The following is a 288,358-nucleotide window of genomic DNA, read 5'->3' as shown; positions in this document are numbered from 1 at the left end:
GGGACAGGCTTGCCGGTATCTGCAGGCACAAAGCAAAGTCAGTGCCTTGTCTCGTGGTCACGCAGGGACGATGCATCGAGGTCAGCGTTTCTGGGCTGATGTCTGGATGTCTTTGCCATGCTGCCTTGCCAGTGTCTGCGTAAAGGAAGGTGGCACCTGCAGCACACTCGGGTAAGTCCGGGGAGGGGGAGCTCTTCAGAGTCCACCCTTCCCTTCCTGAAAGCCTCAAATACCGTATTTCGATCATTATTTTATTTGGGTGATGGGCTCAAGATCAAAATTATCAATGCTAATTCATAAATAATCTCTTGCTAAGTTATCTTGTAGAGCCATTTGAGTTGCTGGTAGGTTTGGGGTTTTGTTTTCCAGTTAGAAGATTATTTTGTACATGTGCTGTCTGCAGCGTTATGTGTGTTAGAATTGCTTTTAAAGTTGCATCTCATAGTATATAAATATATATAAAATCCCCTGCTTTAAACAGTATTCCCAAGACTAATAACAACAATTGCAGACCAATTGTATAACATTAACGTAGTTTGACTCTACCGCAAATGATGTCTGGATTCACACTTTTCCTGCCTGTTCCACTTAAGTTCCTGTCATTAAGGTGATGTAAAAGCAGGAAAAGGACAACTCCCATTTAAGGTTTCATGTGAAAGACCAGGCTGCTGCATGATTATTTTAAAAAACATGGTTTGTAACTTGCAGGGGAGTTAAGACCATGCATTAACATTCATTAACTTGGGTGTAATTTCTCCCACCCAATATTTCTTTACCATTTAAAATTGTTTTCATCTTTCTGAGGAAGAGCATATATTGTCATGATCTCCTTAAACTGCAGTTTGGTAAATGACTTGTTTAAATTTAAGGAAAAGAGGTTGTTGATAAGTATAGTTTTCTAATACTCTCCCTCAGCTGTCATTTACTTTGACTAAATTTATTTAAACCACCTTAACCTTTCAGAGAAAGGCCAGGAGATGTTTAAAAGAATAATATGTGTCTGACATTTTGGTTTACCAAAAGGACACCATCATAATTCTGTAGTGCCTCTGTTAAAAATAAGCTAAAAAAAGGAAACTAAAATCTCTTTTTCTTTCTGCTTAATTTTGAAAGAATGGAAGAAATTTGATTGATAGTTGCATTAGGAAGTGACCTGCAAAGGTAATCACCAAATGCATTGATTTGTCACTGCACCGAGATGTGCTGAGCATCTTCCACATACAGGTAGGCTTTCCCTCTCTAATAAACACCTGAGTGGTTTATTATCAAAACGTGCTTTTTTGGTGTTCTTTCTGGTTACTGACCATCGACTTCTCCCGCGGCTCCTGCCTTGGCCTGGCACTGCCAGGCACCACCTCGTGCCGTGGCACAGCGTCAAGCGAAGGCTTGCTGAGGCACGGGCTGAGCACGGCTCTGATCAGGTCAGGTGGCCTTAAAAATACTTGACGGGTTTCTAAAATTGTTTCATTGTAAGTGCGCTTTGCTTTCTGTTTTTGCGTGCGCTACGATTGTTCTGTGTAACCTAGAATTGCGAAGAGCAGGATGGAGAGGCCAAGTGACTACCCGTGGTTTGCAGAGCCGTGCCATCGGGTGACTCTGCGACGGAGCTCGCGAAGCAGTTTGTTCTGCGGGGGACGCGGGTGGCAACGGGTTTGTCGTCCCTTAGGTTAGAAACGTCTTCGGCTTTGGCATGGAAAATACAAACGTAGGCCAGATTCCCTGGCTGACATTAACATACTTCTGTCTTGCTTTCAGAGCGTTTCCTCTTTGTAGCCATTTCTACTTAAACATTTCAAGGTCTCAGGAGTTTATTATCAAAAAACTTTATAAGTTAAAGAAGTCATTTTCTAGTTATTAGTAATTTCAGAGTTATAGAGCTTCTTTCATTCATGTTGTTGTTCTCAGACTGTGAATTGCAGCTGTGTATCAATGGGCAACACAAGTACAAAAGTTTTACACGTTGTGGTTTTGTTATCCTGTGAATTCAGGCACAAAGATATCTGGTAAATTCAATTAAATCCACGGTTTTTACTGTTTTTCAGCAGATCTGGCAAACATATCTGAATTTTAGCACTAGAAGAAGCGGCCAAATATGAAGCAAGACATTGCCATGTATGTGACTTTGTTTTTGTGTTCCATTATTATTGTCCATAGGCCTTGTGAGGACTACACGGACAGCGTGGTCGCTCTGAAGGGCTGTGGCAGGAGGTGGTGGTGCAGGAGAGAGGAGTTTGACACACAGTTCAAACAGCCAGTTTCCTCAGTTTGTGCTGGGTGTGCATTCGTGATGGGTTACAAAAGAGACCCAAACATAACTTTAATATTTATTATTGTGGGAAACCACCAGATTTGTGTTTGTTTGATGACATCACTATCAGCCACTGGCGGCCATATTTGATGAACATAGAGGAACCTGGAGCATACTGCAGTGTGAATTTATCAAGGGTTTTCAAACCCTGGTCAGTTAGAATGAGGTATTTTAACAGCAAGGCAATCCCACGTTCTTTTTGTCACCCTCTGTGCATAGTGGCAAAAGCAATCTCGCTTCTAATTTTACGTCATTCCTGCAGAAATACCTGCAGCAAATGCTTGCACGCACAAAAGCTGGCTGAGCTTGAGGCTTTTCGGTGCAACACAGGCCGGGTGGGAATAAGCAGGGGTGAGCAGGAACAAGTGTTTTCAGCTTTGGGGCCCATGACTAGGCAGAATTGATGACAGATCGAAGGTATCGTTTGTTTTCATTTTTAAGAAGTGATTAGGTGGTAGTGGACACTAACTTGCAAATAATCAGGGAAATACTGCCTTTTCTTTGCATTGAGGCTTTGTTGTTGTCTTCTTGGTGCGATGCACTTTTTAATCCCTGCTGCTCCAAGGGCTCAGCTTGCACACAGTATTTTGACTGTATTGTATTTCTTGGTGAGAGATTTTATTTTTCATTTCTTTATAACATTCAAAAGGCACAGTGATGTCAAAGTCATATATCCTGTCCCACACTAGCATTCATGTTATTAGTATTATATAATTTCTACAATAAAACTGGGATAATGAATTCCTTTACAGGGTGAACGCTTCATGACATTCGAGTTTTCCCCTCTCTCCCTGGATGGAACAATAATCCTGCTCTGCTGCAGACCACTGGCCAGCAGGCATTCCTTTAACGGACACCTAGTTTTGCAGTAAACTAAGACTTCATCAGATGTTCTAACCTTTCCACTAATAAGATGCAAAAGATAACAAAATTCTTAACTGCACGACGAAAAATGAGTTCTAACAGCATGTATATATGCTTTTTTGTTCACTCTAATGTATTGATATATTCTTTTGCAGAGGGCCACCAAGGAGGTCCAGGGCTGGAGCACTTGCCCTGTGAGGACAGGCTGGGGGAGCCTGGCTTGGTTAGCCTGGAGAAGACATACCTTTGGGGCATCTAAACAGCAGTCCTGCCTGTGCTCACAGGGAGGTTATCGAGAGGATGTATTGAGTACAGCGAAGGAGTAGAACAGGTTGCCCCGAGAGGTCTCCATCTTTGGAAGTTTTCAAGCCCAGACCGGCTGAAGCCCTGGTCCGACCCTGTCGCTGACCTGGCTTTCAGCAGGAGCTGGACCAGGTGACCTTCTGAGGTCCCTTCCCACCTGGATTATCCTATGATGCTCATTTATTGTTCAGATTGTTGATACGTTGATACTATTTGAAATCAGGCATAGAAAATTAATATTTTTTGGACTGATGATTTTGGGAAGAAGTTTGGATGCACCAGGTATGTCTACACTTTAGAGTTGTGTCTGCATAATGCAGACATACTTAAGCTCCTGGAGCCCTGGGCTGTAAAGTAGCAATGACGCAGGTCAGCTCTGCATAAACATATTAGTTCTGGGTGTGCATAGTTTCAGTAAGTTAGGAATAAGATTTTCCATTTTTTCTAGACAAAAATGGAGAAAGTTTGCACAGCTTGTTTTAATCGCCTCTTTCTTGAGGCTTGCAAATAGGGATGGGCTCTCCAAGTTCAGCCTGACTGTCGTTTTGATTACCCCTCGTCATTTGTGGGTGTAAAAGGAGCTGGTCTAAGGTTTTGGATTTATTGAGAGAGATAATTTACATGGTGATGTGCCATGCCCTTGTCCATCCACTTGTTTTGTGCGATGTGGCCAGAGTGCATAAATAACGTTATCTTGAATATGCCCCAGCCCTGTGTTTGTAGAATTCGAGGTGTCTGTTTTCAAGTGATTAAAATCCTCTTCTTCTTAGCCCCCTCCCTTCCCCACCAAGATGAAAAGCAAACCCAAAACTTTTTAAATACTCGCTACTGACAGGAAAGACTAGAAAGTAGATTTCTTACCCACGGCGACCCTCTGTTGTTGTTCTTACAAAGCTGTGCTGGTTTTGGCTGGGGTAGAGTTAATTTTCTTTGTAGTACCTGGTATGGGGCTATGCTTTGGATTTGTGCTGAAAAGTGTTGATTGATAATAGAGAGGTGTGTTCGTTATTGCTGAGCCGTGCTTACACAGAGCCAAGGCCTTCTGTGCTCCTCACCCCACCCACCAGCGAGCAGGCTGGGGGTGCACAAGGCGCTGGGAGGGGGCACAGCCGGGACAGCTGACCCCAGCTGACCACAGGGTTATCCCATACCGTATGGCATCGTGCTCAGCATATAAAGCTGGGGGAAGAAGAAGGAAGGGGGGATGTTCAGAGCGATGGCATTGGTCTTCCCAAGTCACCGTTAGGCGTGATGGAGCCCTGCTTTCCTGGAGATGGCTGAACGTCTGCCTGCTGATGGGAAGTGGTGAATGAATTCCCTGTTTTGCTTTGCTTGCGTGCGCGGCTTTTGCTTTACCTATTAAACTGCCTTTATCTCAACCCACGAATTTTACTTTTTTTTCCAATTCTCTCCCCCATCCCACTGCGGGGGGCAGGATGGAGTGAGCGAGCGGCTGTGTGGTGTTTAGCTGCCTGCCAGGTTAAACCACAACAAAAGCCAAGGTTGCTCTCTTCAGCCGCGAAGACCTGGTTGGGCTGCTCAAGGCAGGGATGGCTGGCAGAGCCCGCGCGGCCGCGCACCGTCCCTTCGCCGATGGCACTGTGCCACGTGGGGCTGTGGCACACGCCCGGTGCAGGCTGTGCCAGCGTGGGTGCACGGACACAGGTACCGGTGCTATTCCTCCATACAGAAAACCAGATTGTGCTGGTATAAACCTTTTATGCCATTTCTCCGTAGTTATTCTGCTTTGATCACGCCAAGGGAGATATGGTCTTTGGCTCTTGTAGAGAAAATCTGGGGGAGTACCTCTGTCCAGTATATTTACCTTTAGATAACACCATTAGCTCCTCTGCTCTGCCAGCCTGATGAAGGTCTACAACACCCCAAGAAGCGAGCACAGAAACGGCTTTAAATGCAATTGATAATTTCTGCAGAAAATGTTTTCTTCTATTAAATAAGGGGATTAAAAAAATCTTTAAAATGTATTAAGGCATGGATACAACATTACAGAAGTCAAAGTCTTCAAACTTGGGACCGCTACTGGAGTTACACTCTTGCCCTCCCGCCCTTCCCAAAAGTCGTGTGAATTAAGGACAGTGTCAGCTGTGACTCTGCATTTCCCCGCTTTTGTCAGTTTGTGTCACAACCTTAGCGTTATTTAAATGAACTTTTTTTTTTGTATTTAATATTCATATTCAGGTATTCAAGCCATAATTTCTGTTAGTGAGAGTGACATTTTGTAAAGTTCATTATTTTTTTACAGAGAAAATCTCAGGCACTTAAAAAAATAGACATTAAATAACGGAACGGCGGTGTCTCCAGGCTAGCAGTCATCCCTACAGTTTGTCATTTTAATACCTGAATACCTGTGAAAAAGAAGTTTGATAATACCTAGGTTATTTAGCCTGACCTGGCTGCCTGACTGCCTGGGAACCGCATCCATCAGCGCGAGCTGCATCCCCACGCCTTGGCAGGGTCCTTGGCATCCCACGGGCACCCCGCGACTATGTTTCTTTTGACACTTTTGTGTGTCATTTTCAAGACGCACCATGAAAACCTCTGTCAGGTTTGTCTCCAGCCTTGGTGTCATGAACGTACAGCACGGTGTGGGCACGGCGAGCCGTCTCATCGGCAGAGCCCTTCCCGGCCGGCAGCGCCTCTCCAAGGCGCACGTGGGTGAGGACCTTGGGACTCCAGCTATTGTAAAATGAAGTTTATTATTAATGATTTTTATCGCGGATAGGAAAGGGGAAGAATCAAATAACTTAAGGTACAAGGGAGAAGTGCACTAGAGGGACATGTTGTCTACAGGCTCTTCCAGAAGTCCTCCATGCAGCAGTCTGGCCGCTGGGACATCGTGGCTAGCGTTCCCTTTTGTTCATCTTGTAGCAAAGTAATATAAAAACTCAAAAGAAAATAGATGTGCCTCCGTTCATTTTTAAGTGACATTGCCTTTCTTTGGAAGAAGATTATGTTCGCAAAGGAAAGCCCTCCTTTTGTACGTTTGTCTCAGCATTAGTTTGAAAAAAGGGACAGAAAAAGGCAGGTTTTGCCTATTTGCATAATATTTTTTTGAACAAATTGCAATGTAGGATTTATTCCTGTTGGGAAGACCATAAGTGTGCTCACTGCCTGTTTTCAGTTTGTTAGAAACCTTTGCCTCGTACTTACCCTTTTGTGGTGTTTGATAGCTGTGAATGCCAAGCGAGACCAGCACATGCAGATGCTGCTTTTCGAACTGTTCCTTATTTTTCTGCAGCCCGCAGCGTGCTAAGCTCCAGAACAGCTCTCCCGAGCCGTTTAGATGATGCAGCTTTGTCAAACACGTAATCCCACCATCTGAACGTCTGACTCGGTCCAAGCTCTGTCACGTTTCCCCTCTCAGGAAGCAGCTAGCAGGTCAACACCTCCTTCAGCCGTTCCCTTTGCAAAGCTGTTGCAGGTCCCGAGAACGCGGCTGCATGCACACCAGTTTCAGGTGCAATACGATGGAGAACAGGAGTGGTGAGTGGGACACCGCCGTACGAGGGGGCTGTCCGTGATGCTATGAGGCAAGCAAGGAAGGTTTCAGGAAATCCTTTGTTTTCCAAACAGAAATGGACCAACCAGCATGTAAAGACTGATATTTTGAAGTCTTTTCCTTTACAGGAACACAATCAGAAGGAAAATAAATTCTGCAGTACTTTTCGTAGGGTCCAGTTACACAGATCCCTTATGATTTAAAATAATAATTTGGTGTGTGTAGCGGGCAGATATGAAAAACCATTAAATATGAGGAAACGCAAAACGTTCCTGATATTATCAAAACAGAGGGCATATTTAGCCTACAAGTCAGTGCAGTAAACTTTGTTGATGTCACCAGAGCTGATCATATCGTTCAAAACTGAATTTGGGTGGAAAAGCTACATTAATACTAAACTGCCTGTCTTAAGTCATTCTGTGTTTTAAATATTTTTAGATTTAGGATCTCTTTTAAAAATAATTTATGAATTTTAAGAATGAAAAGCTTCTTTGGCTGTGAGCTATTCCTGTCTCTCAAACAGGTATTTAAGATCACATGATAGTGTATTTAGGGTTAGTGAATCATTTAGTTCTAAAAGGTGCTAGTTGTCTGAACAAATACGGATTTCTGACAAACACAACAAACATGCATGTTATGTTTTCCCTCTCTTCTCCAGTACTACATTAGGAATCCAATTTTTTTTTTGTCTTGAGGAGATAATTTAATCTATTGTGTCCATTGTTTTTGATGGGCCATAACGACTCCCAGAAACTATTGTAATTTCTTCTGATACAACTATTTTTATGCAAGAACATCTTATTCATGTATTGGTTGGCCTTCAAAAATGTTGGCGAAAATTAAGTAAACGCTTGCTTAAAGCCGTATTTCCAGGAATAATAGCTTCAGTTCATTCTTTCTGTAGCTCTTGGTAATTCCTAAGGAAGCCTCAAGTTAATGAATATACATTCTCCAACTCGCTCCAGTATCAAGGAGTGCCAAAGGCATGATTTCATACGCTGGTTGTACTTTCTGTTCAAGTCCCCAAGCACCATTTCTAAAAGTACCACATTAATTAATGTAACATTGCTGTGACAATAAATATCTTACTTTTGAGAAGAAAAAAACCCCACAAAACCATGTGAAGAATGAATATGAATGAATTTTAAAATCTACATACTGCAAAAAAAGGTCAAATGCTATAGAGGTCAAATGCCTGATACAGGCCGGATGTTTTGTGAGAGCCGAGTGAAATGTCTTAAATTTAGAGGAAACCTTCGATTTTTTTTCTTTAGCCTTCAAAACTTCTTTTTTTTTTTTTTTTTTTTAACTTAGGGCAAATAATTTGTTGCAATGTTTATGTGCATCATATTTTAGATTCCATATACTTTGTGAGGCCTCATTTCCTAGTAACAGACGGAACACCCTCAAACACAGTTCCTGTAATTATTTGCAACCCACAACAATAATTGTTAAAAAAACCCAACAAAGGCAATGCAAAAAGTTCAAGTGTGGCTGTGTTCCCAATGGCTCGTTCTCCAAACGGAGCCTCGAGGATGCTCCTCGTAATTCACCTCGACACCATGGACAAGTAATGTGGCATTTCTCTCAGCTACCTCAGAAGGAGGTACTTTTAAAGATTGCTTTATGTTGAGGTCAGAAATGGCCAGACCATTCCTCAGAGAGGGGATCTAGCCCAGTCTGTCTTGCTAAGACAGTTTTTGCAATTTTGCTTCATCTAGAAACTTATCTCTACATAAAAAAAGAAAGAAGAAAATTTTGTGTTTCATGGGTGACTTTGCAGACCGTGTGTGTGAAGGCAGGCAGCTCTGTAACTGAGATATTTGAAAGCATCTGAAGAACATAAAAGCTTGAAAGTAGGAGGACCAGCACTCCTAAATCACTGCTTCAGCCATGAAAACAGTAGCCTTACGACGAGTCTTATGCCAGTAGAGGCAATATCTCCTTTTAGGGAGCGGTTTTCAAAACATGAGGGAAGCCGGCAAAGAGACCATCACAGGAGGAGGCAGTATTACAAACACCGTGCTTTGATTTTGCAGAACCCTCTGTAACTCAGGATATGTAACTCACGACATATTATGAATATTCATCAAAATGCGGAACTTGAAACTGTTACTGTGTCTCACGAAGAAGGAAGCACAGCAACTTTTTAAAGTTGGGAGCGAGCAGTTTACTGTACCCTGGAGCTGTTTCTGTGAAACGGCAGTGTGTGTAAACGGCACAGGGATTTCTCAGCTAAAATGATAATATCTAGAGTTACGTAATAATTATAAACCGGCATATGTGTGCAGCATCTTCTAGTTGTTATAACTCTCGTTGCACGTGTTACAGTAATGCACTGTGCAGACACACAGAAAAACACAACTAGTCTGTCCAGCGATCTTCTGGTCCGTGGGGCTTTGCACGCAGACTAATAGCAGGGCTGAAAGCGCATGAGCACAGCCAAAAAAAGCCCCCACGCTCAGCAGCTCTGGCTTTTAACACGGCTGTTTGCTGAGGCTCGAGGTATCTCCAACAGTGTTCTTGGGGTTTCGAACCGGCTCCAAATACGGACGTGGATTACATGAACCTGCTTGCAAAGGCCAACGTGACCAGAGAAGAGTAATAGTGAACTTAACAAACCAGTGGGCAAGACGGAAATACCGATCTGAAGGTGGCTTTGCACGAATGAGATGCATTGTTAGGAGCAACCTCTACGAAGAGATAAGCAGAGTAGTCTCGGTTGTTCTGGCTAAATGCCGGCTCAGATATTTAAGGTTTAACTTTGTCGGATAAGTTTCCGAGGACGTCTCTCCGTTTTATTGTGTGTTTGTAGTACTGGACTTGGAGGAATGGCATCTCACTGTGCCTGGAGCGGGGAGCGAGGGTGGTGGTACCTCTCCACACTTGCTTCAGCCACCCGAGGGATGCCCGGCTGTTATTGTGCTTTAGGAGCCGTCCACACCTGGAAACATTGTTCATTTTCCATCTCCACTGAGCTCTGTCCTCGTGCTCAGGTTTCCGTCGGGTGGCATTTTGCCATCTTTGGTGGCATTTAAGGAGAACTCTGGGCCGGCGCTTGTAATAACACGCATCTTTAACAAAATGAGTTGGTAACTGAGAATATAGGCTCCTAGAAGTAAGGAAGAGAGGGGGATCTGTTTGTCACACTCTGTGCCCAACCACTATCACCAGCTGATTTTTGTAGCATCTGAGCTGAATATTATAAGCCTTTTAAAGGGGCAGATCCCCCTTCAGTTGCAGTGCTGCTCCATCAGGTGCCTAGTGTCACAGACCTTGTATGACAAGCATTTGATGTGACACTTACGCACGCAGGTTGCTCCAGAGATATTTTTATAGGTCAGGCTAAATATCACACATCCAACCCTTCAGTCAGGTAGTGGAGCCGTCTGTGATTGCAGCTAATGGTCTTGGAAGTTGCTATGGTTCCTGGTAAACAGCATCCCGTGGCTTCTGCTCCCACCTTTGCCGGAGCGAAGGGGCAGATAGCAGCAGGGACAGCAAGTGAGTTGGTATCAGCGTTAGCTCCAGGTTTCTCCGGACAATCAGCTAATCCAACTGGCCGTAATTTCTATTTTGTCCTCCCTGTTGGAAACTCACCTGGTATCCGGCTATCCCAGCGGTTCAGCTGTGCCCGGCTTCCCCGGCCATTCAGCGATCGTACAATCCTCCTCATCCTCTATGAACCTCTCAGGCGTCTGTGTTCCCTGAACTGCTTGTCCCCAGCCAGGCGCTTTGGCGAATGACGGAAGGAGCAGTATGTGGTAGTGAAGTCAAGGAGCACACGAACAGGCAGGGCCTTGGAAACGCCTACACGCTCTGTAAGGATCGGCTGGTTAGGAAGGATGTAGCCATGCTAATTTTTATCTGAACCTCTTAGGTTTGCATGTGCGTCCCGGGATCTCGGGAGACCTAGTGATGCTTCTGATGTGTTTCGTGTACAGCGGGGCCATGAATGCAATGAAAACCGGGTGTCTTGCAGAGTTTAGCCACTTCTCTTTCCAGTCCTCGTCCTGAAGCTGCGTGCTGAAACAAAGAAATGCAAAATAATTTGAAAGCTAGGATGAAGAGAATTTTAATTATATAAAAGTTGGGAATAGTTTTTAGAATCCTATCAGCTTATGAAAAATAACTAAGGACAGTGATAGTTGGTATTTGGAAATGTAGTTGCATAAAACAAGTATGTGACAGTTTTTAATTTTATTTTAATCATCTCAAAGATCTATTTTGGCCGACAATTTACAATATATGTTTTCTTGATATTTCTCTGTTGTCTTTTGGGAGACTCTCAGAGGAGGGGAAGGGAACATAGCAGTGTTGAGAGCGAGCAAGCAATCCTCTTTGCTTTGTCTTCCCTCTTCCTCCCACCCTTGCAGCTTGCTACGGAGGTAATTCAGCACAGAAATCTCTGATTAGCTCAATTTTCAATTATGCTTTCCCGTCACCTTTAAACAACCGCTGCTTAACCCATGTTACAGAGAATGAGTTGCAGATTCAGAAACAGATATCTAGCCAATTATATTCTTTTATGTATTCCAGATAACGCCAAACAGGTTTTCTATTTACTTACGTAGGTTATTCTCATGCTATGTGTGCTGTGGGTGTTTTTTATCTACAGTTGACACCACAGGGACTCTATCGCAATGTGTGTCTGTGAACAGCTCTGTCTCAACATCTTAAATGCTTCTAATATAAGTACAGAAAAAACTCCATGTAGCAATTATTAAACTAGCACAAATGTTTCACTGATTTTAACGGCATTCAAGTGGTAGTTTTTTTCTTCATTAAGATAAACAATAGAACTAACTGGAATGCCACAAAGCCATCTGTTAAGCAACAGGAGTGTCAGGAACTCTTCCCTGCTCAAAGTGACCGGAGGAAGCTGTCTGGAGGTGGGGTAGGGGAACACACTCGTGTGCTCAGGTAAATTTTGCTGTACATTTGAATTTAGGAAACAAATGTAATATACTGAATTTTAGAAGCATGAAACTTGCAAGAAGATGAGAATCCACAGAAGAAGAATCTAAAGAAAGGAGGCTGAAGGGAAACTAAGGGACCATCTTTTTAAAATGAAACAATGAAGTGAAGAGAGAGTATTAATTCATTATCTATATTACAATATAATTATTTGTTGTGCTAGGCACTCACTAATATATTAGGAAGTCTTCCTGTCCAAAACTACCATCAGCTAAAGAGGCAACAAAATTGCTGGATAGGAGGGGGAGCAGAAAGCTTTCCCAGGGATGTCTGTCGCAGGGAGGAACAGACCATAGATCTTGCTGATGCACTGAAAAGATCATCCTAGATAGTGATGATTTGTGATGTTTTGCAGGTGGTGTGGATGCTATACTGTTTCAGTGTGTGCTCTAGAACCGTAGCCATTGATTTGTATTTCGTAGGTTTTTCTATGGATGATGTGGATTATAGTAGCCTGTAGTGTTTAGGAATGATAGACCATGCTGCAATCGTTTTCAAACTGAACCGGAGCCAATGGTGTTGTGTTATTCTGAAAAAAACCAGCTTCACACAGGACTGCATAAACACGAAAATAGCCTTAAAGATGTGGAGTATCATTTGCTCACGAAGGGTGAGACCTCAGCTGCGGCAGAGTACCCAGTTTTGGGCAGCCTGTTTCGAGAGTTAGGAACTGCTGGAGAGGAAAATCAAAACGTGTGATGAGAAACATGGCAAACATGACCTACGGAGAAATGCTGAGAGATGAGGCGTTGCTTATTCTACAGGATACTAGAGGACAGCTTATCAACAGGCTTCAAATACGTAGAAAGACTGCTGCTGGAAGGGGTAGGATGATCTGCTCTCCACATTCACTTGGATAGGGTGGGAAATGGTACATTTATATCGTAGCAAGGGAGAGCTGCATTAGGTATTAGGAGTTTCCAGACAGTAAGATGAGGCAAGGATGGAAATCGGTTCAGCACGTGGGGTGTACAGGATTCGTTACTGGAGGCGTTCAGGACTAACATTGCCGGGAATGGTTTAGGTATGGGTGATGCTGTCTGGATACATGAGAGAAAACAGTGGTATTTTTTAGAACTCCTGTGTTGTTACTGGCGGGGACTAAAGAGTGGTTCACTTATTCCTATGTAAACATCTGTATAATTACCTGCTGCAAAACAAGGTTGAGCTATTCTGGAGCTTTCCCTCCCTGACCCGGAAGAAAAGCATTTTACTTTTCTGTGTAAATTCTTACTACATCACGGTTCATCTCCTTGTGGTTGTTTTATGATATAGTAAATAGTAACGTGCACTTGTTAAGCTACCACTCGATGTGGCCTCCTCCTACCCATACATTTCATCCTGGCATCCTCTACTGTAATAGGTTTCAGTACATGCTGGCTGCTTTTTAATTCAGGGATTGGGTCAGTGCAAAGTTCTTTGAGTTCCAGTCCAATGCAGCAGACAGTGAAGATCAGCTCTTAATGTTTTTTCCTGGGGTTGCCTGAGATTGTTTGGGCAGGAGTGACACCAGGTTGGTTCTTTTTCCCTGATGAGCATCCAGAAAAACGTTTGAAAGATTGTGGTTAATGCATTGTCCCTGTCCTTAAGGTCTGGAGCAACCCAGTGAGCCACCTTCGTGGCTTCTCACCCCAGTACCCCGAGATGAGCTAGCTGTTCTTTCGGTTCTGTGCGCCCGTGAAGTCTGGGTGAAGTACCAGCCTGCACTGTTGGGGTGCTTTGAGTTTGACCAACATCATCCCCACATACGTCTTGTTATACCTTTCTGATGCTTTGTAATATCTAGTTTTTTTGTATTGTCTGTCTGAATTTCAGCAGTCCTCAGCTAGTTAGCGCTCTACCTTTACTCCCTGCCGACATCACCAAATGGCCTTTGATATTTTCCTAAGCATGGTTTGTGCAGTTAATATTGAGTGTATCAAGCTGCTCTTATTGAAATTTTTAAGGTTAGGTGATTGATAGATTTTTCCTTAATTTCTTTAATTTCCTAATAATCCTTTGTTTTTATATTTTAATGGCCTCCATGGGATATACTGTACTGTATTTAGCGGTACACATAATTGATGATGAATTTACATTTTGAGTTTAATTTCTGTTTTGGCAAACACTGCCTTTTCATCAGGTACCATCAGTTTAAAATGAAGAACCCTTCATCCCTCAGGCGAGAGCCGAAGACTTTTCCTGGGGCGGGAGAAAGGGACTGCGACTCGGGACCTGTCGTCCTCATGCTCTTCCTCCTCTGGAGCTGTTTGCTTGCATCAGGCTTCCCAAATTAACAGTGTCCAGACTTACTGTCATCTGGAACTGATGTTAGATTTACCCCAAATTGTTTGAACAAAGCTCAGGAGAGGAGGCGGCTGTCTCCAGACTCGCTGTCTATGCCTTTTATCTAGTTCTGACATAATTTATTGGAAATGAGAGGAATTGTTTCAGAACAAGCATCTCTGACAGCTTGGCAGATTGATAGAGAGGTTTTCTGATTTCATCTCTTTTTTCTTTTTTTAAACGATGCCTTCCTACCACTTGCCAATCTCTCAAGTATCATCGGTGTCATGATATCAGCTGCCGAGATAGCAAGCTCCTGAATTAGCATCGCAGGGAGGAGGTTATTTAATTTACTGTGGTCTGTCTCTTGGCTATTTATTCTCTTAGAAAATTCCCAAGTTTTTTCAGTGACATGTGGAACACATGCAATATGAATTTTGTTTAACCTAGGAAGGACCCCACCAGGTCACCTAGCATGCCATAGGTGCTGAACTGAGACCTGGGCAAGCCGTGCCATTTGGGGTCTGATCCTGCAACACGGAATGAGGCAAAATTCTCGCTGTCTTTCTCAAGTAAACACTGTGTGCCTACTCCCCAGCTTCAACCCTGTCCTTTAATAGTTCTGTGCTTTAGGAAATCCCGTCCTTTGCCCTAGTGGAAATGCAAAAATGAAAATAATGATTTTTCTGGTTTACTTACTGGTGACATCACTTAAATAGTGCTTGGGACTGTCGGCGCAATGAGGAACATTTCCCAGAAAGAGCAGTGTCTAGTACAGCTTACTTACCAGTCACAAACTGTCACTTTAAACAACATCACGTGAGCAAATATGTTGATAGAGACACCTTGAAGAATTTTACCGAATTAGTCATTTTTAAAAGATTTTTTCCTTCGTTCAGAGGAAAAAAAAAAAGATTTCTCAAAGAACCCCCTTCAAATACTAGTATTTCTGTTTAGAAAACAAGCAGCTTGCCGGAAAGACTCTTCCTCTTGTACCTGCCTTCTTATCTTCAGCTCTGATCCTGCGAAACATGAGCTCCACTTCTGGCAACAGTTCCGTGCCGTTCGTTGAGTATAAATACCAGGTACGCAGGTGAAATTTAGTAGATTTAGTCCCTTGCTGTTCTTATGGCTTACCTGAGTAGGTGACTGATGTTCAAATGAATTATAGTCACAAATTGTTTGTACTCAGAAAAAAGAGGCCTTAAACTGGGTTATTTATGTTATTCTTGCAGCCGTTCCTCTTCCCCATATGTACCATTTTTATAGAAGATCTTGGTTTTTTGCAAAATGTCTGTGAAAACATGGGTGTCCAGAGCGGCACAGGTACACCCAGAGGTGCTGCGTTGTGAGTGTGGGGAAAGTGAGCTTGATGGGGACGCGGGGAGCTCTGACAACCTTTTGGGCACTGAAAGCCTTGATGAAGAGTCACTGTGGCGGTGTCTTTATGGGAGAGGAGCAAACCAGAAGACGACGTCGTGGTGAGAAATGTCGTTACCTTTCGGTATATTTTCCAAAAGAGAGGTGGCCGGAAATAATTTAAAAATATCGACGTTCAGTCTGTGCAATTGCGATGATATATCTCCATCTGAGCTTATATAACTTTTTGTTAGTATTTTAACTGGCAGTTTCCAAGTGAAAAATAGTAAAAATGGAAAATGTAGAATCTGAATTACTGCCCTGATAAGTGTCGGTCCAGAGGCAGTGCAGAGACTGGCCGACATCATCTCTATCAGTTACAGTATATTCCTCTCTCTAGGGGTGTCTGAGGTTCAAATCCTTGCTTCCCACACACGCACACATATAAACCCCCTTTTTTCCGTAAAGTCACTTTCAGGTGTCTGCCTAGTAGAATTTTAGAAGTATTTATTATTCTCTTTCCTAGGTTTCTCCAGATGTTTAGCTACAGGGTAGTATTACTGAATAGATTAGTGCAGCTGGTTAGGAGACGCTGTGCTAAATAAGTAGAGCATCTGTGGTTTGTCTAGGGAGGTTGAATTTCAATTAATTAAATGTGCACCTAACTTGCGAGGATCTTTTGCATTTCAGTTAAACTGACTTCAGAGCAGACCTAAGATTTATTCTTGCCTTTTAAATTAACTGCCAGATCCTTAGCTGATATAAATTGTTGAGCCTCTCTTGACATCGGTAGAGCTCAGTTTACACCAAAAGGGATATGGATCATGACAGAGAAATAGGCTTTGTATGAGCCCAAGTACTACTTGGCTGCTATAGGAGTTCAAAGGAAGTAAAACATTTATTTACTTGAAAAGCAGAATAATTGTATTTATTATTTATGTTTTGTGTTACCTTTTCCCCTAGGATTATCATAAAATATATATTTGTGAATTTAAGAGATTAATGTGTTTTTAGTATTTTAATTAAAAAATTGTTATTTAGAATTTTGGTTGGTTGATTTTTTTTTTTTAAATTTGCTTATTTTTTGTTTAGTAGAGCAAAAGAGGAAGTCAGTAATTTTTCCCTGGTAAAACGATGTTGGCACAATTATTTATCAGAATCATAGCTGCAGTCTACACCACTTATGGTTATACCTGTGATGTTTAGATGAATTCCTGCCTTAATACTCTGTCAGAAGGTCTTCTATCATTATTCAAATATTTGGGAAATGGATTTTTATGAAGAGGCATTGTCATACTGAATGCTATCACAACCTTTCCCAGAATATCTCCAATAAATTAGAGAACCTGATATATAAATGTTAGGTATTAAATAACATAATTTGGAAAGTGTAGAACTAGGCTAATGTTTTTCTCATACACATTAAGTGCTTTGAATGTATGTCACCTTGGGATACCAGATTGCTAGCCCTGGCCTCGAAACACCCATGGCCCCTCTTCCCCTGGTCGTGACTCCACACAAACCGTCGGTCCTGGATGGCGCAGGGGCTGAGCACCTGTATGTGCAAACATTGAAAATCTCCTTCCTCTGGCCGTTGCCATGCCCATCCGTGGGCAATGCTCTCCTCCACGGGGTATGCTGGGCACTCGGCACTCAGGGGACTTGCCTCAGCTCCCTCGGCATCCCCAGGTCACCAAGACAACTAACGCGTCCTTTAAGTCACGGCAGAAACTTGCTCGTGAATTTCTAAAAGGGTGCACCGTTTCTCAAAATCGTTGCACAGTTGCTGTCTTTTCTTTGGTCTTTGCTCTCGCCTCGTGCATCACCAGACCCTGAGTTGATTCGTTCTGGGAATGCAGGCATCTTCTTCCTCCCGCTGCCCTGCTGAAGCTGCAGCAGGAATGTGAAAACACTTTTCCCCTCAAAAGGCTAACCAGCCCTTTTCAGATTCTTTTAAATAGGTATCAATACCTGGCTTTTACAAACAAGAGAAATTAGACTTTGTAGCGTTTTGCTATTTGAATGACCTACTCAGTGGAATTACAGCAGCAAACTAATCCTTTAGGAGAGATGGCTCTATCAATCTTTGGATTTTTCTAATGTGGAAGCTACTCAATTGCATCTCAGAAATCAGGGAGGTAATTACTCATGCAGACAGCACAAAATGAAAAAAAAAAAATGCACGTTCTGCTGAGTATCCCTTTTAGAACAAGCAGTGGAACAAGGAAAACAGCCTCTATAATCAGTCAAATTCTTCCACTAATTTTTCAGGTGTTGAAGGCTATAGTGGGGATACATGCTATGAAAGTTAACAAAGCAAAGTGGCTTTAATAGAGGGTTTTACAAGAGAAAAATGCCTCTTATTAGGCAAACATACTATTTTAGATGTAGTTCCCTATGCTACAACTTCATTGTTTAAAATAAACGTGTTCAGAGATAAATACATTTACAGATCTCTTCTGAGGCATTTTGCTACAGTGACAACATCCAACTGTCCAGTAATCAGTGCACCAGGGAAGATGCTGATTCTGTCTGATGAGTGTCACCAACCTGCAGATGAAGTCAGGGAGGTACAACCTTAGAGGAGCACTCACGCCCTGTTATCGCTGATAAATGATGAAGTATTTAATTTTAAGTTCAAGTGCTACTAGATTGATACAAAGAAAGCACGTATAGAAATATAAACCCGTAAATAATACTAGTGGAAACAACTGAAAAGAACTAGTGTTTTTGTACATCTTGGATTGCTTTGAATCCTATCTAGATTATTAGTCTAAAATATTGTTACTAGGGTTAGATAGACCCTCGGGCAGGAGAGGTTGTGATAAGGCAGTGGATAGCTCTGTTTATTGAGCAAGAAGCTTCTCATCCAGGGGAAACCTTTCAATGCAACGTCTAAGACGAACACCAAAAACTTGGTATTCAGGTAGGTATGGACCAAATATGACTCCAAGAAGCCAGTTGTAATCTCGAGATTTGTCTCTCTTTTACTCTAACGTGACTTTGGGCTAACTGCAGCCATGCCTTCATCTAGTTACACCCGACTGAGGCCATGATCAACCTAACTTTTGTCAGTTTGGTTATAATGGGGTCTACTTGTACATGGTACTCCGCAGTTCTTGACTGTCTGTGAAGGTGTTACTGGTAGTTAACCGGAGTGACTGGTGCTCACTGTTAGAGAGAGTAAGACTTTTATTTTCCTATACTATGTATGACTTCTTTTTTGAAATATATATTCTGAACTGTGCTAAAACCAGCCACTGAAAAAAACACCATTTGAAGGGCCACCAGGTCCTCATGAGCACAGTCACTGGAGATATACGAGGAGGTACTTGATACTTGGTATCTCTGGAAGCATATAATAAGGTTTCACTTTCCAAATAGTAATTTGTGGGAGGTTGATTTAGTCTTTTAGTCTAGCTGTGTCCAGTCAAGTTTTGAATATCTCCAAGGATGGAGACTCCACAGCCTCTCAGGGAAAGCCGTGCCGGTATTTGACTGCCCTCACAGTAAAAAGCTTTTCTTAGGTTTCAATGGAATTTCCTGTATTTCAGTTTGTGTCTAGTGCTTCTCATTCTCTCTTGGCCTTTGCAGCCTGGCTCCATCTTCTTTATTTCCTCCCGTCAAGTATTTGCACACATTGGTGAGATCCCCCTCAGCCGTCTCTTGTCCAGGTTGAACAGCCCCAGCTCTCTCAGCCTTGCCTCATCGGAGAGATGCTCCAGTTCCTTAATCATCTTTGTGGCCCTTTGTTGGAGTCTCTCCAGTATGTCCATGTCTCTCTTGCACTGGGGAGCCAAGAACTGGATGCCGTACTCCAAGGGTGGCCTCACCAGTGCTGAGTAGAGGGGAAGGATCATCTCCCTTGATCTGCTGGCAACACTTCTCCTAATGCAGCCCAGGATGCTGGTGGCCTTCTTTGCGGCAAGGGCACATTGCAGGCTCATGTTCAAGTTGGTGTCCACCAGGACCCCCAGATCCTTCTCTGCTAAGCTGCTTTCCAGCTGGGTGGCCCCCCCCAGTGTGCCTGGGGATGTTCCTCCCCAGGGGCAGGACTTCGCATTTCCCTTTGTTGAACTTCATGAGGTTCCTGTCAGCCCATTTCTCCATCTTGTCCAGGTCCCTCTGGATGGCAGCATGACCCTCTGGTGTATCAGCCACTCCTCCCAGCTTTGTGTCATCCACAAGTCTGCTGAGGGTTCATCTGCCCCATTGTCGACATTGTTGTTGGAGATGTTAAACAGTGTTGGCTCCAGTATTGCCCCTGGGGACACCTTGCTGGTGACTGGCCTCCAGCTGGACTTTGTGCTGCTGATCGCAACCATCTCAGCCCAGCTGTTCAGCCAGTTCTCAGTCCACTTTGTTGTCACTTATGTAGTCCTTACTCCATCACTTTGCCAATGAGAATGTTGCAGGAGCCTAGACAAGCACTATCCATTCCTTTCCCCTTGTTCACCGAGCCAGTCATCTCATTGTAGAAGTCTGTCAGGTTGGTCAGGCATGATTTCTTCTACATAAATCTGTGGTGACTATTCCTTCACGTGCCTGGAAATGGTTTCCAGGGTTGTTTGCTCAATCACCTTCCCAGAGATCAAGAGGAGGCCGACCAGCCTGTGGTTCTCCAGATTCTCCTTCTTGAAGATAGGAGTGACATTTGCTTTCTTCCAGTTTCAGAAGCATTCCCCAATCACCAAGATCTTTCAAAGACTATCGAGGGTGGTCCTGCGATGACTTTGGCCAGCTCCTTCAGCACTTGTGGGTGCACACCATAGGGTCCACGGACTCATGTCTGGTCAGTTTGTGCAAATGTTCCCTAACCTGGTGCTCCTCCACGAAGGGTAAGTCTTGTGCTGAACTTTCCCACTGGTCTTGGGGACTTTGGGTTGCTGAAGACAAGTCTTACTGAGTCTTACAAGACTGAGGTGAAGAGGGAATCGACTCTCTCAGCCTTTTCCATGTCCTTTGTCACCACATCCCCTGTCCCATTCAGCAGCAACATTTCCCTGGTCTTCCTTTTGGTGTTGATATAAACGCATAAGGATGACAACCATGGAACTGTTCAAAAATACCCACCTCTGAGTCTTGCCCGTGAAGTGTAAAATATGCTTTTAATGTAAGCCACATACCTTTAAACATCAGTAAAAGATTAAGCAAATACTTTGGAGAGCATTACTGTATTAAAACAGCAGTGACTGCCATGTACTTTTGTTGATGTCAGTGTGGGCCTGTTGACATATGCAAGGGTCTTTTTCAAAAATTCATGAAGTGAGAAGTCTTACTTTTTGTTTAAATTTTCAGGCTCCTGAGGAAACAGGGAGGTAGCAGGGCTGCTATCAAATGCACCGTCAGTTAGATTGAAAATCAAAGGGACGTTTTTGAATGAATGCGAGGGCCCAGGGGGTCTCTTAGACACTTTATGCCAGATGCTGGAGCAGGGGTGAAAGTATGCTCTGTGCCTAACCTGAGAATTCGTACTGCGCTTCACCTGTGTTTCAGGCAGCCCAGCTTGTTTGCTCACACGTGGTTCCTAATTTGAAACAATGATATTTGGAGAATACTGATTGAGCATAAATAAAGAACATTCAGTCCCTTAGTTCCTAAAGCTTTCTTGATTTCAGTAGGGTTATGGTAATTTATGCCCCTCCAAATCCAGCTGTGAAAGATAGCAGCAGCATACACAAATTCCTGCAATTGCTTTATGTCCATATCACTCCATCTTATATGGTGGGGCACTGAAACACAATTCTACGTGAACAGGTATTCTGGAAGTTGCCCTGTCAGATAACAATTCACCCGTCCTCTTTCTTTTTAAAGCAAAACCAGAAACAATGCGGAGGTACTATGTTCTCTGCTTTGCATGCTGCCTGGGACCCGCGTGTCGATCTGCCGTTTCACCAAACCTCCAAACTGTCCGATACGAGGTTCAGAAAAATTAAACCCGCCACCACGAATGCAATATGTGTTTTGCAGTTTCCCTTGCGGTGCTCCCCTGGGCGCTCGGGGGCAGCCAGTTTGGGGGTGGCAGTTCTTGGGGTTTGGGGACAGCCCGGCGGGACACCTCTCTGCACCACCTCCGCCACGTGTGAGCGCCCGGTTTCCCCTGCACATCACCACCCACCGCGCTCATCGGGTGCTCTCCCTGAAGGACTCCGCTTCACCCTTCACTTGCTCCAAATTGGAGCTTGGGCAGCACGGAGACCATCCTGGCTGGGGAAATACTAAAAGGACCGAGTGCTCCAGCCAAGGAGCTCCCAGTGCCCGAAAACTGGGAGCCTCCGGGTGGGTGCTGCAGGCTGTACAGCTCTTCATGTACTGGAGACATTTATTTTCCTAACCTGCTGTTGCTCCTGTTGATTTCTCACCATGTTTAGCTGTGCTTGTGTCTGGGCACCTGCAGAGAGAACTGGGGTTTTGGGTTGGTTTGTTGGTTATTTTTGATAATGGCGCTTGACTCCACCCAAACTACCCTACGTGCACCAGGATGTGGCAGGAAACACGGAGGTGGATGTATGCCCGAGACTAACGCCACCTCGCCAGGCTTTCTGAAAAAATGGGGGTAATACTCCGCGTCTGGGCAGCAGCATCCAGCCTGTCCAAACCTCCCCTATCTTCAGCTGAGGATGAAATAACTCTTGGCGTCTGCCTGAAACTGGTAATGCTGCTGTGCGGGGTGCAGTTATCCATTTTCGTCACCCAACTCAGGGAATGGTTCAAGGCTTAATTATTCAGTATCTGTAAAGCACCTTGAGATCTGCAGATGAAAGACTCCACAGAAGTGCAAAGTATTATTTTTATTATAGGTTTCATGGACAGAAGTGGGGGCATGCTTGACCTGATAACATTAAAAGCCTGGTGGGCTTGCCAAGCTTTAATATGATCTGTTAAACGCAGTATTAGTGGGGTGTCTGGGTCTGAACAGCTACAGTTCTGACCACACGTAGTTCACATTCCCTCTCTGCTATAGGCAAAACTCCTCATGCAATTACCACTGGGATTTGTGAAAGAAGATATTTTTCACTGATGGTTCTCTTTCTCCTTATTTTTATCCATTCGTAGCATCCTTCTAAATATTCAGACTGAGTGAACGTTTGCTAACACTTGAGATAAGTAAAGGGTTTTTATTTTTAAAATGTTTTAAGGAAATAATCCTTTTTTCAGGCTTTGTCAAACATTTGCCAAATTAGATGGAAATATATCTCCTTCAGCTTTTACAGATGATATAGTTGCGCATAATTGATACAACTCATGTCTGTATGTTAGCAAAATAATTGTATTGTTTTATCTATTATATATTTACCTAATAATTTTAAAGATTAACAAAGAAGATAGATCACCTCTCTCAACATGTCTACATTTATATATACGCAGACACAATCATTTAGACATGTATATAAGTATGTGTGTGTGTGTGCTGTAAAGTATCTGTTTGGGATATTAATAAAAGCTTATAATTTGTACTAGCTTAGTTTGCATAAAATCACAGACCCTCCTTCAAAGCCAATTCATTAACTGCTAGAATAAGAACAGGAAAACATAAATAATCTTTCAAGGGAATAATTTTCTGAAAGTCAGAATCTGCCAAGTAGCTTATTTTTGATATCATGAGTATAATGGAAGTATTCATAAAGGTAAGAAACTCCCGCTTCAGGACTGAAATCATTGTTGCTCTTTCTGCAGTGGTGGGAGATTCATGTCTTCATTATAATGATCTACAGTATATTTAAGGGACTGGTCATGTTTAAAAGTGTTGCTTACTTTTAAAAACCCCATGCATATCTGACACTATTATTCTGACAGAATTATTTTAGATTGCAAAATAAAGCAAATAAATACATTTAATGCAGTGCATTCTACAGAAGCACCTTTTAGGGGAAGAAAACCCTGAAACCAAATTGCATGCACATAATCCACTGCATAGATCATGTTGTTCTTGTACAAGCATTTAAAAATCCTAATCAGATTTAATATGCTGGATAGAGTTAAATTAAGCTGCAATCATGTGTTTAGTTACAATTTCAGCGTGGTATCCCAGAAAATGGTGCAAAATAAATAAAGCACTTCCAGAGAAGTTCAAACTTGTGTGTTACTTCCATACATAAGTTTTTACGTTCACAGCAGGTTACTACATTGTGCTCATCTTCGTACCAGAATAAACTTTATTCTGTATCGCAAAACTTAAAATATTTATTTATTTTTAACCTTACTGAGGGGGGAAATAAATCTGCTAGCATCACTTCCATTCTCCCTCTTTCACCAGTTAGGTCTTCAGCAGCCAGGTGCTTGTTGTTGGCCAGGAACCTTCAACGTTTAACTGGACATTGCAGCCACCCATCAGAGGTATATGTTTTGAAAATCAGCCAGAAGGCCCAGAAATACAAATATATAATCTCCTTCAATTTTCTGAGAAGCTCAAAGGGAATAGCACACGTAGAAAGGGTGCCAGCAACACCAAGAGCCTGAAACGCATCTGGAGGGGACGAGGGGTTTCCAGGAAGGCTGGGCTGTTGTACCTCTGCCTTCCTGAGAAGCGAGGCACTTTGCTGGGGGAAAGCCTGTGGCTAAAGCATCATTATCACAGGGACCTCAGTGCATGCAGAACGGCGTCACCCTCCCATTTGAGGCAGACTATCAAAGACATTCATCTCATCTGACCTTAAATACCCCTAAGAGGAGCTTCTTGGTCTAAGCTAGTCATCAAGTCTTCTTCCACAGATAATGGAGACCATGCTATACCCCTAAAATATCTTGAGATAAACATAAGGCAGTCTTTCTTTTTCTATAGGAGGAACATGAACGACTGTTTATGCCTGCTAGCTAGCTAAAGCTTGGTGGGATGAAGCCCAGCAGTAGTGCCTGGAGGGTGAGGTTCCGCCGGCATCTCTCTGGGGCTGAGCTGTTGGAGGCAGGTCCGTCAGGCTCCAGGGACCTCTGCTGAGTCCTGCCCCGCACTAGCTTCTCCTGTAGCTCAGAAGTTTGGCGAGACTCGTGTCTTCCAAGGCGTACAAGCCTAATTAGGCTTACAAGCCAATGTTCTGCTGGACCAGGTACGTTTCACCTCTTGTTTTGTGAAAACGTTCAAACCAGTCTAACAAATAACCTCGGAGCAGCTGCATCTTTTTTTTAACGTGACATACTGTATTGATGAATATTTCCCGTTTAGTTAATTTGCAGAAAAGAAGAGCCGACTGACTTCCCATCAGCCTCGCAGCAATTTAACAACTGTGGATTTCAATAGAGTTACTATCAATTTATATTTACTTTTCATATCTTTTTCTGCTTATGTGACACACCGTGAGACTCTTCATGCCGACCCAATAACATCTTTCTAGTTACTTCTCCCCTAAAGAAAAGTTTTTATTTATGACTATGCCTCCCTCCTCCATCTGCCCTTTAGCCGATGTCAATCCATTTTATGTTACATTTATATCTATTCCGCTTCCTTTCTTTCTTTAGACCTCAATCTCTGTACAAAGACCTTAATCTCTGATGTGGAACTTTGTCAAATGCTGTCTGGGAGTCTGATCGCGGGCTGCCCACCGCAGGAAGGCAGAAGTCCTCCTCTAACAGCAGAGGTACGGCTGGGCTAGGGAAATATGGTGGGTTTGCCTTTGCAAAAGTTTCAAGGCAAAACTAGACTAGTGAGCCTTCTCCATCCCCCTGCGTCCACCGACAAACGCAGACATTCTCTGTGGGTGATTTCCTGTTAATGTGAATCGCCTATCACTTGATGCAATTTGTTCTGTACTGGGAATATGACATTTACTAACAAAATAGCTCAGCTAATATTGATTTTTAGAAGGAACACTTTGGTCCTTATATTTGACCACGTATAGAAGAGATGGTTGTGATCTTGCCTTAAATATGCAACAGAATCACAACAACAACAGCGACTTGTTCCTGTGCCAGTTCACAAGGTCAGATGTTTTCAAACACGGTATTAGATACCCAAATCTATTAAAAATGTAGGTCTATTTTTAGCATTACCACACTGTTTTGTGTAACTATTTTGTTTCATAATTGCTATTTCCCTTGGTCCACCTTTTTCTTCCTTTTCTACGGTTTTCTAAGGAAACACAAAGATACAAATTTTATACAGAATGGAACTGTTGGATGGGAGGTCTTCAAGTGCATCAGCTGATGAATACTTGCAGGTGGATTTGGTTCATGATTTACAGTGCTGTTAAGTGTTTTCATGATTTACATGCTAAGTGTTATTTTTCTTGAAGTGTGTTTGTAGGGAAAAGTTAAATTGAGGGCAGGAAAAGTTGTGGGTTTGTTGTATTTTTTTTTTTTTAAATATCAGATTTAGTTTGTTTAGGAAGTAAATGTTATCACATTTGTATAGAGAAGCACTTGATGTCTATGGCATACTGTTAGTTTCACCGCTGCCAAGCATTTGGGAAGTCTCTTAATCTTTATGTGCAACAGTATTTATAGAATAGGCGATGTTTATCAGTTAGCGTGAGGGAAAGGTTTTACAGCCTTTGCATGGGGGACATCTTGGAAGTACCAAGAATTCTGGTGCCTGCAGTTTCTTGCTAACAATTCCTCCTTTCTGACTCATCTGTGATTTAAAAAAAAAACCAACCAAAAAACTTCTCCTAAACAATAAGCAAAACAATATCATAAAAAATGCAATAAACAAACCCTTTTGCTGGCCTCCACTTCATCACACCCTGCTCTCCTTCCCACGTGCCTGGCCAAACAAAGAAAAAAAACTGAGAAGCTGCTTTTCCCAGAGCAGGACAACAAAAACTAAGAACCAGCTGAAAGTGAGGCAATGTGGTGCATTTCTCATTACTCATCAGCTAATTGTTCCTTACATTTCCAACTAGTTTCTCTTCCACATCTACATGAGCTTGCTTATTCTACGGTCAAATGCCCCTCTCAAGCTGAAGCCTTGCTGATCGTCAGGGTATTGATTCAGCCCACGAAAATATGTTGCATGTTGCAAGTGGAATTTACCCTCTGACCTTCAGCTCCCCCTCTCCTGTGACCAACAAGTATTGTTTTCTCCTCTTTTCCCTTTCGCTGGTGAAAGCTGCTTTTCGCTCGCTGCAGACGCTTGGTGCCGTGCCAGCGGCGGGTTTCCTTCACGCCTCCTCCTTTTACGAAACCAAAGAAAATGCAAAACAGACCGTTTCCCTCTGTGGATGGAAACCCCCCCACTTCTTTCCAAATCCACTCCAGACTCCACTCCAGCCGTTATTTCTGAGCGGCGCGAGCAGCGGAGGGGCCGTGGGGCCGGCACGAGGGGTAGATCGAGCAAGGTGCCTAAGCTGGGACTTGCACGTGCAGTTTCTGAGCACTAAACTAATGCGCTCCTCTTCTTTCTCTGGTGCTGAAAGATATGGCCAAGGCAGTCACAAAGAGCCTTGTTTTACCTCGCTTCATAACAAGGAAGCACTTTAATTTCAAGTACAGTCAATTTAGAAGAAATTAAAGGCGATGCCTCTCTCCACGCCTGCCACAGAGGGTTATCAAGTCAGATGCTGTGGCGGGATTTAGGAAAGGGCGCAGATAATTTTATGGCCTCTAATAAATTTTGTAGCTACACAAAGTAAAGTAATAATAAAGGTAATTAAGTCTCATGCATCAAAATATAAACTGACTGACAGTGAAAACCGAGGAAGGAACAGTATGCCATATACACAGCAGAGCGCGAGAGGCGACTGTGTTTGTATTGCCTTAATTTACCAGTCCACATAGGAAGCGGTATTCTGAGCTAATGGGATGTGTGCGGAGCTTCCCTCGCTTGAGGTGCTGATGATCTAATTGAATTGCTGATTGCTCCCAGAAAGGGATGTGCAGGAGGTGCGGTATCTCCTGGCTTGGGTCCTAGCTCTGCTCTTTTGTCTTCCTCACTTTCTGCATCCCTCCTCTCCCTGTCCTTTACAGATACTCAAATACTGCCGCAGCTGATTTCCACATTGAACTCCTGTGGTTCTGCGCAGTAACGTGTGCGGCAAGTAGCATGTCACAGTTCTTCTGTACAATCAGTCTGCAATTTCTGAAAAATTTCACATACGTGTTGAAAAGAAAAACCTCTTAAAAGATTCCTTTCTTGTCGTAAGGAAGAAGTTCTTTTCATGTGATGCCGTTTTATCAGTATTGTGCAGGCATCTAAAGAAGGGGCTTGGGAGGAAGAGTAGATAAAACTAGAAAAGGGCTCCAGACAATAATAACCGCCCCCTCCACTGCTGGATATTAGGGAGGAACTGAGGAAGACCATTCTCGATTTGGAAGCTGGTGCTGGGGAGAAGGGACCCTTCCCCTCCTACGCGGTCTTCGACTTCCTGCAGTCATCCCTTCCAGCACCGCCTTTTGGTGGATGCTGCTTTGCCAGGAATTTGCCAACACCGGCAGAGATGCCGGGTGCTTGAAGGGGCTCCTTTGCTCACTGTTCAGCTGCTTTTCAGGCAGCAGATAGAATTAAGCACTTTCATTATTCACCTGTGCTTTTTTTGTGGAATTAGATGGTGAAAGTGTAAAATTTGCTTTCAAAGCAAGATGAAAATGCAATATTTCATCAAGATGGCTCTTTTGTCTTTTCATTATTAGCCAGTGATCAGTCTTTTGTTGCTGATCTTTTTTTTCTAATTTACTAATATAGTTAACCCCAGTTTTTGCATTACTGCTAATGCCGGTATAAACTAGCTAATAAACTGTTAATTTTTTCCACTGAAAGTTTAAATCTTGATATATTTTTAACTGTAATTTTCATATTGTGTCATCCCTAATAAAAAAAAAGTTAGCAAATAGTTTGTTAATATTCTGCAGATAAGAATTCTTTTGCTTATTCTTTGAAGCTGTTGCTACCATTGCTAATTCATGTAGCACAATGCTGCTATTTTAAATGTGCTTGCAGAACCCATTCATTTATAGACACCTGTTTTTCTGTTTAGCATATATACGTACACAGAGGGAGAGACTCTGGCTATAATGAAATGAAAATTAGCTGGATCTAAACTTTATTAAACTTTAAATCGGTTCCTATTAGAAATCATTCTTACCTACTTGTGGCAACAGTGCATTAAAATGAAATATAATTTCAGAAAGCGGCAACAGGTGGAAAAAAAACCCCAAACAATTTGCCATGCTATATTTTCATGTGCCACTATTGCTCAGTTCGTATTTAATTCAAATAGAGCCTAAGCCTGTTTCTTCCTTCTGTTATATTGTTTTATTAGAGAAAATGCTAGCCTGTATTAGCCACTTATTAGATAAATACAGGAAAACTGCTTGTCATTTATGGGTTTATCCATTATCATCTCGAACATCGGATAGAGTAGCCTGATTTCAAAGTGACAGCTGGTGGAACCTCTTCTTGATACATGCTAATCCAGTTTTTATTATGGAAAAATTGCCTGTGCTTTCAGAGAGTGAAAGGCAGTTACGAGACGTAGCTGCTGAGGGTGGAACCTTATGATCTCTGCTATAACAGCCTAAAAATGAACCATTATCTTCCAGGGTAATAGCATCCTGAGAAAATATGGACATAGGATAATTTATGGCATGAACATGTCAAAATGTACAGTTACTCTTACTGTCTCTTTCATGTGGTAAAGAAAAAATAGCTACTCCTCCAGCGACGCTAATTCATGTGATTAATGATTGCGGGGGAGTGGACAGAGGGTGCACCTTTGGCTGCATCTGAAGGTAGCGTGCCGCTGGAAAGATGCCTCTCAGCTCTCTGCCCCGGGTGGGAGAGAGCATCCGAGAACAGCCCGCTGTGAACCCCGATGCCATGGGGAGGACGTGGGTCACGGCTGGTGCTCAGGGGTCCTGCGGGCGGAGCGCAGGCTCCCGCTCGTTAGCCTTGATTAGGTCTGGTGCGATCGAGACAGCACCCGAAGACAGATAGAGTTGAGATGGGCCAGGAAAAATTCCCAGTAAAGCCAGTACAAACCTCAGAACCTGGTCAGGAAGGATGATGAGGGGCCGAGCTTCAAAATTGGAGATAATACATATTATCCCATAAGACCCATAATACTGTCCCTCTTCTCCTTTTCAAAATCCAAACCAAGATAATGCAACTGCCGCTTGCGGAGCGCAGAGGAGCAGCTCGCTGGAGTTTCGACTCCCGGACGACAGATGGAAAGATCAGCTGGCTGTTTTGTCGCTCCCCAATTATTAATTTATCACTAAATTTAGTAAGAGTCACTAGATAACAGAATATTGTTTAATTGGGAGAATAAGAGATGTTCTAAACCTTGCTTTTTCTTTTCTCTATGAATTTATCAGATCTTGCTTGCTCCAGCATGCCTGTTCAATCTCTGATTTAAGTCAAACATGCTGGTTTAAAATTTGAATTAGAAAAGAATTAGCATTGTGTCATTCATACTTGACTCGCTTTCTGAAGCTTAAATAAAAAGTTTTATCAAAGTAGAGTCTGCGAAGGTTAAGTGCTTCTGAATGTACAGACCCTTAAAGACATTTTCCTTACAGACACTGAAATGAAAGAAATACTCTCGAAAGAAGCCGTGTTTAAAAAAACAAAAAGGGGGGGGGGGGGGGAGACAGAAAAATTGCTCTTATCTCTGCCTCTGCTTTTTACTTTGTACAAATTATTTGTTTTACCTGTGGATTCGTTCTGTATGAATGATGTGACTTTACCTATCTCAGCTAGCTTCGAGGCAAAGCAGCACGAATTTGTGTGTGTGCCTGGATGTCTAACTGCATACACTGTTTTGAGACTTTTAGGAGAAAAGTTTAATATGAATTACGAAAGTAATGATGAAGAAGATGGACCAGTGGCTTGGGAGGAGCCTCAGTTTTGTCAGAGCTGGACTGGGCATTCCCAAAAAATCAGGTATTTTTCTGCAATTTGAAGTTGTGTTGATTACATCTTACGTGATGTTGACAACCATGGTTCAGATCAAGCTCCTTCAAAATGAAATTCAAGGCTGCACAGAAACAGAGGAAGCCATTGTTGCTAAAGTTTGATCTCTGCAACCTGGTGCAACCTCCGATGCTGTAAACAGGTTAAAGGAATATATGAGAACATATATAAAGAGTCAATCTGCTCTCCAGTTCAATACCTCTGTTGGTTTTATCAGGCTTTCTGAATTTAACTAAGACCCCTAAGTATATTTGTTGCTATAGGGAGCTCATACTGTTGTTTAAAAAATTATATTGGCAATGATTCATGAATTTCTCACAGTACCTAGAACCTGCATTTTCCAGAATGCTGTATTACACTATTGCATTACCAAGCAAATTAATTTTAAAGCATGCCCAGTGGGGAGGGAAGATGCAAATGAATATGTACCAGATACAAAGAATTAAATAAACATGCAAAAATTGGTACTGATAAAATTGATTTTGTCAGTATTCCATAAAATGGTTGTCCTGCTCTGGAGGGACGAAATGTGTATTTCTTCCCCATTGTCCCCTTTTGTCTCCCCATTAGAAATATTTCCCATCCCTCTCAAAATTGTTAGTCATTGCAATCATCATTTAAGAGAAACATTTATTTATCTTGCCTGGATTAATTTTTTTTTTTTTTAAAGTATAACAAAATTCTATAAGAATTTAGCTTGGCACTTAAAAAAAAAAAAAAAAAGTGCTAATTACCACTGACTTCCAGTGAAACTGCAATTGATACGCTTAAAACCCTAAAAAAATTCCCAGCCTCTGGAGGCAAGCTGAGAGATGTCTCATCGATCGACCGTGTGCTCGCTTGTGCGGGGCCAAAACTGGAGGCAGAGCCCGGCGCCTGCACAGAGGCAGCCGCGCTGGCCTTTGCTTTGTGCTCGGAGGCGCGGTGGAGGAGCTGGGGCCGGCGAGGCGGCCGCCCCACGGCCGGTGCCGGGTCTTTGTGCCGGGGACCGTAGGGCTCCCAGCCTTTGTCGGCGCTCCCCGTCTGCTCCTGGGGCTTACGACAAACCCAGTAATTAAAACATTAAAGCACCGTCCTGCTCCCATTGGATTTAATTGCAATGCGGGGAGGGTCATCTCCGCTCGCTAGTATTTCTGGGGAATAAAAAGAGATTCTTAACAAATTCAGTAAAAACCAGGAAGCAGTTCTTTGAAAGAATCGGGGGGGGGGGGGGGGAGAGGAAAAAAAAAATTAAAAAAAAGTTTCTTATGTATGTTGGGGGGGGGTTTCCTATTTAAAGTAATTTTGGACTCTAAAGAAATTATTGCCTGTTCCTGCACTAGTTAAAAGAGTCTGAGAACATTTCTCCCTGACATTATGTATTTACTGGCTCCCAGCTTCTCAGTTTTACGACTGATGCTGAAGACTCTCCCTGCCTCTCGTTCTCTAATGTACTTTGATCTCATTGATTCGTGAACATTTACAGTTTTCTCAGGGACCGCTGTTGTAAAAACCTGGCTCTGCTGCAGACGAGAACACTTGCAGCTGATACAAGCTGGATTTCTGCTCGGGTAAATGGTGGTACCTGGAACAGTTTGGAAAGCAAGCTGTGTCCCCCAATACCTACTCAGTTCTTACCCAGACAGGGCTGGAAGCCCGACATAAGACTATTGGAAGTCCTCTCCAGAGGGGTATTTATGCTGTCTAAATTAGATTAGGTGGTTTGCTTTGATCTAGAACATCTCAAGTTAGTGAACTGTCTTTATATAGTCAAAGGAGCAAAGTAAATGTCTCCCAGGTGTAATTCAGAGAGCAAGAATCAGATGCGTAAAGGTAGGTGAATGCTGCCCCGAGTAAGTGTTGAGGAAAGACCAGTGAGTTGGTCCAGTTCGAGAAGTTCAAAATATGAACAGGAGACGTGATTAAGCATGACTTTGAAAACACGGTGAGCAGTTGTTTTTTGGTGAGGCCATCTTAAATATTTTAAAAAGAAATCAAGCACGCAGCCACAGAAATGGCTTTAGATGCTCGGAAAGGAGCTGGTTTAAGCTCCCAAGGAAGAATGGGGACTGTACAGGGACCATATATGGGACCAAAATGCGCTGCTGTGCGCTGGGTTACAGTGGCTTTTGGAGTACAAAACACAGTACTTTGGGGTGGAAAGCCTCCCACGCGCTCCTCTTCCATCCTGGTGCAGCTGACAGTCTGGTCATAAACTTTTTAGTGAAAAACATGCCGTGAACTCATACGAAGTAGTTTTCTGGGAGCGTTGGGGATTTACTGTGTTGGGAAACTGCCTACAAATTGATGTGATGGTACCTATTAATATTCCCCGTTCATACAAATAGTCTCATTTACCGCGGTGAACGTGGGCTGCGCCCGTGCCTAAGAGGTTTTTTTCTGGGTTCCGAAGTTAAAATGTTTTGTTTTGTAAGAATGTTTCTCATACATATGGCATATGTTATTTTCTGCCTTTACTATAAAACACAGAAATCCTAAAGCTTTAGAAAAAGGCATGGAAAGGATGCCGCGGGTCCAACCGCGACCCATCGCAGCAAGGAGACGGGGACGTTGCTCAGCCAGCACCATTGTTCCCAGGGCTCCCAATTGCAACTGATCTCGTATATCGCAGGCTCCTATATATATAGGCACATGGATGAGCTAAGGATGGCGTGTCATCCGTGATTCTGAATTTCCTGGGTTTTGTGGATTTAACTTATTTGAACACAGTTTTCTGTGATTTAATATAGAATTATTTTAGATCAAAAACTGGTAGGAAAATAGCTGACACTCTTTTTGCTGCTGCTTCCCCCCTCCTTTTTAAAGGAAAGAGCTTTATCTTAATTAAAGTTTAATTAAGGATCACGTTTGGCAGTACTTTTCACACCGATCTACACCAGCAGATTTTCTAAGGCTTAACTTTATCGTGCAGAAAATCCTCTTTTATTACTCCCAACCTGTTGTAAAAGCTGTTGGCACAGAGCGATGGCTGCTTCATTCAGTGGCCTTGTTTGCCGCTGGAAAATTCCCAAGTCTCTAGAGATAGCACCACTGTGGTTCAATTTAATATCTGTCCTATCACTACAAGACTCTAGCTCATTATTAATGATACTATTCATTAATTTCTTGTTGGGCTGATGTTGTTATTTATTAAAATATTAAAGAAAGCTCCTGAGACACATACATAATGAGGGACACCTCCATTTCATGAGCTATACCAGCTGAGGGAATGAATATAGTGTAGATTTACCCACACCGCCATACTATATCCCTCCCTCATTAGTCCTGCTACATCTCTGAGTGACACTGTAAATTCATTTTGTGCACTGTCCAATCGGAGCCTAATACAAATGTGGGGCTCTTTTTTTTTTAATGAGCCATTCCTATGCAAAATGAATTGACTACTGTCTAACTCATCTAATCTGCCTGTATTTGGGGGAAGGACTAAATTGCCTATATTTATATAGGAAATAAATAAAAGCCGACATATTTTTCCCTTTTCAGTCTTACATTTGGAAAATTTCAACATAATAAATTCTACGTTTTAAGAACCTGCCACCTTAGTTAACTAAAGCCCAGCATGACATTTAAACGCGTGATAGTTGTATTTAAAAAAGCCTCGACAAGCAGTTTGTACACTGCATTGGTCATTTGATGTCTTTCCTCACGCGCTCAGGTATAGCCTACAGAAATTCCAAGTACACTTGATGTATTGCTCACCCTTTTAATCAGAGGGATTTCAGACCGCATCTGCTTTGAGCATATGAGGCTGGTCAGAGTCGTATGAAGAAACTGCGTATGGCAAAATAAATCAAATAAACTTGTAATTAATTTAGCGGTGATGTCACACTTTTATTTTGATTATTGGAAGAGGTGCTAGTATTAAGGGTCTCTTTGGCTGAATGAAAATGATGAAATCTGCATAACAATTGAGGTAGCATCTGAAGGTAAAGTTTAATTTGTTCTATATGGTTGTTATTTTCACCCCGTGCAAATAATTACTGTGGTGAAGAAATACCTCACTGTTTTAAGAGGATTAACTGAGCATAATTGCAGCCTATTTTGATCCCTCTTTTAATAATGGACCCTCTCAATCCACATCCCATACAGCAGCTTTGTGTGGATCGAAGGCTGCTTCCAAAGCATTTATATGCACCTAGAAGGTCTTTGTACTGTAAATTTATAGTCATTTGTTTCTGAGGGAAAAAACGTGTTACCTTGGTACTTCAAAGCAGAAGATATATGGCACAGCATCCTTAGTCCCAGTGAAAGACCAAATAACCACGGATGCCTGGCACAATGAGTTGTAATGACATAGTAACGGACCGCTGAATGCACTGGCTATATGGCAGCGAAAATTGCTTTAGAAAGTGAACTTCTGGAAGTTCTTCCTTTTCTTCTTGTCATGAAATACGAATTTCTTGAAGTGACCGCTATATTGCATAGTAATGCGTCTGTAAATTTAGAAACTCCCCTTGTTTAAATAGAATAAGCCCTTTACTATATGTTTCTTGCTAATAGTCTGGTCCGGCTGCATAAATTAGTTCTTCGACTTTGATTTCTTTTCTCAAAGTTGACACCAATTTAATATATTTACAGATCCTGTATTTGTACATTTCATTAAAGGTTTTAGTCGGCAGCGGATCTGTCATCGGCAGGTGACGTTTCGGTGACCCTGGCATCGGGATGCCTGCCTCAGCCCTGCGGCCGTGGCGGTCGGGGTGAAACACTCCTCAAGAAGGTTTCTAGTGGAAGTGTCGTCTTCAACGTGATGTTCTAATCCCACGCGACGGAACAACGCACAGATCACTTGCATTGCGTGAGGCATTACACGACCACGCCGTTAGGCAGGAGCGTTCCCTGGGAACTAGATCGCACGTTCAGGATCTGCCCTGCGAAGGGCAGCGCACAGACCCTGCCCCGCTCCCCGCTGCGTCGCGGTAGCTGCTGGTGCTCTGCGCCAGCCAGATACGGAAAGGTTGGCCACGCTGCAGCCGGGGATGCCGCTGTGCAGGACGTGGCCAGTGGCACCCCCCCTGCAAGGAAGCCTTTCCCGCGGGGGTGCCCGGCGGGCTGGGGTGCCCGCACTGCTCTGCGAGGCGTTGGGCTGCCGGCAGCATCCTCGGGGCCTGGCCTGGGGTAATTAACACCCGTTTGTGGGAGCAGGGTTTGGCTGAAACAGTTGCGAGTGAGCGTTTGGTACGCTTTTTAACTGGCGTGGCGGCAAACACGTTGAAGGTGTGTCAGCCTGAAGTGGGAAGTTCAACACATCTGTGTTTTTCCCGACAATTTCATCATGTTAAACATAAAGGATTTTACTAGACAGTTTTGAATTTGATTTTTGAATAAACGTTGTGAGTGGATGTTTCCTGAAGATACCCCTGAGGAGTGTTTTCAGAAATCACGTTTAGGCTTTGAGGCGGGTACGGCTCCCTTGCAGGAGGATTTTCCATGTGCCTTTGAGAGCTTGATCAAGTAGAATTGTATTTTTGACAACTTGCTTAATACTCTGTTCACACTGTCAAAATCTCTCTAATGTGCATACAGAGACTGTGTGTGACGTGAGGTCACCAAATGAGAGAGTTATGGACCAGGAGGATCTGTGGGTGAAATTTTAATTTTGCCTGGACTGAGAAAAAGTCTGTTCTGAACCTAAAAATGAAGGCATGCCACTTGGCTTCACAGAAGGTATTCTGGTGCTCCTGTAAGAACTGTAACCTGTGCTTTGTGCTCAGAGTCAAAGCTCAATATTATTAATGATAATTAAAAAGATTGGAAAGTCTGGAAATCCCCAATAGCGAAGGATAGAGCAGATATGGAATAAAACTACTGAAAGGAAACAGGTTCAGAATGCTGTGTCCCTGAGATCTGAGAAAACTTGGGGAAAAAAAGAAATCTCTGCCCCGCGGCCTCCGAGCATTGACATCTCTGACCGACTGGAGGGTTCAGGCAAGTTTCTTCATGTATGTTAAAGATACTCAGGCTCTGGTCATCTAAAGTAGTAAGGGTTTTTTGGACTAATGGTCGAAACTCAGTTGCACAATCAGAGTTTTTGATCAGTTTTCTGGTGTTATCTTTTCAATGCCATTCCCTCATAGGGTTGGTTTTGTTTTTTTTTTCTGGAGCACAGGTATAGGTTTGCACAGGTATAGAGCTGCAGTATTGCCAAGTCAGTGGTAAAAAGCATTATGGGATCACACCCACAAATTTGCTAAATAATAATAAAAAATACTTGTATGCTTTTCTTTGAATAATATATTTTATTCTTTATGTTTACCTTTTCAAGGCATTATAGGTTGCTTCAAACTTCTCTTGCAAAGATGAGCCCCAGAACTTACTTGTAACTTGTCATATTCGTACAGCTCTAGAAGCATCCATAGTCATGCGATATTCCCAGGCTCACGGTTAAAAGTCAGTAGCACTGGAACTGTTAAGCACCAGTAAATCCCTGGCTCGCCTCAGAGTTGTCTGTGCTGTGAAACTGCCAGCGCTGCACCCAGAGTCCAGCTGCAGCATCCACGGCAAATCCGTATCAGCAAATGCATCTGGAGGGCAGTCCTCACTGTGAAATTAAATAACGACTGCTGCTGCTTTCAGAGGGGCCGGGGTATTTAGTACGGTGCCGTAATTAAATAGTCCCATCCATTTGATCACGAAAAATCATTCGTGAATTGTTCCATGAGAAACCATCACAGCAATATAACATTTTTATTTCAAAGGCTGTGATTTTTTTTTTTTTTTACTTCTTTCAATTAACTGTTAAAGGTTTTAATCTGACTCAGTGATGTAAGCTTTTACTGAAAATATGTTGCCAAAGCCAACGGAGCCCTCAGCACTGCTATTGCATGTGATTTGTGGGAAGGGACAATTTGCTGGAGGTCTCTGAGGCTCTGTGGGGAGGGTTAATAACTCCTGGAGAGGTGGGAGAAAAGAAAGAATTTTATGTCTCCTGCAACCTGCAAGACTATGAAATGTTTCCAAGTGTAATTTTCTTGAAGTTAAAGTTGAGGTTATTAAGGTTCACTTAGCAGATAAAGTTTGCCACAATTTTCTTAGTCTCTATGATAAGATGACAAGATTTCTAATTTATAAAACCAGAACAGTATGTTGGGGGCTATGAACCATGCTCAAGGGATGCACTGAGGTACTTCGAGCTCCTCTCTTTCACATGTATTTTTATTTACAAGGAAATTTGAAAGCAATGTGCTTGAACTTCGCTCAGTAACCCCTCAGAGTCGGTTTCAATTTGTTTGTCTTTGTACATAGCCTGTGGTATCTGTATAACCGCCGTGAAGGACGGGGAGCTGGGAGTCTTGCTGACAACAGGGCTCGTTTTAGGCTGCTGGCATCCCAGACCTGCGGAGCTGCTGTATTCCTGACCATTTTATAAATGGTCACTCTGTTGAAACTGCTGGGAAAACAGGTTACCTTTGAAAGAAGAACAGGTTAATATCAATGTTGAGAAAGAAAAGCGGTTTTATATGGAATTTGGAATATTATTACATTTCTGACTTCATGACTTTCATTGCAGTCGTTGTTTTGGTGCTTAACAAAACATGAAGGGGTGCTCTGTATGAATGTGCATTTATTTCATTACAAACACATAGGAAAAGCACATCCAGGATTTCTGGGGTTTGTTGCAGATGACGGGGATCTCTTGAGTTTGTAATGGCATCATCATAAAAAACTACTCAAAGAGAAATGTAAAGCTTAGCCAAAATCCGCCTCATTTTATGCTCTCCCTCATGGGTTGCAACAGTGCTAGCAAGAAAACCTTGCTGCTCCCCTATGGAAAGTATAGAGCCCTGGGCAGAAGTGAGAGCAGCTGAGCTTGTCCGAACTACTACTGCTGTGGGGTTAAAACACTACAAAATGTTCCGGTTTATAATACTGTAAAACAGATCCATAAACATATAGTATTTCCATTGTTTCACATTTATTTGAGACTGAATAACAGAAATTCTACTGGAATTTTAGGAAGGTGCATGAATTCTGCTGTTCCTCCTCATCCTCTGTACACACACGCGTAACGGGTAAGATGCTGTACAGTTAGCAGCATACCCTAACAAAATCTGTTCCTGTATGAGTCTTGAGGACAACACATGCCGCTGGAGTCCATGATCTAGTCCATGTCGTGTTACTAGATTCCTGAGACATGGGTCAGTTATATCAGTGCACAGTTTTAATATTAAGTTTTACCAAGGCTCCAGCTCTGGTCTACCTATGCCCCCTGCCACCCAGACCAGGGAAGCCCTCCTTTTCCAGCCTCCTGCCCCAAAACTTCTGCATTAAAATTGCGGTTTCCATTTGATCTGAAGGACCTCCCTTACGAACAGGGACACTCCTGCTTTAGAAACTCATGAGCTGGGGAGTCGGCTGCGCCACCTGGAAAGTTTTCCTAATAACTAATTACCGGTACTTAAAAAGGTGCAGTTACTTCTGGTCCAAACATATCTACCTTAAAACTGCTGGCTGCTGTTGGATCTTTTTAGTCTTTGCCTAGCAAATTAGGGAATGCTTTGCTCTCAGGAATTTGTAACTCGCACAACTAATTTAAGTTATGATCAAGTCAATTCTTAACCTTCTTTCAAATAAACTAAGCAGGTTGAACTCCACAGGTCTCTCCCTGTGTAGCTGTTCTGCAGACTCTAGTCGTTCCCGTAGCGCTCCTCGGGACCTTTTTTAATTTTTCAACATCTTTTTTTGAAACGTGGACACTGGAAGAGGACAGATTGTCCCATTAATGGTCTCGCTAATACCATAGATGTTGATAAAACCACCTTCTTATTTCTACTTGATATTCAGTTTCCTGTCACTGACATATTAGATTAAGAACTAGAGAGAGCACGAAAAGTTATTTCTGTCGTCTTGCAGTTTTATTAGTGCAAGAGAAGAGCTACCTTTCATATCAGCTGTGTTTGTTGTATTAATGAGGGAAAAATAGCCATTAACTGGCCTTAAGCATGTACTTGAATGTCAATAAGTGGTTTCTTTGCATAACCAAGAACAGATTACAGATCAGACTTAGCAGCTTCTGGACATGGCCAATTTTTAAAACAGGGACACTTCATTTGTAAGGTTTTCAAATGCTAAGATGGGTATCTTAGATTAAATACCTGATCATCTAAACTCATCCAGTGTTTGATTTTTAGGTCTTACTGCTTCATCCAAGCTAAAGATGAAAAGGCAGGCGTTAAAAATGTATAAATATGCTCAGTTACTCAGCCATCTCTAATTGCCTAACACCCCTCCACACATTACTTAAAAGTGGATCATGACTTAAGAAGGCTTATGTATATTCCGCAGATAAAATTTATTGATTTCTTGAACAGGTCTCATGGTAGAAGAAAGCACAAAGACAGTAGTATGTCTAATACAGCTATTTAAATTCTCAGAAACACCTTAGTTTTAGATATAATGCGACCTTCTTGATCAATGCAATACACTTAAATATTGAAAAACACACGTTCCCTCTCCTGTTCTGCAGAAATCGGTTACAAGAGCTTCAGGATGGGAAAACAGCGGCTGAGACTCCCTGGGGCCGGCAGTGCCTACCTTGTTTTGAATCACACACAGAAGCTTTACTTGCTGCTGCAAATTGATTCTGAGTGCACCTCTACGTTTAAATCCTGCCTCCCCATTTCCAGGTGCTCTCAGTCTCCCCTGGAACGTGGTCATCTCCGAGCACGCCCACGCCTGCTTTTGTCGGCCAGGGCAAGACATTTACAGAACAAACTAATACGGATTCAGATCCTTTTTGTCGGTTTTGTATCCCTAGCAGCGCGGTGTTTCTGGCTTGCTTCTTTTTCTGTTTGCAAGCTGGAATGGGAACATTTTGTGTATTTCACAGCTAAAGCCTTTCTGCTACGGTTTAGAGTCGCCTTGAGAGCATCAATAAAATAAGCTTATGGCCTCAGTTTCTAATGAGTGATCGAGTCGCAATCAGTACAGATAGAACCTGTTCAGCAGAGAGGGAGAGGGACGTGACTCTGTTAATGTGTCCTGGTTATTATGGTTTTTTTTTTCTTCCTTCCATAACTGTAATATGTTATCCATACTTAAATTGGTAGGCGGAAATAAATGGAGCCTCTTACTGAACTCTAATCTTCCTCAGTTGCACATGCCCTAGAGAATGCGGCGCTGCTTTTCGGGAGATAATAATTACAGCCAAAATGATGTTCTGCGAGCTTCCCTTATCTTAAATTAGGATAAGATTAAGGTCTAAGGAGTCTGTTTGTGCTAGGTTTTTGGAAATAATGGATGTCTAGTTCAGATTTCTTCAGCGTTCCAGAATATTTATTTATTGTTGAGTTTTTACTTCTTGCCATGCACTCAACCTCTTATCTTTCATAGCTGAAAAAAAGTAAAAGTATAAATCTATGTTTCTCAAGTTAAAAATTTGGTTGGTAGGTGTTTCAAAGCGTGGATTTATACGTATATATAGCAGTCTTTCTTCCAGACATATTTGGTTTTGAAAGACATTTTTACCAGGAAAATACATACAGATAGTAGCTTCTCTGTTTAAAGTCACTGTATTAATTCTAGAGTTATGCAAAAATATGTAGGTTCATATTCAGGAGGGATATCTGTTATATGTAGACTCTTCATGCCATCAAAATCTAATGCTCTCCTAAATTTTAAATTAAACAAAAAAATGCGTAAAACTTTCAGAAAGTTGCAGGAAAAAACCCCCACGTGACTTTGCCCATTTACCAAAGCCATCTGTATGAAAATCATTTTTATTCCCTTCTTTTCAAACTCAATGTACGTATGTTATGTGACTGTAATTACGCTCCTCAGGGTGTGCAAGGCAAAAGGTGGTAGTCAGGTGAAAAACAACACTGGGAGATTGATGATACTGTGTTTTGCTAATACAATGCAAAAGATGCTAAAAGATTATGACGCTCACATTTGCCTGTTCTATTACTGTGGTCTAAATGTTGTTTCCTCAGTGACTTCTGAACTGATACTTCACTTATCTCAACTGTCTTTATTAAAAAAAATGATTAAAGCCCCCCAAGAAAAATGAAAACAGAAGAACAAAATAATCTCACCCTCATTTTCTATGAAACCATTTTAAAGGCTCTCAGGACATTGTTTTTCATCTTCAGATTAGAGATGTGTGCTTATTCAGATAATCTCTTCTGCATACATGATGGGCTAATACTACCTAGCAAGATGCAGAAGGGAGATTGAAGATACGAAGACAACTAATGCAAGCAAGGTTCTGATGTACTTTTAATTGAGCAATAATGCATTATTGCCCATTAGTTTCCTGAGGACAAGGTCAGGTAAAAAACATTTAAAAATAGATTTTAAATGTAAGCAGGTGATTTTGCTTGCAATGTAAGTAGATGTAAGTAAGTGGTTTTGATTAGCAGTAGTGGATTATAATAAGGTTCACATGTCGTTTACATCCTGATGACGGACTGCATTCTTGGGTCTGTAACATACTCGAAGGCTGGAAGATCCATAAGTGTTAATCGGGGTTGATATTTTATAAGCATTACACGTTTCTCAATTGTCAGGAGTTCTTCAGTTACCTGATCCTGGGGTGGATTGAATTTAGTGGCCACTCAGTACAGAAGAGACTTTGCTTGGTGTGGTTGGACAGCCTGCACTGCTGAGCCTCCAGCTCGGGAACAGCCAACGTTCCCGTTCCGCACGCCGAGTTTCCCCTGTTATTTCCCTCTGCTCCAGGTTTCTGTGGATCCGCTGCTCTTCAGAGACCTCCTGCTCGCAGCCGCCTCTACGCGTGGCAGGTTGAGGGTGCACCCCTCCTCCCCACAGCTGAGCCTGAGCCGCAGCAAACCTCCCAGCTCTCTGAGATCGGGAAGAAAACTCATTCGATAGGGAATGGGACACTTCGAATACGTCGCCCTGTGCCTCCTTGCTTTTCGGCATCCCGTTGCTGACTGTGTTGTGCATTCTCCTTCTCTGTCCCCTTCCTTCCCTCCCCATGCAAAGGCTCTCCAAGAAACCAGGCTTGGGAGCACACAAATAGCGATGCCAGGCCATTAGGTACTACTTTTACACCTTTTTCATCATTGCTTGTTTTCTTCTAACGAAGAGGACTTGCGCTTCCATGAATATAACAACAATCAGTCACTGCATTCAAGATTTCTTCGAATCAGCTTTTTATTGATGAGGACATTCGGCCAGTCAAGGGTGGAAGCAATTTTGTTTGGTTGTATCTTGGAAAATGAATCGGTTTCTCCTGTGACATTACAAGTGGTGGGGGATACTGGGGTGAGCAGCAACTCTGTAATGGTCTGGCTGGTAATGGAGGAACACGGTGTGCAGAGAGAGAGGGTGGGAGGAATGTACATTATGGCCTTTGCATCTGCTGCTTTGTTTGGCTTTTATATTGTGAGTTCTTCGGGGTCAGTAACCACCTTTGCTGTGAGTTTAGTGCATTACGTAGTGGATTTCAGTCCCCTTTGAGAGTTTTGCATGCAAATATTGAGCAACAGTCATGGTAATGAGTTGGAGAGAAGAACAATGATAGTTCTTAGCACCATTTCTGAGCCTGGAGAGACACTGAGCAGAAGAGCGTGGTGTTACGTCTTGACAAAATGCTGGAAAATGATTGCAGCTACATTTGTTTTCTGGATAGTTTGACAATACATGTATGGAAAACTGCGGTCTTTCTGTTTCACAAATATTCCCGGGTGAAGACTGATGCCTGGGTATGTTTGGAATATCTTGTTGAGTCAATCATTGGGAAATTGTTTTCCCCCAACAAACAAGAGTTATTGATGTTAAAAAGTGGGGGAGCATACCTCAAGATCTTCATACAGCTGCCCAGATGCAAAGTTGTGCCGGAGAAGAAGTAATAGCCCACTGGTATAGGATACAACAAACAGTACACAAACCCAAACTTTTAAAATAAAATTGATTAAATATATGGCTTTCTTTCACCTCGTTGTTTGCTGTAAAAACCTTTCACTTCTGGAATTGGTTGATAAGAGTGTTTTCTGGCATTATACTACCTAGCCACGCCACGTGAGCAACCGGTTATTAGGCCAGTTTTGACCTCACAGCATTTGTGTTTTCCCCAGTGTAAGTCTACGGGTTTACACTGGGAAAGAGAGTAACCGCAGGATTCGGCAAGATCTTTTGCATTTCTGAAACTGTCACCTAGCTGTGAGTCTGTGAGGTGACGAATTGGATGTTAAATTCACGGGGGGAAAAAAGTCAGTAATTCTGTAAGGAATGCAGTGCCTAACTCCTTTGGTATTGTTTCAAATACGCTGCAATATCCCCTGTTCCCTTTGAACCCTTTGGTCTGCTGTGGCAGCAAGGCATTGAGATTCCCAGCCGAGCGGCGTGGGCAGGTTTCGCCGCCGTACCACGGGTCGTCATTTAAGCGATCTCCCGTGGTGCCGGTCACCCCCGTTTCGGTGATGCTTAGCTGGTTCACGGTGGATGGGTCGGCTGCGGATCCGACCCAGAGGTGAAGGCATCTCTGGAAAGAGGAGTCCTGGAGAGCTGAGCTGAGCTGGTTCATTTGCACCTTCTAGTTGGTGTAGTCACTAGGAAGTCTCAGCTTTCTTGATAGCCCTTGCGTTGTTGCTGTTTGTAAATTGTTTAATGTTACTGTATGTTAAACATTTCATCAGAGGTCATGATTTTCCTAACGGAACTGCAAAGGTGTTTCTTTTGACGGTGCTATGAAACGCTCCATTACTAATTTTTTTTAACTTTTTCTTTCTAACTACTACATGTGAATGTCCTGCCCTGTCTTTTGTGAGAAATACTAACCAGGGCGCAGCTTAACACACGAGTAACATTCATTTTGGATTCCTGTTCCTTATTTGCAATGAAGTGCAGTCACTGAACGAATTGCTATAGATCCAGTTCATGAACAGCCCCATTTCCATAGCGTGTTTATAATAGACGTCCCTAAAAATCAAACAGAAGTAGCCCACACAGTATAAGCTGCAAAATTATGAAATCAGGATGCACTTACATCAGAAACCGCATAGTTTCTTATGGGTAACAGTACAATGTGACTTTTAGCTTACACAGAAATAATTTGGAATTTCCTGACAGGTTGCAGTTGTGAATTTGACTGATTTGCTCTTTGACAAATGGGTCTTTCTGTGCACCTGGTCACCAATGCTACAGGTATTTTGGCTGGGTTTCTTTTTTTTTTTTTTTTTTTTTTTTAAGGAGACATCCTTTTAATCTGCTTTGTAACAAATAAACTATTCTTTCAAAATATTTGGTGGCCCAAGGTTTCTCATTTTGCAACATATGCCATCTTTTTCTCGTGTTTTATTCACAGGGAAATTCCTAGAACTGAAAAGTGGGCAATCTTTTCTCTTTCCTCAGAATCTGAAGAGCTAATATGCTTTAAAAAAAATCTCCCCATAGGTATTCAATTCCCACTGCAGGCAGGCATTTTTTCTCTATTTCTGATGTTGGACTAACAGAGACACTTTCAAAATTTCTCAGTAGCTTTGCACCCAAAATATCAGTGCCCTTATTTTGACTCAGGTTTGATTAGGACTGCTGTCACTTATTACAGATTAAAATCGCATTCAAAGTCTCTGCGTTTTGAGCTTTACAGTAATCCAGGCAAAATCGCCATCACTCATCTGATTCTGCACCCCCTTTTTTTCCAAAGCTTTTTGCCACCTGCGTGGAACTCCTGCTATCTGATTTTTTTTATATGCTACTGCCATTAGACTGAAATGATTTTTCTTCAGTTTGCTCAAAGACAGATTTAAAGTCAGGTCCCAGAGGTAGCAGGAAAGTCGATCCCCTAAGCTACTCAGTCATTGTTTGCTTTTTTACATGTAATATCCTATTTCTAAGCCAGAGTGTAATTTAAAATACAACACACACACTACATAAATACATCCTTTGGAAATTTTGTAATATGGCATTTAATGGAAATTAACTGCTGTTATTGTCATGTTTTGGTGCACCCCCCAACCTGAGAAATGGATAAATCTACTTTATATTATTTAGAAATATTTCTCAGTCTTTTCTTTTTGTCAGAGTTCCTTGACTTTAAATCAGTGTAGCTGTAATAATGCTGTTGAGCTCATTTAAAATATATCCAAAGATACATAATTTTAAGTACAGGAGTCCACCTAAGACTTAAATCCGTACCTCTTGCCCATTAGTTATGTTTTAATACCACTTGAAAACACACAGATCTGTAGGGAAATGCCAGTGAAACCTTCACGTTTATTGCAGAGCTGAGAACAGCAAAGGGTTACTTTAGCCCAGGCATTGTAAGTACAAGCAACAGGACTCCATTGGCTTTAATTTGTCCATGTCTTTCATTTGATACTACCAGTATTAATAGCTTCGCAAGGAAATTCTGCAGTCATTAATCATAATAATTAATCAGATCCAATTATATTGCATATAAATGCGAACAAATTGCTGAAAAAATAATGATCTATCACCAACATGTCACAAGGAAAAAGAGACTAAAATAGTAATTAGAAGCAGGGATTTAGTTGTGTACAAGTACTCTGCAACTGATTTTAGCAGTATGATGATCTGATGATGTAATTAGTGGAAAGAAAGTCTAGCAGGCTTTTGCAGCAGACCCCTTAATGGCTGTGCAACTCAGAAAAAAAGAATCCTTGTATTAGTGACTGTTTTTACATTTACCACTAATTCCTTGGTTTTTACAAAGATGATTAGAAAAATATGGCTTCAGGATTTTAGACCAAGTTTGCCTTGATATACTTCAAAAATTTTCAACAGCCCCTCTAAAACTGGGGTGGGGCGGCAGCATTTCCCCCCTGTAAAAAGGGGGTAAACTGGTATAGATTTGTACAGTTCAGTGGAAATATCCAAGTGGAAATATTCTCTAGAAGGGACCCATATTTTCATTTCATCGCCCGGCACTATATCACCAATTTCTGTTCAAAGCAGCAAGTTGTTTTTGGTTTTTTTTTCTTTAGACCGTACTTGCGTGTGGCACAAGATGCTCCGCTGCAGTTTGTCAGCTCTCGACCCCCCCTCTCCCCCAAATCCATACTGCCGTTCCTTTCCCTCCCAGGCAGATTTTCGGGGGGGGCTTTCGGGACAGCACGGCTTTACAACGTGCTCTGCTCTTGTTACGCACGCTGCTGCTTAGCACGCATTTAATGAGTATTAAAACGTTCTTTTTAGGAAAAGCACCCCCAAGCCTTTAAAATGTTCTGCATTGGTCCAGTGGATCACACTTGAAACAGTTAACTGAAGATTGATGAGCAGTTTTATGACAGATTTTCTACTTGAAAATAAATGTTAAGTTCATCATAGTTTTCAACACTAAGCACTGCACTTTACTGCCTTTGATCTCAGTGTTGTGACTACTACAAAGAAATAAAACCTTATCTTACCTTTTCCAGCATCTACTGCAGAAGACCTCAATAATGCATAAGAACATCTGGAAGTGCGGTAATTTCAGCTATCAGAGATAAGAATTGACACAAAACAGGTAAACCCTACAAAGTCGTCATGTTGAAATGAGCTGATTAAGGTCTGGTAACATAAAACATCATGTATAGTGTTTTCATGCTTGCTACATCTTCCCATTTTATATATAAAAAAGGAATGCCAATTATTTAATCTTTTTCGGTATGTTTAATAGGTTGATTAGCTGGAAGCTATATTATATTTTTACATAAAGAGACAGAAGTGACTGCAAATCTATTGCCATATATATCTATTTAGAGTTAACTGTGAGTTCATAGAAAATACATGGGCATAGTAAACAGGGTTTTGAAATGACAATTTTTTACTGGTTGCAAGTGCTAATTGCTAGTTTCTCAAGGGTATAGAATTAATCACCTGCTAGATTTACAGTCTCTAGGTTGAGACCTGAGGATGGAGGCAATAAGAAAAGCTCTTGAGGGACATATCATATGGTGAGTCTAAATATCAGTCTCTATGCATATGTAAATTGGCAACAAAGTTTTTTCAAAGCTCAAGTATGCTAATTTCAAACAGGCAAGACTAAAGCTAGCTTTTAGCAGCTGTTTAACGTCTGCCTGTGGGTGGTAGAGAGAGCTTAAAATACAAGCAAACAGTGGTGCATAAGTAATTAAGCAACATTTTGCTGGGCATAAATAATTCTGTTTATATTGCTCTTTGAAGAGTATAGAATACAAAATAACAGATCAAGTGCACCTTTGGTCACCAGAGGTTAACTGTTCTTCCTCTTTACCTTTCCTTTGGTTTCACATTTTTTAGGGAAGAATTAAATGAGGCTCCATGCTACTCTCTGTCATTTGTATACTAAGGGACTTCATTTAACGTGGCAGCGAAGCAAATGCTTAAAAGTTTTTAACGTAGCGTATTAACAGTTCAGCAGCTATTCTCAAATAATTTCGCTTCCTAGAATAAACTTCCCTTATGCTGTGAAGTGGGTCTGAAATGGACATTTATCTATTTTTAGAGCACTGCACTTTCACCAGATTAGACAAAGTTGATAAAATTACGCTGTATGTGCTATTTTGTTAAATTGTAAAAATCAGTGAGTCAACTCGACTATTTTCAAGGTCATAAGGCTGTTGATAATCCATAAAACAAAATAGCCTGACTCTTGCAGTTGTTATAATTTAAATTATTGCATGCATTAAAATAATAAGATTGTTGCCATTATGGTATTCTCCTAAAACCGAGAGTTACTGAAGTGACTGAACACAAAATGCTCATGTAATTCTGATAGCTGCTCTGAACTAACAGAATTGACTAAAAGCCTGAAAAACTAAAACAGAGAGATTTAAAAAATGTCTCATTTGATTCAGTAAAGACCTTGAAATTAATCACAAGGAAGATGAAAGATGTAACATGATTTGGAAACATCTAGTCTGGAAAAAAGGATTATAAGTACTAGCTGTGATAAGAGTCAGGATTTTAAAACTTGGTTTTGATTAAATATTGATGGTTTAAAGAATTAGTGGTTAAAAGAACTAGTGGATAGTAGAGGAAATCCTCTGTACCTATGTGCCGTGTTGCTATAGCAAAAGCTACTGCAAATATTACGACCGTTTTGACAGAACTACTGTTACCCGTTTGTTGTCCTGGGGAAGGCAGACAACTATCGGAGAGGAAAGAGACGTGTTTGTGCAGCAGAAGTGCTGATTGCAGAAGTGTTTTGCGTTTGCAAGACGGGGCTCGTGCCTGGGCGCCCAGGGAAATCTCTGCCGTGCAAGGTCGCGGGGGGCTCCAGCCGCTGAACGGGGAGATCTTGGGAAAGCTGGCGCAGGCAGAGGCAGGAGGCCGGCATGTCTCCTCTGTTTCCGATGTTGCCATATTTCCTCGGAAGTTCAGTTTAGTGGATTTGCCGGGTCGGTCCCGGCCGCAGCGTCCGGCACCCAGGAGGGTTTGTGCAGGGCAGGGGCAGCGCTGGGGGCTCGCTGCTGTCGGGGACCCCCGCCACCGCTCCCAGCCCCTCCTCTCTGCGCACCTTGGGTTTGCCTTTCTGAATACGTGCGAGACAACTTGGCTCCCAGTTTCTTGCAATACAGGCTTTTCCCCCCCCCATAATCTCCTCAACTATTTCTTTTAGTTTAATTATTCATTTCCTAATTCACTTGCCTCTCCCTGCAGAACTCGTCTGGCAATTTGTCATTGTGGCTGAACAACGCCGCGTGGGTCGGAGCCGAGGTGTTAACGCGAGCGTCGAGACTGATGGGGGAAATGTTCTGTGAGCCCAGCCACCAGCACAGCTCATTAAGGACCCCAGACTGGCCATACTTGTATTTAGTGCTACAGAAATATCACCCTACGGGCTCCAAATCGCAAGCCAGAAGTGGCACGCAGAACCTGGAGATTCTGCGTCTGTACCCAGAATCGGCATCCATAGCTGTTTTGGTCTCGTTCAGAAGGGGGACCCTTGCCTGCTGTTGGGGGGGCATCCCATAAAATGAGCTTAAGGAGGATTTTGTCTAGTCACGAGGACCAGTGGTGCTGAAAGAGCAGACGAACTGGAAATACAGTTGCATAAATTATTCTAGGTCGCTTACAGGTGACCGTATAGGGAGGTGGCGGCTGTGACGCTCTGGGTGCAGACAGAAGAAAGCCGCGAGAACGGGCCGTATGCTCTGTATAAATGTAATGAAACAGCGCAAGAAAATACAGATGTGAAAGGTCCTCGAGAGGCTGAAGAAAACAAACCAAGCAGATTTTGGTTGTGCCAAAATATATGTTTCACGGTATTATATATTAAAACCCAGAGTTGAAAATCTAGCTTTTTGCTAAATTGCTGTCGCAATGCTTGCTGTGTGAGAACAAAGCTATTTAAAGTTGTTCACACTCTAAAAGAATATTACATTTCGCGGTCTGTTCTTGGCTGTTGGACTAGATGACCATTGTAGGTCCCTTCCAACTGAAATAGTCTATTCTGTTCTATTCTACTTTTTAAATGCCTGGATATTTAATTCCCGAATGAGCAGCTTCTATTTGCTGTTTTGATTACAGTTGTCATTTTCTACCCCTTTTGCTAAAGTTTCTTCTTTCTTGCCTATAAATATTACTTGTTCAGAGTCCTTTTCTTCTCTGAACCTCTTCTCTCCCACCTGCTTTGGGTGGGAGTAGCTATTCTACCTCTCCAGCTGGAGGAAGCCAGTTTTTCAAGTATACTTGCCTTTTGGTCGTCAGCATCAAGAAAGCAGCAGACAGCACTAAGGACAGTCCAGCAATTGAGATATTTTTGGTTTTGTAATTATTAGGTCAGAGGAAGAGGTGACAGATGTGTTCACATTTATTTTTTATCTTAAAAAAGAGTTGGTTATGACCTTCAGTCTCCCCTCCAATAACTGAGCAAATACTCTTTTTTTCCAGAGTATTTTTGTTCTTTTGAACAAACAAAAAGGACCCGTCTGTCTGAAAGAGAGTCTGTGCCCTTCGTGGCTGTTTGATTTTACAGGGTGCCTCCCTCAGGTCAGAGATGTGGGTTTGGAAGCCCTCCCTGCTGCCGGGCAGCTCGGATGTGGTTCCTCGAGCCCTCTCGTTCCTGTGCTCTCAACGGTCAAACCTGCACCGCCTCGCGTAGAGGAGTCTGCTTCTCACCTGACTTTGCGAAAAACCAGGCTGTGTTCACCTGGGAAAGAGGCGATCATTGATCTCCTTGAAGATTTTCCTTGTTAATCCATGGAACTTCTACTGAATATAATTCCCGCTTTCAGTGAGCAATAAGAACCAAACTAAGAAAAAAAATAAAGAAGGGAAAAACATAATTTGTAGCCAAACTGCTAGTCACTGGAATAAGAGAATTCTTGCAGAAACATTTACTATAATCAGATTTCTTGCCAGATTTATGCTCTGGGCTTTCACTTTTGCAGTAGTTAGGGGATCGCAGAAAACTTTTGGGTGTTTTTCGTTGACAGCGTAAAATCCAGCGACACAGGGAAGCTTTCCTTGAGAAATTTCAGCTCTGATTCCTGTCCCTTTAGGCACCTTTCTTTGCAAAGCACATCATCATATTCAGGCTGTGCTCTCCTCTGCGTGTGCATGCGGCTTCCTTCAGGCTCAATAGGATTTTTATACATATGAGAGGGGAGAATCTGTCCCTTAGCTTATCTTAGAGTAAAAGGATCATCCGTTACTGAGGACAATCGTGCAGCTCTGGAATACTACATTTTGAATAGTATATCTGGAGAACAACATCCTGTATTGATTTTTCATTTTATTTTGTTTTTCCTCAGGGCTTTTTTATTGGTATGATTATGTGAGTTTGCTTCCACCTGCTACCAAGCACTTTCTTTCATCTTATAGGCACTAATTTACATAACACCTAAAAGCAAGAGATAATAACAAATATTGGGCTATTTCATGAATTTTAAAATTGTTTTCATTATCAGGGAGAAATATTTTTTGCATAGCCTTTATTTCCTACGGAATTTTTGACTACTATCTGTAAAGTAAAAAAAAAAAAAAGGAATTTCCTATTTCTCTTCTTTTGACTAGTATTTCACATTTGCTTGCACATAAGTGTTTTACAATGAAAGCAATCTGGTTAAAATAAAGTAACCTGCTGCCAGTGCGGTTAACTTCCCAATAATATTATGGTATTAAAAAAAAAAAATCCAGTAAGCTGACAGGCATGTCCAGTTAGTTTCTGCCAATCCCAGAAAGATTTCTTTCAGCTCCAAGAAACTTGCACATTATATTAAAAAAAAAAAGCCCTCTTCAGCTGTCACACTGCTGTGGCAGAATTTAGTTCTGTTCTCAAGAGCTTCCTTGTCCCGTGAGTGCAAAGACAATAGTACACTATATAGAGAGCCAATAAATCAATTAGCTTTAACAGCCAGCGTTCAGGAAATGCATTTATTCTCTTCAATGAAAACACAGTTTTTACTTGTAGCCATACTTCATACTGTTAAGGTCAATTTTTCATGTGGAAATTAAATCCAGTGGATGAAAAACTGCTTGTATATTCCATAAAGCAGGAAAGAACTGTTCTTGCTGATGTGGGATCACAAGTTTGTTTTATTTGTAATTATCCTTCTTTAGAGTAATTGAGATTCTAAACAGTGGCTAATAGCTTGGCTGTCTCAAATTACTACTGCCTGTAACTTTACCTTTCCAAAAATAAGTGAGCTTTTCAATTGCAACATAGCTACTAAAGCCTGGGTCATTGTAGAACAATTAATTGAGAGAGGTGATTAATAGCTTAATAATGGGTTGCTCTGTAAGTGCAGGCAACGCGTAGAAAAGGAATATGCAATTTTGTATCCCTAAAACATCGCCTAATTGAAAACTCGGTGGTTAGCCTTCCGTGCGTGCCCCAGACGTTTCTTTTGAGACCCCGGCTTGATGTCATCCGAGGCCACCGTAAATCTCTGCTTCCACTTAACCTCTTGGGTGCTGTGAGCCGAGTGACACGGAGGAGTGCAAGGCTTTGGACAGTGACCTGCGCCTGAAGGCAGGTAACGCCGGAGAGCCTCTGAACGTGCAATGCACTAGCCAGGCAGCGGTGCTTGGAAACGGGGAGGTACTATCAGTCCCGTTTCATGGGTGGAGGCATGAGGAAGAAAGGCCAGAAGAATCACCTAAAGCAATGAGCCTGGAGAAGGGGAATCGGGATTTCCTCTCCTGTGCTCCTTCCTCTGCTTCAGAGGTGTTTGACATCTGCGTTGATGGGTCTGAGGGAAGCCTACGAGCTGCTCCCAAGGGGGAGAAAAAAAGCTGGAGAAGTGTGAATGTAAGAGAAAAAGAGCCAGTTTATTATCAATGGTCTTAAATTCTTTACATGGGAACCATCAGCTCCAGGTTGCAAATTAAAAAAAACCCTACCAAAAAAAAAATTTAAAAAAATTAAAGGGCAACTGCTACTCAAGATCATGCAGCCCAGCAACTGCTACTCAAGATCATGCAGCCCAGCAAACCTCAGTGAGACAGAAAAAAGCATGGTACCTTGCCTTGCTGAACGTAGAGATGCTCCATGAGCAGACGCTCACGCCAAGCTGTGGTTGTGGAGTGGAACTGCATTTGTAAACAGTTACCAGTCTGCTTGGATAAACTGGGAGTCATCAAGGAAGGCAGAGCCTGTTTGAGCAGAATGGGTCAGGACTCTACCCGCAAAGCGTTTTAGGTCCCGAGCTGGTGTAGGTGTGAGGCCCGGCTTCCACCTCTGCCCGCAGTCAGGAAAAGCAACTTCTGTGCCTGAAAAGCAACTTCTGTCTGGTTCACTTTCTTGTCGCTGCCACTTTCCTGGTACAGGTCATGGAGGTACAAGGTAAAAGGCGTCTTCTCCGTGGCCATAGTGCACCATGAACAACATGTTCACACTTTTTGCGTCCATGTAGGTAATGGCATTATGCAGACATGCCTGTGTGCAAGATCAGCCCTGTCTTTGCTTTCTGGGGCGATTTCAGTAACTTTTTGAAAATGTAGCTTCAAAGCCCCAGCTGAGCGACTGCAGAGGTTAGAAGGACGGTGCAAAGGTCTGGAGCTACTGCTGCATGCACCACACACCATTTTGTACTGATTCACTTGATCTCTTCTGGGCTGTGACAGCACGGGGAGCGATGGGTCTTTATTTCTGCCCCCTCCTTTTTTCTTTTTTCCCCTCTGTGGGCATAAACGATGGGACGTTTACAGCCCTGGTAAGGAACTGGCTTTGCCAGAGGACTTTGTGGGGGTCTCAGACAACAGCTAACTTGAGCTTCACGATTCTGGGTCGCACTGCAAGTCCAACCTCAACTACCTGTCTGCCTATTAAAATACATTAGAAGAAGGCGCGGTAGCTTGCTTTATGTATGAGAATCGCATGGGTGAGGATGCTTTGCTTTGTGTACCTAACCGTTTCCTCACCCACAGTCATGGGCTTAGCTTCTCTGGTTCAGATGTCCAGAAAGCAGCTGACGCAGGCGTTTCATGGGGCTGGCAGGCTTCAGCTCTATAGGGAATGATGTGATTTCCCGAGCTTCTGATGAGGAGAAGGGAGTCATTGATGAAGCTGCTGTCGCTGATAATTTGCCTTGAGATTTTGTACGGGTGAGTGTGATGGTTTTGGTTTTTCCTCATCCTGGATATACAAAGCGAGCAGAGCTGCGGTTTAGAGCTGCATTGGTTTGTCTTACATGAAGTGCGGTTTCGGGGTCTTGCACTGGCCAGTCGTACAGCTTGCGCAGGGGCTGTTTGCCGGCAACAGGCGACCTTCCCAGCCTGTGGCCGATTTCAGGGGGAGTGCTGGGGCAACTCTGAAATTATAAATCCTGTGCATTTTTTAAATAGTTCTGCCCAGGTTATCATCTGCTGCTGTGTTTAATCTTTCTGGAACAGAGGGCTCAGGGCAGTTATAAGTTTGGACAATTCAAAAATCTTTTTTAAAGGGACATAGTCATGCAGTGTTGGTAGGACAAAAAATTATTTACAGCCTTTGTCCTCAAATTTTTTCTGACCCTTTGTGTCCCTCATGTTTATAGATCTCAATTTCTCACACAAATTTATCCTTGCTTGCTGCTACCCATGCTGTTTACAGACAGAACACCACGAATCCTTCCAGGGGTCCCTTCCAGCACTTGTTCCCTGGGTCTTTGTTGTAATGCAAAAGGCAATGCAAGTGAGAAGAGCAGGCAGTTAAAATGAAACGGAGTCCCTTCTTTGTGTTCACGGGGAGAAGTGGAGAAGGTTCTGGTCCTGCTTCACCTGCAGAGAAGCAAGATGTGCGTCCATGTGGCATGCTTCAAAGTGATGAGCTAGAGTACAAATATTCTTTATGCTTGGTAGAAGTTTAAATAAACTTCATTTTAAAACCAGCTAATGCATTCATTTACATTAATTAATGCATCTTAAGCTATAGTAATTAGTTGTAATTATCATTTGGCTGGAGTACAGGTAGAACTTGGAGTGTGACTGTTCAGTCTGATATTTTTGCATTTTCCATAGACAAAGCAATATCTGCAACATGTGAAGACTTTCTTCAATAGCAGATATTTCTGTATAGATTTGCACATTGGGTATCAATGAAAAGATTCTCAAAAATTTCATGAAAAACAGTTTAAACTGTCTTGTAGCATTACAGGGGCAATACTCTTCAAATGGTGAACAGGTCTTGGGAAGTAGCTCCAGTATACAAGCAGAAAACCTGTGTTTTGCACCAGTTTTACTGGTTTAGGAGAGCTCGTGTGACAGAGGACAGTAAGAAACAGCAATCTGAGAGCCCCAAGGAAAATGGCAGAACTTGTTAAGGAAGCTGAGCATGGAGCATTAGAAGTCATACTGGCACTGCAACGGGGAAATTGGGTGGGAAGGGATTTTGTAAATCTCTGTTGCAGTAGCTGACCTCATGCTGAGTTTCCTCAGGCTTGGGTCAATAATGAACATTTATTCTCTCCTTTTTGTCTGAGAAGTCCGTCAGAGAGAGTGAATGGAGGTAAATAGAACAGGGCTCTGAAAATAAGATTTTTATTGTAGCATTTGCATAATAGTCATCTTGCAAAATTGCTTGGAAATAATAGGAGGAGGAGATGGGGATAAATAGGTTAAGTAGAAGGACAGTCAATTTTTAGTCGTGTTAGAAGCGGTAATGTTTTCTCCTCTCTTTGATACAAGGAGCAGTACTCCTCATGTAAAGAGCGGCGTTTATGGCAAGGCTACATGAGAGATATTAGCCGAACAAAGTGTGAAAAGCTAGAGGAACAGTGCAGCGTGATTCCAGCCCAGGAGATACCTGGTCAGGAGACAAGGCTGCGAGGTCATAATTAACACTTCAAAAAAAGTATTTTGGAAACTCTTACAAAACCCTGGTGCTTAGGGCTTGCCTTTAAGATGCTGGAGATCCTCCCAGCTTACTGAAGGAACGAAGCTTTACTTTGCCTGCACGTTGGTGTGTCCTTAGTTTTTCTGTTGACGAAAGGCGTGACCCGTTCGTTTCTGGGCTGGACCTGCCTGCAGTTGGGCAGCCGTCGCTGCGGGATGGAGGTGGCGATGGGTCTCACCCCGAGCGATGCCTGCCCCAGGGCGGCAGCTTCCTACAACCCCAGCACCCAGCAGCTAGAGACAGGCATATTTTTCCTAACTGTCAGAATACGGCCCAAAGCAACGCGCTTGCGCTGACCAGCCGTGTGCTGGTGTCTGCCGTGATTTGCACGGGTGGTGTGAGCGGGCAATCCGGCGTGAGCAGGGTCTGTGTGGGCCAGGAACGGTGCATGAATAACCCATCTCAAGGACAGCTCACGTTGCTTGTGCGTAGGAATCTAATTTTTTCTGTCTGCAAAAGGTGAAGAACCAGGTACGAAGAACTTATTATACTCAATACATTTTAGAAAGTATGTTGACTATGTTACTGATTAATTGCCAGCTGACCTCCAGGTAGAACTCGCTGCTCTGTTCAAAACAACATCAGCTTATTTTTCCCGTTGTTTGCATTTGATCTGTGCTTACAAGCGGTGAGTGGCTCAGCACGCGTTGCCGTATCCCTCCGAGCTAACACACACGGGTGGGTAGTGTTGAGATTAGGGAGCGGGGTGCCCGGACCCTCTGCCGTGCTGCAGACCAAGGGAGCAAGAGACCTTCTGTTGTCACGTTACAGGCAGATTTCTCCACTTGCGTAGAGTGCCTTTGGAGCTGTCATTTACATAATTTTTTTCTTTTCTTTGTGTGTTTTTGTTTTCCCCTATTATTGTAAAGTCAGCAAAGAATATTATTTAGAGAATTAACTTATTTTTTAATCATTTCGTTGTTAGCAAATTCATCAAGCACCTGAAGTTTCTTCACCTTGTGCCATCAGAAGTACTTAATTTCTGTAAAAAATTTAAGATTAAATATAACGATAATGAGTAACCACAGCTAAACTGATAGAAACATGCTTGTTTATTTTATGCTAATTTTTTTAGTACATTGCAAGGTTTGGAAGGAATTTAAATTCATGCTTGAAATGTATTGATTAGTGAGACTTAATTTTTCTTTAGCTCTCTCTGATAGTGTTGTAAATATTTTCATTTGTTACGCATAAGAAAATATACATTAATCTGTCAGAATATAAATGGTTTTCTGCTGGCCACTATGGCTGGAGGGATTTATTCCAAGTCAGTCATGTTACTGTTTGCCCTCAGGTTGTATAATATATATTTTAAGGGAATGTGGATTACTGTAAGACACTTATATTATTTGTGTGATTAATATTAGTGTTGCAATGAATGAGGTCCTGTGGTCTTACTTTGCTCTTATAGTGACTTAATCATTTCTCACAACAGTGAAGTCATCTTAATAAAACATTCCATACAGTAGTTTGTTTTTTCTCAGATATGACAAATGCAGCTGCAGTAAGATGTGAATTTTCTGTTATTAAATATATAGTATCATGAATTTAATTTACTGTAAGACATATGCATGATATCATTATGTAGCAGAGTGAAATTTGAATTCAAGCCCATTTCTCCTAGCCCGGGTGGGACTGGAAGGAACACTATGGTAAACCAGTATATCTTTAAAGTTCATTTCTCAGCACAACCGACTTATTCCTGAAGTTTTGGACGTGGAATTTCACATGCTGCAAAAGGTCAGCCCTGTAGAGGCATATTTAAAGTTTCATGTGTGTTAATTTGCCACGATACGTGCATGCTTGGTCCTCCGCACCCCCCAGGTTGCAGTACCACGGCCCCCAGCACTGCATCTTCTCCTCCTTCACTCCAAACACGAGTTACCCATCCTCCTGCTGCTGGAGTGGACTCCAGTTTAAGCAATGAAACCCATGGTGGGAGGGAAATTAAGGCTGATGCTCGCTCTCCGTGCTGTGCTCCTCTCTACACCACGTCGAGAGCCCCACCACGCTGGCCGCAGGGTGGGGAGAAGAAGTCCCAGCTCATTGCGGATGCTCTTGAGGGACGAAACATCCCCAAGTGAAATTCGGGTCCTTAGCATGGGCTGAGAGGTGGCCGACGAGCGGGCTTCACCCACCGCCTTTCCCGAGCGAGCTGGGGGATAGCTGCCGCAGCGGCGGCATGAAGTCCAGCCGCTGCCGCGTGCCTCCTAGTGCGTAAGCTGTTCTCTGATTAAATGATTTAATCATGTTACTGCCTAACCGCCATCAGAGCCTTAATGGCTAGAACTTAAACGAGCTAGTTCTGGGACCACGTTTCTGCATGGGGCTTGCAGAGACGCCCCAAAACCGGTGGCGGAGCGTCGAAAGCGCTGGGCTCCCGCACCCTGCCCTGGGCCGGGGAAGCGCATGGGAGTTACCATTTCTTGTTAAGCGGCGAGCCATTTGTATATTGTTTTAATTAGCCTTTAGATACGTTTACTATGGCTGTGGCAGCACAGCGAAAGGTTGGCCTGGTACTCTTGTACTTCTTCTTTAAAATCGTTAGGTTAATAAGATGTATCACACACAACAGCACACCACGCAGTTCAGTATGTCGTATCTGTTGTGATGGACATTAGCATGCACAAAAAAACAGTGAAACACGTCCACTGTGTGTTGTAAATGCTCAATTAAATAAACGCCCACCTGACTAGGGTATCAGTACCCTTTCTGCGTGCCTGATCACTCAGGCAAAAGACTGAACAGATAAATCGCCTCTGCGCCGGCTCCAGGTTCAAACCCTTCGGCCCGGTGGCAGGAGCCCCGTCCTCTCCAAAAGCACCGTGTCCCCAGCGCGAGATGCACTAGAGAGCTCGGAAGGGCTCAGAGCAGAGAACGAAGACGTTTGTGGCAGAGGTGGTCGGACCTCATGCCTAAGGTGCACAGATATCGCCCCTAAAATTTAACCCCTGTACTGCTGTGGCTCTCCCTACGCCGCTGGCTGCCTGTCATCGGGGTTACTTTACGGTACAGCAAATGACGGATGTTCAGAAAGCAGAGTCCCTTCTCCAAAGCTTTGAAAACAGCCTGTGTGGTGTAAACAGGATGCTTTATGAAAGAACCTCAGTAAAACAGTGGTCTTCTTACATAGCAAGTATGTATCACGCATTTTATGGTTTAAAAGTACTTAAAATTATCATGCTTCTAGTGAAAGTCGTCTACAGTGCAAAAGAATGATGTTGGTAATTACAATAAATTCAGCTAGGATACGGTGGACAAGAGCTTTAAAAACTTCAGAAACATCAATTAAAGCCCAAGTTCTGTGCAATAAGCATCAAAAATTGATAAAAACTCAAATTTAGGTTTTTAGATTTAGTGTTTAAATCAATCAACTGCAAACAAGATTTAATTAAAGAATATTATTTCAAAGTGTAATTACCTACTGGGATTAGAATGAACCTCTATTGCCCATAATGTTCTCCTACTGTGATCCCACACTGAAAAATGTTGAGTTTTAGATTAATATGCATCTTGTAAGTACAAGTCCTAATCTCAATCTTAAAGGACATTTAAAACACACTTGGAACCTTCTATGCAATCAAGCACAGTGTGACTACAATGTCCACCATGCTAAATTTGTGATTACATTTTTTATGTGCATGATTTAAATCGCTTTAGCAGCCGTCCAGGGAGCATTTTACCCTGCATATTAATTACACAAAGGCTTTGTCATGTGAGGGTCTCAGTGGTCATGGTCTGTAATCCAGCTCATTTGAACTGTGAGTACAGTTTTTGAGCATGCTGTGCACATCAAGCTCAGCTTTAAAGCTAGAATATGCTGAGATGGTTAACAGGTATGGTTCCTGCTTAAGGAATGAATGCCATTTATTTAGTGACATCTGCAAACTAATTGCTTAAAAATCTGAAACTGAAAAAGCATGCTCCCAAAGCTTTTGCGAATACATGGTAAGACAGGGTCTGGTATTCCAGCATCCTATTATCTCCAAAAAGCAACATCTCAGTAAAAAATGCTAGAAACCAACCACAGTTCTTACTCAAAGGGATACTTATGTTATTCTTTTGGTTCAAACCACCAGCAGGTAAAATCACTTAGTACTTTTAGTATTTTTCAATTACTTGTTTACTTCCTTTTCATCTGAATACCCTTTCCTTTTTGAAAAAAATATTTCATCTAGTCTCGGTTTTCGTTTTCCTTTGTCCATCTTATTGGGATCATAAACTCTTAGTCTGCAAGGAATTTACTGTTGCGTACAATGCTGCAAATCAATCAAGTGTAACTATAATAAAGCTGTAGTAAGCATTTTGGTACACATACTTTTCTCTGCACGTATCTTTTTTTTTTAGAACTTGCTTTAGTCTTTTTAAAGTCTGTCATTATAGTACCCATGAAAAAATATGGTTAAATTGGGGAATACAAGAGATGAAGGAGCTGATGGGATCCCCAAGTACCCTGTTCTAGTGCAGGAGACCAGGCTGGACCCCGTTTGCCAGGGGCACTTGCGCAGTCCTGTTCCGATCAATAGACTTCTTCTGTCAACAAAGAGACCAGGATTTGCTTTTTTAGTTTAGTCATAGACCAGGTTCTGCAATCCTTAATTATTTCTCACTTAGGAAACATTTAATTGAAGCCATAAGTAGGCCATATTTTTATTATTCTAATGAGATTCATGGGACTAATCATGTAGCAGAGAGAGACTTGGAACCTCTGTTCCCTTTCCTTTTGCGCAAAAAACAACATGAGAATAATGATACTCAAAAATGGTGCTCAAACCTTTAGAAAAAGCGCTTTTTGGCAAATCTGTGTGAGCGGTTTGTAGACGGCGCTGCTGCGCAAAGTCAGCCTGCCGAAAGACTTGCAAGGATTTGAGAGGGGCGTGTTTCTCCCTAAATGCGTCTTCCGAGTTGTTACACTTAACGCCAAGTTTTTTTGGTAGAGTTACCAAACCTGGCCGCTGGCGGCCGGCTGCCGGGGCCACCGCTCACAGCGCTCAGCCCAAGCGCCCCGGTGGCTCCGTGCGATGAGCTCTGCCCGTTCTCAGGAGCAGATGCCACGGTGCTGGAGGTGGCGGGGGTCTCCTCGCCTGCGCCTCCCGCGGCCGAGGGGACCCGGCGCAGGGATGCGTTAAAGGGCAGCCCGGCGCACCGGGTTTGTCTTTGCCCATTCCCTCTCCACCTCCCGCACCCAACGCTCGCCCCGCGGGGACCCCGGGAAGGGAGCGGGCTGCAGCCGGGTCTCCCTCTGCACACCTTCGCCGGGAAAGGCAGGGAGCTTACAGGCACCGCGGCGGGGGATAGAACGAAAAAAGGTCACCGTAGTGAGTCATACAGAATTCCATAGGAAGACTACGTGTTTGCTGCATACCGGAGAGCCTTGCCAGGCTTTCGCGCTGTGCTCGGCAGAGAGGAGGAGAGCGTAGGCAGCGCAGTGACCAACAGGGTTTGGAAAGGAGAATTTATGACTTGACTGCAGATGGGTTTTTCACTCTTTGTCTGGTTCTCTCGGAAAGCGCAGGTTGCTTTTATGTTCTTGGAGGTTTGTACAACTTCAGATTTTCTGAAATCGGTATTCAGAAAAATCAACTACATTTCAAGTGATAGGAGTCTTCAGTTACTTGAAAGGCAGCTCTTTTCCCTCTCAATTTCCTCTGTTTTTAAACTTGTTTTTATTAATTTTCCAAAAATAGTTTACCAGTAAGTAGAAAAAAGTGAAAGCAACTCAATTTGGAAAATGTATTTGTGTTGTTCTAATCCCTGTCCATAGCTGTGCATATTCTGTTGGTCTTCACCTGTAGTGACGAAAACCCCCAAACCCTTTTCTAAATAATCTGGAGTAGGATTTGTTGTAGTTCTTCCACGCGAAGTCTGGACAGTAGTTTGCACGGCAAATGTGGTGGGGATGCTGGTATGACTCCAGCTGGTGGAAGAAGTAGGAGCGTGATGTCCATGACTGATTCCTCAATTCGCTGACCAAACTTAAAAGAGAAACGAAGTAATTTCAGTTATATAATTTGAACGGAAACCCTTCTTCTTCCATTTTCATAAGATTTTAAAGACTAAACTAGTAAGCAACTTGGAAAGGAAAACACCGTTTCAAGATAAAAACCTGCGTTGTCTAGCTTTGAAATACCTGTGTAAAATATTTGATTTTTTTTTTTTTCCACAGTAGAAGTTGCTCTTCAGATTTAGCCAAGTCTGTGAATTTGGTGTTTTCCTGTTTTTTTTTTTGTTTTTGTTTTTCCCCCCAAAATGATTAGACCAACCATAATAGACACAGATTTTTAATATGTGTTCTTTGCAATTCCTGCTTTTCCGGCGTTTCCTGAGGGAAGATGTGCTAAGTTCAGAGCAGCTGGTTATTTCCCTGGTCTGCTGGCGTGTGCTCCATGGTGTGCGGCGGGTGCGGCCGGGACGGCTCCGTGCGGAAGGCACAGCTTAGCCGGTGCCGCTCCCCAGCGCTCCAACAGAACTTTCTTTTTCTCTAAACTTATGCTACAAGACCTGCGCAGATTTCTGAAGTGAAAATGCCATTGCAGTGCTCAGGCCGTGCCTCTAATGTGTTTTATAGTGCCTTCTAATAGAGATGCACATTAATGAAATCTATACTTTCGAGTTGGGAAGCTATTTTTCTTGAAACCCCACCCCAAATCTGTGGCCTTTTACATTAAATTTTAATCAGTCTCGAATTTTGAAATCTCAGCATAAAGCTGTTGATATCGGTCTCCTTTGATAAATTATAAAGGTAAACTTTAATGAACAGTGAATAGAATCACCTTTGCTACTTGGGGGTAATAGAATAAAAAAGCAAACAAACACATTTTTCTTACTGCCACATGCCTCTTCTTAATAATAAGTTTTGTGTCTTCTGCAGAAATAGATGCCGTATAAAGTCTCATTAAATTAGCTGACTGATGGAATAAATACACAGCCCATGGCTCTCCAGTCCATAGTAAACTAAGCAAGGGTCTCGATATCTTAGAGTTCTGCTTATTTACACATGCCTCGGACTCTTCTCACAGATATGTAAATTATTCTGGTTAAAACTAAATGCTAAAGTCTACACCATTAGTCTTCCACTTCATGATCTCCACATGGGGCTGTTAGAGGGATAATGTACCATACAATACACGGTTTACTTTTAATTAATAGAAAAAAAATGTGAAATGAATATTAAATGTAGCTTAATGTGAAAGAAACCTCAAAGCAGTATGGTTGTTATTTTTTTCTAAAATATTCAGCTCTGCTTCGGCATTAGAAAATAAGAAATGTAATAGCAGCCTGGAAACATCATTAAAGCATGGGAAAAGAAGGAGAAGCCGGTAAAGGCACTGGCGGCAAGAGGAGGTCAGTCCCAGCCTGCGTGCCCCGGAGGGGGCATACCCGTCCAGGGAGGCACGAGGGGCTCTGCTCGGAGCCCCCGAAATACCGAGAGCGGTTATGCTCACAACTCCCCGGGCACCCTGCTGGAATCGTACCCCAGCACGTAATGCATGAATTGCAGAATCTGGTATTAAATCTTAATATAAAAAACCCTCATCAAATAGAAGCATTTAATTAAAACACAAGATCTGTTTGTCTGCGTTATAATTCAACGTGTCAAAATTAATGTCCCTGTTTTTAATAAATAGAATTACCCATTCACAAACAGTTTATCACACTGTTCTCAACAACGGAATGGAATTTTAATTATATACCATTATTTATTGCGATGAAACGAGCGCGTTCCATAATATTTGCCAACAGTACAAGTTAGGATTTAAGAAGAAAAGCTCCATTAAGTCATGATTTTCTCGGGTGGCATCCCCTTTGTCTCATTTGGCTCACCTAGGATAAGGTACGAATCTTGGAATGAGACAGACTGTGAACAGCCCTGTGGAGGCTTTAGGAGATAACAAGGTACTCACTGAAGGCACTTATTTGTAAGATTAAAGGGTTTGAACTAAAGCCTGAAATTAGTAACTTTTCATCCCTTTTACCCAGACAAGCCAGTGTTTTGCAATAAAATAAAGACCCTGCATTTTAAAGCCTCTTCAGCAGGCGGAGTGTGAAACTAAATGCTACTTGCTCATTTCTAAATTATTCATACATTCTTAATTGTGATGTTATCCTTATAAATGATAGTAATGGTACCATTTAAAGCCTAAAAACCGGCAAGCACCTGCCAGTGAAACGGGTTCATTTAATGCACGGCAGCTGAATCTTTAATACAGGGGATAAATGAGAAGGCTCTGCTGGCAAAAATACAGTGAGACACTTGATTTTTACAATGAGGCATTAAGTAACCTGAGCCACTTGCTGGGTGGGAAGGGAAATCCAGCGCCCGGTTCCTGAGGAAAACTCACAGACAGGATGGATTAACTGTCCTGGGCTCCGGCTGGAAAAGGGGCATAAAACGCCAGTGAACTTCGCCTGCAAGGAGTTCAACTTCCAAGGAATATTTCTGACTTTACTGGCAAAACGACGTCGTTTGCTCACCTGCATGGAACGAGGGGAAAGCATGAACCTCAGCGGGGGAGTGGTGGCTTCACCCGAGGGGCTCAGGCTGGGCTGGGGGCTCAGACCGGTGGTGGTCCGAGATGGCGGCTCAGGGACATTTCCTTGCCGTGATCCTTGCTGTGTCCTGCCGTAGGCAGAACCACAGGCCATGCCCTTCCTTTGCATGGTATTTCTTCTGGGAAACAAGGAGAATCATAGAAGAAATATTGGCCCCTAAAGACGAGGTAGGACCTGGAGTGCGCGGTGCCAAGTCCTCTTTCAGGCACCCGGAGTTAAGTGTAGGGCTGACCTGGATAAAGCCGCAGTCAATGTTCCTATTTCAGAGAGGGTGCAAGGTATGTTTAAAAGGTATGTTGCATCCCTTCCTTTTGATTGAAATAACAAAATTGTTCCGAAACTTGCACTATTTAGAGGTTGGCCGTCGAAAACAAACAATGAAGATCAGAATTTCAAACACATTTAAATTATTTAAAGTGTGCAAAATCATGTTGGTTCAAAAACTTCGAGGAGGTGCAAGATTGGAAATTTTTTTTAAATCCACTGATCGACAACCGAGCATTAAGCTTTTGTGCGCAAAGCTGTATTGATTTCATTGCAATTCCTGAAGTGGGTCACAGTTTGGGAGGCTTTTAAGGGCTTTTACATCCTCTTGTTTTTCCAGAGACTCGTTCCTACCAGGCTTGTTTGCAGGCAACCCAGTCCCATTACTCTTGGAGGCAGCTGCTGGTGCTTCAGCTGAACCCCACCAAACTTAACCATATATTTCCACAGATGATGGTCATGGCAATCACCCTCCTCGTTGGCTTGGTGTGGCCACCTGGGTAGAAGGAGAAGGAGAAGGAGAAGGAGAAGGAGAAGAAGGAGAAGGAGAAGGAGAAGAAGGAGAAGGAGAAGGAGAAGGAGAAGGAGAAGGAGAAGGAGAAGGAGAAGGAGAAGGAGAAGGAGAAGGAGAAGTGTGCCTGTGGGGAGGAGGGTCCTGGACAATTTCCTTCATTAGCTGATGGGGCTGAAGCAAAACAACTCTCAGAAACTCAAAGTACATGTGCTCCAGTGGAGTCCTGGGGACAGGAGCGTTTAGGTAAGCTCTTGGTGAGTGGAAGTGGAAAAAAAGCTGTTATTTTGCCATGGAATGCTTGTAAATTATTTGTTGTTTCTTTAAAAGCAACAATCAGGAAACATATTTAAATATAACTTGTGCGTTCAGATGTATTTTTGAGAATCACTGAGGCTGCTGATGGCTTGCATTTTGCTCGGCCCTGATGGAAAGTAAATCAGCGTGGCTGTTGTTTTTGTTTGGTTTCACTTTCTGTTTGTCCTACAGCAGCCGAAGGCCACCGAGGCACAGGCGGAGCCGATGGGGTGTGAGCTGGGCTTGGGGACTGTGCTGTCTCGGGGAAATGCTGCGATATGCCTCTGTTTCTTGATCTTTTAAGAACTGTTACTGTTGGTTACTAAAACATTACACTAGGGACAAGGGTGAGGAACTCTGGAACTATTTTGGTAGAGCCTGAGATTCTCTGGAACTCTTTTAGTGGCAAAACGGGCTTTAGACAACCTGACGTGTTCTGTTTTCCACACTATATGTTAGGCCCAAACTGAACTGATGCTTTCTTTTAATGTAGCAATTTCTGGATACTTTTTATGATTATTGGATGCTCCTTTGGGATCTCTCAGGTTGTCTCTTAGGGTTAAGTCCCCAGGTCTGGTGGTGGCTGGGACTTTGAGTCTGTTGGATGCTGTTGAAGTTACGGAAAAGGTCAGACTGTCCAGGGAAATGCTTTTTTTCTTTCCAAGATTTGGCTGTAAAACTTGGAAAGGATGCTTCTTTATTAGGGTAGAATAAAATATCTGCTTCCAGAGCAAGTCACTGACCCACTCTGTATTTGCCTTTTTCGACGTGGGCCAGACTGCAGGGGGAAGCGTCCCTGTAATTAGATTCTGTATTTTTAGTTAAAAATCTAGACAGATCTTGTCTTCAGAATTGGTATTTGGAACCTCACCTGCACCACAGACCCAATAACGCTGGGAGCCTTGGTGTCTGATTTCTACCACGAAGGAATACCGTGAGCTGCACAGCCTAAGGGGAGAGGGGCCAGAAAAAACCCAGCTGATTTCTTCTTGGTGTGTGCATTCATACACTGGCTTTACAATTCTGCCACTTCAATTTCTGAGAGTTGTGGTGCAATGAGTAAGTTTGGTGTTTTGCCAGCCTCTGCTGACGCGTAGCTCGGCGCTGTCCTGTGTTTCGGCACAGTGTGCCGTCGGAGCATCCCCGTGGTCCAAGGACGACCTGCGCCAGGGCTGGCGTGTGTTGCAATCGCTCTACGGAAGTCCGCTGCGCTAGATGAGATCTGCAGTGAAATTATCGCTGTGGATCATCAGTTTTCCTCAGAACTAAAAGCAAACAAACAGAAAAGCCACGCAAATTCCTAGTACGCTCCCTAATATGTCATTGGACCATAAACTATAAACTGAAGATAATGAATGCGTTATTGTATTTTACAACAAACTTACAGGAAAGTATTACCAGCACTTCCAGTCTCTGTGTTACAGGAATACAGTTAGCCCAGGCTTATTACAAACATCACATTTAAGATCACTCAAGATCCCAAAAGCCAAAATAAATATATTTACAGATGAATATGTCCCAGTGCTGTAACAAACGCAGCAAATTCCCAGTGGGATTCCTTTTCCATGCTCGCTTCAAAGCGTGAGTCACAGACAATTTTCTGTACGGGTTATGCCTCAGGGCACTGTTATTAAGGGGGGAAAAGAAAAGTAGATTAATTTAGTTAACCAGTCTTTCATATCTTTTCTTCATAGTCTGCTCTAGGTAGAGTTTTCGTTTTCTAAATAACAGGGCCCAAAGCTCTGGTTTGGGAGTCTCCTCGATGCTACAGAGTTTAACTTTTGCACAGAATAAAAGAACACTTTCTGTTGTCTTTGAGTGGTGGGTTTTTTTAATCTTGGCAGAAGGAAAAATACAGTCCTAGCAAAGCACAGAGCAGTAGGTAAATATGAGAGGAAATCTGTGCAAAAGCTGCTTTTTGAGAACGATTGCGAACAGCTCGTTTACGATATCGGCAGGATGAGCGGATGGAAGAAGCTCTTGTTCCTCGGGCGGGCTGGGATCGCTAACGCTGCGGTCCGAGGGGCCTCCGGGTGCTCGCCCCTGGGACCCCGAAGGGATGCTGAGCCCACTGTCTTCACAGCATCCTTGGTGTTCTCCATCCATGGTGATGTATGGCGTAAGCCAATCTTATACAGGACAGTTAGATTCCCCTATCCTTTAATGAGGAAAAGAAATTTATTTAAACATACCTTTAGTGAAATCCGAGCACAGTGGTTTTATAGACAGCAGGGGCAGTCTTAGTTCTGTAGATGTGAGCGTTATTTGCGAATAAATGCCCTTTGTAGTCTCTAAAAATTATTATTCAGGATGTCTTCCCATCTCACAGATGAACTATGAACTAATGGTTCCTTTTTGCATAGTTCACTTGACAAAGAATTGGTAGATTTTCTGTGTAATTTGCTATTATCCTAAAACTCTCAGCAAACCAAAATGCCAACCTGGGTTTTAAAATGTGATGTGTTTGAAAATGGAAATTTGACCACTCCAAATAGCAAAATCTTCATTTCCATTAGGATTTTTATGAACTGTCTGATTATAGATCAGAAAAACTCACACTGTTCTACAGCCTCCTGCGATGCACTAGACAAAATGATGAAAACAAAGGCAATTATTTGTACTGGGAATGGTGTGTTTCATTTAATGCTTTATCGGAGAATATAGTCACATTGGAGGCTATTACATTTTCAAGGACTTATTTACTTTAATAGGCCATAAGTCTCGCTCAGACCCTGTGCTCTTCTTACCATGGAGAGCAAGTGGGAGCTCCCCGGAGCAGAAAGCACCGTGGCGGGGCATCATGCCCGTTATCGTTAGGACGCGTCCGCATCTCCCTGACACGTCCACCACCCCGAGGGCATGGGGGATGCCCTCCCCGGCGGAGGCAGGGACTGTGGGCACTGCCGTGTCCTCACCTTGAGCTGGGTTACTGCATCAAGGCCAACATCTTGTGAGGCACCAGGGGAGGACGAGAAGGGTGGGCAGGGGCTGCAGCCCTCAGCCCGTAGGTGAGGGCTGCCTGGTCCTTCTGAAGAAGCCTGTGACAAAATTTTGGAGGTGGATTCCTTCAGTAAGAGGTCTTTTCCCTACTCTGTGGGTTTTTCTTCCGTATATTGGCTACAGGTGGGATATATTGTCAGTGTGCGAGCGATAAATCTCGCTCCTTTGTAATCCGTTGCGTTTGCCATTCAGGGTGCTCATATACTTTGATGGAGAAGGTGCAACGGTGTGGTTTCAGATCTGACCAGCTGCGTAGCTGATGCTGTCTCTCCCCGTCGGTAAACGGCTGTCCTGAGCCAGGCTATCGGCAGGGTTTTGTGTTAATGTGCTCCATGTTCGCTGCCTCCTCTCCAAGCGAGGCTCTGCTGTCCCCGGGGCTCCCCAGCCGGCTGGATGCATTATTGCCTAAAGCAACCCGGGCACAAAGGAAGCCGCGATTCACAGTAAAGTGCAATTCTGTCCCCGCAAATGTGCGGCACAGCTGGAGGAGGTCTCCAGCGGCTCATTTGTGTCTCTCCTCTCCCCCGGGGCTGAGCCCGTCTTTGGTGTATAAGCGGTGTCTCGGCAGCAGTGCCAAGCCTCGAGGTTCCTGCGCTCGCTCGCTGCAGCACAAATCCCAAGGACTGATTTAGGATCCCTGTACGCTCCCTGACCAGATTCCAACATCCCGAGCAGACTGCAAATTTACGATGCATGTCAAAACTGCCAATGGGCAGAGACAGGAGCAGCAGCAGGAGGAGGGAAAAAAAATACAGTTCCGCACTACTCTGAAAGCTCGCTTTGCATCAAATGCTCGTGCCAGATTGTGCTACAACATGTGTGTCCATTTCTAAGTAGGTCCCTTCACTTGGTTGCTAATCTATACAGTCTGACTGGTGTGAACTTGTATGCATACTGGGAAGGGGTGTCTTAGTTTGTTGGAGGCAGGCTTTGTCTACTGTTTCTTCTTAGCACTGCTCTCAGCATTTGGACCGGTTTCACAAAGAAAGTTACATTCAGATCATAAATGAATTATATCACAGCTCGCGTCACGTGGGCACCCTGGGTTTGGCAGAACGCTTTGAGTTCAGAATGAAATACCGCGTGGAGCAGAGCCTAGGCAAAGCGAGGGGGACGCAGCTCGCAACAAACAGCTGTGCAAACAAGTTCTTCTAAAACAGCCGTACAGATCTGATGCCGCACTCTATAATATTGTGACAAATCCCTGTCTACGCACAGTCTCGTGCCTGTCACCACCCTGCAGACCCGGCGTCTCTTGTCAGCAGTTGAGTGGGACTCTGCCCGCGTCCTTGCAGGCTTGCTGGGGGGTCAGGGCTGGCGCTGGTGGGCAGAAGCTGGGCATCGCCGCCTCTGCATCGCTCAGCAGGGGAGAGTGAACTCTAAAACAAATAAATAAATGTGTAAATATACATATATGTATGTAGGAAGCTCAGAAGGCAAGGTCTGGGATATTTTTTTTAAAGTGTTTTTTTTTTTTTTTTTTGCTATTAATTATTTCACTCTCTCGATAGCCAGAAAGATTAACAATTCTAGAGGGGGTTTTGTCTCTTACGAACTTTGAGGGTATGGTCTTTAGAAAAGAATTTCTACCCGTGCCTTCACGTGGGATGGAGCATTATGGGTTCTAGACCAAGTTTAGGGATAATTAAACTGAAGTGTTTGGAAGTTTTAGGTATTTGATTTAGGTGGCAGAGGTGGGAATAAATTGTGAAAGTCCTCACTTCTAGCCCTTAATCTTCTCTTGGGACCACCCCGCCAGGAACAGACGCTGGTTAACGCCCTAAGGCAGCTCCACTATCTGTGGTCTGAACTCCCCCTCTCCAACACAATTTTTGAAAATAGCAAAACAATGCATTGACGCATTAATAAGTCACTGGGTTTTTTTAAACACACAAAAATGCTTCAACATATTGCTGGCTTTGTAAATTAAAGCGTTGCCCAAGTGTGGAGTGTTTGCTGTAATCCCACCCTTGCTAGCAAGAATTTCCTTAAGTAGGTGTTTTCTCTGACTCTCTTCTTTTCACAACAACTTAGCTATCCTCGTAGGTTCTGTAGTATCCATCTCTTATGACTTTTGTAAAGACCCAAAAGTGTCATAATCTAATCCCCTGATCAATTCGTACAAGTAATCTGTACTATCTCAGACCATAATTTATTTCATCTTCCCTTCTCTGCCCCCACTTTTATTCCTGGCCACTCCATACGTTTCTGCTTTTCCTCCTCTCCTCTGTTCCCAGGCTCTGGCTCAACACAAATGTCAGCGACCAGCGTAGGTGTGCAAATGCAGCCGGGCATCGGAACGGCAGCCACGGCCCTTGCAGGCGGGCTGAGCGCTGATTTCAAACAGAGAAATTGCAGAAGTTGAGGCAGGGATTTGCCTCCTGTGGAAAATGGATGTGTTTCCATGCTGTTGCATGGAAGTGGAGCTGGTCTAGGATACAGATACATCTTGCAAATTGTTGTTTTATTTTTTTATAGGTGCAATAGTTTGCACAGGAAGATATGAGGTCTTAAGCCCAAAACTATTCTGTCAAATTTTTCCAATAATCTGATAAAGAAAAAAAATCTTAAAATACTTTTGTTTGGGTCCTGTACTTTTTTTGACTCTTTAATGGCTTATACAATGAATCTCTGTTTAAGCATGCAGTAGGAAAGCGAAGTGCCACAGCTCAATCTCGGAGAATAAAAGTGGTTCTGCTTTTTAGTGAAATTCTAGAAATAAAAAGCTGAGTATTTATCTTTGTAATTATTCTCATGTATTTTCATTTTGTTGCCAGAGCAGTTTTATTTAAACATAATCCTAATAATCTAAACATAGTGATGCTCTTCCTAAGCAAAGAGATGTGTTGCAAAATATTAGAAATTACAGGATACAGTAATAATCAGTTTTGCAATATTTTAATGATGTCAGGAAGAATCTTCCAAAGTGTATACAAAGACTTGTGTCTCCTTGCTGTTGACTTTCACTAACGTTGGCCAAAGACTAGAGTGTCTTTTCTTCTTATGCTGCTGGGATACAAAACCTGTAATTTGGAAAGCTTATACTGTATCAAAATTCGGAAATGCGATAGGCATAGGCTTGGATCTACTCCAACAAAGACAAAATCCAAAAAGATAATTACCATGGAAGACCAAATTCTATTCTTTCTTTGTATCTAATGTGTATTTAGCATATTTTTGCTAGTCCTAAGAAGCACCTCTGCCAGAGAGAAAGTGCTAGATCTGACTCCCTCCATATTGGGAGGGTTTTTAAAGTTAAAAAAAATGGGTTTGGAGCAGAACTCCAAATCTGGAGCAGCAGTTTTTCAACCTGCATCTATTTCTCTGAACGGCCGCCGCAGCACGCCAGCACCAGGAGCTGCCCGGCTCCTGAGCCGCTGCGTCCTCTCTGCAGACGAGCGCCGTGTTTTGCAGGTCGAGCCCCTTCCTCCGGCCCCGGCGGCGGCGAACACTGACCCTTTGTCGCCGCCGAGCAAAGCGTTGGCGTTCCCGTCCCGGGGCTGGCTAACGCCGCCGGAGCGATCGCGGCGCCCGCCGCTGCCGACAATGGGCCGCTTGTGCCCACTCGGGGCGGCGGGGGCTGCCGTGACTCACCGTCACGCACGGGTGCCGCGTCTGCTCCCGGACCATCGCGTGCCTCTTCCCACCCCTCGGACCGTGCTCCCGGCGGGGTGAGCAAACTCATCCAAACTTCCATCTGAGGCTCTGCTTGGCAATGAGTGTTTTTGGAGGTCTGAGAATGTGGTTATTTTCTTCCATGGTATAGGTTGTTTCGGTATTGTTCGGCAGCGGAAGCCCAAGATTCCTGATCTCTTGTGGTTTTTCTTTTCCTGATTAAATAAAATTGGGAAATAAAGCTGGAGGTGCACCTCTCTCCTGCAGAGCTGGCTGGCGGGGGGGAAAGAGGTGTGATGGTGTCAGTGGGTGCCAGCCAGGACCCCTCGGCCTTGGGTGCTGGCCACTGCGCCCCATGGACCAAGCTGCATCCCCATCCCACTGCCCGCACGAGTGCTCACTCGCAGGCAACGGCGCTTGCCGCTGCGGTGGAGCGATCCCTCTTCCACCGAAGGGATTGCAGGATAGAAATCCCAAAGGTTAATCTACCCATTATTATAAATATTTATAAATGGGTTGGATAAATCATACTGTGTAATTATCTACCTAACTAGTCAAGCCATTAGGACATTAAATAGCACAAATCAGAACTCATTTGGTTCATCATGAGCCTGATATTGTTATGAAACAGCTGAGCAGTGCTGTGAACCTTTAAGGGGTTTCAGGGCAGGGAGTTGGGCAGGAACTTGCTTTGCAAGGTGTGGCAGGCCTTTAAAAAATGGCAAACCTGAGGTATTTGGTTAAAACTGAATGTCTGCAATGGGAAGGTCCTCAAGCATTGAAATGTTTTATCAGCTTTAAGTCAAATGCTAACACCAACAAAACCACAACAAAACTAAAATACAGCATTGGAACATCAAAATCCTCTTCTCTGTTTTGTGGCATTTTAATGAGACTGCTTATACAAAGTATGCTCCAACTTCATGTTGTTATGTTTAATTTATGTTGTTTGTGGTTATTTACTGATAATGGGAGGGACAGCACGTTTTTTTTTTTGCCTCAAAGACTTTCAAGAACATTACAACCCATTGCAGAGAAATTGTCCATAAGGCATGTTTTCCCCATTTGCTTTCCATGTAGTTAACTACAAAACTTTTATAGAATTCTCCAACGATTTCTTTAAAGTTCCCAGCACACACGGGTAAAACCTGGGGGTGTGGCTCATGCTGCCGAGTGTAGTTTTTAGGCCGTAGTTATGGTATTTCTGTCCCCGTAATGAGCAAACCCTTCTTTCCTGTGTCTTCTCCATTCAAAGGCGAGATTGCAGGGCAGGGGGAAATGGTGCAACGTCGTGTAGCCCCCCTGGTTGGCGTTGCGTAGCCCAAAGGGCTCTGTGGGCAGCTGAAGGAGAGAACTGGGTGCCTGCACTTCTCTCAACCCATTTTCCAAGTCCACTTTGCAGCAGTGAGGTAAAGGTACAACTGCCACCTTGCACTTTTACGTTTCAAATAACTCCCCGCAAAAAAAGAAGAGGATGGTTGTGGGTTTTGGAAGTAACCAAAACAGCACAGCTTTAGCCTCGTGGATGTGGAAGTTGGGGATGAGACAGAAGTCGGGTTGCTGTGGGTCCCAGCCCAGCACTGGCTTCACGGATGTGGCAGAGAAAAAACTATGACAGGAATTGTGTAGAAATGGTATTGGGGTGGATTAGCAGGATTCCTTGATAATAATCAAGGAACAAAATTTATCTTGTCTATTAAAAAAAAAAAAAGCCTTCATGGTATTCCCACTCAAAGTTGATTTTTGTAAACAAACAAGCAAAATTTTATTGTTCGTACCAAGCCTGAATTTCACTAACTTCTGACTCATTTAAATGACAAGAGCCACTAAGTAATTAGTACTTACTCTCAAGCCCCGGCATTCAGCGTGTTGCTGAAAGGATGCCTGGTAGTGCCGGGGTTCACGTGCACTTTGTGGCTGCACCCGGGGGGTTTCCCTCTGCCCTCCGCAGAGGAGAGCTGTTGTGTGATCTCCTGTGGGTGCCTACCGTGGGCACCAAGCCTGCCCCAGCCCCAGGGGGGCTCCAGGCACGAGCCTCCTTCGCATGGTGCTTTCACCCCGAACGTAGCGCAAACGGCTCTTAAAATACAGGCGTGCTGAAGCGCGGATGCTATCCTCTGGCCGCTGCCGCTCTGTTTGCAGAGCTCCCTTCCCTTACCTGACAGTGTCCTTTAAACTTCAGCTTCCCATTAGTTTGAGGGAGAAGTATTGAGATTGACAGTGGAGGCACCCAGCACCGCGCGCTCGGCAGCGGGGCGAGCAGCCTGGGGGTACCGGCAGCTGACACCCCCCAGGCAATCCTCAGCGATACCGCTGTGATCTGAAGCAGCAACTCTGGATGTGTAGTACCGAGCAGATTTACTGGGGGTTTATTTGCCTTTTTTTGTATACAAATTGGAGAAATTATTTTGCTATGACATTTAAATAACAACGATAAAAAGTAGGATGTAACTCCTCAGGAGCATGTTCTTCTCTTGGTGTCTGCATGTAGCTCCCACTGGTATTGATGGGAATTTTGCAGATGTATCTGAGGAAGAAAAAACCTTTAGCATTGCATAACCAACCTGAATTTCTCTTGAGACTAGCAGATACTGAAGCAGTTGGTTCAGATTGCTGCATTTGAGAAGTTATTTGTTTTACCTGCATATCAAACTCCAACTTATATTTTTATTTCAACAGCGTATTGTACATCCTGCTTCTGGGAAAATACTGCACACACATTCAAGTTAAATTATATTTCACACTGTGCCTAAATACATTTACTGAAATGAGATTCAAACAATTAAGTATGTCTTCTATGATTTTCTCTCTGTTAGTCCAGTAGCCTAATAATTATCTCAACTGTTTTAATATGACTTGCACTGTGTTGTCAATTTATTTAGTTGGAATTAGTTTTCTATTTCTTTTTGTAAGTGTTGCCTGTTTACTTAACAATATTTGGCTTTGCCTAATGATATGTACAGAAGACAGGGCTAAGTGGAACATCAGCTGTTTACATCAGCTCCAACAATTAATGCATGTTAATTTTTAATTACAGTGATTGTACTAGAGGCAGAATGTATGTTTTTTCACAGAACAGATGTACTAGTCAGCTTTGCTGGTGAACATGCATATCGATTAGATGTTGATGCTGCCAGCGTTTTAGAGGGTGTCAGCTCCTAATGTACTTGCAGATGTATGGATTGCAGTCCCGAGACAGACAGTTATGCACGCGAGCTAACCGCACACATCATTTTCTGCAGGGAAGATTGTTACAGCAGCGTCCAGGTTGCTGCGGTGGGCCCTGGAAAGTTAGAGAAGTCCAGGGCTGATTGCCTGCAGGGCCTTAATCCACCTTTAAGCTCTTCTAGTGGCTAGCGGGTTTGTTTTCCGAGTAGCCTGAAGGCGGTACCAATCCCAGCATTTTTTGTCAACACTGTTGACTCTCAGATCTGTGCCAGAGAAGGCAATGAAATGGCCTGCACAGCGGTACCCTCTGCCCTGACAGGCATAAAATGTGTATTTTGCTGCTGGTTTACTGAAAACCTTCAGTGAGCAGCAGTGGACTGTTGGGAGTTAGCGGTGTTCCGGGCTGTGAAGAATTTGCCCATAACCACAACAAAGCCTATGTTTGTCTTTGATGCAAACGCGTCAGAAGTATTTGACACATCTGTGATGAAAGGTGCTGTGGCAAAAGCTACGGGCCATGGGCTAACATTTGCAGTCGCGGTGGTGTGTGCAGCCCATGGGTACCTGTTGGGGTGAGACCTCAGAGAGCGGCTGGGGAGGCTCACCACCCCCCCCCCCCCCCGGTGAAGTGGCAGTAGCACTGCCCGTGTTCTCTGTCTGCCAAGCCAGAAATGCTCAGAGAGTGGTCTGCAGGTCTCTGAGCTCAAGTAGCTGGTGAGCAGAGCCTGGGAGGGATGTTTCCAGCAACAGCAGACACGTCTGCCCTTGGGTTGATTTCCCTCTCCCATACCAAAGTCCAGCTCTGAATGTTGGAGCAGGGCCCTTTAATTTAAAATATGAGGACTCTTGAGGTTTTTTGAATATGATAAATTTACTTTAGACTTTGTTTTCACCTAGAGTCTGTTGATGGGTGATTTTTTTTTTTTTTTTTTTTTTTTTGCTTTGCCTTCCCAAGACTTCATTCTAAAATGGGGAAGAAACCTGTAAAGTCTGCCAGACTGATGAGTGAACACTTGGCAATGCAGGCTGCGCCTGAAAAACAGACGTGAAAAAGGGCCTATGAGGCAATATCAGCAGCACTAGTAGCTCCTTTTTTCAGTGTTGTACCCAGTGACCTCCTGACCTGAGGCTGAAATTTGCTACTGCTGGTGGTGGAGCCTGCGTTCAGCTTTCGCCCTGGGTCACCTCTGGCTGCTGTGCTGCATGCGGGGCCATGGGGCTCTGCCTGGCCGAGCTTCTGCGTCTCGACCCACGTGAAGCTGCTGGGCAGGTTGGAGGTGTCTGCTGTGCCATCGACGTGCCCTCGCTTCCTTAGACCTGCAGCATGCAGTCAGACAGGTTTACTGGTGCTCGGGCAAGGTTGAGGCTTGCATGTTACCTTGTTGGCTGAGCTAGGGTGTTGGTATTGCTGTTAGGTCAAAGGAAGTGTTGGAGGTGCTTTTGAAGGACGTTGCTTGTTTTTTGTTACCAGGCTGGCCATCCAGGAGTTTCAAATAACCTGTGGGTGGTGGGGCAGTGGCAGCAGCCCAGAATGAGGGTGCTTTTCGCACTTGGTAAGAACGTTAAAGCTGTCTGTCTGAGGTGTGGACCACGATCATGCCTTCCATGGCATCTGTGCAATCCTTTTGTGTTTGAGGAAACAGACACTTCTTTATTTTCACCTACAAAAGGTCACAATCTAGACTCCAGAGTTGCAAAGTGTTCCAGAACAACCCATAAAAGAGCATTCAAGATTGAGCTGAAGTTATTTTGATGCCGAAGTTAGTGTAACCACAGCAGTGAACCGTTGATCTAGAGAGCAGATTTCATCTTCAAGACCTACAGCCTGCAATTCAAGCTGTAGAAAATTATAAATTCTTTATGACCTTGGAATGTCTTGTGAATAGCCAGTTGTCATTAAAACCCAAGATACAAAGGCTTAGAACTAAGGCCGATTTGTCCTAAGACTGATTTTTTTTTTTATTTTTTTTTTTAAATTGCCTTTAACCTTGTATGTGTCCTTGCTACGCAAATGTTACAATAAGCATACTAGGGTAACTGGGACCCTGTTAGACTGTTAGCTTTATGTCCTCAGTAGCACTAACAGGCAGTATTCCTCTTTCTTGCATCGGGTTGGTTTTGTGTTCGGCACTTTTGAAGTTCTTGTCAGGCAAACACTTATAAAAATAAATACAAAATTATCAGAAGTAAACTTTTAAACAGAAAACTGGTGTAATTCCAGGGGGCTGTAGAGAAATAAGTAACCATAACAAAACATGCCTCTCCTAATTGGTAACAAACTCATTTACATCATAAGTATGAGACTGGAGTTGCCAGATTGAATGTAATAATGGTCCTGTTTCACAACACACTCACCCTGATGTGCACTCTTGCATCTGTTAGATATCTAAGTAGTTATTAAAGAATTTAAGAATTACAAATATTGCAGGTAGCAGACTTTTCGTGCATAAACTACAATATTCATAGCGTACCAGCAAAGCCACCTAATGAGTAGTAAAAATGAATCATAGTCCTCTCGCAAGACGTATTATGTGCAAGTACTATAATGGCTGTGAAGAGAACCTTGCTAGTTCTGTTATGTCTCATGGGCCTCACATACAAGCGACAGTGATAGCAGTTATTGGGAAAAAAAGGAGAAAAACAGAAATACATTGATGTAATATTTCCTCTTTTCTGTCATTGGAAATTACCGTAACAGTGAAGTTTTGGCCCTGTGGAAAAGAATGGGAGTTCTGCTGTTTACTTCAATGGGACTAAAATTTCTAGACATGATGACGATCATAAATGTTTGAATGCTGCATGAAGTTAAACAGACAAAACGTGAACCTAAAGCCTCCTGTAGGGAGTCTGGTGGCCTCAGTGCATGGGCGAGTTGAGAAATGCCAGGTACGGGTAACAGGGCGAATGTTACTGGGGACGTGCTATGCTACGCAACTAGTCATAACTATTAGGTTACAAATAACTCAAAATTAAGCATTATGCCAATAAATGGCCAGGGAATGTGAAACAGGATCTGGAATGCTGTTTTTAAGTAGTTGAATAAATAGTGGTTCTAGAATAGTACTGAGCTTGTATGTGGCAAACTTGATAAACAGACCCTTATTTTACTGAGTCCTTGGAATATTTTTCTGTGGTAAATCGACTTAGTCTGCAGACAGAAAATGGAGGTGAGGATTTAGGCCAAACTTTCACCTGTAACATCAAGTTTCGAACTCTTGCCTTTTGAGCACCCGACTTCAAAGTTCAATAATTACCACTCATACCTTGTTGAAATTTCCTTTCCAACTTGGATATCTATCTACTTCATTTTGAATCTGACATGAAAGTTTGTATTTGCATGGTTAATACAAGTTCGGACTGAAATCCCCCTTGAACCCATGCTACGTGCCCCTGGTATGGTATGATGGTGGGCCTATATGGCACGTTCAAGTACTGCGTAGGTATAGCTGTAGATAAGTTAGCCAAGGTGTGAGGGGCAAGATGAATTCCCTTCAGAGCTCCGTGGGTGTGGAGAATGGGTAGTTGGCGGTGCCTGAGCCAGGTCTGGTTTCTGTCAGGTCGAGGCTATGGACCTGTCCATCAGGAGGTTGGGTTCTCCCAGGCGTAGAATCATCTGGCTTTAGGATTCCTGTGGTCAATTGTACGAAAGGCTTCATCTATTTGGTGTGTGCTGCTGGTAGCTCCTGCTCCAATTTCCCTCATCCTTCACTTCTCTATGGGTACAGAAATACCACAGAGCAGGTTCTTATTTATTTTGGGGTTTTCAATCCAATCTTAGAGAATCTGAGCTCTGTGTGGGCATGGGTAGATCACTCTCTCTGAGCTGGTCTGTAGGAGATCCCTAGGTCAAGCGAGCGTGGCCATGGCACAGTCAGTTTTCGTTGGGTGCAATTTGTGCCATAAGCTCGGGTCCTGTGTTATATCGTGCTCTTATCGAGTTTGAACGTGCTCTGTAAATGCAGTTGTGTAACCTCTGTAGAAGGAACCTACAACAAGAGTTTGCTTCACCTTGAACAGAACTACAACCACCTCTGGAGGGAAACATGACAGCTCAACAGCACGCAGCAAAACAGCTCGGGAGACGGGGACAGAAAGCGTGTGTGGGTTTGTGTATATGTACATATGTGAGTAATGTAAGAGTCTGCATGGGCTGATAGCTGTGAGGTCGTCGTATGGCGGCAGAATGCAATTACCCAGAAGAAATTTCCCTTTCCCGGTAATACGCTCGTAGCGCGTTTTGCTTCCTGGCGCGGGCGCGGCAGAAGTCAGCAAGTCCCAGTATCGAGGGGTTAATGAGAACAACTCGCTCTGTTCATTATCTCTGTTAGGGAAGAAGTGCCAAGAAATAGACAACTGATGTTTCTGGTTTGGCTTTTTTTTTTTTTTTTTTTTAATTTGCCTTTGATCGCCTGGTAAATACAGCTGTGTTAAATGCTTTGTGTTTTTTGTGGGTCCTTCCCTTCTCCCCTGTCCACCCCGGCAGCACGGAGGGGCAGCAGCGGCTGTCGGTCCCCTCCGCCCGGCTTTGGCCGGGGGCACAGAGGTGGTGCAGTGCTCATATATTTACCGGACACGGCTCGGAAGAAAAATGCTGAGGCGCACAGAGCCACTGACCAGCATTATTCACGGGAGACAATTCCCTCCCCTCCGCTCCGTCCCCCTGAGTGCCTGCAGAGAGATGGCCGTGCCCGGGGAAGGGTGCTCCGGGCACCCATTGCACCAACGGTCTGGGACTGGGGCGCAGCTGAACTGGAACAGAGAGAGAGAGAAATGGCAGCACCAGTACCTCCAACTGGGCTGCTTGTCTGCTGCAGAACTCCACACAGGAAAACTTAAGAAAACGCAAATGGGAATACTCGCTAATTAGTGTTTTTTGAATTCCTGAATTTTTTAAAGATAATTTGTGACTTGCTGTCCCTTTTAAGGACCCCTTGCTGCCCGTTTCAGCTGCTCCGACAAGGGCTGCCCTGCGCTGGGGTGGCTGCAGTGCCCCTGGGCAGGGATGGCCCCTTTTTGTGCTTGCCCCACCTCTTGGGACATACCTTCCTGATGGAAAATTGCCATGAAAATAAAAATAATAATTTAAAAAAAAAAAAAAAGGCACAGGTTTGGTTGTGGTTTGGTTTTATGTGGTGCAGAAGTTTCATGCAGAGCTGTGAATTAATAGTTAAGAAGAATAATTCTTTCCGCGGTGCATTCTTTTTCCAGTTTCTGTCTCAACCTTACTATAAACTTCACTTCCCCGAACACGCGTTTCACCGGCTCCCGTGCAAGCCTATTTCGAACGGGCACCACCGTGCAACGCTGACTCCCCAATGGAGGGCGGCGCACAGGTAACCCTAAGGCGAGCGGCTTTTTCCTTTCATGCTGGCCATCGAAGCTTGGGTGCACGTTGCACGTGAGCTGGATTAACGACGTCCCTCAAACCCGATGGGTCGGGGCGGGGGGAAAGCGGCACGTTGTTTCAAAATACGTGTCTATTAAAAATAGCGGTATCACAATGAGTTGGATAGTAGAATGAAGCGTCGTGGGCGGTTTATAAGTCGCCCAAGCCAGGTCACATTGGCCACGTTCTCCGTCATTCCCCCCATTTTTCCTCATGCTCGGTGTGAGGAATCCGATTCCCTGCATGCACACGGTATTGAAATAATACCTGAAGTGAATTATTTTGAGCAGAAGCTAGGGAAACACTTCTCATTCTTGGAAAATCCTCCTCGTGGAGGATGCCCCGCGGGCTGCGTATGTCCTGGGGGCTCCCGGTGCCCCGGGGGTGCGGGTGGCCACCAGCCGGGGAGGGGGTGATGGCCCTGGAGCTGGCTACCGAGGGGGGCCGGGGGAGCAGGAGGCTGGTGGCCGGCGGGCTCTGAGGAGCGGGTAGTGTCGGTGCCTTGCGGGCTTCCTTGTCGCAAGAGAAGCGTTATTCATCGCGCTGCTTAAATGTAAGCAAAGTCGTGTGAATATTTACGAGGGAGATGATGTCTTTTTGCTCTTTATGGAAAAACATATTGCTCTAACCCCCCCCCCCCCTTTTTTTTTTTGTGGACTTTAAAAGTTGTCATTTCTAAGACATTGTTTTCTTTCTTGACTTATATGAGCACAGGCACATATATGAGAGACTGGAATTATTAAGGTTTTCTCTCTGGTGCGAGAAGAGATTGCATATATATAAAATGTGGTTTTTAAATGGTTGTGCTGGACCAGATACCCATAAAATCACTTTGGTCTTTTCTGACACATGCAAGCAACAGTATCTAAAACTAGTGTATTGCAATCTATATTTCAGAAAGACAGCAAATATATTAGCCCAGAGGGAATGCATCATTTTAAGTGAAAAATCTATAAATAACAGCATTTGGTGGTTTTTTAATGTTAAAATATGTTCCTTTTTAATTAGTCATTATATGTATTGATTGATGCTTACTGTACTTCTGATGCCTTTCCTTCAGGGCTTTGTGTATTTCATAGATTGTAAGATGTAAAAATACTTTAAATCAAAGCAGTAAAATAAGCATAGTTAGAGGGAGAACATGAGGGTTTTTTCTTCATTTACATTCATTACATATTATGAGTTTAATTACCTCCCTCAAATAATACCAGTATGAAGGAATGATGCTAAAGAAGGCGTACTTCTATGATGATTTTATTGATTGTGACTGATGGATGGCATCAACATTTCATAGTGAAGAATCATGGTTTTGTTACATCAGGAAAATTAAATTGGGAGAGTTATTTTCTTTCCCAGTGATAGTGGCAGTTAGAATATTTCACCTGTAATGAGATGTGTGCGTTATGTGCCATAGTGAACCACTGCTGAGCCATTAAATATATGTAAATGAAGAGAAACACAAGAGAGCCTGGGCATAATAACGTGCAGAACAGAGAAATGGATCCTGGAAAGTGATTAATTTATTTGATGATGCCTCAAGTGAGGAATTTTAGGTCACAAATGAAGTGACAGAATGACAAATTACCATTTTAAAGAATTTACTGGGCATCATTACTGAACAATTGTCAGGTAGTTTATGGTGGCTGAGAAGATGGTATAAATATAGATCTTTTCCTTATCTGAGATGAATTATTAATCACCTTTTTAAAAATCTTTGTGAGTGATGGTTGGCTGTCTGATTGGAAATAATGTGTTCTACAATTTTAACTAAATTCTAATATGATATGTAACAGGAATCTTTACAATTAAAGTCTCAGTGGAGAGTGGTAGGAGGTTTACAGTCAATTGCAGTTTTAACGTGATAAAAGAGGATGAATTCACTAGCATATTTCAATAGGTTTCCTTAGGTATATTATCCCTGCTGTGATGTTATTCAAATGTTTACAGTTTATTTTCATTTGAAAAATGACATTCAGATACTTAAATTGTTTTCCTTGGTTTATTAGTTAATGAAAATGAAATTCTTGTAATTACTATATTTTTGCTGCCTGCCACATTATTTAAAGTGAAGTGACTGGCTTTGTCAGCTGGGTTGTAAATGCCGTCGTCTTGTGTTTTGTTCAGCTTCTGTTTGCTTTATGTATGTCATGTCCCTTCCCTGTCTATATGTCACTGCCTGTGGTACCGGTAACAGCCAGAGTATATAAGGAAAAGAAGTAGATATGGGAAATTAAATGAAAAGTAGTAATGCTTTTTTCTGAGTTCATTTCGTCTGTTTGATGAGGAAACCCACTTCAGTTTGTCTTTGAGCAGAAGTTGTGCTTTAGTCCCCACTGGTAAATTTGTTGAAGCCTCTGACTTGAAATATTATTGAGGATTTCTGAGTATATGTGTGCACGTTTTATTGTTTGTTTGTGGGTTTTTTTTCTAGTTGTGTACATATATAAATACATGTATACTCACGCGCAGCCCTACAGAAAAAGATATTTGAGCGTACAGTAGGCATTCACAAAAGTGCATCAAAAAAAGGTATTTACTCTGTTTCTCAATAGAGATTTGCTAGTCAATCTGCAACCTGTTAAAATGCTGTGTTTTGTGTAATCACCCTTCTTATTCAAAAGTATTGAAAGAATCTGGATAAATACAACTGCACCATAATTAAGAATATTTAAGAATTTTTTTTCCTTGCAGTTTTGTTTGTTCAGTTACTGACTGGTGTGCAAAAATCCACCACTCTGGCGGGGCTCCACCGTCGGGTAGCTGTAGGGCTTTGGCCCTTAACTTCTGCTTCGGGGGCTGTGTTTAGGTTAAGGAGAGGGGTAGACATGTCCAGGAGGCGGATGCGGGGCTGGGAGCAATCCTGGGATCTGCCTGGGAAAGCTCCTGGATGAGCTCTGCCTGCCTGGAGGAGGGTGGTGGAGGGTGGTGGAGGGCTTCAGAGCCGTGCTGTGCCTCAAACCGCGCACCCAGTGCCCTCTCGCGCTGTAGCCAACCCACCTCGCATATACTGTAAAACTCCTAAACTCCTGGTGGTAACTCCTCTTTTCATTTCATAATTTAATGATTTTGCTTTTTTAATTTTAGACATAATAGTAGCTTATTTCATTCTCTGTCCATTGAAAAAGTAACTCTGGGATTTTAAAAAAAAAAAAAAGTTAACCATCGTTGACTCTTGCTATCACCATTTTGCATTATTAGGGGTGAAGTAAATCCAAGTGAATTTATTTTTATCCACTTCTGAAAATTTTCTCCATTTTTTTCTCCCCTGACAGAGTATCGAAAATCAGCTGCTTTTGCTTATTGCACTTTCCTTTTGTAGCTGATTACCTGCTCAGCATCTCCTGCTGCCACAGCGCTGTTACGTCTGGTTCTCTGGCAGCGTGTGTTTTGGATGAAAAGGACTACTTCTAAGATTAAAAAATAGGTGATGAGGCTGCTTGATTTAGGTTTGTTTGAAAAATAAGCCTTGAATGCATAATTCCACTCTTACTGATTTTTTTTTTTCTTGGTATTTAGCCTTAACTCACCTGTCTCGAGTTCTACAGAATACACGCAGAAATAAATTATAATAACCAAATCTGTCCTGTATTTAACATTGGGGAGTGGTGTCATCTGTTGAATCGGTGCTTGTCATTGACTGTACCCACGGATTTGTGCTCTGCTGCAGCAGGGTCTATTCCAGTGACAAATGTGAGCGTTTTTGATGCCGTTGTATACGGCACCTCTCAGAGACATCACGAAACGTCTGAGTACTGAAACTGCTAATTACCTGTTTTGCTTGTGAGATGAGGTACCCGAGATCCTCCAAGGACGCACACTTAGAGTCACATTGAGGAATTCTTTCCCTCTCGTGGATTTTGGATTACTCCCTCTGGTTGCTCAGGTTCGTGAGGAAGAGAAAGACCTTTTCGTATTCTCACCTCATAATAGCAGTAAATAAAGAAGTAACTCGGCTGCTTTGGGTTCCAGGCTGGCTGGGGCATAAAATGGATGTAAATGATCTTGATTTTTCTCTTTTGCAACAATAATTCCTAAAAGAATTGACGTTTTGCAGATAACCTAGCAAGGCGTTAAGTAAGAGGTTTGATTTCTAAGGACATGAAAAGCTTTTCCCACCCCCCGGCCCCGCTTCATGCTTGCAAATTGCTGCTTAAGGGTAAGGACATGTTAAAGGGGAGTGCAGAACGGGAACCGGAGAATTTCGGCCATGCTCAAAAGTCTCCTTCAAGAACAAAATTTCTCGGGTGGGTTAAGTTGCAGCCTAGATCAGCAGAGGGCTGTCTTTGCCCCACGGTCTCTTCAATGGTACTAGCGGGGGATTTGTGTCTCTCAAGGGTCCACCCTGATTGCAGCAAAGGCAACTACTAAATTCTGGCATAACTCGCAAAAGGCGCTTTGCCACCTCTGGTTGCCAGAAGTCCTTGGGAAGATCTGCGTGCACGTGGCCGTGCGGAGCTCGTGGCAGTGGGTTGGTGGTGTAGTAAAGTAAGTGTTTGTAAACGTTTGTATATACCTGTTGTAAGGATTGTTGTCGTAAATTTACCTTAATTGTTACTTACTGATGGGGTAAAAGAAAGTACATGATGGATGCAGCCCAGTGAAGATCCAATAAAATATATAATCTATTCTAGTCTACAAATTTTGAGCTCATAACTTACTGAGACTCAGATCTGACAAACTCCAAATTACATATACCGTAGAAAATTTAATATTTAATAAAATCCATTCTCTGCCCTATAATCCTTAATAGACACACTGTATTTTAAGAGGAGGTAAGAAAATAAGGAAGTGGTAGGGGAAAAAAAAATTACGCGGTGTGTTCTCTGTGAAAGATTCAGTAATTGCATACCAGGGGCAGGATTTTCTCACACGTTATTTCAAAACGTACAGACACCTGAGGTGTTTCAATGCTGCCCACTGCAATGGGTCCTGGGATTTGGAAAGCTGCAGTTTTAGGACAATAATTCTATTGAGAATTAAGAGTTCTATGTGGCAGACGGCATTTACTTTCAGACCATTCTGTATGCCGAGGTGCCGTACGTAGTTTGTGATCTGCTGAACTTGCCCTTGCTGAGTCAACGTCGCTGCTAAGCTGGTGTTTCCCGAAGGCTGTGAGCAATGGATGGTGTGCCAGCAGGCTGGGATCCACGGCTGAACAGTGAAAAAGCTTTGTGATAAAGGGAAGCATAATTCTGTGCTGAATGTTAAAATGTATTTCTAAATAAACCCCGGATTCGTCGTGAAGTCGCAGCATCAGCAAAAATACCAAAGGGTGTGATTGTGGATCAATGATTCCTGTAGGCTTTTAATTAAACTGAGGTCCATGCAGCCTGCCCATGCAGGAGAGCCATCCTTTTTTGTCAGGGTTACAGCAGAGTGATGGGTTGCATCACAGTCCATTTAATTTAGGTTTGTGAATTTTTACTTGCTGGATGTGGAAAAAGAGACTGTCTTGTGTAGTGATTGAGCTAATGGCTACGGTGCCCCAGGGATCATTTATAAGCAGCAGAGAGGCGCTGCGGAAGCTGGAGATGAAGCTGTAGGGAAAATGCGGTGCTGAGAGGAAGAAACGGTGCTACAGGGAACAAGTAGCGTTGGGTCCTGGTGGACACCAAGGCAACCATAAGCCAGCAACGTGCCCTTGCTGCGGAGAAAGTGAACGGTGTCCGGGGCTGCATCGGGAGGAGTGGTGCCAGCAGGTTGAGGGAGGTGAACCTTCCCCTCTGCTCGGCACTGGTGGGGCCGTACCTGGAGCGCTGGGTCCAGTTCTGGGCTCCCCAGTACGAGAGAGATGTGAACATACTGGAAAGAGTCCAACAAAGGGCCACGAAGATGATTAAGGGACTGGAGCATCTCTCCTGTGAGGAAAGGCTGAGGGAGCTGGGACGGTTCAGCCTGGAGAAGAGAAGGCTGAGGGGGATATCACCAAGGTGTACGAATACCTGAAGGGAGGGTGCAAAGAGGACAGAGCCAGGCTCTTTTCAGAGGTGCCCAGTGACAGGACAAGGGACAATGGGCACAGACTGAAACACAGGAGGTTCCCTCTGAACATCAGGAAGCACTTTGTCACCGTGACAGTGACCAAGCACTGGCACAGGGTGCCCAGGGAGGTTGTGGAGGCTCCCACCTCGGAGGTATCCAAAAGCAGTCTGGACATGGCCCTGGGCAACGGGCTCTGGGCAGCACTGCTCGAGCAGGGGGTTTGGACAAGGTGACCTCCAGAGGCCCCTTCCAACCTCAGCCGTTCTGTGAATGAAAACTTTGTTATCGGCCTTATTTCTAGTGTAAAAGAAAAGAGACAGGACTCCAACTTCTCTTCGCCGTTGCAGAACGTGGAGAGCTCTCCCTCAAAGTCAGAAAGGAGAAAATTCGGAACACCCCGCTCAGGAGCGGTTTTTCCCAGCTGTTTTAGCAGTGAGAAGACCGCCGTCTGTGAGCGGCGAGGGTTATTCTGCTCGAGCAGACTTCCCTGGAGTGCACGGAGCTGTTGCAGAGCCGTGGCTCCGTTGCACTCTCTCCTGTTTCTGTTAGATGTTCTGCTCTTGTTTTCTGCAATTTCTTTTGTTCCCAAAAACGTTCTGTACCAGCCTTTGACTTTTGATACGTGACATTGTGTTGATTTGGTTTTTTTTTTCTCTGTGGGGAAGCCTTGATGAGAAATTATTGCAATTTGTGAAAGCTTTATTTATGCTGCTGATGACTCAGAAGTTAGTAATGCTGCTTTGCTGTGATTACTAGGTTTAAAAAAATGACACAAATGAAAGTGGGACTTTTTGATTTCAGCAAAAGTACTTTGTTTGAGGCGGAGAATAAAAGTATTTTTTATCATTAGCTTTCGCTCATTTCAGAAGAGCTGTGCTTGTTAATAACTTTAGAAGACACAATGAATATAAAAGTAATATTAATCCACTTAGTGCACTTCTAACAAAATGACTAAGCAAATGCCAAACGGGAAACCTTGGGAGCTTTGGAGAAGGAGTGAGTTAAAAGCAAACTTAAGGACAGGGAAAATACGTTAGGTAAAGAAAAGGTGCTGGATCTTTCTGAATTGCCCGAGAAGCTGTAACCGAAAGGAATCCGTGCACTGCCTGTCCTCAGCTGAATGAGGTCCTTAAGATTTCATTAATATTAACCTTCAAAGGCAAAAGCAGAGCTGTATCACTGAGGCTGCAGGAGATGTTAACGTGTGAAGCAAAGGGGCTAGCCAAAATGCGAGGGCAGGTCCAAAGCCAGATCCCTGTCCCAGGCTTCCGAGCGGGGCGTTTTGGGGGGAGCGCGGGAGGGAGCTGGGCCGAGCGCATGGGTGGCAGGCTTGGAGGTGCAACAGAGAAGTAGAGACCGAGGGGAAAGTGTGGCCAATTTCTCTTTGCAGGTTTTGGTTGTGTGTGTGGGGGGGTTTTTTTGTTTTTTTTTTTTTTTTTTTTTTTTTTAAAAAGGAGTTTCAAAAAGAATCTGGGAAAATTAGAAGGGGAATTTACATGGTATTTGAGGGATTTCCTTTGTTTTACAAATATTTTATCTTTCCTATTAAAAAAACCATTAGGAGGTCTGAACGGAAGGAGAGAAAAGGTCAAGCTGTGTGCTCGTTTGCTCTGGTGTAAGTCCGGACCAATACCTTTAATATCAGTGGAGCCGCTCTGGATTTGTCAAAGTGCGGAGGAGGAAGATCCGAGCACGAAAGGCGTCCATGTGGCTCGGGATGGCTTGCTCTGTGGAGGGAAAGCAGAAAAGGCAGATGAACTTGGATTTTCTGCAGCATGGTGTGCAGCCTGTGGAAGGAAAGGGTGTAAAACACCCCGAGGTTTGGAAGGACTCACTTTTTAAAACAGAGTGCCATGCAGATAGGGTAAACGGCCAGATCTCTGGTGTGGCACAGTTGACTCTTTATGGCGTTTGATGGAGCCAGGGATGAACTTGGTTTGGGGTGTCCACAGTAATGTCCTCGCAAATGCAGTTGTGGAGGGCTGCTGAATTAAAAATAGCAATGCCTGGGAAAACAGAATCAGGAAGAAATTGTTGCTTGGGTGCTATTTTTCATGTGTGGTTTCTTTGTGGTTTTTTTTTTTAATGTAAATTGCCTTTGAATTGATACCTTTACATTTTATCAAATAGACATACTAAGTATACATCTCTTATAAAACTCCTCAGGTATGTTGATATGAATGTTCGGGGAGGGCATGGGGGGGCATTTCGGGTAAGGCAAACCAGCCCATCCCAGGGGCTGAGCTGGGTGCTGGCAGCCACAGGCTCCAGCAGTTCATCCGCTGGTGGCAGAAAAACATAGCGAGCAAATTTTCCCATTGGAGAGGAGGGAAAAAGGGGGGGGAAGCAGTAGGAACTGGTGTAAGGTGGCAGCGGGGCAGAAGCTGGGCGAGGCTGAGGAGCCCGGCTGCCTTCGCGAGGAGCCCGCGCTGGCCTGGATGCAGCAGACTCTCGTTTTCTGCTTTTCCCTTCATTCTGCCTGTATTTCTCATCCCTGCGCCTGCATTTTTAAGGAGTGAGTATTACTTCTATGGAGCAGCAATGTACTGAGATAATTCAGTTTACGCATCAGTGGTTTCTTTAAAAACATGTTGTGTTTCTGCAATTGTTGGTATTATCTTTGCTCATATCAGAGAGAGTAATTGATAGACCCTTCCCTCCCTCCCTTTTTTTTTTTTTTTAAGGTGATGGAGCTTACACTTGGGCTGTGGGTTTCTGTGTGTTTGTTTAGTTTGTGTGTGGTTTTTGTTTTGGTTTTTTTTTTTTTTTAACTGTGTTGTATGAAGCAATGCCGATCCAAGGCACAGAAGTAGAAAGCCTACAAGTGACCACCTTTGGTACCACACTTAGAACCAATATTTTATACTTTTTTGGTAAGTAGTTTGTTGCAAATGCAGTCGTTCTCTGTCAGTTGCTCAGGGGTACAATATTTTACCAATGTAAACATTTTTAAAGTTGTGATGGAAGCATGAGGGAGAGCATGGCAGGAATGCAATAAAGTATTGGACGAGGTTTCTTGGCGATGTTGGGACTTGTGCCATGGAGTTCAGTAAGTGCAGGCATTAGGAAAGAGTGAGCTGCATTTAATAGACTACTTATGCAAATGACAGGAAAAAACATGACAATAAAGGCTTTTATTTTTTATCTCGCATAGGCCATGCTGTGGAAAGGTGTGCAACCAGAGCTCTGGATATACAATTTGCAAAGGTCAAAGATTGATAGCAGAATTCATAAATGCCCCTACTTAACAAAACCGGCCAATTATTCTTTGTAAGTAACTTACCGAACACTTTTGCATCTTGTGTCAGAAAAATTATTAGCTATTGGAAAAGCCTTATTCTTACCTTTTCAGTGCACCCTCTTTCTCAGATTTCTCTGTCTTTGGGAAAGCAAGCTTATCATCTCAAAAGTCTTTTGTTTAGAGGATACTTTAAAAATCCTAACCGAGAAGAGGAAATGGGAATGAATAGTGAGGTACTTGGGAACGCGGTTAACTTTCACCCCTTCTCGCAGCAGATGAAGCCAGACAGATGAATTTTGCGCCAGGCACTGTGTTGGATATGTTCCTGTCTAAGATGCACTGGTTTACAGATGCAGAGGCTACTCGCCTATCAAAGCTTTGCTGTTCCTGTCCAGCTTGCCAGACTGGCAGAGCTTGTAGCCCACTGCCTGGTACGTACAGCCCCTCTGCAGAGCGCTGCTGTAGCACTCACACGCTCCTGTTCTGGAAGCAGGTTGGGAGAAGCAAAAGCTTTCCCGTAGGATGTTCCCCTCTCTCTCTCTTATTTCAATAGAAACGTGAAGGACACATCCAAGCATCAACATGTCTTCTTCCGCATGTACTCTCTTTCATGCCAGCGCTTTCAGGAGCGCATTTCTTACAGTTGGAAGTGCTGAAACGATCAGTGGCCCTGGAGGGCGATGAGCACACGGGGCTGTGCTGAAGGACCAAACTCTGTCAACTCTACCTGAGCATTTGCAGCAAGGATGCAGGCACAGCTGTGGGTATTTCTTTGGGCGATCTAGGGAAATTTAGGTCTAAAAAAGAGGAGACGGGACAATTGAAGTTTAGTGCTCTCATTCAGAGAAGCATTTAAGCATACCTAGGGGTTATTACAGTAGGCAGTGCCTGAGGACATCAGCTCAAAGCAGGCGGTATTAGCGATGGTTGTGAAAGGGATGGAGAACACAACCATTCAGCAGACCCCATGCATGCTCATGCCCTGACTTGCGTGTGCTGCTGTGGTCCTCTTGCCTCCTGACTTGAACACAAATTCCTCCTCTTTTTTGCTTTGTGTTGTTGGAGTCTTTCCCCGGTCAGGTCAAACTTTAGGGAGCTCACTTTCAAAGCCTGAGCCATACTGCCATAGATGAAGGGTAGTATTGAATTGGGTCTGGACAGAAGATGATGGGAAGGGAAAAAATGTGAGAAGTACTGACAAAATGATATTTATTGAATTTTTTGTGTTTATGCACGTAGCATGTGTGGTTGAAATACAAATGAATGTGAGAATATTAGCAAATGAAGAGATGTTTGAATTTTAGTGTTGAGTACTGTAGCTATCACCATGTGGGCTGGACCATGAACTTGAGCATGTCTGGAAGGCAAACCTGCTAAACTGCGTTAAGAATGCTTTGCACGCAGCAGTCCGGTAGTGTTTGTGGGGAGGGTGGGAGGGAAATAAGCTTTAGGTTACAGGTAGCTATGATCATGGAAATACCCTGAAAATTGCTGATTAGTTTTGTCTAATACGAGTATTCTGAAAATAATGTTTCTGCATGTATTTTGAAAATTCACTCTGAAGTCTCAACATTTTCCATGTCTTGCCTCAAGAAAAACAGCTGCGGTTGAAAATCAGGAATTGTCAGTGTGCATTGCCAAAACAACTTTATTTTATCAAGTCAAGATAATGTTGAGAGGAGTCTCTGCCCACTTTAATTGCTTTGACATTCAGTTAGCAAGACATTCTACTCCTCTCCGATAGAGTGAGCTTTTGGGTGGCTCATAGGAAAGCACGGCTGGAAACACACCAGGGGATGTCATCGGGGCCGTGTTCCCAGCACGGTTCACCTTACCCATCTCGCTGCTGACAAGGTATACATGCTCCCTACTCTCCAGTGTTAGAAATTCCCCAAGAAACCTATTCCAGTGCTTTACTCTCCCATGTTGTTCAATTTTTTTTTTTCCCCTGCCATGAGACCTGAGTCTCCCTTGTGGCAATTTAAATCCCTTCTTTTTTTGCCCAATCCACCATAAACGTGAAAAACTGATTTTCCTTCCATCTTTGCTACAGCTGTCGACATACTTGAAAATTGTTATCATGTCCTCTACTAAATGTTCTTTTTTTAGGATAAACAACCCCAATTCTTTTAATCTTTCCTCAGATGTCAGGTTTTCCAGACCTCTGATTAATTTCATTGCTTTCCTTGAGATGCATTATGCTCAGTGAATAATGGCTCTTGTCCCCCAGGATAGGTCATTTATACATATAGCCGAATATTTATTCATTTAATCATTTTACAATATGTCGATTGACGTAGCAGCTGAGCACTTGCATAGTTCTTACAAACATGAGCGCAAAACTGTACGAAGACTAAATAAGCGGTAGCAATTAAATCCGATAAAGATGTTTGTCGTGCTCTGAAACTTGTTAGAGTCTGGCATTAGCAAACTGTTCAAGTGAACCTCAGGTCTGAGGAGCTGGACTTGTTGCACACAGACGTTCAGACAAATGCCTCTGGAGTCAATGTGGTCCTGCTGTCGTAAATATATTGAGCGTACCCAAGGAGCGGCAAAAACCCTAACCGATGGAGGGGGAAGAAATGACAAAAAGTTTGTGCAACGTTCTGGCTTTGGTGTTCAGGCTTGCCTAAATACAGGAAACTTTGCTCGCCCTGTGAAATCGTGAAGGACTTGAAACATATTTCTACATAACATGTCTGTTGGAGGCTGAGGTAGTTTTATGTGAGAGCTGGCAAAGACATGGACTGAACAGGCTTTGTGGGTGATTAGAAAGTCTGAAATGTGCTGTAATGAATGAAACTGTTAGAGACCGCTGCTCTCGTCTGCGGTTCCTGGTACTCCTTCAGTGAGGATGGAAACTGCAGGCTGCTACATTCAAACCCAGTACTCATACATCTAAAACGGTTTGTAATTTTTGCTCTGCTTACAGTGTCAACAGACCTCCGTTCTGTTTGCGCTGGCACACTGAGAGCAGCTCCCGGCAATGTATTCTTGGGCTGCACAGCGTTCCTCTCCAAAAAAACGGGGGTAACTGTATTTTCCTGCTGTAACCTGTTGGGGATTAACACATCCGTTTTTAATAAAGCATTGGAGCTTTCCAACGGGAAGGGGGACAGAAAGGAGAGGGAGGGTCGGATGCAATTTCTGCATTCTGTTATATGCTGTTCTGACAAACGTTTAATTTTAGAAGATTTAGTAATTTTACTAGCTTCATGAGAAATTTGATATTCGGGGGGGGAATCCCAAGGAGCAGGGTCGATGGGTGAATGTTGTTTTTCCCAAATTGGTGACAACCTGAAAACCAGAGGGAAGGGAGAAAAACAGAGTAGGAATCGAAATGAAATGACTGGGTGTGTTTTCCACTCTCTACCACTTTCATTTTCCTTTGAACCAAAATATTTGCTGGACCTAAAATAAAATGCTTTGGTTCTCCCCCCCCCCCCCCCCCCCCCCCCCCCCCAGTTATATAACTTATTTTAAAACTTTTTTCATCCTCTTTAGAAATGCTTTAGGATAATTTTCACCAAAATGATATCACGTGAAACTTTGAAACAGACTTTTTTGCTTTGAGTTGACCAAAGTACTTTTGATTCAACAAAAATAAAATAATTATCATCTCTTCTTCTCTTCCATATTTTAATAATTTAAAATAATTTTTTTTTGGTCAAAAAATACTCGCCTATTTCTAGGCAAAAGTGCCTTTTTTTTTTTTTTTTTTTCTTCTTATCTCATTTGGAACATGCCAGCAGTGTGTTTAAAAGAATGGATGAGGGCAACATTACAGGCATGGGCAGGCTCACCGCACAGCAGCTGCGGTGCAGGGAGCGCCTCGGCACTGGCCTGGCACCGCCGGCATGCGGCAGGGCACGAGTCCTGGGTCAGACCTCCTTCTGCCCCATCACCCGTCCCGTGGACAAATGGTTCCGTGTCCTGGTGCTTCCCTGCGCTTTTTGCTGAGGTTTGTTTAAGGAGGTAGGGTAACCACCAGAAACCAGACCCCAGGTGAAAATAAATGGTCAGGGACTACTTTAACAGTGTGGTTTAGGATACATTTGTCTTGTGAAAATGTAAGTGAAGCCATAAGGGCAACCAATTTCTCACTTTTCTTTTTTTTTTTCTTCAGAAGTTTCAAAACCACTAAACAAATCATCTTGCATTAAAATAGTCTTCTTCTGTAGAAGCCAACAGGCCACAGAGGAGATCATTCCAGCTGTACCATCACTGACAGAGCATCCCTACTTAGCAGAGACCTGCCCCTTGCAGCGTTTAGTCAATCGTTCTTACTCTTTCTACCTCTTTTCTTAGAAATACGCAGGTGTCTGGCTTTCAGAGTGGCTTTTAGAACAAACAGTTCTATGTTTTTCATGTGCTAATAAGAATCTTTAACTTGTACACACCTGGGTTATATTTCTAGATATTATTCAATGCAACCCCCCTTTAGATTTTATTATTTATTTACCTCCATTGTGCAAAATTTTCTCTATCGTTTTCATAGTTACAGAAGAAATGATTGGAAGTTGGAAGCACCAAACTTCCTTGAGAGTTTGTTTCTTTAGTTGGTTGATGGGGTGGGCAGTGTCCCTACCCCAGTCCTGCAAGAAAATAAATGAGCAAAACCAGCACTGAAAACTGCTGACTTGGCATACTTCATCAAAACAGCAATACGTTTGAGAGAAGCTTTGCAACAGCTTGTATGAGAGGGGTAGAGGGCGAGAGGTTTTGAAGGAAATGGGTGGGAATGGTTTGCCCGAGGCTCCCAGCAGAGGCGTGCTGGGGAAGTCCCTTACTTCTCCTCTGCTTTCTCTTCGTGTCCCTTCTAACGTACCAGCAATATATGGCACTGCTACCAGCGCTGGTAGTCAATGTTTACAGCATTGTATTCTGTGTCGGGGCCGCTTTGTCCCTGATTCCTCAGGAATGGGGAACAGAGCCAGTCTGCATCCCAAGCAGCTTTTGGGAGGTGCTGGCGTGGCATGGATGCGCGTGGGGAACCTGGATCTGGAAGGTCTGCTCCTTCCAAGCACCGGGGCACGGCTTTCAGGCAACAGGCACGTATCTCTGATCTGTTTTGGGCTGGATCCCAAGTCAATAGGGTATGAGAGCCTGAACTTCATCATCTTGCGGGTGACGGCCGCTCGGCTGTGCCCCTGGCCGCTGCCTGCATTTGTGCGTCCCTCCCTGCGCGCGCGGCAGTGGTGCCATTTGTCCCGTCCTGCCTCGCCGGGGTCTAATCTGCATCGAATGTTAAAAAGAAAACGCGTGTTTCGCATTTCATATCTGCTCTGAATGATTAGTTAATTTACACTGAATCTCAGCCTGATGTTAATTTACTTAGCTCTTTCGTTACTAGATTGAGAACTATCTATCAAATTTACATGTAATGAATTTTTGATAAACAGGTTAAGTATAATGATGTTTAGAACGGGGGGGGATATTCGGAGGGTGCGGTGGGAAGAGCTGCATCGCCAGTACTTGAGCAAGACAGGAGGCCTTGCCAGGCGTGTCAGGAGGGGTCTCCTTGGTGGGGCTGGGGCTTTGCTGAGGAGCTGAGGAGCACCAGTCTGTCCTACGACCAGCTGCGGTTTCTCCTGTCTGACTGCGGGAGGAAAAACTCTTACGCTGGGTTAGGATTCCGTGATCTGAAAAAAGTCAGCCAAGGCTGCCAAGTGATAGCTCCCTTCGGGTGTCTTTGTTTTTAATTTTCCCGGCTCAAGTATTTTGGCCCTGATTTTTTTTTTTGAAAGGTGCTGAGTATCTCTGTCATGGGAACAGCAGAAGGAAAGGGAATGGGATGCGAGACCTGAACAAAACAAAGAGCAAAACTCTTTCTGGAAAACCATATTTCCTGTTCTAGGCTTGCATGTGTTGAGTATTTGATATTTTGAGCTGGAAAAGCGGAATTTGCAAGTGGCAGTTTACATGTACATATAAGCATTTGACTGTCTCCAAAACAAACTGACAGCAAAGCGGTTCTCCAAAGTATGGAATAAGGCAGCGTGAGAACCGATGGCAGAGCTCTTTAAATTACAAAGTCTCTTCTTTTAACCCATAAATATTTACACTCCGCACTTCTCGAAACATCTGTTCTAAATAGGCAGACAAGTAGCCCTATAACCGTACATATGACACTAATATTTAAACTGATAAAGAGTAATAATTAATGTGAAATTTGCAAGAAATGAACTAGCTAATTTGCATTTTGGGATTGTGCCGTTTCAGAAAGTGATAAAGTATGGCTTTTGTTTGCGTAGCTCCGGCCTCCTGGGACGGGTGGGACGGTGCTCTCGGAGAGCCTTTCCCGGCCGGTTTCACAGTGTGAGGGCACCCTCAAGACATTCCCCAGGGTTTAAACAGTTCGTGCCTTGCAACCTGTCATTTTGCAAAGCCGTTTGGTGAGCGAATGCTTCCCCCCCGCCCCCCTTTAAAAATGTGTAAAGGGAAGAAATTTCCATGATGTAAATTAACTTGTGCGTCGATGGGAGCACGATCTTTACGTCTGTGGGACCAGGCGGGGTGTGTTGTGCTGAGGTAGGGGCTGCACAGGCTTGTTGTACTAAAAAGACATTGTCCTTAATGAATACCAAATTTAATGGGCACGTGACACGTCAGCTACTGTTGCCCTGAGGCGATCCAAACTTACAGATCCTATTTTTTTTTTTTTTTTTTTTAATTTGAGAATATTTTAATTTATATGCATACTTGAAATGTTAGGACACGCGATATCCTTTTCTGGCTGGTATTCTCATTTAGTGCCAAGTGCCGAGGTGCAATGAAAAAGATCGAGACGTGTGTCGAAGTCTAAAAGGCCGCAGCATTTTTAATACAGCCGCAGCATCCGATCACAGCAGCGTCTCAGCCTGGTGAAAGCCGTGCTGGGCGAGCTCCCCTGGGGCTCACCCCCCCGGGAGGGCTTTGGCAGTCTCCCTGCGGGGTCCGATCCTGCCCAGCATCGCCGCCTCCCCGGCGGCAGCCGGTTGCAGGCTCTACAGTCTCAGTTCATCCTCTACGTAAGATCCAGCGTCCTTGCAGCCTTTCAGGCTAGATTTGAATTTCAGGCTGCTGACCTGGGATGAGGAACCAGCTGTGGGGACTGGCTTTGGCAGCAGCCTGCTGGAGTTACTGGGAGGCGTCTCGCGTGGTGCTCTCCAGCACCGCAGCTGAGGGCAGCTGCCGTGGTGGGTTGGCCGCCATCCAGAGAAGACCTGGGTGAACAGGGTTGTTGGTTTGCTTGCTCAGAGTGTTCCTGATACCCTATGTGTGTCATACTACTTCTTGCAAATATGTCAAAAATACAACCAGTAGAAAAGGATGTTGAAATGCTGTCTGACGCTCACCTTGCACCGCTTGTCTTCTCCATAATCCACGTTACTGGACAAATGGTGCTCTGAAACAGATTTTCCAGCTACGGTTGTGTATGATATTCTCCAGGTAAAGGTACGTCTGAGCTGGAACATGGATTACCAGACCTTATCCTATTTATCTTTAATATTTCACATAGCAGCTCAGCTATACTGGGGTTTTTTTAATGATAAATTGTGGCTATTGTAAACAGAAGTACTCAAATCATGGTCTCACTGCACATGTCTTTCATGACTGTGCTGCCACAATAATGAGGAATGGGAGATAATGACTTAAGGAAAAAGTGCTGGATTAAGTGGGACAGTAAATTAGGCATTTATCTCTCTCCATTGGAGGCCTGCTTCCAGTTCCCTTCTAGGTCTCAGCTGAGCTCTATTTAAAAGTAAACCATGTCGTATTTCACAAAGCCAACCCACTCCATAGAAATCAGCATATAAGCGCTCACATTAAATTACCATATTACCCAGGAGGTCCTGGTTTTCAGGAAGGTCAGAGTTGAGGTGTATTAGCAAGAAAAAATAAGGTTATACCATTCTATCTTTTTACTATGCATCCAGAGTACGAAAAATTCCCACTTACTGTCTCTCTCTCTTTCTCTCTGTTTTGTTTTTTTTTCCCCTCCTGTGTGTTTTAAATTCTGGTAATTTTTAGACCATAAGAAAACTACTGTGTACAGAAATCGCATGCCTGCAGTTTCCTCTCAAGGGGAAAGGACCGTAATGGTATTAGATTCAATGAAGTGTGTTTGACTATGCATATGCTAGAGTGTTTTACCTGGAAAACTATGGCAAAGATTATTATTACGGTTGCAAAGTCATAGGACCCTTGCTTTATTTAATTCAGAAGGTTGAGCTACTTAGAGGATGACTCGAGATTGCATAATGGAGAAGACTGTTCCCTCTTGCCTTATTTGTTGCAAACATGGAATGGGTTTCTGAGGGGAGAGATCCGGGCAGCTGAAGCTGGTTTGGGTGAATTTGATGCTCTCCTGATGCCCGAGACATATTTGCAGCGTGACGTTACTCGCCGGGCCATAGGATCGGAAAGACTATGATGTTCAGTCTTCTGCTGTTTTTCAAGCAGCTATATCATGTAGTTGTATTAAAATTTACTAGTTTTCCCCCTTCGATTAGGCCTTATGAAATGCTGTTTCAGAACTTTGTTCTGACTGTAGGAAACCATCATTCATCTTTAAATGAAAATATTTTAATGGCCAGGTTACACCAACTGTTCTTCTGACAGCAATATTTTTAAAGTTGAATAAATGTTCTTGTTTCCTAGCTATTTACTACCACCTAATTTATTTCATTAACAAAAAAAAGAAAAAAGAAATGAAAAATCACATCCCTTTTCGGTCTTCGTTTTGTTCATTGAGCTGGCCAAGCTCTTCTACTCCTCTTTCCACAAATAGACTTTTGTTTTCTTTCCTGATCGTCTTTATAGTTCTTCCATTTTGAATTCATCTTTCTTGAGCACCGTGCTCCAGAACTAGACACACGGTCCCACAAATGCTATGTTCTTAATGATGGACAATGATGGTAATGATGTCCTTATAGGTATTACCTGACACACCAAGTCACGTTAACTAAGCCTTTAACTGGTGACCGCTTTTATGGATGTGTGACTTCGATCTGATTTGGAGAAGTGCTGAGCTCTCTTTACTACAACTTACATTTATGGAAGCTGCATTTTGAATAGGAAATTGTAAAAATGAGAGTTGTTTATGAGCAGCAGATCTCTGGTTTCCCAGTGTGTTTCCCATGTTGATTTTCTGATGGCTATTAGGTCAACTTATCAGCCTTTTTTGGGGGAACCCCCCCCACCCCTATCTAGACAACTAGATTCATAAAATATGGAAGAACTGGAAGACTTTGAGGTCTACCATTCTGCTGAGTTTGACTGAAATTAAGCGATGTCTGCAAAGTTATTAGGAGGGGACACAGGAAAGAGTTTGCTTCCTTGGATAGGCACACACAGCAGTAGTGTGGTGGCTCTGCAGGCTAAAAGTGATATGCTGTTGCGTAACTAAAGACTAAAGCATCTCTATAACCAGGGTCAATGAATGTATCACAGGCCGCTCTGGCATTTCAACTGGGTCCAAGGTAAATAGCGTACCAAACTCCCATGTTTCTGTGTGAATTGTAAACCTCTGAGACATGTTTTCAGTTCTAATGGCTGTGCAGCCTCTGATCTCTTGACTGGGAAAGATTATTGAAGAGTCGCTGAAGTGATGCTCTGACAGTTCCCGTTTCCTCTGTTCCACTGGATTTCCATTAGTTCTCATATTGAAATGCCTGTGGATTCGTAGAGGGACTGCATATTTGTCAGTATTGATGAAGGATTTTTTTTTTTTTTTTTTTTTTTTGTGCCAGCAGAAGTGTCAATGGATATCTTTAATCAAGGATCTCTTGGGTCTGACTCCGATAACCGTCATGACTTTCTTTTTGAAGGGATCTCAGGGAATGGTATTTCTTTTCAGGCCTCCCACTACCAGATCAGCCTTCTGTCCTTGCTTTCAATAAATAACTGAATGCTGGCAAGCTTATTCCCAGCAGTTTGTGCTGGAAGTTGATCTCCTAGTTAGTTACCTTGTAGGTCAGAACACCATTAATAAATTGCATTAAGTGTTGAGGCAAAGGTTGGAGAAGGCAGAATCCAGATCAGTATTTTACTTGGCTATAATACTTAATTAAAATATATAAAATTATATATTTCTGCGTACATATGTTCTATTCATGATGTTTTCTAAAACAAATTTCCTTTGACTTACAAAAAGTAAAGCAGAAACACATTCTCAGCATTACAAAATCTACATCTAAACTCAAGCAGGGTCAGAGGGGCAAACTTTTTAGGTGTTAGCGCCATGGAAGCTGATAATCAGGAAAAGGAGACTGACACCATGAAAATATCAATGATTCTAATTGCTGCGAATTCAAGTCCTGACCTTCATTTCTAACAAACTTTGCAGATTAATTCAGACCTGAGATATTTATATAGTATGATCTGAAACAGTTTATAACTTGCAATTTTTCAAGGCAAGAATAATATCTTGAATGAAACTTTAACTTAGCAAGCCGCTCCTGAACACTGTAGCAATAGCAGGTACCAGGAGTTAAGGTTCTCATCCATGAGAGTGAGAAAGAGAGAGAAAGGTAGAATAATGTATAGCTGAAACAGTATGCAAGTCATCTGCATGAAGGACTGTAAATGGAGCTTGTTTTCTGTTACAATATGAATGGAAGGAAACTCTGAAGGTGTTGGATAGGAACAAGAAAAATGTGATGTATAGCGCATATCATATAACTTACCATAATATAAGTTCACCTGAAGGGCTACCTAATTCCCCGTCTCAATGAGGACTATTCGGTCCGGTGTTACGTTTACCCACAGACGTTGTTGGTGCGTTAATGCCCTGCCTGTGCCAGCACCAGCGCGTCCTTCTGGTCGCTGCTGGGACACGGCTCCTCGTGCAAAGTGGGTGTTGGCGAAAGCAAGGGAAAAACCTAAGGGTTCTCTCTCTTAACTAATGTGTGTGCTATTAGAATAAATACATTAATTACAGACAATAAAATATTGTTAAAATATGTTATGAAGCCAAGAGAGAAGGTGAGGCTAAACCAGGAGGAAGGAATATCAGCTCTCCAATTTTTTCTTCCAGTTCCTTGCTTTCCTTTCACTCTCCAGGTTTCTACTTTCTTTCTCAAGACCTCTTTATCTTAGCAGTTTGATTTGGTTTCTTGTCAGCAGAATAACGTGGGTGCCTTCCTGCTCGTAGCGGCATCTTAGCTTTTCCACGCTGCTGGTATCCCAGCTGTGTATGAGCCCAGCCCAGGGAAAGGGTCCTCTGGTTGCTTGTGAATGCGGCTGGTTCTGCTGCATTTTATATTTACTTCGTTCCTTAACACGAGCATGCAGAGGGGTAGATGTGGCTTAATTATGAACATCGCCTTTCTATGTATAGGTTTACTGTAGGTGTCACCAAGCTGGCTGGCCCGAGTACCGTGACCAGAGCTGCACTTCCCAGTCAGTGCAATTCCTCTTGTCCCCAGCAGTCTTTCTATACCCTCATTTTCTCCCTCAGAAAGGACACATTCCATATTTTCGCGTTGGTCAACAGAATGCATGTACCACATCTGACAGTGCAATCCAGTCCCCCAGCGTGGCACAGTAGAAGTTACAGCCAAGCCGAATACAACTGGACTCCTTCCAAGGTGGTCAGAAAGGTGGACTGAATATTGGGCTCACAGCACTTTGTTGAATAATATTAATTGAATCCATATGTTGGAAGAAGCCTATCTGTGCTGGCATCTTTGCTTTTACTTAGGAGAGGAGTCCTCTTCTTCTTTTCTAGATTTTCCATAGTCTCAAGAACTTGACTAAGTTGCCCATGTGCACTGAAATTCATAAACTGCCTATTTGCCAAGATTTAAATACCTAACCTTTCTGATGGCACTTGGGATTGAACTATGGTTCTTGAGAGAGGTTATTAAGCCACTGTGCCCGTTATGCTTAATTTTTGAGAATAGGAAGTAACGTCTGCACTGTAGCCAGAATTCGTCTCTTTGCTCAGCTCAGCATATTTTTTAATGTCAACAATTAAGAATTGCCATTAAAGAGTATCACAATCAAAGAATGTCTGCAATCCAGGACAAATTAATGAGGTACACTAAAACCTCTACCACGTTTTCATGTTCCTTGAGACGCTTTTTTTCCCTCTTCCTTAGTAAAGCCACCTGTAACCGTTGTAGTTCTTCTCAAAGACTTTAAATGAAATTATTCAGCTATTACTATAATGATAAAAAGTAGGCAGAGGTAATACGCTGGCAGTAACGATATGGATGCGTACATCTAGAACATACATGTCCAAACCTGCTAACGTGGTGGCCACGTTATGGGCTTCCCATATGTGACCTGCCAGGCATGTACAGAGCGAACAGACTACGACGAGGGTGATGCTGATGGAGAAGCAGAGCCCACAGAAGTTAACAGCCCTGGTACTTATCAGGCTAACAGGCCTTCAGCAATCAGAAAATTAAAATCAAAGGTGGCATCTAAGGCAGAATGTTGAGTTCAGTGCAATGGTTTTATTGATTTATATGGAGTCAGGGTTTTGCCTCCGTAGTCTTCCTGGTTTCTGTACAGATTGGGGTCTTTTTGGTCTCGTCTGTAGAACTGAATGTGTGATGCTTCTCTCACAGATGACACTTCAGTAACTCAGGTGTAAAGCTCAATTCTTATACTTATTTAAAAAAAAATACAAAAGAAAATTCTAGAGAATTTTTTCCATTACATATGATATTCCACCAGCTCTAGCTCTGAGCAGCCTTTTCCTGGGGATGAGCAGGATTCAAATCCCACTCTTTCTGGGAGGCTGCTAAAGCAACAGTTTCTACCTTGAAATATTTTTGTTTCAGAGTAAAACTGTGTCAGCAGAAAAAAAAAAACCCACCAAAAAACAAACAACAACAAAAAGCACTGACTGCTTTGCTTGGGAGGTGTGAATAGCATTTTCAAACAGATTTGAAGCAATTTGCTTTTTAAATTCTTGCGTGCACATTTTGCCATGCTTTCTGATTAACACCTTGCAGAATTTTTCATTTCCTTTCCGTTTGCCTTTGCAATGTGTGTTTCTCAGATCCGTGCTTATCTTGTGGGTAAGCATTACTCTCAGGAGTAAATGATCTTAGGGAGGGAAGTTTTATTTTCAGAAAAACTCTTCCTTCAGTGACTTCATGTGAAGCTTTGTGGTTTATGCTACTGAGTTTCTGGTCAAACGATGGCGAGACAGGAGGAGGTGATGCTGGTGGTGAGATCCAGGGGAAGGCTGGGCTCAGACTTGGTGCTCATCTTCTCAGGCGTTTTCACTCCAAGACAGCAGTGGGTTAAATTGTAAGAGTGGACAATTTGAGCGACTGAAGAGCACACATCTCCGGCAGCCCCTGAAACCCGCTGGGGGATGTGATTCATAACAGCAAAGAGAAGGAGAAGCGAGCTGCTGTAGGACGAGACGTTTGAATGAACCTCCCTCCTTTTCCTTACGAAACTCCATGAAACAACCCGGCCGGGGGCATGGACCGAAAAACCCTTGTGAAGCGACGTTTTGATTTGAATAGCCGGACAATGTTTTGATTTGAAGCAGTGACCAAAGTGCATAAATGGCACAACTTTGTTTCCAGAGAGCTCTAAACTTAATAAAAGAGAATTGAGATTTTTTTTTTTTTTTTTTTTTTTTTTTTTTTTTTAATGAAACATTGGTGACCACAACCCCGTGGGGCATTTGGACACAGAGTGGTTGGGAAATGGTTGCGGTCTCATCCCAAAGCTGGCAGACCTGAAGGCTTTGTTGTGGGATAAGGAGATATGTGGCTTTATGGTTAAAGGATTTTAGAGGAGAAAGGAAAAAAAAAATTAAAAAAATTGTACTTCAGGCTTAAAAATTGTGTTCTATTTCATTTGTGGGCAAAGGGAAGATGTATTCAGGCCCTTTTTTTTTATTTTTTTATTTTATTTTTTACTCTCCAGAAAGCACTGGTAGCTGAATTGCTCTGATCAATAAAATTATAGCATGGTAGCAAGTCGCAGTTTGTCTGCAGGTTCAAATCCAGCTCTAGTGAGGTAATCAATAACTTTGTTTATAATGACATCTAGCTGGCAATGTGTGGTTGCTGCTGAAAAGCCTCACCAAAAAAAAATTGGACCCAGTAGTAATGATATTTGCATTACCATATGAGACTGGGCACAGCCTCTTCCCATGCAGATTAAGATAAAATACCAAGGCAGAATGGGAAGAAACACAGGTATGATGGCTTCCTTACATGCTTGATAAAGAAGGGCTTAATTTTGTAATTCCTTCTGATACTTGTGAAGAATTATGTACCTATCCTGTCGTGATGATGCAGTTATACGTCCCACTTCCCTGGCAGTCCAGGACCACCATACATGAAGGTCTTTGGTTGCTCGCAGGGAGCTTTTCTGCTATCGCCTCTATTTTTGTCAAAATGCTTTGAAGCGTCCCTGTGCTCCTGGGTCCTCTCTGTCTTGCTGTTCTCAGCCTGTTCCTTGGGCGCAGGTTAAAATCCAGGTGTCTGTTTAGTCTGGAGTATGTGAGGATGCTGGATCAGGTTCTGAGGTATTGGACTATCGTATGGAGAAAGCAGTGGCATAATAAGGCTCTTTAAAAATAATTTTGCTTTGTAACTATTAGAGATCATATGGAAACTTTTAAATAACACGATGAAAACAAATATTTGCTGGTTTTTAATTACAATGTGGCATAAAGCAACGGCCAAATGAAAGATGCCCTTTTGCCCGATGTGCTATGGGTGTCAGCGACTTGTTTCTGCTCCTTGCGTTTCTCATCACGTTTTTAACGTTTAATTAAGTGTCGTTTGGGCTCGATCCTCCGTTACCTGGTGCACGGCTGCCATGCTGAGCTACGGGGCCGGGGAGGAGGATGAGGAGGAGGTGGCGGCCCCTGGCCAGGCAGTTTGCATTGGGCGTGATGGTGCTGCGTGGAGGCGGCGCGCTGGAGGAGCGGGAGCAGGAGGATCCACGGGCTAATTGTCTGTTTTCGGGGAGTTGGCGTTATTGGCAGCTGCCATTACCCCATCCGGGCGGCTGTCACCGGCCCGGCCGACCCGCCTGCGCTAATTGCAGTGGCCTTTTCATCGCGCGGGATCACCCGGCTAACCGCAAAGAGCTGTCTCTCCATTAGCGCCGGCGGTCGCCGGCTCGATCGGCCGGGCTCGGCGGGCATGATTGGGCTGTCAGCGTGCGGTGACGCGCCGGCGTCGGGAAGCGTTTAGCCGGCACCCTTTGCCCCTCTCTTTGCACCTGAATCCCCTAACCTGGCCGCCCCGCTCGTTTCCGAGGGATGCTCCGGCTTCGCAAAGTTCAGCGAGGCACAATTGCAGGCGGTCTCTGACAAGAGATCAATACTGTCCTCCCCGGCGCGGGAGCGGGCTGCCGGCCCTGTCAGAGGGATGTGTGCCGTAATTGGATCACGGATGCGGGAGCCATCCCAGCCTCCCGTCAGCACTGTCACAGCTGTCAGATGTCATCCCTCCGTACAGCTGTCACCGCGGGAGGGCCGGGGCTCCTTCTCCCTTCTAACCCAATGCAAATGTCCACTTAGCGGATGAATATTGAAGATATTAGACACTTCTCTATGCCTTTATGCAAAATAAAGATCTGTGTCATCTGCGGATTTCATGGAAATAAGTTGCAATTTATTCACTGTGAGAAAAGTGAAGTGAAGCCTGTAAAAATGAGAAATTATTTGGTTCAGGCTATTAAAAAAAAAAAGAATATTTTCAAGAATAAACAAAATATGCAGATTTTCTTCTGAAAAGTAAAAACTACCAGATAAATATATTTTTATGAGAATAGAGTAGCAGTTTTGTATTGGAATATTATTCTATGCAAATAAAAATTTTTCATTTCTGCATACCCTTACCGAGAAAGGGCAATGCGATTGGAGCAAACTTTCATTTCTTAAAAAAAAAAATAAAAAAAAAATAAAAAAAAATCATTATTACGAATTACTGAGAAATATAATCTTAATATTTGTTTTAAAACAACTAGACGATGAGGAAATCTGAGAGCACTCTCATAGGTAGAACGGGAGGCTGCTATACAGCTGCAAGACGGGAAGATAAACCTGCATTCATCAGCTCTTACAAAGCCGGCTGCTTCCAGCGGTCGCTGCGGTGAAGAGCAGAGCCTGCCAGCCGGGAGCGGGGAGGGAGCGCTCTGTCTGCTCTGCTCTGCTCTGCTCTGCTCTGCTCTGCTCTGCCTGCTCTGCTCCGCTCCGCCGGCATGCTCCCTGCTTTCCCGTCCTCTCCGTGCCCAGAAAGTTTTCAGAGAACGTGGCAAAGCGAATGCAAACCGGGACAAATGCGCGTGGTTTTGTAGGGGAGGGTTTGGTTTGGTTTTGTTTTCTTCTTTTCCCCCTCCTCTCGTCAGGCCTCTAACTGGCGCGTGGATATGGCATAAGCCAGACCCTTGTGGTTAACTTGAAAAACATGATTCCGTGAAATAACAGAACCTGTCAATCTGTTGGGGATGAAGCGCGAGCAGTGCCGTGGGTAGGCTGGGCAGCACCCTATGGTGGTGGTGTTCCCTGTAATTGGGAGTAGTTTATACGCGGCAGACTAGGATCCAGATCTCTCGTGCTGTCATTAGAGAGGAATAAACTACTATATTATTTGTTAAGGAATTCAAATCCAATAGACCACTGGTTTTTGGACAACACCCCACCCTCCCACCCCCCGATGATGTCAACATCATCCCTGGCTTTCGGTCACGGCTGTTCCCGATTTGGCTGGCTGGTTGGTTGGTTGTTTATTTATTCATTGCATTTCTCTGCCGGAGCCCGGAGCCCTGGGTCTGCCCCTGTCAAGCGTGGACTGCCCCGCTGACGGAGGAGCGTGAACCTGATTTCCACCACGTAACCCCAGAGCTCGGCGAAGCACCGTAGGAGCCACCGAACCCCTTTACAACCTGCCCCGACCGCCCGTGCCCGCGCGCCGGGGAAAGTCGCGGCCAGGCTTGCCGTCACGGCCGTACGCAATCTGCAACAAAGGAATAGTAATAACAGGGCAAACTGGAGGGAGCAGCAACGGTGGTCCATTGGGGCAAAAGCAGGTCCGAACGGGGTCTTAAAGAAGGTGGCCTGAATATTAAGTTAAAATGCAAAATTTCCCTTGATTTCGATGGCAGCAGGATCAGGCATTAATTGTTCTGTTACTTGTGCTGTTTGGAAAGTTAAGGGCTAAGCAGGCTCTGCTTCACCTTTGCTTTCTTGCAGTGCAATATTCGTAGAGCCAAACAGATAATCCATGTATAATAAAACGGATAGGCTGGGGACGAGGGCCCCGCCGTGGGCGAGCGGCTGTAGCCCTCTCTGGAGCATCTCCCTCTCCACGTGCAAGGCTGCGTGCAACGGTAGTGACAAAGGAAGTACTTTTTTTTTTTTTTTTTCTTCTTCTTTTAAACGTGGTTTATGGCTAATTACATCAGAGATCCAAAACAATCCTTCTTACATTTGCATTAATAAGGTGTATCACATGATCCATACTGAAGTAGGAGTATACATCAAAGGTAGATTAAAGGTTGGTTAGGCATCAAACTATGTTCTATATGTAAATTTATAGCAATGATGTGCTGTGGAAAGATAGCTTACCCTCTATTTCTGTGCTACTAAATAAAATTAAAAATTCACAACTCTGGTTTATGGGATTTTAAATGAATTTGATCTCTCTTTTGGGCAGGGCAAATAAGTGTTTTGTGATGTATTATTTTACAAAAAAAAAAAAAAAGAGACCATCGTTCTGGCTCATTTAATTTTGCGAGTGAATGATCTAAGATTAACTACAGACTAGTCAGTGCAGTTTAAAAGCTGAAAGCAATTTTCAGCCATAGATGGTAATGCCACATTTAGTCCACAACCGAATGACTCTAAATGACTAAGCTGCAAGGTCTTTGTATATGACCACAGGGCCTGATAAAGCCATAGGAACACAGTAAAAGCACAAAAATAGTTCCAATTTATTTGGTGCCATCACCTTAATGAGATTAATACAGACGTGTTCATGTGCCTAATTGGTGATTTTGTTTTAACTGGTAATGAAGGATTAAATCTTCAGGCAACAGGCTACTTGCAGGAAAGGGGATTGGAGAAAAAAAGTTTTTAATTATAAAAGGCAGCTAGTGAAATATAACACTACAAAGTTAATAATGCGTCTTTAATAATATATATATAAGTTGCATTTGCCACTTCACTGTTTGCCTGAGCGGTTTTAGGGAGTGTTTATTTGGAAGAGAGGGGTAACGGAGAACTCAGTCGTCCGTCGTTGGCATCTTCTGGTACCGGGGAAGACAAAAGCTGGGCATGCAGCGTGCTCTCTTTCCAGACCTGGGCATCTGGAAAACCCACCGAGTCCAGAGATTCAAAATATTTCTACGGATCCTGTTCTATTCCTTAGAGCTTATGTTTATGGAGCAGAGTTTGGGGAAAACCCGGCTCCCAGGAGGGCTGGACTGAGCTGCGTCCTGGCTGCCGGCAGCTCCTCTGATGAGCAGCCGCACCAGAAGGGTGAACTTCACCCCCAACGGCAGCGAGCTCTGCCCTTCGGAGTCCGGTTGTGACCATTTAAATGCTAACACTATTAAATATGCTGCCAAAACACAAACACCCAGCCTAAGTCATTAAAATGTAATTACGAGGGGGCAGCTGAGCCTGGTTTGAGTTTTGACTCAGAGGAATCTTGCAAAAGACACCAATGCATAAACCCAAACCCACCCCAGCTTCAGGCCGAGCCCATGGGCTGCTTACAGGGAATAATCCCGTCTGTCTCTTAAAATGGCTCTTTGCAGTCCTTTGATTAAATTTAGCTGTTTTGTGGTGGATTCCCCCCCCCCTTTTGTACCTTTCACAAATGGATGTATAGCGTGGGCCTTATGGCGCTCTTCTTTTAAGCTGAACTTTCAATAGGGACAATGGCAAAAAGGTCTTTTAACATCTTCAATGTAAGATACCCTTGCATTTTTAAAGTGTTTATTACTTTAAATTGCGTGTGAGTAAGGTGGCTTTTATCAAGCAAATGGCTTTTTATAAAAAAAGCAGCTTTTGGATTTGTCTTGGCAAAAGAACAGCTCTGTCACCGTGTTTTATTGCCTCTCCCCTGTTATTTGTGAAACCAAGAGGCATCGTCTAAAATTCCTTCCGTTTTCCACAACTTTATTTTGCCACTGGCAGAGCTGGGGGAAAAAAAAAAACCCAAACCAAACCCCAAACCATCAACAACCACCAAAAAAAAAAAAAAAAAAAAAGAAAAAAGGCAACCCATCAGCGCATTGTACGGCAAAACGAACCCTACCCCAATACTCCGAGTGCTTGTAACATCTTTAGACTTTGATGATATATTAGGAAGTGCTTTAAAAGGACTCTGGGTAGCGATACCCCACGCTGCAAGATGCTACCTTCCCGGTGAATGAAGACAGAAATATATTTTACACTTCTTGTCAGATTGAACTTTAAGACATCTTGACTGCTTTCTCTATAATTTAAACATCGCAGCCCAAATGGCAACACGCTTTGCTCGGTTCCAGTTGCGTGGAGCCTCGGTGCTCCGCTGGCTCGGGGCAGCGGCAGCCGGCCCCTCCGCCGGCATCCCGCTCTCCCCGCAGCGTGTCAAGCCATTATACCGGGGACCAGAATGTCACCCTGGTCTCAATGGTTCGTCAGCTGAAGGATATGGTTAACAAATGTAAAACCAAACTTCAGAGGAGCTGCTTTTCTGTGCTAAGTGATCTGTATTCCCTCTGAATTTACTTTCCCCTAACCCCGTGAAATTAACAGTACTTTCTGACATTCGACCCCCTGACCTCACATATAATAAGAATTTAAAAAGCACCATGCATGAGTGTGTCTGTGTAATGCAAAACTGGGAAAAATGACCATGTCACCATTTTATTATACAAAACCTTCTCCATCTCCATTGCATGCTTCATATATGAGTGCTCGGTTTAAAGTTATTATAAAGAAAAACACAGTTTTAACTGCAATAATTCACTGCTCGTGACTTTTATAGACAATAAATTGTAGCAAATACGTATTGCCGCACAAGAGCCCCGTACTCCATTAATGCAGATATTTACCGGGATAAGTGTTAAAAATAGTCTGCGGGAAGAGGCCGGCGGTTCAGAGGCAGCGGCTTCTGGGGGGCCGGCTGCCAGGGGTGCAAGTGCGTGCACAATGTGTAGGTCTCGAGGTTTAAGAGGCAGAAGCAGAAAAGTGTTATGTGGAAATGATTTTGCAGTTATCAGGCTCAGGGGATGACAGCATACAAGAGTAAGAACAAGGTGCTATGTGGCTTTTTCTTCACTGTGAAGTAAAGATTGGCAGCTGGAAGTAAGGCTTACAGGCAGACCTGCACACAGGACCTCTTCACCCAGGACTCATAATCACTACTCAAAGGAAAACGCATTTACCAGTAAAAAGCGGCTGTAGCCATCAGAAGTGTGCTTAAAACACCACTTAAATATCACTTTATACGCTATTACTTGCAAACTGTGGCTTGGTATTAAATTATACTTGCATAGGCTTTTGCTTAGGTGCTGATAATGCTTTTGAGGTTGCATTGGTGAAGAAGAATTTAGGCTGCTTTACAAGAGACGTGACTGGAATATCCCCCGGTGCTGACAGTGACAGGGTGAAAAATTGCAGAACTGTACTTTCTTTCCCCATATAGATTGTAATTTTAATTGTCATTGTGGCCCTTCTGTTTTAATTATGGGACTTCTTTGATATATACCAGGACATCGTATTGAATGAAAATATGGTGCTATAATAGTCTCTTTATAATTAATGACCACATGTAGATCTTGGTGCATAAAAGGAAAGGAATAAATGAACAATTTATTTAACTAGGTTTTGGATTTCTTTCTGTCTTCCAGTGAATATAAAATGATCCTGGGGCTTCTGAGGCTGTTTGATGTAAGAACTGCACTGAATATCTAATAAAATTACATTGGTGTAGATTACAAAACATATTAGGTGGTTTTATTTAAAAATGTTCCCATTACAGATGGTAAATTTCTTCTATTTACTGTGTTAGCCTCCCTTGGCTTGAGATTTTGAAACAAATGATCGTTTTCTTTAGTTTATTTGCAAAAGCGTTTAAAAAAATTAAAGCAGATTTTACTCGTGAAGGCAGCAGTTTTGCAGGTGAGCTCTGCCGTGAACTGTAGGTAACGTCTCCTCTGGAAGGTAATTTGTGTGCCTATTGCACACTGCAAATAGCCGTTCCTGCGCCCTAACTTTGGCTTTCGAAAGATGATGGATTTCTGTTCTATTAATTTCTGGCCGAAGAACTCATTCTGTGTGTCCAATCTTAAGCAGGAGCGGTTGCAGGAAAACACAATAAAAATATAAATGACCAGTAGTTTAGTGGTGGTTTTTTTTACGTATTCTAGGGAGGAGAAATAAAAAGCCAAAATAAAAGCCTGCGGGGAACGCCGCGCCATCCCGCAGCCAGCCCTCGCAGGTTTTCGCCGTACAGGCACGCACAGACTTGCAAATACACCCGGCTGATATACATTTCAGGAGAGCAGAAACCTCTATGGATTTCTGAAAAGCAGACATATTTGTCCAGTGTCTGTCAGTGTAAAACGAGAAAATATACCCTGACAAGCTTCTGCTAATTTTATTGCGGCGCGGCGCAGTGTGCATGCATCCTGGGCGGGCTGACTGCAGTTCAATTGCCGAGCAGGATGAAATTGGATCGGCAGAGACAGGGACTACCCTGGGGTCAGCCGCGACCATGCCACTTCCATGTGATGTCTAGTTGGGGTGATGGTGTGTAAATAAACGTGGAGAATTGCAAATCTTGTCATGGCCACGCAGAACAGCTCAAGCATTTAAAGATGGTTGCCCGCAAACCTAACTGGAAGGTGGTTGCTCTGTGTGGTGGCTGAAGAAAAACTCCCTTCTTCGCCCTAGTCTTCTCCTTCCTGACATCTCCGAGAGCACTGACCCAGCACTGCATCGCTGAAGGGATTAATCTCCAAATTGTTTTTCATTTTAGCGGAAAGTAAAGAAACTAACTAACCGCGTTCTAATATTGTTCTTTTAAAGCCGGGCTGCGCCGAGGCTGGCAAATGCTTTGTATTTATGTTATCTGACTTGATTTATTTGTTTTTTAAAATGAGGTGAGGAATCTTAATGTCCTACTGTTTAATGAATTTAGGCGCATTAAAGTTCCATGAGGTCTTTTCATTATTATGAACTTTCCTAATGTTAGAAAATAAAATATTATAGAATTCACATTTCTGCTTATGAATCTAATTTTATTTAAATACTACTTACAATGGTCATTAAAATACGCTTAAATTTTGCTATCTTCGACCAGTAAGATGTATTTTTTACCAGTTTTACATTTACACATATCTGTTTTTCTGTTACTTTTCCCACATGACAATTACCTTTCATTACAAATTTATAAAATCATTTACATTTTAGCAGTTTAAATGTTTCTGCTGACATTTTGTAACTATTACCCTCTTCTAGAATGGCATATGTTCAGGCAGTTAATAAAAAATTAAATGGAATAGCACTAGACAAGGTGAAGCTTTGTATCAGAGTGTTCCGCACATTTCTGAAAATACCATCTTTGTGTTGCAAACTGTGAAGTGAGGTTAGGGCTATGCCAATATGTGTATTTGTCATAACTGTCACAGAGTCCATGAACTAGCCAATCATTCCGCTCTTAATTAGACAGTTACATTTTGCTTTTTAGAAAGCATCCTCATGTAAAATGGTGCCTGAGATTCGAGAAAGGTGCTTGGAGCAAAGGGGGCAGAGAATACCGGCATCAAAACACTTTTTATCTGCATGAGGCAGAGTTTTTAACTGCTGCCTGACTCCTAAATGAGGGATATAGATTGTATACCATTAAGAATCCTCTCTGATTTTAAACAGAGGAAATGTCGTCCTAGACTCCTTGAAGAAGGAGGCAACGAAACTGCTTAGGTGTCGGATATTTAGGTACGTGCCGCATGTGTAGCATAAATAAATTAGAATGGCCGTTTTTTAAAAAAAAAAAAGGGGGGAAAAAAAAAAAAGCCGTACCATTAGCTTACTTGGAGATTGTTAAGCATCTGAAGACTGCGCTTGGGTCGTGTGTGCTGGTATGAGGCTAGAAGGGCTTGTCTGCATAAAACCGGGGCTCTCATCAAGCACGCTTTCTCAGTCTCATAAATCTGATCTGACTTCACGAAGATATTTACAGTACGTTCCGCTAAGTACAGGTTCTGTGGCCAGACTTAGGGTAAAGAAAGCAAAAAATATTAGTAAAAATAATCCTGCCTGCCTGCTGTATTTCAGTTTCCCTTTTTTTTTTCATTACTCTATGTCAATAGGCATTTGGGATTTTTTTTTTTTTTTAAAAACCAAACCCAAAATTGCAGTTCTTAGTTTATGACTGAATATGTTGTTTACAGCTACATCATAATCCTATGTTTAAATATGAAGTTCACAAAGATCCTTTTTAAAAATAAATGTTGATTTACACTGCTAGGAGGCAGGGTTTGTCTAATAAGTGCTAGGTGTCCAAGAGGGATTATTAGTGTTTGCCACTAAATTCACGTTGGGGTATCACTGTGATAAATTCCTTGGCTCCTTCTTTAAGCAAAGCAGTGCTATATGGAATTCAGAATAAAAGAGAAATTCTGTTTCCTCTCTGTTAATGGCAACTCTGCTTTGTTTTCCAGCACGAGTGCTCCAGCGACGTATGAAAGGTTTCTAACAGTCCGGGGTTCCCCCTTCGCCTTCTGCTCGGGGCAGGTTATTCGCTGTGGGGTAGAGCTTGACAGAAGCTGCTGATAGTCGTCAAAATCCGGACAGTTGGGCAGCAAGCGCAAAAACAAAGAGTTCTTTGTGGGGTCCCACAAGTGCAGCCCGAGTAGGGGATTTTCAGGTCCCCTTCTGCCAGCAGAGATGTTGTGGTTCAGGGCAAAACTTTCAGGAGAAGAAGAAATAGAAAACAGTTTGGGGTAACTCGCGTGGTTCATCCTATTTTAAATCTTTATTCAATAGGCATATCACAGAAGTTTTAACAGTCATAGCAGATTAACCTTGCCTGTGCATTTGGAGGCTAGTCATCTGATGAATTTACATGCAGCCGGATGAAAATGCTATTTGGAGAGAGATTGAGAGTTTATTTGATTAAATCCCTTTCTCCAATACCTTGACCTCTTTCTTGTGAAATAATCAGAACTGTTTAGCAAGAATATTCTGGCATTAATAATGAATTGCTTTGGAGCAGGTTTTTCCTGCTCTGTAACAAACCCGTTGGTGCCTGTGCTTTTGGGGGGAAGCGGGGATGCTGCTACGTGCTCTGCGTGGAGGGAACACCGCTCAGAAAATGCTGAAAAAATGCGTTTTAGTTCTTCTTTTGAAACTTACAGCCTGATGGGCAATTCACAAGCCAATGTATTATTTAGGGAGTGCATTCACCTGGCACGTCTACCAGTTAACTATTGTTTTTTGTGACTTGCTGATGAAAACGAAGACGGAAAAGCGCGAGTTCTTTGCCTGTTGGGGTGGGTTACAGGTCTGCGGGTACAAAAGGCAGTTTTATCTGCAATAGCCATCGTGAGCACTTAGCAAGCGGCACCGCGAGGCGACTGATTTTGTTGTTTTTAACTCTTGTGTTGACTCCGGCTCTCTACTTGATCCTGCGCCGTGTTCGAAGCGGTCGAAATGTGCCTTCTGCCCAAACTTCGCTCCAAGTGCGCAGTGTTTGAATGCTAATCAGCTTTGTATTTGTTATTTTGAAAAGAGCATTTGTCAGTCACGATCACAGAGTGTATTTGAAGCCAAATTGATGACTTTATAGTATTACTTGACTTTAAGGTAATGAGATCACATGCGAGTCTTAAAAGGTAGGGTGCTGTTGCCTATGTACGTTTGTGCTGGAGGTACTTGAGCTGCACATAAGTTGGTATAATAGCTCTATAAGATACCTTACTACATTGTCAGCCGTGATAAGGCTACAGTATCTTGTCTCCCAACTAAATTAAGCTTCATTATAATTTGTTTCTTAATAACATGCACTTCACTGTAATATGTAAAATGCTTGGCTTTCATGAACAACTCTATGGAAAAGCTGTACAGTATCTCATTTGCATTTAGCAATTATATTATATTACAATATATTAAGCTGCAGAAAACCTAATCTAACATCATAATTTAAAATCATAATTTACAGTACTTTACAAGGAGCATACAAGGCAGGTTACAATAACACGTTGCCTTTCCATATCAGCCAGTAAAATTATTTACTCATCTATTATTTAGTTTTCCAAAATGTTCTGGGTAAATTTTAAGCATAAGATTCAGGGAGTCCTTACAGCAGAGCTCCATCAGGATGCCCGAACTGTCCAAATATACCAGCGTATTATTTACTGAAATTTAGTGACTGGTGCTCTTTCTCATAACTATTGGGGTTGAATGTTTGCATTAAAAGGGGTGTGGTTTCAGAAAAGGAAGGTTGCTCAAGGAAGTCTAGAGTTATCCAGATATTCTTGGCTGCTAAAAATAAAACGAAAGGAGGAAGGATCCATTTTTAAAAGACTTTATACAGGTTGTGACACAGCATTTGATGAATCATTTAATATGCGACACGTGATGCAGAGTGTCAACAACTGGCTCCTGTTGCCGTCTTTGTTTGGAGCTCGGTTCCACTCGGTCTCAGATAAACTTCAGAAAGCAGCAGATTGGAGTCAGCTCCCAGTGTTTCTAGTCACTCGAATATTTTGAATAAGCTTTTGTCAAATATGTATTACTGCTTAAGTCTAGCATTAAAAGGAATATGGGCTACTTAGCAGCTGATTTACCAGTTAATGGTTTAATCCTAGTACAGTATCTGGCTTAAATTTATTGCTCCAGTGTCTAAATCTTTTATATTATAAAGAGCAGAATATGCTGATGACCAGCATTGTGACAGTAGTTCAGTCTCGATCGCCTCTGTGAAATACCTGAGAGAGCGTGCAAGCCCTGGATGTTACGAATGAGAAGGGTGCTCCCAATCCTGAAGAAAAGTTGGTCCACACTTGGTCACCTCAAGCTGGCCACGCAGGGTTTCGATGACACCTGGGGACGTGCCACGCGCTCTCGGTGCCACGCTGCAGAGCCTGCTAGGAGATCAAGCCTTGTCTGGGCAGCAGTCGCCCACAAAGGAGTTTTGCAGATACCGCCTGCCCACCAGGTTGCACTCCGGTTTTGCTCTGAAACCAAGCCTTGGTGAAAATATTAAGATGATGGAGTGACAAAAAGGGAAGAGGGAGAGTCTTTTTACCTTCAATAAAGTAAAATGAACAAAAGCTCCTTCTTGCTCTCCTCCTTCCCAACCCAGTCCCTGCAAATCAGTGTTTTGATGCTGATGTGTCATGTCAACATATTAGGTGCAGAGCCCAGAAAATGCCTGAAAAGAAGAGAACCTTAGATCTAAGTGTTATTGTTAGTTTAAAAACACATTAACACAGTGACGGTTTGCACTAGTATGAGATCCACTTCTTGGGGAGGGGGATTTTCTCTGGGAATAAGCCAGATCTTAGGAAAACACGGAGACCTCAGTTTTTGGATGCAAGATCTCTTATGTAGCAGCAGTGGCTCTGTACTTGCAAGTGCGTGGTCTGTACTTGAAGCCGTGTACTGTACCAGTGAATGATGCCTATGGTCTCTGTCGTGCTTTACATAAACAAAAATACTTTGCATACTTTAATTAAACTGTATGCTGAATCATTTTGCACGGTGATATTAATGCTCCAGTCTATGACATTAGTGTGCTTTCCTTGTTGAGAATGTTAATGATGTCATTGTGCATCTGCAAGTACGTTGGCAGTTTGTGTGATAATTGTGTAATTGTCAAAACTAGAAATTGCCCCCAGTAGCTTGGGATGCAAAGGCTGCAAGATTTATTTTGTGCCTCTGTGAGGAGCGTTGTATTTGGCATGACTATCTCTATAATCGTGGTCTCACTAACGCATGCACCTTGAAGTTTGGGTGACTGGAAGGGGTCGTTACTCTTCCCGATGAAACTAGTGGGCTCTTTCTTCCAGGGAGCTGGATTTTGGAGGATCCAGCTCAGTGCTAGAGAGTTAATACGGGTTAGATCTTGATAGAAAAGACCACCATCCCACAATGAAGCTTTCCAAATTCACATGCATGTATTTCATTTTCACAGTTCCACTGTGTAAGTGTGAAGGCAAACCATTAATTGCGGTGAGCCTTTTCTTTACCCCCTTTCTCTGAGCTAACTGCTGCAGTATATTCTGGCCCTTCTCCTCTTTCAAGGTGCCTGTGATGGACAATATGAGAGAAGGTCCAGCATTGCGCTCTCCTCATCAGCCTCTAATCTTCACTTATGTACAGTACTCTCTGTCACTTCAGACCCTTTTAGTTTTTTTCCTTTTCTTTCAAATATGACAATCTTTCTAGCTTTCCTACAGACCTTCCTTTCACACCTTTCCTTTCACACACAGCAGGTTGGTTGTGCCCTGCTTTTCTTTACCCAAATATTGGTCTTCAAGATTTCTTTGCTTTGTCATCACACAGCGCCTTCACATTGAGCTCTGTGGCCTTTCCCGTGCTCTGTGCACCCTGAAAACCTGCCTTTCTATTCCTATGAATTCTTGGAGCTAGACCAAAGTTCAGTTTTCTCTTCCAAAGGCTGAAATGGGGACAAATTCTGAGACTTTGCTAAATCCTAAGCCAGCTTCTTACCACCTGGCAAAAAGAAATGCGATGCAATTTTTCCACCTCACGCTTCCAAGCTTCATCTTGCACTGAATCCCAATTGCAATCTGCGGTTCGCTCTACATTCTTAGCAAAGGCAGCAAACAACATCATTTCCATAGAAAGCCTATGCTCTGTGATGTCCCAGTGAAGTCTTCAGTATAAATGCTGTGGGTGTGCAAATTGCCACCTACTTTTAAAATAGTTAATGGATTCCATGATTACAGGTGGTAAATCAACTCCACTGTTAAACTTTGTCTTATGTTCTAGTAATTTTCCTATATTATGAAGAAGAATAAACAATACTTAGGGAAATAAATGTGTATAAAAAGAATAAATCTAGGAATTACATGCAGCGCTAATATCGTGTATTAACCTTCCAATACTAGAGAAAGCATAGAGCAAAGTCAATGCAGTTGTTCTGTCCAGCCTGTGATGTTGTTCTGTGATAAAGTTAACTGATGAAGCCAAGACATGAAAAGATGAATTACAGTATTGCCTGGCAAAAAAATATGATGAAAATTTGCCCTTGCCTTCAAAAATCTTCCAATTCAGGTTGCTTTTCTGGGGCTTATGCCTATATTTTGGAGCATTGTTCCCTGAAATCGAAGCTGTCCTTTTTTTCCATATGTGATTCTGATCCCTGGAGCTGACTTCCAGGGTATATAGACTTCTATAGACTTCAGCAGGTTGACTTCCAGCCATAGCAAAGCCCTAGGTGAAAAGTCCTTGAACTTTCTATTCATTGTCTGTCGTCTTCTTTATTACATTTAAATTGATTGACTCTGCAATGCCATTATAAGTATAATATTTCTCAAGCTATTTAGCTGTGCTCTATTTTTGCTGGGGACTTGTAATATATTGAATACTCAGCCCTGACAGACCTCCTTCTATATCAAAGTTTCTTATGTCTGAGAGATTTCAGGTCATGGGTGCAAAGTTCTCCCTGATAAATACCTTTGTTTTGGGAAACCCATTTCTTGTGTGTACTTATGACATGTTAAAAGTCAGTGAAAAAAAGAGAAGTGGAATCTGAATAATACATTCTCTTGAGCTAAAGGATAACTATCATGTCTAATTTTTAATTGTTATAGAGACAATGTGAGCGCACTCAACAGATCTCTCTGTTGGAATGGAAATGCCATTGCACAAATAAAGACCTCAGAATACGTTTGTTTGCTCCTAGGGCTCAGGCAACTCCACTTTGGAAATTACTACTAGCTATAGGCTGGAGTTGTACAAATTACAGGAAGAAAATTTTCCCTCTCTCTCCCCCAGGCGCCAGCACGCAGCGCTGCCAGCACCCCGGGGTCCGCGCAGGCAGGGCTGGGAGTCCCGACCTGTCCCGGGGTGTCACGGGCTTTGCCTGCCTCCCCGAAACGGGCTTACCTACCTGCCGTTTCGTACGCAAACAGAACAGCACGTAACAGACCAAATGTAATGCTTGGATAATGTCATCTCTTGGTCAAAATAGGAGCCCTATGATTAAGTGCATTCCAGTGCACACAGCGACGTCCAGAACAATTTTTTTTTTTTTTTTTAACATATAGCTGTAATAGTGAAATATAAAAGTGACCCTTCTGCCTTTCCCTTGCTTGTTTGAACATATATTTTAATCTTGATCCTCCAGACAAAACAGAGAAAATAACCAGGTACTGCAGAGCACATTCTACCTTTCCTCTAGCTGTGCAGGTCTCTGTCCTTGCCTTCCTCTGCAGGTCCTCACATCTGTGAGGCAGTTGACATTAACAACACAAAAATATGCACGTGGAAGCGATTAAAAGGCATTGCATTATGTTTTTTAAAAGCAGTTTAAGTATTTTAGTTACTTTCTGTAAATTCAGCTCTTGGATCTCCAAACTTTCAGCACCCTCGTAGCCCCTGTGCCTTTGTCAGTGAGACCACCGGCAGCTTTCCCACCTCAGCTGGGGAGGTGCGGGGCGTGGGGTGGGAGGCTGCTGCGTGCCCGGGTGTGCACAGAGAGATCACTGAAGTCTTCGAAGAATAGAAGTGGTACTATTTCCACTCAGCACGAAAATGTAAGAAAAATTTGCTCTTTTTCTGACACATTTTTTTTACATTTCCACGTGAATATATATGTTTGTATGAGTCACCGCAATGTAAATATACATCTTTTGGCTATAAGACAAAACTGACGTCTTGATCACTAAAGATTGCATGACGTTTTTATAGCAGTACAGGTCTTAACCTTTATGTCTTATCTGGGTGCAAACGTGGGTAGTTACATCGTAAGGGATCCTGAGCTGTGCTGAGGGCTTCCTGACAGCGCTGAGCACTTTCACCCTGCGCCAACACCGGGATCCGCTGGACCTGCAGGACCGGGCTCCGCGCCGAGCATCGCTGGAGGAAAAGAGCCATATTCATCCAAAACTATATGGTCAGCTTCAACAGGGGGGCGAATGCATGCTGGCTCAAGTTTGACTTGGTCTAAAGTACAGTGGGACAATAATCTCCCGTGGAAAAGGCCCAGATGATCACGGAACACCATAACCAGGTCGGCAACAGTGCTGAGAAGCGAAGTCGGTGCCTGTTATCGCAACAGCGAGCGCATCAGGCTATCTTATCGCCAGGCAGAGCGGGTGAGATAATGCCGATAATCTTGAGTTTCTTGGTTATGTGTGATGTGTTTTTAATAGCTCAGAGTTTTGAGATGGAAAGGACCACGAGGGAAGAAAAAGATACGTACATATATATATATGTGCAGAGTATCTTTTACCCTTTATTAAGCAGGTATTTTCGGGAGATTTAAATGCCATCTTCGGAGCAGAAGATTCAGATAGCACATGGAGGGAACGGAGAGAAGCTGGGAGGACCTTCTTTTCAAGCTCACTTGAAAGAGCACAATATAGGTAAATTAATTGCCACAACATTGCTATCTGCCATGGATGAGATGATATCTCACTCTGGTTGAGGGCCTGTAAGCCTCTACGGATGGTGTACATGAGGCGTGTATGATTAAGGGTATCCATAACAGCTTTTTCTACTTCGGAAGACTGTGGGTTCAGAAGTGCCATCTTTACATCCACTCACTTTCGCTCACGTAGCGCCGTGTTAATTGCAATACGATTTAGAAAATTAAAAAGTACCGTTTGAGCAAAGCCCTTTTCCCTACTCAGGGTAACCTCCCATGTGAAAGTACACTTGACTGCTGGGTTTTTAGTAATAAATCAGGACTAATTTTAATAGGGTTTAAGCAATGAAAGCGCCTGGTTCTGGGCATCACCTTGGCTGGGAGCAGCCTTACAAAGACACGCTGAGGAGACGCCGCACTGGCTCTGAAGTTAACAGCCTTTCACCGCAGCGTTTAAATTGAGATGTTTTTACCCTATGTTTTCTTTCCCATATTTTATTTTATTCTTCTCTCATAGTTTCCTCATCCATGCAGTGATCAGCCCTGATATACGATAGGGATTTTCACTTGAAGGACTGTGCATCTTTAAAATGTCTTCCCTTTATTCTTCCTAGTTCTTACACATGTAATTTCCCCTTTAATTTGACATCATTTAACGGCACATTACACGTCAATGATGTGATCTGTGAATATTTACAATGTTCGTGTCATTTTTATTTTCTAATCCAATTTAAGTAGCTCTGCTTTTTATGACATCATGAATTCTTCAGTCTTTTTAGTCTTTTTGGAACTAATTATTCCATTAGTTCCTTTGAACTAGCTCCGTGTTGTCAGTCATTTTCCTCCCGTTTGATCATAAGACCTTTGCTGCCCTCCTTTGCATCTGCTGCCGGAGCTGGAGGAGGATGTGACCACTGCTAATAACTGCGCCAGGCGCCTCACCCCCGCCCCCAACGCATTTTTACTACTGAAACAAAATTATATAGAAAGTCTTTCAAATATAGTCAACTGAGCAACTTTCTTCCGATTCGGACTTTTATGTCTTTACAGTAAATGTCTTTATGTTGTACCGTACGATGCTCGGTCTCCAGGCTGTAGAGGACACGCTTCCCGGCTGTTTGGCTTTTTGCTTCTTCACCTACCAAGAGGCGTAACAGAAAACAAAGCAACTGGTTTTGAGGGTAAAATGGGAAAGAAAACACGAAACAAATTTAACTCGCTACCGTATGGTCCAGCTCATGTATTATGACTCATGGTTTATGCTTTTTTTTAATATCTGGGTTTGATATATTGACAGAAGATAGGCTTAACTTGTTAAGCAGTCCAGGCTTCCTTAAGACTTTCCAAACCCGCTTGCCTGTTAGCATCCAAAGGAGGCTGAAATGTATAATAAACAGTCTCGGACCACGCTCCAGCAAAGATCCCTGGTCTGCCCGCAGGACCAGCCTCTCCTAGCTCCCTTGTTTACTGGGAATGTTTAACATTTCCTCTGTAATGCTAAAGAGCTCTGTTGTCTGTTGCTGCCCTCTGTAGTGATAGAGTAGAGACCACAAGATTTATCTCGTGCAGCAATAATTCTGTTTATTAGCAATCGCAAATGCGTTATGAAATTAACTGTCACTGCAAATCGAGGGTTTTCCTAGTTTTTGCTTCTGTTGCTTTCTTTCGTTTAGGATTATCTGATCTTCACAAAATTATCAGATTGACGGGTCTTCGTGGTTTTTTAATTTTTATTTCTTTTCAATTAATGTTTAGAATATGTCAGGATAACATTTTTAGCATGCTGACCTGGTTTAAGTACAGCATCTTAAAACCTATAAAAACTCAAATCATTTTACACAGACCATAGAAGAGAGAGGCTGTTCTTCTAGATTTCACAATGTAACAATTGTTTTTCTAAAAGAAAAGGGTAAATTCACAGCAAATCCCATGCGTTGCTCATTGTCTCATTTCTTTGAAACTTTAGCTAGATAAAGCAACTTTTTTTTGTACAGTTGGATGTAAAATGCACACTACTTGGGGAATAGAAAGCAAATATTGACATATGTCTGTTGTCTGGCCTCTTACATCGTTAAACAGATTTCTTTTCAGGACAATGCTCGCTGACAACCATCAGTCTTTTATGGTAGCAGTAAATGCAATATAAACTGTGGTTGCTGAGAAAATAATGCTACCAGGTAGTGTAATGACCCTACCTCCCCATATTGCCTGAATTTTTTTTTTTTTTCTCCTGGTATAAAAATTAAAATAATTAATCTTTGAATACAGAAGAGTTTATAAAACTTTGAGTAAAATTAGACCGTGTATGGTAAACAGCAATCCTCACATTTTAGGTGATGGAAGTAGAAGTCTCTCACGCTGTTGTTTTAGAGAGGTTTTCAAATAGTGGTGGTTGTGGACTCTATTTTAATTTTTGTATAATGGCAAATAACTTAATTTCCAAAAGGCTATCTCTAAAGGTGGCCCTGGCCACCTTTTAGGTAATACAACATGCTTACCATGAGGGAATGATTCATTTTCAAAGTCCGAAGTGGGTGCGTCATGATGTTTGGAACGCAGGTGCTTCGTTTTAGGCTGTGTTTAACGAAACAGGGCATTTTCATCCGGAGATCAGAACGACTACGCTGTTCAAAGGGGATCACGTGTTTGTGCCGGCCATATGTCAAAGACATTCAAGTGTCCCTGATGCCCATATGCTTGCAGCATTTGAGATAGTTCTTCAGTGGCTGTGGCTGGTGCAGTTGAAGTTGGGGAGTTCACCTGTGGTGGTTCTCCATCCATCACAGTGGGTCATCCGGACGGACATCACTAAATGAAGGTAAAAATTGGCATTAAAAGCTAAACCAGAATAGAGGAAAATTAACCTGGGAACTCTAGAACAACTGTTTTTAATGTGTCTTTGTTTCCACAGCCCCCAGTTTTCTGCAAGGTTAATTTTATGCCCAGATCTTCTTTTAAATTTCCTCTCCATTTTCATTCTCTTCCTCCAGTTCCCTCTCTTTCCTCTGTTCTGATGTCATTCCTTCCTTCTCAATCTTTTATGTTTTGTTCCCTCTTTACTCACACAAATGCTTTTCCTTTTATCTTCCTAAATAAATTCTCAGTGTCAACAATGGTGGTTTTGTTGGTTTTTTCATCCCCCCAAACTTCAGCTCTAGAGAAAAAGGAATATCTTTTGCTGGTCATAAGTGTTTAATCTGATGGTTTTTTCTAATTCTAACTTTAAATGTTTTTTTTCCCAGACTTTCCTGGAAGCTTACAAAGTGAGAAAACAGTAGTACTACTACTGGTGCTAATAGAAAGAAAAGCCACCTGCATCGTTTATGGTGGCTCAACATGTCTTTAGATGTAGATGCTGTCCATACTGCTTTCTTGCCCTCATAGGTAGAATGCCTAGAAGAAGAAGAAGAAAAAAAAAAAAAAAGGAAAGCAAAAAAAAAAGGAGGGAAAGCTCATATTCTTTTTCCTTCCATTTCTTTCTATCTCTCTGAAGGTACCAGCCAGGACCTCTGTTTCTCCTGGGGAAAATGGTGACTCTCGTGACCTGCAGATCTTTGCCTACAGGCAAGGGAGGAATGATGCGTCTTCTCCTAGTGCTGTGCACTGCTGTGTCCCAGCTGCATCTCACCTGCACCGGAGATCTACTTCTCCTCTTTCCTTCCGTGCTCTCTTGCCTGGGGAGCTCATGCTTGGCAGACACTGAGAAGGTGAAGAAAGAGTGAAGGTTTGGTATGATTCGCCCACGGAGGCAGTGTCTCTAGGCAGACAAGGCCTGTTATTGTATAACCCACGTGCAGAATGAAGGGCGATGGTGGAACAGGCTCTTTCATCCAGACCTGAGGTTGTTTTTACGGCGGTGGGCATAAGCATCTTCTCGGAGGCTGTCATGATTTTGACTTGCAGGTAAACCTTGTGTGGGTAGGGTCAGTGCTTCGGATTCTGCAGGATAGGAGCAGCTTTCAGACCCCCAGCCCAAGCGCATCTTGACATGCTTGTAGACCAACCCAAAGCCTCTTAGGAACGCGTCTTCAGGGGTGGGTACAGATAGAGGCGTCCAACTTTGCCCAGGCTCCCAGGTGGCTGGCTTTGCATCCAGCCCATCATGATCTGAAACGGGTGCAGGAGCTCCCGGACAATGGCTGGACACCCAAAAGCAGGGCATGCTAGCTCCAGCATGACACTTCCACTCATTGTCTCTTACAAGACTCATTAAGTTAAGCTTTGCTGTCTGTGATTTAAAGCTATAAACATGTAACAACTACATAAAGAGTTCTTCTCGGCGGGAAGTATGGACATTGAGCGATTGCCAGAAGTTCTCTTTCCAGTTCCCAGTTGAGCTTCCTCTTATTTTTGTCTGTACTACACCAGCAGCTACAATATCTAAGCATGGCCAGGATGTCCCTGTGGTCGGCAAATAGAATTTTTGTCCCCAAAAGTTAACAATTAGGCAAGATACAAAATTTTCGCCAAAGCAATGTTCACGCTGGACTAAAATCCGGTTCTTCTCACTCTGAGGCTGGTGCTCAGCCAGGAGAGCACACAGCCTCGCAACAGACCACGGTACATCCAACACTGCTCTCCCCTAGAAGTAGGGGGGAAAATGGGAACATACAACTAAATATGCAAGAGCAAGGTATCAAAAAAATTGATTTGGACAATTATCCTCAATCTTATAACGTTATTTTAAAGATATAAAAAATGAAAATCTACAAGTATGTGAAAGCTAATGATATTTTGAGGAATAAATAACATTCAACAATAAAAAACAGAAAACCATAATGCCAGACAAATAACTTTCCATATTAAGTAAGTAAAGGAAATAAAGAAAGAAATTGTTGTCATTATAGCATAGCTAGGTGTTAAATTTATATGCTAATAATTACATGTTTGTTAGAAAGAATAGTTCAATCTGATCGCATAGAATGAAAAGCAGCAAAATGCATTGTGGAAAGGATTTTCTTTAATCCTGCTTGCCTAGCCTATATGTATGTGTGTGTGTTTTTGCTTTCCTGGGAAGATCTCTAGGGAAAGAGGGATGCCCCCCACCAAGCAGAGTAGCTTCCTTTTCCTTTCAGGAGGTATCTTTTGAAATATTTCCTGCGCTCAGAAGTTTAAAAGAGAGCCACCAGGTCCTATTGAATTTGTTAATAAATATGGAGAGCAGGGTGGGATTTTTTTCTCCGCCAAATTGTCTGCAGTGGGAGGAGGAAAAGGAAAAACAAAAACCCCCAACAAAATAAAATTTTTGTAACCGAGTTACAATCTCAAAGTCTTTATTGATGACATATTGCAAAAATAACCCTGTGTGTTACTCTTTCATGTGCAAATGGGAAAAAAACACATATTCTTCTTCTAAACTGAGGATATTTAGTTTGTAATCATTTAGGAGCAATGAAGTGGAACTCCATTAGGTCCATGGCCGTTTCGATGCAGCCGTGCTGATGCTCAGTGTAGACAGTGCTCAGCGTAGAGGCAGGTTAAATGGAAAAAGAAATGACTGCAACTATCTTATAAAAAAGCCTATTTTGTGTCATTAACCCAGCTCTCGCATTCATAATAATCACTATAATGGCCAGAGGTAAAGCAAGCTGCTTGGTTAAGTCTCCCTGTAAAATTTCCATGTGTTTACATTGGTTTTTTTACGTTGAAAAAGTATCAATCAACCTGGTGAACCCAGATGTTTCAAATGGGACTAAGGGAACTATCAAAAGTTAGTTTGGAATACAACATTTAAAATTCAGGAAGTTTTTAAATTCATTTTCTGTGTTACTTTGATGAAAAGAGGATACCAGGAGATCTAGAGACCATGAGACCCACGTGATTTCTCTTAACTTAAGGGAAAGGTTATACGCATAAAATTACACATGCATAAATCTAGCCAGATGTATTGGGTTTGCGTGGCAAGGTTTTGGTAGCGGGGGGCTGCAGGGGTGGCTTCTGTGAGAAGCTGCTAGAAGCTTCCCCTATGTCCGATAAAGTTAATGCCAGCGGGTTCCAGGATGGACCCGCCGCTGGCCAAGGCCGAGCCCATCAGCGATGGTGGTAGCGCCTCTGGGATAACAGATTTAAGAAAGGGAAAAGAAGTTACAGGGGAGTAGCAGTTGCAGCGAGAGAGAGGAGTGAGAGTATGTGCGAGGAACAACTCCGCAGACACCAAGGTCCGTGGAGAAGGAGGGGGAGGAGATGCTGCAGGCGCCAGAGCAGAGATTGCCCTGCAGTCCGTGGTGAAGACCATGGTGAGGCAGGCTGTCCCCCTGCAGCCCATGGAGGTCCACGGTGGAGCAGATATCCACCTGCAGCCCGTGGAGGAGCAGGGGGATGCCCGAAGGAGGCTGTGACCCCGTGGGAAGCCCGCGCTGGAGCAGGCTTCTGGCAGGACCTGTGGCCCCGTGGAGAGAGGAGCCCAGGCTGGAGCAGGTTTGCTGGCAGGGCTTGTGACCCCGCGGGGGACCCACGCTGGAGCAGTCTGTTCCTGAAGGACTGCACCCTGTGGATGGGACCCACGCTGGAGCAGTTCGTGAAGAACTGCAGCCCGTGGGAAGGACTCACGTTGGAGAAGTTCATGGAGGACTGTCTCCCGTGGAAGGGACCCCACGCTGGAGCAGAGGAAGAGTGTGAGGAGCCCTCCCCCTGAGGAGGAAGGAGCGGCAGAGACAACGTGTGATGAACTGACCCAAACCCCCATTCCCCGTCCCCCTGCGCCGCTCAGGGGGAGGAGGTAGAGAAAATCGGGAGTAAAGTTAAGCCCGGGAAGAGGGGAGGGGTGGGGGGAAGGTGTTTTAAGATTTGGTTTTATTTCTCATTATCCTCCTCTGATTTGACTAGCAATAAATTAAACTAATTTTTCCCCAAGTCGAGTCTGTTTTGCCCGTGACGGTAATTGCTGAGTGATCTCTCCCTGTCCTTATCTCGACTCAAGAGCCTTTTGTTTTATTTTCTCCCCTGTCCAGCTGAGGAGGGGGAGTGATAGAGCGGCTTTGGTGGGCACCTGCCATCCAGCCGGGGTCAACCCACCACACCAAAGCATTCAAGTTATCCCAATTTTTAAATTTCAAATGTATTACAAATAATCTCTCATCTTATAAATCCAATCCTCAGCGTGTACTGAAATGCATTTATATTATCTGAATATCGATTGTTTTCCTCGGAGAATTGCAATCCAGATTTTTCTTTTTATGTATATACCTGTGTCTATATTTTGCTATTTATTGCTTGAACCCGCTGGTAAATTAACTGTATTTTTACTTCCCTGAAGTTACGTTGATTAGTCAGGGAAGCGTGAAAAGTAAACCCTCCCTTGGCTGTCTGTGGCTGGCGAGAAGAACGAAATCCCAGACAGCCTTGGGATGCGGTGCCGTGCCCGAGGTCCGGCTGCGCGGCGCTCGGCCGATGGCTCTGCGGGTCCCGGCTGGTGGGGCAGGGATGTGCCCCCGGAGCAGCTCCCGGTGCCGGGCACCCTTGGCACCCACGCGTCCACCGGACCTCAATACTGGAGACAAACTTATCTGGGAGGGCGGGCTGCTTGTGCAGGTTTTTAAAGCGTGTGCTTTGGACATGGGCATGGTCTTAAGCCGTTTAATTATTTGTGGTAGAGAGGATTTATTATTTTCCTCCTTGATGAAAGAAACCCCTTTCCAGCCGGTCTGCCCGAAGGGCCCTGGGGTGATAAAATAGTACTGAAAGTTTTAAGGACGCTTCGTTGCAGTTTTCCTCGGCTGCAAAATGCGTCAAATAAACAGTTTTCAACACTCGCAGCTTCAGGAAATGCTTGAATCTCAGAAAAGCATATAATTGAGTGTACCTGTGGTACAGGACTATGTCTAATCAGTCGGCTGTGTAGGTGGGTAGTGTCAAGTGCCATTCATCTGCTTCCCCTGAGGTCTGTGGAAACAAGGAGGAGGGGTAGTGATAAGACAAAGATACATAACCATGTTGACCACTGAAGTACATGGTTAACAACTTAATTATCTGAGTTCAGCTATCAGTCAGAAACAAACCTGTACAATTTAGACATACTTTATAATTTGCTGTAAAAATGGCATAATGATAAGGACAGTGTTGCTAGAATTAGAATCTGCATTAAGTGTGTTTAATTTGATTTTTCTAATTATATTTCTAATAGCTTAAATATGTGCACTGATAAAATGGTTAGCCACCTGCATTTAAATGCCACCTGATGCGTTTATTTTGGAACAGTAGAAGATTGATATAATTTGAGCTCGAGTTCCTCTGAAAATTCCTTTATTAATGGGTGTTAAATTATTCTTTGTGGCTATGCTACACGTGAAGTTATAGAGCTGCTATCATTGTGGGAATCGCTGTGAAATGCTTAAAATCTGAAAACATTTGTTATATTTTCTGAACTGTGGATAGGGGTCTATTTAATTAAAAATGAAAAGTTGCATTGGCATTTCACAGTTCTTCAGTGTTCATTAATTGTGGGATTTTTTTTTAAATCGGATGAGTTAAAATTTTTGCATAGTAGTATGTGGATTGAGGGTATTGCCATATAAAGCACCCCCATATGATACCCATTTATCAAATTAATTTAATAGCCAAAAATGCAACTAACTATACGTTGCAGTTTCAGTGATAGCTGCCTGTTTTCATATGTTTGAGGTTTGCTAAGTAATCCTTCTTTTAAGCTGAAATTGTGCACTTTTGCCTAGAAGATCTCTGTGTCAGATCAAAGTGAGTATTAAAAAAGTGATTGGAAAAACATGAAAAAAACCCCTCTTCCTTTCATACGAGTAAATGAAAATTGACTTTTAAAAAAACTTTTCTGTGGCTGATCCTGAGCGAGGATGTCTCCAGGCCGATTTGAAATGTATAATAAATTACAAATGAAATAATGATTTAGAAAACGCTATTTAAAAAATCAAAATAGCTTAATTTCATGAATGGTACACTACAGATATTGTTTACAGGGCTATGAAAGAGACATAAATCCATAAAATCAATGTTTATTAATTGTTTATTTGTACTCTGAGCTCCATTTATTTTCCGTATTTTACCACTGAGCGATGAGGTTGAGCCGCGATTGCAACCTGGAGAAAACCGAGCAGAGCGGGTGCCTTTCTGCCGAGACAAATTAAACAGAGGATTGCTGCGAATGTAGAATTTAAGTTGTATGAAGCAAGGTCAGATGAAAAAAAAAACCTCTTTAACAGGCACCCTGAAGGACACCGGCAAGATGAGGCTCAGCGCGTCCCAGCAGCCCCCACGCCGCCCCGCGCCCCTGGGCTGGGCTCTGCCCCGGTGCCCGTAAAAACTGGTAATCTGGTAATCTGATAATTGCGATTATTAGCTGCAGGTGGAGCCCGAGCAGGGCGGACGGACGAAGCGGGTGGCATCTGCTCCCAGGATGCTGCTGGAGATGCTGCGCTCGTGCATCGAGGGGCCGGACCGCACGTCCTTGGTCTGTCTTTGAAGTTAAATATTTATTTGCTACTTTCCCCAAAGAACTTCACCATCTGACGTGGCCTCGGGAACAATTTTCCCTCTGTCTTGTGTCTTAGGACACTGGCTGTCCTGGCGCAGGAGCTGCCTGCTCCTTTGGTTCTGCCGTACGTCCACATTCCTCACTTTTATATGCTTGTCGTAGTGTGAGATTTAAAAAAAACCACCCAGAAACCAACTTATTTTGATTCAAGAGCCAGTGTTGGAAAAAGTCAAAGTGTGCAAATCTCATCTTAAGCACTTTAAACAAGAGGAACACTGATTTTTCAAAACAAAACACGACGAAACCGCGGGCTCGCTCTAAGCCCCTTGAAGTCCATGGGATTCCTTTTATTGACTTGGCTGAGCGCTGGATAAGGCAGCAGAAGTGAATGCCACATGTACAAAGGACCCCGACTACTTGGCATATGATTGTTTTCAATTTCATGGCCCTTTGATCTCGTATGGATTCCCTTAACATTTACCTTGATAGAAGAAATATTTTCAGTTGCTCGCACCAGAGGCGTATTAATCTTTAAATATTTATATTTTGAGCGCGGGTACGTGCATGAGCTGCCGGGGATATTGGGGTACGAACCTGGGGCAGAGCGGTGGGGCTGCAGCAGCTGCCCGTACGCGGTGTCGGAATTCGGGGTGCAGCGGAGGCGGCTCCAACAGCTCGCCCCGAAGCCAGCCCTGCCACGGGCGGGATGCTGTCGCAGGGTGCATGATTACCTCTGCCAGCCCAAAACCCTGCTTACTTTGCAGTAATTTCCTCCTTCGCCCACAGCCATGTTAAGGCTTTTCTGGTTTTCCAGTCTATCGATGTATTTCCTTTTCAAATCAATCCTGTAGTTGGTTAAGATTGATAAACGCACTAGCAGAAACTAACACTTTTTCCCTGAGCCCTTAGCCAATCTCACCTACCGTTGAGGCTCTGCCATAAAAGATCATTGAGAAGCCGATCTTTTGCGTGTGATGCCAGAATGTAATTGGACATTATTATGCCCACACCTGGGTTTTCTGGGCTGCATGCAACGCTGGCCCATGGCGCAGCATTAGAAGAAATATGCGGTTTAGATCATCTGGCGGAGAAGGATGATAAACCCGTAACTAAGCTTTATTGTCTTTTTTGATGAATTATAATGAAATGAATTAATCTCCATAGAAAAGCAGAAGTTTTTATAGCTGTAAACGTATATCTGCAACGAACTACACATTTGCTGAGCCTGGTTTAGGGCAGGTGCTTTCTCGCACCGAGGATTTTGCCTCCAGCCCTGTTATTGTTCGGTTACGTTCTCTGCTTTTTTGGCAGTAACGTGCTTTATTTGAAAGACTTTATTACATGATGCTTTATGCCTACGTAATATGGCCAACAGCGTCCGTCCTAAACACTTTCTGCCGGAGAAGCTTTGAACCGCTGCCAAAAAATGGTTTTCATCTCTAGGTGCCCTTATCCAGGTATTACAAGGAGTTTAAATATTGGAAGGGAGCTGTGGTGTGGCGTAGGCTGCTGCGGACGGCTTCCTCCCCAGCGCCCCAAGGGATGCTTTGCTGCAAGTTGTCCCCAGCCGTGGGCTGACACTAACAAATTCCCCGAGGAGGATCCCGAGGGGAAAGCCTTGGGTGCGCGTGGGATGTTCCCGCGGCTCAACTGCGCTTAAATCCTTAACGACGCGGTGCTGCTTCGCTCGGCGCCTTCGCTGCCCGCTTGCTAAACCATCCCCGTCCTGCGCTTCCGTGACAAACACTTTTATAATGCTTCATTATAACAGACGGGTGAGAGACAAGTGAGATGTGCAAGTACAAGAAAATGAAATCAGTATTTAATTACTAAATATTCTACATCTAAAATAAAAAAAAAAGCTTAAATAATTCAGTTTGATTTGGTCTAATTAGCCTGATTTCCTAGTATTTAGCCCTAATTATGTGATACATAAGCCCTAATTACGTGGTACGTATACAGTGTGCTCTCTAAAGTTAAAGATCAGAACGGATACTGACTTAAATGATAAAATATGTTAAATTATTAATTATAATTAATCTTACAAAATAGGCATAATTAGTTTAAGTACTTTGGATATTCTACCTAATAGCATTACGCATTATATGCAAGGTTTGAACATTTTACAAATACTGTATCAAATGAAAAATAGTGGCGAGTACTTTGATTTAACGAAGATCTTCCCTTGTAGCAGGCTGGGCTGCCGTGCCGCTGCTGCCGCAACGCGCCGGGCTCTCCCTGCTGAAAAGGTGTGTGCGTGTTTGAACGCCTCGGGTGCCCTGCCCTCTCCCGCCTGGTGACGAGAGCTTGGAAATCCCATTTTATTTTCTGTCTTGGTTTATCAGGCGGCGTTGCGTTAGAAAAGCCATGGAGGACGCCAGCGTGCCTTTCAGCACACAGCATAGCGGGTCTTTAGGTGTTCAGAAGCCACCCCTTTCTTCTTCTGCTCTCACTGAGGTCATGCCAGGTTTGGTGGCAGCGGGACGAGGGCGGGAGGAGAGCAGCTTGCGAACATCTTTAAATTCTAATTTACTGAAGCGACTTGTTGCTGGCGTGCTGCTCGGCACGCAGCCGGCGGGAGAGCTGGAACCCGTGCAGGCTTTACCTTTGCATCCTTTGTCTCTCTGCTTGGGAAACGACAGAGCTGCGCCAGAGCTGAGGCTGAAAGGTAAAGCCTTAAACGCCCTGGGAAGCGGAGCCGAGCAAGGCACAAGCAGCTCTGCTCGAGGCCACGGCAGCGTCGGGCGGCATCATCCAGGGGAGCCCCAGCCTGCAGAAGTGGGAAGGGTCCCTCGAACAGGGCTGGAAGGGGCATAGTCTCTGCTTTTTATTCGGGAGGGACTAAGCTTGGTCTTTACAACAACTTGTAGGAGCTGCTGTTAGTTGAAATCAGTCAGTGCAGTAAAGAAAATTGGTGAGATGTTTATAGTTCTTCTACTTAAAATGTGCTTTACAACTCATTTCTCTAATATAATGTGGGCAAAATTGGGCTGAAATGACTGTGAAAACTGTGTCTCACCAGATTTTTTTTTTTTTTTTTTTAATAGTTCTGTCTTTTGCTTAGGTCAGAAGCTTGTGGGGTCAGCTTTGCTGTGGTGCTTCGGCACGGGCCTTGTGGGGAATACACAGTAATATGCACTAGTGACAAAAAAAGAGGGGATTCCAAAATTACCTGAAAAAGGGAAGGCAAAAAAAAAAGAGGTTATTTTCTTTTCCATTTCAACATTTGCAGAAACAGGGGGGCAGGAAGTCGTTCAAGAATATTTTTATAAACAGATTCACCCATTATTAAAACCAGTGCCAATGATTTACAACACTTTCACTGCATTCGGGCAGTAACTCTTCATGTATGTAATGAAAGATAGTAATGAGTTCACCTTGAAAACAGTCACGTTATCAATATTACAAAGGCTCTCTTTATTTTTTATTTTTAAATCGCCTCCTGTAAAAAGTAGACCCAAAATATGCTTGAAGACATTACTTGAAGATTTTCTTTTGTTAGATTTTGGCTGTATTTGTAGAAAAAACCCCCAAACACCATAATCCATTGCAACTTACATTCTTTTATGGTAAATCTTATGAATAATTTTTATCTTTTCATGAGTATTTGCATAAGTATCCTAGCGCAATACGAAATTCATATGCTTTGTATTGATGCGTATTGCAAATTGTGCGTGCACACAGCTAAATAATCATCTGTACCATCATATCTTCATCTCAGGTAGGCGGGCAAAGCGGGACACGTACACACAAGCCAGGCTCATAAGTCTGAAGATGTACTATAAAACACAGGGGATTTTATTTACCATGCATTTCTGTTTCCCGTATAACAGCAAACCAAATTAAATTATGGGGGAGAAGACTTGAAGATAGGAAACTAAGTATAGTAACATTGTATGCGTATGTGTTAGAAATGCCTTTAAATAGTTCAAACTATTTATACCAATGCGACGTTCGAGGTGTTGGCAGTGCTGGGAGCACGAAAGGGGGTGTGGGGGCCCCTGGCAGGGTCCTCGGGAGGGGGTTTGGGACCTGGGACCCGTGGGTCAGCACCCAGCCTGGCCCTGAGCACCGGAGCCCCCGCCATCGCTGGGACACCCTGGGGAGATCCCACGAGCGGGGGGAACTGCTCGCGAATACCGTCTTTTGCACCTCTGGGGATTTTAAACCTCAAAGCTTTTGGATGTTGCAAAAAATAGGAACAGCTTTCTTCTTATTTATTCAAACTCAGTAACAGTGTTGGGACTAGATGGGGAAGTCACGGCATACTAGAGAGAGTGGTTTTGCAGAGCTTGTGCTTCAAATATTATAAATGAGAATTTTTGTTACATATCAAGGTAATTTTTGCAGATTGACTGTTTCATAGATCAAATAAACTTGAATAAATATAGAAAATACAGTTTAACTAAATGATGTGTTGAAACCACTCCAATAGACAACTGACTATGTCCATGAGAAAAATAAATTCTCAAATCTTCAGAAGCACCTTCGAAGCTCCATTAAAAAACACATCGTATGAGCTAAATTTCCATGAAGTCAATGCCACGTGTGCGCTCCTTTCATGCCTGTCTTTGCAACTGGGTTTAGGCACCTGACTTACTAATGCACTTTCACCTGCACTGCTTCCTGTGCGAGCTAAATTTAATTTTTCTGAAGATTAAATTATTTTTTTTAAATGGGCTTCCGCACAGAGCAGTGTTCTGCCTGAAGTCCATCACGTTCTGCAGGGGAACCCCCGTCCCCCCCACTGTAATGCCCACTGGGAGACGATCTGTGGGACCGGTCTGCGGTGGAGCGGTGCCAGATGCGGTGATTTCTTCTCATTTCTGTATCTAGCGAAGGAGCAATTTGTAGATAAAGAATTAAAAGTATTAAAACTCTAGTAAAAATGCTTCAAATGCATGACTGGATGATAAGCGTTACTTTGAAGTTTTTGAAGATACATTCAAGAGAGTTAAATGGCTCCGGGTTTCCTCTGCCATGAAAAAAATCTTCAGGATGAGGGGGCCGACCTGTGGTTTAAGTGCAGTGGGCTTTTTTAAAAACCACTATTTAATGACTATCTTTGCTCCAAATCCCTTCCAATATTTGCAGTGGAGAGAGATGAGCGTGTTTGGACTCGTGGGCTGGCCGTCCTCCCTTGGCTGATACTGGCAAAATGTTTTCCTTTAATTTTCTCTGGATATCTTCTAGTGCTAAGTAAGTCTCTGCTTCTTTGCAGTCATTACAATTTATTTGTCTGAACCGCGGTGATACCGGGACTGCAACCCCATTGCGGTAGATCCTGCACGAGCAGGTGGAGGAGACCTGGGGAGGCTCATGGTGAGCCCTTTTCTTGCATGCAGCGTGCTCATTGGAAAATATTTGAGAAGCCAGTCAAACAGGGCATGATTTTCAGTGAAATGGTTCCTTTCTCCATAAAATAGAGGTGACAGTAGATAGGGCAAGTCAGAGACACAGTGACCGATGTCTTCTCCTGTCCAGAACGATGTGGAAGAAGGAAGAGTGAAGTGTTGCCAAACAGTGTGAAGCCGTGAGAGGCTGGGCTTGGGATGCTTCGGGCCAAAAAAGATAGTATTATTTAGTGAAATTAGACTCTGACTTTGCATACTGTCGGCTTGGGATTTGGGAGAACTGGATTTAGTTCTCTCAGCTAACCTCGCCTGTATGTTCTCTTTTCCTCCTCAATTTTTGTCCACTCTTTCACGAAAGAGTTTGGTTTTGCTAGAGTTGGTGTGAGCACAAATGGAAGTGCATTACGCCCTGGAGAAGATGCCCACCCAGGCGCAGGGACCGCCGCCTCCCGGTATCCCTCCCTGCTGTAGCACTGGCATCCTGTGAAGCTGGGGATATCCACACACTCCGGTTCCTGAACAGGTCAGCAAATACGACATCATTCCATACACGTTGTCCTTCCAGGGGCTGCTTTCTCAGACCCAGACAAACTGCTAGCCCGTTCTCTTTTTCTTTCGCTGGTGTCCTCCTATTTCTGCTCCACGCCGTATTCGCTGTCTTCTCACCCTGTAGCAACTTATGCATTTGAATAATGGAAGGGACACCTTAAATTACGTTGTCTTCCAATATTATATGGAAGGATAGGATTTGCCATTGTGGATCAGAGCGCTGGTCGATCTCGCCGGGGCTTCTGCCCTGCAGCAGCTGCTGGTGACCAAGGCACGGTGCCTCCTCCTTGCATCCGCCACCGCAGCATCCTACCTGCCTCTGCGCAGCGATGATACCGTGCAGGGGATCTGCTTTCCCAACACACGCCATGAGCGCCCTGTGCCCTTAAGCAGGGTGTGTATATGTTCTTTACAACCTGTTTCTAAGCTGGTGCTTTGACACAAAATAGCTTTTCCTTCTTAATTAAGCTCTCCTTAGGATTTTCTCAGATGTTGACTATTTACAAAGTATTTCTTAGGATCTTTCCCCCCTCTTTTTCCCCACATATACATTGATTTAATAGTTTAACTAAGTTTGAGTTTCTGGCTCATCCTTTTGTAATACGTACCATATTTTCAATTAGATGTAAAATAAATGTGACGAAGTGATACGGTCCTTTAAACCTAGCTTAATTTTACTGGGAATACTGGCAAATGAGCCTGCAACACCTGATATGCCTGAATGTTTCTGCGCACATGGGTGCACAAAAGGGGTCATTGCAATGTTGCATGTAACACTAGATCTTTTCTTAATTTTCTCATTGCTGTTTGTGTCTCTTTTCAACACCCCTTGCATAACGAAGTCTTTCTCTCCTCTGCCAAACCAATCTTTCCTTATGCTTCAGCCCCTCCCATAGACGTTGGTGAAACACCAACGAGAAGGCTTCTTCGCCGCGAGTTGGGATTATGTTTCGTATCCATTTCTGTTCTCTCCCTGTGCTGCAGAAGACGGGCAGCGTGCACGTTGCTGAGCAGCGCACGGGAAACGAGGCTGCCTGGAAACACACTTTTTTCCTTGAGAAAGAGAGAGGATTTCCTTAAAGTAGCTCTGGTGAAGGCTGAGAAGTGATCGAAGGAGTTTCCTCACTGGGGTTTAAGATGGGCAGGGACTGTGAGGAGGAGACATCCCCGGTGTTAGGTCTCTCTTTGTTTTTCCCTGAGCAAAGCCCCTCTGCGGAAGCAGATGGCCACACGCAGAGGGACTCGGTGCAGCACTGAGCGCGGGACTCCGGCTAAGACCATGTGTAAACACCGTCATAAGCTGTGCTTTACCGGGGCGCTAATCCATGAAGATATTAAAAACGTTACCTGCGTCACGTTGCAGAGGTCTAATTGCAGAGCGGGGCTGCTGCGTGCTCTGCAGGGCGAGTCCCAGGTTCTCCGTCCTGCGGCTGCCCAGAGCGGCGGCTGTCCGTGCAGGCTGCCCTCGGCGAGCAGCATGCCCGGGGTTGGGCTGGGGCTTGTGCTGCCATTCCTGACGGCAATCAATAGCCCCCCTCGTCACTGCGCTTTCCCCGCGGGCGGTGGGAGCGGGAGCCCTGGCCATCTCCTCTGCTCCCGTGGGTCTGCCGGGGGCCGCAGCGTTCAGCAGCACCAGGGCAGCCGCCTGCTGAGGATATCTTGTGGGAGTAGGCAACAGTTTTAGACGATGCAGCTTTTTCTTCATCTAGAATAAATATCTTACACCGCTTTCTAATGTAGAGCGGCATAACCGACGCAAAGCTGCAGAGGTACAAATACACCCAAGTGTTAAATGAAAACGCTACCAGGAGGGGGTTTATATAGTCTCAGATATAAAAATTCCTTCCTATCCTTTCCTGCCCGGCCTCCTTGCCATCTACATAGATTTGTTATTTTCTTCTTTGTACAACAAATGCAACACAATACAAGATGAGCAGAAATAGGAGTTTAATTTTGTAAAATGTCGCATATGGTCATCGTGGCTTCAGGCTCCTTTGGCTGCAATTTTAAGTAGGAATTGTATGAAACTGGGGACCTATGTGCTGAAGTTCCTGGCTCTTTGTTGGTGTCCAGGCTAGAAACCCATACATGGCGTAAACTCCAGGTGAGGCCAGCTCTGTAGTGTCCGTGAGCTGTATTTGATGTCCTGGGGTATTCTTCAACAGCAGAGCAACATTAACAAATTAGAGAGTTGCAATGTACTTTTGTTTAACATTTTTGAGCTTCCTAATCTTTGCTTCTTATTTATTTAAAGGAAAATTACCTTTCTCCTTGACAACTCTATACGATTATTCAAAGTCCACCTACAACTTGGGTAAATAAATATTAGTTGGACGCATTGTTCCACAAACCAGACGTAAAACCAAGCACCTAATCCAGTGCTACGTTTGCAAATACCCGGGGCTAAAGCGGGAAGCACGGCGACCAGAAGTTTACCTCTATTTTAAAAAGCAGAAGTAAATCTACTAACCAGCACTTTCAGCTTAGTGGAGTGTATTTTTCTACCAGTTTTGAACAGGATGGATTTGTTTCCACAAATATTCTCATGTCACTTGGATAGTAGTAAGTAGTAGCACGTGATGGGCTCTTTGTTCTCACCCACTGGGCGTCAGGTTACCGTCTTCCATGTGTTTATGTACTCTTTAATCTATTGTTTGTTTTATAAAATGGATGAATATAACAAAGATTTTTTGTTTTATTGAAACTGCATAAGAAAAATTATTTAAACTAATACACAAAGGAATTTCTAAATCTTGGTTTAATTTTTTTTTATATTCTGCATTACAATACAGAAAAAAATCTGTCCTTCTGTCTGACTAATGTTAGTTTGATGATTATACTAATATTAACTGCTTTACTTGAGTAAGCAAAGAAAAAGTAAAATACCAGTCAGACCAGCTGCTAATTCACAGAGTGTTGTACTATGGTTATTAAAAATACCCAAAAGATGTACCTTTGTGGTTCAGTCTTTTGAATTAGAAGTGGAATATTAATTTAGGCCTGGAGCATGATTAAACATTGTAAGGCCCCTTAAGAATTTTCACCAAATTTTCTTGGATTTCTCTTTATTGGGTCTTCCTCGACTGTGTTTAGCTCTGTAATTGCTTTGCTCCTTTGTTGATAGGTTAAAGCACAATGTGATTTTCTCCATGTCATAATATTTAAGAGGATGGTTCAATGTTCCGCATGTATGATGTGCAGCTGAGGCACGGGGAGACACGACGGGGGGAGTGGGCTCTGGGGTTTTTGTGGTTTTTTTCCCTTCCCTTTTTTTTCCTTCTATTTATGAAACTATGCAGAAGGAAGTTGCAAGATCTATCCATTTGGGCCACAACGCAGAAAATGCAATAAGCATCTGTAAGGGGAAAAAAAGAAAGGAGAATCTGCACGGGTGCTTAGAGCTGAGGGGGTCAATCCCCACCCGGAGGCATTTCGGTGCCCCAGCCGCTTGCCCAACCACCGCCTGCTTTCCCTTCCCCAGCCTGCTCAGGGGGACCACTGCTGGGCTCCAAATTTACCTGTGCTTCCACCGCGGGTGCAGGTTTACTGGAAATTTAGGAGGGGTTTTCTGGAGCAGAGAAACTCCCAATCACAGATAAAATGGGGTAAAAAATCCAGCTCCTTCCCTACTCTCTTGTTTCGAATAATAAATTCAAAACATTATATTTTTCAAGCTTCTCGGGGAGAACCAGGAGTTAAAATGTAATTGTTGAAATCCGTTACTCACATGCACCAAAAAAAAAAAGTTATTTGGCATAAAGAAGTTAAAAAAGATTGCAGAGCACGAACTAGACGTCACCGGTAGAATAAAACAAAATAATGTGACGTCCAACACTGAGATAGGCAAGCTGCCATGCTGGGATAGTCTGCAGGGCTGGAGCCTTCTCATGCCCAGGCTTGGGATGCAGTGGCGGTGGTGATCTGTTCTCGCAGAGCAAATGTCTCACTGGGGTCCTGCCCCACCAGGAAAGAGGTGAGAGAGGTGGGACTGCCCTCCTGGCACAGGCCATGGCCTGGGGACAGCGAGGTTTCACTGGAGCTGCCTGGCCAGTCGCTGTGCAAGACAGAAGGTTGACAAGACCGAAGTTTGCTACTCTGGAGCTGTAAAATAGGCATAAATTGTCCGTTTTTAGTGTTTAAGATACTAGCTTTGAGCAGGAGCTGCTGGCTCCTGGGGTACCCACGGTTCAGGGAGAGGTGAGACCTCGCTGTAGATGCTTGGGTTTGGCCAACGGAGCGCGAGTGCTGCCAGAGCAAGGGATGGGAAAGGAGCAAGCCGTGGCTGTTGGACCTTCCCATCTCTTGGGACATGGTCTTCAGTAAGAGCCTCAGTAACACCACGGAGGTCTGAGTGGTTTGGGAGAATTCATTACAGCTTCTGGCAGTGGCCGGCTGGGTGTAAAAGGAGCAGTATTTGGGGCTTCCTAAAGCCCTGAAGCGGTCCTCCCCTGGGAGGAGGTTTCTGCCCCATGGTGCAGCTATTGCCATTCATCACCAGCGCTTCTGCCAGCTTTTGCAGAGCAGCAGCTCTGGGGCTTGCTTATGAGATTGCAAGGAAAGTTAGGATGAGATATGTGCAGTTGCAAGCCGAGGAGACTGTTGAAAGAGAAGTAAAGCGTCGAGAGCTGAACCCGAGTCCGGTGGTGCTGGTGACAAAACGCACGAGGAGGGTCAGGAGAAGTACTGCGTATTTTGCACTTGTCAGGATTTCAGGTGAAAGCTTAGCTAGAAATCAGTTCACAAAGTAATGTGTGTATGCCGTGTATTTTTCTTCAGAGAAAAAGTGTAATCCTAAAAAGGTGAGGTATGATAGTTTAAATTTTAATGAGATTTTAAACATTCATATTCTTAGTGTTACGGAGGAGGCCTCATTAACAATAATGAGGGATATGCGTGTATATCACTCTGTGATCCAGAATGGGTTTGAAAGGCCTAATATTTGGCTGTGGTTAGATAATTTATATATAGCACTACTAAAACTCTAATATGTCAGCAAAAATGTCAACATGGTTTCGGAGTACCATTAGATAGAGATGTTCAGACATATTGATATCATTACTCAAGAAGGTAATAATCATCTTCTACATGCATTGATAAAGATCTCCCTCTCCTCAGTTTTTAAAGAGCAACACTGTTTGCTAAAAATACTGGAATTTCTATTTTACACAGTGCAAAAAACCAGAGATCTAATAAAAAGGACTGCACATCTGAGACGCGCCCCAAGGCCACATTCAAGAACAGAGTGGCTACAGTAGTTGGTAAAAATCTAAAATACATTTTATTTGCTCATCTCCCATGCAAGTTGGTAAGAACAGTGAAGCTAAGCTGAAAGTGATGCTGAATATCGAAGTATACCATCAGTATAGAGAATGAGCTAGTAATTCATTAATAAATAATGATTTATGAAGATAGCAGTGACCAAAAAGACCATATCTTGAGGCACAGTATAAGAAAAACCCTTCATTTAAATCCTTTATAAGAGAGGGAGGAAGGAAGGAAGGAAGGAGGAGGATATTAACTATGCATAGAAGAAATTTAGAATCAAAAAGAAATTTGACCTGAATCAAGATACTAAAGTTTCTAACCACGTAGCAGGTTCTACAAGAAGCAGTGGGTGATTGCACTAAGTACTATGGTGGCATCTCAGAGCATCAAAGCAAAAGCTCATTGAAGCTCAAAGCATAAATTGTCGAAACCGTTAGTGAGGGTTTCCATGACTTCTCACGGAAAAGCAGTGTGGACAGACGTGACTGGTAGACCTTGAGCATGGTCAGAAGAAAGAACTGGGCGTCATTCGTGATTGTAACGCTGTAATGAAGTTAACCTTGTTCTCTACAAAGTTGGCAGCAGCAATTAGGATTTCGATAAGCAAAGGAGTTGGGCTCAAATAATTATAAAAAGTCAGAGATGATAATTTCTGAAATACAAACAACCCGGGCAACCCAAAAAATATGTTGTCCTGGTCTAGCTAGCGCAGATCAACTAGTGCATTAATTAGCAGTAAGACTAGTGCAGACGTTTCGTTCTCTGATTCAACAGTGAAATTAAAATCCTTCAGCTACCAGAACGTACCAGCTGCTAGTTGGAGTTTGAGATCAGTATCCTCTCAAACTTTATCCGCTTATGGTTCGTGCATGTTTTGAGTTGCAGTTAAGTCATGAAATACTAGAAATTAATTTTTAAGTGCTAATATTATCTCAGTATGTTCAAATCAAGCAAGCAATTTAATTTTTAAAGTTTCCTAAGACAGTTGTTGTCTTAGACAATTTGTTTAAAATGTAATTAATTGCATTTTTTTTATTTAATATGATATATGTAATTGTGTAATTGTGACATAACACTTGATTAGCTCGTTTACCTACCTTAGCCTGTTTTCCTGAGGGCTGTCCGGCTGCTCTGGAAGCGCGTTTCCTGAAAGCGTAGATCTTCACATTCATGGAATGACAAACCTTAGAAATACATTCATGGGATAATTGTGCATGAAGAATCCACAGTCAGGAAATAAAATCTTTAAAACTTCCAAAAGTTTTTCTTCTCCTTTTAGTAAGAGTGCACTGTAAGTTATAAGTTATTGAGGTTGTATCGATTTTTCGAACATTTTTAAAAATCAACATAACAGATTGCACATTGGGTTCGCTAATCCCTTCCCATAACACACAGGCTTCACCTTCATGAGGAGTATTTGCAATTTGAAGAATCTTCTTCATCTGAATTGCCGTTATAGGAAGGAAATGTTTTGCTCCCATTGATGGCTTGCACATAAATTCATTTCAGTGCACGTACGTTTTAAATAAACTTAAGTCAAACTCAGTGAACGAAGTACAGAAATTGATGCTTTGATGTTCTCGATATTGTCTGAATCCAGTGCTTTAGTAGAAAAGAATTTAAAAAAACCATTCTTGCATTGCTATAAATATGCATCCTTATGTTGTTACCAGTTTTGTCAGCAATACTTCTGTTACTCCCTTTGTTGACTTTTCCTTTCTGCAGGTAATTTCTGCACTGCTGCATGTTTAATTCTGGCAGGCGCTGGTTAATCAGGCCTGCGTTAACTAGATAATCTTTTCAGCAACTCCTGCCAGGTTACGGGCAGGATTCCTGCCTTCTACAGGGGTGCAGGCAGGGTCACTACCTTCGGGGACGGCACTTGATTTGCTTCCCCGCCATTCGAGATACTAACATTAATGATGAATGTTATGAATAACAATGCTGCTCGTACAGAACCACTCCGGAAACTCGCTATCGTCGTCGTCTTTATACTTTATCACTTTTCCATATGGGAACTGGAAAATCGCTCTGAATGTGTAGAAGCAGATAAGTATTCTGGTCCTAGGTGTTTTCCTGAGATTGTTTACTGACTGCTTGGGCTGGAATCGCTAGATCTAATTGACTGGGAACAGTATGCAGCATCAGTGTGATTATTTTCGGAGTTATCTGTGCGAGGGCTGCTGCGGCGAGGAGAGGATGCTATAGATGGACGGTGACGTCTCTGCCACTTCAATTACAGCCGCTACCCAACTCAGCGTGCATCTCGCCCTGCTCCACGCCGGCGCCGGCGCAGCAGGCCAGCGGCCGGGGGAGCCACGGGTGAGGATGCTCGGCAGGAGCACGGCCGCGGGGACGAGTCCTGCCGCGCGCGGTGGCAGGGAGAGGTCCAGGATGGGCTGGCGCTGCTGGTGGGGCGTGCACCCCCCTTGGAGAGGGGTGGTGGGATGGTTCCTAGCTGGATGGTCGAAAATCTGTGGAAATGCAGGATTTCAGATTGTGAAATGTAGGTGGGGCTTTAAAAAAAAAAAAAAAGTAAAAAAAAAAAGGCGCATTTAATTGATTGTTTTCTGTACTTTCTGGCTCACACCGCCATGGTGACGGCACCTATAGGATGCTTTGGGACGATCCGAGTTCATAAAAATGAACAAATAAATAAAGCCTTGCAAAATTCTAGGAACCAATGTATCAGTGTCTTTTAAAATGGTTTTATTTTTAAGTGCAGAAAAAGTGGAGAACTGTGGCCTATTGTACTACCTATAAATGAAAAGTAGATACTAAATATTTTATTTTTCCCCATTGGTGTATTTATTCTTCTGCCTTGCTTTTCAATCTTCATGTAAAGTTTGTGCATGAGTGTATGTGTACTTTCTCTCTATGAGCACATACAGTATCTGTAACCGTGGGCTGGATTTAATAATTCAAAGTGATATGAAACCTTGCCAGTATGGAAATAGGCTTGTCATTGGCTGTATCTGCTAGCTAGATAGGATGAAAAAATCTCATTTTGGGAAAAATAATCAAAGATTGTCATCTGCATCCAGGAACTCTCGGACTCTCACAGCGAAGAGCCGCCTCCTCTGCCCATATGCATTTAAACTTCCCCATTGACACACAAATATCATGCTTATATTAAAAATATATCTGAATATTTTTGTGTTGTACTCCCGTCACTTGTCTCACTCTCTGGTTTTTGCCAAGATACTAGCAAAAGAACAAGGTGAAAACGACGCTGTAGTAATTAGCAGACAGAGTCAGGGCATTGAAAGAAACACTGAGAGCACAATAAAGTGTAGGAAAAACCCCAAACCCACCAAAACCCAGAGAGCAGAAACCTGGGCTTGACTTCCACCCCCTGCCCGTCTTCCCCTGGCTTCAGCAATCACTTGGGCGCTCGCCTCTATTTTTGTCAGATAGAAATGTGTTTAAGCATATGCTCGGTGTTAAACATATTTAAGCGCTTTGCGAAGTTGCGAGCCGCTGGCCAGGCTCGGGGAAAGAAATGCCGCTCGTCGGAAATGTTAGCTGTAGTCTTTTATCTTTAGCTCTCTTCGTGATGTACAGTAATATATTTGTAATGTCTTAAGGAGAATTAAGAGCATTTTGCTACCAAAAAGAAATAGTATTCAAGGAATATCACCTAAATTATAGCACGGATACACAACATATAAATACATATATACCCACCCTAATAGGCATTAGATGCAGATCCCTGCACATCACGGAGAAAAAAGCTATCTTTCAGCACTGAGTAATGCGCTTCATTTTGAAACACCGTGGCCACCATATTTTGAAGGAAAAATTAAACCGGTTAAAAAGTCCTTGATCCAATTAAGATCCTTAGAATGTAGTCCCTTTGGCCTTTAGACTCGCTCCTGTTTTTAAAAAAAATCTTATATAAATATAGTTATAGAGCATCATGATTGGAATTCCCAGGGGGGACTTTTGTGGAACTTCAGAGCAAATGTGGTTGACACTTGTTCTTTGTTACCCTTGGGCTACTGTTTTGATCATTGACTGAATGGATTTATTCTTGTCAGCACAATGAATTTTTCACTCTTGTCGTAAGTAAATTTTACAATCCTTCCTCATGTGTAAATGAAGTACAAGTATATTCAGGTGCTTTATGTTTCAACCAGCTTTGGAAATTTAAAAAAGGAATACCAGCAGATAGAAGAGAGGAAACCTGAAATCCGAATCCCACTTTCATTAAGCAGTTCTGGGAAATGCATTGCAATTCAAAGGCCTGATTTCTTTTTTTTTTTTTTCATGTGGATGGTAGGCACACGAAACTCTAAACTGCAATGGTGAAATAATTGGTATGAAGATGGAGAAGCTTAATTTTGATGAAGCAATTAGTAGTTGTTTCCTGATTGCTCTTACTCCTGTGAAGAGGAGGTGAAGAAGATCGTGTCACCTCTTTCAATTCTGAACCATTTCACAGCGCCCAAGACCTTTTGCCCTGCTATTGGACAGCAGCGAAAGTTGCTTTGAATTTTTTTAGAAAGTGTGTTGCGACCATGGATTCTCAAGAAGGTTAAACATAAATTAGTCATAAAGCCAACAAAAGAGAGAAGAAAAGATGAGGCTGTACGATTATCGTCCAAATTTCTATGTTTTCAAGCTGCTAGTGTTTAATTAGGAAAAAAAAAAAAGAGCTAAATTCTTTTGCTCTTTAGAATAATAATAAAAAATGCTTTGGAAAACACTGCCATTTATAACCTCAAACATTAATGTGCAACGAGCTATGTAATGCTGCAGATCTGAGCAGTGTTTAAGACAACAAAGTGCTATTTGATAGTCTAGCCTTTCTGTGGAACAGCTCTTCTTCCTGCCTTTGATGTGTGGATGGTTTATTTAATCAATTATTAATCAAAGTAGTGGCATTCTTCTTATATATTTAGGTAAAAACTAAAAGATGCCTTTTCTTGCTTTCTTGTTTAAATAGAATGTGGAAATACTTGCTTTTGAACAAAAACCCCACATATTGGAGAGCTTCCAGTTTCAAGCGTTTGAGCAGTATATTGCATGTTTAGGAAAAAAGAGGAGGAAAAAAAATAGGCGTTTCTGAGTTCTGTAGCTTAGCCAAAGGTGCCGGAAGGTTTCTGCTAACCTGCCTTGGTACAACAAAGAGCAGGACAAATAATTTGATCGGTGTTTTCTTCGCCCAGGTGCTGAACCCGACACGGAGGTGCTGAGCACGGCAGTGCCGGGGAGCAGGGCGGGCAGCCGGACACTCAGCGCGCGGAGCATCTTGAGCAGTTGGTAACATTTGGCAGCTTAACGTGGAAAAAAATGACTGCTAGGGAAATCTCAACTGCTGCTAATTAGCAGCAGTGAACTGTGGGTAAGGACAGTACATTTTAATGTGAGAAGAATTTTACAATAACCACCACACTGAAAGAAATAGAAGGAAATGCTCCCTAGCTGACCCTTGTGGCAATCTAAGCTGCATATTGCAATAATCCTGTAAATTACTATGCTTTTTTATACAGTAACTTGGAGTTAATTAGTAATTTAACATTCCTCTACGCTATTAAATGTCTTTCTTGCATTATATTATGTTGTTTCATGGTCTTACCTTAACACTAATGGGGTTTAGTTATATTTTCTCAAAACAGTAACAGTAAAATAAAACCGAGCTGGAAAATTAATTAGTTCTCTTTTACCTTTGATTTACCTGTTAGTAACAATTAAGTGGCAATGTACAGTTTTGGAGCGGTACGAGGTTACGCAGAGATGCATAGACTCCCGGGATGCGCTGCTGGCATGGCGGGGGGATGAAGATGAGGAGTGGGTGAAGCACCGGGGACTGTGCCGCAGGCAGCACGGGCTCGGGGCTGAGTGGGGCTGGAGCAGGCAGGGAGGCATCCCCGCATCCCCGCATCCCTGCATCCCCGCATCGCCTGCGCGTCGCCCACGCGTCGCCTGCGCATCACCCACGCGCCGTCGGTGCCGGTGCTCAGTGATGGAGGCTGGCGGAATTTGGCAAAGCATCGCTAGGGGCTTGCGGGCTTTGGGGAGCATCCCTGTGACGCTGGGGAAAGCGTCTGTTGTGTAAAGCTGGAGCTATGCGCGATTTATTCCTCCTTCTGTGTCGTCTTTGCAGCTGCAAGAATCCGTGGGCTAATTAGAGTAACCAACAATGATGAAACGTGTGATCTGAGTGAAAGTTTAGGATATAATTATGTGGGGCATCAGGTGAAGGAGTCTCTCCTAGATTAATCCAGCACAAATTAAAAGTTGGAGTGTTTTTTTCTCTCCCTTCTTATTCAACAGTCATCTTTTCAGCTGCAATATTTGCTTCCTTTCAAAGCCATCGGAGTATTCAGGTTGATGAAGACAGGTTTCTCGCTGGCTGTTTACGAAACTTAAGTGTTTGGAAGTGATGGGAGGTGAGGGGGGTGTTTTCGTTTCCTATCGGAGAGATCAAGGTGGGCACCACAATGGAACGATTTGGTGGAAGCATCTTCAGGAGGAAGGGAGAGCAAAAGGCACGCGCGCTCGGGAAGGGCTGAATTCAACACAAAACACTTCCCGAAGACTTTGTCTCTAGGGGCTCCTGCTAAAAGCAGCGCTGCTACCATTTAAAACCCCATTCTTTGCAGCTGGATTTGAGCATCCATAAAAAATTCATCCCTGCTTTAAGAGATTTCTGCTTTTCTGTCCTCCCCATTGTTAGACAAATTGAAGTGTGCACTCTGAAGGAGTGCGGCGGTGAACTGAGAATTTATTTACTCATTCGATTCTAATATTGAGAGAATCTGCTCTCCCCGTTCAAAGGGTAGAGCAACAATGCGAGTGACATCGGGTCAGCGGCACTTCACAGCTACCTGCGAGATAGAATTGTTCTCCTGGCAGATAGGAAGTGACTGAAACCTCTTTTTCTCATCAATGTCTATTATGATTGATGGCTCTATGGTCACACTGAATATGCCCTTTTTAAATAATTCACAATGTCATCATCATAGTACTAGTTTATAACTAGCCTGTTATTTTTACCTTTGTTCATTCACTAACAGGAGATTTGATAAATTAAGTATTATGGATTTTGGTAGCATTAGAATTGATTGAAACATTCATTTTTCTTTCTGTTTTCTTTTCTTTTCTTTTCTTTTTTTTTTTTTTCTTTCAAGGCAAACCCTTCCTGCACACAGTAGCAAAGATTTTTAAAAAGCCACAAGCTTCGGGTATGATAATTCACTAAAAAAACAGCCTACCAAATCAATATATTCTTGTTGATGACATTAATTAAAGAAATTGCCAAAATAAAGCAGCTACCTTCACCTAGCTTGGATTCGAGTTCATCTATCATTCAGAGTGCAGTGAGAATGTGTTTTAGACATCTCAAATGCATATTGTAAGTCCAGGATGAGAACTGGTCATTAATTGATGCCAAGTATTATTCTTTGAGTGCACTGGATGTAGTCCAAATAAAGGGTGCTCAAATTGGATAGCTGAATTATTTTAGCAGTGGTTAATGGATAAAATATTTAATAGTGTACTTTGCAAATCAGATTTTATTTGTTTAACTTTGAAATTGGGGCTTAGTAAGTCATATTAGACGGTAGTTGAGTATTTATCGTCTCTCACTTAACTGTAGAAATGCTGCTAATAATTAATGGATGATAGGAATAATCATATCGATTTCTTTGCCAAGGCTTTGTAATTAGAAGGCTTTAAGCAATTTTTACATTGCTTCAATTATTTTTTTGTTAAACAGCTGTAAGCAAACGCCTAATTCATGCAAAATTTGTGGTTCCCTCCCCTGCCCCGTTACCATGCAGGGCCTGTCCCAGAGCCTTGTGCCTGTTCTACAGGAACCCCTGGAAGGCCAAAAACTGTCAGGGCATTTGCAGCAGATTCCTGAGCAGGAGAAAAAGGTCACGAGAAGCTTCTCTTGTTGATGCAGGATCGTCGCCTTTCATGCAAACGCAAAGGATGAGAGTGCCCTTGGAAGAGGATGGACTCCACCACTTCAGCAGGGCCAATATTGTACCCAAAATGTGAGTGCCGCTGCCATTGCTCCTCACCGAACCTTGCTGGCCCAGCTACCAGGAGCGTTCCTATGGCTGATAGGAATGGAAAAGCCTACGGATGCAGTCGGTACAGAAATGGCTAAGACCTGTGGAGCTGCTTCTCTGTATAAGTTTCCTCATCTTACACTTGCTCGAGGGATTGGTGCCTCTCCAGGATGGCTTAGGTGTGAGCCTTAGGAGCACCAGTATAGAAGAAAAAAAGTCTTATTCTTGACGATGGTTTCCAGAATCAATATATTTGGTACTTTCTACGTGTGCTGTGAGTGAGGCAGGATGCTTTCAAACAGGAGCGGGATTTTTTAAGACTCTGCAGTTACAGTACAGCAAAGTTGTATATATTAAAGCAGACTCTACACTTCTGGAAAGTCAACATAACTTTATCACTAAATATGTGATTGAGATACCCGTTTTCACCGTCTTTTTGGCACAGTCGCGGGCAGCTAGCTGGAAACATCCAGAATGGGCGTTCACCCAGTGGCGTTACTCTCTGTTTTACTCTGGATTTAGGCTCTGTGCCCTCGGCAGCTCATTAGGGCTGAGCACAGGGATGGTGTTCTCTGGGCATGGGGAAGATTTTCCAGCTTCGGAAGTCATGGGGAGAAGGTCCCTGCGGGTGCAGAGCAGCATCCCTGTCCCTGTGTGCCACCCTCCCAAAGGACGCCATGGAAGGGGCTGAGCTCCTGCTTTCCACCGCTAACGCAGGCAGAGCGTGGAAGGGATAAACCCGAAACTGCTGGGGTTTTGAAGAAGTTGGAAATTAAGTTTCTGGTGATGCATATGAGATCATTTGATCTTTGATTTGCTGTTCAAATCTAATCAAGATACATGTCCAAAATATTTTGGTTTTTCTTCTTTTTTTTGTTGGGGTTTTGCTTTGTCTTGTTTTTTTGGTTTCGGGGTTTTTTTTCTGTTTGGTGTTGCCCCCCACCCCAATAAGAAGCCAGCTGCCTCTACAAAGATTTGGATTTCAGAGATCTTCAATGATACCTCATGGGAGTGGAGATGATGCTGTAGCTCTGCAACTCCCCCTAAGACCCCATGGTAGTAATTAATAAGAAGTCAAGTTCTCAACTAACTGTGACAAATTGGAAAGCTGTGAATTTGGAGATAAGGGCGGAGGGTCACAGTTTATTTGTAACTGGGTTATCGAATCATAATAAGCACTTACAGCAAAAAGCATCATAAAAGAAAATAGGAAGGTACAAGAACCCTAGAGTAATTGGGTTTTCCCACACAAATAAGATCCATGTAGCAAAATAATTTCCCTTTGAAGAAACTGTTATAAATTTGGGGTCTACAGTTTCCATTAGCCCCTCATCGTTACTAGCCCGTTGCAAGATAGATAAAATGCATAAAACATCCCCAACATTTGATATCATAATCCTATTTGGTTGTATTTCCTAACGTTCCCAAATGTGACTATAAAAAATGACAAAATCGCAAGAGGGATAATACAACATTTAGTCTCTTTCATGAAAATATAAAAATGAGATTCTTTGGGTTTTTTAAAATACTTTTTTATTTTTCAATATTTGGCGATTGATTTAAAAAAATATTAACATTTCAGTTTTGTGCACCATACGTTTAGAGATTTAACTATAAAAAAACCGTTCACAGATTTTAGTCTTCAGAGGTTTGGAATTTCTTCCTTCTATTCGGAGATAAAGAAATTAAGGGAAAAAAGTGTAATAAGGAAAATAGTAGTTTATTTTCTGGGGGCATAAAAATGAAAGGTGAAGTGCTGACTCTGTAGCAGATAACTGCAAAACTGCTATCAGCTTTAAAATACTGCTAGGTTCTTGGACAAAAGATTTGGACTTTGTTTAATTTTATTTTTCACCTGGATTTAGAAGCTAAACATTACTAATACATTTTTGTTTAGGTGTATTCATTGAGAATTATTTACAAGGTCACTTTTAGGAAACTAGCTTGTTTCCTGGAAAATTCAATATAATTTTGAGAGCACCTGTGAACAACGCAAGTCGTCTTATCAGCTGGTGGGAAAGGAAAGCGGAGGAGGAGCGGACGCGGGTTAGGATGTCGTCTCTCCCGGCTCTCGGTGAATCATCGTCCCAGCACATCGTGGAGCTCGTTTTAATTTTGCAGAAGCCGTTCTGTGTCCATCTCCCCTGTTGAATGCATTACCGAGGTGATCGTCAGTCTGCTTCATCTCTGTTTTCCGCCCGCAGGTGCCCTTGGATGCCACCATAGTGTTCGGTCCCAACACACTCTGACCCAGGGAGTCCTCGCCCACCTTTCCCGTGCCTGCCTCAACTCCAGCGTCCTCTGGTATTTTGGTCTCTCGGTGTTTTTCTTTATACGAGCAGTCTGGGGGTTGGTTTTTGTATGGTTTGCTCTGCAGCGGTTCCCTCTCACATCCTGCTCGGCATTACACAGGCAGCAGCGTGGTTATGAGGATCCCACAGCCATGGGGCAACCTCAGCTCCTGGCTGGTACGCGGTGAAACCGAGTATCTTCTATTCCTGGCTTTCTCCAGTTTGAAGCCCAGGTAACCCTGGACCTAAGAGGGAGAGCTCCAGTTGCTGGGAAAATATCGGTCTTTCCAAGTATCTATTTGATTTAATTTGGTTTTATTCACATCCCCGCATAGTCTGCCTTATCAAACTATTTCTGGTGCAGGCACAGCTATCGGTACTTGTGATTTTTCATGTAGTATTTGTGAAATGAGAATTGGCTAATAGGTGGGGTTTCCTGCAGTGGAGTACTGAACTCCTCCATGGAGACAGAGCAGATCTCTTGCTGGGGAATTGTAAACTGCGTGGGGAGAATCACTCCTGCCTCACCAGCTCTGTGGAAAATTAGGCTGAGTTTTCAGAAGCATCAAGAATTTTTGTTTTTATTTTTTTATTTTATTTTATTTTATTTTATTTTATTTTATTTTATTTTATGTTTTTATGTTATTTTATGTTATTTTAATTTTTGTGGGCGATAGGAAGGTGGAGATGTCTGCCGAAGCCAGCGGGCAGGGCAGTGCCCAGGGCTGCTGAGGGCTGGGCAGGGGCTCTCTTGAGCACTGCTGCGGAACAGCCGGGTCAGGGCAAGAGAGGATGCTTTTCAGCAGGAACCAGCCCTTCCTCCAGCTCCCGCCTCGGCCATCCTGGACAAATGCATTTGCAAGAGGGGAAAAGGCTTCAGGCGTTAGTGCAAGTGGAGGAATTGTTCTTTGAATGACGTTTTTTGGGCCAGGCGGGTGAACAAGAAGAAAAGCCCGTGTCTGGCTGTCGAGGGGCGGCAGCAGGGCCGTCGGGCAGAGAGGTGGCTCTCACAGCGCCTGGGCATGACAGACTGGAAGGAAAGGTTATTCAAAGTTGTGCCGGTTTTGGCTGGGATAGAGTTTTCTTCATAGAAGCTAGTATGGGGCTATGTTTTGGATTTGTGCTGAAAACGGTGTTGATTGATAACACAGGGATGTTTTCATTATTGCTGAGCAGTGCTTACACAGTCAAGGCCTTTTCTGCTTCTCATCCTGCCCTGCCAGTGAGTAGGTTGGGGGTCCACAAGAAGTTTGGAGGGGACACAGCCAGGACAGCTGACCCCAGCTGACCACAGGGTTATCCCATACCGTATGGCATCGTGCTCAGCATATAAAGCTGGGGGAAGAAGAAGGAAGGGGGGACGTTCGGAGTGATGGCGTTTGTCTTCCCAAGTCACCATTACGTGTGAAGGAGCCCTGCTTTCCTGGAGATGGCTGAACGCCTGCCTGCCGATGGGAAGTGGGGAATGAATTCCCTGTTTTGCTTTGCTTGCGTGCGCGGCTTTTGCTTTACCTATTAAACTGCCTTTATCTCAGCCCACGAGTTTTCTCATTTTTACTCTTCCGATTCTCTCCCCCGTCCCAACATGGTGGGAAGTGAGCGAGCAGCTGCGTGGTGCTTCGTTGCCAGCTGGAGTTAAACCAAAACGAAAGTTTAGGGATTGGGAGAAGAGAGAAGGGATGGTTTTGCTTGGTAAAGCTGGGAAACCAGCAAATATGTTAAGCAATCAGCTAAAATATGTGGCAGACATTTGGTTTTCTTTAAAGCCATCTCTGCCGGAGCCCCTTTGACTCACCATCGCTCAGCGCCACGCGCAAGCACCCGCTTTTCCGAGTCAGCCCTCTGACGACAACATTTGCAACGTTATTAAAACTGTTTTCCACTCTTTTTTTCATCCACTGCTTAGCAGGGCCCAAACAACAGACGACTCCCAGTTTAGGCTGAAGTTTTCCCTTTCAGAAGCACAGATGAAGAGCTCACTCCTCGCCTCAAATGTGGACATGCGCCAGAGGTCTTGGAGGGTACGTCCAGCATTAACTGTGGCTCACCTTCCACTTTTATAAGACGCTGTGCAGCATCTGTCCGAGGGCTGTGGTAACGCTGCGGATCCACCATTCGTTCAGTTGCATACAGTCTGGGATGGAAGTTCACCATGCTTATGGTGAGATACACATATTCTATATAAAATTGGCCGGCATGCCCTAAGGAGGGATTTATCAGTAATAGAGAGCTCTGGGTAATGAAGTCTAAACAAACACCATCTTTCTAATAGATTTTTTGTTTGCCCAACGTGGCAGAAAATCTTTTATACCCACCCAAGCACGCGGTGGGGATGCCTTTTGAACGTGAAATGTTACCGACGTGGTACAGGCAGGTACGGGCAGGTATGGCCATACTCCCTTGCCGCCACCTCTCTGAGCAGTTTGACTGCTGGCAAAGGCCATTTTCTTCTTCTTCTGTGACTGTCCCACCTGTGGTAGCATGGAGCAGAGCTTCTCCCAGCTTGAGGGCTGGCAGAGCATCCTGGGGACAGAGCCCGCCAGCGGCAGGGAGCGGGGTGCTGGGGTGAGATGATGCCTGGTGGCCATGGTCCCTCTGGCTGCCCACCGACCGTCCGGTGGCAGAAAGAACAAAACACCCTCGTGCATGAGAAACGCTCCCGTTGCAGAGACTTGTTGTGAAAAATCGGTGTTAGGTGGGGCTGCAGCGTCTGAATCGCAGTCTTTAGTTTATGAAAATTATAATTATTTTGATTTTGGTCCACAGACAGCTTGAAATGTTGCAAAACTCTGCAGGTGCTCTCTGTTATAACAAAACCCCAGAACAGATGGTGCAAGGTACCAGGCCAGCTCAAGGGATTAAACGCAAGGCTTTTGAAATTTAAAATTAAAGCTGGGTGATCTTGGGAAAATGTACCTGCCAAACAAGCTTGCTTAAAAAAAAAGTTCTCCAAGTTCTCCATACAAGCTGATTTAAATTCAAATGAGACAAAAATTGGGCACTTTAAAAGTGCTTAAGAGAGGATTAAAAATCTGCGATCAAGAAAAAATGGATTTGATATATGAATTATTTGTTGTTGCAGTAGGATTTTTTGTGTCCAAAAGCACACATTTTCTCTTCATTTTCTCGGTAGCGCTTCAGTGGATGGTAGGGGAAAGGCTTTACGAACCTTTCCTTTCCATTGTCTGCTGCTCAAAGTATGAACGAGACAGCGAACACACCGAGCCGGGCAGCCTCGCCCGGGCTGTTGGTAGCAGAAAGGATCCCCCCAAGTCCCGTAGCAGGGCTGCCCGGCGGTGGGACCACCATCCCGGGAGCGATGGGGAGGGGACCGTGCCCGGCGCTCGGTGCCTGTCTCGCCTCGTGGCAGCTGGGAGGCTGGGGCTTTGCTCCGTTTCGTGGGTATAAAATTCATTCATGAATTTTGCAGTTAAAAGGAAAAGGGCTCTCCTTGTGAGCATGCTTCCCTTCCTTCCGCAGCAGAAAGGAGCGGCGTTGCAAGCGGCGGAGGGAAGGCGGTGCCCGCTGCGAGCCGAGCGCGGTGCCGCGCTCCAGATGTCCCCTTTGTTTCAGCGGCATTGTTTCCCCTGCGCGGAGCAATTTCAATTTCTCATTGGCACGGGACATTGTTTTCTGCATAATTTTTTTTTTTTTTTTAAATCGCTCTTAATCGTGAGCCTAGTGGGGGCATTTAGGCTCACAATGAAGAAAAAGCCTACTGGGTGAAAAAGCAGCAATCTCCCCGGCTTTGATGGCCTTGTTGGCCAGAATTTGGGACTCCAGCAAACAGTTTGCTACAGCTCTATTTAAAACAGAAAGGGCTGGCAAATACTGTAACGCTGGACGGTGTTTGCTAAAGCCTTTGTTAATGTGTTAGATAACCTATTAATCACAACTTTTATATTCATATGCAAAATGTGCCTGGAGGACAATTTAATCATTTATTACAACCACTTTATATATTTACCTTCCCTTTCCCTCCCCATCAGAAGAGCCATGCTCATTAACCAAGCATGCTGCGGGAAGACGGCTGCGATGGGACGGGGCGCCGAGCTCACGCCCCGACAAGAGCTGCACGGGAAAGGGAAAAGTGCAGAAAGTTTCAGCCCACGCTGTGTTTTGATATGAATTTGAAAGCCGGCGTGATTAAAGCAATTGAAAGATTCTGTCTTATTTTTCTTTCCTATTCCTGTCTCATCTTGTCATATTAAAGGTTTTTAAGGACTTTAATTAGGTATACTGGTTACGGAGACGACACAGAGCAACCCTTTCCACGCCCAGACACTTGATGGAAGATGATCACTTTGGCAGGTACAGGCTGGCAAGCTGAACCGATATAAATTAACTAGGAAAGGTTAAATTAGAGTAAAATGAGGATTGCAGACCAATCTATGAAGCAAAGTTAATTCTGAGCCGGTGCCTCATTCTGTCCGCTGTGCTTAGTCATAGCTGCGCGGATGGCTCGGGATTAGGAAGCCTTTCTACGCACATCATCGTTAATTGTTTCTTTAAAAATAAATTCTGATGTGGAAGGATGAGTTAAGGTTGCGAACTGTTGGTGGAGGACAGTGCGCCTCTTGTACAAAACTTGATTTTTAAAGCTGCGTAATGCTTTATGTAGAAAGCAAAGCAAAGGTAACAAATGCTTGTGAAGGCTGCCATCGGGTGAAGAGCGGAGGAAGCAAGAAGATGGGGGTACGCTTCTGTGCAGCCACTTGGACCTTCTGCCCGTGCCCATGGTCGAGTGCGTCACTGCCCTCATCCCTCAGGGATGCAAAATGGGGCCAAAACACATCTCGTGTTTCACAGATCCGGCCTTGCTCTTTGGACACGTTGGGGAGAGCAGGCTGTGAGGGACTGGGGGTCAGGGCGGTGGCGTCCATCGGGGTGCTGGTGTTGGCAGCTAGCTGGGGGGGCTCTGGCCAACCCCCCTGCTCAAAGCTCAGCCAACTTGGGGAGCTTGGGGCTGGTCCTGTTGAATTTTGGGTATCCCCAGGGATGCTCTCCATGACCTCCACCCTGTGGACTCCCCTGGGCTTACTCCGGCCCATCCATGTCTTCCTCGCGCGGCCCATCCTGCCCCACTCCTCTCTGCCCATCACCCCAGCAACCCCATGCAGGACTTAGCACCCCCATTGCTTAACCTCGGGGGGTCCCCTGGGCCCGTTTCCTCACCCTGCCATGGCTGCTCAGCCACCGCGGGCAGCAGTGTGCCGCTCGGGATGTTGCCCCAGAGCATCCCGGCACCGAGGGACAACCTTGGCCGTGAGTCACCTCAAACGTTCTGTTGAGTCAGCACCAAGTGTTTTGGATGGACCCAGTTGGTGTGTGGTTTTAGTGGTCAAGACTGAAAAAAAAGGCCGTGCGATAGCAATATATAAATGTTAACATATTTAAATTATTATACAGTATGCAGCAAGACAGTATTACCTATGGATTGTTCTAGATCACTTTTTTAACTCTCATGTAGCCTAATTGAACAATGCAAACAAATGGGGATTGATCCTATCCTTTATCTGAATTAAAAAAAAAAATAATTTTTGTGTTTTATCAGGATGTCTATTTGTTTTGGTGTTCAATTACAGGGTTCATTAAATAAAAATCCCTGTGGCTATATTTCATCTTTTCTTTGCAATATGATACTGTGGTATATATTACGTACACAGTGCATGAGTCAAAAGCTGAAAGGCTATCTCGTTGCCTACAGTTGAGAAATAATATTTGCTGCCTCAAGTTGATGGAAAGTTGCAGTATTTTCAAGACAAGACCCTCACACATTGCCAGTACGTCTGCAGCCGGCATTGCGTCGATGAGGTGGGCTGCTTCCACAGCACCATTTTATGGAGCTGTAATAGCCGGTAAAAATGTTTTTAATTCGTTTGACAGTCTTTAATCTACCCCTTTGTTAGAGTGTTAGGTATTGAAGTATTTTTCAAGGACTTTGTGGTTGCTATAGATATTTTATTCCATAATAAGGATTATATTGCAAGTAATCCTATGAAAAGATACAGTAATTAATTTGAAAATTGCTAAGGAGTCGATAAGTATTTAAAACCTTAATTACGTACAACCTTGTTTTCTCTTGCAGCTCATCAGATACAGTGTCTTTAAAGAGGGGGGACGGCCTTTCGCCGCGAAACACCGGTGTCGGTGTCACCTTGCTGCCGCAGGTCCGCCCTGCCCAGCTCTTTGTGCATCTCCCAACAACCGGCCGGGGCGTAAAGAGGCCGAATCCGCCGCGGAGAGCTCGCAGGCGCAGGGAAGTTGTTCTTTAAAGCTCTGGAGAAATGCAGTGCATTTATCAGCTTTGAGTGGATATCATTGTGTTTATAACAGAGTGGAGGCACCATGCAATTTTGCTCTTGAAATTGGTTTATATAGATGACTGGTTGCTGTGAAGTGTGTGTCAGAGTTGCATGCAGCCGTTATGAAGTAGTACAATTGTCATCGCTTCTTACATGGTTGTTGAGAAGAGCTTGAGAGCCCAGCTCAGTCAGCTGTTGAATAGATAACCCAACACAGTTAACGTGGCATACATTGTAAAGAATTACATGCCTGCTACAATGAGCTCTGGGCCTTTGGTCTAGATAATAATCCTGGTGGGTGTACCACGTGTAGTGGCTGTCTGATCGCTCAGATATGACTGACGAAACATAAAGAAAAATGTCAGTCGGCTAAAAGAAAAATGCTGCTGTAAGTTTGTTTAAGGTTCATGTAAACGGCTGTGCTTTTTTATTTAACCCCGAGTCTCCCAAAGACTTGGCTGTCAAGCTAAATGCAGATCTATATGTAAGCTGCGGGTGAAACTCCATTTTAGATCGCGTTGAGATTTGTCAGCTGCGATAAAGGCTTTGGCCATCTCTTCCCATCGTGGTGGCCTTGTCTTCTCATTTCACAGCAAGCAAAGTCCTTGTGTCAGTTTACATTTGCGATGCGGGAGCCTAACACCACTAAAAAGGATGAGTGTTCGTGACTTTTTAAGTGCCGTGGCATAATTCATTTCAGTGAATTGTAGTAAGCCAGAATAATCAAGCTGGCAATATGGACTGGACTGGAGGAGCAGTAATTAATACTGCTAGCAAATTAAAAAAAAAAAAAAAAAAAAAAGCTGTGTAAAAGCTGCAGGGCTGCTTGCCACTCAAAAGGGGCTCAGACATTGGAAAGATGAACGCGCACGAGAAATACGCCCGTGGCCTTGAGGCACGGCCGAGCCCACGGAGTCAGAGGAGGTCAAGGCCAAGGGTGCTGTTGCTCTGGACTGCTGCAACGGCACCTACAGTCACCACACCTTACGCGAGCTTGCTTTGCACTGGTGTCCGGCAACGTTAACCCCTTGTGCTGCTCCTGCAGTTTGCGATGGGGCATCTATGAATTGCAAGGGCTGGATGCAGACTCTATGAATGAGAGGGCTGAAGGGGCTGGCGTGGCCACCGAGGTGTAGATACCCATTGCCTGTGCAGTACTGCAGGGGAAGGAGGGTTAAGGTCCTGCCAATCCTTGCACAAATTGATTTTTTTTTTTTTTTTTTTTGTACTAGGAAATCGATATTTTTTTAGGTTGCTTGACTTTCGTGCACATATTCCTGTTTGGAGATAAGACAATTTTGCGGTAATACGATTGCCCATGCTGAAACTGCAGCTGGGATCCTCGTGCGACTTGCAGGCAGCTGAAGCAGCCAGTTCAGACCTGCCCTCAGCAGGGTGAGTGCAGGGACCCACGGTGGTGACGTCCGTCCAGGAGACACTGGTGGTCGCTCTGTCCATGAGACACTAGTTTCAGAGGCTTCTCTTTATAGCATGAATGAAATCTTACCCGACCAATTTGACAATTGATAATTCATTTCCAGATGTTTTAATGTCATGTAAATAACTGTTTAAGAATTACCTTTATTTGCCCAAGTGACTGTAGCATGGAGTTTGCCAGAAAGATGGCATCCCTTCAAAACGCCCAAGCTGGAAAAGCTTATTTTTGATGACATAGGTTGCAGCCGCTCCATTTAGGTATATTTTAAAGAGCAACATGGCAGTGGCGGTGCTTGTGTCGTGGCAGACTTGCGGCTATTCTAGGGCTATTTTAGTGAGAGCTGCTTCTGCAACACATAACCCCCTGTAGCCTGCTTTGCTTCATTTTGGCTTTTTTTTTTTTTTTTGCACAGCAGTCAAATACTGGTGCTTTATTTATGACACCAATAATACTTCTGTGCCACAACAGGACACTTTTATTGCTGGTTTTGAAGTATTTGCATTTTTATTTAAAAGTCTGAGCCAAGCAGCAATCTGAAAAAAAAAATATCAAAGCGAATAAATAAGAATTTGACAAAAATATGCATTGCATGCCCCTAAAGAGCTGAGCAGAAGAGGAGAGGCTGCGTGCTGAAGGGACCTAACCAGGGTGGCTGGGTGCCGGGCTCGAGGAGGAGCGGGCGGACAGTGATGGCTGCGTGGGGCTGGGGTGGGCTGCGGGGCAGAGGTAGCCTCCACCTCGCTCATCCCTGGGAGATGCTTTCACAAACGATGCGTTACAACCGGGTTTTGCTATTAAGAGGAAGCAAATGGGGTGTATGTGCATTTCATCTTGGGCACATTTCTGAGCAAGTCTAATTGAACGTACGATGTGTTTCTGGCTGTCCTTCCGGAAAGGCCGTCTGGGCATCTCAGTTTTTAGCATTACAGATTTCAGGGTAGCCAGCTGGGCCGAGAGGTGGGAGCTTCTTGCCCTGTGGAGAAGCTTTCCACAGCGCAGGAAGGGTCTGGATTGAAGGAGGGAGGTGAGGGAGAGCGTGTGCGCCCTTGGAATTTCTGATAACATTCAATACACAACTTTGTCACGTGAGAAGTGGAAATATCCAGCACACCCTTTCCCTGCACACGGAGGGAAATGCCAGATACAGCTCTTCCCTGCTTTATTATTTGCTCTCAGTTTACGTGGCAGTCTTTTACTTATATTTTTTAAACCCCCATTTATTGCCCCCAGAGCTCACAGTAGCACTGCAGTAGCTCAGAGTAGCTAATGAAGCATGAGCTACGTTGAGCAGAACAAGTATCTGCTCAGTCCGGGGCTGAACCAGCATCCTGCTGACACCAGGCTGAGCTTGGAGCAAAATAATTGGAAATCTTTTGATATTTCAAGCCGCCAGTGTGTACTGGGGAAGGGGAGAAGGGGTGGAAATATCCCTCAGTAAACTCTCAAAAGGTCCAGAGAACCGTATGGCTCAGAAAATGGGTTTGGACCTCTGGGTCTGAAGACTGCAGCATCACCGCAGAGCAGGCAAGCGGAGGCGACAAGGGACGGGAGTTAGAGACAAGGGATTTATTTCTTTCACCCCAAATTCCTCCATAATATTTAGTCCTAAAAGCTCTCTACTCACGGCTGTTGTGTGCGGTGTTCCTCTCCCCAGCCAGCCCGCCAGAGCCACCACGGCCTTGGGGATATTTTCTTTTCAGTGCAGCAAAATTTGACTCCTTCCGACAAGTGAAATTCTTCCTGCAGAGCGATAGCCTCCGTTTGCTGGGCAGATACGGTCTCGTTTCACCGTTACCTGTCCTGTGTTAACTCTGATTCGAATGTTGTCGTTGCTAGAGGATGCACAAAAACGTGTGCCAGTTCTTCCTTTGTCCTTACAGTTCCCATTAATCGCAGCACGGGCTGCAAAGTGGTTTGCAGCCATTTTTCAGAAGACTCTTGTTGCGTGGAAGTTACTTAGGGCTCTACTATAACCCCAAGTGTCTTCTAGATCTTTATTGTTGGGATGTGGCCACTCATAATTTGGCCACTTTTCTTGCTGTTCTCCTCCCTCCACCTCCACCCCCCCTCTCGCCCCAAAACACTTTTTATTTTCTCTTTTTGAGAAAGTCTCTTTAAAGAAATCACCTTTCAGGAACTATGTTTGAAAATAGCTAGTAATGAAGCTGCCAATCCACCTTTTTTTGGTAAAAGCTTGAAGTAGTCTTACATTGTCCACTTATTTGGCCCAGGGAAGGGTTCAAAGCTCATCCCCGGAGGTCAAAAAAATTCTCAAGTGAAAAAAAAAAAATCCGAACAGCTTCTGTGTTAAATTCTAGTCTCACAGAAAAAGAAAGGCTGAGAGAAATTACTAGTGCTAAATAATAGAAAGATAGCAGCAGAATGTATCATTTTACAGCTAAGGAATATGTATTCATGCGGATGCGGGAGCTTTTCCCTTACACACGATAGATACCCATTCTTTAAACAGCCAAATTGGGGCTTTCTAGTTTAGATTCTCTGAATTGCCCTCTGGAGGGACCTGTCTGTTCCTCTGAATACTTTAACTGAAATCAATAGCAGTAGGATGCGGTTCCGTATTAGACCGAAAAATGTATGCCCTTCATACTTTTTTCCTAGTAATCTTATGATATCCTAATTCTTAAAATGATGCTAGAGGATTTCGTTTATATATACACACGACATATGTTTATGCATTTTAATATGAAATCCTTTATAATGGATCAAATTCAAATTTCAGACTCTAATGATGCAATGTGTGCGGCATGAAATGCAGCAATTTTTCACAGTTTCTATCGCTGCATTTTACTTACGGTACTAAAATCTCGACTCCCATTCAGAAACCTGGCACAAACCCATTAAAATAGTCCAGAAAACATAGTTTTAGATAAGGCCCTTAAGCTATTTGCTTGATTTTCTTAACATAGGAGGGGGGTTTAGTTTGGGGGTTTGGGTTTTTTTTTTTTGCTTTTTGCTTTTCTTCCACCTCCAACTTAATAAAAAGGCGCACGCAGCTGATTTTGGAAGCGGTCCCTCGAGCGAGGGTGGGAGTCACTGGCAGCCGGAGACCCCGTCCCCGCTGCACGTCCTGGATCCATTGCCGAGCCGGCTGCAGCCGACGTGCTAATGCTCTAAAGGTTATGCTTCCCAGGCCCCGGGTGTGAGTGGGCATGAAGTTTGCTTTGCAGAGAGTACACAGTCTTGTTTAATGTTCAGGGTTCCTCCGTCGCCCTCCTGTTTGGAGGCAGCCTCCTGGGCAACGCTGTTTAGGAAGATGAGGCTGGGGAAAAATAGCCAAATGAGGAATACTTTGCAGAGATGTATAGAATATATGTCTATATATATGTACGCAGACATATGTATTTAAGAGAGCTGCCTGCTCCGTTCTCTCCTGCGGGGAAACAGGCAGCGCATGCTTCATGCCCTGGAGGAGGCTGTGGGTTCGGGAGGGTGGAAGGGCTGTGTGCGGTGGTGACCTGCACAGGGACATGCACGCTTTTTACCTCCTTGCCTTTTTCTTTCTCCCACTAACAGCCCCTTGTCACGTTTATCCTCTCAGAAAGTTGAATTATATTTGTAAGAACGGAAAGATGGACTTTCAGGGTCTCTGTGCCCCCCCTCCCCTGTCTACGGGGGAAAGCTCTGGGAGCAGAAGGTCGTGGGGTTCCTCTGGCTCCCCCAGGGAGATGCAGCTTTTCGTGTCTCACCTCTCCCTCTCTGATGGAGGAATCCAGTTACATGCTAGGCAAAACAGCCTGAGCCCAATGCCCCTATGAGGCACACAAAGCACTACGTGCACCAGGAGTTATTATTTGGAGCAGGAACCCCCTTTGCTTAAGCTGAGCACGCAATGGCAATGCTCCTCGCCCGCCGTGTCTATTTTAGCCTCAGAATTAAGGGCACACCAAATATTGCACTACAGGAAATATTTGCATTACTAGGGCAAAATTAGTCCCAAGTTGAGTGGGACCGCAGTTTCACCGCCCCTCCTGCCCCTCCAGCAGGCTCCTGCGGGCAGACTGGCTGTAGCCCAGAGATGCTTCTTCATCCCACGGGTCCTGGATTCCCACAGGAGCCCCCCGGCTCTGCACAGGGTGCCCTGGATGCCGTTTTTAAAGCATGGATAGAGAACTTGTCCTACAAGCAGGGCGAAGAGAGCCTTTCTGCTGGACTGACGGTGGCTGAACAGGAGCGCAGCTCCAAGGAAAATGAATTTTGTCTGGTACTGGTACAACAGTGCAGGAGGCACACGGTGTAAAAACCTAGAAGTCTATTGTGGCTCTGAAATCTGGGAAAATATTGAGGTTTTGTTCTATTATGGTTTTTTCAGCTTAAATGTTTTGGGGATTTTGGTTTTTTTCAGGTAAAGTAGTTTTATTTTAATAACTGTAACCAGCTCAGTTTGCATCCTTTAGCCATAAATCCCCACAGTGATTATGTTTCTTTGCTAATGGAAATAAAAGGTGAGAGAACTAAAAATAATAATAAAAATACTTCAGGTCTCTACACTTGAATTCAATTAATGCCTCCATCTTAGTCTATCAAACACTTGAGAGAGCCACAATAAGAGGAAATATAGATATAAGTGCCTAAACAAAGTGGTCAACAGTTGCACAGCCATATAAATCACTCCCTCTTCATGAATGTGCTCAAAAAATAAAATCATCACTTTTATTTTCTCCATTTACTTTAACTACTTGCACCTTAAAACCTTGCAAATAATACTAAAACCATATAAATGACATTGTCTTTGCTGCTGCGAGAGGCAGAAGGCGGGAGTCCGTCTCGGCTGTCGAGCAGGGGCCGAGGCTCTCCTCCATGGCCGTGCATTTTGCAAAGAGTCGTGATTTGTTCTTAGTGTGTGAAGGAAGCCTCTGCGAATTTACATTATTTTTTTAAGTGTAAATCCCTGGGGATAAGCTAGAAAATGCTTCAGTGCTTTTAAAAATAGCATTTTGCTTGAGTGGTGGCTCGGCTGGTGCCGCAGACTGTATATATTTATTTATTTAGAGGGTCCGAGGGTGGAGTCCTGCCCCTGCATCGCTTCCTCTGAGTCCTTCCATTGCACCACACGCTCCCCGTTGCTCCTCGTTAAAAGTCAGTTTAGTCCCTCTGTTTTCCTTTCAATGGCCATTATCTGTTAGACAAACTAAACCCCAAAGAAGGCCATCCTCCCTTAAAGGCTAATTATATTGGTTTACAATTATTCTATCTCCAATTTCCCTGTGGCACCAAGGAACACACGGTCTGAATTGAGGCAGAATGATTGCCGTGATGTCGTATTACCTAAAACTGGCTTGCCGCGGCGGCTCTGCCCGGGAAGGAGCCCCGCCGCGTCCTTCGTTCCCCTCCCGGGAGGGTGCGGGAGGTGCGAAGGGGTGTTGGGGAGGGACGGGTTTGGAGGCAGGGTGCTGCTCGGGTCCCCTCCCAGCACATCGCCTGAGAAAAGGTGCTGGTCCTCGGACATCCCCAGCCATGCCTCTGCACGGGTGTCAGCGCTGGGGCATCCAATGTCACCTAACGGAGGCTCTCATGGAAACGTGTGTGTTCAGGGGGAAAATCCAAACCCTGCGACCCTCCCTGAGCTAAGGCTTTAGCGAGGAGGAGGGTGGGAGAGCGCACGATTGCCAGCAAGTTTCCTGTTAAAATGGGCAGATTAGCAATTTTTGCAGAATTTCTTTGCGAAGTCAGAAAGCACAGCAACAAGGACTCCCTTCGTACACATCGAATCAGGGCTGAAGCCACAGTCTAAGCACATACAGAGATGTACTTACCTCTTCTATACTGTAATGCCTGGGACCTTTGCGTGCGGATTTGCTTACACGACGTCCAGCACTGAGCAAAGACGGCACAGCAAATTCCTTCCTTCTCCAGCAGAGTGAAACCGCTGGCAGCCCCGGCGGTGCCTCTCGCCACGAGCGGCGGTGGTGATGGTGTGCTGGGATCCAGCGCTGCCCCTCGGCACGGCCGCGGGGTCCCGAGCCGAAAACCTGCCCCATCTCTGTTGGTCCGCGCTGCTTCTCCGAGCAGATGTCTTTGTGGAAGTGTCGTTGGTTTGCAAGATCAACGCAGTACTTGGAAAACAAATTGGTCGTCGTACACTGTGCCTTGGGAAAGCTGATGCAGAGGAAGGAGATGCCTGGCACCTCCCATTGGCAAAACAAAAAAAAAAAAAAAAAAAAAGAGAAGAAAACACAACCAGCCTTTAGTATCAAAGCAGAGGTTTCGGGGAAGATGCTCTCCACTAGACGTGGCCAGCTGGGCACAGAAGGACGTTGGGACCAGCTTGGCGTGACGAGCCTGTGTTCTCTTCAGCAGAAGGAAGTGATTATTCATACATCGTGTACCCGTATAAATAGAGCATTTCCCATCCCTAGGTACCAGGCAGGCTTTAAAACAAGTAGTCTATTAATGGCGCTGATGTTTTGCCTGCGTGTTACCATTGCCTCCAGACAGCTTGGGCATTTGTCTTTAGAAAACATGCTTTACTCAGAACATCCAGAAAATATATGTGAATACAAATACTTATATTTCTGTTTACAGATGAAAAACACCCACTGCCCAAACAGAGGCGAAGCTGGAGCTCCTGCTGCCCAGCCTCGGGCTCTGAACATCCGCCGGGAAAAAATAATTCAGGAGTCAAGGCTCTGACTGGCAATTTAACTTAATCGTCCCGTCTTTTGGAAGACAACTTGGGTGCGAGCACTGTAAATAGCTTTCCCGCGCCTCCTGCACGCACTCTACAAGACGTCCGTACTGAATGCTATGGAACTGTGATTTTCGGAGCTGCTTGGCATCCCCAGCGACACAGCCAGCCGGGCTCCCCCTTCCCCGGCACGGCTCGCTGCCGGCTGGCAAGGAGCAGAGGGCTGCAGCGCGTCGCCAGCCCGGGCTCAGCCCACACTGGCTGAAGTCACGCGTTCCGCCCAGTACAAGCCCGGCACACAGGACCAGTGTTCGGGTTTGGACCTCTTCCCCAGGCACAAGGTTAAATTGCGCCTATGCTAGGGGTGCTCGGAAATGCCGACGTGTTTATTTTAATTTTTCAATCTCAAGACGTCCATTAAATATTTTAACAAAAATGCCACCGATTTATTTACTGGAATAATTTCCAAAATATTTTTGTTAAGAAAAACCCACTTCGGTCTTAAAATGTACATCTAGTCCAGAAGAAAGCCTTGGAGGGGTTGATAAAAATATCTTCGAAAATACTGTGTAGAATAAAAAAAAAGGCTTCAGTTTTTCTTTCTTTAAAGGCCAGGCTTGAGCACAAAGGGAGTGAAAATTCGTGGCCAGCTCTGCCCGGTGGGGCTCAGCGCGGCGGGGGCCGCCCCTGCCTTCAGGGGAGGGTGCACCCAGAGGGATCGCCTCCCCTGTACGTCTGCCATGCATCCTTCTGTAGCACCTGAGGGGTCAAACATTTTGCCTATACACCGCATTTACACATACTGTATTTGTGAAGAAGACATTTATGTGTATGCGAGTGTACATATATTTGCACATATATGTATCAATCACAATCTGAATTTTCATGAGATAAATGCATGTTTGCAGTTGGCAGGAAAAATGCCTAAATGTCACTGAAATATTTCTTACCTGCTACTAACAATTATTATTTTTAGTGTGATCATTATGCAGTAGGGTACTTTCTCCCAGAAAGACCAGTTAAACTGAAATATTTCTCCCCCGTAGAAAAAACCACAAGTCAATACCTTTTAAGGCTGGGTTTTTTTTTCCATCTTATTCTTAACTCCTGCGTCATTGATTTAAGTATCCTCTGTAATCTGTAATTGTAAAAACATTTTGAAAAATTAAACTGCTTACGCACTTGTACCCATTTGTTACTACTGAGGTGTTAAAATAATTTATTCCATTATATTAACGATTGCTTGATGCATCAAAAGATAATTTGCCATGTAATTTTGTTAAACCTGAAACTGTAGCATATTTTCTTGATAATACCATTAATATATCAAGAGTAAATAAAATGTTTAGTGGTAGGCACATTAATTATCGCCTTCATCTACTGGTGTTTAAAACTAAGAAATAATTAAATGCACTTTAATAAGATATGGTTCTGGGAAAGCAGGATCATTTATGAATTGCTAGAGGTGCGTACGGCTGCCTTTCCCTTGAGAGGAGGAATTTATGCCGAACACCCCGCTGATTGTTCAGGAGGTAAAGAACCAATAGCTGCATGTACAGAGGTTTAATTTAAAGTGTGTTTCTCACTAGGCTGCTCACAACACTTAATTAAACTCTGCTGTTTTGGCAATGACAAATGCTGTAGTGCAAAAGGAACCAGAGTAGCAGTGACTGAGAAGCTTTCGTAATTTCTTTCATGTGCACTGGCAGCCAGATCCAGGTCAGGAGAGAAGGAAAGAATAAAAGAAGATTTATTTAAGGTGTTTGAAGGAAGTTGCCACTTCCCAGCATCCGTGTTAATTCCCGAAGAAGGTTTCCTGACGTGCGGGTTTCATCAACCCGTGTTTGCAGATGCTGCGGCATGTGGCCATGGAAAACAGTTTGCCACTGTTTCTCAGCCTTTTCATCTGAGATGCTCCTGTTCACCGTGTTGGGCTCGTGGCTAAAAAAGTCAAAATCGGAGGAGGCTGGCACGTGCCTGGCTGTTCCTTTCCTCGCCCAGCCACAGCTCCTCCGGGCTTCAGATGGGCCCAGTAGTGCCGCGCCGGAGCACGCAGTGCTTACTGAAAGGAAGGTGATTGCAAGCGATACAGATAATCGCGGTTTTAGACAGACTGTGTCATTCCCTAGTCAGATAGATTTTGAAATAGGCAAGTTTCTTTCAAGTCAATACAAAAGTCTATTTTTTCACGTTTCTGCTATGAAATACCGACCTGAAATGTGAGGAAACACTCTATTGTAGATGTTTTAACTTCAAGTCCTTTATTCTAGGCATACATGGACATAAATGGTATTGCATGTTAAACCAGTCTCTTCTGCTTTTAATTCACTGTTCCCCTGTACACCTGTCCACACAGTTTAAGAAGGCTAATGTAAATTGTCAGTAATATATAGTCTCGTTTAGCACTTGCATTAAAAAAAAAAAAGCAGTGAAACAGCTATCACTGATAATAATGGGGTGGTTTGTTTCCCTCTCTCCCTCCGTGTCTCAAATCATAATCCAGAGTGTTGCAAGGACACATATTTTGGGAAACTCTCCCTCAATTTAAGCCTGTATTGAAGCTGACAATTTCTGAGACAAAAAGCACTAAGATCTTTTGCAGTGAAAACCTGTATTGCAATAATAAATTAGAGTTTCAGAGAATGCCAGATAGGGCTTAAATTTCCTCTGTGGAGGTAAAAAAAAAAAAAAAAAGAAAGAGGAAAATAATTCGGACCAGCTTCCTTAAGTCTGTGTGCATGGAGGGAAGGAGCCAGGAGGGAGGCGAGCTGCGTTTAGCCTGTGATTGTGCCATGAAAGAGAGCCGCACACATCTGAAAAGTTAGGTCTGAGGAGAAGCCTTTGCAGGCTGCAAGCCTGTATAATATTCCCTTTCATTTACTGAGGGTCTCCAGATGAATTAGAGGCAGCGTTTCCTACGGGCTAGGGGCGAGCTCCTGCTAAGTGCTTGCCGCGCGGTGCTTGAGCAGAGCAGAGCAAAGAAAATGGTTTCTCACTGCGTTCACCGTAGTCGTGAGGATGTGTCAGATACCGTGGCGATATTTATAAAAATATCACACCAGTTAAAGCTTTTTTTTTATTTTGAAGTGTATTTTTGATGAATTCTAATGTAAACCATTTTGTTAATTTAATTGATTTTTTTCTTTTTAGCATGGACTTAAATAAAACCTCACACGAGTCCCCAAGGGCTAGTGGTTCTCTTTGATCTGGGCGAGCTCTTCCCCTGCTCTCTCCTGTGCTTTTTCATGCCTTTCTCCCCTCTCCCTGCCACTTTTTCTCTGCCAGAAACTCTCCCGTAACCCTTTGGACCCACCGTATTGCTTCCTGCCGCCCTTCCCCTCTTCTGCCTTCTCCCCTTTGCAGCTGTGAGGGTTCCCTAGGGTTTCTCCATCGCAAGTGGGGGAAGCGTGGGGAGGTTTCTCTGGCTCTCCACCCTAACTGGGACCACCCGCCCTTGAATTAGCTCTGATTAGCCCTGATTTTTTCCCTTGTCCCTCCCCACCCTCTTGGGTGAGAGGCTGGGGTGTTTGTGCTCCCCTTCCCAGGACTTCTCCGTCAGCAGAAGCTGCTCCACCTCCGAAACCTTCGAGCTGGCTGGGTTCAGTCATGCGAGTGCAACTCCTTGCCGATATGCCCTCTGCCTATCTGCTGTGGTTCCTGAGTGTGTTGGAAGTATTAAGGTAAAACTCTATATAATACCTTTTACTGGAGATAGAGCAATTCAGCCGGGGCCTATTTACCCTACCCATTTATTTAAAAGTCCAACAATAAAACCAGTCCATTCTGAATGGTAGATAAAATGTGGTGTAATTGATGAATGCCTTTTGGCAAGTGCAGTTGAGTTTCCATGGGGTTTTATACATTATTGACACTGTCAGTGATTTCAGTGATTGTGGCTACAGCTGGGATATTATTATTACCGTGTTGCAGTACTTCTGTCGGGAGGCTATTGCAGAGGCACAGCTGGAAGTGCTAGTGGCATTTGATGTTCATGACCTGCAGTAATTGTACCATTTTATAATGGGAGTTTAGGAAATGCATGGTGAAGAATTAAAGGGTGGCCAGCCCGGTGGCTCCGGCTTTACCCCGGCCGGCTCCAGCACCGTGGGGCAGGCAGGGCTCGGGCGGGGGTCCCACAGGGCTTTCTGTAGCCCTGTGCATTTCCATCGCATCCAGAAGGCCAGCATACCCGCTGGCAAATATCGCTAGGAGAGCCCTTCACCTGCCCTTTCTCTCCCACGGTACTGGATGCTGTTACGCCCCGGGGTGGTACAAATTGCCTGCTCACCTGTAGGAGCTCCAGCTGGGGCTACACGGAGCAAAGATGAGGAACACTCTTCTCCCCGATTGCTGATGTACTGACCAACGAGCCATTTAAAAAACCCTGTCGTGACTTTTTTCACACACCCCCCCTTGCCGCGTGCGGGCGCTACGTGTGCCGCGGCGCGGCGTCGCCGGCTGCGAGGAGGCTGAGCCGCGCAGGGACACGCATGCACTGCAGCCGCGGCTGGAAGAGCTCTCGCGTTTCGTTCCCCTGGCAGGTGGTGTGGTGAAGGTTTTACATCTTTTCAGAGCAGCGGAGAAACCTGGCATAAGAAATTCCCACAACAAACCAGAAGACAGACATAACGGCAGCCTGCCTAAGCAAAGTACACGCGTGGTATATGCTTTGCCCGTTAGTGTTTAAGTAGTTGCGTGGCCCTTTCATTTGCGCTCTGCACCTAACAGCAAACATCTTAAACCTGTCTTGATGATTTTGCAAGAGCAGTCGTTTTCAGAGCCTTTAGGAGGACTATCGGCGTGCTCTGATGGGTTGTTGCTCTGTTTGGAAGTGGATTGTAAATCAGACCAGCTTACAGTCTTACCTGGGTTTCATAGCCGTGGTGAGAAGCCTGATAAAAACATGGTATTCACCTGCAAACAGCATCTCCGGTAACGCAGAGGAGCGAGATAGCTTCTTGCACAGAAGCAACCCTGCCAGAAAATATCTTCTCCTGCTGGTAATGCTGAAGCTGTCGATCTCTCTTTATTCAACATGGCTTGGCTTTTTCTTGCTTGTGCACCGGTGCCAAGCGCCATGGTTGCACACTGAGGTGCTTCTTACAGCCTTGAACAGGCAGGAGCGATCGCCCCCGAAGACGCCAGGGAAGGGGCTCATCGCTGGTGTTCGTGGAGGGGAACCCACCGGAATCCCTTGCAGGCAGGGGAATGGACTGGTCCTGGGAAATCACAATATTTGCTCTGTGCTTGTGGAAGAGGTCCTAGCTGTTGGCTAGGATGAACCTCGCAGGAGCCAGGGCTAGTGCTGCAAGTCCTTAGTGTTTTGTAGAGAATAAGAGAATTTCAGTATGTTCAACAGAGAATCACCAAAAGATCATCCTCTGAACAAGCCCATAGGGCTACTAAAACCCCTTGCAAGGACATTATGCTCCATTAAATGTGTAGGATGTCCTCGTAGTCACTTTAAATATGTCAGAGTCGCCCATGAGCAGAGAGGAGTGCTCTACCTCGCTTGGATGAAACGACACCTCTGCCCCTGTCCTTACTGATGAGCGGGGACCAGGACAGCCTCCCACCCACGCCGTGCTCGACGGGGCCCTGGCTGCCTTGCAGCCAGAGCTGAGTGCGGGGGGAGAGGCGGGGGTGACACTCCCTCTCTCTACCCTCATTCTCCTTCTAAGATTACATGAAGCTCAGCAGAAATTTGTTTTTTCCTTCTCTGCTGCTGCTCTTCCTGGAGAAATTTCTTATGAAATAGCTTAGAAGAAAATGATAACCTGAGGGTTGGTGGGTTTGGGTTTTTTCCTTCTGGGTTTTTTTTTTTCTTGTTTTTGTGGGGGGAGGGGGTTTGTGGTTTTGGGGTTTTGTTTTGTTTTTTAATCATGCAAACTTTAAGAGGAATTTCTATCGCTGCTGTGGCATTCAGCATAGAGCTGAATGACCCTATAGAAGGTACTGCACTTTCTAGTAAACTAACCTCTTTGTTAAATCTCTATTTCCTGTTAAATTTATATGGATTTTCGTAGCATTGAAGATCTCTGAACACAGTCCTGTATTTACTCTGGCTGCGCCATTTCCCATCCCTTGCATGAGGCATAGGGCCGCAGGTTGCGTTTGTTGCAGGGACTCTGGTGTTGGTGTTTCAGCGCTGGGGTCTGACTGCCTGCGGCATCGCACGGGCACCGGCCATGGTAAAACCACCACGCTGACTGTTATTCTGGCACGGGAAATTATGCCGCCACAGTTAAACCTGTGGATTTAACGCACATACTTGCTTTGTATACATACATACTTTGCTTTCGAATCTAAATGTTTGCTCTGGATCTTTGGCCACTTTTCTCCCCTTCTTTCATTTTATCTCCTGCCTTTGACTGGTTACAGTCTCAAGATGTTTGCCAAATATTCTACAGTACAGCAAGAAATCCATGTTGAAAGATACCAAATTCCTGTTAGCTGTTAAGGTTGGAAGAGGTGTGTTAGGTAGCCCACCACATAAAGCTTGATAAAAATCCCTGAGTAAATGCCACAGGAACCCTCCAGGAATAGAGCCTTTAATCTTTAGATCGTCTAAAAGGAGCCTGGTGACATGACTTGGCTTATTGCAGAAAGCTAATTTCAGTGACTCTTGTGATATTGTGAAGATCCTCAAGTCCTTCGCCCCATCCTGTTCTAAGAGGCAGAAATGGGTTCTTGCTCATGACTCCCCCCCCAATGCTAAAATACTAAAAATTACAAATAAATGAAAAATACTTGGGCATGCCTAAGCACTTTTTACCGTTTCAAGGCGCTGGACATGGCTGTTGTTTCTCCTTACCCAGGGCAAGGGCTGGTTCAGAGCATCCCTGGTACCGCTCAGCTCGGGGCGCGGGGTATTTCGGGTGCTGAGGAAGGGCCGTCCCTTTTGTTGTCTGCTGGAAAATGAGGTCCCTCCTCTGCTGATTTAACATCCCTCAAAGCTGGGCAAATAGGAGAGGATGGCTCCCTGGAACAACGGGTGGGCTGCTTGCTGGGAAAACACTGTCCTAAGGAAGAAACGGCAGCAGGTGAGAGTAGAGGTTTCAATGTGTTATTTTATTATCTTAATATTGGCATCTGAATATTTTATTTTAAATGACATTATGAAGGAAAAAAAACTAGCAAAGGAAAGACTCAGAAAAGTAACTTTGCTCTTATTAAAAATTGATGGGACCTGCGTACCTAATTCCCATTAGCTTGGGACATTTTTTTCCTCAGTATTTTTCTCAATAAGTAATAAAACTTGGCAAATCATTTCTTATTGCTGTTTCTTGAAATAATGTTTCATCAGTGGGGAAAATATAGAAATACTGTTTTACGGTGTGGTGTGAATCCTCGTGGATCTGCGTCCGAGGTACGTGTGTCACCCTGTGCTGCTGCTCGTCCCTCTCCGGTCTTGCTCTCCTGGCTGCCTGGACTCAGGTTTTGAAGTCACCTTGGATGGGGGGGAACCAGAAATTTTGGGGGTTCGCAGGCAGGCTACTGACCTGGTGTAAAATAGGCTTTTTTTCTGCCTGGTCAGGGCAATATGTTTTGATCTGATCCTGCTGCTATTTCATCCCTGTCTGCAAGCTCACGCACGTGGAAAGTCCTGTCTGTGGCTTTGTGGGGCTGCTGCTTTTCAGAGCAATGCTTTTGGGAGGAGGAGGTACCACTGCTGCCACTTTGCATTTTTATGGACTAATTTATTTTGCAGCAGAATGTGTGAGGGTTTTTTCTATTTTCTTTTTTTTTTTTGACAGGTAAATAAAATGAAAGAGTAAAGTTTCAGGAGGTGTAAACACTGTAGTAGCTGAACTTAAAATATCTACTGCAGTATAAAACAACTTAAAATCTGTCAGCATTGATAGAGTTTGTATGACCCACTGGCGTCGCTGAGCACCGTACGGATGCCCAGGGTCAGTGTTCTGGATTTGGTGTGATACTGCAGGGTTTTGGGGCTGAGAGAGGAGCAGAGAGATGCTCTGTACTAACAGCACTTCAAACCACAGATGTGTTATATCTTCTCTTGAATCTCAGTGATGCTGAATTCAGAAGTATGGTTTCCTTTTTCTCCCACATTATTAATGAAGTTGTACTAATAGCTAGCTTATTGTTGAGAATTAAATCAGCCAAGAGAAAAGGAAGGGGGAGAAAAGTGGATTTTCTGCCATGACATTTCACTTGAAGACAAAATATGGTGATTGACATTAAGGTGCGCTGTTGGTACAATGCTGACGATTGTACCCGCACCCAGATGCTTTCACCCGTAAGTGAGATGGTAAAGAATGCACTGTTGATCTCGGTTTTTCAGAAGTTCAAGTTTTGATAGAATAAATCAGACCTTTTGGTGGTTTCTTGGTTCAATCCACTGCTGGTATGTGGTTAAGAAAAAAAGATTAAGTTTTTAATATGTATAAGCTACTATTTATTTTTATACACACAGGCTAGGAAATGAAAAGCTAGAAAACGATATGAAAATCACAGATGCAGTAGTCTTTATTGGTGATCATCATCTTCGTCACTTAAAATAGATCACTTGAATGCCCACCCCTCTGGAGTGGCCAAGCCCCGCTGCCGGCGAGGACCTGGTCCGGCTCCCGTTGAACACAGCAGAGATGCTATTTGGCGTCGTGGGTTTGGCGCCAACTCTGCGCAGGTCCTTCGCCTGGGAACTACACACCGTAGCATCGTGTCTTCCCGTTCAAACCTTCTGGTAGTGCTCTACTGCTAAATTAATTTCAAGACAAGCTTTAAGAACCTGTCATTAACACATACCACTTACACATCATTTTACTTCCATCCAGACAATTTTAATCACAGCTGAGATAGCAAAGAGTAGTACTATTAGGAAGAGTGGGTGAAAATTGAGTGTAGGAACCTCCAGTTCCAGTGCACGCTGCAAGTGAATGGCTGGTGAGGGGGAGAGAGAGCCCAGAAAGGGGATGCTCTCCCCAGCCTCCTCCTGGGCTCAGTCTGCTCCCCTGCCCCTGGGGCAGCAGCCTCAGTGCTTCCTCCACTTTATTGACTTTTATTTTATTTTTACACTTTCAAATCGCACGCGTCACAGCTGCCTGGGATGGGCTAGTAGTGTATTGAGGCTATTGCTGTCGCTTTTGTGACAACCAAGAGAAATCATTGCCGGGTAGGGGGCCAAGGGGAAAAAGGTTGGGGGGAGGCCACTGGAAAGGTGAGATTTAAAAATTCAGGTGCTGAGTTAAGTGGATGAAGAGGAGGTTACCAGGCAAAGAAAGGAGGCAGAAAAAAATAATTGCAGTTTTGGGGCAAAAGAGGTCAAGTCCTGGAAGAGGATGCAGGGTTGCGGGAAGGATGCATGGGAAGAAACGCGGGGCTGCCAGGACGTCGCTGCCCAGAAATGCAGCTGGGTGGTCCACGAAGCCAGCGGCTCGGGGGGAGGCTGTGCTTGGGTGAGGGAGGCCTGAAGAGCAGGGAGAAGTCTGGATGCAGAGGCTGGGCGGCCGGTGCTCCTGGGAGGAGAGCAGGCTGCTCGAGAAGACCGGTGATACGGAGGAAGCCACCGCGCAAGCTGGCAGGGAATACACAGAGAACTTGAGCGTGCACGTGTTTGCCCCCAGGAGCCAATAAATACACTTGCCGTAGCCTTTTTGCTGCAGCTGGGCAATTCTCAGCCCCGCGGGGGCAGGGGTGGTGCCACCAGTGACCTGTGCCACCCCGAGAGATGCCCAGCCCTGTCCCACCTCAGCCTTTCAGGGGCAGAAATCTACCCACAGAGCGGCCCGCTCTAATTCTGCACCTCCTGGACATTGAAAATAGCATAGTTGTATTAAGACAATGCTCATCTTGGGTTAATTAGTTTCTTTGCAGGGCTAATTAGCTCAAGCTGAGCGCTGTGCTAACACACCTGTATTGCTCCTACAACAGAGGCAGTTTCTCTGGGAGGAGGTCTGCTGTAATTTCTTTTTATACTCCAGATTCAATCGAAGTTCATGTCTGGGTTCATTCTGAGCCTGGGAATAAAATTCAGGACAGTTCTTATTTTATGTCAATTGGTTCTTATCTTCTTAATCTGAAACTTCAATGTTTGCCCGGCAGAAGCAGTTAGCTGTTATGAAAGGACTTGTGCTTCTGTGGGAGATGATGGGAATTTTACTTTCAATTTTGCTGGAAGTAGAAGAAAGCTGTGTAACATTAATCTCATATCAAGACATAATCTAGGCACATCTAGGTACTGAATGGATGTTTTGTGCAAAAATTGATAAACAGTTGATCGACAGAAATAGCCGAGTCCTACTTCTGCTGCTCTGACCCGCAGCGGGGGCTCTGTAATTTACTTCTTACCATCCTTCCTCCTGAAATACCTCCTCTGTAAGACGGTGACACAGCGAATGTCTAAGTGGTGTAATTTGTTAATTTTTTTTTTTTACTGTGATTTGGAAATGCAAATGCCAGGAATAGCTGCTACAAAATACATTGAGGGTAAACGTGACTGTACATTGAAAAAGCACCAGGATCCCCGTGGACCTGCACGGGATCTGGGTGGGGGTCAGGGAGCCCCGCTCTGGCAAATTCCCCCCGTGCAGTTTTCCAAGCCGTAGTATTTCATTGACCATTTCTTCTTTTGACAAAGCATGAAAATCGGTGTCACTTTTTGAGAATAAAAAAATAATTCTTATGCAATTACATTTTAAAAAGATCAATTTAACTATTTCATAGCAAAATTACTTATATGTGAACTTTTTAAGGGTTATCGTCCATTTTTAAGAGCAAAGCATACTTTATAAATATTTCCTGTACTACACATAGCAAAGATGGAGTCTGGTTCCTCAGCTGGTGTCATGTTCAAAATAAAAGTAAATATGGAAATATTTCCGTTTCACAAAACTAAAACCATTTGATCCATAGTAATATAGCGCTGCTTTGACAAATTTAAATAATAATAAATATTGCATGCCGAACAACATTTTTGAAGGGGCTGCCAGTATTCTCGTAGCAGTTAATAAAGTAGTCACAAATGATTCTGCCCACTTTTGTCCCAAAGAGGATCATATTTAATGCTCCATTTAATTTGCTCAAATGTCAGGGAACATCAAAAGGGGAAATTTATTGTATTAGTCACTGAAAGAGATATAGTAGGGGCATCATGCTATCTAAAGATGATTAATAAAAATAGCTATTGATTTTGCAAAGTCAATAAATCCAGCTGTTCAAATGATAGTATTAGTCAGTCGAAGGGACCAGTTTAGTTTGTTTGGGTCTCTGCACATATGTCTGCAGCCTTCGCCGCTCTCCCAACCAGGGGAGGACGAGAAGGAGCTGCGCTGGGTCGTCCCCTCCCTGGGATCAGAAGTGGATCTGCGCCAACCGCTGACGAGAATCTTTGAACCGCAGCACAAACACAGAGTCTCACTTGTTCTGTCCAAAGATAAGTGCAAAAAACCTGCCCTGTTGCACTCGCCGACCTGCTGGTGGGGTTTCAGGTGAGACGGGCTGGATAAATACACCGCTGAAGCGTGTTCAAGCTGTTGAAAAGGGAGATACAAGTACATAGATGTAAGAGAAAGCCTAGATAACCAGATTTTACAATTCCTATTTTTTTGTCGTGGTACTTGTCACTCATTGGTTCTCATCAGTGTGTAGACCTGTTGGCACTAATCTAACGAACGTCCTGTGTGGGGGCTGCAGGTTTCCCCCAGCCCTTCTCCTCTGGCTGCTCAGAGGGGACTGCGCTGCCTGTACAGCATGGGGCTGCCCCAGCTCTCCCCGGACCAGGGTTCAAGGTTTCATGTGGTTTACGGTGTCTTTAACAATGCTTTTTTAATTTTTTTTTTTTCTCTGCAGTTTTACACATAGAAATGCTCCTTAGCCTCTCACTCTGGCCTTGTTGCTATAGTTCTCATTTCTGGAGTAGTCCTTGCTGGTATTTAGAGAGACAAGAATCTCATTCCCTCCCTCCTCCATGTAACAGGCCTTCGGGAAAACTATTTCAGCAATAGTTTTTTGGGAATTGCAGCTTTTCCCTCTCCGAATAACTTCTACAGGAACAAATTCCAAGAAAAACACCCGGGCCGTGTTTGCACAGTAATTCTCAAAAATGGCGAGGTCAGGCTCACTGCATTCATCTCCCAGTGGCATAAGCCTTGAACTCTGTTTAATACTTTTTAAGAAACCTAAAATAAGTCAGCATTTGGCATCAGAAAGTGGAAAGCAGTGGCTGATTTCAACACTTCCTTTTCTGTTTATATTATCAGCAAGGCCAGACGTCATCATGCTAATTTTTCTTGGGTTGACGATGGGAAAAAATTAAGGATGCTAACTTTAGTTTAAAAATATTTCTTTGGCTATATCATTTCTGCATTTCCTTTCTAAACTCTCAAGCAGCTGAGTTTCATTTGCAAATATGTTCATTACAAATTTGCAGATAGCGCAGAGATTGCCACTGACAGGTAACGATGAGCACAGAGTTAACTAGATCTTTTGGTAGGGGGAAAAAAGCCTCTGTAATTTAAATACTAAAATCACTTACTAATGAAATGCAGAACAAATTATAGGATGGGGTAGATCATAGCAGCTTTGAAGATTTCAGGATGATACTGCTTAATTTCTGAGATTCTACTGTGATGCTGTAATCACAGTTTTAATTAACAATAGGTAAGCATAAGCAATTGGTACCTTTTACAAACAGATGGGCTGTCTTATCTGTCACCTGAAGTATTTAACCAGAGATAAGACACGCTCCTTAAAGTCCTTAGGCCATCAGTTGCTGTGCTCCGTGCAAGAACGGAGGAGACACGTTGAGTAGCCTGTACGTTACAGGGGGAAGGCTGAACGATCGCTTCGTGCTTGATTTCTGATGGAGTCTTTCCTCGTGTCCTTACGGGAATCACCTAGCACTGAAATTCTTGATGGCTGTTACCGAGCCCTCGCTGTGGTCCGTAGGAAGCAGGAGCCTACGTGTGTTTGGAAGCCATGAGCTGCTACAAACCTTCTCGCTTGCTCCTCTGGTTAGCCAGAGTTGTGCTGCTTCTCTCTACTTAACGGGACCCAAACCTTCCCAGGTTGGGTTGGATTTGTCCGTTGATATCTCTTCAGGTTTTCAAGATTTTCCTCTTCCCTTTTGAGAATATAAATTATTATGAGAAATGAACGTTAAAATACTCAGCTTCCAGGCCACGAGCTCACATTTTTCCCAAGCACCTGAAAGCTCGGCCAAGGCGTGCAGTGCGTGTTTGCAGGGGGTACTTGGTGGCTGGGTTCTGCCTACGCGGGCAGCCAGCAAACTCCAGGTCTCACCTAGGAACAAGGACTAGACAAGGCTGGATCCGCCTTTTAAACTCACCCAGTGTGACTGGAAGGTATACCCCCAGCCCGTAGCGCCGGACCCGGTGTGACATGAAGTCTTCTATTCCTACACCAGTTGTGTACCTTTAGCCGGGGCGTTAATCTGCATGGTGAAGCCTTGTCAAATGTCTTTTTGAAAATTTTAGTATACTACATCTACTGAATTTCCCTTATCTACCGTGGCAGTAATATCTTCGAAGAATGCTAGGGATTAGTTAACACGATCCAGCACGCCGAGAGCCATGCTGCTGTCCTTAATCACACCCTCCTCCTCCTCGCCCTGCCTCCCTCGGGAGGGTTTCCCATAGTTTCCCTTCCACGGATGAGAAACTCCCTGGTCTGTGGTTGCCAGTTTGTCTTTTTAAAATAACTGAGCTGTGTTTGACAGGTTCAGAGCCTCTGTAATCTCACCCAAAAGTTTATGAGCTCTTTAAAACGTCCATTAAAGATTCACAAGTTGCCCTGCTCATTATTTGACATTATAATTTAAGGACACCCATTCCATCATTTTAGGTGGGGTTTTTTTTAAGCTTTTCTTCTTCATGGAAGTGTGCTTATAAAAACTCGTAGTGGTAGCTGGTTTCTTGCCGCTGGTGCACCAAAGCAGGCAGAGGGCAGGGAGGGGATGGGTGGGTGTGCAGTGCTGTAATGGGAAGGCTGCGGTCCTCCACGACACCGACGAGCTCCGGATTGCCAGGAGGAATGAAAGACCTGTCTTAGGTGAGCCCAAAGTGCTCCTCACTCCAGCCAGTCTCACATCGCACTTTTAAAGCACCCCCCGAACCTCCGCTGGAGCCCCCGATGTCCCCGCAGCTCAGCCGTCGGGAAGAGGACTGAGCTGAAGGAGCTCATCGTGTGTGCTGGAGGGAGGAGGCGAGTGGAAGGAGAGGGTGCAGGGAAGAGGATCGTCCCCACGAAGGGAAGGACGGTGGCAGGGCAGAAATGTTGGTCCATTATGCCAGAGAGCAGATAATGTCTCCTGCATGGGTATTAGTCTCGGTAAGTGCTGAACCATGGCAGCTTCTGAAGCAGGCACCCAAGGAGACCTAATCTGGTGGTGAATGGAGACATTAGTGAACATGTTTCTTTGTAAAAGTGTTCTTATCTCAGACCTTGCATATGTACCGTGGGCTTCTGCAGTGCCCATGATAAGTAGTACTCCTTGTTTCATTGAATGGCGGAGTAAATAGTCACATAAAACCCATATAATTTGCTGGCTTGTAAGTTAAAGCCCCAGGCAGTCTTATCACTTCTTTTGTCATGTCCCTTACACTTCTAGGGCAATTCTGTGTCAAATTGCTCTACATTTTGCACCCTGACCCAGCAAAAGTGGAAGCCTGCAAAAAACTTACCATCTCTTCATCTTTTTTTTTTTTCTTTTGCATTTTGTACCTTATGAACTGAACTATTTTTTCCTTCTAGAGAGCTAAATGTATCTCTCTAGCTGCACCGAGAGCACATCATTTCAGCAGGGCTCGTCTATGTTATCAAAGTACAAAAGAAAAACATCAGTGTTTGACTAACTTTAAAAGTGAAGATATTAATTATTGAGCAGTGGAGAAGATCTTATCTCAATACTGATGCTCAGGCAGATACCATATTTATCTTAAAGTACCCCAGAGCAAAGAACCCGAGAGGAAGATGGTTACCTTTGCAACCATATTTATCATGTAAATAGCTCAGAAAAGGATACTGCCAGTTACATCTTTAAAATACAAAAATGCATGCATTTCACTATTTTGTAAATGCCAGAGAGATGCAGCATCCGTTAGAGTTAACGGTGCGGCACTTTTGTGTTCAGTAGCATGAATCATTAATCATGAGGCAGGCCATATTCTTGTACTGCTTCTGCTTTCATTACTTGGCCTAATTAAACAGTTCTCTGAACTGGAATCTCAGATTCCTCTGTTACAGATTATCATTAATTATGGTGAAAGTGCTCAGAGATGTTGGACTCAATTATATTCTGCTCAACTCTGGCACTGCGTGATTCATTGCACAGCCTGCTTTGCAGATACACTCTTTTCTTATCTTGCACTCCCACTTTTGTAAATTGGGCTCTGCCAGCCAACAAACTAAGAGTTATGTGCCGCGTTTTCATTAAAAACATGTTGGAGAAGCACACACCAATTAAGGATTCTGTATTTTATGCCGAACGAGGAGCCGAGCACCGGGTTCGGGAGGAAGAGCTGAGCGAAGCAGCCGCTTCGCTCCACGGCTGAATTTGTGCACGCTGCTGTGGGCTACCTCGTCTCAGGTTTGGGTCCCGACTGTTCCTCTCCTCCACCTTTCCATGGTGCCACTTCTCCCAGGAGGGCTGCCGGGGGGAATGGGCGCTGCGCTGGTGTCGAACACAGCGTACAGCACCGCAGCCAGGGCATGTTTGCAGGCATCCAGCCTCTTCCTCCATAGCATTAGCGATGTAAACGCTGGTAATAGTCCGAGCAGCCAGGATTTTTTCTTGTGATTAATGTGAAAAGTAGCAATAGCATATACCAGTAGTGTAACACTGTTAATATTAATACACAACGAGCCTTAACACCTCTTACTTCTACCAGACACAGTTTAATAAAATAACATATGAAGTAAATGCACGGTTTTGCAGGTTGGCATTTTAAAATGTATTGTATTCTAAATTGAGCCAAAATGTAAAATGATAAGCATCAAGAATTAAAAAATACAGGATCTGAAATGCATCGATGCTGCAAAAAAAGAGAAGTGGGGTTTTTTTCCTTTTATACTTTTGCCAGATTCAGACTTTTAAAAATCAGTGGTTATACCTGCTAGCCGTACTTCGTGAATATCTGTAAGGTGATGTGGTCAATTAAGTCCCCTTGCGTCGGGTAAAAATGTATTATGGTAAAAGTGATGTGATCTGCCTCACGGATGAGAAATGTAAACAGCCGTATGTCATTCCTCACCGAAAGCACCCAGTGAGGAGTGCTGATGGGGCGCGATGCCTGGCATTGCTCACAACGCCGGCTTGAATATCAAAAATAATGTTGCAATACCCGCAACGATCAAGTCTGCAAACACGTTTGGGAGCAGCAGAGACGAGCCATCCCTCCTGCTTCCCTGCCATGAATCCTGAGCTAACGCCGAAGTGATCTGCTTTAGAGCTCAGCTGTTCATAAAGTAAAATAGATTGCCAACAAAATTGCTTATACTGCTTATACATTGTCATCATATAAGTATTTACAGATTGCAGGTTAACATGGCTTACATGAGAGAGCCTAGGCTAGAAAAATTTTAAAATTCAGCGTGTGGAGAATTTATATTCATCATCATCATCTTTACGCTGAGCACGAGATGTGTTTTTACTGATATATGATTAGCTAATTCACCTGCGGTAAGTGGATTTGTTTCTCCGTGTCAAAATAGACACTGGATTTTATCTACAGGTAGATTGAAGCAGAGAGTTCTTGATTAAGTTATCAGGAGAGCCGCGCAGTTTGTACTTGGTGTTTGATTGCAATGACAAAAGCCATCTAATACACAAATAATTGGCGGCGGGACCGAAAGGGACCTGGGGTTCCCACTGTTTCACCCCAGAAATGTGGGCTCAAAGCCCTGCCACGAGGGAAAACGAGTTTGGCTGTCTCATCCTTCCTCTCTGTTTGCTCACGCCATAAAATGAGCATCACCACCCGGCTGGGCTGGCGGTGATGGGGAGGAGGAGAGGGCACCCGTCGCCGAGCCTCCGGGTCCCCCCTTCTGCGGGTCCCCCTTCCTCCCTCCGCCTGCGCTGAGCGTGTGGGGTTCAAGTGCAATATTATTTGGGTGCTCCCATACGGCTGGACGTGGAGGGGCGGGGGGGTGGCGGTGGCGTGTGGCTGGGCTCACAGACCCTGGCAGAACGTCCCCCTTTGCCCCTGCGCGGCGGGAGCGGCTGGATTCCAGCAAAGCCCCCGAAGTTTGACACGGGAGCTTTCGGGCATCGCCGCATGCAGAGTCTCATTTTCCGCAGGAGTTGCGGGTTTTAATATATATGAAAATCAGTAGTCTTGTATCTTTGCATATGTGCCTTTTGTAATATAATTTTGACAGATGGTGAGCTAGATAAATCTAGCTCCTTGCTATAGAAAACCTTGGCTTGACTTGCGCTCTCCGAAAACTTGCTTTAAACTGCTTTTGCATTTTATTTTTTAAATATAGATGCATTTTTTTTTTCCTGGTCTGCTTTTGTTTTTATTTTCAATGTATCTGCCAAGTATTTCCACCCCTGATTTCCACATACAAATTGCAACTGAGCTCTGATTTCTTTTTTTTTTTTAGCCCTATTCAGTACATAATGCCAGTGACTTTGCTATTCTGCATGTCTCCTTATTAAAAATAAATATGCTACCCTGTCCCTGTTTGCACCGTCTACCATTCTGACAACAATCCTGACAAATTCCTACTATTTAAGGGTGGTGAAAAAACTCAACCAGGAAGCAGTTTCCTCTCCTGCCAGCTCCAGACAGACTGCTCATTGAAAATGTAATACACTGCTGCCATGTCACAGGTCAGCTGGCAAATGGCAATCTGAATTTTAAAAGGAATATGAATAAAATTCTGTTTTATTTTGAAAATGAACTTTGTGCCCTCCATCATGAATCCAATATATGTCTTAATCTTCTATGCTCTTGAAGCCTGCGGCTCCTGGCTGAGTCCTTTGACTCCTGAACCTAATAAGGAAATAGGTTGTTTTCTCATCCTCGCCTCATTTTTAGCGGGGCTGAAACAAACAGTCCCTATTTCAGATGTAATTGGCAAAGCATAAAAACATGTGTGTTATATAATTTTTGGGTTTATGACGGAGCTCAGCACTGGGGTGTTTTATTTTAAAATTTGATTAAGATGTTATACCTTTGGAAATACGCTGTCAGGATTCCAAATCGGAATTTACCAACGGCAGCGTTTCATGTTTACCTTGCGGCCGCCCACGTGAAGCTGATAAGGGATGAAAGGGCCGGCAGCCCCTTCAGCCAGGACGCTCTTCATTTAACCTGGGCTTTATTTACAGCCGGGTACCGAGAGCTCTGTGTTTGCAGCAAATCTCGGTCTTTAAAAATTGCAGAGGGACGGAGGGAGGGATGCTGTCGCCGATGGGTTAATGACGTCTGATGGGCTTTTTAAAGGTTTTTGTCTAAGATGCCGGCTATATGGCTTTGTACTCACGGGGTGTGTATATATATATATTTACATTTAGGATGGTTTCCGTCGCTGAGCACGGGCTCCCCCGTTCCCAGGTGGCGTGGCACCACCCGGCTGTTGCTGCTCCCTGCTCGGGGACGCCGAGCATCCCTCGCCTCCCCGCGTACAGATGTGCGCAGCCGCTGAATAGGCGCAATCAGGCGCCCGGGTGCTCTCCTCGTGCCTCGGCTCCTAATCACATCTGCGTGGCATCGCGGTCCCGCTGATCAGCTCCGAGAAATTAATGCCGGCATTTGCCTGTGCGTGTGTTAGAAAAATACCGGGGTGGCTTTTCTCCCAAAGCCGCCTTGTTGATTTGCTGTGCTAGCTGGTGGTGCGGGGTCCAGCCTGAAAGCAGAATCTGTGGGACTTCTGGGCAATAGGGGCGTTTTCCCTCTTATTAAACTGGGATACGTGTTTGAAAGTTCACACTGAATTTTGGGAATTTCTCCTCAAACGCAGGAGAAAAAAAATCCCCCAGCCTGAGGGGGATCTCTCTCTCTCTCTCTCTCTCTCTCTCTCTCTGTATATAAATATGCATGTATGTAACCAGACGATGCTTTCTAGCACACCCGAGAAGTCAAACATGCAACGTTTTCTGATTGTTCTCTCTCGCAAGCATTGATCATACAGCAAGCAGCCAAAGGCGGAGGCTCGGTGGTGGAGCACGAGTGTTTCGGTGGCAGGGTCCCAGCTCAGCAGGGCACTTGAGCAAGTGTCTAGCGTGAAGGAGGAGACTGATCCCCCCGGGAGTACTCGCATGCGTGAAGTGAAGCATTTACTCGAGTGCTTCGTTGATCAGAGCCTAAATGAGTTTCCCGCAGCAAAGCCTGGGGTAGGTGCCTGCCTGGCACCAGCTTTCTGTGCAGCCCCCTCCGGCGCGGTGGGGACGTGAGGTGGCTGAGCCCCGGCAGATCAGCATCCTCCCGTTCCAAAACCCTCACTGGCAGCCTCTCGACTTTGCATGCCAAGCCTTTCCTCTGCCCTTTTGGACTTCGTTGTCCGGTTGCTTCCTACTCAACGTGCTTCCCACGCAACGTGCTTCCCCTCTGAAGGAAACCTCCCCGGAGCTGTGGAACGGGGACGCAGTGACCTGGTGGGTGCAAACGCCCGCGGTCGCTGCCTCGTGCCCAGGTCACACCATCGCCGCTGCCCCAGCGTGCTGCTCCCCACTGGGTCCCTCTTTACCCGCTCTCTGTAGATAGCGAGGCTTTGAGGTACTATACCTTGGTCCAGGTGCTTGGAGGTAATTTTTTTCGTTGTTAACTAGAAAATTAAAAGGAGACTTTAGCTTACCTGTACTTTCTGGATCCTGACGTGTAACAAGGTCCAGGTTTCTCGCATGCCCAGTGTCCCGCTGGTTTCCCTGCGAGCAAAGCAGAGCCCTTGCTGCGGGAAAGGCTGAGCCGGGTGCCCACCGTGGTGGGACCTGGGGATGTGCGAGCGGGACAGCCCCGCCGGCGCAGAGCCCGTCTGCGGGAGGGGGGAGAGCAGCAAATGGCCAGAGAAACAACCGAAATGAAGCGTGGAGGGGGAGAGAGAACGACTCGGGGTGGGGGGGGTACCCGGTAGGACCGGGTTTATTTTTCTCACCCTTCTGTTTCTACCGAAGGAAACAATTAACATTTTGGTTCCTCTATGATGCTGCTGAGGGCCAGGAAACTGCCTGGGGGGAAGAGGAGCAGCTCAGAGGCATGCTGGAGGTGTTGAGCCAGGCCAGCTCAGGCGATCTGAGCACTGGGAAGCGCTGCCTGCGAGACGGGTGGTTTGTTTCTCGGAAATGGGTGCGGGATGCTGGGGGGAGGGGGATGCATGTTTTTTTTCTGCTTTTCTTCCGCGTATTTTGAGATTCGACTTTGACTTTTGGGTTCGTGTGATCCCAACATGGCTCGTACAGAACCATCTCCTGATCTTTACAACTAGCACATTCCACCCAGTCTGAAAGTACAGCTAAAATGTACTTAAATGTCGATGCAGAGCCCATTCTCATAGCTTCAAGAGATTCTTTCTAAAAAATTCACCGGGACTTTTAATTTAGAAGAAAACCTGAAGTCAGAAGTGAGGTTCTTGCCCATATAGACTCAATTGAAAGACTTGAGCAATTTTCACCTGCTGATCTTTGAGGGCTCCCTTATGAGGCTTGGCAGAGAGGAGGCAGGAAAGGGCATATAGGAGATTATTGCATCTGATCTGTCAGGAAAATAAACCTGTGCCAGGTGGAAAGTCCCCTGTCAGCCTTTCCCTGATCCCATGTGCAGAAGCATGTTAAAAAAAACCCCAAAACAACAAAAAACAACAACAAAAACCCCACCACAAAACCACCCTAAAAGCTTGTCCTAGGACCCTCGAGGGACTTGTGTGGTGTTTGAGTTAGGGATGTGGCTGGAAATGTTGGGGTGAGCCACAATAAAAACAGTGCTATGGAGACTGTTGCAGTGTCAAAGCCCCAGAGATCCCAATGGATCCCAATTTGGCCAAAGATATTTAATTTACAAAAGTGTACGTGGACACTGGAACACACCAGAAGATTGGGACACACAACCTCTCTGGGAAGAACAGGGAATGAAGACTCTTGGCACACAGGGATCATTGGAAATGTATTGAATTAGCTTTAAAAAGTAGCTGTAACGCTAAATACCGTATTGCTTAAAAGCCTCCAGAAATATTAACAATTGTTTTCTAAAATGATCACACTTCCAGGACGTCCGGGTGCTTAGCATGCCTAATTTCGACAGGTAGTGGAGAGTCTCCCTTTGGGGAGGGGGAGGATATTTTATTCTAGTCAGAACTGTTTCGTTGCCCAATGAAGGCGTGACCGTTGCCGCGTTAATCAGATCAATCTTTGTACTTGAAGTGGGCACGTAATGATTTAAATTTTTTTTTTTTTTACAGTGATAAAACATGTTTTGCTTATCAGAATGGCAATAGTGAGCACGCTTGAGAAACTGCCTTGTGCGTGACTCAGCACGAGTACGGGTGTGAGCACCGTCAGACAGGACTGTGCCATGAGTCCTTGCGGTCTGCAGTGAAAGGAAGCCCCTGCTCAGATGGTGCATTGAGCAGCAGGCAGGAACAATAATAACAATAATAATAATAATTTAAAAAAATACAGATTTTTGGATAGCATATATTTTCAAATTGAAAAATACAAAGGAAATTCACCAAGTAAGAGATAAGCTGGAATTTCCACAGTGCCTTGGGCAACGCAAGAATTATGGCTGTAATATATCCAGGAGTGATGTAAAACATGGAAACCCCACTGTACCTGACACACTGTAAGAAGGTCAGGTATTTGGGGGCTGGGGAGTGTCCCTGGGCTGCGAAGCAAAGCAATTATTTCATTACCCATCCATCTCTCATTTAGAACCAGCTCCTGTTTGTGTTTGATTGCTGTACTGATAATGATGATGTCGAGAATTGCTGTGATGAGAAATTGCAATCAGCTAAATAGCAGCAGAGGTTCCCCCAGGGAAAGGGACTTATGTAATCCCACACCAGATTGTTTTGGGCTTCTACCTCTTTGTCTGGTCGAAAGTCAGCCTGGTGGAAGCAAGGCACCGGCAGGTAGGTTGAGGTTAAGGTGCTGAGCAAGAGTAACCTACAGGCAGGGTAAGCGGCTTCAGAGTTTTCTGCATTTTCTGTCGTTCCCCTGCATTGCCAGCGTTTCGGTGTGCACGCATATATAGTGAAAATGCATCCGTACGTATAAACCACGTCGACTCTCAGGGAAAGCCAGTGCGGGACGTGCGGTTATCTCGTCTCTCGCGGCATACGGGACGGCACCCGCCTCCTTGAAAGGTGCGGAAAAAGGGTTGTATTTCTGCAGTAGTTTAGGATGTCTCCGCACTTTGTATGACATGGAAGCAATAACTAAATAGATCAACCTGCCAGCATGCATCCCTCTTACGGCTGCTCCTACAAACTGCTGGACTGTTGCTATAGCAATGCCAGCTTTTGAGGACACCCTTTACTAAAATTCTCCCTTCAGACGCACTGAATTACTTATCAAACCTTCCTTTGTGCTGTCCCTGGCCTGCTCTGCCCCTGCCAGCGCTGCTCCTCGCCTGGAGGAGTGAAACAAGAACGATGCTAAAACTAAACTAACAGCTAAACTGAACTAAAACTGAACTGAAACCTGTTGAGAATCTTTAAGAAAGCATAGTTTACTTTTTGGGGGTAACGAACAAAAAGCTAATTGCAGTAGTGAATGAAATTAAGGTCAAGCTCTAAAACAGAATTGCTTGCAGGTATTATTTAATAGTTGCATCCCATTAATTGCTGTCCTTGCCTTGTAACTTGAGAAACCCTGCATATAAAATACTTGGATGGCCCTGCAGACGCGACGTGCTCCGTCACTGGCAGCAGCAGATCACCGCCGTGTCTTCAGCCCGTGGCAGCGCTGGAAACCGCAGCACGGCCCCTTGGCGCGAGATGAAAACCTGAAACTTCCCTTTAACGGGGCCAATTCCCCCGTCCTCAGGCTGGGGAAGTGCCTGGTTTGTCGCGCGGTTCTCCGTACCGTTTCCCGTGGGCTGGTGGTGGGGTTGTTCCCACCAGCTTCACCTCACGCCGCGGTCACCACCACCACCACCACTTTTCCACATCCACAGGTCCCCGCCGGGAAGGAAGCTCAAAGTTTTAAGGGAGCCTTGTCCTGGGCAAGCAGCCCTGAGCAAAGGCAGAATTCCCGACAGCTCTCCTGGGAAGCACGCTCTTGCTGTGCACATCCCCTGGCTACCTCGGTGCCGTCCATCTGCTGTGCGTGGCTTTGTGCCAGCCTCCCAAGTGGAAATAAATCCGTAAGGGAGATTAAGGAGCCTGGTAGCGAAGCAGGCGGTGTTACCGACGGCCCTGCGTGCCCCGTGTCCGCGGCTGGTTTATAGAGGTGAGGTTGCCCACACAGTGGGCGAGCTCACCAACTGTGCGTGCGTGGGTGGACGTCACCCGAGCATCCCTCCTGCCCACCCGCCGGCACCGCGGACCTGCCTTTCCCAGGCGGTGGAGAAGCCGCTGGGGGCTCTTCCCTTGACCAAACACCAGCGTTTTGCTTCTGGCTGCCTTCTGCCTCCCACGTTCGTGACCACCATGGGGAACGGTAATCAGCATCTGCCACTGGACCTGCGGTCAAGTGTGAAATAGAGTAAAAGTCTTCTGGTCGCCGGGGAAGCCCACGGGCAAGACCAGAAGAGAACAAAATCCTAAGGAAGACAAAGCTCACATTTCAAACACAATCTTCTGCAGCTTGATCCTTCCACTGTGGGATGGACCAGCAGCCCCATTTGCAGCTTCCTTGGGCTTGCCTGAGACACAGCTATGTGTTATTTACAATGAGGCCATTATTCAACCAAATAGAGATTAAATGGCCGCAAGGATGAGGTTTGGAGAGGGACAAAAAAAATAAAAATCCCCAATTTTGAGGATGCGGGTGCCAGCCAGGGGGATGCCGGTGGGGAAGCCAGTGGGATGTGAATCGTGGGGCTGCAAGGTGGGCTGGGCACCATCAAGGAGTCCAAACAGTTTGCTGGTATTAACGAAGCAACTGTGTTCTCGTCTTTTGCATGTATTCTCTTGTGCTTTCCAACCTCATTTACTCACACACATGCATATATATACAATTGTTTGTTTTCCTGGGGAAGTAAGTAGCAACAATAAGATTCTGAGATTTAGTAGAAGTTCCCCAAAACAGCAGGTTTATGTTCAAGCAGAACGTTTTACATGGGGGTCCAGCATCCACTACAGGCTTGGTTCTTACACTTGTGACTGTGAAAAACGTTCACGCTGTTACGGTTTGTAGAAGAACTAAGTCTGATGCTTCCTGCTGCTTCCATTTCTTCACTTTTCCTCGGTGGTTTTTACTTTTGGTATGGTTTTAGTTCCTATTCCTTATAAAATACGTGTAACACTCGAACGTGAACGTGGTGTGAGAAATCTGCCTGGTGGTAAGTGGAAGCAGCTTTAGAAGAGAAACCCTACTAACGCAGAGACGGAAGTGAGTGTTGTATCTCTTATTCATTTTGCATGTTTTGTGGCATCTTTTCACCTAGATAGTAGAGGAAATTCAAAGCCAGTCAACGGTCTGAAAAGGACCACGTACAGTCTGAGTTAAACACTCACAGGAACTTCAGCCAAGTGAGACACATTCATTATAACAGAAGTATCTGAAATTACATGGGAAACAGCTGCCACAATTGGCAGATTATGGTTCAAGTACTTGTAAATTTTTATGATGCTGAAATGTATATTTTTTGAAAGTGTAAGAAAAGCATCTCGGTAGGTTTAGAGAACAGTGGCAGCTTTAAAACAAAACCTTCTCAGTGGTGTGTAACGCGAGCCAGGTAGGAGTCCCTTCGCATCCCCAGCACTGCATGGCCGGGATGCGGCCGGGACGGCGGGGCTGCCTCGCTGCTGGTCCCCGTCCCCAGCGAGCTCCGTGGGCAGCGACACGTGTGCTGCAGCCCAGAGGGGAGGAATGGGCTGCAAGGGTCCTCCCCCACCCTCGGCAGCAGGATTAGCAAATTGGAGATTAACCCAAACCCCCTCTAACCTACTGGGATTCATTAGCTGAAGGTTTAGAATTATCTTCCAGGTTAAACAAAAGAATTAGGGCTTTTTGCATATCTCTGTAAGGTAGTAATCCTCCAGAGATTGTAGATTATCTCAGTAATATTTTTTTTCCCTATACATTCCTGTAAGTAAAAATCTCTGAAAATAATTTCTGGAACACTTACCAGGGTTACTGAGAATGCCTGTCTTAAATAAGGGTATTACACTTAATTAAGCATTATGCCTGTGGGGCCGAGCGTGTAAGGTTCAGCTGAGAAGTCTCAGGTTATATGAATTTATAGTTGAATGCAATGGCTTGAGCAACTTTTAGGATTAGGGCTGTCGGTTGATGAGGAAATTTAAGACATTTTTGGAGTAAAAAATACTGGTACAACCTAAAAAAAAATTCTATTGTATTGCTGCCTCAAAAGTGCAGCAAGCATACGTGGCTGTTTAGTCATGCTCGGATGAAATCAGAAGTGTTTCCTTTATCCTCACCACAATGAGAGGATTATTATTTTTAAATGGTTATTTTTTTCACAATTTCAAATTAGGCTTTGGTTGTGTGGCGATATAAATACAGAGGCACTTTTCTAGAGCCTGCTATTTATCTTTAAAAAAAAAAAGGAGCGGAAAAGAAAAAAATCCCCCAAAGTTTGACTGACACTAATTTCCCGAACAAGATACCCTAGAAACTCCAGTTTATCTCATAAAATCATAACAGACAGGGTTTGTGATGTCCCCTCCGCAAGATTCTTTATTCTGTCAGTTGATAGCATTTGAGATGACGGAGGGAGATGCGCCGCGCTCATATGCCAGCGAGGAGAACAGAAGCTGTCACCAGCAGTGTAATGTGCTGTGTATTATCACTCAGACTGATCCGGGGGCCCGGAGACTGTCATCTTTTTAGACTGTACAAGTCAACACAAATAAAACTGAGGAGGCAAATGATAATGTCTGAGATAGATCCAGGCTCATTCTAGCCATTACTTTTTATTCAAACCTTAGAGATGACATGATGTGAAAAATGAGCCTGTGTCTAGTTCAGTGCCCATTAGTGTGTGAGCACATTATCTTCCACTTTTCACATTGAATCTCCCTGTACATACTATGGCAGTTATCGCTATGCAGCCCGTCAGGTTTAGGGGGCTGCGAGCACCTTTTCTGCCGTAATATATAGCAAATATTGCCCCTAAAATGGGGCATTGTGAGCACTTCGGGATGCACTTTTAGGGACGATGCTTTAAGCGCCCCTCGCATAATATTCTTCCTCCCTAGCTAGAGCCGATGGAAACAGGTCTGCACGGGCTCCTCCAGCACCCCAAGCAGGATCGCCGGGCGGGTTTGCATCGAGTGCCGGATCCGGAGCTGCCCACCGTGCCGGACAAGCGCTTGGGAGACCCTTCCCCTGCTCAGGAGGGAGCTGGGGGCTGCCTTCCCGGTGGGGGGGCTGCCCTGCCTTCCTCTCCTCATGCTCATCCATCATCATCCCCAAAACTGCCCTGCCTTCCTCTGCTCCTCCTGGGTGACAGGGCCCTCACGCAGCCATAAAAGAAACATCTCTCTTACCTGCTGATGGGGAGAAATCAATTAATTTCTCTTATCGCTCTTAAAGCATCGCGTTGTTTTGGCCAGGGATAGGCGATCGTGCCGGGAAAATGTGCCCCTCAACAACTCAGTTGGATACAGAAGCTGACAGAGCTCAGCCCGAGCGTTCGCCGCCTTTAAAAATAACAGGAGGAAAACTCAGCCGGGAACATGAATCACTTTCCCGAGGAGGTTTTAGCACAGTTGCTAACACTATCAGTACCCAAGTAAAATTCCTATTACTCTCCTGTATAACCTTTAATTACCCCCACCACCCCAAAAATATCCCTCAATTACCTTCCAGGCAGAATTATGCATATTTTTAAAGTTCTCCTAGGGATATAACACTAAACGTTGGGTTGTTATGGTTCAGTGGTTTAAATTACAGTGTACTTAATTAAAACAGCGTAAAAAGCTGTCAGTATTCCATATAATTTGAAAGACTTTGATTAGTGATTTTTTTTTTTCTTTTACTGTTAGAGCATACTTAGCTTTGCCATTACATTGTCGTTTACTAGCACCTTGGTGTTGAATGATGCATCATTTCATGGCACTAGAAAAAAGAATGTAAACAAACGACAGTTCCCAGCAACAGAAGTGACAAGCGAAGAGCACCCGCCCTGCAAGAGAAGGGGAACAAAGAGATTGGAAGGTTAGACTTCTGCTAGGAAGTGTGAAATCTTGAAGTCAGCCATGAATTCCTGTTGGGGCTGCTTCACCAGGAGAGAAGAGTTGGCCAAAGGCAACCTGTGGGCCATGGAAGGAACGATCACAAGGAAAAGCCGGGAATGTCTTGTCTGAGGGCCCTGGTAGGGATGGTGATGCCATGCCATGCTCCTTAGGCTACGGAGATAAAGCAAACAAAACACCTTGCGTATATAAAGTGGACAAAAAGATGCTCCTGCGTATATTCACGTGAACCAGTCAAAAGCAGCATCCCGTTTCACATTTATCACCCGTTAGTGGTGCCACGGGTTTGCTCGGGCAGGGGTACCGGTGGGCAGGAGTCCCTGTGCAGGGAACGCTGGTGTGCTCGTGTCTGTACAAAGCACGCTCGTGGCAGGAGGAAGCCTGAATGCAGGAAAGAAGCCTGAATTTTGGTGTATTCCTCTCTCGTGCAGACATTGTCAAAGCTCTGTCTGCCTCAAGCAAAAGCACTATAGCATCGTGTTGAATTCCACCCCGATATCCTGTTGGCAGTGTTTTATATGGGATCAGATGCATAAAGGATGCGGGCTCTGGGACAGCCCGCACGGCTCCGGCAGCTCTGTAGTACCTGGTGTTATGTTGCTCTCAAACAGCCCCAAGCATGGCACAAGCCCACGAGTTCTCTTTTATTTCCAGCACTTCTTCCTGAGCTTTGGGAAGAAAATCTGTTCTCCTGCACAGTAAGAGTAGCTGCACTGTTGCTTCGGAATACCCTGATGGCAGCCTGGTTATTGTGAGACTGGGAGATTAGTAGTATGCTTAAAGACTTTTTTTTAATGTAATCCATGTTTATTTATAAACTGATGATATGACAGTGCTTGCATTGTGAACGTCTATATTTTCATCAAGACTTTTTATTATGGCAAAACATGAAATCATAACTGTGAACAGGAAAATCTTGTTTAGCCACGGGCTAAACATCTAAGCATTGATATACGGTTAAACTCAAAATCATGTTTCACTTTTTAGATCATAGGACTAAGCAAATATTTTTTAAAATACAGTTAGAGAAAAGCATATGGTCAGGATTCACAATGTTTTTTTCCAGTTCAGAGAATTTTCAAACCTATTTGCTTGCTGGGAATGTGCAGATGCATTCATGCTTGCTTGAAAAATTACCCCGTTTTTAAGTAATGACTTGCTGGTAATTGTTATCTCCTTCGAACTCAGGCTCAAGCACTTCAACGTGCGCTCATCCACAGGGCCTGATCCTTCCAACAAAAGTGTGTTTATTTATTTCCTCTTCATGATATTGCAAAAATGTGGTATGTTGGAAAAATATTGTTCAATTGTCCTTAGCTGCTCATATCAGAGGTGCTTACAACAGGCAGAATTAGAGATGTTGGCCCTGCCTGACTTGCTCTGATGTTGGAGCAGGTGCCATCACCTTCAGTGGACACGAGCAGTTCGGGATCTTCTCTCTGTGGCCCGAGGCCCACGCTCAAGGGGGGGTGGCCAACCTGCCATGCTCTTCCCACTCTTTGCTAGCTAGTTTTGCTAACATATTTTTCAAAATCCACTTGTTTCCTATTTATTTCAGCCCTGCAATCCTTTTATTTTTCTCCTTTGTCTATTCTCAAATCAGGGCTGAACCAGGCAATCAGGGCTGAAGAAACTCCGAGACACCATTTCCTGACTTAAAACCTGGCGCCTTAGCAAAAGGAAGCAGTGAGTGGGTACACTGAACCGCTCCGTAAGGGATCACATCGCCGTGGGATTGACCTGGAAGACGGCTTGCAGGCAAAAGGGAGGGCTGAGAAAGCTCCCCAGCGTTAGGCTGGAGGAGAAGGGCAGGAGGTGCCCTGACAGTGGCACTGCCGAAGAGGCCAGATCCACGCACCCTGCCGAGTTTGTCATTACTGCGTCAACAGAACCTTTAGGAACAAATTATCTTTGTGAGGTTAAATCTTGCTTAAAAATGTGTTAACAAAAGAGGAAAGCATGCAGTCCTACGATCCAAAATCAATGCACAGATGATGAATCTTGAAAAGATTCTAGTGAAATGAGGCAGCTCATGTAATTATGGTTGTATGTTTACTGACACTTCGAGCATCCTGCATCGCTGGGGATGGGAGAGGCAGGTTTGCCTTCGAAGATTTAATATGTAGGAGGGTGGTCACCTGTTCTAAAAGGTCTAATTGCCTGGGCTGATTCCTCCTTTAAAGTAATTTATATTGCTGAAAGGATGACTCCCTTAGGGGTATATTCTTTGAAATTGTTGCTAACACAGGAAAGATTTTTTTCTATTGTTGAAGTAGAAAAATTCTGCAAATTCTCAGACTGCAGCTGACTTGTTCTTTTTGGAGCACCTTGCTCCCGTGAAGGGGAACCTCTTGTCCTGGGAGCGGCCATGGAGGACGGCGAGCGGGGCCCCCCCCCGGCACGCGCCGCGCCGGGAAGCTGCGGTGGCACCGACAGCAGACGCTCTGCAGTGAATCTTAATTAGGCATATGCAGATAGCTCAAAATCTGCTCAAGATGGATTATCTGAATGAATACTAGTAAATTATCCTTTTATTATCCTTTTAGTGTCCGCTGGGGAGATTGGATTGGATAGCAGGCATCTGATACTTTTACTCCCTTGGACTGAGATGGAGGAGCAGCAAGCTGGTAAGGGAATGGCACGCGGGGGCACTGAAGGGATACGTACATGGGAGACGGCTTGGAAAAGAGGAGTGGGCTGCACCCTGCCATGGCACCCTGGGGTCTGCGCAGCCGGAGAAACTTCAGGCGCAGCCGTGGCTCACAACAGGTTTGGGGGCTGATATTTAGCATGGAAAAATGTTAAAAGCACACCTTGCTGTCTTGGAAATCTTGCTTTGAAAATTATGTTCTAGGGGTGTCACGCTACAGGGATAATTTGAGAGGTATCACACTGCAGTGGTAATAATACCAGTGCCCAGAGAAAGTTTGGGGTTGTTAAGTGGGCACTGAATATCTTGAGCACAGCCTGTATTAATATGCCACACACGGAGCCATTTAACATTGCTCCAGGAGTCCTGGAGGTGCAACTTGTAGGGTGGCACTGGGAGCCCTCCTGTCTCAGCCTGTGCTGCGTGGTAGCTTCCTCCCATCTTAAATCTGGGGAGTAATCCCTAGGACATGCCCACAGGATTTTGCTCAGAAACATTTAAATGTGTGACATACTAAAAGCAGAGTAAGATGCTCCTGCTGCCACTCTTCCGAAAGCAAGCTCCATATGGTCCTCGCGGGAGCCTGCGGAGTCTCGCGTGCTGGATGGGAATGTCTCACTTGGAAAGTGAGAGGGGTTGAAGTGTAACTGAAGACTTGGGTTATAGCCTCAACAACCAGGATGGAGAGATTTTCCCAACTGTCCATGTAAAAATCAGAGAGGGGGGGAAGAGCTGAAGTACTGACCCTCTTGTTCATCCGTGTACAGATGTAATAACCATGAATCCAGCACCCAGCACATTTCCTGCTGGCAATTTTTGGTGCTCTGCTCAAAGGCTTGCAAAATGCACTGTGAACATCCTTTAAATTTGTTTTGGTTACAGTCTTTATTCTTTCACTTATGTTTCTCAACCAGACTGTACATGCGCTAGAGCAGGAGCCTCCATCTCCACACGCTGGGCTTGCTTGGCAGCGGTTACGATACTGGGGATACTTGGAAACGATGCAATTGCAAGGCAGTGCCCAACAGCAATGTCTTCTTAGGGTCTCTGTGCTCTTTCCCCTATTTAATTTTTAATCAACAAGGTGTCGACGGTTCTTCCTAAATTCCTTCTGTCATAAGCAAACAAAGAACTGTAGACCACAAGTTTTCACATCCACACCAAAATGGCTGTAAAACGGCCTGACTTCTGCTCCTCAGCAATCCCCGTGTTTTTGCTCTCTGCTCTTCCCTCAGGTCCCAGCATCTCACAGGCCTTTGCAAGCACAGCCGGAATTTTGAGTGCATCTCTGAGCCCTTTATTTCTTCTGAATTTATTTGCTCAGCCCCTCGGCGAGCTCAGCGCAGCGGTCAGCACAACTGCTGGAATTCAGCTCCCCAATGTCCAGCCGCGCAAGGCAGGGCGAATTCCTTCACAGACTATTTATCCAGATTGCTAATTCCCTGCACAGATGGTTCTGCATAAGACTGTGTGGGAGAAGAGTGGCTTTTTAAGCCAATTAAATAGAAACCTTGTCCAAGAAGGATTTTTGAAATGCTTATGCATGTGAATTCATGACGTATTGTACTGTGTATTCTGGCAGTGCTGCTTCTCTCAATAGGAAGAGAGGGAGTGATGCGCAGAATTTCCTTGGTTTGTTAAGGTCATTTCTGATTTTTTTTTTTTATTTTTTTATTTTTGAAGAAAAAACTCCTAAAAGAACTTCCAGTTTGGCAATATTGCAGAGTATTTTAGGTATAGGAAGAAAAGTCTTTCGTCATTTCTGTCAATTAATTCTCACTGCCAAGCTCTTCAGCCTGCTTCTCAGTATGTAAAGCGAGCTATGATTTGTAGTAAGACAGATGAGAGGAGGGGAGAGAGAGAAGAGGATATGAAATGACATCCAAAGGGGAAAATACTAGCTAATAACATTAATACTTCTTTATTATTACTGCAGCATTTGGGCTCAGTAATCCAAAAAGCTGCAGTAAAAATCCATCCAGTTCAAGGAGAGAAGTCAACACACAGCACAATCGCTGTTTTATGCTTATAATGATGGAAATGTTTAAGGTGAGTGTGGGTAGTAGCCGGCGTGGGAAGGATAGGGAGGCTCAGTGCATTATATGTCGTAGGGGCTCGATTCTCTCTCCATCAAATTAACATCGACAACAGCAAAACTGACTATACTAGATGGAATTAAGCTTTGAGAAAATACTTTTTAAGATTTAGGGCTCAGGCAGAAACTTCTGCAAGAATATCGGCAATCCTGACAAAATGTAAACGAGCAAAACCACGGTGCGTTTGCTGCACGGTCCTGGGCTGGCCCCGCAGAAAAGTGTCTCCCACCTGGATGACTGCACCTGAGGTGTTGCAGGCGTGTTGGGTTTGGGAGCACGGCTGCGGACCACCTGGGATAGTCTCAGGTCATACGAGACCACAAGCACCCAAAAAACCCTAGAGATCCCTAAAAAACACTGAGCAGGAACAAGTAATCCCAGGCTATGGCTAAACTAGGGATTAAACTTCCTATTTGTGGATATGTATCTTTTATTGAAGTCGCATAAATTATTGCAAGGGCTTTATTCTACCTTGTAATTCCTCTCTCTCATGTGCATTTAGTGCACCCAGGTGCTTTCTGTCAGATCTTGTTCAAGCACTGAACAAGACCCTCTCCACATCTACCCCCTCTGCAGATTCTGTATCTCATACAACACGGTTAAAAAGTACTGCTGGGTTGCTGTGCCTGTTGTGTGTATCTCAAAGTTGGGGGTCTTCTAAAATTTTGTGTCTTTTTGTGATATAGACAGTCACTGGCTAATGCTCACTCCTCTTACTGTTCACATCTCCCTTTCTCTTTTTCTCCATTCCTTCATCCTCTCTCTTCTTCTTTTCATTCTGTAACTATTTTAGTCAAGGGAATGCCCTTTCTCTTGAAGACATTACAGAACACTGAAATAATAATTGCAATAGTAAAATAATAATAATAATACAACCAATAACTGAGATGGAACTAATTGGGCGTATAGACTGGCTTACCAAGAAGATGTATCACACAAAAAGTAGCAAAGATCCTTTTATTTGGGTTGAAAGTCTACACTATACATCACTACTGCAGTAGCTGACACAGATTTAACATAGTAGGAGACTTAGAATTAATAGCCTTCTGGCACAAAATTCATAATCTCAGTTCCTTTTAGCGTGGTGTCATCAGAGTCTTGTGTGGAGGAATCTGCTGGATTCCTCTGCAGGTGATCTGAAGCAGATTTAGATCTACGGGAAGCAACTCCCACAGGAGCCAATTCCCACAAGAAATGTGTGAACATGAGTCAAGGCAGTGATGCGCGCATGAGTTTTGTAAAATAAACGTCTCAGACATTACATGCCTTTTATACTTCAAGCCTTGTGAAACAGTCAAAAAGCTTTCACTAGGTGGGTTTATGTGAAGAACCAGTGAGATGAGACGTTCTGCTTTGCGTCTGGATTAATGGACTTCGGACATCAAAGCTAGGGGTTGAGCGGGAGCGAAGCTCATCATCTGCCCCGTTTTGCTAACTGTGAGGAGTTCCCAGAGCTGCACGTGTCCGTGTGACAGCTCATCGCTGTGGGACGTCATCAAGTGACAGGGCAGGGCTGGCCGTGCCCCAGCGCTGCAGTTGCCTGTATGGCGCATCGAATCCCACCCCAGCCCCAGCGCCGGGCAGATGCGCTAATTCTGCTGTGTAATATCCATTGCACTTGAGTCTTCCCCTAACCACCCGCTGCCTGCTTTAACGGGTGCAGACCTACACAGATGACACCTCACTGTGGTCTGACATCTCCAGCCAAGCCATCAGCTTCCCTCCACAGTGCTGTCTAACCAGCTGAGGAGTCCCCAAGGCCACCTTCTTGCTGCTGCCACCCAAGGACAAAGGCGTTCACCCCGTTCTTGCGTTTCCTCTGCTCGGGAACTTGCAGTTTGCCGAGTTACCACTTTCTATATGGTCTTTAGCCTATTAATGTGGAGATTTCCTTTCACAGGTGGATTGGGGGCATCTATCCTCTTCTCTTTCTTTATCTCTGTCTTCCCTCTTCCCCTTTTTTTCCCTAGACATTTTGAGTCTTACATTCGTCCTGAGCTAAGAATAAAGACTTCTTCCTCTCCTTCTTTCTTCTCTCTCTCGGACTCTTTCCCTCTTCTTTCTTTATCTCTTTCTCTTTTTTACCTCTCTCTTTATTACCTTTCCCTCCTTCCTCTTTTTCTGCCTCTTCCTCTCCTTCCTCCAGCTCGTATGCTGGATTTGGGCGATATATGTCATTTCCTTAGTGGAATGACCGAGACATAGGATGGAGAAGACAACACAGGGGCCTGTTGAACTGGTGTTACTTCATCACTGTGATTAGGAAACGGTGGCCTCGTTGTAAAGCAGTTACCAAAGTCATTCAGCCGTTCTCTCTTCCTCCCGCTGGGGCTCTGTCTGTGCCCAGTGAGCGCTTCTGGGGCTCCCGTGCTTGTTGGGAGAGGGGGTCCCATGGCCTGTGGCCTATCTCCTTAGGGCTTGGGCAATGAATTGTCCGTGTGCATACAGTCTGCACGTGGAAAATAGGACAAGTGGGAGATGAGAGGAAAAGGGGAGCAGCAAATGCTGCTGGTGGAAGCGGGAGCTGTACCTCGGCAGCTCAGCATTCACCGGCCGAGTCTTCCCCGTCATTATTCTCCACTTCCGCGGCGTCCTGCATTACACATGCATGCACTGCACCATCATTTACAGACGCAATGAGAAGAAACCAGATCAGATGAGTCTTTGGGAACAGGGAAGACATATGACAAACACAAAAATTAAAACACTCGGGAATAAGGCAAATACTGAGAGTAAGAAGTGGGAATGAGACAAATATTGGATTAAGACAAATACTGCTGCAGATTCCAATGTCAATTCTGACAGCGATAGTGAAGTTTGGAGTATGTTGACAATTGAAGATGAAGGGCTAAGACAGGAGGCGAAAAACCTTCCAGACTTCAGTCCGGTGTCATTGTATTATTTGACTCGGTTGACCTAAATTACTAGGATATAGCCAAATAAACTTAAACATGAGCAGTGCGCTTAAATACATGACACTCCAGCAAATTAACTTGCATTTTTTATAACCAGAATCTCACAGATGTGGTAATCTTTGCCTGTCATCTGGGTGCTTCAGGATTCTTAGTTATAATTCATTATATTGGAGCATATTCAAAATAGGCTACAGAAGCTATTCTTTTTATACTAACAAGATTAGTAATCTATTTACTGAAATGGAAAGTACAGACACAGTATGTGGAAAATGTATGATGAGAAAAATAGTAAAATACATTTGTTGAAAGTGTTAAATGCTTAAAAAATTAAGAGATTGCTGGGCCACTTCATACGTGACATACAAGAATGACAAAATCCGGCCTTATCCAATGGTGAACTCAGAATTCTCAAAGGCAATCTCATTCATCTAGAGTATTTTAACTTTTCAAGTACCCTCATTGCAGAAGCATGTTGAATTTGGCCAAAGTTACATTCTATGAATTTTGTTTAGCTGTAGATCTTATTATAGGAAAGAACTGTGGTTATTGAAGAAAAATAGCGCCCCAAAATTAGTCGGGCTTTTCTATGTGGATAGAAAATTATTTGAAGGACTGTATCATGCAATTTATGCTTCAGGACAGACGCCTGGTGGTTCTTTAAGACTGGATTGTACAAGCACTCCGCAGTTTAATTATTCAAAGGCATGCCTGGTAATCGGGTTGCTTTGCATCCAGCTGCAACTGTGCTTTTGGAAACCCATCCCCCTTAACCACGAATATGTCTGTGCTCCGATTGACTTGACTTCACACCAAAATAGTGATGATCTTGCCAACGAAGGAAGCCTTTTCTGTGCATGCTACCAGTGTGGCAGATTTGCAAGAGATCGTACTGGGTTAGAAGAGACGGATTTCTTTGTGCTTAGCCTGCGCTAAGGCTCTCGTGCCCGGCCGGCTGAGCCACCTGCTCTCCCGATGTGTTCAGTATTGGTTCCTGCACCTCTGCAAAGCTGCGGAGGAACGTGGCGGGGTTTTGTAGGAAGACGATGAGCTACTCCAAAGCGGTGTAACGTTCACTGTGCTGCGAACACACTCTCTGGCACAAAGAAAGGTGAAAATCGGGTTCATTACAGATCCAGACCATGACGTTATCTTATGAAGGCTGAGGACAGAAAAAATTATTATCTTGGTAATTGCCATTCACAGCTTGTGAAGTAATTTGAGAAGGATTTCCAGGTGTTCTGTGCAGCCTGTTTTTGTTGTGGTTTGTTTTTTTTTAATTTCTTTTTTGGGTTTTTTTGGTTTTGAGGTTTTTTTTTATTTGTGGGTTTTTTTAATTTTTTGGGTTTGGGGGAGGGGTTTTGAGGTTTTTTTTATTTGGGTTTTTTTTTAATTTATTTTTTATACTGACATTGAAGATGCTCTATGTTTTCCAGCAGCGTACAGTAGCTTTCAGTGGTCAGTTACTATATTACTCATTACTTTAAGAAGGGAGTGGGGCTTTCTGTCAGTCCTGGCTGAGAGCTCGCACAACTCCGGCACAGCCCGGACCTGGGGACACGGCTGGCTTGAGAGTTTGCTTTCCCCTTACACCCCATGCGTTACACCTCCCTTCCCTTCTTCCACGCTGCCTTACCCCATTGCTACAACTACTCCTTGGCTGAGCAGTATCTACAATAGGCACTAATTACTGCTGTGCATGGTAATTGCTTTATTCTACCCCTACTTAATAATTACCTATAATTCGTTACTGTAGTAGGATAGACATACGAGTTACGCCGTTTGACCAAAGCAAACAAGGGCTTGGTGTGCGTCGGTATGATTCGCCCTGCCAGGGCATCCCGGGGTGGGCAGCTGCCTTCCCCTGCCTGGCGCTGGGGAGGCGAGGGGCTGCGGCCACCCGCCCCGGCTGCTCCCCGTGCTCAGCGAGGGGATCAGCCACCCCACGCCAAAGCCCTCGCCGATTCTCCTCAGCTGAATGGCTGGATGGGATTAAATTAAAGGGGCTTTATGGGCGGATGGGATTACACTTGGGAAATGGGCGAATCCAGAGGGTGCCGTCAGGCTTCTGAAGGACTCCCAGGGGGAGAAGCAATCATTCTTATAAGTCTGATACTTGTACCAGTAGATTAGAAAAAGAAAGGGAGACTAACGTGGTTTTTATCAGGAGGCGGGGAGACAAGGCTGAAAAATATTTCACAACAGGATAATAGAAAATAAATGTGATATTACAGACAAGTTTAATTCTTTTAATCAGAGATACCATCTTTTCCCTTTTTCTTAGAAGTTATTTTCTTCTAATCATTTTCAAATAAAGAATGAGTATAGTAGGAATAGTCCTGTGTAGGAACAATACATGAATAAAAACATTAAATATTCAAATCTCCCTTATTTTCAATACAGAAACAGACATATTTTCAATATACAAACCCTTCTGACCTCTTACTCCAGTGCACGTATATTCTTTCTTATGGTCTTCCAGTGGATTTGAAGGGTCTAGGGCCTGTGGACTGTGTTTCTTTTTTAACAGGGAAGAAGCATCTATTTGTGTCAGAATTAGGGCAGAGGAAACGTTGAGCTCCTATGGTCCCTATGGTGTGAAGACTGCAAGGAAAAAACAGGTTTTCATCATTGCGATGACTCTGGTTGCCTTTGCCATGCTCATGGGATTCAGCAGGTCATGAGATTTTGGGTGTCAGCCACAGAAATTACTAATCTGTCAGAGAAAAAAATTCTAAATAATGGCCGAGATACTCTAGAAGAAGTTATAATAGTTCTGCATGAATGCAGATATTTTAGCATAGCTTTTTAAAAATCAAAAGATATCACTGGGTTTTACAGGGCACACAGAAGAGTTATCTACTTGTCCTGCACTAGACTACATACAGCGAATACGTCTGTATTAAATAAAAAGGTGCCCTGTAACATAGGAAAATACACTGAAAAAAGCGGAGAGTGGGCATGTGAGTTCTGAAAGATTCTGCCAGTTTCAGAAAATTCAGATATAGTCGTGAGTACTCAATGTAATTTTTCACATAAAGGAAGTTTTCAATGCTCTTTGTGTAGATGAGAGTGTCGTATAGGTAAAATATATGGTTGTATGGATATTCTCTGACTTTCTTTAGGATTGCCGCACAAATAAACCGTACAATCAATATAAACAATATTAAGAAGTAGGCAAAGGAAATACCAATTCATAAACAGTTACATTAAGTACAGGGATTTAAACGAGGACTTGCGTGCCCAACAAGTTGGCTGCTTTTCAGCCATCTAAATTAGTCTAATAAACTGTATCTCCCCATAAATCTTGTTTCCCTTTAATTAGGCCATCACTGAAAGACTAAAGACACAAAAACTTCTGGTGCTCGAGTGCGTTGGGTTCTATGGAAAGCAGAGGTGGGCACAAATAGGCATAAAAAGCTTCCTAGGAACAGTGAAGAATACATTTTTAATAGCTTTGATAAAGGTTTGAGCAACTAAAAATGCAGCAACAATAGTGGGAAACATCTACATGAGGTACTGAAAGTGAATGAGAAATTGATGCTATATTTATTAGACTGCAATCATCTTCCTAATATGCTTGAAGATAAATGGTGAGGCATTCTTTCAGCCAAAAAAGCGTAGCAGAGTGTTGCATTTGACATAGTGATTATTGATAGTGATGATAAAGTTCAAAACATCGAACAGTGAAAAACCCAAAAGCAATACTAAAAATGGTGGAGTGGAAGTGGAAAATTATGTGAAATGTTAGGGATGTTTCATTTCAGTACCTCTGCCTCATTATACTATCAGTAAAATGTAAAATACATAGACTAGATAAATGTCTCATTAAGTATTTCACTGCTCATTCTGGGTGCTTGGGAGTGTGCTTGAATAATGAAAAATGTAGAAGTACCTTTATCACACGGCGATGGTGGCAGGAGATAGCACTTTGTCAAAAGGTGTTGTTAATTCACTGTATGGACCAATATTGTATAGAAGTGTATAGTGTGACAAAGTGTTACAGCTACATAAAACCAGGATGATTTAGAAATGTCGGGGGCGTTTCACGTGTAGATTTTACAATAGGAGGCTAGGATCTGCTTCGTGTCCTTGTAAAGTTTGGGCTCGTTTGGTCTTTGTGGGCTCTGAGTGCAGAGGGCAAGATCTGGGAGCCGGGATCTGGGATCAGGCACGGCTGGTCACCACGTTGGGATGCTGCCGAGGCCAGCGCGGATGCAGCCTGCCCAGAGACGCAGGGTCTGCCCTCTGCCACCGACACTGCCTGCCCATCCTTAAGACGCTCCTTCAGAAGGACAAACCCCTTGGCTGCACAAAGCCAACACTGATTTAAGAAAATCCGATGGCTCCATACAACTTAAAGTCCAGGGAATTGCGTTTTGAGCAGTGACAGTAGTTAGGTTTACACCTTGCACAGTAAGCCTCAGCCGGGAGAGGAATTAAATGTATTCCCAACTGTGTGCACTAATTTCATCAGGGCTATTCATGCACCTAAAATTGTACAGAGAATTGGTAGATGTATAATTGGTAGATGCATAATTTGCACTTTTAGAAAGGTTATATAAAATACGGAAAAAATAATATAAACTATATGTATGTTTTATACTTTTATGCCTAAATGTATAACATGGAAATCCCTTGTAGGTCAAAGTAGAGCATGCACAGTTTCCAGCAATATTTTCCAGCATCTCATGATCAAAAGCCCCTTTTTCTAGCAGTCGGAGAAATTCCCAAATATGTTCCTTATAGCTGCCATGATGGGACAAACTCACAGGGGCAGAGAGTGAAGCAGCGCTCGGGCAGCCTGGGAGCGTGTGTGTGGCTGGGAGGCTGAGATACTTGCATTTTACCCTTAGCTTGGAAAAAAAACCCACATAAAATCTGTCTTGTAATGTGTGTGGTGTGGATACTACTATGCTCAAAGATACTGCAAAAAAACCCAAACAAAAAAAACCAACCAAAAACCCCACCAAAACCTCTTCCACACTAGGCTGTGGGAATGTGCATAAGCATTAATGAGTCCAGCGGTGGCCCAAGGGCTGAAAGTCGCTCAGCAGAAAGCTTGTGTTAGCTGCGAGAGCTAGTGGGAAGGAGAGGAGGTAGAAAGTGGGAGTGAAAGCAAATACCATGTGTTAGAATTACGGAGAGCACGGAAATAGGTACCCGTTATGCACTTTATGAAGATGCAACATGGTTTATTCTTCAGGGAATGGCATAATAATTAGAATTAATAAGATTTTAATGGTGATAGCCTAAGTGCCAAATCTTCACAGTAGGAGGTTTTAGTGCTGTATGCCACAGGAACATTTTCTACTGGGAACAAGCACTATAGTTAAAATTACCCTATTACTACAAAATGGAAACAGACACAAGGTTTGACTACCGTCAGATAGTCAAGACCGAGCACATCAGACTGAGCCATCCAGTGAATCCTGGAAGAATTTGTAGAGTTTAAGGCAAGGAGAATTATTTCCTAGAAACATGCTTCTAATAAATATCTTGTAGGTACTCAGCTTTCACAGAATTTTTTTTCCTGAAATGTGCTTTAATAGAAACTGCATTCAATTTGTGGCACTGCAAGGGACTGAAATAATTCAGGATTTCCAATTTATTTCACTATAAACACTCTTAGTACCGCTAAGCCCCTACATAATGCTTTTATAAAAAAGTACTTCACAAAAGAGAGCAAGTATCATTATTCCCGTTTTCTCTTCTATGTCCACATTCATTGTAGGTGGCATACGTAGCATAAGCTTTCCTTGTCTGTTATGTAGTTCTTCTGGATACATCCAAACAAAAATTTTCCTTGAAGCAGCCAATATGTTCAGCTTTCAAAATAGCTAAGTTATTTTGAAATATTTCGATGTTTGAATTGGAAATCCCAAGAATAGCAAAATTCGATTTAAAATTTTCTTTCTTTCAGGGGGGTGAGTTCTAATGATGATCATCCAGGTCAGAAACTGCGTGTCGTTTTCATCCATCCACTGCGAAAATGAACCTAAACTTAGACACGTAGAAAAGTCCTGGAGTGCTAGGAATCCTCTTTGGGGCTTTTCAGCACTGGATCCGGGTATACTGGATTCAAAACCGTCTGAGGCTACAGAAAATACTATTTACTGGAAAGAGGGCTGAAACTACTGATGTATATACATACGTAACCCCTACCCCGTCGCCCAGGTGCGTGGGCAGCGGAGGGATGCTCGGGTACCACCTCCTCCCGCTGAGGCCGGCGGTCGGCACACCGGTCCCCAGCATCCTTCCTTGGCAAACCCGTGGGCAGCACATTTTGAATTAACTTTTTAAGTCTTGGGAAGGCTGGCCAATACAAACACACCCGGCTGTGATAGTGTTAGTAGATTAAACCAGTACAAAAAAAATCTTTGCCTTTTCACTAATTTAGAGCAAAACTACTCTGCAACACCACCTAGTGCTGCCGGGACGCACGGCCGGTGCCAGCCGTGCCCCATGCAGCGGGGCCCGGGCTGGAGAGCCACTGTACATGAGCATGGGTGGGTTGTCACCCACTCCAACAGCCAACGTGCCTGGGGTTGGGGTTTCTGGAGACAATAAAGCCGTTAGAAATTACTTCAAAAATGGATTTTCTTCCCTGGGAGCTAATTAGCTGGTGAAATGCAGAAGAGTAGTGGAAAGGTGTAAGAGTCTCCCAAGCTTGTTGATGTGTCATCTGGTTTAGGAGAAAGTTGTCTTTTCTGTGCGTGGAACAGCTGAAGGAGCAATTCATATTCCCTGAAGTGTCCATATAAAGTCTGTAGAGTGTCTATAGAGTCCTTTAAGTGTCTGTTGCATAACTAGCATCTCTCCTGCTCTGGAAACCTGGGTAGGGTGATGGATCGATTTTTCTTGCAGGATTTCCATCTGAAAGTCTTCAAAAATTGGAGATATTTAGATGAAGGTACTTCCCTGAAAGGAAATAGAGTAGGAGGTGATTTCTATAGGTGGCCATTTCTATAGTTCCCACAGCCAGCCCCGCTGCCGAGAGGCAGACAGTCCCAGGCGGCCGCCCCGACCCGGCCCCTGCAGCCCCGCGCTGAGCCCACTGTGCATCATATGCATAGTAATGCAACCAAGACCCTGAACAAATCCAGTTGTGTTTTGTCTTCCCAACACAGTCAATTACAGAGAGGCGAGCAGAGTTGTCTTTTTCCAGAGAGAAAAACTTAAGTGTCTATGTATTTTTAAATAACTACAAAAATATCTCTCTTTTTAAAAGTCCAGCGGGCGCAGTTCTGCCTCCGCGCTTTGTGGTGGTCTCAGGAACGGCGGGATCGGCCCTTCCCCTCAGCTGGGCTTCTCCTCCCATGCCACTGGGCCAGATGTTGCTGGGGGATATGGCAGCTGTTTGCAGCATGCCCATCCCCTGCTCGGCCGCTCCCGGATCTGCAACGCGATCCTCAACCTCCAGCTACAAGCAGCAGACGCCCACCCCAGTGACGGCAGCCCCGGCCCCTGCAGCCCCCTCCTGCGCTCGGGTCGCAACAAGGCTTCTCGCTACAAAAGGTCGGACCGTAACGTGCAAAATGAGCATGAGAAAAAATGCAGCTCGTTCCCGTGCATTGCTGCTGCTCAGGTAATTAAAATGCGTCACCGGGTATAAAGTGGCCGGTCTTCCTGGTAGTCCCGGTGCGAGGTCAGGAAGCGACGGGATGTTGTCCAAGCCCCAGTCCATGGGCATGCCCAAACTGCAATGAACAGGAGAAAGGTCTGTGCTTCCGTCAGCCTGGACATCAGTGCACAGGCACTTGCCTTGTTACGACGCAGTCATTTTAAGAACTAATGGGAAAAAGTAAATTCATGATGAAACAAAAGAAGGCTTAAAATTCAAAGAGTTGGCATTTCAGGCCAAAGAAGGAATCAAATCTATTATTGCAAAAATGCTTATGTTTTTAACAAAATCATTCCAATAGTGAAAAAAACCACCGCCCTTCATGAGTTTGTAACCTCTTAAAAAGTTGTCCGTTGTCTTTGTGTAACATTGGCCTTCTCCCTTAAAGCCTTTCTTCTCATTAGGATAATTCAAAGAAAATGCATTTCCCATAGAAAGAAAAGGTATTTATGTGGCAGGAAAGAGCTTGGTCCCTTACAAAGTAAATGTCTGGATCTGACCAGTCTATTTAGTTTCTTAAACTGATCACACACACCACCGGTGATTGATGCTAGAGGGGCTTGACAGGGGTAGCGATATAAAGAGCTTGCAAGGATTAGGAGGTTGCTGAGAACGTAATATTATGGAGTTAGAAATTCCTTTTGGAGTGCTCGGGGACACGAGCAGCTCTTCGCAGGTCTCTGTCACCCAGCTTTCAAGGTTTGTCCTCCCGGGGAACCAACCCGGGGAGAGGGGCAGGAGGAAACCAGCCATGGCGCTCCGTCCTTTGCAGGAGCTGGAACGGGGAGAAAACATCTTCTACTGGGAAGCTTTCACATCATTAATGTTGTTATATTCTTGGTGCAATGATTATTAAGAATTTCTCACCACTGAGGTATGTAAAGTTGACACTAGTATCAATGCCAATAATACCAATATCATTAGAACAATCCTGGAGGTACCGTATCTAAATAGTTTCCCAGTGGAGCAATGAAATTAGATTGCAAAGCAATAATATTGAGTGTTGCACTGAGGTACTAGAAGGATGTGTCATCTTGCTTTTCCAAAAAATGTGGCACTCTCTATACTATTTTTCTTTTTGCTAATTCTTTATATTTGAAAAGAAGTGATGAATCCTGCCATTCAACAGGATTTAAATGCCATCTTGCTGGTATTTCTGTCCCATGCATTTTATCTGCAGTATCTGTAAAGGTGATAAGACCCAACCGCAGTAAGTCATTGCAAAGAGGAACAGAGCGACCTCACCTGCAGTAACGCTGCTCCGCGAGCTCCCTGCAACCGTTTGCAGCCGGGACTGAGCTGGGGCGGCGGGGCAAGCGCCTGCATCCCCATCTCCATCAGCATCATCTCTCCCCGCGAGCCTGCTTTGAGTACGTCCCAAAGCCCCCGTGGCTGCATCACTGCTTGAACAACGGGTTAACATCGCCTTGAATCTCCCCCCCGCTCCCGAAAAAGGCGATGGGAGTACTAGAAACGGAGCTGGGGAGTTTTCTGCCAGGCGGGAAGGCGTGCCAGTGGCTGGGTTACGTGTGCTGCCAGTTTGCTTAATTAGAAATCCTGGCTGGGCCTGAGCGAGCGGGACGTCTGCGGGAGCATCGTACGGCAAGGACCGTGTACTTGAAGGAGATTGCCTCTAAATGGAAGCAGATGACATAAACTGCAGAGAAATAATGTAGGCTTTTGGAAAAGCAAGTCCCAGAGACGAGTGGGGAATCACAGGAGTAGAAGAAAAGCCTCACGCTGAAAGAACAAGACAATCGGTACAGTACTGGTAACCTGTGGAAGCTTGTGTTGAAAAGGGAAATAAGCTCATTTCCAGACCACAGGCACAAAGAAAATGGAAAGTTACATATCAAAGATGCTCAAAATTCATATTTTAAGGAAAGACAGGAAACCTCTGTAAAATGCACGTGTTCACTCCTTAGGGTGGCTGTTGTGCTGGACAGTACAGCTTAGGGTAAAAAGTGAAGCAATTCAGAGCTGACATAATTAAACTGATGAATATAATTAATCCCCCCCCGTGATTACCCTGAAGGAGAAGCATTAACAGATGTAAATATGATGAATTCAAAATGCAAGTGGATAAAGCGAGAGGCTCGGCCCATTGCAGAAGTATTTTTCGGGTGTGATGAAGAGGTCAGGATCACCACGTCGGGCTCCCAAGCCGACGCTCCAGGAAGGCTGGTCGCACAGCGATGGCCCTGCAGAGCTGCAGGGCGAGAGCTGAGCTTTGCATTGGTGTGCATGCTGTAGGGTAAGTGTATTTTTTTAGCGTAAGTGTATTTTTGCAGTAAGTGTATCTAGGTTTAAAAACAGCTTGAAGTTCTGGCATCTTGCATTCGAATTTAAGACTGAGTATTTACCCAGGAAAAACTCTTCCTTGGGTCTATTAAGCTTGATGCCATGTAGCAACGTTCCGCTTCCAGCTATACTGTAAGAAGAGTTATGTGACATTGGCATCTCCTATGTTTCAAATTCTAGTCCACAAAAAGAAAAGAAGAAAAAAAAAAGTGTCTTAAGTTCTTTCATACGAGTATTGTTATGGGGGAGAACATCCAGTGTACTCAGCAGATTTTCCTTCAGCATGAGTAGCTGTTTAAATTAATATTACTTTGTAAGTGTTCACAATACTCTTCTCTGTGCTCTCTCATCCATGCTATATTTTTTTGCAGTTTCTGAAGCCAGTGTATTCTCTCCTGTGGATACATCCCACCAGCATTAACCGGAGCAAGAGCCCCCCAGCCCTCCCATGGGCACCCAGCCATCCCCGAGGGCTGAGCCGGGGATCCCGCACCCACAGATGGCAGGGGCACTCTGTAAGGCAGCAGGGCTGTCATTTGGGATTGAGAAACCACCCAAACCCTGCCCTGCTCTACCTGAGGTAAGGCATCACGGATAACATGTTGGCTCGGTTACCACAGCAGTAAGATTTACTCATTTCCATATTGCATAATTTCAGGAGAAAAAGAAAAAAGGAGAATTAAAAGAATTCATAGAATCACAGAATCACAGAATGGTTTGGGTTGGAAGGGACCTTAAAGATCATCCAATTCCATCCCCCTTGCCACGGGCAGGGACACCTTCCACTAGACCAGGTTGCTCAAAGCCCCATCCAACCCGGCCTTGAACACTTCCAGGGATGGATGGGGCATCCACAGCTTCTCCGGGCAACCTGTGCCAGTGCCTCACCACCCTCACAGTGAAGAACTTCTTCCTTACATCTGATCTAAATCTCCCCTCTTTCAGTTTAAAGCCATTACCCCTTGTCCTGTCACTACCTGCCCTTGTAAAAAGTCCCTCTCCAATTGCAGAGAAGAAACTTACTGACCCCAAGTGTTGGGGCACAGCCGTGTCCTGAGGAGCCAACGCTGGGCAATCCCAGACCAGACAGGGCAATATCCCCCCAAACAGTCAGCCCCTTCCAGAAACGTTTCTGGTTACAGTCACCGTGGGCAGCCTGCTAGGAGAGGGAGGGAGAAAGCATCTACGATTCGTAATGAAGACGTGTCAATATTAATAAGGTGTGCACGTGTCTCTGTGTGATTTTAACATATAATGTATGGAGGAATGCCAGCTGCTTAAACATCAAGTTATGTGGCACGCACAGAACATGCCTCCTTGTCCCCAAACGTAAGATTGGCAAATATGAGATGGCAAAAACCCGAAACAAAGGAGCACTAAATATACCGATGGCTAATTCGACTAGTTATATTCTTTATTATGCTGTCTTTCTTAATGTAATGTGTCTCAGCTGCCATCGGGCAGGAATCCATTGTGAATAAGCTGTCACGTTTAATTGGGCTATACTGTGAAAATACGTAAATAAATCCTTAAATAAATAAATAAACCCACCTCTCTGAGGCAAAAGGCAGTGGAATGTGCACACTCGGAATCCAAGTCTGTTAAAAAAAAGTTTAAAAAGGTTAAAAAAAAAAAAAATCTGCCAGGAACTATTTTAGAGGAAAAACAAAGAAATGCAGTGTTTTATGTGGATTTATGAAATCCGCTTGGCGATGCAGCCTTGTGTGAGGTTTCTGGATCTCTTGTTGCAGACACAGTTATTACTAGTGCTCAGGGACGTTTCTCTCATCTAAGAGTCGGGTGTTTCTGTAGCGGGTGTCCGTACCTGTACCATTGCTCAGTGCAGAGAGCTAAAGTCTGATTTCATTGATGTTCCTACGTAATCATGAGAAGATCTAGATTTAAACAACGACGTTTTCTTTTGAAAGCTATTACTATTACTTCATCGATTAGAAATGTTAGCCCTGCAAAACATTGCCATTCGGCCACATGCCATTTTCTGTGCAACAGCTAGGACATGAGGGTCCGTATTCCCTGGGCTGTGCTCCTACTGATAGCAGTGAGAGCAGTGGCGGCTCTGTTCAGCCGGTGCCTACGCGGATGGTCCTCACCACCGTCTGTTCTGCTCCTTTCAGTGCGCTGCTGGGAGGAATATTGTCAGTGGGGAAAAAAACCAATAGGCTACAAATTTTGCAGGAAGCGTAAAAATGATCTGGGAGGGGATTAAAAACTTTCTGTGGCCTCGGAGGCGATGTGCTCTCAGGCCCAATTCCTCCTCTCCCCCCTCGCTTCCCAGCTCACCAGTGCCCACCCTGGATGCGAAGCCTCTGAGCGGGGGCTGCAGCCCGGCGCCCGCCTTTCGCCCCAGACTTTGCCCGTCCGCATCCCCTCTGCGCGGTGTGTCTGCTCCGGCGGCTGGGCGCTGCCGAGGTGTACAGCACCCTGGTGCACTGAATATATGCAGGCAAACCTGAATTTTCTTAGATTAAGTGTTTTTCACTGGCGATGTGCTCCAAGACGGGAGCTACCTGCCAGCGGGCAGCCGCCGAGGAGCTGTGTGTGCCACGAGCTGCATCTGCACAGAGGTCCTCAGCTTCGGCGGGGCTTTGCAGGGAGCAGCCCAGGAAAAAAGCCCTGTGGGTGCTGCAAAACCACAGGCAACCTATTGCTCTTTTCTGTGTTTTACCTACAGAGTCAATGAGAAGTTGCACCTACTACAGGGCAATGTTTGTGGGACACAACATGTTTATCATGGAAAACCTCAACCCACCTGCATCGCTCTTCTCAATCGCATACTTTCCCGAAGGCAGAAGCCCTGCAGCAAAACTTTCAATGAATTATTGAAAAGTGCTGAGAAGTACTCTGTGCAGGTAAAAAGCGAAATAAGGACCATGTAAGTCTTTAAGTTTATTAACATACAAGTGCAAAATCAACAAAGTCTGGGTGGGGGTATTCTGTACAAAATAATTGTTTCCTCACTTTAACAAGGTCAAATAAAATAGGAAGATATAAACTTTCTGATGCGCTTCAGTTCACGTTGTTATGCATTCATCAATAGGCCTGTAAACATGATGCATTCATCAATAGGTCTGTAAATAAACTTTTAATAGCATGCTGAGGGTATCAGGAAGAAAACAGTAGTGACCATAATCAGCATAAACAAGATTTGATGAAGACAGAAGGAGAGATCAAAAGGAAAAATTATAGGCTGGCTGGGGTGAAACGAGACTGGAGTCATGTGTTTAAACTAGAGGAAGAAGAAAGGCAGGGAAGGTGAGACTGTGGATAGCTTTGGAAGAAGGAAAGAGAAGTAAAGCCTCATTTTCCTGGGTAATACTGAAATCTTCTGGTGAAACCAGCTCCAGGAATGGCGGCTACCCCCAGATCATGGTAGCTGATAGCAACAATGTCTGTGCGAGCTGGGAAATTAAGAAGGTGAACTCTTTAACTATGTGTGTGCAGTCTTTAATAAATTGGAGCAATGACAAAGTTGTAAGTGAGCAACTTCTGAGATGTGGTGAGAAGAGGAACTAGGAAAACTTTCTGAATTTAAGGATTTGGGCATAGGGATTGCTGAGAAATGAGTAACTATTGCAGCTGGTGAGATATTCTTTGACATCTGTCTGTTTTCTTCCTTGACCTACTGTTTTATCCCTTAGCCTGTACTGTATCTACAGTTTGAGGACCCAAGACACCCGTTGTATGACATTATTCTGTAGAGGATTTTTTCTTTACTTCATTTCTTGCTTTGGTGTCTGCACATTTTTGTGTATGGAAATCTAACTGACTTTTTGCTATTACTTATTTGTGGTTTTGTTTGATTTTCCAGGGATCAGCACCACCAACCTGGTGTTTAGGGACTGCCTCAGTGCACTTAGGCAATGTGATCTGGTTTACCTTGAAAATCGGTGGGCTTTGAATATCTACCTTCTCAGTGTTTTCCATTTGACCTTCTTTAACCTAACCTGGATTTTTTTTTGACTGTGGAAATCACACACACGTGTGCATCTTTATCTAACCTGTTATTGAAACGTGATTCACTTAGGCTTTAACTCTGCTCACTGACATATTAACCTCCTCTTGCAAAACTGAAACAACTGTCATGGTTTGTACCAAGTACAGTGAATGTGTGCTTTGTCACCCTTTTCTTTTTCTAAGCAAACGTGACTTTGGGTACCAAAGAGCCAATTGCTGCCCAGACCACTGCAACCAGTGTGCTTGCTGGTGGAGTCAGAACTCACCTTTCCCTTGGCAGGGCTGGATTAATCACCGGTTACCCAACTCACCGGCATGGGAAGACAAACACACACAGAGCATCTGAAATGCTCCCTCTCTTTCTCCCTCTCAAATAGCCCTGTACTCTTTGAAATCTCTGTGTGGGGGAAATCAAAGCGTAGAACAAACACTGTTTTGATATGGCTTTGAAGATGATAACAGCATCTAACAGAGGAAAAGAAGGCTTTGGGTCTGCAAAAAAGCAGTGATTGACATGACACACAGCCCAAGAAAAGTTTACCTCTTAATGAGCAGCAGGAACCTCTCCGAGACTGTTTTACAGGACTGAAACTTGCCGGTCCTCTCGTGCAGCTCCCCCCTCTTCAAAGCAAAGCCGCCTTTTGAGGCAAATGAGCACCTGTTTGGATCAAGATCCCGACAGGAGGAATCTCTGTTTGCTGAAGGTTTGCAACTCGTTCACCCTTGTACGAAGCTTTCTAGGAAGTTGCTGTGATGCTCAGCTCAGGTGGCAAAGCCTGTCTGGGAGCTCCGGGAAGCGCTCCATGAGGGAGGGCGTCAGGAAGAGCCCTGTGGTTCTGAAGGGGCTTCCTCAGCGGCTGCCTCCCAGATAAAAGCTCAGGAAGAGCTTTTGGATGCACAGAAGATGTGGCATCGATGGGGTATTTGGCTGACTTTAAACCTAAACGTAGCACCAGGCAGGGAGATGAGATCTCCTTCATCTCTCAACTAACTCTGCACTGTCTCCGGTACTCAGACTTACCTACCTCCTCACCGCTCACGTGAGGGTTAATCGGTGTTTGTAAAGTAGAGTAAGTATGAAAAATGGGCACATCACGGTATTCTAATTTTCACAGGTAGACACAACACATTGAAAAAAAAGAAAAGATCCCTGGGCTGAAACACGTTGTCCATCTTGCTGCTATTGGGCTGCCCTTGTCAGAAATGTTTTTCTAGACCCTTAGATTGAAAATGCATCATGCTTATGTGGGATGCTCCGACGTGGTTTGTCCATGTGTGAGGGCACCCCAGCTCTTCGTAGACCTTTTGACCATCCATGAAATCACACCATTTCTCGGTGGGATGGGCAGAGGCAGAGGGGCCGTGTCTCCCGGGGCTGTCCCACCTCCATCTCCTACCGACGCCCGACAGCACCATGTAGAAGCAAGTCTGTTTGCTATTGCAACAAAACGCACAGGTAGATTTATAATGATGTTTTGAAGCCTTCTTTAAACATCTATACTGCTGTCTACAGCAGCTTCTCGCATCTCTGATGAGGTGTCAGAGATGCTGCAAATTTCCTTTCCGGTACAGCTGAGGATGATCAAATATCTTTAAGTACCAGCTCAGCTGTATCTTTTTTTTCTCCATTTAAATCCTGGAAATGAAAGTAGCAGCACCGGGGCTTTGCTGCCGAGCGGTGCTCCCAGTATGCAAGTCAATTTTGTACTCGCAGTATTTCCTTTTATTTCACCAGTCCCCTCAGCTCGCGGACCGAGAGGGATCATACGCTCTTTGAAATGCGCATCGACATTTGGCACTGAGCGCTGTACTTGCCGTTAGAGGGGAGAGCGGGGAGTACAACGGGAACGGGCAGAACCGAGTAATCTTTCGGTTGCCCATTACAGGCTTCTGTCTTTCTTCAGCCACCTTCTCCCCTACAAATTTGTCTGGTTATGCAATGGGACAATCTAACCTTACTTTTTCAGTCCCATTAATGCTGGACAAATTTCAGGGAAAATAAATCTAGGTTCAGTTTTCTGAATATACGGCAGTTTTGCCAAACATCTTCTGTTGGATATTACAAATTTTACCTTCTAAATTTATTGAAATAGCCAGTTTTGAGACTTTCAAAGAAATAGTTCTGACTTTTAAATTGCATTTTAAACTATAGTTCATACCATCTTAAGTACTTAAAATAGCAATGTATTATTTAAACTTCATGAAACAACCCAAAATCTCCTTCTCTGGTCTATAGGCTTCATGCTTTGGTTCCTCACATCATGGTGACACACTGTCAGAGTCCAGGACTGCTTTTTAGTAGGTGGACACGGTTAGAAATCTGAAATCGTTTCCTCTCGCTGCAGACCTTTAACCCTGCTGCCAAGCTCTGCTCACCCCAGGATTCTGGATCCGCGGGGTCTGACCTAGGTTGAGATGGCCCAAAAGCAGCCCCACCAAAAGAACCCAGTGCAGGCGCTGCCTTGGAGCAGCCCGGGGCCGGTTCTGGTCTGAATTCAGTCCGTGCTGGGTTTCTTCCAGCTAGATGAGACCTACCCAGTCCTGGCGTTGCCTCTTTCTGTAATTACAGCAAATACGGCCACTCAGGCTGCACGTGAATCACGTTAAATAGCAGAATAAGCACAGTTTGAAGCCACCTTCCCCACGTCGGCAATGGTCTGCAGCGGCAGCGGGTGGGCCACGTCCTCCTGCTGTTGGCATCGACTCCATCCTCCGCACCAACCACTATGGGAGAGTCTTAGCGATGGCATAAACTGGTTAATTTTTTAGCTGAGGGAAATTGTCCCCTGCCTCTTCTGCTATGGGTTTTGTTTGTTTGTTTGCTTGTTTGTAAAATAAGACAGCAATACGCTGAGCCTGAGATAAGCAACTTCTTTAGAAAGAAAAAAACCAACAATATTTAAAATCCTTTTGGCTGTTCTGAAATCTAACGAAAATAATTTCCTTAATTTTTTTTCTTTCATTCATACACTGAACACATATCCGTCACTAGTGATGTGTCAGATTTAGCTCTTTTGTCTGTTCACAAACTATCAATAAAATTGATCATTCTTCATAATTGTTTGAGTGCTCCACATGGCCATACCCGAAGCAGTAGAGGTTGTGAAATCCTTTTTAATGAACATGGGCGTTGCATGTTTGATGATTCAAACTATGTCGTTTTGATTGGTGCGAATGGTCACCCGCGTGGCTATGTGCCAACTGATTTTCTGATTTTAGAGTTGAGAGACTGGCCCAGGCAGCTCAGGGAGTGTTGTATGTCCTGGGGAGAGAGGAAGGAAGGAGCACGTGTATGGCACAAACTGGAATTTCGGCCACAAAATGGGCACTGGAAATCACTGCAACAAAGGTATGGCATACCTTCAAGAAGACATTATTGGAGTAATAAAAGTCAACGATTCTTAAAGTATCAGTGTCATTCCTACGTGCATTTTACTTGCTGATTTTAATGATAACAAGCCCCTTTAGCGTGCAGCAGAGGAAATATGTGTTTTCATGCACTATGGAAAAAAAGATTATATGATATGATGAGAAAGGGAGGGGAGCTTGGGAAAATGAAGGAAAGGAAGTCAAAAGTAGAATGGGAGAGAGGAACGAACCTTGAGTAAAATGAAGAGTTGTGGATATCTCACCAAAGGGAAAAAGAAAAAGAGATAAAATTGAAGGGCCTGGGAAAACCAAAACCTCATGGAACATCAGAAATAGCTCCAGCTCCAGCTCTGCCTATTCACCCTGGTCTCGGTTGGAGGCAGCGATCTGTGGACCAGAAAAAGAGATTTTACAAATATTAATATTTGACATTTCTTTTGCCATGGCACACAAACTCCAGTGAGACAAATATGCTTTGTTACAAAATTTATGACAAAAATTCGGGTCCTGTCTACAAATTTTCCATCTGTTTAGCTCTTCTCCACATGTAGGACTGAACGTTGTCACCTCTGCCCACAGAAGCCTGATATCCAATCTGTGTCATAATTGCTCCTCCGTAACTGACTTTTCCAAATCCTTGCAGGCGTGAAGAGGTTGGTGAGAGGAGGATCAAGCTATGTGGTAAAGCCGTTAATACTAAAAAGAGATATGCTGGCATATAACGCTTCCTAAGCCTGGAGATGTTGTCCAAAGGCATCCAAAAGTGTCCAGATGAGAAATGAAAGGCTAGTGGTCTGGTTGGACATTTTTCTGGACATCTCACCGTGGTTAGGCTTCCATCCTCCTTTGGAGGTGTAGACAAGATCCGACATATTGATGTTCTTGCTGGAAATGACCCTCCCAAAGAGGCTGTCCTGGGGCGGTACCTGAGGCCACAGTTTCCGAGGGCTTCAGCTCTTTTGCCTCCTGTTCCGGACACTCTAGCACACGTGCAGTTTTATTTTGCTTTCTCTCTTTTGCTTTTACAATCCTCCTTCTCCTCACAGTCCGGGCGTGACAGCTATGTCAGGAGGTAAAAGACAGAAGCCATAATTTAAACTGATGTCTTCTGTTTGATAGTGTAAGCCACTAAAGCAGATGCTGATAATCAAGATAATCAAATCAAGATACTAAGATCTGAGGGTTTCAGACATGCAGACACATTGAACTAGATGAGCAGCCCTGGCATTTATTTTGCTAACTTCAGGCTGGCTAGATTTTACGACCTTTTCCAGGCAAATTATTTTGGGGCTAGGGAAAAAATTGCTGTGAATAGTAACACCGGTCCTTAACAGGGGTCTAAGCTACCCTTGAACTGGTTCATCTTCTTTGATGTGGCTCAGTGGAGGCAGAGATTCATTTCAGCTTCTTCCTCATAAGTGCTGGGAAAAAAAAGATGCTCTTCACAGTGGCTGAAAGTACAAGGTATTACAGGTCCTGTGTGTGAGGAACTGAGATATCTGTTAATTGTCTCAAAGCTTGGAACTGAGATAATTGTCTCAAAGCTTGGAACTGAGATATCTGTTAATTGTCTCAGAGCTTGCTTGTGTACGCTTGCCTGATAAAACACGGCGGAATTGCAAAACCTGACACATTCCAGCTTTCGAGGAAACTTGTATCAGACACCACTGAAACAAGACACTCGGACTGGGCCAACTGCCCGCCAGGAATGTGCACTGTTTCCCACCGATGGCCACGCGAAGGTCGCGTGATAAGCGAGACCTGAAGCGCGTGAACAGTGCGTGGGATGTATGCGCATGTACCGGGCTGCGCTCTATAAAAGACTGTGAGAACAAAGCTGCGGTGTGCACCCACCACCGAAAAACTGAAGACCGAGGACCAACGGGATGCCACTGGATCCATGGTGGTGACTATCCTTTGCCTGTCTCCAAATGCTTGCTTAGTTTCCTCCTAATATTTCCTGCCTTTCCTGTCGCTCCATTCTTCTGTACTCATTCAAATAAAAAACGGCCTGATTGGTGGCATTTGACCTCGTCTGTGTCTTAATCTCACTCTTGGGATCATTACGAACCTCTCCCGAGCCAGGAAACGGATCGGGACCCAACACTGTGGTGTCCCTGGCATGTTCTGCCCAGGATGCTGCCATCAAAGAGACTTTGTGTTATGAACTGGCAACTTCTGGGAACAGCTTTCTTGTTCCCAGAAGCTCAGCAATGTCCATCACACCCGTAGCACTGGAACTGCTGAGCAAGAGCTGCAGACTCTGCTCTCCAGAGGTGAATGCAAAATCCCCCACGTCCCCAGTCACCCACCAGCCAGGAGCTGAGCAGGTCTTGGGGCTGCTCATGGCCATCACTCCCGGCCCTGGCTGCAGAAACACTGCCTTCGGGAAGCTCAGTGGCACAAGCAGTAATTGTCAGACCTAGGACCTTCACTGGGTTTCAGTTCCTACCAAGAGAGAGTTATTTTTTCCCATTTGTCTTGCAGGGTATAAGAAATGCAGGCCTCCGAATTGAAAAATACTGATGGTGTATATGGGACATGTAGAGCCATGGCTGCTGCTCTGCCGTGCCACGACACACTTGCACAGAGTCTGGGAGAGACCTGGTTGCCCTCTCGTGAGCATGAGCACCAGGGAACACAAAACTATTGCATTTCATGCATTGAGACAATTTCTATTTTCAGTTTTTATCTGGAGTCTTAAATGTTCCTTGCTTACATTGCTAGTGTGATATTAAAGAGCTGCTAACCTTGCAAGCACCACAAAGTACAAAAACCTTCCGCTTTTTCACAGGACTCTTCCTCCAGCCAGGCACAACTCCTCCCAACCCAGTGCGCAGCAGCCAGAACAAACAAAACACTGGAAGTGTTTCCTACAGTGTCAGAAACGGTACCTATTTTGGCCTTATCAGCGAATTACGGCCAGTTCACCAGCTTGATTAGTCTAGCACTTTGCCCATGTATCCATCAAAAATGTTTCTTTTTGCTGATGAAGTTTACTGCCATGGACCTACTGAAGTACAGAGTGGTATGTCTCTGCATCCAAAGCAATGCTGCACAGTACACTTTGAGATCAAGATTTCAGCCAAAAAAAATTAGTATCCTGAGTCCAGCAACCTTTATCCCCTGGTTGCCTTCTCATACATGTGCACACACAACAAGGTATGGGAGGAAATTAAATCTTGAGTCAGGCCCAAGTCTTGACTCACTTTTCCATTCAGGTGAATCTCCAAGACTTGTTTTTCATCAGTAGTGTAATCTCATTATTTCATGCTTTGTAAATTATATGTTGGAAATAATGAGTAAGTGAACAAATAGCCTGCCTTGTTTACTTGTTCAACATACAGGTATCCAGGACAGTCTGTACAACCAGGGGAAGAATGTCTAGCATGTGGAAAATGCACATCCATGAACACAGCAAACAAGTAAGGATCTGCTTTGTTCGCTGATTTGCCAAGAACACCCTGATATAATTATTTATAGCAGTTCAGCATATACCAGGAAACGTTCTTTTGTATGTTTTGATGAAATAATGAAGTTTTACTAAAATGACAACTTGCTAGAGGAGTCTGCAATTAGCTCCTTGCTGAGAAGGGGCGCAGGCAACTGTGGACTGTGCATCAGCCACGAAAAGCGGAGGACTCGCCCTGGCAGACCTCCCTCTGCAGTGATATCAGGGGAGAAAGGCATAAAGGCCAGATGCTCTGCTGACGCAGACTAGAGTCATTCCACGGCCTTCAGCAATTCAGCTTAAACCAGCCAAACAACTGGTTATGGGTCTGGTTTACATTTCACACTTTTACATTTTATGTGTAAATTCAGAGACCTTTCGTGCTCTACCTGGTGGAGTCCCTTCTCCCAACAAGGACTGACAGAGACAGTGTTGTCATCTTAGTTGCATGACAAATCAAATATAGAGGAAGTCATTAATCTGAGATGCTAAAGCTCAAAAAAAACCCCAACCAAAAATGGTGTTGCATATGCCTTTCTTATCCCTGCTTTTATTTTTTTAAAAAACATTACAAGATGGGTTTAGGAGAGTTTGTGTTAGATGAACTTTGTGGCTGGACCTATAAACCAAAACTTCCTGTATCTATAAAGAACCACAACTAATGAGAAATAAAATGAAAGCTATCAGCAGTCTTCAGATCTTCAGCTGCTGTTTTTATCTCCCCAGAGTTTCCCAGTAGGGTGAGCAGACAGACAATGAGATGCACCTGCCCATCACTGGTTTGGGGGGAGATCAATGCAGGGCAACCAACCAGATCTCTGCTTTGCCATCTCATGGGCTGCCAGCTGCACTATAAATGTTGTTATAGACCCAATATCCTGGGTAGTCAAAGCAAGATTGTGTCTTCTGGCATTTGTCCTAGTGCTGGATGAAAGGTACTGTATTGGTTTTGTTCCCATGGTGGTTGTGGGTGGCCAGGAGTGACTTGACCTTTACCATATGAGCTTTTTAATATCTCCAGATATAGGAGATTTTATGGGAGTTCTGCCCTTGCGGTTTAATAGCATATTTCTGTGCTGGTTTAAAAGCAGAAAACAGAACTGGGGTGACTTGAAAGCTGTTGTTTCTGAACCTTGATCTTACTTTGGAAATACATTGGGCTTCAGTGGCGGTTGTGTCTTGAGACTTTCCACTCGGGTGTGAGTCAAAGTGGACTAAGAGGTGTTACCACTGAAGCCTTCAGAGAGCCACAAGTTTGTTTCTCCTCGGTGGCTCCGTAATTTTGGTGCGGTTTGTGGTTTTTCTTCCCATACACCCAATCCCAGATGATGAGCAATGAAAGAGCTGCATAGGAGTAATCTCAAGCACCCCATTACTCTTCTCTTGAATGTAGACAAGTGGTACATGAAAGATATTTAACAATTTCCCAGTCTTGGCAAAAAACCAAGATAAACATATGTAACAGTTTGCAAGAGGAATATCTGGCATGCTAGGCCAAATCAAAGCATGATTATTTCACTTCTTGTAAGTAACATGCTTTCTTCATCTCTCTGATATTATGTACTGTCTGAAGGTAACCAGGTCATTTAACTTTTTTAACTTGAATGAAGTTTATGATAGTTTGTCTCAAAAGCACAAAACAAGTGCATATATAAGGTTGTACCCTGAACAGGGACACTGCTGGGAATCGATGTCTGCCTGGAGCCCTGCTTTGGTGGTCTAGGCTTGGCGTCTCAAGAGGTTGGATGATATTTTGCAATATTTGTTTATTACTGCCTAAAGTAAATTGAGAGAGTCAAGGTAACCAAGTAGTGAAAAATTCCACATTTTTACTAAGGTAAATAACAAAACCAAGTGAAAATCCTATTTATCTTTATAATCTTTCCTTGAATTGTGGTTGAACTTGAAATGACGAATATAAACCTGCAGTAGGCTTCACCAGGCTGCAGGTCACTTCCAGCTCTTCAGCTGGGATACTGAAGTCAAGCCATGGCTGTTCCTTTTACCTTCAGTACTTCTGAAATAAGGCTTACAAATTTGGAATAAGTTGGCAGGAGTGGCTTATTTAAAATAAGTAAATAAACCATCCTCTTGTCTGTGGACAGAGCAAACTTTGACCTGAAGTTTGCTGGGCAACACCAAATGGGAGACAATGGGTTTTCACTTTGCGGGACTGTTCCTTAGGCAAAAGACTGAAATTTAACAGAAACAAAGCTTATGCAGTGGCTTGGAAATTCTGTAAATGCCTTTAAATTATTATTCATTGCTCACAGTTAGTACTGAAGTGCATTAGCTGGACATTGACCTTCTGTCCGTGCAGCTGGTGTGGTGTTGGTATTGATGAGAAAAACGAGCTTAAAGCGCTCTTTAACTCATGAAATCTGCCTAGGAGAGATGTGGGGTTCGGTCCAGACGGTGGGCTCCTACGGTGTTTATCGTCGTGCCCCTTCCACCCCTTTCTGAAAATGAGTTGACCGTGTTGTGTTGAGGCTGACGTGAAAACCTGTCCTGACTTGCCAGGCTTGGAATTAGGAAGTTCTCATGCTCAGAAGCAAATCTGTAAGCCAAAAAGATCTATAACCATGAAGGCTGACAGTCATAAATGTTGTATATTCAAAACTTGCGAGTTCATAAATATTTACACATTTGCATGATCACTACTGGCAGCAGTTTGCCTCTGCTAGCTTAGAAGAGGCTAAAGCGGCTCCGCTGCTGGGATGTGAGTAGATTAGCATGGCTGTGAGTGAGGAAAATTGCTCTGGCTCTTCACCTAGTCCTTTCCGTGTTAGCTTGGGGTTGCTTTCGCTGTGTTTTATGGAGAGTTATGTTGCCCGAGCAGCCTGAGGCAGGTGGACATATTCAGGGGTGATGCCTGTGGCTATGCTGAGCCCCTGGCAGGGAGGTGGTTAATCTATTAATTAGATAAAAACAGTTCAGTCTTTTTTTTTTTTTTTCCTAAAGGGTAAAGAACTAGCTTTCTAAGAAATACAGCTCTTTGAGTGTCTAGGATCATTCTCCTGTGTACCAACACATCTGTAAGTTTTGAAAATGGGTATTCTGCCTGCAACGCAAGTTTCCAGACGTATAGATCTGCTGAGCTATACCTGCATGGCTCGTGGTCTCATCCGGGCTAGGTGTCTGGAATCGGATAAAGAAAAGACAGGTTGGATGGTATAACTAAAGGAAAGGGAGAGGCTAATATTTTAACAAAAGCGTCTTTCCAGTGATCCACCTGAGAGGTGGAGGCTTTACTGCGCGTGGTGCTCCCCCAAGGTACCGCCGATCTTCAGTCGTCATCTGGAGAGCCAGCGGCGAGCAGGTTCTGGAAAGCATTTCAGTATGTAGGAGGAAACCCACATCTTGTTGAAATTTGCATTATGTCATTTTACATGTGGTTATGTCTTGTGCCTAGTGATGCAATGTAACCCAGCGTAACCCCACTTGACTTTACGCAACAGGAGTGTCTCTTGTGCCATTCACCACGGAGAGCGGAGCTGTGGAAGGAGGCGTTTGGGGCGGGGAAATGGATCTTTAATGGGGGATTCCAGAGTAGATACCTGCTATGCTTACTTTAATTTTTTTTTTAAAAAAAGCATTTTGACTTATGGCATGATGTTTTATTTATATACAAGATTGTTAGTCTGTTTTTTCTATTGAGATATTCACCGTGCAGAATAAAGTCAGTAACTATATTTTTTTCTGCTTTATTTCCATATCTAATATGTGTCTGGCGACAGAAAATGGGGTCAAATTATCTAACCTAAGTGTGCTGATACCATTAACAAACATTACAGAAAAAAATCTAATAATAATTATACAGTCTTTTCATAATCTTTTATTTTGTAATTTTTGTGTGTCTGATGCCATTGCAATGCCTGATGATAACGGTAGATGTAGGCAGTTGGGAAGGAAGGCGCACGCTAACCTTGCGTTTCCCCCCACCATATGCACGCTTCAAATGGAAGGGAGAACGCTGTCACGGCCTCTCATGTGTTGCCCTGCCGCAGCCCCTACAATGCTGCTGCCACAGTTGATAGCGTGTATTTAAAAAAAAAAAAAAGATATTGGCTTCAGAGCGGGGAATTTTTGCACAACTGCCTTGTTCCATCTCCCCGTCTCCGGCCGAGCAGCCCGGGCTCTGCCGGCTCGGCGGGGCCCCTGGCAGGCTGCTTAGCCACCCCAGTCTCCTGCCTGCCAATCTGCCTGTGGGTTCCTGCCGAGTGACAGCTCTAAAAGCTGGGGCCAGCTCCCTGCCTCTGCTCCCTGCCGTGACAGGCGCCTGGGACGGCATCTCGCCCCGAGCTGCCGGTGCCGGAGGGAGAGCACGGAGCATCCCCCTCCGCTGCCGAGCATCGCCCGCCGGCCGCATCGGGGGCTCCTCCTCGCCCCTCCTGCGAATAACACCCCGGGGGGGGCGGAGGGGGGTGTTTAACTGGGTACTCCTGCATCAGACCCTGCACTTTTGGGGAGCCTTGGGCCCTGGAGCTGGCGGTGGTACTCCTTCCCCTCCTCGCCGCAGGCTTTCCCCGCGACCTTTAAATGCGAAAGGTCGCGGCGCCTCGGTGGGAAGCGCGCCCGGGCTCGGCTGCGAGCACCAGAGGCACCTATAAATAAATAAATAACTTAAAAAATTAGAATAGCTTCTGATTATAAGGGACAACTCCATGTGAATCTTAATTACTGTAATTGGTTCTCAGTTACTATGGAGATTGGTGGGCGCTCCAGAGATGCCTTTGATGGGTGATACATGTTTACTCGCACACGTATCGTCACTGTTAGAGTGCAGCAGCCCCATCAAAAAATCAACATTCACCCGTAACTCTGTACCTAGTGCTGGAAGATACGCTGCCTGTTGACAACCGCTGTAAATACACAAATATTCGAGCTGCTATTTATTGTTGTAGGTAGAAACGCTGCGATGGCTCCGTCGGTGCAGCCATCCCCTCTCCAAGGGTGGCCAGTGCTCTGGCCGGCATGCACCGTGCTTCCCGGGAAAACGCTGCTCGAGCATGTGAACGCCAGGGCAGTGGTACTTACTAACTGGCATCAGCGTGAACAATTAACCAGCTGATTGAGATGAGATATTTTATTTTTTTTTGCCTTAGGAGCTGCCCCTAATCCCTGCTCCTGAAACAAGGAATTACTGGCTGGGGAAGGCTCCCCGGGCTCGGCTTTGCGGAGGGTGCGGCCTCGGCCCCCAGCTCGCCGCCGGCCTCGGGCTTTATTTTCGGAGGAGCCCAGCTCCGGGACTCTTGCTGACAGCGAGCACAGCTGGGGGCTGGCAGATGTGGGGAGAATCTTCAAGTGTTTAAAGCTTTCTACATTAAAACGACAATTTGGGGCTGCACGGGGAAGTTATCAAGCAGCAGAACTTAAAATGTTAGTTTTCGTAAGTGAGGATTTCTGTGCGTGATCCCTTATTCCCTCGGTTCTTTCCTCTAAGGCGCAGGGTGAACCCACAATATTATTTTTAAGCATAACAAACTTTCTGATGAAAAGCAAACAGAATGCCAGAGCGGTACTTCTACAGTTAAAATAATTCCCTACGCAGTTCAACAGCAGATAAGCCCATATGTGGTTTTTATTTCTCTGCAGCCCATGACAAGTCTTGAAGTAAAAATAAACATCTTCGGAGTGTCTGAACAAAACTTGTGTTTATCCTGAGCTGAACTGCCATTAATAAAGTGACACTAAATGATGCTGCACCTTTGAACACAGCAATGAAAACTTTGCTTTGCAGCCTTTAACGGAGCAAGCACCATCAGCCTACTGCAAGTGAAACCAGCTGCAGGTCCTGTATCAGAGCTGATTAATTTGTGCTATGGCCATGAAAAGCCATAAATAAATAACGTGCAGGATCTTCCCCCCCCCACCCTTGATTTCCAGAATTAAAGGTGCTGTTTTGGGGGGCTGTTAACCTGGCCCCTCATCATCGGGGCTTCGAGCCCTGCGGAACCGCTCCCCCCGGCTCCCTTTTCTCCCCCTGACTTTCAGCAAAGCTCTGGCGAGTCGGGAAAGCGCGAGGCACGCGCCTTGGCTAATAATAGCCACGGCAAGTGTAATTTCTTTAAAAATAAGGCCCAAAGTTTGGCGGAGGCGCTGGAAGGGTTTATCGGAGCCGCCGCCTGGAAGCACTCGGCAGGGTCAGACAGCGTTGCCGCACGCCTTCGGAGCCTGCCGCTGTTTGCAGAGTGTTTGGGGTTTGTTATGATTTCAAGAGCCTCCGATCGCCGTGCTTCGGGACTGGGATCGTACAACAGTCGGCACGAAAGCACCAGCGTGAGCCGTCTCACTCCCAAAGGGTGGTTTGTTTTTTTTTTTAATTTTTCTTTTTCTTTGAGCTTTTAAGACTGAAATTAAAGAGTAGGGTGTGGGAGCAAAAGATCGGGATGATTGTAAAGGCAAGCAGTAGGTCTATTTTTTTCTGCAGGGAGAATGACAGTGGTGTTAGAGAAAAGGAAAAGTTCTGACCAAGGCTTATGGTATAACCAGGGGTTTAAATCCAAGATAACTGTAAAACAAAAAGCAAAAATCACAACCATGTAAGTTCATTGCTGGATCACAAGTTTTTATGTAAATAAAAATAAAATCAGGTATAGATAGCAGTGAGTTACGGTGAGCAAAGGCATTTTTATTATTCACAGATAAATCCAGCGGCGATGTGCCTGTCGCTGGTATCAGGCAACCACCTTGTTTCTATTTTTGCTTACAAACCGCACGGAGGAAGCCTGACAATTGAAAACCATGTGGCTTTCCGTGAATCTTGCACTGAGTATTAAAAATAAAGATTAAAAGAAGGGATTTAATAATGCATTTCCATTTGAAAGCTTCTTAACCTTGCTGAGCTCTGCAGGGATCTTCCGAGTTGTGTTTGGGCTGGCACAAACCCTGTGCTAAAAATCCACCAGAATAAGGACCTTTATTTCTTCTAGAAACTGCAATTATTAGAAAAGTGACAGTCTCCTTTTTCTTTCTTTTGCTTTCTAACAGTGACAATAAATCTTAGCTTTAAGGGGGTTTTTTTCCTTTCCAGGCCCTGACACAGCTCCGGTAATCCCACCTGAAGCTGGGCTGGATCCGTTCCCCGTGGCAGGCGCTTGGGCGCTGGCAAAGGGAGCCGAGTTCACGTGCGTAGCCCGTGTTTGCCTTCACGGGAGGAGCCTTACCAAGAAACAGCTCTCTCTCCAGCACACGCTTCATCATTTTAAAGTTTATTCCAAAGGCTTAACTCCTCAGTTGCCCCCCCCTCCCGCTCCCTGCAGCACCCCCGGCCCCCAGTCACGCTCCTGTTTTGACAGCCGAAAGTATCGATGCAAAGCATCTGCTCGGAGACGAGGGAAGGGCTCCGGCAGCACTGGCTGCGGGATTGCGGGGGTTAACGTCACAAATCACAAACTGCAACACAAAAGATATTAAGGGAGGGAGGGGGGAAAGGGGGAAAAAGGAAAAAAAAAAAAAAAAGGCAACCTCAATAAATCAGCAGCCTGAGGAAAGCCGGGAGCTGGGCACTGTGGCTGCGCGGCTCCGTGGGTGCCAAAGCAACTTGCTTTCAAAAATCCTGCGAGCACGAGAAATGTGGTTCAGCGGGATTTGCAGTTATTGTCGGTATCTCTGCCACCTGTGCGTGTTTCTGTACATCACAGGCGTGTGTATACACATATTTGTGTGTTTGCCATATGTACGTATCGTGGAAGGAGGCATTACTGTTGATATTGCTGAAATTCTGCTTTTTTAACCAGACGTCGAATTAGAGCGATGCTCACCCACAATTGAAACTGAATTGTGAAGTCATTCAAATTTAATTGTGACTTTTGTTTTGTTTTCTTGAATGAAATAATTGAACTTAGTCCCTGATTGTTATTATAGGGCAGGAAAAGGATGATTATAGAGGCAGCACTGGAAAACAAAGCTGCCGTTATGTGTCTAATCCACTCGAGGAAAAGGGTTCTCAGACTTACTGAACTGGTCTTGTTGCTCTTTTAAAAGGACTCATTTTTATTTTTTTTTTTTTAAATAGAAATGTCAGTTAATTTGATTTATAATATGGAGCATTAATGGAACGGAATCATAAAAATACTCCGCTCCGAGTGCACGCAGTGCGTGCTGTTGCACTGCATCGTCTTCTCTTTAATTAGCGTAGAACTGCCGGACAATTGTAAGCACTAACAACCTCCAGTAAAAATCAAATGCACTTTGTCCTGCATAGCATTAGCATCTAAATAAAAGTTTTCCTTTAAGATGGTCACTGATACACGGAAAGAAAAGAACCCTCTGCTTTTTTTTTTTTTTCCCCCCTTAATTTTATTTTATTTCCAGAACAACGACTGCCAGAATATAGCAAGCAATGTTTTAAGGGGAAAAAATCCTGGCTGTAAATGTGCACAATATTCCACATTATATACATGTCATTTCTGAGCACTGTTGGAACGATGCAGTGTCAAATCTGTATGACAGATTGAGGTGAAAGCTGGGAAGAGAGAGCCTGTGAAGAAACAGCCCTGACTGAGTCAGGCACCCTATAGAATTTATCCTGCAGGCTATAAGTAACCGGTTTCATCACATAAAAGGAGGAGTGGAAGAGGGATAATTGTCTACTAATTTGGGTCTGGGCGGCGTGCCGGTCTAACAATGCCATCTAGCGCTGCTGGACCCCGGGGACCCCGGCGGGGACCCTCGCCCGGCCGGGAGCCCCCCGGACACCCAGCCCAGGCTCCGCCATCCCCTCCCGTCCCATCCCCTCTCGTCCCATCCCGCAGCGGCTCTCCCGGCCCGTCCCCCCACGGAGAGCATTCGCCTGCCTGCGCCCCGTTCTGCGTGGGGGGCTCTGCCCCGCTCTCCGCCGGGGTTCCCCCAAGTGCTCCCCCCAAAAAACAGAGCAGCCTCCGTGCCCGGATTGGCCCAGGCTGTGCTTCTCTGAGCTGGGGGGGGGGGGGGAATAAAAACAAACCCACCAAAAACTTTACAAAGAACTGTTTTTTGGGATGAGGTTCCCACTGTGAAGAAGCATGTATTAACAGTTCGTATTGACATTTTCTGCCTTTATGGGTCAGTAGGTGCGTTAAGCAATTCTCTCTAATTAGGAGTCTCAAAAGAAGGCAAAACAATGGTTTAAGTGTAATTTGTGTGGATGCTCTTACTTCTCCCTGTGTGTGCGGTACTTGCATGTGAGCACGACTGATGCTTGTCAGAAGATTTATTTGGGACTGGAAGGGAGGAATTACCATCAGGAATAAGGAAAAGAAGGCCGGCAGTCCTAACTGCCGAGGAGCCTAGGAGCTGCATAGCAGTGTGCAACTTTCTTTTGTTTATATTTTTAATTATTTAAAAAAATTGCTTAAGTTTTCTGAGTCCCCCCTCTTTTTTTTTTTTTTTTTCCTTTGCTCCCACTCAGTAGCAGCAACTTTATGATAAAACATCCAGGCGTCACAGACCTGAAAAGCAACTCCTGAATGACCTCCCTTGGGAGATGGAGAAGCTCCTGGTCCCTCCAGCGAGGAGGACCCTTAACGCCCACCCCTTCATGTCCCTTCAGGGGTCAGCTCCTCCCGGAGCAGCATCAAGAGGAGGGTGTCCGAAATGAGCTTGGGTGCAGAAGGGCAGCCAGGGACCTCGGGCACCCAGAGGTGCCAGGGACAGCACCGGAGACATCAGTGCATCGCGTGTATTATTCAGGAGGATAAAAATAATTATCTTTGTTAAAGCATGACAGTATCCTCATCCCAAATTCTGGATAATTTGGGCAAAAGCATGCAGCCATTGGTTACATTTTTGAACCCTGGGCTTCGCCCACAGTTGGTGTAGTGGATGGAGGTGCTGCCATCGATGAGTGGTTTTGGTGTCCACCCCGGCCGAGCACAGCCGTTCCCCGGCACTAACCTGCCGCTGCCGGGGGATCGCACAGCTCCTACCTCTGCCCGCAGCACCGGCCGGCGTGTTCCCGTTCGGGGCGTTGCAGGCGCTGGGGAGCAGGATTGCACCTCTCCGGGCACCTCTGCCACCGAGCCGCTGCCGGGGATGCTCGCGCACGATGCAGACCCGAGAGTCGTTGCTCCATCAAAAGTGAGCCCTGCAAATCCTGCCTTGCATTTGCCGTGGAAATGAAAGAAAAAATCTTCCACGGGTGCAAGGAAGCGCAGGAGGGCAGGGAGGAGCAGGGGCAAGCGGTGCACATCCACAACGGGGTGACTTTTCCCATTGTCATTTTTTTTCATGTTTTTTTAATAACTTATAACTAAGGCTGTTAAACCACGGTGATGTCGCATACCCTCTCATCTAACGCAGATGTAGCCACGGCCAGGAATGAGGCTCTCTTGGTACCACGGGCAGCACAACCACCTCCTTACTCTGGGTCAGACTTTGGGAACCGAGCTGTGGCTGGGCTGAGCTTCCAGTACCTGCACTTGGTTGAAAACCCGAGCTTTCATTCATCTTTTTAAATTTTATTTTTTGAAAGAAGTTATGATATTGATATGTCTCAAAAATTTGAATACATAGCATCAGGCTTTGGGGTTTTTTTTGTGGTGTGGGGGTTTTTTGCTTTGTTTTTGCCTAAATCCGTAGCGTCTGAAGCAATCATTCCGGCAAGGCTGAAATACGTCGTTCACCTCAGGAAGGCTTTTGCGTCCAAACAATTTTCCACACGGAACAAACAAAGGAAGTTATTTGCTTTTTTTGGTGCCGGGGCCCTCTCACAAGGCCCGGTGCTGCCCAGCGCTGCGGGGCCGGGCGTTTCGGGCTGCAGCATGGCCCCACGCGTGGGACCTGGGCGACGTGGCTGCGGCCACGGGTGCGCCGGGTGATGCGGGGAGCAGAGCAGGGCAGCTCGGGGGGTTTTCCTGGGAAAGCTGCCTGGGTTTTGTCAGAAAGAGGCAACAAAAACCAGCAGGTCCCTACAAGACGTTCTGATTTCATCCAGATGGCATTTTTCTGTTGGAAAAATGTTCCATTAAAAAAAAAAAAAAAAAATTTAAAAATCCTGATTAGTCCTGTAAATACTAACAGTTCACGAGCTCCGTCCAAATTCCTGCCACTCGCATGTGTCCACGCGTTGCTGATGAGCTCTTCCAGTGAATATTGTGCAAATCATCTTCACAGAAGTGATGCGAATGCATCAAAACCTTCTCCGGCATGCTCTTCTGCAGAGCGGCACCAGCTGAGTGCGTGGCAGTGTTATTTAAAAGAATATTCTTGGAAGGAATAAATCATAGGCTCTATTAATCCATCCCGAGGTCAGGGCGAGGACGCAGCCGGAGCGGTGTTTGTGGGGGCTACGGCGACTTCTTTTAGCTGTCTTGGAGGAGCTGGAAACAGCCGAGAGTTTATATTGCTATTATTTATTATTTTATTAAGAACTCCAGAGGTACTGCTTCCTCAGAGAGGTGGATGAATAAAACGATGCTTAGAAGTGCCCTTAGATTAATTAATGTAGCTATAACAACTTTATTACAGAAACAGCAAGTGAAAGGCTGATATGTACCATTGCTTATCACGGAACACTTAAGCTACAGCTGTAATTGTTTATGTGAACATCAATCTTTCCTACAGGTTTGGACTTGGTTCAATTCTGCAGCTGTTTCGCAAACCAGAACCTTTACTTCCCTGCGATTTTTTTATTCCTACTATTAACTAACCCGGAGAAGGTTGACAAAGGCTAACAGGTCTTTCCTCTTGCCAAATGCAATTCAGCAGCCTGTGGATCACAAATGTGTAGCCAGGTAGGTGCGAGTCTGTCCCCTCATGAACCCCAGACAAGCAATGTTTATGCATCCGCCGTGTTTAGCACGAACCAGTTGTCGTCCTTCGAGCTGACTGCCAGCAGGGTGGATCCAGGATGCGATTTCCTAGAAAATATTTAATCATTTGCAAGAAAAATAATTTTGATTAATCTTGACGTTCAAGTAGATGAACTTGAATAGATGAAGAAAGCAAAGACACATTAAATACAGCGCTAGGACTGTAGGCACCAGGCCTAAAAAAAACCCATTGTATACGGTGGATATATCCGCTCAGAGGTTACAGAGTCCGTACCATACCTGATCAAAACTGTGGCTGAGTTGAGCTGAACACCCGCTAGCAACTTGGCAGAAAACTAGAAGTGGATAGACATGGTAATATGTAATATGTTTGATCTAAAACCATTTTATTAATAAATTAATATTTATGATCAATGTGCGCGGCACTTGCATTTCTTCTTTGTCAGTTCTCATCCTGCCGCAGCCGTGTGTCATTATTAATTTACTGATATCTGCATATTTTAGAGCCTTAGTTTTTCTCCCCCTCGCACACTATTTGTATTGGAGATCAACCGATCGATCCGCCTGTCTGGTGTCACAGGTTAGTAAGGTGGCACCGCGCTATTGTCACAGGCTGCAGCCTGCAGCTCCGGGGAATTGCGCATGCACACTGCTCCGAGAGCCCGATCTTTAATTACTTCGTTTGCGAGCTGAGTAATTACTAGCACTGGGTTCACATGCACAATATCCTTCAGAGTTAGGGTGTGCGCTGGTGAGCATGGCTGCGGGAATGGGTGCCGGAGCGGGCAGCGTCTCCCACGTAGCGCTGCCTTTATCCCAGGGTGCTTGCCGGTCTGCGTAGCCATCTCCTTGTCACCTTGAGCATGCTTCCCGGCGTTCCTTTGCTTCCTGCTCTCCTGGCTCGTCCACCAGACCCTTCACATATGGAGTTACCTCCATGGCCTCTCCATCCTAGCCTTCCTGGCCAGATCTCTTCCCCCAGCGGTATCTGGGGTCAGCAGGAAACTTCATGGGCCAGCTTGTGCTGGGCTTTCGTCAGGTGCTGGCTGCTTTTTTCTCACCGCATTTTTGTGTCTGGTTTAACCACTTCGCAGGGTACTTCAGTGGCCGTGTTTGCGGGCTTATGGCCAACCGTGCGCCCAGCGGCTCCCGGTCCCCAGAGTCTTGTCCCCAGCTTTGTGCCCTCCTTCCCGCTGCGGGAGCGCGGAGGTCCAGAGGGGCCTGGGTTTGAGCCTGGTGGGATTTGACTGTGCAGGGCGCAGGACAGGGGCTGTCTCTTGTCAAGCGGTGCACAGGCATCGAAGCAAAAGTGTTATTTAACTTTTCATAGCATCCAGTGCTTTTGCCCTATAATGATATTTCTTCATTGCCTCCATTTATTTTCATAAAAACAATCCTGAAGGACAGCTTTGGGAGGGAGGGAGGGAGGGAAGGAGGGAGGGGGGGCTGTGCCCCGCAGCACCCGCCCGCCGCATTCCTGGTGCTGCAGCTCCATCTAGCCACCGGCCCGCGGAAGGTGCTCGGCCCCGGCACAGCCGCAGGGCCCACGGGTGGAAGGGAAAGAGGCACCGCAGGGACCCGGCCCCGGCCCCGCCGCAGGGATGCGGGATGCGGTGGGATGCTGCGGGATGCGGCGGGATGCGGGCGCGGGGTTCCCCCCGCATCCCCTGCCTCCAGCCGGCCTTCCCCTCCCTGCGAGCTCGTCACCCACTTCTGGTTGACTACAAATTGCTGTGATCAGTCCATAGCTCCTTTTTTTCTTCTTTTTTTTTCTTTTCCAAGTTTACGCAAGTTTTCTGAAATACCAAGCTGCGGGAAAGCTGTGCTGTACCGCAGACTCGGGTAGGCACAGGAACTAGCTGCTGGACTTTTTTATCCCGCTAGTGTTACAGATTTTTAGAAAGAGTTTCTTCCAGACTGTGAAGAGAGAAATTAAAAAGCCCTTCTCATCTATGTCAGAAATGCACAGGCACCGAGTGTTGGCAGGCGCTGCACAAGTCGTCACCACCGATCGCTTTTTTGTAGCAATGTAATTAGCGTGTTTAGCAGATCCCTGCGACTTTTAAATTCAGATATTTGTCTTATGCAAAACTGTATTGGGTGCTGCTACCGGGAAGGACAGTTTAACCCCCTCCAGTCAATCGATGCTAGCATTCTCCACTGCCAGCTCCCACTCCCAGGATCTTGCACTGAAGTTCTCTTGCTCCTTGGAATAAACATGTAAACAATCTGCTCTGTAAGACACTGTGAAACTTTCTATACATTAAATAATGTAATTCAGTTTAAATATCAGTTCATTATCTGTTGCTTGGTAATGTGTTTATCACTGGCAACTGATGGGAGCTGATTACGATGAGTTGCAGCTCACTCTTATTAATTGCAGTTGATTAACGTAGTTTAATATTACAGATTCCCTTTCTCTGCTGCCAGGTTTTGCTGGTTTTCAGCGGCTCTGAACCCAAGGTACATGGAGAAATACCTCCCTCTAGTGCTAACGTCTGTATTTCTTTGTGGAATCAAATCTACTGTCTTTGATAGCGCACAGACTTCTTATTAAGTCTGATTTGGAAAATGCTGAGATTGTTTTCGATGCTATCTTCTCAGGCTTGGATCTTACGGCTCCTCCTGAAAGCGCTAACACTACTTTGAAGTAAAATACCACGTACTTAAAAGGCCAAGGGCAACGAAGGGAATAGAGATGCATAAAGGGAGACTTATCTAAGATTAACATTGCATGTCAAGGTATGAGAAATATAGGATGCCAAAGTAGATCCGGAGGGAGAAAATTGGTGTTCTGCTTCAGGTGATTTGAGTAACGATTTAAAGTTTTCCCAAACCAGTGACTTCTCTGAGAAACTTGAGGAACCGGCAGGGAGGAAACACAGGACTTGCCCCAGAGCTTACCCAGGCTCAGCAGGGAACTGGTGGGACTGGGGACTGGTGGGCTGCTGGCACCTCTATGTGTGGAAACTGCCCAGGTACCGAAGGGTCAGGTCTGCGGCTCTTCAGTCCTACCAGAAAACAAGCAGCCTTTCCTCGGCGCGATGTGCACGCCCTGGGCTTGCTTAAATTTATGCCCAATTCTTGACTGAACAAAACCCTCAAACAATAACTAGCCCCGATCGTCCTAATCTAGCCACCTGGTTTGGGCTGACAAAAACCCTGTGACGAGAACTGTGGATGCTGCGCATCTTAAACTTGAAATTGCTTACAAACTTTCGGTACATTCATTAAAGATGTTCTAATATATGTGGGAGTCAGAAAAAAAGCAGGAAGGGGATGACGGTAGATGACTGTAGAGTGACTGTTTCCTGCCATTAATTTCCAAAGTTATTTCTTACACAGTATGAAAATGCTTGCTATGTTAGCACTCTAAGTTAAGTGTCTCAAATGTGCATTTAATTTGGATTTAATAACACCATTTTTCCTTATGAAAACGCAGTCAATTATTGAAAGCATTTCTTGAGGTTTAGCAATTATTTAAGAGGTGCATTTACAGTAAAGTAATTAACTCAAATGGCATGTTCATGGAAATAGTATATTTAAAACAAATTTAAATATTTGTTAGCAGAAGAAAATATTTTATACTACTATAATTTGATAATCTTCACATTCATTGTCTCTAAAACTTTTCAGTATCATTTAGCAACTTGATGGAGAATTCTCAAGAGCCTTGGGGAAAAGGCTCTTGGGAATGCAATAACAATAAGTGATTTTAAGTGTGATACAAGTAATACAGAATTAGGAAAAACAAAGTGACTGGCTCCAACTATAACCAGCTGTCCCTGCCTTCTTTCTAAACTGTTGGGTTTTTTTTTTTTTCTTATAGAAAAAAAATCAATCACATGAAAAAAGATGAAGAAAAGGCAGGGGAAAAAAAAACCAGAAAAATCTCGGTAATTTGTTTTTTACAACTATTTGGACACTCATGAACAGATGATGACCTTTTATCTGGTAGGCCGTTTTCTTTTTTATCTTCTTTCTGCCGTTCGCCTGGTGCAGAAGATAAGGCCTGGGTCAGGCAGAAAAGTTGGTACATTTTCCTAAAACCTCTGTGTCGCGCCAGCTCCTTTGGAGCCCTGCGGCCGAGAGCCCCGCTCTGCGTCGCTCCCCTCCCGCAGCGGCACCGGCCGGAGGGGCGGCCCCAGCTCAGCCCCGGTGAGAATCCCGGGTTTATTTCTCTGCTTTTGGGGTTCAGCCTTTCTTTGGGTTTGCTTTGCACCGTAACGAGTCCTCCTGCGTCGCTGGCGGGGTTCCGGACTCCTCCACACAGCTGCCTGCGTGGAAACGGAGCGGGCAGGAGTGGTGCAGAAGGGCTGCGCTTCTGGTGCAATGCTTGGTGCAATGAATAACCGCCGGGAGTCAGGAGACCCGTCCTCTCCTGGTGTCGGCCGAGCTGGAGGAGGCTCAGGCTGCATTTTGCTGACCACGGCTCTGCTTGGGCGCTGGGGTGTTGCCAGATCCCGTCCTCCAGCCTCTGGGCCCCTCTGCATAGGCAGTTTCTGGTCCTGGCTCAGTTCCTCTCGCCTTTGACTTTCTCAGCACTACATCATTGCTTTTTCCCCCCCCTGCACACTGCCAGACTTCTCTCCCCGTCCCCTCCCGAGCTGCCCCGGGTGGTGGGTTTACCTGCCCCGCAGCATGGTCTAACCCTGGCACAGGGCCGGGGCGCTGGCTTGCCTGGTGGGCAATGCGAAGGACTGTGGTGGTTGCATGCTCCTGCCAGGAAGGCAAACAAAATATTAACATTTTTTTAATAATAATAATAATAAATATGTAGAGCTGAGGCACAGGACGAGCCACTTGCAAGAGGACAGTGTGCCCTGAATGAGAGGGAAGGCAGGAGGGGAGGCTGGCTGCGGTAAAGCAGGCATGAAATGACCTATTAGGGACATTAAAATAAACCCACTTCAGCACAATGGGTGTAGGTACATCGTTACTTTTATTGGGCTTTACATTTATTATTAACATAGATATTTCTCATTACTGCCTGCAGACCTAAATTAATTTCTCTCCTTTATCCTTTTAATTCTGGCATGCTCTTTCTTACGGCGTCTTCTGCTAATTTAAAACAAAGAAACTTTTCCTGGCAGAATTAAAATAGGTGTCTCAGAAATTGCCACCAAAACTACCTCCATCGGCACGAGGAGGGACGCTGAGTTCCCAGTTTAACTTTTAAGGCGAGTACCAAACTGCAGCTGAAACCCTCCCGGTGCAGCGGTGCGACTGGCTGCAGAATTCAGACGTGCGCGTGGGACGAGCAGACGAGGAACCTCAGCGTAGCCTTAAGAAGGAGGGTTGGGACATCACAGATGGCAGAAGTTGACTTTAAAGCATGAAGCGTCTGTGAAAACTGATTCCCAGGAGCCGTAGGATGAAGCAAGCCCCGGAACGAGGGCCCGCAGGAGGCTGCCTGTTAGAAAGTACAAAGGGTTTTCAATCAATAGGGTCTTGCGTTAAATGCAGATAAGCTGCAGCGCAGCCCGGCGCTGGACCTGTGAGTGGAAATGGTACTGGGGGAGCAGATGGGGCACCGCGGGCGGCCAAGCCCACCGAACACGGCGTGGCCGACAGTCTCCATCACCCCAAGCCTCCCGGGAGCCAGCTTCTCTCGGCTGAAAATGCAGCCAAACCTCTTGTATGGGCTTTGTCTGTGCTGTCAGCAACCCCGAGAGTATTTGGTGATTCTGAGGAGGAGGGATATAGCTATAACAGCGTGTTACGTGATACCTCGGTGAACACACAAGGAAACACAAACTCCAGCTGCTCTTACGCTATCCCATGCACTAAAGACTGATGCTGAGTCAGCATCTTGTTTCTGCTGCCTGTACTCCTTTTTTTTCTGCGCCTGTTTTATAGAAAGAATCGTGTTTTGGGGGTTATAGCTGCTAGGAAGCTTATTAACTTGTTCAAATGAGCAGAAGAAGCACAAGCAGAGTCGGAACGAGTTCTTTACCCCATTTGAGGGTTCATTGGAAAATGCTGCGTTATTCATCCAGGGTTGGGCAATTGCACTTGTAATACCCAGCAACTCGATCCCCAAAGGCATTTTCCTTGTGCCATGTACCTGAAGGATGTTTTGTGTGGATGTGAGCTTTCTTCTGCATGTTTGCAAAGCTGCGTTACAGTGGATCCAGCCCAGCTCTTGGCCTGGTGAGCATCTCCAGGCAGTCCTGCTGCCACCCAAAGAGATTTTTTTCAATGCTTGTTTGCAATATAGACTTTAAGACTTCCCCCCCCCGCCCCGAATCTTGTGTCTCACAGCAGAAAGGTGTATGGGTTTGCTTGGGATGAGTTGCACAGGAAATTCCCGCCTGGAGCTGGACAGTGTGGTTAGCTTTCTGGGAATGGGGTAGGTGCCGTGAAATATCCTATGTGGTGGCTGCGGGGCCCTCTGGGGCTGGCGATAACCCCAAGCCTCTGCTGCAGCCCCTGGAAGATGGGCTTTCTGAAATGCTGGCTGGCCGTTGCCCGGCCCCAGGGTGCCGTCACTGCCCCACCAGCCCAGCCCAGCGCTGGCACGGCTGCTGGCACTCATAGCTGGGAGAAAAAGGGGTTCAGCCGGGGCGAGGAGCCCTGAGCTCCCTCGGAGGGGATGTTAGGGCAGCTCTGTCCTCAGTGCCCACCGGTGCGGAGATGGCCTGAGGTCCACCCTGCGCACCCCGGCTACGTGCGAGGGCAGCGTGCAGGCAGGGGCTGCCCGGGGCTGCTGCCCACCACCGCGCCTCTGCCTGCGGGTCAGGAGACCTTCCGAGGGGAAGCCTGTCTGTCTGTCCCTCACCTGCTGATGGGGACAGCGATTCCAGGGTGTCCCCCCCTTGCAACCCACTAAGGGGAGCTCTAATCACAACGATAAGCCCTGAGCTTGGGAAGGGATTTTTATTATTATTATTATTATTGGTGGAGATCTTCCATACATTTGAATTTATAATTCAATCTTTGGAGGACTGTCCAAACTATGCATGTATTTGTAGAGCTAATTTTTCAAGAAATTTTGGGTTGTGTTTTTTCATTTGGTTTGTCTTGTTTTCCCCCTCTCTTTTGGCATAGGATTTAAAGGCCATGCTGTTTTGGAGTTTTAAACTTTATCTGGCCAATGAAGCGGCAAATTACGTGGATGATCCTGTTTGGGGGTCCCCAGAGGAGAGATAGCGTACAGGTCAAATAGATTTGCCTAGGAATATTTAGGCCATAACCCTGCAAACATAACCTCCGTGCGATTTTCCATGGCAGGGCTGGCTGTGCCACGGCAGCACAGAGGGAAAGGCGCCTGGTCACGCTGCCGGGGGGGCTGCCGGCCGGGGTTACCCTCTCCTTGAAGCATCGGTCACGAAGCTGCTCTCCTCGCTCAGAGCAAGAGCGTGCCTCCCCCGTTACGGGTCAGAAAGGTCTTTCCTTCTGGTTTTGAGGTTTGGTTAAAGTGGGGTGTTTGTTTACTTTTATTACGCATGGTATCTGGAACAAGATGCAACTTGGTGTCTGGTATTAGAAAAGTAAATTAATCCCTCTGTAGTTTTAAGGGGACATTGAAAACTTTTCCAACATATTAAAAGTATGGGTAGGAAGAAACAGAGCAAAGTCTGACTGTTCATAAGCTCTCTCTGACGGTGAAGACCTCTGGGGTGTTTACAAAACACTGTTCTTCCCCCAGCGAGTAATTAGAGCTCTTGATATGCATGGAAACGTTTTTAAAAAGGCTCAGGTTTTGAAACCGGTTAAGCGTAGCCACTCTAGCACATGAGCTGCTCAGAGATGGAAACGCTGTGCTTCAGGGCTTTTTTTTTTTCACTCTGCACGCCTGTTCCCAGAGAGCAATTTGGAAACAGCGTTGGGTTTGTACGGGTTTCAGGCTGGGAATTTTTCAGAGGATGCTCCTCCACAGTTCTGCTCTGCGCGCGCACAGCGGCACTGCAGCCCCAGCTCCTGCGCTCGGGCGCACAGAGCCCGGCTCGTGGCATCTCCTGCAGCTACCGTGGTACCTCCTCCGGAGCAAAGTACCAGCCCCTGGCAGCATTCAGGTACGAGCTTTATTTTCTCTGCTCCAGCCGGCAGCTGGATGCTTTGCCCAGCTAGCCAGGGGCCACGCAGTGCAGGCTTGTGTGAACTGGGGATCGGTTAGCCTGACGTCTGAGAGCAGGAAACCCAATTAAAATCAATGCAGAGCAGAAACCTGACCTAACTTTCCTCAAACATCATTTTCTGTCATGTTTTAATTAAGCACTGCACGCAAGCAACCTGCAGTCGAGCTCCGGTAGGTGCAGCCTGTGCATTTGTTAGCAGCACCTTGCGATGAGCCGGCGTGCGTTTTGCAGACCCTACACACCGCACGTGTTCACCGAACGGCAGCGCGTGGGTTTTGAATTGACTTTCGCCAGGAAATCTTTGGTGTCGGTACTTGTACCGGTTTGTAAAACGCTTGTGGTGTCGCTGCCTTGAAAGGTTCGTCTCGCCCGCAGCTTGCGGTGCCCTGCACTGCTGGCTGTGCTGCTGCGGGCTCTCGCTCAGGGAGGGGACCGTGGGCAAGGCACACCGGCCCGGCCCCTGCTGCGGCATGCTCGGGTGGGTGACGGCATGGGCCCAGCCGGCTGGTGGGCACCGACATCGGCACGGCAAAGTCTCTCCTGCCAAAGAGCTCACTGAGGTTGGGAATGGAGAGAACCGAAACCTCAAATTCCCCAAAACCTCAAAATTCCCTGTGATATATCTGCTTGTCCCAAAGCAAAGGCACGAGCTCATCACGGGTATTTGCAAAAGCAAAGAGCAAGACCGTACCTTCACAGCAGCAAGGAGAGGAGCAAAACTGGGGCTGCTATTGGGGGTGCTACAGGCTCAGCCTCTTAGCTCACCTGATACTAGAAACTGAATTGCATCCCTGGTTATCTCCATCTAGTATTTAAATAATTAGCAGGCAAATCTGTGCATTGTTGGTTGAGAGAGCTTAAGGGGACGATATTGCTGTTAGTGCAGAGCCCTGGGCTTGCCTGCCAGTATCTTTGTTAGTAACCAAGCACAGGATTAACCTGTAATAACACAGCCGGGCTCCCAAGATGATAATTTAGGGATTTGCTCTGAATGTAAGTGATTTCAGCAGCCTGTAAAATCACAGAAGTTAACGTGTTTAGGAAAGGTTTTAGAAAATGGTTGGAAAAGATAACTATGTGAAGGACATAAATTAGGATTAAAAAGGCATGTCAAGAGAACATCGTTTCAGAGCTTTCCCCTGGCTGGCGTTCAGCAGCACGTCCTTGCGGGGTGACTTCTGGCCGCTCACACAGCTGGCACGGCTGCAAGCACCCACGTACCCAACCCGGTGTAAAAATGACTCAGAACACATGCAATAAATAGCAAATATTCAGTCGCCCAGCCTTACGCTGCAGTCAGTAGCAGAGCCTGGTCTGCAGTCCTCCCGCCTGGCTTCAGGCTCCGTGGCAGCCCAGGGCTGCCTACACACATTTTTGAATATAGACATATTGATAAATGTAAAGGAAAGGATATTAAGGGTCCAGAACAAACCAGAGTAGATTAAGAAATGCCGCGCTAAAGTTATCTGTGCAACCCCTTCTACGTACAGAGCATGGCACCGTCTGTAGTTACAGGCTCTCCTATTATCTTTCTGCCTGCGGTATCAGCTGGTGTTTGCTGGTCGGCACAAAGCGGTGCAGAGATAAGCGGCCAGGTCCTTCACGCGGAGGATGGCTTTCTGTCAGCGCTTGGCCCGTGTCGGGTGATCTCTCGTGGCCTTTGGGTTACTGGGTAAAGGGGACAGGGAGTAAGAAAATGGCCCGTTTCTTGGGGGAACCCCCCTGGTTTGTGCACCCCTTCCAGAGGGGCCAGTGCAGGCGCCGATCTGGTGCAGGCAGGGCTGGTGCAGGCAGGGCTGGTGCAGGCAGGTTGCGGTACTGGAGGAGTGGGCTTCTCCTGCCGGCAGGTCAGGCAGCCGGAGCCCCAGAGCTGCCGAGGGGGAAATAGAGCTGGGAGTTACCGTGCCAGCTCCGTGGGTTGGAAACCTGGTCGAGATCTCCTTGGCCCAATGAATGTTATTAACGGTCATGGCTGAAAATTAAATTTGTTCTGGTGGAACAACTTAAAAATGGCATGCTCCTTCCTCTAGTCCAGAGGCTTTTCACATACTGTAAAAATGTGTTATTCCTTTTACAGGGTCATATTTTATAAAAAGCAAGAAAAGTTTTTGTTCTCTGAGGATGAAATTTTGCTTTCAATTTTTGTTGGCTCTAGCTAGATTTGGCCAAAACAAGGACCTCTGCTCTCACCAGGACTGCTCTAAGGGGTAGAAGTCACGCTCAAACCCTTACCTTACCCCAGGTAATACCTTTCTTTTAGAGCGAGATTTTAATTTTAAATTTTAAATTTCCCTTTTAAATTTGAAGGTAGTTGTTCTCTTCAGGCTGGGGTGCTTCATCATCCGTCAGCAAAAATGAAACTCGGTACAGGAAGAACAGCTGAGTCTGTCTCCCCACCCCCGGAGCACCACATTGCTAGGTCAAAGGGAAAGTAGTGTGGGCAAAAACCCCCATCCTGAACTACACATTTTCCACTTGAAGTGCCTTCTATCTAGGGATATGATTTGGCTCTGGAATACTTGACTTATCCCGTGTTAAAGATGGATTTTTATTTCATTAATTTGGATGGGAATTGCACCGGGCTCTGCAGAAGCCGGAGTTGCCCTCTCGCACCTTCTGCATTTTCTGGTAACTCACTTGTAATTAAGCCTTATCTAAACTGCTCAAGAGCAGTTCTCAAAATTATTTGCAGGGCATCACATGCTTCCTTACGGGCTATTTTTGTCATTGTTATCCACGTACAAGCAGTTTTCTGCTCTGTGGTCCGTAGCCGGGGTGGCAGCAGATGTGTGGCAGGCAGCCCCGAGGCCACCGCAGACCTAGTCGGGGACCGGGGCACGGCAGCAGTGCCGAGGGGACAGGGGCTGGGGAATTCAACATGAAGCCCAGGACGCTCCCCAAAAGCCTGGCAGGAGCGGTGCCAGCCAGGGTGTAACCAGGGCAGCCCTCGCAGCAGGGCTAAGAGAGGAGATTTTATGTCTTTGAGGCCATTTCTTCCACGCAGGAGCTGCATCCAAGTCCCAGCGCGGGAATAGCCACGTGAGAGCGGTGAACCTCAGCCACAGCTTCACCTTCCCTAGTCCTTCATGACCTTCCAAGCGACTTTCGCAAAGCAGTTTTATGGTGAATACCGTCTTTGCCTTCTGTCCTGAAGCCCAGCCTCCACAGACGGGTTGGAGCCTGCCAGAGGGGCTGCTCCGGCTCCCGGTCGCCCTTCCCCGGGGACCCGCAGGGCACGGTGCTGGGGGAACGGCACGGTGCTGGGGAGACGGCACGGTCCCCCTCGCCCACCCCACTGCGCACATCAGCCCCTTCAGCCCAGAAACACCAGGCTTCCCCTTAGACAGCTAGTCTTGTCTCGCAAGTTATATTAAGGTTGTTCCGTTAGTTGAAAACTGCTTTTAATTAAAGTGTTGATCTATAGAAAGAAAAAAAACCCCGGAGAGCAGTTGCCCAGTTAATTGTACAACTCTATCCAAACTTGCTTACCCAAGGGTACGTCCCTGTCCTGCTGCAATTCACAGCAATTCATGGTGGAAAAATGGCGAGAGTTGGCTTCCCAAAGACATTAAGACGTTTGTAGTGCTTTGGGATGTGGAAGCTGGGACAAGCCGATGGACCGTGGCTTGTCAGAGTCCTCTCCCGTTCGGCACGAGGACTTACCATCGCTCTGCCCGCGGACGGGGAGGGAAGCAGAGCCAGCAGCTCACCCCAGACCTGCCGACCAGCACTCTTCACCGAGACCCCAAATGCTGGGATTCAAGTCTATTTTGCAGTGCTGTAGTTTGCCAAATACAGTTTTTCTACAGTGAGTAATTTCAGATGAATTTCATCTGACTGCGATTAAAATAACATTTCAAATGTGCTATACATAGACTTTTTTTTTTTCCGAGTTACTAACTAGAGCAGTGATTTGACAGGGGGAAGGACGCTGGAGCTTTCGGCCCCTAACCAGAAACTCCCCGTCGGTGCCTGTGCCGATGCGTTCGCTGCAGGTACATCCCGGCGGAGCACTCCTGGCCGACTGCTGGGACGCCACGTGCCCGCGCGATGGCTGAGCCCTTGGGAAAGGCTCTGAACGGGCTTTGGGCTGAGTTCGTAAAAGGCAAGGGCAGCAGGCTTTCTGGTGGGATGAACACCGCAGGGGCCAGGAGCTGCGCTTCAGTCGCTGCAGAAAGGCCGTTGAAATAAGAAGTTTTCCGGGGAGGACAAAAGGGGCGGCAGCACTTCATCTATATTTATGGTGCCACAAATGCATGGCAGATGGCACTGCTTTTGCGTCTTCACACTTGCAGTGATGTTTAATTACAGGCCTATAAATAGCTGGGTTTATGACTTGCGGTCAGATGCTCTCTCATCATGGTGGGAAAATAAGTAATAACAAGCACATCAAGAGAGCGGCTTTTTTTTTCCCCTTCCCTTCAGGCAAGCACCCCTGTAATGGTGACAGGATTTTCAGAGATGGGGGTTTCTGCCAGATTTCTGCTGCACTCCTCTGCTCTTCTCCAGCCACCCAAAGGATTTACTTGCAGTGGAAGGTTTGTACACTAACCGGAGTGTTTATTACACAGACAAATTCTGGATTTGATGAGATAATAGTTGGGTCCGTGCACCCTTGGGTCCCACCTGAAAATAATCCATGTGGCAAAATGAGAACAGGCTGGATATAAATCTGGTGCTTTGTCTGCAAAATCCCATTGAAGACTGTACTGGTCTGCCTTCACTCGGTAAAAGAGCAGATATATTCCTTATTGCCTGACCCTGTTCAGTCTCATTCAAATGAAACCAACACCAGCAGCTTGGCTTTTGTCAGTGAAAATTGCAGCCTCCTCACTATAATATGATTTTGAAGGGAAATCATAATTGCTAGCTTCCACATGCTCACAGCCATGTGGAAAATACTTTTTTTTCTCAGAGGAAAAACCTTGGGACAAGGAAGAGCAAGAGGGTGGAAGCGGATTTCCAGGCTCAGGAGCAGGCGGAGGGTAATCAGCCCCAGAACATCTCGTGCTTTGCTTTTACTCCTTCTGCCTTAAATGCTCTGCCATGTGAAGATCAAATAACTGTAATTAGGGGAAATAACAGTCAAAGCAGTGTCTTCTTCGGAGACACTTCAGCTTTGTCAAAAATAATACTCGTGCTTCATGGGGAGGCTCATTTCAGCAGCAAACGCGATGCTGCTGGGGAGAGCGCGGGGGCTGCGGGAAGGCGATGCCGGAGCCGGGAGCAGCGCGCGGGCAGCCGGGGCTCGTGTGCTGCGAGCGCGCTGCCGCAGGTCAAACGAGGAGTTCTTGCACAAGGTACGTCAGGAGGAAAATTAGCTGTCAATAAAAGCGATGTAACGCTTGTTTTTGGAAATAGCGGGGAGAAAGAAACTCAGATTCAAGTTAAATGGGAAGCCAAATATAAAACTAATTTAAAACAAACATCTAAGCTTTTCAAGCTGCTTAATTCTCATCGACGTGTAAATTTGAACGTTGGGTAAAGCACTTGTAAAATTAGCTGTTCTGCTTCAGTGGCTACAGATCGTACCAAGGACGTAATGTGTTGGCACAGCAAACATCTGGTTAAAACCAGGGGCTGGGGGATCGTCCCAAAGGTGATGCTTTGGCATCGCACGTCCCTCGTTCTCGCCAAGACCGGAGCCCAACCACTCGTGTTTCTGTGCAGGGTAACATGTTCTGAGAGCAGGAACAGGTAACCACAGAGAGGGAGACTTGCAGTTTAACGAAAATATCCTCTGAACCATGAATTACAACACATAATTTTTGAGATTATATGTCTGAGTTTACCCATGTATATTAAAGTATCGAAACCTGAAATAAAAATAATTGAATTACAATTTCTAGGCAAGTTTCATTTTATTTTCTGCGTTTCGCTGCAGGTAGCCCCCAAATGTTTCCCAACGTGAAAGGAGCACGAGGCAGGGCATGACTGACAGAAGTGCACGCATTTCTGCTGTGCTGCACAAGATGAGGTTTCCCACTGAGCTCTAACCTGAAGCTCTGCTTGTCCGTGGGCAAATATTGCCGTGTGGCCTCTTGCGAGCTCCTCTGTTTCGCTGCCTGTAAAACTGATGATAGCTCACAGTGGAGATAAATTCATTAATGTCTGGGAGCATTCAGGTTCTCAGTGATGAGTTAGTAGGAGAGACCACAGGAAAATAAAGAATTCTCTTAGCAGCTTGTGATGACAGACAGTAAATAAGGCACGGACCACACGAAGGATGATGTACCTACAACATGCAACGTCTTGTGCTGGGTGTGCCACCGTATAAGGTGGATGAGATGTAATGAGGTCTCTAACCACATCTTCCGAATGACTGCTGTTGCAAACTGATGGGGTCTTCGTAGGATAAAGTGTGAGATCATGGGTACTGCTAATAGCTTAGCAAAGCACAATACATGGGCTTAATTTGTTGGTCAGACCTAGCCAATACTTAACTTGTAGATATTGACTGCAGAATAATTATGCTAAATCTTCATCAGAAGCAGGAGGCTGCAATAGGAGGCTGTAATTACAAACTGTTAGTAGCTAGGTCTGTCCTTAGGGAGCCCCACTGACAAGGGAAGGATGATCTCTTGCCCCACACGTCTGGTCTCCTTCCTGCAGCAGTGGCCAGTATTGAAGATCCCTCTAACTGAGCGTCTTTACGATATTGACTCATTTATATTATTTTGGATTTCCTTTTTTCATAAATCTCTCAGATTTATTTTGGTTTCTTTCTTTTTTTTTCCCCCATGTAGCTTTTTTTAGTGTCAATAATCGCCTAGCAGCTGGTGCTTAGCTAACTTTGTGACCATAATTTTCTGTGCTTAGATAATTATGTCACTCCTGTTCCAGAATAGAATCCACTTCACTGTTCGGCTAGGGCAGAGATGGTGTGTTTATTAGAATATTGTAAGAAATCATTGCAAGAATCGTGTAAGAATCATTGCAAGAAACTCCACAGGGGGGAACAGATAAATATTCAAGTATTATATTTGGTGAAGGTCTGGCTTGGATAGCAACCTGCTGTATAAAACTCCTAAATCTGTGCTTGTGAGTATTGTGTCCGTGTGATGGACCTAAGCCATCCCCTGGCAAGGTCTTGCCTTCGTTTCCATACCCGTTGCTTCACTGGTACTTACTTAGCCAGTGCCTAGCAGCCTTCTACCATGTCTTTGGTTTTTGGTGAATATGCACTAAAAAGTGGCCACCGCTGCACTAAAATAAAACCCCTGAAAATGCCAGTGTTCTGCCCTGTGCCCCATTTGGGTGCCCAGCCTCTGTATAACATAGAAACAGTGAGGAAGGATAGATTCAGCTGCCACCAATACAAATCGCAAAACAGATTTCTTCCATTTAATTTATAGCAGAGCAGCAGGACCCATCGGAAAGGTCGTGTTTGAGGATGAGCTCCAGCAGAACAACACAGCTCGTGAATAATATTCTCTCTAAGAAGAAACAGAAATTGCTGAAAATGCCTGAAAAGTAGGAGAGGGAACATCAATTTTTGATTTGTACCTCGATGAAATAGATTTCTTTACAGGAGATTGGTACACATAAAAAGGAACCAGAGGTTCATCTGCCTCCCCAATTTCTTTAAAAAAAAAAAAAAAAAAAAAATTGCAATGCCTTTGATATAGTTATATTGCCCCCCTTTTAATGCTTATCTTACTCCATGACAGATCTAGCGCGGTTTGTGACCTCCACTTTGAAGACTGCTCTTCGTACCCTATCAGCGCCAGCACTGCTATTTTCGGTAGCTCAGAGTGAATATTCCTCTTGTGTCAGTGTAGGACAGATCAAAACCAGAACAACCTTAACGAACAAGTACCTTGATGCGGCTTGATGCTCGTCAAAGTGGGTGTTTGTCTGCATCGGCTGCGTAGAACAGCCGCGAGCCAGGAACAAAGTGAAAACGTAAAACATCTCCGTAGTGATTAAAGTGACTTTGAAATCTTAAGGTAGTCTCCTATTAATTACAGGACGCCACTAATTGCGTTGGCCTCCAAACCTGTAATTCAGAGAGAGAAAGCATTGCAGGATGTGCTCAAGGCGGTACGAACTAGAATATCGCGTTTATAACAAAGGAAGCTGAAATAGAGAGGTAATAAATATAAATATATAATATGTACAGGTATGCAATAACCCCACAAACAAAGATATACATGACGTAAGAAAAGAATCGCTCCGATGACCTCGTGCGCTAGCTGAAGTGCGGGTTGGATGGATGCCCTGCGAAGCCCAGACTCTCCAGGCGGTGCGAACACAGGCTGAAACCCCAAACACACGTGCCAAAACAATAAAACCCCCTCCCAAAGTATAGCAATTCCTAGCAAAGAAAACTGCAAGCTTTCTAAAGAAGATAAAAGCTTTGTGAGTAAGATATAATTGAGTTACGAAAGAGTAAGAATATATGAATAGTTTTTAGAATTTTTTCTGCACGTAATTTCCCTGTGCCGAGGTATCAGTGTGTCATTCCCGAGGAGTCACGCTGCTCTGACACCGGACACTTTTTTAGACACAACCTTCATCGAGTACAACACTTTGCAAAGCAGAGAGGAGAACAGTAAGGACGTACGACTGAAATTCAGAGGTCAGGAGAACCTCAAGTTCAATGTGATAGGGAGGCGGTTTTTAAAAATGGTAGAGACTGAATGAAAAAACCCCAGCATTAATAGAATAAATCAATGTTAAAAATCAATTAAAAATAAATTTTTAAAAAAAGAGGTGTTTCTTTTTGAACTTGACATTTTAAGAAGCAGTCTCTGCTGTACCGTGGAGAGGAGACAACAAACTTTGCCGACTCTGTACTTCTCACCAGGTTTTGTAACAGCTCGGTATTACCTAGTAGAGTTGAGCACAAACAGTTTCTTAGACAAGAAATTGCTGGCTGTTCGACAATATAAATGAATGCCCCAGCCGTCAATCAGCTTGGGAAAAAGATTTCAATACCAGATTGCACATTGAAGTGACATACTAAATAAGTAGTCAACAAATAATTACAATAGGTACTTGTTGCTGGTTAACTCAATAGTATAAATGGTTAATAGCTGCATTATTTGCTAGATAGTTGATTGTGATAACCACAGGCAGTGTGAGGAAAGCCACGAAGCTGGGGTGGCTGAGGGTCGGTAGCGCAGCACACTGTGAGCCATGTCATGCTCCAGAAAGATGACGGTACCTCAAGCCGAAGGGTTGCTCATTGAAAATAAAGGTAATCAAACGAAGCGGGTGGGAGAGGAACGCTGCGTGCACCCAACCCACGCACCGCTCCTGGGTCATCGGGCACCACACTTAATAACGGGTATACTTCTTGGTCAGCGTACGTGGGGTGGGAGCAGGGGACAGAAAGGCTGGCTAACGTGTGATGACATTAGACAAATAACTACTGTTTTAGCCTCACACGCAACGGCTGGAAGATGGGTTGCTAGCATTTTGTAGTGACATCTTGCTGTCGCTGTGTGTGCCAAGCCATCCCTGTCATCATCTTCAGGCTCTACCCATCCTCTGCTTCTTGATCTCTTTCTGATGAAAAAGGACTTTAGTCCAATATTATATTCAGTACAATATATTTAGTACAAAGATATTCAGTCTAAATATAAAAAATTTTTGATATGCAGCAAAGCAATCTCTCTTTCATTGGGATTTGATTGACTATTGCTTTCCGTTAGAGAAATTCCATTAATCACCTTATTAAAATAATTTGGAATGCTAATTGGTAATGTTTTCGTATTTCGAAGGCACAGCTCAAACCTGTGTGTCTTGCTGTCACTGCCTAGAAACTGATCTTTCTGGCTTGGCAGCATTTCAGGGCCAGGGTGTTTTGGTTAAAGAAAAACAGCCTGTATCTTTTTTTCCTAGAAAAATCAGACCTTTAATTGCACTCAAAACTAATTACTATGCTGAGTTTACCAGTGCGGCCAGTTGACATTTTAGCTACAGCGTTGGCTCTCTGGCTTTAACATTAATGACATCTCATGAAAATGCTAATGTGTTTGTAAGAGATGATCCTGCTTATTAAATATATTCCACTGATTTGCAGAGCATGTTGTTGAAAACATGTACTCCCCCAATCAAAGAGCAATGTATTTTGTGTGCTTTATATGACCCTGCTGCTAATCAAAATTAATCAAGGCCAGATCTTTTGATTAGATTTTTTACTGTTGCGGCTACAATTAGGCTTAAAGAAGACACTCTAAACTTTAAGGTATGCATATTCATTTTATATAGGCTTTGGGAGGGTTACTTTTAAATGTATATGGCTGGATTTTCCACTGCTTATTTTAGCAACGGATTTGATAGGCGCAGCACCTAAAATCTGCTAGACAAGAACTGGAAACATGCGTCTGACCCACTCGCAGATGATGTGCAGCCGCTTCACGGGTAAGTTCAGTTGTGTGAATTCCTACAGAGTCGTTAAAGGATGTGGGTTGGATCTGAGAGCAGGACGTTATTTTATGGGTGTTAGCTTAAAGGAAAATACATAACGCGTTCAAAAAGGCAGGTGTTGCCATCAAACTTAGAAGGAGGCAAATCCCAGAGGATGGGCACCTGCCACGTTATACGTAACCTGCTGTATGGTACATACCGTCGCCTCAAATGCAATTATAGAACATTTGCTCATGAAACAAATTATACAGTTTCTTTTTCTCCTGCAAACTTGCAAGTTCTCAGCGGGAACGAACCACGAAGCAGATTATCCAACGGCCGCTTTGTCCAGGTTAACCTCGCCACTGCTGCCCTGAGCGGGCTGATGCGAATGCCGAGCCCGCTTTGCAGGGGGGCACCTCAGCAGAAAAGCATCGCCCCCGGGCAGAGGATGGACACCCACGCCTGTTTCAGATCTCGTGGGGTTCCTGAGCCTAGGGGGAACGATTTTTATTCAGTCGTGCAGCAAGGTGAAGGAAACTGCAATGATTTCCTACAGGTTAGGTGTTTCTCTCCTACTGCTTTGTGCTGTGGAGGAATTACCGTCTCGCATGCTGGAGCCAGCAAACCTCATAGCAGAATCATTAAAAGTGGAGTTGCTCCAAAAGAATTTATACTACCTGATCAAATGAAGCGGTCAGGGCCCATCTAAAAACTAAATATCTAATTTTTCCAGTGAAATTAAACATAAATCACTAAAAAGTTTTGTTCGTTCGATTAGGAATTTTCTGGGTTTGGAGTATATTTTGTCCTACAAATTAAATCTAAATTAAATCTATAGAGATTTTCACTAAATATCTGATTTTATTGCTCCTAAAGCATTTTTTATTTTACTAAAACACGTTCTGATTTTAAAAATAATTGGGTTTCGAGATCTTTTTTCTTTCTTCGGCAACTTAGCTTGGTGGTCGTTCTGTTTTCTCCTAACCACTAGCTCCACTAGCATCATGCATAGCAAATGCAAACAAAAAATATGGATAGTCCTTCTATAGGCATATACATTATTATATATATTTTTTATATGCACGTATCCCTTAATATACCCATGTAGAGGGATATGTAAATAGCAGAAGCTGATGAAGCAACCTGATCTAGTTGAAGATGTCCCTGCTCATTGCAGGGGGGTTGGACTAGATGACCTTTAATGGTCCCTTCCAACCCAAACTACGATTCTATGATTATCATGGCAGCATTACATTGTGTGGGATGTGGGAATTACTGGCTCCTGGTATCTGGTAGCTCCTGGTAACTGGTATGGCTGTCTCTGGCAGCTGTCATCCAGAGATTTTGGTGGGACTGACCACTAAATCCTGCTTGAGGATACCTGAAACTATTTCTCTTCGATTTTTAATTACGTTCTTTCCTCAATTTCTTGAAATCTAAAGAAACTTTTTAAGAGGCAGAGTAGGAAAAATGTAAAAGGTCCACGGGAACTGTCTTCTTTCCTCTTGAAAAGGATGTTTGAGGTTTGGAGAAAGCGGGGCGAAGGAAAGCCCAAGGACCTGGTACGCCGGGGGTTCATTCTCTTTGCAAAACCGGTGCACCCCTCGGCCTCTGGAATTAGGGGAGTCATTTCACTGGTGTGGCGGCATGTGGACTCGATGCTGAGGGCTGAAGGCATCACCTCACGCAGCCTCCCTGGCGAAGCGGTACTCTGTAATTCCCATTTATGCGAAGCAAAACCAGTGAAGTACTAGGAGGCTGCGACGTCCCCAGCACCTCCTGGCAGGGTGATGCTCTGCGCAGGATGTCCCTTTTCTACGGCAGGGAGCTGCGACCTGTCGGAGTGGTGGATTCAAGACTAGCAAGCCTTGGAAAGGTTCAAGGGTAACGGAGAAGTGAAATATGGCATGTATCACAAGTTTAATTAAAGAGGGAACGATGCAAAGTCCCTCAGATCATTTAAACAGCAACTCCAGGGGGTCTTCTCTTATAATAGGTAATTACAAAAACATTTCCTTCATATATTCCAAAGGAAAAAAATGAGTGTACTCATCTATCACCTGGTTAATACCAAGGTTTGTAATAAATATGAACAAGGCATTATCAGGGTGAAATATGATTGCTATCTTCTCAGCTCTTTCATCGTAAAAATGAGTCTTTCAAAAATCAATCTTGTTAGGTGTTTCAAAGCAGAAATATTTTAAAGCGTTAATTAGCTCACACCAGTGTAAAAATATCTGTATAGTAAAACTACAAATCACAAGATGAAAGAATAGCGTCTGCTAAACAAAAAACCAGCAGAGCACTGGTTAGCCACCCTTGTTTGTACCAGCTTAGATCAGAGGGAGCAAACATGCTACATTAAAAGGGGATAAAATGCGTTTTTAAACATAGACTTCCATTACACAGTGACTAGTGATTTGCAATGTGTCCTTCAGTTCCTAAAAAATGGAGAACAGGTAAGAATGTTATTAATCTGGCCACGAAGCCAACAAGTTCAAGCCCTTTCTGCTTTGTTGCACACAAACCCAAGCCGAGCTCGGGAGGAGTCATGCACGGGATTAAACGCCCCGTGTTGCCAGCCTGGCCCTGGGAGCCTGCAGAGCAAAGAGGCCCTGGAAGCACTCTTCTGATCCCAAATCACAGCCGTGAGGAACACTTTTTGGCCATCTACTTTGTGATTTTTTTTTTTTTTTTTAAAAGTTGTAGTTTTTTTACTTGTTTCCTAGTAAGACAGCTGGAGTGTCTTGTGCTGGGTATTGCACTAGTTCGCTACCTTTAAAAGCTGCTAAGAGTAGCCGTGCATGCATCCCTTCCCATGCGGAGCTGCCTGGGTGGGCAAGCGATGGCAGTGCTATACAAATATGCAGTCAGGGAAGTCCACTCCTTAAAAAAACCCAACAAAATTCAAACAAAACCCCAGAATGTCCTGAATTACATTCCCGGTGCAGACAACAGTCCATTTGCAGTGACGCAGCCAGTGAGGTTGGAAAGTGACGCTCTGGGTTGAGGCTGAAGAACACGCTCGTGGTACAGCTTTGAACTGAACCACAAGGCGAGTGCTCGCTGAGGAAGTGATGCTGAGGGGGGCTCACCTCGCCTCCGTGGTAGCATCGCCTCCTCCCAGAAGGACCCCAACCCTTGTCCTCTTGAGTCTGGTGGCTGTGCCGTGGTAAAGATCGTGCCGAGGGCAGCCGCTGCCTCTGTCGTCACAGGTACCTCTGCAGCCCGCTTTGTCAGCAGAGCATCTCATTTTTTAGGTTAAGGCATATTTAATATAAATGTAAGTAAAAGTGTATCAATGGTTTGCATAAATCACAATGAAGAATCGCACACGCAGTTGTTTTGCCAAACAACTATACCTGAATTGTTTTTCCCCCCTCAGTGAAAAAAGGTGGCTATGTAAAACATATGGAAGTCCTGAAATTTAAACCCCCTGTCTATATTGCAAAATAGTAATGTTTTGTATACATTACATATCATATTGCACTATCCCCTCTACTGCTTGCTTTATTGCAAAAAGGTGACATGACAACGGTCAGGTGTTCAGCTGTCAAAAAACCCATCTTTTTATAATTTTTTTTTTGTTGTTTGGCAGAGAACAAATGTGGGGGAAATATAGAAATGATGAGCACTTGTTCAGCAAAATCAGAGTTTTGTTTCCACATTAGGGTGTAATACTCTTAAGGTCTTCAACTATAAATAGTATGAAGCACGCAGACACCTGGAAGAAGCTCTGAAGGCAATTAGGTGTGCGCTGTGCTGTGGCGGAGCTGGGCGCGTGTAGCCCCGTGCTCTGGCAGGTGTGGGCAGAAAGCTAAAACTCCTCATGGGACTCCAAAAAGTCTAACTATAAAGACTTTCAAAATATTGATGGCCTTCTTTGGGTTTGGATATGTCATCCGTAAAGGCAACGCTATTACTATTCATGTTGTTTAATATTTATCCCTATTATCAGTAGATGGTTCCTCAGGAAAACAGCTGCAGATCTCTCGTTTAAATATGCTGGTTTTACCACTTTATCTAACTTACATACACATTTGCAAACTATACCCATTAATTATGTGCCTGAAACCTTGCCTGTGCTCTGTTTTGTTTGCTAACACCGTGTTTACACTGCTGCTTTTTAAGCTGTTGTAACAGGGGTTGGCACAGTCCAGAGTGAATTTTGCAAATACTGGGGAAATGGAGCATTGATCTCTTCTGGGGATGCTTGCTGCTTTCCTTCTTTATTACCATTATGATTAAATGCTTTAAGAGGTCTATTTTTCCTATTACTCTGTCAACAGAAACCATAAAATCTATTTTAAATTATACTATTATCTACTTATTTTACTGTTGTCTAGAGAACAAATACTTTCATGTCGCAGATGTAAATTAAAAATCTCACCAAGGCTTCCCAAACTCTGTCTGATTTCTGTTTCCAGCTTCTTCAGTGTTCACCGCCGGAGCCTCACGCGTGTTTAACACACCTCCTCCGTGTCGTTATTGCCCAGGGAGATTCATCGCCGGCATCTGTGTCACGAATCCTCGGAGGTGCTGCTGGAAAAGGAAAATTGAACCGTGCACCGCTCCTGCGGGGGCCCCCTTGGCAAAGCACACCTCAAAGCTGTGCCAGCATCCTTCGGGTTCATTGCTCAGCCACAGCAGCGCCTAGATTTCTCCATACTAGCAGAATTCGCTACATTAGTAGCTTTAATCAGCCGAAGCTTTCCTTTTTGTTCTTTTCCTCCCCTTTTTGGTGCAGAGAAAGCCCAATTAAAGTTGGCTTCAACTACAGCTGGGTGGCACTGGAAATCAGGGTGGATGCTGTCCACGGATGCTGGCAGAGCCACGGGTGCCCAGCCGTCCTCCCCTCCCTGCTCCCCACTGGTCCCTACCTCTCTGTGCTGCCGTGGGACTGATTTTCCCCTGCCCCGAAGGTCCTCTGGTGCCACCAGCCTCAGCAAGAGCTGCGGCAATGCCAAGTGGCACACCAGTGTCCTTGCTGGGCACGTACGAGCTTAAAAACATTCCTTCTAGCATCTGCAAATAGGGAATCCATGCATCATCGGTTTTATCATATAGCTATTCCCCAAATGACCTTAAAAGAGGTGATATATTACACTTCTGGCTGGAAGACCCAGCATCCAGCATGGGAATAAACAAGCTCCAGCCCGCAGCGGCGGAGCAGAGGGGAGCGGGAGTCTCCCGCGGGGAAGCTGGAGCTGCGCCCCAGCTCTGTGGTGCTTTGGTGGGCATCCCTTTGCCCCCGTCTGTGAAAACATTTCCATACACACCACCGCTGCAAAACGTGGCGTTAAATCCTGTAGTTAATGGGAAGCTGTGGAAGAGGTTTGAGTGTGATACCTGTGCCATGGCCAGGGGCGGTGGAAGGGGCTGGGATCGGGGACTTGTTTCATCCCTTAACCCCTTGAGTTGTTGCTTGGCCTCCATCCTACCTGCTGCTTCGGAGCAAAGGGTTTCCAATGCAACCCTCCATGGCACACACCAACCAACTGCAACCCGGGGACCCCCGTCCCTGGGCAGGGCTGTGCCGGCGGGGGCTGCAGCCCCCGGGGGAGCACCCAGCCTGGCACCCAGCCCGGCGCGGGAGGGCAGAGCAGGGCGGGAGGGAGCCCAGTGACCACCGGGCTGGGCTGATGGACCCGATGGGTCCCCGCTCCCGGAGGAGGTGACGGACATGGTGGCTCCCGTTCAGAAACCGCTCGGCTTCAGGGGCTGCGCTTTGGGGTTTTTAGTCGGCAGCTCAAGCATCACAAATGAAACAGGGTTATATTTAGAGCTATGAATAATTCTGCATTATGAATGAAAGAACGTGTCATGCGAGACCAACACAGAAAGGCACTCTCTACGTGCAAGTACTTTTCTCCACTCGGGTGTTGGGTTTCCTTTGGGAAACAGGACTGTTATTCATTTTTGCATGGTTCATCCATATGCAAAAAAAACCTCTATAAAGGTAAAAACCTCTTATTCTCATACATAGATAATGAGCAAAAAAGTTATAAATACCTAATGATATTTAGATATTTCATACATTCATGGCTTAGCACTTCTTAGGTCTTGCATTATCTCCTTCCAGTCCTATCTCAGTCTGTTTTCCCTGGAGTATAGGGACTGTACTTGGAAAACATGAATGTACTTAATTAATAAGATGTCACTGAAAAATATTGCTCAGGATTGCTAGGGAAGGTTGTTTAATTTGTGTATCAAAACGAAAGAATTGAAAAGAGAGGTATGATGACTTAACAGTTAATTCACTCAAAAATATTTTATGTAGTAGAATTAAGTTATGGCCCGTCAGGAGAAAGATGTCAGGAAAGATTACAAAACACCTGGCTATCTAAATTCAAAGTTTTCTGTAATTCATAAATCGGCTTCCCATGATAGAAGATGTATTTCAGGATTTCTCCTAGCTATAAAAATGTAGGAATGGCATCATAAATCAGGCCACAGATTCCCAGAGTCCGACTTGCAGTGATCGGTTCACACAGGGATAATTTGTTCTGGAAAACTCTGAGTGCAAATGATGGTCCCATGTTGCCCGTGCAGACCTTGTACCCCACCTCTCCTGAGCCACCGTGCACAGGAGCCGGGGCTGCTCTGACCTTTCAGCCTTGAAAGACGGTATCTGATCTGCCTTAGTAAGAACATAAAGCTTCGAGGAATCTCTCACCATGCCCCATTTTTTCTGGTTTTCATTTTTCGCCCTCATGGTATTCTCACGCGTAGCGTGGACAGGATGGCACCATCCCGGTCCGCACTTCAGGGACCGCCGCAGCTACGGCCATCGGCATCTGGAGCTGGAGCTGCAGGGCCCTGCTCCTTTACTGCTGCGGCAGGGCACTCCCCGTCACCGCACCAGCTCACCAGGGTCACCGCACCAGCTCACCAGGGTCACTGCACCAGCTCACCAGGGTCAGCTAGTAACGCTGGGAAACATCTCTCCTTTTGCCTCCCGTTTCAGATCAGCTCAATCCGTTTTCCATCTGTTTGGAGAAAACGTGCGTGTGCCAAGCTCCCCGCACACCTACCCTCTGGGTTGCAATAGTTCATCCTGGCTATTTTGGATGCAGCAGGACAACAGTGCAAAGAAAAAGCATGGCTGGATGGTGTGAAAGCTGCCTGGGGAGGTAATGTCAGAGCCGCAGTGTTAACCCTCACAGCATTGCAGGCGTGGGACAAAGCCTGCAGCCCGAGCAGACACCCCAGCGCCAGCTGCCTGCTGCAAGCTCCTGGGAGGCCATGAAAGGGTTACTGCTAATTAGTTAATTAGCTCAAATGCTAATTAGGAGCACATGTCCCTCTTACAAAATCAGGCCCAGGGGTAGGGGCTGCCCTGGAAGGGGCAGTCTGGGAGGGCTGAGCTTCGTTCTGGTGCAGTCCTTGCTGCTGGCACGGGGAACAGGTAGGTGTGCGGTGCATGTGGGATGCGGGGAGGTGGCAATGGGCTTTTTGGGAAGGGGCTTGGGAAATGGGGTCAGTTCTGCTTGGTGTGTCCTTGGAGCCGGTGGTGCTGGGAGGTGGTGGCTGATGGTGGCCCCCATGCTGCTAGCCCAGTCCTGTGGGACTTGCCCGCCCTGGCGAGTGAAGGGACAGCGCTCTCCTTCAGGCGGAACAGAAATGGCCCTGGGTCTGTGCTCCTCAAAGGTCTATGTTTGCCCGGGTGACCGTGAAGGTGCTGCAAGCTTAGATCCATGCAAGGAGGTGACCCCCACGGTGACAGAATGCCATGTGCCTGCCATTCCCTTCTGGATCTAAAGCTCTGCTTCTGTGGATTTTCTAGCTTGTCTAATGTTTGAGATGAAATCCTTTTAATGGCTTTCTGTTACTAGAAAAAATTGTTGTGTGCCTCACTGGTACTTGGAAGTGCTCAGGAAACTGAGCCCCACGTGAGAAGTTGGGTTACAGCTAAGAGAGACTTGCAGTGTACCTTTACATGTAAATCATCAAAGCTTTAGCGCTGAGTTTGCAGACCTACTTCACAACCCTGTTAAATGTATTTTTTTTGGTAGTGATTTGTATTGTTGTGACCATAATTGGAGCTCTGCTGCAAACGGGGTTAACTCAGCTAATGATGCTCTGCCACTGCAGAGGAGCCGGCAGGTTGGATGGGGAGAAAAGCTGGGAGATGAGGTCTGAGCAATGTGGATGGCTGGTTTCCGAGGGTGCTGGTGGAGGTGCAAGACGAGAGCATGTAACTTCTTGAGTCACGGTGACATCCCTTAGCTCCAGTCCTCTGGATAGGAGGCAGGGCTGGAAATGCGTGTCCAGCCTGGTCCCGCCTGTGTCACGTGCTGGAGCATTCGCACTGCCTTTAGGTCAGGATTTTATTCTTCCGATTCTCTCCCCCATCCCACCGAGGGGGAGCGAGTGGCTGTGCGGTGCTTAGTTGCCGGCTGGGGTTAAACCACACCGGTTTATTCCTCTTTCCCCACTATTTGGACATATGTGCTAACACGACATACGAGTCTGAGCAAAGCGGTGGTGGGAGGAAAGCCATAATTAATCTGCTCATGTCAGGAAACATAAAATTGAACTTCTCAGCTTTGTGAGGGTGTAGGTTTTGGGGTTTTTTTCTTTGGTTTTTTATTTAAAAATAAAAGGAAAGATTGCAAATGTTTTTTTCTTAATGTGTTTAAATATCTGGGTATGAAATACCTGTATACCTCAAGTTACGACAGTCTTGCAAGAGCTCTAAATGTACTTAGCCTCCTTTACTTCTAAACCATGTTCAACACTTTGCTCTCCCTAGAAACTCTTAATTTTAAGCCAAGCAGGCTTAAAAGCAGGAGCAGCACCGCTGTGGGTGCCGCTCTGCTTCTGCAGCTTGAGGGCCTGCCCGTGGCGTGCCAGGTCCCTCGCCTTCTTACAAACGACTGAATTACCGCAGAGAGATTTGAGCAGGCGTAGGAGAAGCGCTGCTTTCTTAAGAAGGCTTCGTGACACTAAAGGAATCTGTAAGAGCCGTGTAACTGCTCCAGATGGCAGAAACTGAGCTCTGAACCCCAAGCCTGCCCGCTCGCAGAGGAGCGGCAGGTTTGGGGGTGACTCGGTTGAGGGTGCGCTGCAGTTCTGGGAGCTGCAGACGGAGACCTATGGGGCAGAGCAGCTGCCGGAGGGGAGGTTATCCTGGTGCCCTTACCACCCCATGGGCCCCTTGGCTGCGGGATCCGCTACTGGTTTAGTTTCGTCAGCTCCTGACTGGAGTTGAAAAGTTCACGTAGATGCGTCTCGTAGAAACCCTATGGCAGCTTGGCTGGCTTTTCTCTTGTTGCCTGGACCAGGAGTGTGCATGTGAAGGGTATGTTTCCAAAACCTTGAGCGGTTCCAACCTCTGATACTAGATACCTGAACCTCTGTTCATGTAACTTCCCCAACCTGTATTGAAGAATTGCTCAATCTTCACGCATACAGCTCCTAAAAAAAGAAAAAAAAACCAAAACCAAAAAAACCCAAACAAAAACAAAAAAACCCCAACTTGAAAAATCTCATTATTTTGTAGCATATGGAATCATTCCAATCAAAAATAGCTCGTCTAGAATATTTGCTGAAATTTCCAGGTATAAGTGGAAAACATAATTACCAGCTTCATGTAAAAAATGAAAACACTGTTTAGGCTAGAGGAGATTCAATCTGTTGAAGTACATTTCAATCTCCATCTGATGCTAAATAGCTATCTGCATTGCAGATAAAGCTATATTTGCATGCAGACCTGGATGTTGTCATCTCTCTTTCTGCCGTTGTTTTGATCTGAAGTCCCTTGTACAGACTCATTAGCTGCCTAGACTATCTTAGTCTGTAAGTATCTCTCTGGAGGCAATATTCAAGATCTCTTGAGGACCTCTGATTATTTTATACAAGTGTTTTTCCTGCTTTGATGGAGCTTACTGTCTTGGTCACCTTGATTTAATCTAAAATGAATGCAGCCAGTGGAACTTAATTGGGAGGGGTGAGAAAGCGGGGAGAAAGGAATTGATTGTAGGCTTAATTTCTAGGCAATGCCAATACAGTTGAATATACCCTGGGAGTCTGAATAAAAGTGCTTTGGACAGTTTACAGGCTTTAAAAACAAATAGAAGAACCCTCCTCCTTCATCTCTATGGAAAATCATAAGCTTTCTGTCCTGCGTGCTTCATCATTTATTATTTCTAAAAGAGTCCAGAATCAACTTGGACTGTAATTACTGTAGCCCAGAAGGACTTTAACCCTTTACTGTAAAGGCAGGCTACTTATGAAGTATCAATATATGCATATAAGGATTTTTCTGAATACTAAAATGGGAATTATGGAGTGATTTTTCTACTTCTGTAGCAGTATTTGGTCCCTTGATCTTAAGATGCACTTACAAGAACAGAGACTTTGGTTTTGGATAAACCTCCACTTCTAAAATGAATGACTACAAGTGTATTCCCCATAATTCACAGCCGACCTATTCCACTTTCCCCGCTATTTGGACATACATGCTAAAAGGGCTTTAAAAAAAGACACTCATGCATGTAGACCAGAGGTCTAGCTATTACAGGGGTCTTCTGGGTTTGTGGGTTTGGTTAACATGACAGTTGAGAAAATAATTGAAATAGTTAAAGTATTTAAAATATTTAACTAATAGTTAAAATAATTAACTATCCCAGTGTTAAGTGATCCGTATCTGTTGTGGTTTAACCCCAGCCAGCAGCCAAGCACCACGCAGCCGCTCCCCCCCGCTCCCAGAGGGATGGGGAGGAGAATCAGGAAAGAAGGTAAAACTCGTGGGTTGAGACAAGAATGGTTTAATAACTAAAGTAATAAATAATGCTAACAATAATAATAATGAAATATAATAATAAATGTAATTAAAAGGAATATAATAAAAAAAGGAGAAATAAAACCCAAGAAAAAGACAAGTGATGCACAATGCAATTGCTCACCACCCGCTGACCGATGCCCCAGCAGTGATCTGCCCCTCCCGGCCAACTCCCCCCAGTTCATATACTGGGCACGACGTTCCATGGTATGGAATATCCCTTTGGGTAGCTGGGGTCAGCTGTCCTGGCCGTGCTCCCTCCCAGCTTCTTGTGCCCCTGCTTGCTGGCAGAGCATGGGAGACTGAAAATCCTTGACTTAGGATAAGCGCTACTTAGCAACAACTAAACCATCAGCGTGTTATCAACATCATTCTCGCACTCAATCCAAAACACAGCACTGTACCAGCTACTAAGAAGAAAATTAACTCTGTCCCCGCTGAAACCAGGACATCCAAAAACCCACAATGCCTAAGACAGTTCGTGTTTCCTTTTTACTAGTCGGTGGAGACATAGCTGCTATTTTGTTGATCACGTCCATTGGGATGTGATGATGCCCATCTTGCCATTTTATTCCTAAAAACTGAATCTCCTGTGAGGGTCCCTTCACCTTACTCTGTTTTATGGCAAAACCGGCTTTCAGAAGGATTTGGATTATTTTCTCCCCTTTCTCAAAACCTTCTGCTGCTGTGTTGCCCCACACGATGATGTCATCAATGTCCTGCAGGTGTTCTGGAGCTTCCCCCTGTTCCAGTGCAGGCTGGATCAGTCCATGGCAAACGGTGGGGCTGTGTTTCCACCCCTGGGGCAGTCGATTCCCGGTGTACTGGATGCCCCTCCAAGTGAAAGCAAACTGTGGCTGGCACTCTGCTGCCAAAGGGACTGAGAAAAATGCATTAGCGATATCAGTCGTGGCGTACCACTTGGCTGCCTTCGACTCCAGTTCGTATTGAAGTTCTGGCATGTCCGGCACGGCTGCGCTCAGCAGCGGCATGACTTCATTCAGGCCACGATAGTCTACTGTTAGTCTCCACTCTCCGTTAGACTTTCGCCCTGGCCCAATGGGGCTGTTAAAGGGCGAGCGAGTCCTGCTGATCGCTCCTTGGCTCTCCAGTCAATGAATCAGCGTATGGATGGGAATCGGGGAGTCTCGGTTGGTGCGGTATTGCCACCAGCACACCGTTGTGGTAGCAATTGGCACCTACCAGGGGAGAGCGCGAACGCAGTCCCCCCACTACTACAGGTGCCAAAACCAGGACAGCATCATTTCATGTTTATAAATTTAACTTATTCCTGTGGTCTAGGCTACTCAGAGTAACAAAATGGGCAGATCGTTAATTTAGCCAGCGTTGAGGTTTGTTAGCAACACTGGGTAAACTATACTTGGACATCTCTTGGGACTTAAAATGGTCTGCAAATTACTTAAAATGTCTATTTTTAAATGCGAACCTGCATATACTCTCCCTCTCTTCGGGTTCAGTGCTCTTCACACCAGTTATGGAAATAAATATAAGCTGGATTGCATGTTTTCATGGTGAAGTTGTTTTCCTGTGCTTCTAGTAACTGTTTGGCGTGAGGATCCTGGGGTCTTGCCTTGGAGCCTCTCTCCCTTGCCTGAGCTGCTGCTTCGTGCCCCAGGAGAGTGGGCTTCTCCGGTGGTGACCAAGAGAGGAGCTGTTTCGCCTCTCCCTTGCCATGTTCTCCGGGTGTCAAAGTTGTAAGGAGACAAGAGGAATAAGGATATGCTCTTCACGTTAAAATTCCCTGTCAGCAGCTTCTGTAATGAGAATTTTCCCCTTGTCTTCCCCAGTGATTAACTCTGGGCAACGAATGTTGCTTACAAATACTCGGAGCACCAGCTTGGCTCCTGGATTTTGCACTGAACTATGGCATATTGCAAACTGTTAACGAAGGCACGCAGCACATGTACACAACTGTTGGTGCAGAACATTAGTAATCAGATTAGCCTGGGAAATGCAGGCAGGGCCCGTGTTCATTAGCATGTAGTTCTCCAGCTGAGTAATTAGGGTCTGTTTGTTAGAATAGCCCTTTGATTCAGAGGATGACGATTCCTGGTGAACATCTCCTGTACAAATGGGAGCAGTGCTGGAGCAAACAGGACAGCTCGTTAGTACCAGAAGGGATTAAAGCAAGTGTTGGGGTTAATTGCAGTGAAAGCCTTTTGTGGTGAGCTCCACCGCCAGCGAGAGCACATGGGGACTGAGGATTCCCAGTGAGCTCTGGGACTGATTTCGAGGGAGCTGCCTCTGTAACCTAAACCTGAAATTAGCTGTACCCATAAGTCTCCCTTCTCAATACTCAAGATGATACATAGATTGATGTCTAGTCACTTAAACAAGGATGGAATGCCTTTTATACTAATGGATTTTCTGGTTTATTATGTATGTATTCATGTGAAAAATGTTGTTTTGCGATGTTTTGACATGCACGGGTCTGAGCCGGAGCTGCGGATCTTGGGAGCTTATTTTAGTCCTGTGCAGGTGGCTGATTTTGCTCGTAAAAATCAGCGCATTAACTGTTTGAATAAAAACAAAACCAACCAAACCAAACCCCTTAGAATCACCCATCTTGGGCAGGGCCCCTGGGATGGTTGATCTGACCTCTCTCTCGAGGCCAGGCCAGCAGGACCGGGCTGCTCAGTGCCTTCTGCCCTCTCTGAGGATGGAGACGTTGCACCCTCTGTCCTGGCTTTTGGCCACCCCCTCGGCAAGAGGGGTTTTTTTTCCCCTAATATCTAAGCGGTCTGCCATGCCCAGGTTTTCCTGCTTCCCCTCATCGCCTCACCTTGGGAGGGGTCTGGCCCCGTGTTCCCCTGCCATCCCCTCCAGCAGCAGAGGACATGGCGAGACACCTCGGCTGCTCTCAGGCCATGAAACCATCATGGTGGGGACGGACTGCTGAAGAAATGCAGCTGGACGTTGGAGCAGACCTCTTAAATACAGTCTACAAACATAGACATTGATCCCTCCATCTTCACGTCTTTGGAAACTTCTTGCCTGCATCCCCTTTAACTAAAAAAAAAAAAAAAATCAACAAGCCAGAAATAATTGTTTAAAAGATAGTATAGTTTGACTCTTGGAAAAGTTGAACTAAGGCAAGGTGTTTTATTTCTTTATTTTAAACTTGGCGAAAAACCTTTCTGTGATCCGTGCTAAGCTGTGAGGGGTTTTTCTTTGTTAACCTTCTTTAATTTGGATTTGGTTTCATTTCCAGCTGAATAGTTTTGTACTTTTGAGACTGATTTCCTGAAAGCTATCACCAGTGTCTCTTCCCCTGCGGTAGATTTCTCTGCTTCTGCAGACACAGATCCTTATCTGGAAGGTGAAATGGGAGGATGCACAATGTTGTCTTGTACATGCGTCCCTGGGTTTCAGCAGCAATCCGTTTGCAGCACTGGGGCTTCTTCCAGCTCCAGAGCCGTGGGCGTGTAACAGCAGCAGGGAATCTCAGAGCCTCGGACTACTCCACTCTGCTAAAAACCTGGTGTAAATGAGATATAGACTGCAACTGAAGCAAATAGAGCGCCCATCAGCACATACTAAGGCAATGTTTTCAATTTCCCATTCCCATTTCTGCCCCCATCTTGATGCTATATTTTCCACGTGTGGTCAAAGGCAGCATCTGAGCTCTGTACCGCTTTTCTTTTGTACCAAACATAGAGAGCTGGGTGCAAAAGCAGTGAGCATGGGAAGCTCAAAACAACTTGGCATGTGTCTTCAGAAGGACTTGGTTAAAATCCTGAGAAACTTGATGTAGTCTGCTATTATTTACTCTGTTTATAGTCAGTTTGTCATCTACAAAATGAAGATAATAGGCTAGTAGTTACCGGCTGAAGCTATTAGACCTTATAAAGGAATTGTAATTTTTGCTGGATGTAAAGGGCTATTATCCTTTAGATTAAGACCAGCTAGTTGCAACTAATGAACTATATCCCACATAATGTGCAAGATGAACTCTTACTACTGCTCAATAGAGAGCTTTGGTTAATCTTCTAATTATTAAATGAACAAAATTATTCCTAATAGCCTGTAATTTTGTGGTCAAGCAGATAATTATCTTTCTTGCATAAAACAATAAAAATCTTCTTTGGTGTAAATCAGCATGTGCAGTTATTGACTTCAAGTCTGGATTGCAACTCATTTGTCTCTGGCCTTGCTTAACCCTGAACCAAAGCTCAGTGGCTCAATGAATTGGGCTTCTCCGTGGCTGCTGGTGCTTGTGGTTAAGCTTGTCTGATCGACCTCAGTCCTGTCTTTTATTTATGCTATTCCTGATGGTCCCAACCCTCCTTCTTCCTCTGTTTATTCCTTTCAAAGCAGCCATCTTCTCCTAGACATAAACTCTTAAAAATATGTATATGATTATTAAGGTCTTTAATATAAACTGTGGTAATAGCTCTTTCCTTACAAACCCTGTCTGCAGAAGTTGTTCATCGTAAGAGCTCTGACACTTAGATACCACTGAATCATGCTTAGATGCCTAAAGCCGCCAAGTGTTAGGGAAAAGCTTTGAAGTACTGAAATACGGAATAAACTTTGGACCTTCCTGAGCAAGGAGGAGGAGGTGGGGCAGGGAAGTGACAGAGCAAACAAACTAAAACCAGCAGCAGCAGATTTTGAGACCAAGAACCAAACAAGCGCTAAATGGGAGGATGTCTGTGGTGAGGCAGACATGGTGCACCAACGTGACACATGGGACATGGACATCTGGCAAAATGCTGTAGCTTCACAGTAACTTTGTATGAGCTAGACACAAAGCACTTGGTTTCGTAAACTGGTGATGGGCTAGCTTTTGGTAGAATGGACCCAGAGTTGAGCCCAAGAGCTGAAATTCAGGAGCGGGCGTACTTTGCTTCTCGCTGCATGTAAATTGTGGAGGTGGTTGATGACAGCTCTGTGTGTGCCTTGCATGGGATGTGTATGTGCTCCATACCTGCGTGTGGGGCAGGGGAGGAGGGTGGAGGCACCGGTTTGGGCCTTGGTTTAGGGAACGTGGTAGAAGGCTGCTGGTTTGGGAGCTCAGTTTGGGGAGCGGGCATGGAGCAGGAGCTGCTAGATGAGTTCACCCTAGTTTGCAAAGCAAGAGGTCATACCTGCTGCCCCAGCAGTGGGAGATGCTCCCAGAGCTGCCTTTCATTTTGCCACGTACAACTGAGCTTGGGACCCCCTTCTCCAGGATTGTGGCTTCAGTGCTCCTTTGCTGTGTCAGATCAGGACCTGAAAAGTCAGACTGCCCTTCACAAATACAACCCCCACGTGCCACAAAAGGCCAAGTTCTCTTTCTACATTCTGTGCTAATTCAATATACAGGAGAAAAAGGCAAATGGCTGCTTTGGGGTGCTCTTTCCAGCTGAAAGAAGCTCGCCCTGGGTGCAGACGTTGTGCTTGTTGAGGACCCGTGAGCAGCCTGGAGCAGCCTCCAGCCAATGCCCGTTCCCTGCGGCAGAGCAGGGGGCCGGGGAAAGCAAGGTGAGCCCTCCCTTTGCATGAGCTGGGTGGAGGAGAAGAGGACGTGGGAGGGAAACACCATTGGGCTCAAAACTGAGCCATCTCCTGAATACACAGTGGTTGCAAAGCTGGTGTATCTGAAATCAGCAGTAGGACTGCAGCCTGGCTCTCACAGCGGATAGAGCCCGACCCTTACCAGGATGGGCATGCCACCACTTCTGAGGCTCTCGGCAGCTTTGCCTCTTCCTAATCTCAAGCTGACTTTAAAAGCTCTTGGTGTTCAGGAGATGCTGAAGATGTACTTCTCCTTGCACTGTGCAGTTTGGTCTCATTTGATCTAATTGGTTTAGTTTTAGTGAGGCAACTGCTGACTTTATCCTTATTAAAATTTTATGCTGCTTCTAAATAAGAAATGACTTTCTAATAATAGCCACTTTCTTCGCTTAATTAAGGTATTTTCATTTAATGACTGCTGAGTGTTTTTCTGCTTCCTGGTTTGTTTTTTAACACCTTGTCTTAATGATTATATAGTTTGAGGGATTACACTCGGGAGGAGGAAGAACTTTCTTGTACCAATTAGAGAGAGTCTCCAGAGACCGTGCCATGAGTGCCGACACATTAGGTGTTACCGAGGGCTCTTCCTATTAATGAGTTGCAGACGCATCCAAGGAGTTATTCAGGGAACATGCTGGAAAAGGTAGGCAAGAAAATAAAGGCAGATGATTACGGTAAATATGACTTCCTAGGACAGCTCCCCTTTCCTCAGCAAACAGCCTAGCAAAGGACAGAGCTGCTGCTGCTTTTATGAATAAGTCAAAGGGAGGGAGAACCACAAAAGGCAAACTAGCACCTTGAACTAAGGAACTTTATCAGTGAAACACTGTAGAGTATTGCCTGACATCTTCTAAAAGCCCTTCTCACGAGCAACAGGCACACCATTGCATGGGTCTGCCACATTTTTTTGTTTCATCCCCTTTAAAAAATTGTTTTAAAAAATACAGCTGCTTTAGAAGTAGAGATAACTTTGCGGTGACACTTTTGGAAATCTCTCAGTATAAACACTAAGAAAATAAGGGTATGATTTAAAAAAACAAAACAAAAGCCGCAGCTCAGTGTTACTGCTGAAAGCCTGGAGAGCGAATGTTTGAGTAGTGCTGACCACAGCAATGGTGACGTCTCTCCCTTCGTTAGCACAAATGCCGGCAAGCGCTCTCACGGTGTGAGGGTAGCCGGGAGCGTACGTGTGAATGGAAAGCCCCCAGCCCCTGGTCCGTGCTCAGCTTTACTTTGTGCAAGAACTCAGAATCTTAAGAGGTGACGCTATGGGCAGTAGGATCCAGAGCTGGAAAGTGTTCTCCCAACTGGAGAGAAGAAACTTTGCATTTTCTAAAAAACCTGAACAATAGATCTCCAAAATAGACTATTCTAACCTATTTAAAGGCAGGTTCAACCTCTTAGTAGCATACTTTATCATCTTTGTTAATTATACTATTATTTTCACAAACAATCTGTGTTCCCACTGGAGAAACATTGTGAAGACTTTGCATAAGACTGTCTAGACTTCATCTTTCCAAAAATCTTACTATGGTTTTAACTTGACCTCGAATAATCTCTGGTTAGTTTATGTTAGGTGTGTACTGGGAAAACTGTTATAAAATGTATAATGAGAAAGATTATTTGCTTACTTCTGTCTCCCCAAATTAACAAAATCATAAATTGATTGTTTCGTTGCTCTGGTGCACAGCCAGGTCACTCCATAGTCTCTGCTGTCCAAAGCCGCTCGTTCTAGTGTTCATTTAATGCTCATAAAGCAAGCGGTGAGCGTGGCGAGGCAGAGCCAGGCTCCTGCTCTCCGCCAGCTCCGTGCGGCTCGGGGCTTCGGTCCCCCATCCCCGGGGATGCTGCCAGCATTCCACAGAGGTGAGCTGGAAGAGGCTTGTGAGGAACGTGTTCGACCTCTCCTGTGAGCTTATGGTGACACAGCCTCGTTTTCTGCCCGTTATTAGGAAATGTTGTCTAGCTCTGGAAGTGTATGAGCACAGAGAAAAAGTTGAAGTTACAATAAACTTCAGCAGGTTGACATTTTTGGAACAAATGTTGAGTCTATTTCTAGGCAGTTTTCAGTGCGCTTTTATAAAAGTTTAATCTTCCACGAGAGCCTTTTTGTGGACTGCTATCTGCGCATGCACATACATGAGCAAACTTACACACGTGTCCACATACTGTCCTGGGTTTGGGTATAGGCTTCTGCAAAGCGGCCTTTCAGTCTTCACAAACAAAAATGGAGGATTCTGTAACTCTTGCTCTTTCCCGCTCTCCTCCCTCTTCAGGAAACTTTTTTAATAGCAAAATAAAACCCAAGAAAAGCTACTTCAAAAATCTCAGTTCATCTTCAGTTTTAAAGTAGGAGTTGTTAAAGGCATTATCGCTGCTCTCGGGACGTTTTTCATAAAATCTGTCGCACCTTGTACTCCCTCTGTACCACTGTGGTACTCGTTTGGCAAATTCTTGAGCTAAGATTTAAGGGTGATTTTTAGAACTTTTTACTAACTAACTCCAGCGTTTCCTCAGGGTGTTGGCAGCCAAGTCCATACAGTGACAACCTCTGGAGCTCTCCTTCAAGGGGTAGCAGAGATGAACTTTTTCATCTGTCTACAGGATTAAAGAAAAAGTTTTTTTTTTTCTAAAAACAATAACAAAAAAACCCCCAACTAGCAACAAATAAATAGAATTGATTTGGACCGATATTTTTCACTGAGAAATAACCACAGGAGGTTACCAGCTTGCAAACTCCACAGCAGTTTTCCCTTAGCAGAATAGCTCCTGCACTTTGAAGCAGCAGAGCTGCAGCAGTGCTTGCTGCTGTGGTGCATTTTGAATAGGGTAATAGTCATGTTAGAGTAATATAGTGTATAATGTGGAATTGCGCCTGGCATTGTAGGTTGAACAAAAAATACCTGTTTCCTGCAAAAAAAGATGATTCTATCATTTTTCCACAAGAATTCAAGGCTTCAGATGGTTTGAAGGAAATACGAACATATTCGGTATCTTGCTTTTCTGCCTGTCAAATGCAAAAATGTGAGTTAAACCAAAATGCCACCTACAGAAATGGTGAACTCTGCTCCCCTTAACCCATGGGCACCTCATGAATTCTGCTCCCCTTAATCTCCGTGCATCCCTAATACTGATAGTGTTTCTAAGTTTGGTCGGTTTATTTTTTCATAAACGTGAATTAATTTTTTCTTATCTGTTACCGACTGCCGCCTTGTCCAAAGCCAGTCTAGGTGCAGCGTCTGCGTGTTTGTCACTTCTCCCCCATGGCTTTCAGCTGGAATAAAGCGCAACCTGATGTGACGTTACTTTGTGTTGGGAAACAACCATTTCTAAGCCAGGTGAATTTGAAATCAAGAAATAATTCAGGGACTGGGGGTGCCCAGCAGGTCCGTTGCCGCAGAAGGGCGGCTGCTTTGGCGGGGGCTGCAGCCTCTGTGCCCGCTGAGCTGCCGGTTAAGGCGAAGGTTTCGCCTCGGATGTTTCTCCCATGATGGAAAGAGCTATTCCCGTCTCCCAGCAATAGTCCTAATGCCAAACTTGACATTTTGCCTGACAAAGCCTGGTGATTAGGGGACTTGTTTGGGAGAGCTGGCCCCTTTCGGATGTCTCTAATTGCACCGGGGAAGCAATTGTAATGACCAAAATATCTCTTCCCCAGTCCGAGAATACTGCTGGGCGGTCGCTCTCCGAAGGCGAAGTGACTCATCTCTGCGCTGTAAGAATAGCTTTTTGATGTTTTTCTATTTTCGGTTGCCAACACTGACGTAACTTTTATAGAAATGTGTTATTAAGAATGAGCAAATGTAAGGATTTTTTTTTTTTTTTCCCCCAGAAAATAAAAATACCTGAATCCTTCCTGTTTGGAAGAAGATCATCTACTAAAAATCTTCCCTTGGTCTTTGAGCTGACTGGAGAGAGTACTTAAAATTGTGTGCGTTCCCCTCTTAAATTTATTTTCTGACTCTTAAAAGTTTACAGGATTATTTGCATTACACTACTATTTTCTATATTAAAAGAGTACTGCAAATGATGAAGGCGGGGGTGAGCCCCCGCGCAGCCACAGACCCGGCAGCAGATGCTGCCAGACCCGCTGGTGGCCGGGCAGGTGGTGACCAGCGAGAGGGGATGAAAGCCGAGCCACCCTCCTGCTTTAAAGACACGTTTGCAACTGGGGGAGTAATAGGGAATATGCAGCGAGCGTGCGGTATTCCTGCGTGATAGCACTGCTGCGTTCAGACAGATGTTGCCGGAAGCTATCCCAGCGTCGTTTTGAAGGGCAACGGCGTTTTGAGATTCTTGAGCTTATTTAATGTTGTGTTCCTGAACTGGTTTGGGTGCATTGGCTTTATTTGGTCCCCGCTCTTCAGGACTTGTGTCTGACTCCAGCTGCAGAAAGCCCCATGGGGCCAAACCGTCCCCAAAACTGCACCCGTGAGCTTGTCGTGGCACAGCCACGTGTACTCACGGGACCGGCGGGAAAGCTGAGGCTGGCCCTTGGGAAAATCTTGCCCAGGTTTGAATTTCTGTTCCTTTCTTTACCGTGGGATTGTACTTCGTGTTTGAGAATTGTCCCATAGATTTGAGTGAGTTATTTGCTTTTGAGTGTAAGAATAAGGCTTTTTGTTATTTTAGAGAACATATCATCAGCAACTTTATCTTCTTATTGCAAAAGTTCAACCAAATGATTGTGTTGAATGAGATTCGGCATCTTGAAACTTGGTACAGATAGTGAATCTTTGTGTATAAAAAGGAGGTAAGATTTAGCTGTAGTGTTTTGCTAACAAAATATGCAAAGCTGAAGCAGTCAGATGGCTGCTTGCAACGAGGCTTGGAGCTGTTTTTCAGAGTTTGAAGGTTATTCTCAAGTACTCCTCAATGCATCTGAGCCCTCTCCCACAGGCCATGCAAACTTCCAGGGACTCTACCTCCACCCTGTAAATTATTGTTTAGTGATCGCTGCGTCCATACTTCGCCTGTTTTCGCCTTCTGAGCATTTGCTGCTTTAGGATTATGAAGCGTTTATGTTCTCGCAGGAGGGATTTTGACCACCCGCTGCTGATCCTGAATTTGATGCAGAAATACCCTCATGCAAAACAAGGCCCACAGGAAAATAAAGTAGCAATTCTCGGACTTCTTCAAATTGGTGTAATTGAACATGTAGAACAGGAGCAGTACTTCTAAAGGAAAACAAGTATTATAATTAAAGAGTAAGGATTACATATTTTAGTTTTGAAAAGATAATAATTACAATAATTATGTAAATAATAAAATGAATTAAGAAATTGCTCCCAATCCTGAGGTCCTCAGAAATTCAGCTATGAAACACGGCACTGCGGCAGGTGCAGTTTGACATTAGCGGGTAACTCCAGCTAAGCCTCGCAAAGCTTGCTTTCCACCTACATTGATTTATTTTTCGAGGCGAAGCCTGTAGCCATCTCGTCTGTGCCCACACCTCCCTGGGACCTTGCAATGCAACGCCCCGAGCATCGCAGGCAGAGGGAGAAGCATCTGGGAACGCATCTGCGCGGTGAGGACATCGCGTCTCCCTTCACCGAATGGAAGGGTATGGGCAGTGGGGAAGCGACAGGGTGTCACTGCAGCCCTCTTATTTCTTAAGATAAATAAGTTTTAAAAAAAAAAACCAACCCCAACCATGGCTCTGCCTGTCCCATTGGAAATGGCATGCTGGGGCTGTCTGCATTGGGAGGCGAGGGCGTGAGGGGGCTGGTACCCCCCTGCCCGCCCCGAGCCGAGCCGCAGGGCTGTGCCCCGTTCCCACGAAGGTGATGTCCCAGCACGGTAAGTCAAACTGGTGGGCAAAGCCACCCGTGTTCCGGCTGTGGGAAATGCATAGCAACAGATCCCAAAGTTGTGTTACACTTCCATGTAAAGAGTAAACGCAATTTCATCTTTATTCACATTTTTTCCCTTTTTTTTTTTCTTTCCACTGACAATACGCAGAAGTATTTTAGTAAAAATCTCAGTGGGGAGATGTGAGGGTTTGGTGGCTGCATTCAGACCTTGGGGTATTCTACACTTGCTGTGGCTGCTCCTAGGCTCCAGACCAGTAGGAAAGAGGGTGATATTTCCAGTACCCTTGGAAGCTGTACTGGTTTGGCACAGGCTGAACGTGGGGGTCCCACGCAGCCCCCAGGAGCTCCGTGCTGGAGGGGGGCAGGACAGTAAGTCAAAAGAGCAATAGAGTATTTCTTTGTTCTTTCTCTTCCTAATAGGTAAATTGATGGCGTATCTATATTTGAAGTGTTATTCTGACACCCCTTCCCCTTATCCAGAGTCTAAAAGACTACAGGATTCATAATTGCTGTCATTTTTCTCCGATTTGTTAGAATATGGAGTGATTTCTACAGGGAAAAGTAAGTAGACTACGCTTCTGTTGAGAAAATGACAGAAAAGGCACGTGAAATGAATGAGCAGGATATATAAAATGGTCAGTGTCATGGAGAAGGCAATAATATGAGAAATAGGAGACATAAAATTCATATGAAGCCGAAGGGAAGATGCGGAGGAAGAATAGGTTCTTTCATCCTCTGTAATGGAGTTGCAAACTCATTGCCCCAGCAGATTTGTTTGAAAGCCAAATTTTATAAATGATTTAAAATAAATAAATAAAAAGCAGACAAACTGAGGTTGCTCAGCCTCAGCGTTCGAGCTCCTGGTGAAGCTCTCGGGACAGCAGTAGGAAAGCGAGAGGGTGAGTATTTGGGGAGGGCCAATGGAAAGTAAACCTCTAGTTGGCTTTATGTACAGAGGGGAACAAAAGCTGCGGCATTTGACTTGATTCTAGTTCTTCATTTACTTTCTCAAAGGCCAAACTTGGGTTGGAAGTATGTTCCAGGGTTGGAAGAGCTTTCAGCAAAAGCACGTAACTAACCTGTAAATAGAGCGTGGATAAGCTCCCTGGGACGACACGGTGTGCTTGGTGCCACTTGAACTGATGCTGGAGACCTAGAGGAGCCCTTGGGGAGCCCTCTGCAACGGTGGGGGACAGCACGGGAGGGAAGAAACGGGCAAGTATGGAGATGTCCTTGCAGGACCTATGCAAGGAGTTCACTTCATGGTTTATAGATGTCCCAGGTATTCCTTTCAGGCTTGGGACCTTCCTCTTGGGAAGGCCCTGCTGATGTTATGTGGTAGTCACAATTAAAAAGAAAAAAAGTAATCACATTTTCGGGAAGAACGTGCATGTCAGCTGAGGTTGTAATTGAGAGCAGTATTGACTGCTGCTTTAAACTCGTATTTTCACTGGTGTTAATAGACTAATAATAATTTTTCTTTTTTATTTCCCGGGCTTATGATTATTTATTAGGCAAATTTTAACTGTTGACAAAAAAAAATCAGAATGTTGCATTGTTACATATATATGGCCCTGCAGAAAATGCAAAACGTGAACATTGAAGGAGTCCAAGGAGATATACTGAGCTATCTGTGCAAGATCCCTGGCATACAGAATTATACATGGATCTCTTAACGTTTCACTTTACTAGCAAGCCTGAGTAACTTCAATACCTGGCCTGTGTCTTGCATAAGAGGTATTATTGCTGATAACTCCAGTATTTTTGGAGCTCTTCTTTCTTTCTCCCGCCCCAGTGCTGTGCATTTTCATGCACGTGGTCTCTTCCCGCCTGTCGCCCCAAAGGTGGGGTGGCAGTGGTGGTCCCCAGACCCTCTGGGGCCCTCTGGGGCAACCCCAAGGGCTGCCCACTGCGATGACCTGGGAGCTGCTGCACGGCTGCAGAAGGCTGAGGAGCACTTTGCTTTCGCTAAATGTTTTGACTATGCAAACTCAACCATTTATTTTTATACCAGTGTCCCAGTCTTGCCTTGTTTTAATCCCTAGCGCCCAGGTCTGGTGCAACGATGGGCCAGAGGGAGCGGAAATCCCTGCCATAGAAATGTCTTTGCAGGCAGGCTCCCTAGCTGGCGTTTGGGCTGGGTACTCAGCTGAATAGCTTTCCAAACGACGATCTGGAATCTGGTGAAGGGCACAAACAGAGGAATTGCATCACATGCAAAATGTGCCCCTTTATAAATGAGCACAATTCACTGAAGCGCTTCACATTAATGGAACATTAAACGCCGTCCTTTTTTTTTTTTTAAGCAAGGTTGTTTCCATGGCAACTGGACACGATTGCTGGGGCCCGGCGCCTCTCTGCTCCGCGCACCGACGGCGGGAACTCTCTTCTGTTCGGTTTCCCATTTAAATAGGCAGCATGTTGCAGTCGGTGCGAGGGATGGTGACAATCGCGGAGCTCCAAACCTTTTCTCTTGCCTGCAGCCTTACGCGGGCGCCCACGTTCTGCCCACTGGCTCGCGAGAGAATTGCGCAGTTTTTGGAGGGGAGTGAGATGTAAAAACTTGCAGTCCCATCATGGGCCGATGGTTAGTTGTGCGTTTCAGGTCTCTCTTGCACCTTGCCATGATCCACCCGTTCCTCCGGTGCCAGAAAGCCCCAGTCCCTCCAGCTGCAGACCTCAACCCCTCTGGCCGTGCTAAGCTTCAAAATGCCCTGAGCTCATTTAGACAAAGCAAGGCCAAAATGTTTGCAATATCCCTGTGCGTTCCCCTCTGTTTGCTGTGTGGTTTCGCTTTTGTTTTCAAGACTGGATCGGAATAGCTTGAGAAGGTCTGACGACTGCAGGTGACGGAGCTGGACTTGGAGCTGGTGGTCCTCATTCAAAAGGGAAAAGTAGGAATGCTTATTAAATGGCAAGGTCCTGATGATTAGACTGAACTAATTAGTGCGTGCTGTATCCATGATGGGCAGTAAGTACAAAACTGTGTCATTTTACTGTCTATTACAGACAGAGTATTTAATGAGGTTTTGGGGGTGTAACACTGCCACAATGGCACCAACTGCTGTTCCAAGTGCATTGTGCCTCTTCGTCACTTTTTTAACAATAATGATAGGGAATATGTATACAACAACTCTCCCTTTTAAAAACCTGGCAACAGAAAAAAACCCTTCCCTACTTTTGTAGCTTTTGAAATACACTTTAATCAGGATTACTGAAGTACTGCGTATAAAATACAGCACATCCGGAACAAGAAATTATAGATGTGGAGCGATGCTTTGATAAATCACGGCTCCCCTATCTCAAAGGGCTGAAGAATATGCGTGCTGTGTAACTATAACCGTTTTTCCCTACGGTGGATACTTTATGGTCTTGAAATGGAATGTGAATTACCTGCAAATATCTAATGAGCCTCAGCCCGTGATCTGAAAAATACAGGGCAGATAAATCTTTCCCAAATAGCGTAATTTAAGTGCCTCCTGGAGTAGGGAGCTTTTCACATAGCTGGCAAAGTTCAAAGTGTGTTCATATATACCTCAGGTTCTGTGCCAGTTTTTAGCTCAAATTATTTGTGCTAACTGCAGTGTGGCTTGGATGCCAAAGGTGGAGCTTGTCCTTGGGTGGTTTTTTCTCTTTAATGCCAGACGTAAAGGTTTTTTGGGTAGTTTGGGTCTGTCTATTTTTTGGGTAAATGCATTTCCACTAGTGGTCCCAGTCAGCGCTACTCTCCAGTTAAATTAAACCTACTCCATCCCTTGGCTGTAGTAATGGAGGAGCCGGTCCTCGATCCCGGGGGGAGCTGCCTCCGGCCTTGTGGGGCAAGAGGAGCAGCAGGAGGGTGTACATGGGACACGGTGCCCTGCTCTGCCCGGAGAAGTGGGAGTCCAACGGCGAAGCCATTAGTTTATGCAATCTCTTTACAAACAGTTATTCACTCATTAGACTCATCTGCAAGCCCAAAATCTCAGTGGATTACAATTATCCAGCATATTTAATGCTGCCCGTTGTCCTGATGCTTTGTCCTTTTTTCCTCTTTTTGCAAACCTTTCGCTGAATCAAGACAGACCTGTCTCTATAGAAACAGATTCTGGGGTTTTCTGCAGTCATTTCTTAAGTGTTTCATTTAATAAATGGTCTGAAATGTAAAGGCAGGGGGACGATATAACGAGGAGTAGGGAATGATCGGTTGTGAAGATCTCAAATCTATGAATTAAGGGAACGTTTTACCCTAATGGAGGGGGGGGAAAGGGGAAGAAAAATTATGGTGGGTTATATATATTTCATCAACATTTTAATACACATGAAAGAATGGAAGTATTTAAATGACTTTTCAACCAATAGTGGCCATCTCAAATAACCAAAGTTTAATGGAAAATAAATGCAAATTTAAAAGAGTATCAGTCACTGACAGATTTGTCTCCCTGCTGTCGGTGTTTTCCCCTCTCTGAAGACGACAGTTCAATGTTTCTTTGGTTAAATCCTCTACTCTCTTTACCATACCTTGTGTTGTTTGGAGTACTATCAGTTACAGATTTCCTGCTCAATTCCCAGCAAGTGCTGTAGCTCACTTCCGTACAGACTGCACGTCCACCACGGGGGGAGCGCGTGCCAAACACTCATTTTCTTTGGCAAAAACTGAGCTAAACCAACCTGGCTGTTGGGTCAGCCTTGGCGCATCCCCCGACTCTGCAAAGGGAGGCTGGAGGGGAAAATCCTGGGAGGGCTGGGGACCAGAGGGGCTCCATCCTCTGGAGCCCCAGCGAGGCCGTCCCTGCCGCTCTCACCGTCCCCGGCATGGCAGCAGCCGTGATTCCACGTAGCAATTGTATCTCCTTGGAAAATACTTGACTAGTACCTCATTTAGTCTTCCTTTGTGAGCAGATGCCGTATGAATGTACATGTCTTTGGTTTAAGTTTCTAGGCTGTTATTCAAAAGGGTGAGTTGACTACGTTTTGGTTTAGATATTAATCTTTTTTTAGTGAATACTTTTAGCAAGCAATAGAAATGCTAATAAATGCTTGTACAGCCTATACTTTCAAAATACCCTGAAAAAATAATTTAATGCACTGTTCTAGCTATGACATTAGCAGGTGCTGTGTGGGCAGTTGTTTTACAGAAACAGTACCGCTCTCTTTAATAGCATGATGAAAAGTGAAATAAAAAATATGACATTTTTACTGCTGCATGTGACTAATTTTAAAAAGTCTTTGTACGCTACATTGTCTTCTGCAGAAAGCAAGGTCTTCTCATCAGAAGACTTTACGTTATTGACAATAATGTCTAAAATAAACCAGGTGGTAAATATTTAAAACATTCATATAAAGTTCACTCTAGAAAGTAATTTCACCTTAAAGTTACGCTGTGTGGTCTGTTTTATTTGGAGTAATGCAAGTGCCTTCTTCTCGCTGGGCTCTTCAGTAAGAAGCAGATCCTGCCCAAAATACCTCATGGGAGCAGAAACACCTCATCTTTCCTGGGGTAAGCAATAAAGCAGCCATTTGTCTTTAGTTTTGGCTCTACCAGACTCCATGAGGAGCTGGTGCTGCCTTTCACCCTCGAGTGACCGCACCAGCCTACCTGCCTGCCGACCGCCTTGTCCTGATGTCCCTCTTTCTCAAAACCCTTCTGGGGAGGTTCAATGGAAAAAAAAAAAAAAATCCCTGTATTGATAAGAGAGTAAACTGGGAAAGTAAATATTCCAAATAGAAATGGGAAAAAAACCCTCAACCTATTGCCTCTGGGTGGTTTTTTTAGAAATTTCTAGAAAAGTCTAAAGACAGTTCAGAAAATAGCAAACGAAGGAACTCCAAAGCCTTCCCGACCTTGTAGGGCTCTGAACGGCATGTACGCAGCAGTCCAAAAGTACTTGGTCTGAGCTATTTCTCAAATTACTGTTATTATTCCAGGGATGACGGGACCATCACCGCCTGTTTTGGGGAGGCTGGAGGGCCCCTCTCGCACCCACCCGCCTCGCTGATCTGCCTGCCCGGCAAGCGCCAGCCCACGGGAGCTGCAGGCTGCCGCGGTCCAGCCAGCATCTCTGCCCGGCTTTGGCCGCCTCACTCATTCCCTCCCGAAAGCCGTAATTTCTCTCTGAGTAAGTGAGCTCATGGAGAATATACTTGTAAGTTTTGACATGAAATTTCTTCTTGGAAAATGTATGCATCTATCAGAATAATTTACCAAGAGAAAATGACCTTTGCTATCAAACTTGCATCTGTATTTTAGTCCTGAAATTACCTAGCTCGTAGCCATTGCATCGCCTTGTTCTTGTCTGCAGAACTGAAGAGCCTTTCTCCTCCCGTGAGCTCTTTGCCTTCCCTTGGATGAAATCTGGGAGGCTTTCACAACAAAGCCGTTTTTTCTAAGCTTAGAAATCCTTCTGGTAGCTTCCTTCTGGCACCCCTTTAGATACATCATCTTCTATAAGCCAAAAAACCTGAAAACTATTTCACTTCAAAAATCTGATCTTATTCTCTATTAATGAGTGCTATAATCCTGTTTTTCTTTGTAACCTCTTTGAGACTTACTTAGACTTTGTGGTGCAAACCTCCTGAGGCATAGCCCGTAATTGCTTCTGTGGTTTTGAACATTCCAGGGTTTTTTAACTTTATATACTTTGGGTTTATATTTTAACACAAAAGTAGTTGCTAATGGTTAATACTCCCAGTTTTTCTCTCCGATTTGCTGGCAAGCTCCAGCGGATTAGACTCACCACCAGCACCACACCGAGATTTCTGCAGTGCCATGGTAGAGCTGGTCTAATTTCCACGACAGCTCTAGCTCAGCAGCTCAGTGACAAGTCCTCGGCATAAAAGCCTCTTCCTTCTCGAATGGCTGAACATTTGTATAACAAGAGGAGGTTTTCTTCATAGATAATGGTGCCATCAGTGTACTAGCTCATCACTGCACGTGATAGGATTGCACCGGCCAAATAACACCGGTTCCCAAGAACACTCTTGGTGTCCAGAGGCTCTCGTGTCCCGTTTGGACACCCCCAGGCTGGGAAGCCTCCGCCTCTGAAATGGATGTTGAAAGTTGCCCAGACGTCCTCTCCTACCCTGTCTGGTATTTGTGGAAATCTCCAGAATTGGCTCCTAAGCTGATTAGCTAATGGCTAGCCAGAAATCAATGTCCAAGTGAACGCAGTATTAACCGTGTTGGTTATTAGGGAACTCTATTTTACTACATGGTATTGAATGTTTTTTTTCCCATTAAAAAAAAAAAAGCATTTCCATAATAAACAGATTTCTTATTGGCCAATTGTTTTCTTGGCTGTCACAGAAAACATTAACACCTCTTTTTAGATTTTTTGGTTCTCTGGAGGATACCTAGTTCCTCACATTTTTGTAATGGGCTTTGTGCACTTTATTACATGTTCTGGGATTTTGTTCACAGGCCCTACAAAATTTCTCAAGGGATGATGGTGATAATATAATTCAAGGATAACATAATGTAGTTTGTTAAACTGTCTTCAGTTTGCTATGAAATGAAGAGACTGAGTTTTTCAAAGTAACTTCCAAAAGACGAGTCTTCGGACTAAAGTCCCACCCTGGACTTCCACGACGTGGCATCTCCTTCCAATTTTGGCAGTTCCAGCCTGAAGTGACTCTGGGCAGGTGCTTCTGGCTTTGTAAGCTGAGCCTTAGGTATTTTGCTTCCTCTTAAATACTTCAGTGCATTGCCATCTTCAGGGAATTAAATATTTGCTTCTCCTGATATCCCAGTCTATTTTGGGAAAGAAGCTGCTCTTCAGTTGCCACCTCCCTTATAGGCTCAGATTTTTTAAAACACTTAGACTTACCCCCATAAAGACTATACAAATGGGAGGTCTTTTCCTTGTATTTATAATGCATTTAAACGCAGGTTAGTATATGCAAAATGGCATGGACTCTACCTTAGAGCAGATTCCAAAATAGCCTCAACTTCAAGCTGGGCTCTTAACTGTGAGCGTGTAATTCTGGTTGCTCAGAGGTCATACGCCAGCTGCCAGACTGTGCTGTCTGACCGCAAAGGTAACCAAGGGAAATACTGGGAGAGTTGCAGGCGGTTAGTTTTATACTCTAATTACTGTCCTCTCCGCTGGTTTTCCCCATAATCCTTACGACGGCTGTTGTTTCCGCTGACTGTGCATCCTGCAGATTTTTCTGTATCCTCTCTTTCAAGCAGAACTTCAATAGAGACTTCCGAGACTGCCGCAGCCAGAGCTACACTCGCCTCTCCTCTTCTGGCATGACAGCCTAACAATAAAAATGCAATCAACTCATTGTAGTAAAAGCAAGAATTTTTCTTTTTAGAAGTAAAGCTTTTTCTAAGTGTGCAGTCCATACAGAAAAGAAGGATGTTCATGGGATTTCTTTTGCATCTGTCTCAATGGTGGAGAGACTCTCTTCTATCCAAGTAATTTCACCTGTTTCTCACATCTAGAATTTAATGGTAACTTAAGACATGAATGAAGTTCACTCTACATCTCTCATGGAAGTCAGAGCTTTCCTTTCTAAATTAAATTTTCAAATAAGTATTTTAAAAGGAAGCACTCAGTTTTTCTTTTGGACTTGCAGGCTCCGTTAGGATTTGCAAACTAAGGTTGCCTTCCCTGAAGGAAACAAATTTTCTTTGTATGCTTCTAATAGAGCTTGAAATGACAAGTAAATAGGCTTTGGCCTCATATACATTAGCACCTTTTAATACTCCAGACATTACCATATAATAGCGTCATGAAATTCTTTCAATTAGATATAATTTGTGCAACTGGAGCAGGCAGAGTAGATGCAAATGACCAATAAACCAGAAGATTTAAGATCCTTCTTTGAAGTGGAGCTGAGTTCTTCAATGATCCATTACTTGTAGAAGGAAAAAGGTGAGTGATTAATGTCAGCTTTACTCCTCACATCTCCTTAGAGAAAAGGAAATAGGTAAAGGAAAAAAATAAAGTTAAACAAGTCTTCTAATAGGCTAGTTTAGTAATTATTATTTCTACCAAAATGTATAGACCCTCCCGGAAAATTTGGATGCTGTTGTATCCCATAAATAAAAATAGGAGATAATATATATTCATGTGCCCTGTAAATGAGGGGAAATAAAATTCACAACAGAGATCTCTGCAGCTGGTAGTGAGAAGTCCAAAATATACGTCACGGTTTAAATATTTATTGCAGATGTGAGCCAGGGCACCGGCAATGACAAATATCCCACCGAGCTCACTTGGGTTCCCAAAGGAGGCTGCAATAGGCCACATGCAGGAAACGCCAGCTCACAAAGTATCTATGACAAAATCTTAAGTCTTGAACTTTCTAGGTAACAGACCTACTTTTAGCAATAAAAATCCTTTAACTTTGTTTTTACTGAGGAATTGTGCTCAAGTTCCCTTGTGACACTCGGCCGTGCTGGGGTCAGCGATGAGCCCGATGCCTGTTCCGCCCTGAGAGCTGAAGTAATTCAGATGTCCTGGGGAAATGGCAGAGAGAAACCTTTTAACTAGGAAAAGTATATGTATTTTTAACAAATATGTTCTATTCCGGCCAACAGGATCAATTCCCAGTTATACCTCCACACTCCAAATATGGCTCACAGAAAAACCACAGTTAATCCTTACTCTGCTCAAACCTCGCGCTCCTGCCCCGGGTCAAAAGCTGTTAAATAGAGAGGGAAATCTCTAATGGAAACGCCTGGTGGAAGCGCACAGAGAAGCAGGGAAGGCGAGCGGGTGCCTGCCAGGTTTGTAACGGCTCCCTCGCGGTCAAGCCTGTGTTTCTGGTGGGTAGGAAACAAACCCTTGAGAAGCTTCGTTAAACTAAAATTTTAGAGAATAAGCTCTTTGGCTGTCTGTCCGCTCTATTCTGTTCTGCTGGCTGCCTGCTGCGCCCAAGGTCTGGCTGCTCAAACCGGGGGTGGAGGGAGGGAAGGGGCTCAGGAGATGGTGCAGAAATGAGGGATGCTGAGCACCTGGGACCACAGACGCGAGGTCACCACCGCGTGGGATGATGGCACAACGGCCATCGGGCAAGTCCGCAACGTGGCTATTCCTGTCCCATCACCCAAGTCATCGACTGTGGCTCAGCTTGCTCTGATGGCTTGCTGGTAATACCGAAAATATTTTGCTTTCCCTGAGAAATTCCGGTGCTGTGTCTGCAGCCTTATTGAAAACTAATGAGTGCGCTAGCGGGGAGCTGCTGTTTTGTCCGTTGGAGGTATCGTTCTTCTGCAAAGCCCAGTGCCGGTGTGGCAAGCTGGAGTGACAAAATGTAAAATAGCCATTTAGGTTTATTTCAGGCGTGCTTTTGTCACGCTTTTATGTGCCGAAGCAGTTTGGATGGGTTTGCAGGGGGCTGGTGTTGGAGGTCTGTCAAGGACTAAGTGCGGCTGCAACCGTCCAACGCGGCGCTGCCGCCTTGTAAGCACGGTCATCGTTCATGGAGCGGAGGAAAAACAGCTCCAGAGACCGGGAACAGAAAGCTACCGGGGGGGCTTTCTCAGGCACAAAATGTCCTTACAGCAGTGCTGCAGTTACGCTTCTAAACGCTTACCCCGGGTGTGAGGTTCCCCCCAGCAGCACCACCAGCGCAGCCTGGGGCCCCGTCTCCCACTGGTACCCACCCAGGAAAACATTTTTAGGGTTTATTGAAGAGTTTTCTTTCCCTAATCCACAAATACAGGCTTTCTAGGCTCCTCTGAAGCTTACGCTCCAACTTCAGTATGAAACTTGCTGCAAGGAATATCATCTTGTACCTGTACAGGTTTGCACGTGGGAACTTTACCTTAATTTTTCCTCACAATGAACAGCTGTTTTTAAGCTATGAGAAGAATAAAAGGAACCTAAAGACCCAAGCATTTTTTTAATTTTTCAGCCCTAAGTGGTCCTGTTTCAGAAGACCTATCAGTATTGCGTGGTTGTATTTTGACACAGTGGAGTGGAATTTTGTACCTTTAAATGCACCACCACTGGTTAACTCCCTATTTTCTTCTTCAGTTATAATTTTTGAAGGGCACCTTATTTTCACTGAAGTAACTCGTACTCTAAGCACAGTAGAAGTTTTTATGAGACACTAATTGTGAAATACTTTCATTGCTCGCAAATGCACGCGTTATATTGAAAGTGTATGAAAACATGTAACAAAAGGGGAAAAGAGGAATGTCCCGGAGTGGTCTCCTCCTGCCCGAGAGCACCTAATCCCTTTGCATTTGCTATTAGAGTAAAACCAATGCCCCGTGTTAGAATTTGCATCTACATGGGAATTTCCACTTCCCTGGGTTGGCAACTGTGCGTGGATTTGGGATTTATGGCTCGGCTCTGTCCGGATACCTACAGCCATGCCTGAACCTCTCCAGGGGAAAATGCAGAGGGCTCAAACCGCAAAGGGTCAAACCCCTTCAGTAGTTTTCAGAGAGTGAAAGGCGGTAAAGGCGGTAAAGGCAGTAAGGTCATTTCTTAGGCTGAACGGATTTGCAAAAGCAGACATCTGAATTGCAAATCTAATGATAATGGAAAGAAAAAGTCTTTTCAGCAGAAATACAGCTTCTTCCTTCCTGTGCTCATCATTGGGTGCAATTAGCACCTATTCTGATCAGTACTGGATATGCCTTGGCATATTCAGAGATTTAGGTTAAATTGCTTCTGTTACAGCTGGACCACATGTTCCATTTCATTAGGTTATGCTGCTGATTCTTCACCAGGAAATACTTTGTCCCTATATGTTCGTACATAAAACTATATAAATGTTTCCTTGTAACGCAGGGCTGCAACCCAGCCCGACTGCCAAGGAATGGACTTTATGTCCTTCTGAGCCCCGTAAATAAACAGCAAAACCAAGTTTTCACTATTTAACTGATGTACAAAATGAAGTCAGGATCTCGTTACAGTCGGTGGCCAGCGCGTTCCCTGGCAACCAGCCTTAACCTCTTCCCTAATGATACTTCTTGCGGCTGATTTTGAGGAGCAGAGCGAGTGCTGGGGAGTGATGGGTTGCTGGGGAAGGTGCCCTGCACCGCGGCCGGCTCTGCTGCCTCCTGGTCATCATGTTCCACGGCTTCAGACCCGTCTGCATGTGTTTAGCACAAGATATAATCCAATTAAGCAATACGAGGCATTTATCACCCAGCTCAATTACGATGTGAATCTGCAAAGAATCCAATTAAAATCTAGGGATGAATTAAGCAGACCTTGTCTATTGTCTGGTCTGGTATCTGCCTCTCCTTGTAGGAGCAGCACCCATCGGCTCACGCTGAGCTCGCTGCCCCAAGCGCCGCGGTGTCCGGCTGTGCCACCGCATCGGGCAGTCTCCGTGGCGATGCCATCTTCCCAGCAGGACCAAAGGGCTGGCCACAATTCGGGATGGTCACCGGTGTTTGGGGGGAATGGGATGGAGAATGATGAAAAAGCCGTTCAAAGCTAGGACCCATATTCAGGCATGAGTAATAGCGTTAACGGTGCCCTCAGCTCATAGACTGTGTCGTATGGCAGCTGACCGCTCAGTAACGAGTACAGCAATCTGCATTTTCCACTAATTCTTTTCAAGAGCTGTTTAACCAAACCAGTAACGAAGCCCATCTGTCTTAATGCCTGCACACAGCATTAAAATCTTGCTCAAACCCGGGTTACTGCCCCCCGTGCTCTCGGCGCTTTTCTCAGCTGCATCCATGCCCCTCGAGGATGCGTGCCAGCGTGGTTTCTGCACACCAGGCATATCCAGCCATAGTCTCCATGTCAGACCATCTTTTCGTGCTCCTCTGAACCATCCGTCCTCACCGTACAGCCTCCTCGGGAGAAGCCTGCGCCAACCTCTCCGCTTTTTCTACCGCTTTCCTTCCTAATTGACCGGTGTGAATTTTTAAAGAGAGGGTTTTTTTTTTCTGTCTCCTGCTGCCTGAGCAGCATCTGCGCTGGCACGGAGGGTCCCACCCGGTTCCTCGGCCCCATTCGGGTCCTTTCAAGTTGTGGCAAAATTTCTAAGGGGTTTATGGTGCCAAACTTCGTAATGAATTTGGGGAGGTCAGAGGGAGGCGGGGAACCGAGGAAAGGGGCTGCACAGGCTTCGCCTCCCACCCCACTGCCCGTGGGCAAACCCCACTGTGGCTCTCCTTCCCCGGCAGCCGCTCGCCTGCTCCTGCCCGCTGCCCTCTCCCTCTCCTGCACTGCGTTTTGGGGACCGGGAAAGAAAATTTCTAACTTCAGCATTTTGCTTGCCTGCTGTCGGAATTTGAGCCCTCATTAAAACAGAGCTTATATACTTAGAGGGAAAGTGGTCATCAAAATTTCCATTTATACAGCAAGAATGATTATAAAGGAATAACTGTAACTCAGCTGTTTTGGGGGATTTGGGGATAGTCTTTGATTTTTATCGTAGAGTTTAAAAAAACAAAAAGTGTCACAACAAACACAAATGAAAGGTTTCCATACAGAACAGCATGATTTTTACCTTTCCTTAAAATTGTCTGAATATTGGCCGCCTTTAATGCCCCCAGCAACAGGGGAAGTGGCTACACCACTCCAGCAGTATTGGCCCCGCTGGCTGGGAACTGGCTGGGGTTGGGGCGGTTTCTCCGAGCCACGCAGCACTGCTGCTCCACCGCTGTAAGAGCTCTTGTGTTTGACACCCTCGTGTTTCCCAGTGGTGTGTTTCATAGTGGAATTAATTAATTTAAAAAAAAAAAAAAACACAACAAAGCAGTGTCCGTGTAACTGTCAGCATGAAGAATACTTCTTCAGCCGGAGAAATTCAAGATGGAGTTGGTGCAGACTGAGCAAAGTCTGGCTGTGGGGCTGGCAGGGTCTTCTGTGTCCCCCCGAGCTCAGGTGAGGTTTAGGTCTGGGGGCAGCAGGAGTGTCTGCAGCAGGAGTTGGGGTTTGCCTTGAAGGACTGGGGGGGATAACTTTGCAGCTGGCCTGAGCACCATGAGCATGGCAGGGCTTAGGGATTTCTAGAATATCTATTATTTGGATGGGAAAAGGACCTTTGGGACAGTGTTAACTCCATGGAGAGGCTGAGGTCTGGTGCTGCTGGAGGTCCGGGCGGCAGCTCGAGCCTGGGGTGCTGAGCGCTTGCAGGGGCTGCGGGTCCCTGCTCAGCCCCTGCTCCAACCCTCCTGGCGAGCCCGGTCAGCGACTCCCGTCCCGTACCTGTGGCTCGAGATTTTATTGAAAGGAAATGTAAATTAGGCCAGGGCAATGTTAGCCCTGAGCTATACTTGTAAAACGGTTTTAGTCTCTGTTTTTTTTAGTCCCTATGAAATAACAATGATAGAAAAGAGTTCTGTAAAACATGCTTCAGACTTCTCAAAAAATCAAATATGACCGGTGCAGTAAATGGACTGTAATTTTATGTGGCCTCTAGCTTGTTTTCTTCTCCCTGCAGCAACCAGAAAGCTGTGTCTCTTCGTGTTCTGGTTTGCTAATGAATTTTACTGAGAGGACAGCCACCGTGGGTTGATCAGTCCATCTGCCTGTATCCCACCCTGTCCTAATGCAGTCTTCTAAAGCCGCTTTAACAGGAAGCTTTTTGTGCAAGAGAGAGATTGAACCAAAAAGGAGAAAACTCCCATGGGAATTCTATACTTCAGGAGTGGCTTCGTTATTTTTGACCTTTGTATCAGTAAATTTGGGAGGAGGAAAACAAAAAAAAATTCTATGATGTGTTTTGAATTCTTGATTATGCTGTTTCAGGAGGAAGGACTCTATAGGAGCAGACTGTTGGAAACGGCACAATCAAAAAAAGGAAAATAAAGTATGCGAGAGAAAGCTATTGTCGCCATAACCTACAGTAAGAGGCAGGATATAAGGGCTGCGGTGTGCTCTGGGGAAATTTGAAGGCATGTGTTGAATGGAAATCAGAGGATTCATTGAAAATGATAGC

This window comes from Gymnogyps californianus, chromosome 7 (genome assembly GCF_018139145.2).
Source record: "Gymnogyps californianus isolate 813 chromosome 7, ASM1813914v2, whole genome shotgun sequence".
NCBI lineage: Eukaryota > Metazoa > Chordata > Aves > Accipitriformes > Cathartidae > Gymnogyps > Gymnogyps californianus.
The sequence above is the reverse complement of the archived record's forward strand: the minus strand, read 5'-3'. Positions refer to the sequence as shown.